This window comes from Lithobates pipiens, unplaced genomic scaffold (genome assembly GCF_037356315.1).
Source record: "Lithobates pipiens isolate NorthernLeopardFrog02 unplaced genomic scaffold, aLitPip1_a1.2 Scaffold_24, whole genome shotgun sequence".
Taxonomy (NCBI): domain Eukaryota; kingdom Metazoa; phylum Chordata; class Amphibia; order Anura; family Ranidae; genus Lithobates; species Lithobates pipiens.
The window spans coordinates 24,000,305-24,288,662 of record NW_027507786.1 but is presented as its reverse complement, the minus strand read 5'-3'; the positions used below and the strand labels follow the sequence as shown (position 1 = coordinate 24,288,662).

The 288,358-nt window shown below is 48.1% G+C and overlaps 3 protein-coding genes across 10 annotated transcripts in view; 2 read left to right on the top strand and 1 right to left on the bottom strand.

Annotated features, from left to right (window-relative positions):
• Positions 1-79,579, top strand: part of ABCC8 (ATP binding cassette subfamily C member 8) — a 163,841-nt gene extending 84,262 nt beyond the window's left edge. For 4 of the 5 annotated variants that reach the window (XM_077453707.1, XM_077453708.1, XM_077453712.1 and 1 more), the window contains exons 9-39: positions 5,046-5,180; positions 7,306-7,468; positions 7,958-7,998; positions 8,090-8,235; positions 14,693-14,798; positions 14,907-15,017; positions 16,496-16,571; positions 16,804-16,909; positions 27,048-27,083; positions 28,561-28,596; positions 39,805-39,903; positions 41,314-41,398; positions 41,595-41,675; positions 44,630-44,767; positions 44,915-45,040; positions 45,698-45,785; positions 46,182-46,420; positions 46,648-46,814; positions 48,417-48,486; positions 50,010-50,167; positions 52,239-52,331; positions 52,487-52,589; positions 53,791-53,904; positions 56,362-56,482; positions 56,561-56,691; positions 62,136-62,214; positions 63,844-63,952; positions 72,736-72,839; positions 73,076-73,209; positions 73,783-73,845; positions 79,196-79,579. In XM_077453707.1, the coding sequence (XP_077309833.1) occupies positions 5,046-5,180; positions 7,306-7,468; positions 7,958-7,998; positions 8,090-8,235; positions 14,693-14,798; positions 14,907-15,017; positions 16,496-16,571; positions 16,804-16,909; positions 27,048-27,083; positions 28,561-28,596; positions 39,805-39,903; positions 41,314-41,398; positions 41,595-41,675; positions 44,630-44,767; positions 44,915-45,040; positions 45,698-45,785; positions 46,182-46,420; positions 46,648-46,814; positions 48,417-48,486; positions 50,010-50,167; positions 52,239-52,331; positions 52,487-52,589; positions 53,791-53,904; positions 56,362-56,482; positions 56,561-56,691; positions 62,136-62,214; positions 63,844-63,952; positions 72,736-72,839; positions 73,076-73,209; positions 73,783-73,845; positions 79,196-79,333 (3,396 nt within the window). In that variant the 3' untranslated portion in view covers positions 79,334-79,579. The remainder of the gene's footprint in view (positions 1-5,045; positions 5,181-7,305; positions 7,469-7,957; positions 7,999-8,089; positions 8,236-14,692; positions 14,799-14,906; positions 15,018-16,495; positions 16,572-16,803; positions 16,910-27,047; positions 27,084-28,560; positions 28,597-39,804; positions 39,904-41,313; positions 41,399-41,594; positions 41,676-44,629; positions 44,768-44,914; positions 45,041-45,697; positions 45,786-46,181; positions 46,421-46,647; positions 46,815-48,416; positions 48,487-50,009; positions 50,168-52,238; positions 52,332-52,486; positions 52,590-53,790; positions 53,905-56,361; positions 56,483-56,560; positions 56,692-62,135; positions 62,215-63,843; positions 63,953-72,735; positions 72,840-73,075; positions 73,210-73,782; positions 73,846-79,195) is intronic. The other variant, XM_077453709.1, reaches the window with a different exon arrangement.
• Positions 79,580-96,190: 16,611 nt separating this feature from the next.
• On the top strand, positions 96,191-98,025 carry KCNJ11 (potassium inwardly rectifying channel subfamily J member 11). Of its 4 annotated transcripts, none has more exons than XM_077453706.1 (3): positions 96,191-97,559; positions 97,766-97,826; positions 97,880-98,025. In XM_077453706.1, the coding sequence occupies exons 1-3, from the start codon at positions 96,432-96,434 to the stop codon at positions 97,999-98,001; spliced, it is 1,311 nt and encodes a 436-aa protein (XP_077309832.1). In that variant the 5' UTR covers positions 96,191-96,431; the 3' UTR covers positions 98,002-98,025. The 4 variants fall into 4 exon arrangements, with proteins under 4 accessions (XP_077309832.1, XP_077309830.1, XP_077309829.1 ...); XM_077453704.1 differs by having other exon boundaries at positions 96,192-97,559; positions 97,766-97,853; positions 97,907-98,025; XM_077453705.1 differs by having other exon boundaries at positions 96,193-97,559; positions 97,766-97,906; positions 97,961-98,025.
• A 73,042-nt stretch (positions 98,026-171,067) lies between these two features.
• On the bottom strand, positions 171,068-277,500 carry LOC143929725 (hemicentin-1-like). Its single transcript, XM_077453697.1, has 12 exons — positions 277,340-277,500; positions 265,162-265,500; positions 247,328-247,654; positions 243,727-243,834; positions 226,276-226,740; positions 219,924-220,295; positions 215,841-216,149; positions 187,309-187,620; positions 183,625-183,924; positions 177,478-177,795; positions 174,439-174,471; positions 171,068-171,407 (listed from the first exon to the last, which is right to left on the bottom strand). The coding sequence occupies exons 1-12, from the start codon at positions 277,389-277,391 to the stop codon at positions 171,115-171,117; spliced, it is 3,228 nt and encodes a 1,075-aa protein (XP_077309823.1). The 5' UTR covers positions 277,392-277,500; the 3' UTR covers positions 171,068-171,114.
• Positions 277,501-288,358: the final 10,858 nt, after the last annotated feature.

Below are 288,358 nucleotides of genomic sequence, written 5' to 3'. Positions count from 1 at the left end.
ACATGTACAGGCCCCCCTCCTCAGGAAGACACATGTACAGGTCCCCCTCCTCAGGAAGACACATGTACAGGTCCTCCTCCTCAGGAAGACACATGTACAGGTCCTCCTCCTCAGGAAGACACATGTACAGGTCCCCCTCCTCAGGAAGACACATGGACAGGTCCTCCTCCTCAGGAAGACACATGTACAGGTCCTCCTCCTCAGGAAGACACATGTACAGGTCCTCCTCCTCAGCAAGACACATGTACAGGTCCCCCTCCTCAGGAAGACACATGTACAGGTCCCCCTCCTCAGGAAGACACATGTACAGGTCCTCCTCCTCAGGAAGACACATGTACAGGTCCCCTCCTCAGGAAGACACATGTACAGGTCCTCCTCCTCAGGAAGACACATGGACAGGTCCCCCTCCTCAGGAAGACACGTGTACAGGTCCTCCTCCTCAGGAAGACACATGTACAGGTCCCCCTCCTTAGGAAGACACATGTACAGGTCCCCCTCCTCAGGAAGACACATGTACAGGTCCTCCTCCTCAGGAAGACACATGTACAGGTCCCCTCCTCAGGAAGACACATGTACAGGTCCTCCTCCTCAGGAAGACACATGGACAGGTCCCCCTCCTCAGGAAGACACGTGTACAGGTCCTCCTCCTCAGGAAGACACGTGTACAGGTCCCCCTCCTCAGGAAGACACATGGACAGGTCCCCTTCCTCAGGAAGACACATGTACAGGTCCCCCTCCTCAGGAAGACACATGTACAGGTCCCCCTCCTCAGGAAGACACATGTACAGGTCCCCCTCCTCAGGAAGACACATGTACAGGTCCCCCTCCTCAGGAAGACACATGGACAGGTCCCCCTCCTCAGGAAGACACATGGACAGGTCCCCCTCCTCAGGAAGACACATGGACAGGTCCTCCTCCTCAGGAAGACACATGTACAGGTCCTCCTCCTCAGGAAGACACATGTACAGGTCCCTCTCCTCAGGAAGACACATGTACAGGTCCCCCTCCTCAGGAAGACACATGTACAGGTCCTCCTCCTCAGGAAGACACATGGACAGGTCCTCCTCCTCAGGAAGACACATGTACAGGTCCTCCTCCTCAGGAAGACACATGTACAGGTCCCCCTCCTCAGGAAGACACATGTACAGGTCCTCCTCCTCAGCAAGACACATGTACAGGCCCCCCTCCTCAGGAAGACACATGTACAGGTCCCCCTCCTCAGGAAGACACATGTACAGGTCCTCCTCCTCAGGAAGACACATGTACAGGTCCTCCTCCTCAGGAAGACACATGTACAGGTCCCCCTCCTCAGGAAGACACATGGACAGGTCCTCCTCCTCAGGAAGACACATGTACAGGTCCTCCTCCTCAGGAAGACACATGTACAGGTCCTCCTCCTCAGCAAGACACATGTACAGGTCCCCCTCCTCAGGAAGACACATGTACAGGTCCCCCTCCTCAGGAAGACACATGTACAGGTCCTCCTCCTCAGGAAGACACATGTACAGGTCCCCTCCTCAGGAAGACACATGTACAGGTCCTCCTCCTCAGGAAGACACATGGACAGGTCCCCCTCCTCAGGAAGACACGTGTACAGGTCCTCCTCCTCAGGAAGACACATGTACAGGTCCCCCTCCTTAGGAAGACACATGTACAGGTCCCCCTCCTCAGGAAGACACATGTACAGGTCCTCCTCCTCAGGAAGACACATGTACAGGTCCCCTCCTCAGGAAGACACGTGTACAGGTCCTCCTCCTCAGGAAGACACATGGACAGGTCCCCCTCCTCAGGAAGACACGTGTACAGGTCCTCCTCCTCAGGAAGACACGTGTACAGGTCCCCCTCCTCAGGAAGACACATGGACAGGTCCCCTTCCTCAGGAAGACACATGTACAGGTCCCCCTCCTCAGGAAGACACATGTACAGGTCCCCCTCCTCAGGAAGACACATGTACAGGTCCCCCTCCTCAGGAAGACACATGTACAGGTCCCCCTCCTCAGGAAGACACATGTACAGGTCCCCCTCCTCAGGAAGACACATGGACAGGTCCCCCTCCTCAGGAAGACACATGGACAGGTCCTCCTCCTCAGGAAGACACATGTACAGGTCCTCCTCCTCAGGAAGACACATGTACAGGTCCCTCTCCTCAGGAAGACACATGTACAGGTCCCCCTCCTCAGGAAGACACATGTACAGGTCCTCCTCCTCAGGAAGACACATGGACAGGTCCTCCTCCTCAGGAAGACACATGTACAGGTCCTCCTCCTCAGGAAGACACATGTACAGGTCCCCCTCCTCAGGAAGACACATGTACAGGTCCCCCTCCTCGGGAAGACACGTGTACAGTTCCTCCTCCTCAGGAAGACACATGTACAGGTCCTCCTCCTCAGGAAGACACATGTACAGGTCCCCCTCCTCAGGAAGACACGTGTACAGGTCCCCCTCCTCAGGAAGACACATGGACAGGTCCCCCTCCTCAGGAAGACACATGGACAGGTCCTCCTCCTCAGGAAGACACATGTACAGGTCCCCCTCCTCAGGAAGACACGTGTACAGTTCCTCCTCCTCAGGAAGACACGTGTACAGGTCCCCCTCCTCAGGAAGACACATGTACAGGTCCTCCTCCTCAGGAAGACACATGTACAGGTCCCCCTCCTCAGGAAGACACGTGTACAGGTCCCCCTCCTCAGGAAGACACATGTACAGGTCCTCTTCCTCAGGAAGACACATGTACAGGTCCCCCTCCTCAGGAAGACACTTGTACAGGTCCCCCTCCTCAGGAAGACACGTGTACAGGTCCCCCTCCTCAGGAAGACACGTGTACAGGTCCCCCTCCTCAGGAAGACACGTGTACAGGTCCCCCTCCTCAGGAAGACACATGTACAGGTCCTCTTCCTCAGGAAGACACATGTACAGGTCCTCCTCCTCAGGAAGACACATGTACAGGTCCCCCTACTCAGGAAGACACATGTACAGGTCCCCTTCCTCAGGAAGACACATGTACAGGTCCTCCTCCTCAGGAAGACACATGGACAGGTCCCCCTCCTCAGGAAGACACATGGACAGGTCCCCCTCCTCAGGAAGACACATGGACAGGTCCCCCTCCTCAGGAAGACACATGGACAGGTCCTCCTCCTCAGGAAGACACATGGACAGGTCCCTCTCCTCAGGAAGACACATGGACAGGTCCCCCTCCTCAGGAAGACACATGGACAGGTCCTCCTCCTCAGGAAGACACATGGACAGGTCCTCCTCCTCAGGAAGACACATGGACAGGTCCTCCTCCTCAGGAAGACACATGGACAGGTCCTCCTCCTCAGGAAGACACATGTACAGGTCCCCCTCCTCAGGAAGACACATGTACAGGTCCTCCTCCTCAGGAAGACACATGTACAGGTCCCCCTCCTCAGGAAGACACATGTACAGGTCTCCCTCCTCAGGAAGACATATGTACAGGTCCTCCTCCTCAGGAAGACACATGTACAGGTCCCCCTCCTCAGGAAGACACATGGACAGGTCCTCCTCCTCAGGAAGACACATGGACAGGTCCTCCTCCTCAGGAAGACACATGGACAGGTCCTCCTCCTCAGGAAGACACATGGACAGGTCCTCCTCCTCAGGAAGACACATGTACAGGTCCCCCTCCTCAGGAAGACACATGTACAGGTCCTCCTCCTCAGGAAGACACATGTACAGGTCCCCCTCCTCAGGAAGACACATGGACAGGTCCTCCTCCTCAGGAAGACACATGTACAGGTCCTCCTCCTCAGCAAGACACATGTACAGGTCCCCCTCCTCAGGAAGACACATGGACAGGTCCCCCTCCTCAGAAACACACATGTACAGGTCCCCCTCCTCAGGAAGACACATGTACAGGTCTCCCTCCTCAGGAAGACATATTTACAGGTCCTCCTCCTCAGGAAGACACATGTACAGGTCCCCCTCCTCAGGAAGACACATGTACAGGTCCCCCTCCTCAGGAAGACACATGGACAGGTCCTCCTCCTCAGGAAGACACATGGACAGGTCCCCCTCCTCAGGAAGACACATGTACAGGTCCCCCTCCTCAGGAAGACATATGTACAGGTCCTCCTCCTCAGGAAGACACATGTACAGGTCCCCCTCCTCAGGAAGACACATGGACAGGTCCCCCTCCTCTGGAAGACACATGTACAGGTCCCCCTCCTCAGGAAGACACATGTACAGGTCCCCCTCCTCAGGAAGACACATGTACAGGTCCCCCTCCTCAGGAAGACACATGTACAGGTCCCCCTCCTCAGGAAGACACATGGACAGGTCCATCTGAAGTCTCCCAATGAACATCTAAATGATTCAGAGAAGGATTGGGGAGAAAGTTCTGTGGTCAGATGAGACCAAAATTCATCTCTTTGGCATTAACTCGACTCGCCGTGTTTGGAGGAAGAAAAATGGTGACTATGGCCCAGCCAATCTCCAGACCTTAATCCTATAGAAAATTTATGGAGGAGCCGAAACTTTGAGTTGCCAAGAAACCTTCAGGATTTAGAGAAGATCTGTAGAGAAGAGAGGAGAAAATCCCTCCTGAGATGTGGAAACCTCATCACCACCTACAAGAAACGTCTGACCTCTGTGATCACCAACAAGGGGTTCTCCAAGTTATATTTTGCTCAGGGATCAAATACTTATTTTACTCACTGAACTGCAACTCCATTTATAACATTTGTATTGTGTGTTTCTGGATTTTTGGTTGATCTTCTGTCTCCATCATATAAAATACAATATAAAATGATAGACCTTCATTTCTATGTAAGTGGACAAATCTTACACAATCTGCAGGGAGACAATCAGTATTTTCCCCTCTGTATGTTACATTATGTCATAGTGACGGAGGGGTGATGTGTGTTACATTGTATCATGGTGATGGTGGGGGAGGGGGTGATGTGTGTTACATTGTATCATGGTGATGGTGGGGGAGGGGGTGATGTGTGTTACATTGTATCATGGTGATGGTGGGGGAGGGGGTGATGCCAGTAACATTGTATCATAGTGGTCTCATCTTTCCGCAGATCATAGTGGGGATCATTCTCCTCTATTACATCCTGGGGATCAGTGCCTTAATTGGAGCCGCGGTCATCATAGTCCTGGCGCCGGTCCAATATTTTGTAGCCACAAAGTTGTCTCAGGCCCAGCGCAGCACTCTGGTGAGTCAGAAATCTGGTGAGTCAGCCCTCTTGTGAGTCAGCCCTCTGGTGAGTCAGTAATCTGGTGAGTCAGAAATCTGGTGAGTCAGCCCTCTGGTGAGTCAGTAATCTGGTGAGTCAGAAATCTGGTGAGTCAGCCCTCTGGTGAGTCAGTAATCTGGTGAGTCAGAAATCTGGTGAGTCAGCCCTCTGGTGAGTCAGTAATCTGGTGAGTCAGAAATCTGTGAGTCAGCCCTCTTGTGAGTCAGTAATCTGGTGAGTCAGCCCTCTGGTGAGTCAGCCCTCTGGTGAGTCAGTAATCTGGTGAGTCAGTCCTCTTGTGAGTCAGCCCTCTGGTGAGTCAGAAATCTGGTGAGTCAGTCCTCTTGTGAGTCAGCCCTCTGGTGAGTCAGTAATCTGGTGAGTCAGAAATCTGGTGAGTCAGCCCTCTGGTGAGTCAGTAATCTGGTGAGTCAGAAATCTGGTGAGTCAGCCCTCTGGTGAGTCAGTAATCTGGTGAGTCAGAAATCTGTGAGTCAGCCCTCTTGTGAGTCAGTAATCTGGTGAGTCAGCCCTCTGGTGAGTCAGCAATCTGGTGAGTCAGCCCTCTTGTGAGTCAGCAATCTGGTGAGTCAGCTCTCTTGTGAGTCAGCAATCTGGTGAGTCAGCTCTCTTGTGAGTCAGCAATCTGGTGAGTCAGCCCTCTGGTGAGTCAGCCCTCTGTTGAGTCAGTCCTCTTGTGAGTCAGTCCTCTTGTGGGTCAGCCCTCTGTTGAGTCAGTCCTCTTGTGAGTCAGTCCTCTTGTGAGTCAGTCCTCTTGTGGGTCAGCCCTCTTGTGATTCAGCAATCTGTGAGTTAGCCCTCTGGTGAATCAGCAATCTGTGAGTCAGTCTTCTTGTAAGTCAGCCCTCTTGTGAGTAAGCACCTTGGTGAGTCAGCAATCTGGTGAGTCAGCCCTCTGGTGAGTCAGTCCTCTGGTGAGTCAGCTCTCTTTTGAGTCAGCAATCTGGTGAGTCAGCAATCTGGTGAGTCAGCCCTCTGGTGAGTCAGCAATCTGGTGAGTCAGCCCTCTGGTGAGTCAGCCCTCTTGTGAGTCAGCAATCTGTGAGTCAGGCCTCTGGTGAGTCAGCCCTCTGGTGAGTCAGCCCTCTTGTGAGTCAGCAATCTGTGAGTCAGGCCTCTGGTGAGTCAGCCCTCTTGTGAGTCAGCAATCTGTGAGTCAGCTCTCTGTCCATGGACTGGTGTTGTGTGTGGACTGGCAGAGACGAGCTGCGGGATTTGTATTATTATTATTTTATACGATTTATATAGTGCCAACAGTTTACACATCACTTTACAATGTATAGGGGGAACAACACAATTACAGTTCAATACAAAAGGTACAGGAGGGCCCGGCTCATAGAGATTATATTCTAAAGGGAGGGGGAGGTGGTACAAAAGGTAATAGCTGCAGAGAATGATTTGATGGGGGTGGCTCGGGACAGTTTTTAGGTGGGGGGTGGGGAGGCTTCCCTGAATAATTTAGTTTTCAGGGATCTCCTAAAGGTGGACAGGGTAGGGGCTGATCGGGCAGACTGGGGCAGGGAGTTCCAGAGGATGGGAGAGGCTCTGGAGAAATCAAGATATTATCAAAGATCAGTCAGAGTGTAATAAGGCACAATGGCTGAACAAAAATGGGGTGTCCCTCAAACATGGGGCTCAGAACTGAAGATTCTCATCTACAAATTCCAATGAGAGCTCCAAACATCTGACCGACCGAAAGCTTTAATTGCAACATTGGTTCTATAAGAACACGTTTCAGGTGCTGCAAGACCTTCATCAGGGCTGCAACCCCAACATCAGCACATAGGAACTTCTATACAATAGACTGTTATATTTGTTATGACTGTAATATCCTATTATAATTCTAAGGGGAGGGGGAATCTATACAAGGGGAGGGGCCACCAGGAAGTCTGGATGAAGAAGTGGAGGGGAACAACGAATCTGATCACACAAGGGGAGGGGCCTCGTGTGTGTGTATTATAGCAGGGTATACAGTATATATATATAATGTGTGTGTGTATTTTATCTGGCGTTATATTCTTTATGTGGGTATCGAGCCCCCGGAGTGTTCTTCATTTTGTACATTTCTGTTTCCTGGTGGTAGGAGAATTCTAACGAGCGCCTGAAGAAGACGAACGAGATGCTGCGGGGGATCAAGCTGCTGAAGTTGTATTCGTGGGAACACATCTTCCATGGCAGTGTGGAGGAGACGCGGCAGAAGGAGCTGACCAGCCTGAAGGCCTTCGCCTTGTACACCTCCGTGTCCAGTATGTCCCTCCATACATGGCGGGTGGTCTCACCCCGGGACCCCTATACACCCGCCAGGTCTCATCTCCACCATAAAACCCCGCCCCTTACTACCCTCCCAACCCCCTTTCTGTATGATATCCGCTCTATGGTTCCCACCTCTGCCGCTCACATCACTTGTATCACATAAACATTTCACAGTGATGGAGCCACCAGGGGGCGCTGTAGTATTGCCATCCCCTGGGGAGAATCCAGTCACCGGTGTCGGTATGTAACTGGCTATTATAAACATTGGAAGAGCCCGGGGTATGTCCTGGAATACAGGCTCTTCACCATATATGACACCCCGGGGTAATTAATGATCCATGTTTGGGGTTATATATACACCAGAGAACCCCAATAATATCACCGTGTGCGTCATTCACCCAGGCAGTGTGATCCGGCCACAACTGAAGCTTTTCCAATGTCTGTGTGTAATGTGACCTAACCCTCTTCTCCTTCTCTCGCAGTATTTATGAATGCCGCCATTCCCATCGCCGCTGTGCTCATCGTAAGTCTTGTCATTTCTTCTCAGAATCCTCTGCACTCCTCTCCCTCCACCCAATGACAGACACTCCTCTTCTCTCTCCCCATGTGTGAAGACATTTGTGGTCCACGTTCATTTCCTGACCAAAGACGTCTTCTCTCCGGCCGTGGCCTTCGCCTCCCTCTCCCTCTTCCACATTCTGGTCACTCCGCTATTCCTGCTGTCCAGTGTGGTCAGGTCCACTGTGAAAGCTCTGGTCAGGTAAGAGTGCTTGAGTGATCATCTCCAACCTCTGATCTCATCTCCAACCTCTGATCTCATCTCCTACATCTGATCTCATCTCCAACCTCTGATGTCATCTCCTTCCTCTGATCTCATCTCCAACCTCTGATCTCATCTCCTTCCTCTGATCTCATCTCCAACCTCTGATCTCATCTCCTACATCTGATCTCATCTCCTACATCTGATCTCATCTCCTTCCTCTGACCTCATATCCTACATCTGATCTCATCTCCAACCTCTGATCTCATCTCCTTCCTCTGATCTCATCTCCAACCTCTGATCTCATCTCCAACCTCTGATCTCATCTCCTACATCTGATCTCATCTCCTTCCTCTGACCTCTGATCTCATCTCCTTCCTCTGACCTCATATCCTACATCTGATCTCATCTCCTTCCTCTGATCTCATATCCTTCCTCTGATCTCATCTCCTTCCTCTGACCTCTGATCTCATCTCCTTCCTCTGACCTCATATCCTACATCTGATCTCATCTCCAACCTCTGATCCCATCTCCTTCCTCTGATCTCATCTCCAACCTCTGATCTCATCTCCAACCTCTGATCTCATCTCCTACATCTGATCTCATCTCCTTCCTCTGACCTCTGATCTCATCTCCTTCCTCTGACCTCATATCCTACATCTGATCTCATCTCCTTCCTCTGATCTCATATCCTTCCTCTGATCTCATCTCCTTCCTCTGACCTCATATCCTACATCTGATCTCATCTCCTTCCTCTGACCTCATATCCTACATCTGATCTCATCTCCTTCCTCTGACCTCCTATCCTACATCTGATCTCATCTCCTATATCTGATCTCATCTCCTTCCTCTGACCTCATATCCTACATCTGATCTCATCTCCTTCCTCTGACCTCATATCCTACATCTGATCTCATCTCCTTCCTCTGACCTCATATCCTACATCTGATCTCATCTCCTATATCTGATCTCATCTCCTTCCTCTGACCTCATATCCTACATCTGATCTCATCTCCTTCCTCTGACCTCATATCCTACATCTGATCTCATCTCCTTCCTCTGACCTCATATCCTACATCTGATCTCATCTCCTTCCTCTGACCTCATATCCTACATCTGATCTCATCTCCTACATCTGATCTCATCTCCTTCCTCTGACCTCTGATCTCATCTCCTTCCTCTGACCTCATATCCTACATCTGATCTCATCTCCAACCTCTGATCTCATCTCCAACCTCTGATCTCATCTCCTACATCTGATCTCATCTCCTACATCTGATCTCATCTCCTTCCTCTGACCTCTGATCTCATCTCCTTCCTCTGACCTCATATCCTACATCTGATCTCATCTCCAACCTCTGATCTCATCTCCAACCTCTGATCTCATCTCCTACATCTGATCTCATCTCCTACATCTGATCTCATCTCCAACCTCTGATCTCATCTCCTTCCTCTGATCTCATCTCCAACCTCTGATCTCATCTCCAACCTCTGATCTCATCTCCTACATCTGATCTCATCTCCTTCCTCTGACCTCTGATCTCATCTCCTTCCTCTGACCTCATATCCTACATCTGATCTCATCTCCTTCCTCTGATCTCATATCCTTCCTCTGATCTCATCTCCTTCCTCTGACCTCATATCCTACATCTGATCTCATCTCCTTCCTCTGACCTCATATCCTACATCTGATCTCATCTCCTTCCTCTGACCTCATATCCTACATCTGATCTCATCTCCTATATCTGATCTCATCTCCTTCCTCTGACCTCATATCCTACATCTGATCTCATCTCCTTCCTCTGACCTCATATCCTACATCTGATCTCATCTCCTTCCTCTGACCTCATATCCTACATCTGATCTCATCTCCTATATCTGATCTCATCTCCTTCCTCTGACCTCATATCCTACATCTGATCTCACCTCCTTCCTCTGACCTCATATCCTACATCTGATCTCATCTCCTTCCTCTGACCTCATATCCTACATCTGATCTCATCTCCTATATCTGATCTCATCTCCTTCCTCTGACCTCATATCCTACATCTGATCTCATCTCCTTCCTCTGACCTCATATCCTACATCTGATCTCATCTCCTTCCTCTGACCTCATATCCTACATCTGATCTCATCTCCTTCCTCTGACCTCATATCCTACATCTGATCTCATCTCCTTCCCCTGACCTCTGATCTCATCTCCTTCCTCTGACCTCATATCCTACATCTGATCTCATCTCCTTCCTCTGACCTCATATCCTACATCTGATCTCATCTCCTTCCTCTGACCTCATATCCTACATCTGATCTCATCTCCAACCTCTGATCTCATCTCCTTCCTCTGATCTCATCTCCTACATCTGATCTCATCTCCTACATCTGATCTCATCTCCAACCTCTGATTTCATCTCCAACCTCTGATCTCATCTCCTACATCTGATCTCATCTCCAACCTCTGATCTCATCTCCAACCTCTGATCTCATCTCCTTCCTCTGACCTCATCTCCAACCTCTGATCTCATCTCCTTCCTCTGACCTCATCTCCAACCTCTGATCTCATCTCCAACCTCTGATCTCATCTCCAACCTCTGATCTCATCTCCTACATCTGATCTCATCTCCTTCCTCTGACCTCTGATCTCATCTCCTTCCTCTGACCTCATATCCTACATCTGACCTCTAATCTCATCTCCTTCCTCTGATCTCATATCCTTTATCTGATCTCATCTCCTCTCTCTGACCTCATATCCTACATCTGATCTCATCTCCTTCCTCTGACCTCATGTCCTACATCTGATCTCATCTCCTTCCTCTGACCTCATATCCTACATCTGATCTCATCTCCCACCTCTGGCCTCATATCCCACATCTGACCTCCTTTCCCTCACCTTAGCAAAGAAAAGGAGTCTTTGCAGTAAAAGCAGATGAAGAAATGTGTCGGTCTCATGGAGGAGTATTGGTGAAATCAGTATGTGGAAGAATCCAGAATATTTTCTTCCAATAAATGATAATTACGAATGACATCAGAGGAATATGATTTGTGGGGTGGGGGAGGAGTTTTTCTGGCCTCGGGTAGGTGCTCCCAAGAGCGGGGTTCCCAGTGGGGTCTGGAGCCTGTGGATCTATATGGACTGCCAGTCATGGACTTACCCCCAGATCATGGACTGTGTGGGTGTACGGCCCACATGGACACTGGCTTTGAAAGGATTGCTTTTCATGGACTTTGCCATCTGCCTAAGGTATGCCACCTTTATGGGGCACTAGAGAGTTTTGTACAGGAAAGTGAGTGGAAGATGTCCTTGGGAACTGTTACTTGTTACCTGCAACTACCTCAGTACCAGATCTTCATTGATCATCTGAATTGCCCGATCTGAAGTCTCTAAAGAGGCCCATGCACGGCGCATCAAACAACAGGGATTGCGACAGGGGGGTGGAGAGATTAGAGAAGATACAATACAGAGTTTAATAAACCGAATGCTGTCCAGAGGAGCCGATATTGCCGTTGCTAAGGACAACCATTTGTGTCACTTGCTGAAGCAAGCAACCAGCCAGAAAAGGGGTGACATGGTAGAGGTGACGGTCTCCCTGGTAGTGAAGGGGTGTTATGCTTGGCCCCCTTCTCTAGCGACTGGCTCCTTAAAAAATGTGACCAGGTCCGTGGAACAGAGGGACCACGTTTCCTGTGTCCAATCATAACATTGGGGACATTGTCACTGGGAGTGAGGGGATGGGACGGCCGTGTTGGTGGAGATCGGTACAAGCTCCGCAGTGGCACCGGCTCAGGAATGTTACCCACCCGGGGGAGAAGTGTTCTCTGAAGGGCATTAGTGCCAACAGTGTGAGAAGTTTGACCACAGATTACAAGGAGTATAATAAAGTCCGGAGTCCTGCCTTAATGTTGATTTCCCATCACCGCGGCTCCCGCCTAAGATTCAAGCATTAGTGAGTGCAGTTCCACAATGTCCCCACTAGGGCACCGTAAGCCCCTCCTACAAGTACATCTGTCCACATTGGCCCCCCTGGGGGTTTCTTGTGCCTCCTGTGGACCTGCTGGAGGTTTGTGATTTCCTGATCTCCATGGTTATGAGGTTTTGTGGTCTCCTGTGAAGGAGCGCTGTGATTGGTGCAGATGGTCCTGCAATGTCCTATTTCTCCTCTAGTTGGCGCTCTGTCTGGAATGACAGTGTGGGAGCTCCGCACACACGCGGTGCGTCTTCTCTCTGTAATTCCATCTGGCAGCAATGAATCTCCAGCATCTCTATTAGCAGATAATGGCTCCCCGCTGATGGAGTGCCGCAGTTAAGGATATAATTGGATTTATGTGGGATTATGTGTCACGGAGGCCGGAGAAGTCTGACAATTATCCAGCAGATTGGAAATGAGATTCCACGGGAGAGACGCCGATCGTTTCACACCATATACAGCTATGCGGTGACATCACACCTCCCATCATAGAAATATTATCCATGAGATGTGATTGGCCCAATCGTATCGTGCGATCATTTCATACAATAAACAGGATCGATGACATCACACCGCGTACCGGACCGGCACCAGTCCATTCACTATGGAGATATTATCTGTAAGATGTGATCGGCCCAATCGTATCATCTGATCAATTATTATACCAATATTATTTCACTTTTTTTTTTACTTTTTTATTTTATTTATGCAAATAGTAAAAATAAAAGAGAGGAAAACGATAAACAATAACCTACAATGGGGGATTAAAGACATTTACCCTATAGGGTATCCTATAATACGACTTCCCTATAGATGATCCTATAATACGACTTCCCTATAGGGGGTCCTATAATAAGACTTCCCTATAAGTGGTCCTATAGTGGACTTCCCTATAGGTGGTCCTATAGTGGACTTCCCTATAGGTGGTCCTATAAGAATTCTCTATGGGTGATCCTATAATATGACTTCCCTACAGGTGATCCTATAATAAGACTTTCCTATAGGTGATCTTATAATAGGACTTCCCTATAGGGTATCCTATAATACGACTTCCCTATAGATGATCCTATAATACGACTTCCCTATAGGGGGTCCTATAATAAGACTTCCCTATAAGTGGTCCTATAGTGGACTTCCCTATAGGTGGTCCTATAAGAATTCTCTATGGGTGATCCTATAATAAGACTTCCCTATAGATGATCCTATAATACGACTTCCCTATAGGTGATCCTATAAATAAGACTTTCCTATGGGTGATCCTATAAGACTTCCCTATAGGCGATCCTATAATAAGCCTTTCCTATAGGTGATCCTATTATAAGACTTTCCTATAGGTGATCCTATAATAAGACTTTCCTATGGGTGATCCTATAATAAGACTTTCCTATAGGTGATCCTATAATAAGACTTCCCTATAGGTGATCCTATAATAAGGCTTTCCTATAGGTGATCCTATAATAAGGCTTTCCTATAGGTGATCCTATAATAAGACTTCCCTATAGGTGATCCTATAATAAGACTTTCCTATAGGCGATCCTATAATAAGACTTTCCTATGGGCGATCCTATGATAAGACTTCCCTATAGGGGCCCCCACTGGAGGAGAAGATGGTCCATGGAGGGGAAGGAAGGTCTCCTCATGGGGGGAGAACTTCACCGCCAAATATTTCACCCCCTTCCTTCTACAAGGTGACGGGAATGTCGGAGGCGATGGTGGTCTAAGGGGGAGGGGGACATTATGAGGGGCGCTCCTGTTATGGAGAGGTTCATTTCATATCCTGAGAGGTTGGGAAGTGTGATTGGATGAGAGGAGAACGTCATCAGCAAAGAGCTGAATCCCCCCCATGCTGCATCCCGGGACACCCCGAATATCGGGGGTATTTCTCATGTGGGCTGCTGACAACTTCCATTGTACAGTGTGTGCCGTCCTCTATTTACACCAATCGTGTGCGAGTCTGCGGGGACAGACCACCAATACGCAGATTTCATTTCCTCCTAACCAATAAGAATCCATAAATATCTTCCATGTAATGATGGTGGGCGGAGACATGCAAATTACACACCTCTATTGGCCGATGGCGGGAGATTTATTTAGAATTGCGCAGTCAGCAGTTTTTTATACTCGCAGCGTCTCATTATTAGTAATAATTGATTGATTTTGATCGTATTTCTCGATCAGGTTATTAGTAATAATTGATTGATTTCGGTCATATTTATCGATCAGGTTATTAGTAATAATTGATAGATTTCGGTCGGATTTCTCGATCAGGTTATTAGTAATAATTGATTGATTTCGGTCATATTTATCGATCAGGTTATTAGTAATAATTGATAGATTTCGGTCGGATTTCTCGATCAGGTTATTAGTAATAATTGATTGATTTCGGTCGTATTTCTCGATCAGGTTATTAGTAATAATTGATTGATTTCGGTCGTATTTCTCGATCAGGTTATTAGTAATAATTGATTGTTTTCTGTCGTCTTCCCTCCTCGCAGTGTCCAGAAGCTCAGCGAGTTTTTCTCCAGCGAGGAGATCGGCGAGGAGACGGATAAATGTTTGCCGTGCCGGAAGGTGGCATCACAGAACAAGTACCAGGCGGTGGTAAGTGTTGTCAGTGGCGTTGTCACTCCCAGTACTAGTTGTCACCTCACACACCCCTCCCCCGAGGTGCCGCACTCACCGTCTCTCTGTCTCCTCGCTCCAACGCAGCCACTCAAAGTTGTAAACCGTAAACGGCCAATCAGAGAAGACTGGAGCGCGTTCAACTTCCAGCAGAGAAGAGGCGCTAACAACACGGAGGGGGACGAGTTCCTTATAAAGGTGACACCGAGGGGCCCCCACTGTGTGACACTCAATATTAACCCCCTCCCCTCCCCTCCCCCACCTCCCATTCCTCCATCACTATCCGCCTCTTCCCACCACACACCGCCGGAGATCCTCCCAATTCATGAACCGATCGTTGTCACCAGCAGATCATTCACTGATCACCAGGAGATGGATGGAATAATGATCAATAATTCTGTATATAGACTGGGGGAAGTTCTACATGATATTGTAGTCATCCAGTTCTATACTGGATCTGTACTGAGGTCTATACTGGACCTGTACTGGTTCTATACTGGACCTGTACTGGTTCTATACTGGACCTGTACTGGTTCTATACTGGACCTGTACTGAGGTCTATACAGGACCTGTACCAGTTTTCTATATTGGACCGGTACTGGTTCTATACTGAACCTGTAATGAGGTCTATACAGGACCTGTACTGGTTCTATACTGGACCTGTACTGGTTCTATACTGGATCTGTACTAAGGTCTATACAGGACCTGTACCAGTTTTCTATACTGGACCGGTACTGGTTCTATACTGGATCTGTACTAAGGTCTATACAGGACCTGTACCAGTTTTCTATACTGGACCTGTACTGGGTCTATACGGGACCTGTACTGGGACTTTACTGGACCTGTTCTGGTTCTATACTGGACCTGTACTGGTTCTATACTGGACCTGTACCAGTGTTCTATACTGGACCTGTACTGGTTCTATACTGGACCTGTACCAGTTTTCTATACTGGACCTGTACTGGGTCTATACTGGACCTGTACTGGATCTATACTGGATCTGTACTGAGGTCTATACAGGACCTGTATCAGTTTTCTATACTGGACCTGTATGGTTCTATACTGGACCTGTACTGGTTCTATACTGGACCTGTACTGAGGTTTATATAGGACCTGTACTGGTTCTATACTGGACCTGTACCAGTTTTCTATACTGGATCTGTACTGGGTCTATACTGAACTTGTCCTGGTTCTTACACTGGACTGATATGATTGGCCGGGATGTGATTGGTCAGGATATTATTGGTCGGGATGGGATCGGCTGGGATGTAATTGGTCGGGATATTATTGGTCGGAATGTGATTGGCCAGGATGTGATTGGCCGGGATGTGATTGGTCGGGATAATATTGGCCGGGATGTGATTGGCCGGGATGGGATTGGTCGGGATAATATTGGTCAGGATAGGATCGGCTGGGATGTGATTGGTCAGGATATTATTGGTCGGGATGTGATTGGCCGGGATGGGATTGGTCGGGATAATATTGGTCAGGATAGGATCGGCTGGGATGTGATTGGTCAGGATATTATTGGTCGGGATGTGATTGGTCAGGATATTATTGGTCGGGATGGTATCGGCTGGGATGTGATTGGTCAGGATATTATGTGATTGGTCGGCAGGAAATTGGTGGGTCCTTGTCTGTGTCATTGTCACTGAAGTCTCTCGTCTTTCTTGCAGATCAGTAATGGATTCTTCACTTGGACTCTGGACGGATCTCCGACTTTATCCAACATCGACATCCGGATTCCTGAAGGTGACTCTTCTGTCCTCGTCTGTCTGTCTATTGGTAGAAGATAAAAGTCGCAGTGGGCGGAGCTCTGAGAGAGATTTCAGGAGGTCTGGAGGGATACAAGGACGGGGGATGGGAAAGGCGCGGTGTTCATGTGACCTGAATGCAGAGTTCCCCTTTATACTGGAAGAGGTTCTGCAGCAGATCTGTGATTGGTAGAATAAGTTCTGTATATTTATTGGTGTATTTCCCACAGGTCAGCTGACCATGATTGTAGGGCAGGTGGGATGCGGGAAATCTTCGCTTCTGTTGGCCACTCTGGGCGAGATGAACAAGATATCGGGAGACGTGAGCTGGAACAGGTCAGTCCATTCCCCACTGTCAGTGTCCTCCTCCCCCAAAACATTGGGGGGTCTGTGTGTTCTCTCTGTGTATTTTGGGGGGATTGGGGGGGTCTGTGTGTTCTCTTGGTGGATTTTGGGGGGATTGGGGGGTCTGTGTGTTCTCTCTGTGGATTTCGGAGAGATTGGGGGGTCTGTGTGTTCTCTCTGTGGATTTCGGGGGGGTTGGGGGGTCTGTGTGTTCTCTCTGTGGATTTCGGAGAGATTGGGGGGTCTGTGTGTTTTCTCTGTGGATTTCGGGGAGATTGGGGGTCTGTGTGTTCTCTCGGTGGATTTCAGGGGGATTGGGAGGGTCTGTGTGTTCTCTTGGTGGATTTCGGGGAGATTGGGGGTCTGTGTGTTCTCTCGGTGGATTTCAGGGGGTTTGGGGGGTCTGTGTGTTCTCTCGGTGGATTTCAGGGGGATTGGGAGGGTCTGTGTGTTCTCTCTGTGGATTTCGGAGAGATTGGGGGGTCTGTGTGTTCTCTCTGTGGATTTCGGGGGGGTTGGGGGGTCTGTGTGTTTTCTCTGTGGATTTTGGGGAGATTGGGGGGTCCGTGTGTTCTCTCAGTGGATTTCAGGGAGATTGGGGGTCTGTGTGTTCTCTCAGTCGATTTCAGGGAGATTGGGGGGTCTGTGTGTTCTCTCGGTGGATTTCAGGGGGATTGGGAGGGTCTGTGTGTTCTCTTGGTGGATTTCGGGGAGATTGGGGGTCTGTGTGTTCTCTCAGTGGATTTCGGGGAGATTGGGGGTCTGTGTGTTCTCTCGGTGGATTTCGGCCAGATTGGGGGGTCTGTGGGTTCTCTCGGTGCATTTCAGGGAGATTGGGGGGTCTGTGTGTTCTCTCTGTAGATTTCGGAGAGATTGGGGGGTCTGTGTGTTCTCTCTGTGGATTTCGGGGGGGTTGGGGGGTCTGTGTGTTTTCTCTGTGGATTTCGGAGAGATTGGGGGGTCTGTGTGTTCTCTCTGTGGATTTCGGGGGGGTTGGGGGGTCTGTGTGTTTTCTCTGTGGATTTTGGGGAGATTGGGGGTCTGTGTGTTCTCTCAGTGGATTTCGGGGAGATTGGGGGGTCTGTGTGTTCTCTCGGTGGATTTCAGGGGGATTGGGGGGTCTGTGTATTCTCTCGGTGGATTTCAGGGGGATTGGGAGGGTCTGTGTGTTCTCTTGGTGGATTTCGGGGAGATTGGGGGTCTGTGTGTTCTCTCAGTGGATTTCGGGGACATTGGGGGGTCTGTGTGTTCTCTCAGTGGATTTTGGGGACATTGGGGGGTCTGTGTGTTCTCTCAATGGATTTCGGGCAGATTGGGGGGTCTGTGTGTTCTCTCAGTGGATTTCGGGGGGTTGGGGGGTCTGTGTGTTCTCTCAGTGGATTTCGGGGGGGTTGGGGGGTCTGTGTGTTCTCTCGGTAGATTTCGGGGAGATTGGGGGTCTGTGTGTTCTCTCGGATGATTTCAGGGGGGTTGGGGGGTCTGTGTGTTCTCTCGATAGATTTCGGGGAGATTGGGGGTCTGTGTGTTCTCTCAGTGGATTTCGGGGGGTTGGGGGGTCTGTGTGTTCTCTCAGTGGATTTCGGGGAGATTGGGAGGTCTGTGTTCTCTCTCAGTGGATTTCGGGGAGATTGGGGGTCTGTGTGTTCTCTCGGTGGATTTCGGGCAGATTGGGGGGTCTGTGTGTTCTCTCGGTGGATTTCAGGGAGATTGGGGGTCTGTGTGTTCTCTCTGTGGATTTCGGAGAGATTGGGGGGTCTGTGTGTTCTCTCTGTGGATTTCGGGGGGGTTGGGGGGTCTGTGTGTTTTCTCTGTGGATTTTGGGGAGATTGGGGGTCTGTGTGTTCTCTCAGTGGATTTCAGGGGGGTTGGGGGGTCTGTGTGTTCTCTCGGTGGATTTCAGGGGGATTGGGGGGTCTGTGTGTTCTCTCGGTGGATTTCAGGGGGATTGGGAGGGTCTGTGTGTTCTCTTGGTGGATTTCGGGGAGATTGGGGGTCTGTGTGTTCTCTCAGTGGATTTCGGGGAGATTGGGGGTCTGTGTGTTCTCTCGGTGGATTTCGGCCAGATTGGGGGGTCTGTGGGTTCTCTCGGTGGATTTCAGGGAGATTGGGGGGTCTGTGTGTTCTCTCTGTAGATTTCGGAGAGATTGGGGGGTCTGTGTGTTCTCTCTGTGGATTTCGGGGGGGGTTGGGGGGTCTGTGTGTTTTCTCTGTGGATTTCGGAGAGATTGGGGGGTCTGTGTGTTCTCTCTGTGGATTTCGGGGGGGTTGGGGGGTCTGTGTGTTTTCTCTGTGGATTTTGGGGAGATTGGGGGTCTGTGTGTTCTCTCAGTGGATTTCGGGGAGATTGGGGGGTCTGTGTGTTCTCTCGGTGGATTTCAGGGGGATTGGGAGGGTCTGTGTGTTCTCTCGGTGGATTTCAGGGGGATTGGGAGGGTCTGTGTGTTCTCTTGGTGGATTTCGGGGAGATTGGGGGTCTGTGTGTTCTCTCAGTGGATTTCGGGGACATTGGGGGGTCTGTGTGTTCTCTCAGTGGATTTCGGGGACATTGGGGGGTCTGTGTGTTCTCTCGATGGATTTCGGGCAGATTGGGGGGTCTGTGTGTTCTCTCAGTGGATTTCGGGGGGTTGGGGGGTCTGTGTGTTCTCTCAGTGGATTTGGGGGGGGTTGGGGGGTCTGTGTGTTCTCTCGGTAGATTTCGGGGAGATTGGGGGGTCTGTGTGTTCTCTCAGTGGATTTCGGGGGGGTTGGGGGGTCTGTGTGTTCTCTCTGTGGCTTTCGGTGAGATTGGGGGGTCTGTGTGTTCTCTCGGTGGATTTCGGGGGGGTTGGGGGGTCTGTGTGTTCTCTCGGTGGATTTCGGGGAGATTGGGGGTCTGTGTGTTCTCTCGGATGATTTCAGGGGAGTTGGGGGGTCTGTGTGTTCTCTCAATAGATTTCGGTGAGATTGGGGGTCTGTGTGTTCTCTCAGTGGATTTCGGGGGGTTGGGGGGTCTGTGTGTTCTCTCAGTGGATTTCGGGGAGATTGGGAGGTCTGTGTTCTCTCAGTGGATTTCGGGGAGATTGGGGGGTCTGTGTGTTCTCTTAGATGATTTCAGGGGGGTTGGGGGGTCTGTGGGTTCTCTCTGTAGATTTCGGGGAGATTGGGGGGTCTGTGTGTTCTCTCAGTGGATTTCGGGGGGTTGGGGGGTCTGTGTGTTCTCTCAGTGGATTTCGGGGGGTTGAGGGGTCTGTGTGTTCTCTCGGTGGATTTCGGTGAGATTGGGGGGTCTGTGTGTTCTCTCTGTGGATTTCGGGGGGGTTGGGGGGTCTGTGTGTTTTCTCTGTGGATTTTGGGGAGATTGGGGGTCTGTGTGTTCTCTCAGTGGATTTCGGGGAGATTGGGGGGTCTGTGTGTTCTCTCGGTGGATTTCAGGGGGATTGGGGGGTCTGTGTATTCTCTCGGTGGATTTCAGGGGGATTGGGAGGGTCTGTGTGTTCTCTTGGTGGATTTCGGGGAGATTGGGGGTCTGTGTGTTCTCTCAGTGGATTTCGGGGACATTGGGGGGTCTGTGTGTTCTCTCAGTGGATTTCGGGGACATTGGGGGGTCTGTGTGTTCTCTCAATGGATTTCGGGCAGATTGGGGGGTCTGTGTGTTCTCTCAGTGGATTTCGGGGGGTTGGGGGGTCTGTGTGTTCTCTCAGTGGATTTCGGGGGGGTTGGGGGGTCTGTGTGTTCTCTCGGTAGATTTCGGGGAGATTGGGGGGTCTGTGTGTTCTCTCAGTGGATTTCGGGGGGGTTGGGGGGTCTGTGTGTTCTCTCGGTGGCTTTCGGTGAGATTGGGGGGTCTGTGTGTTCTCTCAGTGGATTTCGGGGGGGTTGGGGGGTCTGTGTGTTCTCTCGGTGGATTTCGGGGAGATTGGGGGTCTGTGTGTTCTCTCGGATGATTTCAGGGGGGTTGGGGGGTCTGTGTGTTCTCTCGATAGATTTCGGGGAGATTGGGGGTCTGTGTGTTCTCTCAGTGGATTTCGGGGGGTTGGGGGGTCTGTGTGTTCTCTCAGTGGATTTCGGGGAGATTGGGAGGTCTGTGTTCTCTCTCAGTGGATTTCGGGGAGATTGGGGGTCTGTGTGTTCTCTCGGTGGATTTCGGGCAGATTGGGGGGTCTGTGTGTTCTCTCGGTGGATTTCAGGGAGATTGGGGGTCTGTGTGTTCTCTCTGTGGATTTCGGAGAGATTGGGGGGTCTGTGTGTTCTCTCTGTGGATTTCGGGGGGGTTGGGGGGTCTGTGTGTTTTCTCTGTGGATTTTGGGGAGATTGGGGGTCTGTGTGTTCTCTCAGTGGATTTCAGGGGGGTTGGGGGGTCTGTGTGTTCTCTCGGTGGATTTCAGGGGGATTGGGGGGTCTGTGTGTTCTCTCTGTGGATTTCAGGGGGATTGGGAGGGTCTGTGTGTTCTCTTGGTGGATTTCGGGGAGATTGGGGGTCTGTGTGTTCTCTCAGTGGATTTCGGGGAGATTGGGGGTCTGTGTGTTCTCTCGGTGGATTTCGGCCAGATTGGGGGGTCTGTGGGTTCTCTCGGTGGATTTCAGGGAGATTGGGGGGTCTGTGTGTTCTCTCTGTAGATTTCGGAGAGATTGGGGGGTCTGTGTGTTCTCTCTGTGGATTTCGGGGGGGGTTGGGGGGTCTGTGTGTTTTCTCTGTGGATTTTGGGGAGATTGGGGGTCTGTGTGTTCTCTCAGTGGATTTCGGGGAGATTGGGGGGTCTGTGTGTTCTCTCGGTGGATTTCAGGGGGATTGGGAGGGTCTGTGTGTTCTCTCGGTGGATTTCAGGGGGATTGGGAGGGTCTGTGTGTTCTCTTGGTGGATTTCGGGGAGATTGGGGGTCTGTGTGTTCTCTCAGTGGATTTCGGGGACATTGGGGGGTCTGTGTGTTCTCTCAGTGGATTTCGGGGACATTGGGGGGTCTGTGTGTTCTCTCGATGGATTTCGGGCAGATTGGGGGGTCTGTGTGTTCTCTCAGTGGATTTCGGGGGGTTGGGGGGTCTGTGTGTTCTCTCAGTGGATTTGGGGGGGGTTGGGGGGTCTGTGTGTTCTCTCGGTAGATTTCGGGGAGATTGGGGGGTCTGTGTGTTCTCTCAGTGGATTTCGGGGGGGTTGGGGGGTCTGTGTGTTCTCTCTGTGGCTTTCGGTGAGATTGGGGGGTCTGTGTGTTCTCTCGGTGGATTTCGGGGGGGTTGGGGGGTCTGTGTGTTCTCTCGGTGGATTTCGGGGAGATTGGGGGTCTGTGTGTTCTCTCGGATGATTTCAGGGGGGTTGGGGGGTCTGTGTGTTCTCTCAATAGATTTCGGGGAGATTGGGGGTCTGTGTGTTCTCTCAGTGGATTTCGGGGGGTTGGGGGGTCTGTGTGTTCTCTCAGTGGATTTCGGGGAGATTGGGAGGTCTGTGTTCTCTCAGTGGATTTCGGGGAGATTGGGGGGTCTGTGTGTTCTCTTAGATGATTTCAGGGGGGTTGGGGGGTCTGTGGGTTCTCTCTGTAGATTTCGGGGAGATTGGGGGGTCTGTGTGTTCTCTCAGTGGATTTCGGGGGGTTGGGGGGTCTGTGTGTTCTCTCAGTGGATTTCGGGGGGTTGAGGGGTCTGTGTGTTCTCTCGGTGGATTTCGGTGAGATTGGGGGGTCTGTGTGTTCTCTCTGTGGATTTCGGGGGGATTGAGGGGTCTGTGTATTCTCTTGGTGGATTTCGGGGGGGTTGGGGGGTCTGTGTGTTCTCTCTGTGGATTTCGGAGAGATTGGGGGGTCTGTGTGTTCTCTCGGTGGATTTCGGTGAGATTGGGGGGTCTGTGTGTTCTCTCTGTGGATTTCAGGGAGAATGGGGGGTCTGTGTGTTCTCTCTATGGATTTCTGGGGGGTTGGGGGGGTCTGTGTGTTTTCTCTGTGGATTTACGGGAGATTGGGGGTCTGTGTGTTCTCTCAGTGGATTTCAGGAGAGATTGGGGGGGTCTGTGTGTTCTCTTGGTGGATTTCGGGGAGATTGGGGGTCTGTGTGTTCTCTCGGTGGATTTTGGGCAGATTGGGGGGTCTGTGTGTTCTCTCAGTGGATTTCGGAGGTTTGGGGGGTCTGTGTGTTCTCTCGGTGGATTTCGGTGAGATTGGGGGGTCTGTGTGTTCTCTCTGTGGCTTTCGGTGAGATTGGGGGGTCTGTGTGTTCTCTCGGTGGATTTCGGGGGGGTTGGGGGGTCTGTGTGTTCTCTCGGTGGATTTCGGGGAGATTGGGGGTCTGTGTGTTCTCTCGGATGATTTCAGGGGGGTTGGGGGGTCTGTGTGTTCTCTCGATAGATTTCGGGGAGATTGGGGGTCTGTGTGTTCTCTCAGTGGATTTCGGGGGGTTGGGGGGTCTGTGTGTTCTCTCAGTGGATTTCGGGGAGATTGGGAGGTCTGTGTTCTCTCAGTGGATTTCGGGGAGATTGGGGGGTCTGTGTGTTCTCTTAGATGATTTCAGGGGGGTTGGGGGGTCTGTGGGTTCTCTCTGTAGATTTCGGGGAGATTGGGGGGTCTGTGTGTTCTCTCAGTGGATTTCGGGGGGTTGGGGGGTCTGTGTGTTCTCTCAGTGGATTTCGGGGGGTTGAGGGGTCTGTGTGTTCTCTCGGTGGATTTCGGTGAGATTGGGGGGTCTGTGTGTTCTCTCTGGGGATTTCGGGGGGATTGAGGGGTCTGTGTGTTCTCTCGGTGGATTTCGGGGGGGTTGGGGGGTCTGTGTGTTCTCTCTGTGGATTTCGGAGAGATTGGGGGGTCTGTGTGTTCTCTCGGTGGATTTCGGTGAGATTGGGGGGTCTGTGTGTTCTCTCTGTGGATTTCAGGGAGAATGGGGGGTCTGTGTGTTCTCTCTATGGATTTCTGGGGGGTTGGGGGGGTCTGTGTGTTTTCTCTGTGGATTTACGGGAGATTGGGGGTCTGTGTGTTCTCTCAGTGGATTTCAGGAGAGATTGGGGGGGTCTGTGTGTTCTCTTGGTGGATTTCGGGGAGATTGGGGGTCTGTGTGTTCTCTCGGTGGATTTTGGGCAGATTGGGGGGTCTGTGTGTTCTCTCAGTGGATTTCGGAGGGTTGGGGGGTCTGTGTGTTCTCTCGGTGGATTTCGGTGAGATTGGGGGGTCTGTGTGTTCTCTCGGTGGATTTCGGCGGGGTTGGGGGGTCTGTGTGTTCTCTCGGTAGATTTCGGGGAGATTGGGGGTTTGTGTGTTCTTTCGGTGGATTTCGGGGAGATTGGGGGGTCTGTGTGTTCTCTCTGTGGATTTCGGGGGGGTTGGGGGGTCTGTGTGTTCTCTCGGATGATTTCAGGGGGGTTGGGGGGTCTGTGTGTTCTCTCTGTAGATTTCGGGGAGATTGGGGGTTTGTGTGTTCTTTCGGTGGATTTTGGTGAGATTGGGGGGTCTGTGTGTTCTCTCAGTGGATTTCAGTGAGATTGGGGGGTCTGTGTGTTCTCTCGGTGGATTTCGGTGAGATTGGGGGGGTCTGTGTGTTCTCTCGGTGGATTTCGGTGAGATTGGGGGGGTCTGTGTGTTCTCTCGGTGGATTTCGGGGAGATTGGGGGGTCTGTGTGTTCTCTTGGATGATTTCAGGGGGGTTGGGGGGTCTGTGTGTTCTCTCTGTAGATTTCGGGGAGATTGGGGGGTCTGTGTGTTCTCTCAGTGGATTTCGGGGGGTTGGGGGGTCTGTGTGTTCTCTCGGTGGATTTCGGTGAGATTGGGGGGTCTGTGTGTTCTCTCTGTGGATTTCGGGGGGGGTTGGGGGGTCTGTTTGTTCTCTCTGTGGATTTCGGGGGGATTGAGGGGTCTGTGTGTTCTCTCGGTGGATTTCAGGGGGGTTGGGGGTCTGTGTGTTCTCTCTCTGTATTTTGGGTGGGGGGTTGGGGGGCCTGTGTGTTCTCTTGGTGGATTTTGGGGGGGTTGGGGGGTCTGTGTGTTCTCTCTGTGGATTTCGGGGGGATTGGGGGGTCTGTGTGTTCTCTCTGTGGATTTCGGGGAGATTGGGGGGTCTGTGTGTTCTCTCTGTGTAATTTGGGGGGGTTGGGGGGTCTGTGTGTTCTCTCTGTGGATTTCGAGGGGGGGGTTGGGGGTTCTGTGTGTTCTCTCTGTGGATTTCGAGGGGGGGTTGGGGGGGTCTGTGTGTTCTCTCAGTAGATTTCGGAGAGATTGGGGGGTCTATGTGTTCTCTCAGTGGATTTTGGGGAGATTGGGGGGTCTGTGTGTTCTCGGTGGATTTCAGGGGGGTTGGGGGGTCTTTTTGTTCTCTCTGTGGATTTCGGTGAGATTGGGGGGTCTGTGTGTTCTCTGGGTGGATTTCGGGGACATTGGGGGGTCTGTGTGTTCTCTCAATGGACATTGGGGGGTCTGTGTGTTCTCTCAGTAGATTTTGGAGAGATTGGGGGGTCTGTGTGTTCTCTCAGTAGATTTTGGAGAGATTGGGGGGTCTGTGTGTTCTCTCAGTGGATTTTGGGGAGATTGGGGGGTCTGTGTGTTCTCTCTGTGGATTTCGGGGGGATTGAGGGGTCTGTGTGTTCTCGGTGGATTTCAGGGGGGTTGGGGGTCTGTGTGTTCTCTCTCTGTATTTTGGGTGGGGGGTTGGGGGGCCTGTGTGTTCTCTTGGTGGATTTTGGGGGGGTTGGGGGGTCTGTGCGTTCTCTCTGTGGATTTCGGGGGGATTGGGGGTCTGTGTGTTCTCTCTGTAGATTTCGGGGAGATTGGGGGGTCTGTGTGTTCTCTCTGTGTAATTTGGGGGGGTTGGGGGGGTCTGTGTGTTCTCTCTGTGGATTTCGAGGGGGGGGTTGGGGGTTCTGTGTGTTCTCTCTGTGGATTTCGAGGGGGGGTTGGGGGGTCTGTGTGTTCTCTCAGTAGATTTCGGAGAGATTGGGGGGTCTATGTGTTCTCTCAGTGGATTTTGGGGAGATTGAGGGGTCTGTGTGTTCTCGGTGGATTTCAGGGGGGTTGGGGGGTCTTTGTGTTCTCTCTGTGGATTTTGGTGAGATTGGGGGGTCTGTGTGTTCTCTGGGTGGATTTCGGGGACATTGGGGGGTCTGTGTGTTCTCTCAATGGACATTGGGGGGTCTGTGTGTTCTCTCAGTAGATTTTGGAGAGATTGGGGGGTCTGTGTGTTCTCTCAGTAGATTTTGGAGAGATTGGGGGGTCTGTGTGTTCTCTCAGTGGATTTTGGGGAGATTGGGGGGGTCTGTGTGTTCTCTCGGTGGATTTCAGGGGGGTTGGGGGGTCTTTGTGTTCTCTCAGTGGATTTTGGTTAGATTGGGGGGTCTGTGTGTTCTCTCGTGGATTTTGGTTAGATTGGGGGGTCTGTGTGTTCTCTCGGTGGATTTCAGGGGGGTTGGGGGGTCTGTGTGTTCTCTTGGTGGATTTTGGTGAGATTGGGGGGTCTGTGTGTTCTCTGGGTGGATTTCGGGGGGGTTGGGGGGTCTGCGCGTTCTCTGGGTGGATTTTGGGGGGATTGGGGGGTCTGTGTGTTCTCTCTGTGGATTTCAGGAAGATTGGGGGGTCTGTGTGTTCTCTCTGTGGATTTTGGTGAGATTGGGGGGTCTGTGTGTTCTCTCGGTGGATTTCAGGGACATTGGGGGGTCTGTGGGTTCTCTGGGTGGATTTCGGGGGGGTTGGGGGGTCTGCGCGTTCTCTCTGTGGATTTCGGAGAGATTGGGGGGTCTGTGTGAGGTATATTCTGCAATTTTTCTGGTGTTGGAGGAACATTTGTTGAGCCGCCTGTACCGGGTGTAATAAGTGTCGGTGACCCTCCTGGCCCTGGTTGGTTTTCGGTAAAGGAGCCGTATTATTATCATCTCCCGGTGGACAGATGGACCTCATACAGTAGATTTCTCCCATTGGTTTCCATGTCCTCCTCTCTCCGGGTAATGAGGTCTCATTCTGGTTGCTGCACTGATAAGAGACGTGGCGTCTGTCACCACCACAATCAGATTGTTTGTTGTGTTCAGACAATGGCTGATCTCAGCAATTAAATACTTACCGAGTCCTGAGATAGGACAATCTGCCGGCTGTGCGGATATAATGGGTGTTCTGTGGGTAATGTGCCGTGTGTGATTTGTGTATTAAGGAGCAGATTGTGGACATAGAATCTAATAAAAAAATGTTCCTGTTTTCAGCAACGTCCCCGACAGCGAGACCGGCGAGGACCTCAGGTGAGAACGTGACTCCAGAAATAGATCCCGGCTGTACGGCAGACCCAAAAATAGGCATCAGTTCCGGCATCTCCCCAACCCAGCCAACACCAAAGACAGCCATTGTCATGAGACGTGTCACATCAGAGCTCAAGGACCAAAAACACGACTTAATACTGACCTCCATATATGACCGGCCCATGGCTGACCCCCAATACATGACGGATCCATGACTTACCTCCATACATGACGGGTCCATGGCTGACCCCCTATACCTGACAGGTCCATGGCTGACCCCCTATACCTGACAGGTCCATGGCTGACCCCCTATACATGACGGGTCCATGGCTGACCCCCTATACATGATAGGTCCATGGCTGACCCCCTATACATGACGGGTCCATGGCTGACCCCCTATAAAATGACGGGTCCATGGCTGACCCCCTATACATGACGGGCCCATGACTGACCCCCTATACATGACAGGTCCATGGCTGACCCCTATACATGACTGGCCCATGGCTGACCCCCAATATATGACGGGTCCATGGCTAACCCCCCTATACATGACAGGTCCATGGCTGACCCCCTATACATGACGGGTCCATGGCTGACCCCCTATACATGACTGGCCCATGGCTGACCCCCAATATATGACGGGTCCATTGCTAACCCCCCTATACATGACAGGTCCATGGCTGACCCCCTATACATGACTGGCCCATGGCTGACCCCCAATATATGACGGGTCCATTGCTAACCCCCTATACATGACAGGTCCATGGCTGACCCCCTATACATGACGGGTTCATGGCTGACCCCCAATACATGACGGGTCCATGGCTGACCCCCAATACATGACGGATCCATGACTGACCCCCAATACATGACGGATCCATGGCTGACCCCCTATACATGACTGGCCAATGACAGACCCCCTTACAGGACTGACCCCCATATATGACGGGTCCATGGCTGACCCCCTATACATGACGGGTCCATGGCTGACCCCCTATACATGACTGGCCCATGACAGACCCCCAATACATGACGGATCCATGGCTGACCCCCTATACATGACAGGTCCATGGCTGACCCCCTATACATGACTGGCCCATGGCTGACCCCCAATACATGACGGGTCCATGGCTGATCCCCAATACATGACGGATCCATGACTGACCCCCAATACATGACGGGTCCATGGCTGACCCCCTATACATGACGGGTCCATGACTGACCCCCTATACATGACCGGCCAATGACAGACCCCCATACAGGACTGACCCCCATATATGACGGGTCCATGGCTGACCCCCTATACATGACGGGTCCATGGCTGATCCCCTATACATGACTGGCCCATGACAGACCCCCAATACATGACCGGCCCATGACTGACCCCCATATATGATGGGTCCATGGCTGACCTCCATGTCATATCATGTGATGTGTATAGTCATTATTACCATCTAACATCCCTATTCCTGTATTACAGCCCAGAGAGGGAGACCGCCATCGATGTGGAGATCAGGTAATTCATCGGATGAATTCAGTTCTCTAAGGATTGATTTATTCTATAGGGATGAATATAAAATTATACAACATGGAATCCATCTGAGATCCAGGGAAGGGGTAATATCCAGGGAATAAGAGGTGGGTCCGGGGACATTAGGGGGGTAAGGGACAATATCCAGGGAATAGGAGGGGGGTCCAGGGACATTGGGGGGGGGTAAGGGACAATATCCAGGGAATAGGAGGGGGTCTGGGGACATTAGGGGGGATAAGGGACAATATCCAGGTAATATGAGGGGGTCTTCGGACATTGGGGGTAAGGGACAATATCCAGGGAATAGGAGGGGGTCTGGGGACATTAGGGGGGTAAGAGACAATATCCAGGGAATAGGAGGGGGGTCCGGGGACATTAGGGGGGTAAAGCACAATATCCAGGGAATAGGAGGGGGGTACAGGGACATTGGGGGGGATAAGGGACAATATCCAGGGAATAAGAGGGGGGTCCGGGGACATTAGGGGGGTAAAGCACAATATCCAGGGAATAGGAGGGGGTGCCGGGACATTAGGGGGGTAAGGGACAATATCCAGGGAATAGGAGGGGGGTCCAGGGACATTGGGGGGGTAAGGGACAATATCCAGGGAATAAAAGGGGATCCGGGGACATTCCTCACCCCAAGTTTTCCTGCATACTGATGAAATCTGTCCTCTGATTGGTATATTAGCGCTCTCGCTCGATGTGATGACATCACTCGGTTGTCTCCCCTGCGGTCAGGCGGGTGATGAGACGCTCTGATCTCTGTGATGCCGGGACGTCTCCAAGGCTGCAGTCAGTAATGATGAAGCTGGGATGTAATTCTATTTAATTAGAAGTGATCCCCGGGGGGGGGGGGGGGGGGATACGATTACAGAGGGAATTGGATGTTGGTGGCCGGCGGTGTTTGGCGTTGATGATCCGGATGATGAATAATAATAATTAGATGTGGGATTGTACAGACGCACACAGCAGACGTTTTATTGGTTGTTGTATTGATTTTCCCTCTCAGGAATGGTGGGGGGAGGGGCGGTTATGTGCAGAATGGAAATCGATTGATTTATGATCAGTTCTGTGTACTCCGCCATTCTCCCTGCCAGACATATTAATAGACAGGAGGTAAGTGCTCAGTGGGGCTGTTTGTCCTCGGGGGGTCTGTCCTATGAGGGGGTTTGTCCTATGAGAGGGTTCGTCCTATAAGGGGGGTCTGTCCTATGAGGGGGGGTCTGTCCTATGAGGGGGGTCTGTCCTATGAGGGGGGGTCTGTCCTATGAGGGGGGTCTGTCCTATGAGGGAGGTCTGTCCTATGAGGGAGGTCTGTCCTATGAGGGGGGGTCTGTCCTATGAGGGGGGGTCTGTCCTATGAGGGGGTTCGTCCTGAGGGGGGTCTGTCCTATGAGGGGGTTCGTCCTATGAGGGGGGGTCTGTCCTATAAGGGGGTTCTGTCCTATGAGAGGGTTCGTCCTATGAGGGGGGGGGTCTGTCCTATGAGGGGGTTCGTCCTATGAGGGGGTTCTGTCCTATGAGGGGGGTCTGTCCTATGAGGGGGGGTCTGTCCTATGAGGGGGTTCATCCTATGAGGGGGGTCTGTCCTATGAGGGAGGTCTGTCCTATGAGGGAGGTCTGTCCTATGAGGGGGGGTCTGTCCTATGAGGGGGTTCGTCCTGAGGGGGGTCTGTCCTATGAGGGGGTTCATCCTATGAGGGGGGGTCTGTCCTATAAGGGGGTTCGTCCTATGAGGGGGGGGTCTGTCCTATGAGGGGGTTCGTCCTATGAGGTGGTTCTGTCCTATGAGGGGGGTCTGTCCTATGAGGGGGGGTCTGTCCTATGAGGGGGTTCATCCTATGAGGGGGGTCTGTCCTATGAGGGGGTTCATCCTATGAGGGGGTCTATCCTATGAGGGGGTCTGTCCTATGAGGGGGTCTGTCCTGTGAGGGGGGTCTGTCCTATGAGGGGGTCTGTCCTGTGAGGGGGTTTGTCCTGTGAGGGGGAGTCTGTCCTATGAGGGGTTCTGTCCTATGAGGGGGTTCGTCCGATGAGGGGGGGTTCGTCCTATGAGGGGGTCTGTCCTATGAGGGGGTCTGTCCTATGAGGGGGTTCGTGCTGTGAGGGGGAGTCTGTCCTATGAGGGGGTTCGTCCTGTGAGGGGGTCTGTGCTATGAGGGGGTTCGTCCTATGAGGGGGGGTCTGTCCTATGAGGGGGGTCTGTCCTATGAGGGGGGTCTGTCCTATGAGGGGGTTCGTCCTGTGAGGGGGTCTGTGCTATGAGGGGGTCTGTCCTATGAGGGGGTTCATCCTATGAGGGGGTCTGTCCTATGAGAGGGTTCGTCCTATGAGGGGGTCTGTGAATGAATGAAATACTTATATAGCGCAGAATGCGAACTGAATCGCCTCTAGGCGCTGTGGCGAGCTTTGATCATCTGCTAGAAGAGGAAGGTCTTGAGTTTTTTCCTAAAAGCCAGGTGATTTTCTTCCAGGCGGATGTTGATTGGTAGAGCATTCCATAGCCGAGGCCCTTGGACAGCGAATCTCCGATCCCCCTTGGATTTATACCGGGCTTTGGGCACGAGGAGGAGGTTTTTGTTGGCTGATGGAAGACTGCGGTTTGGTGTGTAATGATTTATTTTCTCCATTAGGTATTGCGGAGCTTCTCTATGCACGCATTTGTGGGTGAGACAAAGGGTCTTGAACGTGATCCGATTTTTTACGGTTAGCCAATGTAAGCTCCTCAGTGAAGGAGAAATGGATTCCCAGGGTTTTTTTCCTGTTATCAGCCTTGCCGCTGTGTTTTGGATCAGTTGTAATCACACAAGTTGATATTGTGGTAATCCTATGTAAAGCGAGTTTGCGTAGTCCAGTCGTGAATTAATGATTGTTCCAACTACCACTGCTTTGTCATTCTTTGGGATAAAAGGGATGAGTCTGCGAAGCATGCGCAGTAGATGGTGAGATCCACTGACTACAGATCCTATTTGCGCATCCATTGACATTTGTGCGTCTAATATAACCCCGAGACTCTTGGCTTTGGTCTTTGGGGAGATACCGTATATACTCGAGTATAGGCCGACCCGAATATAAGCCGAGGCCCCCAATTTACCCCCAAAAAACTGGAAAACTTATTGACTCGTGTATAAGCCGAGGGTGAGACATGGCTGTCCATCCCTGTGTGTCCGTCCATCCCTGTGTGTGTGTCCGTCCATCCATCCCTGTGTGTGTGTCCATCCATCCATCCATCCATCCATCCCTGTGTGTCCGTCCATCCATCCCTGTGTGTGTATCCATCCATCCCTGTGTGTGTGTGTGTGTGTGTGTGTGTATTCATCCATCCATCCATCCCTGTGTGTGTGTGTGTGTGTGTATCCATCCATCCATCCGTGTGTGTGTGTGTGTGTGTGTGTGTGTGTGTGTGTGTGTGTGTGTGTGTGTGTGTGTGTGTGTGTGTGTGTCCGTGCAGCCTTGTGTGTGTGTCCAGCCTACCTGTGTCCCAAGCCTCCGTCCCGAGCCGCCGTCGTCCCGAGCCTCCTCTGTCCCGTGCCTCCTCTGTCCCGTGCCTCCTCTGTCCCGTGCCTCCTCTGTCCCGTGCCTCCTCCGTCCCGTGCCTCCTCCGTCCCGTGTCGTGCCGATGGATCGCCGCTCTTCTCGGCGGCCATTCTACGATTCAAAAGCTGCGCCTCCGTCCTCCGCCTGTGATAGGCGGAACACTCAATTTCCCAGCAGCCTGTGTTCCGCCTATCACGGACATCCTCTCATACTCGTCCGTAGTATGAGAATGAACGGATGTCCGTGATAGGCGGAACACTGACTGCTGGGAAATTCAGTGTTCCGCCTATCACAGGCGGAGGCGGAGAAGGAGGCGCGGCTTTTGAATTTTAATGTCCGCCGTCTGTCTGCTCGATACGCTGATCGAGCAGTCAGACAGCGGTGACTCGAGTATAAGCCGAGGGGGCACTTTCAGCCTCAAAAAAGAGGCTGAAAATCTCGGCTTATACTCGAGTATATACGGTAGTCTGCCCAAAGACAGTTGGTGGAGACCAGGAGGTTTTGGTTGCGGGCTTATGATTTGGGTGTAAGATAAGAAGCTCTGTCTTTGATTGGTTCAGCTGGAGGGAGTTGGTGGTCATCCAGTCCTCTATTGATTTGAGGCAGTTTTCAAGTTGTTGTTGGTGATCTTTTTTTCCATTGATCCGGAAATAAAGTTGCGTGTCGTCAGCGTAAGAGTGGAAGCAGAGATCTGAGCATCTGATGATTTGAAGGAGTGGGCGAATGTAAATGTTGAAGAGAACGGGTGACAACGGAGAGCCTTGAGGGACTCCGCAGGTGACTGCCCGAGTTTCGGAGAGGAATTTTCCTAGTTTCACTGTCTGTGACCGATTTCCTAGGAAGGACGCGAACCAATGGAGATCTATGTCTTGGACTCCGGCTACTTCTGTGAGGCGGACGAGTAGAGTATTGTGATCTACTGTATCAAACGCTGCACTTAGGTCTAGCAGTACGAGGAGACACGGCTCTCCGTCATCTGCCGCTTCGAGGGCGTCATCCCAAATCTTGAGGAGAGCTGTTTCTGTTCCATGACCCGGGCGGAAGCCTGATTGCAGCGGGTCCAGGAGTTTGTGAGTATCCAGGTGAAGTTGTAGCTGATGTACTACAGCTTTCTCCATGATCTTAGAAATGGTGTTGAGGCTTGTAATTGGCCTACGGTTGTTTGGATTCTGAGGGTCCAGGTTTGGTTTCTTGAGTAGAGGTTTGACGATGCCTTGTTTGAGGATGCTGGGAACAATCCCTTCGTGGAATGATCGGTTTATGAGGTGGGTTATGGTTGGAGCCACGATGTCGGAGCATTCTTTCAGTAGTTTTGTGGGGATGATGTCAATAGGTGAGGTACTGTCACGCAGTTTATTAATGATGTTTTTTGCGGTGTCTACGGTAATTGGGGATAGTGAAAATTTTGGCGGTTGCGGTATGTTGGTGCGGACATCCTCTTTATGTATTTGCTGGCTGAGGTTGGATGTTTTCTTCTGACAAATTGTTTCCCTGATGGTTTTGACTTTATCGATGAAAAAATCCGACAGTTTGTCACAGTAATCCTGGGATTCGCTTTCTGGGGGTTCTAGGCACACCCACCGGATTCATTGATTGATTAACCAGTTTAAACAGTTCCCGTTGTTGGTTTGCGGCCGTTGAGATTGTATATGAGAAGTGGTCCTTTTTGGCTTTGAAGATTGCTTTCCGATAATTCTCTGTCAGACCTTTGTAGTTAAATAGGTTTTCCTCGGTGGGATTTCTTCTCCATGTTCTTTCCGCTCTTCTGCGTTCTTGCTTTAGTACGGAGAGGGAGCTATTAAACCATCCAGCATTTTTCTTCCTGATGAGAGCCCTGCGTTTTGGTGCTACCGAGTCTGCTGATTGCAGTAATGCCTTGTTCAGGGAGTTGAGGGTTTCCTCCGTAGAGTGGTTTAAGGTTATTGTAGTTATCTTGTTGGACAGAGGGGTTTTGAAGGCTTCGGAGTACAGTTTTTTATGCGATCTGGTCCAGTGCGTTGTTACAGGTTTCCGTTTGGCGTTGGTGATGTTGGTAGCGATTTTGAATTTGATGGCGTGATGATCCGTCCATGGCAGAGTTATGTTGTCGAGTATGTTGACGTCAATGTTCTGTTTGAAAATGAGGTCCAGGGTGTGTCCTGACCCATGCGTGGGAGTCTTTATCAGTTGCTGTAGACCCAGTTCTTCTAGTTGATTGATGCAGGCAATCGCGATGGGGTCTTTGGGCTCGTTTGCCCAAAGGTTGAAATCTCCGAGTGCCAGGAAATTTTTGAATTTTAGGGTGTGCATTGCAAAGGATTCCATGAGGGGTGAAAGAAGATTGGATTTTGGTCCCGGTGGTCTGTAGCACAGTAGAATATGAGTGGTGTCATGGGGTGTTGGTTGAAGATGTAGCATCAGGGTTTCCATAAAAGACACTGGGTTCTGAGATGATGGTTTAGTGAGATCCAGGTGACCTTTAACCACTTGCCGACCGCCGCACGCCGATGTACGTCGGCAGAATGGCACGGGCAGGCATAAGCACATACATGTACGTCCTTTGCCTCCCGCGGGTCGGGGGCCCGATCGGGCCCCCGCCCGGTGCCTGCGGCGGTCGGTTTTCGTTCGGGAGCGATCCCGGACGAGGGGACGGCCATTCATTCATGGCCACCCCCTCGCGATCGCTCCCGACGAATGGAAATCCCCGGTGACATCACTTCCTCTCCTGTAATGTAAACACAGGAGAGGAAGTGATGTATTCTCTCCTCCGTGTCGGTATTTTTCGTTCCGACACGGAGGAGAGCGGATCAGTGAGTTGCACCAACACATCCCACACACGGTAGAACATGCCAGGCACACTCACACCCCCCCTTTACCCCCCGATCACCCCCCCAATTACCCCTGCCCCCCAGTCACAGTGACACCAATGTCATTTTTTTTTTTTTTTTTTTTTTTTTTTTTTGCATTGGTGTCATTTGTGACTGTAATAACTGTTAGGGCAGTTAGGGTTAGCCCCCTTTAGTTCCAATGTACCCCCCTAACCCCCCCAATAAAGGTTTAACCCCGTGATCACCCCCCGTCGCCAGTGTCACTAAGGCTGGGTTCACATTGCAGCGGTTTATGAGAACGAATGTGATTCGCACCGCACTGCAGTGCAAATCACATCCGATCTCTGTGCGATTCGAGTTCAGCCATTCGCCGCACCCGCCACACCCGCCGCACCCGCCGCAAATTCGCACGGGACCCTTTTTTTGGCCCGCAGCAGAATCGGATCGCATGGGTGTTCACACCATGCGATCCGAGTTTGCAGATCGCACTGCGATATGCGAACTGATCTGGGGGTGTCAGTAACATTTCACTGACACTCCCAGCAGTTCGCATAGGGCAGTGTGAACTGCCGGGAGGCATGCGATGCGGGAACCCGCCGCGGATTCGCAGCGTTTCCGCATCACTCCAGTGTGAACCCAGCCTAATAAGCGATCATTTTTCTGATCGCCGTATTAGTGTCACAGGTGACGCTAGTTAGGCAGGTAGGTATTTAGGTTCGCCGCAGCTTTTTATAGCGCTAGGGACCCCCATATACTACCGCATAAAGCCCCCTGATTGCCCCCTAGTTAACCCTTTCACCAGTGATCACCATATAACTGTTACAGGTGACGCTGGTTGGTTAGTTATTTTTTTATAGTTTCAGGGCACCCGCCATTTATTACCTAATAAAGGTTTAACCCCCTGATCACCCGGCAGGTGTCATTTGTGACTAATAACTGTTAGGGCAGTTAGGGTTAGCCCCCTTTAGTTCTAAGGTACCCCCCTAACCCCCCCAATAAAGGTTTAACCCCGTGATCACCCCCCGTCGCCAGTGTCACTAAGGCTGGGTTCACATTGCAGCGGTTTATGAGAACGGATGTGATTCGCACCGCACTGCAGTGCAAATCACATCCGATCTCTGTGCGATTCGAGTTCAGCTATACAGATAGTATGGCTGAATTCGTGTCGCACCCGCCGCAAACTCGCACGGGACCCTTTTTTTGGTCCGCAGCAGAATCGGATCGCATGGGTGTTCACACCATGCGATCCAAGTTTGCAGATCGCACTGCGATATGCGAACTGATCTGGGGGTGTCATTAACATTTCACTGACACTCCCAGCAGTTCGCATAGGGCAGTGTGAACTGCCGCCGGGAGGCATGCGATGCGGGAACCCGCCGCGCATTCGTGGCGTTCCCGCATCGCTCCAGTGTGAACCCAGCCTAATAAGCGATCGTTTTTCTGATCGCTGTATTAGTGTCACAGGTGACGCTAGTTAGGCAGGTAGGTATTTAGGTTCGCCGCAGCTTTTTATAGCGCCAGGGACCCCCATATACTACCGCATAAAGCCCCCTGATTGCCCCCTAGTTAACCCTTTCACCAGTGATCACCATATAACTGTTACAGGTGACGCTGGTTGGTTAGTTATTTTTTTATAGTTTCAGGGCACCCGCCATTTATTACCTAGTCTCACTAGTGTACCCCTAAATTTAGGGGTGTCTACTTTCTAAAATGGGGTCATTTGGGGGGGGGGGGTTTGTGCCATCTTGGCATTTTATGGCCTTCAAAACTGTAACGCCCTTAGAAAGCCTGAAGGCGGTGCTTGGTTTTTGGGGCCCCGTACGCGGCTAGGCTCCCAAAAAGTCCCACATATGTGGTATCCCCGTACTCAGGAGAAGCAGCAGAATTTATTTTGGGGTGTCATTTCACATATGCCCATGGCATGCGTGAGCAATATATCATTTAGTGACAACTTTGTGAAAAAAAAAAAAAGTTTGTAATTTTCCCGCAACTTGTGGCAAAATATAAAATATTCCATGGACTCAACATGCCTCTCAGCAAATAGCTTGGGGTGTCTACTTTCTAAAATGGGGTCATTTGTGGGGGTTTTGTGCCATCTTGGCATTTTATGGCCTTCAAAACTGTAATAGGTAGTGAGGCGTGAAATCAAAAATTTACGCCCTTAGAAAGCCTGAAGGCGGTGCTTGGTTTTCGGGGCCCTGTACGCGGCTAGGCTCCCAAAAAGTCCCACATATGTGGTATCCCCGTACTCAGGAGAAGCAGCAGAATTTATTTTGGGGTGTCATTTCACATACGCCCATAGCATGTGTGAGCAATATATCATTTAGTGACAACTTTGTGTAAAAAAAAAAAAAAATTTTTTTTTTGTCATTATTCAATCGCTTGAGGCAAAAAAATAAAATATTCAATGGGCTCAACATGCCTCTTATCAATTTCCTTAGGGGGTCTACTTTCCAAAATGGGGTCATTTGGGGGGGTTTTGTACTGCCCTGTCATTTTAGCACCTCAAGAAATGAGATAGGCAGTCGTAAACTAAAAGCTGCGTAAATTCCAGAAAACGTACCTTAGTTTGTAGATGTGACAACTTTTGCGCAAACCAATAAATATACAATTATTGACTTTTTTTTTACCAAAGACATGTGGCTGAATACATTTTGGCCTAAATGTATGACTAAAATTGAGTTTATTGGATTTTTCTAATAACAAAAAGTAGAAAATATCATTTTTTTTCAAAATTTGCGGTCTTTTTACGTTTATATCGCAAAAAATAAAAATCGCAGAGGCAATCAAATACCATCAAAAGAAAGCTCTATTTGTGGGAAGAAAAGGACGCAAATTTTGTTTGGGTACAACATTGCATGACCGCGCAATTACCAGTTAAAGCAGCGCAGTGCCAAAGTGTAAAAAGACCTCTGGTCATTTACCAGCAAAATGGTCCGGTCTGAAAGTGGTTAAAGATCACTGCTAGGCCTCCTCCTTTTTTCCCTATCCGGTGTTCGGTTAGGATCCTGTAGTTTTCCGGCACCAATTCGGTGAGGATGGTGTTGCAGTCAGAGGTTAACCAGCTTTCGGTGATGAAGAGGCAGTCTACATTGTTCTCGATGATGAAGTCGTGTACTTCCAGTCTATGTTTGACTGCAGACCTGGCGTTAATCAAGGCGCAATCTAATTGTAGTGGTCGAGTAGATGTCTTCCTGTGGTTGGGAGCTGCTTGTCATCCGGTTTTTAATAGTTGTTCTCTTTGAAGTATTTTTTGTATGGAAGATGGCAATGTGGTGTTGATGCTCCTTAGTCTGTGCAGAACTTCAGCTGAGTATTTGAAGTAGCACATGGTTTGTGGATGCTGTTGATGGTACTATGGGCCTAAGATGATGATCCTGATCAGGGTATTGATCCTGAGGAGGGGCTAGGTATCAGACTTGCCGCCGTGCTTGAAGCTATTAGCGCGCAAGTTGATCAGGGGATGCCTATATGGATGCGGAAGGAGTTGTTGTATTCGGTTGCTGGCTGTTCCAGCTACCTTTACTTGAGGTGAAGGTCTCCGCTCAGAAAAGAAGTCTGGCTCTGATCTGGAGTAGTCGTCCTAGGATAGCGTGAAAAATGGAATGGAGGCCGGAGGTAGGGGTATGCTAACCTATGGTTGTTCCTGATTGTTCCAGAGGAAGGCGAAAAAAAACCCTGGCAGTAGCAGCCAAATGCACCAGTGGGGCAAAAATTCCTTCCTGACCCCCGTAGGCGGTCAGACGGAGTCCCTGGAACAATCACTGGGGGGGGGGGGGGGTAGTGGAGGTGCGAACTTACCTGGCTGCGGTGGTCCCCGTTAAACACTCTGGTTCCGGTGAATCTGGCTTGCTGTCAGCCTGACGTTCCCGGAGAGCTGTCTGGTTGCCCCTTGCAGTGGGATCTTTAAAATGGAGGGGAGGATGGAGGTAGGATAGAGGTTAGAGACTCCTGTCTTAACTCCTGTTTTCAACTTCTGGTTATTAACTCTCCACTTTAGTTCAAAAATCCACATGCAAGACACCATCAGGGAGCAAGTCTGTCCAATGAGGGGGGGTCTGTCCTATGAGGGGGGGTCTGTCCTATGAGGGGGGGTCTGTCCTATGAGGGGGTCTGTCCTATAAGTGGGGATCTGTCCTATGAGGGGGTCTGTCCTATGGGGGGGTCTGTCCTATGAGGGGGGTCTGTCCTATGAGGGGGGTCTGTCCTATAAGTGGGGGTCTGTCCTATGGGGGGGTTTGTCCTATGAGGGGGTCTGTCCTATGGGGGGGTTTGTCCTATGAGGGGGTCTGTCCTATGAGGGGGGTCTGTCCTATGAGGGGGGTCTGTCCTATAAGTGGGGATCTGTCCTATGAGGGGGGTCTGTCCTTTGGGGGGGTTTGTCCTATGAGGGGGTCTGTCCTATGGGGGGGTTTTTCCTATGAGGGGGGTCTGTCCTATGAGGGGGGTCTGTCCTATGAGGGGAGTCTGTCCTATGAGGGGAGTCTGTCCTTTGAGGGGGGTCTGTCCTATGGGGGGGTTTGTCCTATGAGGGGGGTCTGTCGTATGAGGGGGTCTGTCCTATGAGGGGGGTATGTCCTATGGGGGGGGTTTGTCCTATGAGGGGGGTCTGTCCTATGGGGGAATTCATCCTATGAGGGGGGTTCGTCCTATGAGGGGGGGTCTGTCCTATGAGGGGGGTCTGTCCTATGAGGGGGTCTGTCCTATGGGGGGGTTTGTCCTATGAGGGGGGGTCTGTCCTATGGGGGGGGTTAGTCCTATGAGGGAGTTCGTCCTATGAGGTGGGGGGGTCTGGGAAGGAGCTCACACTCTTTGGCATCTATTACATCTTCTGTATGTTCTCTTCCAGGCGGAGGGGCGCGGTGGCCTACGCCTCCCAGAAACCATGGCTACTGAACACCACAGTGGAGGAGAACATCACCTTTGAGAGCCCCTTCATTAAACAGAAGTATGATTCCTCACTCTGTCCTGACTGGTCCAAGCCTCCATCTGTATATCAGACCATGGAGGACCCCACACTGTGTTAGGACCCCTCACCCCATACAGCCACTATATCAAGGGGACCATTGGGACTCAAGATCAGGAGACTGTGGCAGATCATCAGTCAATAATGGGGTCATGAGGGTTGTCAGCCCTATGTGGGGCATTTTAAGTTGTGGATGGTTGTCATTTAATGAGGTAGGTTACAGAGGTTGGACTATTGTAACATGTGGGTGGACATTAGTCATTGAAGGGGCAATTAAGGGGGTTGTCACTCCGGGGTAGACCATTGTGGGATGTGTGTGGTCAGCAGTCAGTGAGGGGGGTCATAGAGGCTTGTCAATCCTGGTAAGACCATTGTGAGATCTGGATGGTTGTCGGTCAATGAGGCCATGGAGGGTTTTCATTCCTAGGGGGTATCATTGTTAGATGTGGATGATCATCGTTCACATGGAGGCAATCATGGGGGTTGTCACTCCGGGGTAGACCATTTTGGGATGTGTGTGGTCACCAGTCATTTAGAGGGGTATGGAAGCTTGTCAGTCCTGGTGGGAACATTGTGGGATGTGGGTGGTTGTTGGTCAATGGGGGGGGGGGGTCATAGAAGCTTGTCAGTCCTTGGGGGACCATTGCAAGATGTGGGTGGTCATCAGTCAGTGAGGGGGGTCATGGGGGCTTGTCATTGTGGAATGTGGGTGGTTGTTGGACAATGAGGCAGATCATGGAGAGTTTACAGTCCTGGGGGTACCATTGTTATATGGGGGTGGTCATCAGTCAGTGAGGGGGGCCATGGGGGCTAGTCAGTCCTTGGGGGACCATTGTAAGATCTGGGTGGTCATCAGCCAATGAGGGGGGATTATGGGGGTTTCCACTCCGGGTCATGCCAGGTCACATGAGGTCACAGTAGGTCACATGAGGTCACGGCAGGTCAGATGAGATCATGGTAGGTCACATGAGGTCATGGTAGGTCACGGTAGGTCACATGAGGTCAAGGTAGGTCACATGAGGTCAAGGGAAGGTCACATGAGGTCAAGGTAGGTCAGATGAGGTCACAGTAGGTCACATGAGGTCACGGTAGGTCACATGAGGTCATGGTAGGTCACATGAGGTCATGGTAGGTCACATAAGGTCATGGTAGGTCACATGAGGTCATGGTAGGTCGCATGAGGTCACAGTAGGTCACATGAGGTCACGGTAGGTCACATGAGATAATGGTAGGTCACATGAGGTCATGGTAGGTCACATAAGGTCATGGTAGGTCACATGAGGTCACACAAGGTCACATTAGAGAAACATCCAGATCTGAGCAGCTAATAATTTGGAAATGTCTCTATTACGGTCACCTGACCAATAAAAAGAGATTATATTTGATTGGCAGATATAAAGCTGTAATTGACGCCTGTTCTCTGCAACCGGACATCGACATCCTGCCGCACGGAGATCAGACGCAGATCGGAGAGAGGGTGAGCGCCCACCCCCCTATGTATGATGGGAGGGGATGAGAAGACCCCATTATAGGATGGCGGGGGTCTAATATTATGATAGAAGCGGGGGGGGTCTCATATAATACTATGATGTGGGGTTATAATGGGTGACTTGGGGTGATTAGTATATACTCTCCGTATACCTGTTCAGTGATGGTTGTCATGTGACTTTCAGGGAATAAACCTGTCCGGAGGTCAGCGCCAGCGAATCAGCGTGGCCCGTGCTCTGTACCAGCAGACCAGCGTCGTCTTCCTGGTAAGCGGCAGATGTGGTTGGTGGATAGTTGTATAGATGGACAGGACCGGGGGGGGGACACTTTCCGGACTGATCATATGACACCGGGGACCGATCATTGTGATTGGCTGTGGTCTGATAACAATAGAAAGCTGTCTCCGGAGTAGGAAGTCGGTGGAGCGCTGCGCTAATCACAGGCAATGAGACATTGCCAATCTCTGCAGCCGCACATCGGGAAATGTCTCGCTGCCATAATAAGCAGCCCCAGGAGTAATTCAGCATAGCACAGGGATGGTGGGAGCCCCTCATAATAAGCAGCCCCAGGAGGAAGTCAGCACAGCACAGGGATGGTGGGAGCCCCTCATAATATGCACAGCAGAGGTACAGCCCCAGGAGGAAGTGAGCATAGCACAGGGATGGTGGGAGCCCCTCATAATAAGCAGCTCCAGGAGAAAGTCAGCATAGCACAGGGATGGTGGGAGCCCCTCATAATAAGCAGCCCCAGGAGGAAGTCAGCACAGCACAGGGATGGTGGGAGCCCCTCATAATATGCACAGCAGAGGTACAGACCCAGGAGGAAGTCAGCATAGCACAGGGATGGTGGGAGCCCCTCATAATAAGCAGCCCCAGGAGGAAGTCAGCATAGCACAGGGATGGTGGGAGCCCCTCATAATAAGCAGCCCCAGGAGGAAGTCAGCACAGCAGAGGGATGGTGGGAGCCCCTCATAATGAGCACAGCAGAGGTACAGCCCCAGGAGGAAGTCAGCATAGCACAGGGATGGTGGGAGCCCCTCATAATAAGCATCCCCAGGAGGAAGTCAGCACAGCACAGGGATGGTGGGAGCCCCTCATAATGAGCACAGCAGAGGTACAGCCCCAGGAGGAAGTCAGCACAGCACAGGGATGGTGGGAGCCCCTCATAATGAGCACAGCAGAGGTACAGCCCCAGGAGGAAGTCAGCACAGCACAGGGATGGTGGGAGCCCCTCATAATGAGCACAGCAGAGGTACAGCCCCAGGAGGAAGTCAGCATAGCACAGGGATGGTGGGAGCCCCTCATAATAAGCATAATGACTGAGTCGTCGTCGATTCGACGACAACTGATCCGAAATTCGTAAACAAAAGTTCGTATTCCATACAGAATTCGGACGCATGGCAATTCGTATTTCGGATCCTCCCGAACGTACGAATTTTGGGAAATTCATACGAACTTGAGATTAGTACGAAACGAATCGCACATGTCTACCAGCTGTCTGCCCATCTCCTTGCCTACCCTGGCGGAGTGATCTTCCTCCACTCCCCACCCAGTAGTAGCTGAGGCCTGGAGAGTAAGACTTGACAGGCTGTGAGGCGACGGGCAGAGAGTCGCTAATTGCTGCCATTACTAGTTAAACAAAAGTATGTCCCCGGATTTCATTTAAAAAAATCTGGTCACCTTCTTTCATTAAATACAGGAATGTGGTACAGCTCAGGTGGGAAGGAGGAGGTATTCCACCTATCAGGAGGGAGGTTGTGGATAAGATCCTAGCCATATGAGATTTAAGGCGGAGGATATTTATGCTCTTATCAGTCCGGCTGGTTCCTATGAATATTATTTGTCATTTTTGGGTCCAGAATAGCTGGATCTGTTTGGGGAGTGGTTTGAGCGTGTATATGAGGGCCAGCCGGACTGGGAGGGGCTTGTCCCCAAAGTTGTCTCACGTCAGCCCTTGATAAAAAAAATGTGACTATCCTGACAAGGAATGAGTCTATACCTCCTGAGGATTTATGGGTCTGGTTGAGGCGGTTTGGTGAAACGTTGTGTCCCCTAATAAAGATTGTGGATGATAGAGGAATCTGGATGGGTGGGTGGTCGGTGTCAATGAGTATGTGTGGGAATGTGGTCCATCATTTGCCCTCCTCTGCCTTTATTGGTAGAGATAGGATTACCGTCTTCTCCCCTGGTCAACCTAAGCTGTGCCATAAATGTGCAGTCAAGGGGCATTTCTCCTCTAAATGTCCAGAACAGAAGTGCTCTTTGTGTCGGGAACTGGGGCACTTGGCAAGGGACTGTAACATAATTAAATGTAACCTATGTGATAAGGTTGGTCACCCTTATAGCCGGTGCCCTGAGGCTTTGCACAATAAGCCAGAGCTAGTGGAGGAATTGTTCCGTCTGGATAGAGATGAGTCTGGGTTGGCGGAGGTTGTACCAGGGGATCCTAGTGTCTCTGTCCCATCAGAATCTGTGTCTGTGAGGCCCTCTGTGGTGTCAGTGTCCCCCCCGGTCTGTGGTGTCAGTGTCCCCCCAGTCTGTGGTGTCAGTGTCCCCCCAGTGTCTGGTGTCAGTGTCCCCCCAGTCTCTGGTGTCAGTGTCCCCCCAGTCTGTGGTGTCCCACTCAGTGTCAGAAAGTGTGGTTGTCAAGTCGGTGTCGGCACCTATTGTTTCTCCTAGTGTAGTGAAGGCAGTGGAGGGTGCTGGACCAGAATGTATGGTGGTGCCAACCCCTCCTCCTCGGTGTGGCAGAAGTGCGGCTGGAGGGCAGCAGACACCGAGGGGTGGAGTGAGGGATGGATTGGATGATGGGGGAAGGGAATGAGGGTGGCTGTTGCAGAATGCAAGGTGAATGATGTGGAAGTTGGGGTGAATGATGTGGAAGTCGAGGTGAATGATGTGGGGGATGGGGTGAATGATGTGGGGGGAGGGGATAATGGGGGGGTTTGGAATTGCATCCTGATGGTGATTAAATCTCCAAATGTTTCTTAGCCGGGATTGGGGATAAGTTGAGGTTCGGGGTTTGTAGTCTCTTTTTTGTCTCTTTCTATGTTATCTTGTCAGGAAACGGTTTTCTTTACTTGCTGATGTAAGAACGCTTGTTTTTGTTTAGTTGTTGTTCATTTTGTGTAAATATGTTTTTATTAATGATCTGTATGTTTGTGTGATATTTTAATAAAAATGTACACTTTCTAATGTCTTGCTCTCCTCTGACCCCCCAGGATGACCCCTTCTCTGCTCTGGATATTCACCTGAGTGATCACCTGATGCAGGACGGGATCCTGAAGATGCTGAGAGACAACAAGAGGACGACTGTCCTGGTCACACACAAGCTGCAGTACCTCATCCATGCTGACTGGGTAAGGGGGGCGCTCATGATCTTTCTGGTGACTGTATATACATATGATTGCTGTATAAAGAATGCACTGTATATGTGTGGGGTGGTATATATAATATATACAGTTTATAGCACTCAGGTCTCATGGAGTTTCTTTGTTGCTCTGCAGATTATCGCCATGAAGGACGGGACGATCCAGAGAGAGGGAACACTGAAGGACATCCAGAAAGCTGACCCCGAACTTTATGAACATTGGAAAACGCTAATGAACCGGCAGGACCAGGAGCTGGAAAAGGTGGGTCAGGGGTGGGAATGACACCCAGTACTGGGCTGGTGAATGGTACTGGGGGGGGGGTCAGAGGTCAGAATGACACCCAGTGTGTTATCTATGAATCCTGCGTCCCATACGGGGACATCCTAATACACGGATTGGACACGTGACGCTTCCACATTCCTCCTTAATACATCATTCTTAGCTTTGTGAGTATAAATCTGCCCAGATGATGGTGGTGAGGAGGAGGAGCAGGATGATGGTGAGGAGGAGGAGGAGGATGATGGTGAGGAGGAGGAGGAGGATGATGGTGTTGAGGAGGAGGAGGATGATGGTGAGGAGGAGGAGGATGATGGTGGTGAGGAGGAGGAGGATGATGGTGAGGAGGAGGAGGAGGATGGTGGTGAGGAGGAGGAGGAGGATGATGGTGGTGAGGAGGAGGAGGAGGATGATGGTGGTGAGGAGGATGATGGTGGTGAGGAGGAGGATGATGGTGAGGAGGAGGATGATGGTGAGGAGGATGATGATAATTGCTCTGCACACAGATGGAGGGATCTAGTAAGGTGGAAGCTGTGTGCACTTCCGGCATCCAATGGCTTCTTCTGCACACGTTGGATGCCGGCGGTGAGGACGGGTTTGGGGTTCAGCCGGTGAAATGTGATTTTTTTGTATTTCCTGCAGGAGATTATAGAGAGGAAGACTCCGGTGGAGAGGAAGAAGAGATCGATGTGCTCCCGGGAAACGCTGGGCGACGAGGAGGAGGATGAAGGTGAGGCTGGAAATGGAAAACCTGGAGTCCGGATCTCTGGAGAATATTCCAAATATTTCTCAGAGTGGGGTGTGATGACATCATCATCACCCCCCCATACTGACATCACCCCCCCATACTGACATCATCACCCCCTTTTACTGACATCACCCCCCGTTGCTGACATCACCCCCCCATACTGACATCACCCCCTGTTACTGACATCACCCCCTGTTGCTGACATCACCCCCTGTTGCTGACATCACCCCCTGTTGCTGACATCACCCCCCCCCATACTGACATCACCCCCTGTTGCTGACATCACCCCCTGTAACTGACATCACCCCCTGTAACTGACATCACCCCCCCATACTGACATCACCCCCTGTTACTGACACGCTGTCTCTCGTTGCACAGAGGAGTTATCAGAGAGTGAGGATGATGATGACAACCTCTCCTCGGTCCTCCATCAGAAGGCGAAGATGCCGTGGAGGGCGTGTGGGAAATATCTGAGTTCAGCCGGGATTCTCCTCCTTCCCATCCTCGTCTTCTCCCAACTTCTCAAACACTCTCTGCTGGTCGCCATCGACTTCTGGTTGGCCAAGTGGACCTGGGACACCATTTCCAACACGTCTGCGTCCAACTGTGCCGGAGAGGTGATGCCACCTGCCTGACTCTACTGTCCACCATTAGTGGTGGGAAATGCCACTGTGTGTATATTATCATTAGGAAATATAAATCGTATGTATTCCATGATTCCAATCACATTGGTGGAGGAGCTAGAATGTATGTGTAATTGTCCTGAACCCCCGGAGCTTACAATCTATCTACAGAGAGTTGCTGACCCTCCCGATATTAACTGATGTCTGTGCTTTCTCTGCAGAGCTGTGGCTTTGACCATTCTCCGTACTCCATGGTGTTCAGCGTCCTCTCCTGCCTGGCCATTATCATGTGCCTGTCCACCTCCATTGCCATAGAATGGACCGGACTGCGAGTCGCCAAGAAACTGCACAACAGTCTGCTAAACGCCATCATCCTGGCACCGATGAGGTAAATTCCCAGTTCCTGGCACCAGTGAGGTAAATTCCCAGTTCCTGGCACCGATGAGGTAAATTCCCAGTTCCTGGCACCAATGAGGTAAATTCCCAGTTCCTGGCACCAATGAGGTAAATTCCCAGTTCCTGGCACCAACGAGGTAAATTCCCAGTTCCTGGCACCAACGAGGTAAATTCCCAGTTCCTGGCACCAACGAGGTAAATTCCCAGTTCCTGGCACCAGTGAGGTAAATTCCCAGTTCCTGGCACCAGTGAGGTAAATTCCCAGTTCCTGGCACCGATGAGGTAAATTCCCAGTTCCTGGCACCGATGAGGTAAATTCCCAGTTCCTGGCACCGATGAGGTAAATTCCCAGTTCCTGGCACCGATGAGGTAAATTCCCAGTTCCTGGCACCAGTGAGGTAAATTCCCAGTTCCTGGCACCGATGAGGTAAATTCCCAGTTCCTGGCACCAGTGAGGTAAATTCCCAGTTCCTGGCACCAGTGAGGTAAATTCCCAGTTCCTGGCACCAGTGAGGTAAATTCCCAGTTCCTGGCACGATGAGGTAAATTCCCAGTTCCTGGCACCGATGAGGTAAATTCCCAGTTCCTGGCACCAACGAGGTAAATTCCCAGTTCCTGGCACCAGTGAGGTAAATTCCCAATTCCTGGCACCAGTGAGGTAAATTTCCAATTCCTGGCACCAGTGAGGTAAATTCCCAGTTCCTGGCATCAGTGAGGTAAATTCCCAGTTCCTGGCACCAGTGAGGTAAATTCACAGTTCCTGGCACCAGTGAGGTAAATTCCCAGTTCCTGGCACCAGTGAGGTAAATTCCCAATTCCTGGCACAGATGAGGTAAATTCCCAGTTCCTGGCACCAGTGAGGTAAATTCACAGTTCCTGGCACCAGTGAGGTAAATTCCAAAATCCTGGCACCAACAAGCTACATTCTCAATTTCTGGCACCAGTGAGGTAAGTCTCTCAGTTCTTGGAACCAGTCAGGTAAGTTCCCAATTGTTGCCACCACAGAGATATCTTCCCAGTTCCTGGCACCAGTGAGGTAAATTCACAGTTCCTGGCACCAGTGAGGTAAATTCACAGTTCCTGGCACCAGTGAGGTAAATTCCAAAATCCTGGCACCAACAAGCTACATTCTCAATTTCTGGCACCAGTGAGGTAAGTCTCTCAGTTCTTGGAACCAGTAAGGTAAGTTCCCAATTGTTGCCACCACAGAGATATCTTCCCAGTTCTTGGCACCTTTGAAGCACATTCTCAATTCTTGGCACCATTAAAGTAAATTGCCACCTGGTGGTCTCGGTGAGGTATGGCTCCCTCATGTTCTGTCCATTATAGTATCCATACAGACTCTGATACCCTGAGCTGACAGTCGTGTGTCCTCTCCGGCCAATGAGCGATGCCATAATTGCAATGCCAATAATCCCCCAACTCAGCAATCACACCACCCCGGCTGATGTCAGATGTAGATACTGACGGGGATTCTGGGGCAAAAGTACACCAATGGACATCCTCGTTAGACATCACATGGCAAGTCCCCCCCCTCCCCCGCCCAGAGACAAATGTTTATAATCGTCACATTTTCACGAGTTTTCCTCTTCAGGTTCTTCGAGACGACCCCCCTGGGGAGTATTCTGAACCGATTCTCTGCCGACTTCAACACCATCGATCAGGTGGGTGGGATTGGTGAACTTGTTGCCTTCATTGGTTATTGGGGGGCCCCGGATCTGGGGATCAGCTGCTTGTATGGTAGGAGGTTTATAACATCCAAAATCCTAATGTTCCCTCATCAGGTTGTGGGTTGATGGGGGATGGTTCTGTGTAGGGGACGGGTCCCAGTGGATGTCATCCATCATGGCGGACATCAGAGGCTGAGATGTTTCCTCACCATGGAGGGGGATCTCTTCATCTATGACCACCAAATATCTTCAGATAATTCTGCCCAAAGCACCGAAAGTTCTCCTGGCCGCTAATCCAATGGAGGGAACTCCCTGCGGGACAGGAATACAATCAGGTCCATTATCAGACCAAAGAAATCCGGGTCACACTTTCCACACATTTCACATTTGTGGGGACCACGTCTCTAACACTAGTGGTCTCTGCTCATGCCTTGGCCTCAGAGTTCCCCCTGGACAGATCCCATACTCCAGAGACAGGTGAGACCTGTGTGTTTTATCATTCAGAGGGTCCCCAGGACATGATGCCCCTCCCCCCCAGCCCCCTCTGTGAAATTTGCATATAGAAATGAGACCACCAGGCACCAGACCAAGAATTATGAGTCTAAAAGTCTTTAACACTGCAGTGACCTCACACCAGAGGGCGGCATACAAGGGAGCAGAGCGTGCCGCTACGACCACTGCCCGGGCACTGACCACAGTCCGTTCTTCAAGGAATTATTTCTGGTGCTGTGATTGGCTCCTCACAGCCTCATGGAATATTTGGACCCTGAAGAAAGATCTTTAGTTGGATATTTATTCCGGTATTGGAGATTCGGGACTCGTATTTCCTGGGTGCGCCGCTCTCATTTCTATACCTGGAGGTGGAGCTCCTCAGGGGGGGGGTTGTGTTGAGAGCTGCCTCACCGCAGCCGTGGCGCCCCCTATGAATGTGAGCGACCACCCACCTCAATAATACAGCCAACTGGAGACCACCCATCCCTGCCTGTCAACTTCTGATTGGTCAGGTGAAGTTTTTTCAAACTGCAGAAAGCTCCTCCCACAGACATTCACCAATCAGGAGGCATGGTGTCTCCAGAACCAGGCCTGGCAAGCAGAACCCCTCCCTCTCCTTGTACCCCACTACATCCATGTGAGAATCCCTGACCTGTCCAGGTAGATGTCCATGGATGGTCTGCAGACCTCCGGCATGATGTCATAGAGGAGAAATGTTTTACAATCTTTTTTCTTGGGAAGAGAACTCTGGGAAAGGCGGCGGCCATTACTTTCCTCCTTCTAGAGAAGCCACTCCCCCTGGCTGCCATGCTGATCTTTGGGCTTCAATATCCTGAATCACGGAGCTTCTATATATCAGGAATGTCTGAGCTCCGATTCTACATGATTGCTCCAGGCTGGAGACTCTGAAGAATTGGCATGACAGCCAGAAAACTAGCATTCTCCACAGGAGAGGTCAGCGGCTTTTCTCTTATGACCGGTCCCCTTGCAGGTAATCTGTACTGACATGGCTCTTCTCTCCCCAGCACATCCCGACCACCCTGGAATGTCTCAGCCGCTCCACCTTACTCTGCATCTCCGCCTTGGCCGTCATCTCCTACGTCACCCCCATCTTCATCATCTCGCTCCTCCCTCTGGCCATCACCTGCTACTTCATCCAGAAGCACTTCCGGGTGGCCTCCAGGTAATCTCCTTATATGGGAAGTCGGGTCCATTGTGGAGGAATGCTGGGACTTGTAGTCCCTCCCCAGGTGATGCTGGGACTTGTAGTCCCTCCCCAAGTAATTCTGGAACTTGTAGTCCCTCCCCAGATGATGCTGGAACTTGTAGTCCCTCCCCAGGTAATTATGGAACTTGTAGTCCCTCCCCAGGTAATTATGGAACTTGTAGTCCCTCCCCAGGTAATTATGGAACTTGTAGTCCCTCCCCAGATGATGCTGGAACTTGTAGTCCCTCCCCAGGTAATTATGGAACTTGTAGTCCCTCCCCAGGTAATTATGGAACTTGTAGTCCCTCCCCAGGTAATTATGGAACTTGTAGTCCCTCCCCAGGTAATTATGGAACTTGTAGTCCCTCCCCAGATGATGCTGGAACTTGTAGTCCCTCCCCAGGTAATTATGGAACTTGTAGTCCCTCCCCAGGTAATTATGGAACTTGTAGTCCCTCCCCAGGTGATGCTGGAACTTGTAGTCCCTCCCCAGGTGATGCTGGAACTTGTAGTCCCTCTCCAGGTGATGCTGGAACTTGTACGAATGTGTAATTTCGTGGGGTTATAGAATCTCTTCATCAGGTAACTATCCAACACATTTCAGGAGTTATAGAGTCTCTTCAGCAAGTATAGTCCAACACATTTCAGGGGTTACCAGATTCATTCATCAGTATAACCCAACACATTTCAGGGGTTATAGGGTCCCTTCATTGGGTGTAATTCAACACTTTTTAGGGTTTATATGGTTCCTTCATCAGGGAAAATAAAACCCATTTCAGGGATTATGGGATTCACTCATCAGGTGTAACCCAACACATTTTAGGAGTTTTTAGGATCTCTTCATCAGGTACAATCAAACACATTTTTGGAGTTATAGGGTCTCTTCATCGGGTAACAATTCAACACATTTCAGGGGTTATAGGGTCCATTCATAAGGTATCAGCCCTACATTTCAAATGTTATAAGGTCCCTTCATAAGGTACAATACAACACATTTCAGAGGTTACAGGATTCATTCATCAGTGTAACCCAACAGAGTTCAGGGGCTTTAGGGTCTCTTCATTGGGTACAGTCCAACACATTTCTGGGGTTAGAGGGTCCCTTCATCAGGTAACCATCCAACACATTTCAGGGCTTATACGTACCCTTCATCAGATGACCATCCAACACATTTCAGGGGTTATAGGGCCCTTCATTGGGTGTAATCCAATATGTTTCAGGGGTTATACAGTCCCTTCATTGGGTTTAATCCAACGTATTTCAGGGGTTAGAGGGTCCCTTCTTTAGGTAAACATCCAACACATTTCAGGGCTTATAGGACCCTTCAATGGATGTAATCCAACACATTTCAGTGGTTATAGGGACCCTTCTTCAGGTAAACATCCAACGCATTTCCAGGGTTATAGGGCCCATTCATTGGGTTTAATCCAAACAGAAATCAAGTATTATAGGGTCCCTTATTGGACAAACGTGGTCAAAGATGGGCAGACATATCCACTCACGTTGAGTGCACAGGTGGGATACCTGCCATGTTTGCTGACGGTGGGCGGGGCTTATCCTTGAATGAACAGTAACAATGTATCCGGGATGTGTATCTACTGTTATAAATACATCTGGAATGGGGACATCTCTGATCTGTATGGAGATTAGGAACATTTTCCTCCAGATGGAGATTTCTGTGGTTTGTCCATATAAAGAGACGTTTCCCCGGACCCCCCGTGTCCCTCTGTTTATTCTCACTGATCATCCGAAGCACATTATAAATACATCTCCAACCTTCCTGGAATTGTTTATTTGTGGATAAAATCTGTTTACTTCTTGTCTGAGCTTCTGTGAGATCTCCAACAATACGCCGAGCGTTTTACCATCTCCTGCTGATTGGAGATCTGCGCCATATCACACGGCGATATATTACCAGGGCGAGGAGGGCACAGGAAACAGAGGGCGATCTATACACCCTGGGATGGGGCATGTTCCAGTAGATCAGTGGAAGTGATATCGCAGTGTATCTTATCCCGATCTCTTAGTACATAACGTCTTATTTCAGAGACCTTCAGCAACTGGAGGACAGCACGCAGCTCCCCCTACTGGCGCAGTTCTCTGAGACGGTGGAGGGACTGACCACCATACGGGCATTCAGGTAATGAACATTGAGCTGATGTTACCTATAGCAACCGCCTCCACCCCCCCAGATATAAAAGTTGGACAACTGATTGGTTGCTGTGGGTTATGGACTCTCACATTGTTCACTTATTTATTGGATGGCCTGATGTCCATGTTGTCTCTCTCCTCCAGATATGAGACCAGGTTCCAGCAGAAACTTCTAGAACTCACAGACTCCAACAACATTGCATCCCTCTTCCTGACGGCCGCCAATCGATGGCTGGAAGTGCGCATGGTGAGGATGGCTAGAGGGGGTCATTCACTGTACACAGGGGGAGGAGCATCTGTAACCATTTAAGACATCCCGGTTGAATTTTCTCGGGGATGGTGACATGATGGACTTCCCAGTAGACGTTCCTCCTGGGTCAATCACACGGGGGATATCCAAGCAGAAGTTCCTCTGGGCCAGTTAGTCACACAGAGGTATCTGGTGGATGTGCCACGAGGACCACTTACACAGTGGCCATCCCAAAAGACTTACTCAGGGGCCAGCTAATGACACAATGCCTCTCCCAGTGGATGTTCCTCACAAGCCAGTCACACAATGAACATCCAAGTGGCCATTCCTTGGGGCTGGTGACACCATGGACAACCCGGTGGTCATTCGTTGGGGGCCAGTCACACCATGGACATCCTGGTGGCCATTCCTTGGGGGCTGGTCACACAATGGACATTCCGGTGGCCATTCCTTGGGTGCTGGTCCCATGATGGACATCCCGGTGGCCATTCCTTGGTGGCCGGTCACACAATGGACATTCCGGTGGCCATTCCTAGTGGTTAGCACTTTCACCTAGCAGCAATAGGGTCGCTGGTTCATATCCCAACCACGACACTATCTGCCTGGAGTTTGCATGTTCTCCCTGTGCCTGCGTGGGTTTCCTCCGGATATTCCGGTTTCCTCCCACACTCCAAAGACATGCTGGTAGGTTAATTAGACCCTGTCCAAAAAAAATTGGCCATAGTATGTGTATGTCAATGTTGTATGTGTTGTAAGTATGTCGGGACCCTACAGGTTAAAGGACCGCGTAAAAGCTGCAGATGGACACGGGTGGCAAGAAAGTGCCCTGAGGCGATTCAGTTCGCATAGGTAGCGCTATACAAGTCACTCATTCATTCCATTGGGGCCGGTCACACAATGGACATCTGAGTGGCCATTTCTTGGGGGCCGGTCTCACAATGGACATTCCTGTGGCCATTTCTCGGGGGCCGGTCACACAATGGACATTCCTGTGGCCATTTCTTGGGGGCCGGTCACACAATGGACATTCCTGTGGCCATTTCTCGGGGGCCGGTCACACAATGGACATTCTTGTGGCCATTCCTCGGGGGCGGTCTCACAATGGACATCACAAGAGGAAGCTGTCCTATGTCCCTCTTGGTCATCTCTCCTATGAAAGTTTTCATGAATCAAATAAAAATGTCCTCTTCTCATACAGGAATATATCGGGGCCTGCGTCGTCCTGGTAGCGGCTGTTGCCTCCATCACCTATCGGTTGCAGAACAACCTCACCACAGGATTGGTTGGCCTGGGACTCATCTACGCCTTGATGGTAAAGAGTATTTCTGGGTGTTGCCGGATTGGAACACTCCCCCGTTATAGTGCTATACACAGAGCTGTGCACTGCTCATGTCATCCAGAGAACTCTGCAACTGTGTGAAAGTCAGACAAGTCTACCTCTTTCCTTTCACCTAAAATCTGTATAGATTCAGTAATCCTTTCATGGTGCTTCTGGGTGGAACTGCAGCCTCCCGTCACAATTTTCCTGAGTTAGCTAGGTAACCTCTGACTATTATGTCACTGTGACCTTTGGTTCCCCGCCATTCCAGATCTCCACATGCGAATCATGTGACCACATAACGCTATGAGTCACATTCACCAACGTGGGGAACGTTCCACGTTTCCTGTATGTGAACAGTCCTCCCCCAGATTCTGATCCCCCCAGACACTGACCCCCCAGATATTGACCCCTGAGGGCTTTAAGAATGGTCAACAAACTGGAGACAGATATGAGATCAGCATTTACCATAAAGTAATGTATGTGGGTCTCCTAAAGGCAGAGTATTACCTCCGGGGGGGGAGGGGGGTGAGATAACACTTACCCCAGGGCTGAGTCCGTGGCTATAATGGATGTGGAACATGGAAGAAGGTAGCAGGAGAGAGGGTGAGGGGTCTGAGATACCATAGCAGGAGAGAGGGTGAGGGGTCTCAAATACCATAGCAGGAGAGAGGGTGAGGGGTCTCAGATACCATAGCAGGAGAGAGGGTGAGGGGTCTCAGATACCATAGCAGGAGAGAGGGTGAGGGGTCTCAGATACCATAGCAGGAGAGAGGGTTAGGGGTCTCAGATACCATAGCAGGAGAGAGGGTGAGGGGTCTCAAGATACCATAGCAGGAGAGAGGGTGAGGGGTCTCAGATACCATAGCAGGAGAGAGGGTTAGGGGTCTGAGATACCATAGCAGGAGAGAGGGTTAGGGGTCTCAGATACCATAGCAGGAGAGAGGGTTAGGGGTCTCAGATACCATAGCAGGAGAGAGGGTGAGGGGTCTCAGATACCATAGCAGGAGAGAGGGTGAGGGGTCTGAGATACCATAGCAGGAGAGAGGGTTAGGGGTCTCAGATACCATAGCAGGAGAGAGGGTTAGGGGTCTGAGATACCATAGCAGGAGAGAGGGTTAGGGGTCTCAGATACCATAGCAGGAGAGAGGGTGAGGGGTCTGAGATACCATAGCAGGAGAGAGGGTTAGGGGTCTCAGATACCATAGCAGGAGAGAGGGTTAGGGGTCTCAGATACCATAGCAGGAGAGAGGGTTAGGGGTCTGAGATACCATAGCAGGAGAGAGGGTGAGGGGTCTCAGATACCATAGCAGGAGAGAGGGTGAGGGGTCTCAGATACCATAGCAGGAGAGAGGGTGAGGGGTCTCAGATACCATAGCAGGAGAGAGGGTGAGGGGTCTCAGATACCAGTAGCGGATCACTTACAGACTCCTTGGATCCTGAAAAAGTAGAGCTTTACAGTACCAGAACCTTTACACTGACCCGGCAATACTGTCAGCACATTTCAGGTTGCAGAGGAAGATCCACCTTCACAGTGTCAGAACCTTTAAGCTGATCCAGCTACACTGTTAGCACATTTTAGATGTAGATGTCTCCTCCAAATGAGTCACCGGGCCATTCTGAGACCAGCCTTCATCTTGGCTCTCTCCAGCATGGGGCCTCCCTACTTGGTTTCTTCCACGCCGGGTAGGACAGCCTAAGGACCACCTCAGGATTAGTAGGCCCCAGACAGGCTTCTGTGCTTACATGCAGAGCTCACTTCAGCAACACATCCTGTGAGGCAAGAGAGAGCGAGCACATGGCCAAGCCCGAATATATATCATCTCCCAGAATGCACCAGTGGCCAGGAACCTCCTACTGGGTTGGCTGGAAGAAGAATAAATAGTCACAGCTCAACCCCTAGGTTTACTTCTCATTCTGGCCTGTGGTACCAGTGACACCTACTGGTGAGAGAGGGAAATGCACAACCTGATTGAGATTAGGGAAAGACCAGATAAATCCGTCTGAGCGGCCTACAGCCCAGCCAAAAACCACATTTACACGACAGCCCGAGTTTAGGACCAGGGGGTTACAGTAATGTCCACCCCCCCCCCCAAACTGGACAATACTGTTCTGAATCTGCATTTGCTGCCTCCCACTTTGCTCCACCTCCTGCCTATAATTTGGCCTATAAGTGTGATGACCACACCCACCTGTTTAATTCCACCCCCCACCCCCCCCATTTGTTCATTAGCTATCCTCACTTTAAGCCTGATTTCACCATTCAGCTGGTGTGTGGGATCTCTGTGTACAGTTGGTTATATATTTATCTCCTTACAGGAGAATTCTGTGACAGATGAAAGAAAACTGTCTGTGGTTCCTGTAAGAGCCAATAGTTTTCATGGAGCCCCCCACACACTGGAATAATGGGGGTGGATTCTGATTGGTGAATTTTGTGCCCGTATCTCGCAGGTCTCCAACTACCTGAACTGGATGGTGAGGAATCTCTCCGACATGGAGATCCAGCTGGGGGCCGTGAAGAGGATAAACGGCCTTCTGAAGACCGAGCCAGAGAATTACAAGGGGCTCCTGTGTGAGTATGTGCCGCTGCCCCATTGGTCAGGTGATCTCCGAGCCTCATGAATAATTAATGAGCATCCTGTGTGTTCAGCCCCCTCGCAGATCCCACAGAACTGGCCGGACAGCGGAGAGATCCAGATCCAGAACCTGAGCGTTCGATACGACAGTTCGCTGAAACCGGTCCTGAAACACGTCAATGCCCACATCACCCCCGGACAGAAGGTGAGAGGGGTGCCACAGGCGGGGTAGACGGGTCCTCTTCTACGTGACACCATACTGTCCCCATCATGTCCTCTTCTACGTGACACCATACTGTCCCCATCATGTCCTCTTCTACATGACACCATACTGTCCCCATCATGTCCTCTTCTACATGACACCATACTGTCCCCATCATGTCCTCTTCTACATGACACCATACTGTCCCCATCATGTCCTCTTCTACATGACACCATACTGTCCCCATCATGTCCTCTTCTACATGACACCATACTGTCACCATCATGTCCTCTTCTACATGACACCATACTGTCCCCATCATGTCCTCTTCTACATGACACCATACTGTCACCATCATGTCCTCTTCTACATGACACCATACTGTCCCCATCATGTCCTCTTCTACGTGACACCATACTGTCACCATCATGTCCTCTTCTACATGACACCATACTGTCCCCATCATGTCCTCTTCTACATGACACCATACTGTCCCCATCATGTCCTCTTTTACATGACACCATACTGTCCCCATCATGTCCTCTTCTACATGACACCATACTGTCCCCATCATGTCCTCTTCTACATGACACCATACTGTCACCATCATGTCCTCTTCTACATGACACCATACTGTCACCATCATGTCCTCTTCTACATGACACCATACTGTCACCATCATGTCCTCTTCTACATGACACCATACTGTCCCCATCATGTCCTCTTCTACATGACACCATACTGTCCCCATCATGTCCTCTTCTACATGACACCATACTGTCCCCATCATGTCCTCTTCTACATGACACCATACTGTCCCCATCATGTCCTCTTCTACATGACACCATACTGTCCCCATCATGTCCTCTTCTACATGACACCATACTGTCACCATCATGTCCTCTTCTACATGACACCATACTGTCACCATCATGTCCTCTTCTACATGACACCATACTGTCACCATCATGTCCTCTTCTACATGACACCATACTGTCCCCATCATGTCCTCTTCTACATGACACCATACTGTCACCAGCATGTCCTCTTCTACATGACACCATACTGTCCCCATCATGTCCTCTTCTACATGACACCATACTGTCCCCATCATGTCCTCTTCTACATGACACCATACTGTCCCCATCATGTCCTCTTCTACATGACACCATACTGTCCCCATCATGTCCTCTTCTACATGACACCATACTGTCCCCATCATGTCCTCTTCTACATGACACCATACTATCCCCATCATGTCCTCTTCTACATGACACCATACTGTCACCATCATGTCCTCTTCTACATGACACCATACTGTCCCCATCATGTCCTCTTCTACATGACACCATACTGTCCCCATCATGTCCTCTTCTACATGACACCATACTGTCCCCATCATGTCCTCTTCTACATGACACCATACTGTCCCCATCATGTCCTCTTCTACATGACACCATACTGTCCCCATCATGTCCTCTTCTACGTGACACCATACTGTCCCCATCATGTCCTCTTCTACATGACACCATACTGTCCCCATCATGTCCTCTTCTACATGACACCATACTGTCACCATCATGTCCTCTTCTACATGACACCATACTGTCCCCATCATGTCCTCTTCTACATGACACCATACTGTCCCCATCATGTCCTCTTCTACATGACACCATACTGTCCCCATCATGTCCTCTTCTACATGACACCATACTGTCCCCATCATGTCCTCTTCTACATGACACCATACTGTCCCCATCATGTCCTCTTCTACATGACACCATACTGTCACCATCATGTCCTCTTCTACATGACACCATACTGTCCCCATCATGTCCTCTTCTACATGACACCATACTGTCCCCATCATGTCCTCTTCTACATGACACCATACTGTCCCCATCATGTCCTCTTCTACATGACACCATACTGTCCCCATCATGTCCTCTTCTACGTGACACCATACTGTCCCCATCATGTCCTCTTCTACGTGACACCATACTGTCCCCATCATGTCCTCTTCTACATGACACCATACTGTCCCCATCATGTCCTCTTCTACGTGACACCATACTGTCCCCATCATGTCCTCTTCTACGTGACACCATACTGTCACCATCATGTCCTCTTCTACATGACACCATACTGTCCCCATCATGTCCTCTTCTACGTGACACCATACTGTCACCATCATGTCCTCTTCTACATGACACCATACTGTCCCCATCATGTCCACTTCTACATGACACCATACTGTCCCCATCATGTCCTCTTCTACATGACACCATACTGTCACCATCATGTCCTCTTCTACATGACACCATACTGTCACCATCATGTCCTCTTCTACGTGACACCATACTGTCCCCATCATGTCCTCTTCTACATGACACCATACTGTCACCATCATGTCCTCTTCTACATGACACCATACTGTCACCATCATGTCCTCTTCTACGTGACACCATACTGTCCCCATCATGTCCTCTTCTACATGACACCATACTGTCCCCATCATGTCCTCTTCTACATGACACCATACTGTCCCCATCATGTCCTCTTCTACATGACACCATACTGTCCCCATCATGTCCTCTTCTACATGACACCATACTGTCCCCATCATGTCCTCTTCTACATGACACCATACTGTCACCATCATGTCCTCTTCTACATGACACCATACTGTCCCCATCATGTCCTCTTCTACATGACACCATACTGTCCCCATCATGTCCTCTTCTACATGACACCATACTGTCCCCATCATGTCCTCTTCTACATGACACCATACTGTCCCCATCATGTCCTCTTCTACGTGACACCATACTGTCCCCATCATGTCCTCTTCTACGTGACACCATACTGTCCCCATCATGTCCTCTTCTACATGACACCATACTGTCCCCATCATGTCCTCTTCTACGTGACACCATACTGTCCCCATCATGTCCTCTTCTACATGACACCATACTGTCCCCATCATGTCCTCTTCTACGTGACACCATACTGTCCCCATCATGTCCTCTTCTACGTGACACCATACTGTCACCATCATGTCCTCTTCTACATGACACCATACTGTCCCCATCATGTCCTCTTCTACGTGACACCATACTGTCACCATCATGTCCTCTTCTACATGACACCATACTGTCCCCATCATGTCCACTTCTACATGACACCATACTGTCCCCATCATGTCCTCTTCTACATGACACCATACTGTCACCATCATGTCCTCTTCTACATGACACCATACTGTCACCATCATGTCCTCTTCTACGTGACACCATACTGTCCCCATCATGTCCTCTTCTACATGACACCATACTGTCACCATCATGTCCTCTTCTACATGACACCATACTGTCACCATCATGTCCTCTTCTACGTGACACCATACTGTCCCCATCATGTCCTCTTCTACATGACACCATACTGTCCCCATCATGTCCACTTCTACATGACACCATACTGTCCCCATCATGTCCTCTTCTACATGACACCATACTGTCCCCATCATGTCCTCTTCTACATGACACCATACTGTCCCCATCATGTCCTCTTCTACATGACACCATACTGTCACCATCATGTCCTCTTCTACGTGACACCATACTGTCCCCATCATGTCCTCTTCTACATGACACCATACTGTCACCATCATGTCCTCTTCTACATGACACCATACTGTCCCCATCATGTCCTCTTCTACATGACACCATACTGTCCCCATCATGTCCTCTTCTACATGACACCATACTGTCCCCATCATGTCCTCTTCTACATGACACCATACTGTCCCCATCATGTCCTCTTCTACATGACACCATACTGTCACCATCATGTCCTCTTCTACATGACACCATACTGTCACCATCATGTCCTCTTCTACGTGACACCATACTGTCCCCATCATGTCCTCTTCTACATGACACCATACTGTCCCCATCATGTCCACTTCTACATGACACCATACTGTCCCCATCATGTCCTCTTCTACATGACACCATACTGTCCCCATCATGTCCTCTTCTACATGACACCATACTGTCCCCATCATGTCCTCTTCTACATGACACCATACTGTCACCATCATGTCCTCTTCTACGTGACACCATACTGTCCCCATCATGTCCTCTTCTACATGACACCATACTGTCACCATCATGTCCTCTTCTACATGACACCATACTGTCCCCATCATGTCCTCTTCTACATGACACCATACTGTCCCCATCATGTCCTCTTCTACATGACACCATACTGTCCCCATCATGTCCTCTTCTACATGACACCATACTGTCCCCATCATGTCCTCTTCTACATGACACCATACTGTCACCATCATGTCCTCTTCTACATGACACCATACTGTCACCATCATGTCCTCTTCTACATGACACCATACTGTCACCATCATGTCCTCTTCTACATGACACCATACTGTCCCCATCATGTCCTCTTCTACATGACACCATACTGTCACCATCATGTCCTCTTCTACATGACACCATACTGTCACCATCATGTCCTCTTCTACATGACACCATACTGTCACCATCATGTCCTCTTCTACATGACACCATACTGTCACCATCATGTCCTCTTCTACATGACACCATACTGTCACCATCATGTCCTCTTCTACATGACACCATACTGTCACCATCATGTCCTCTTCTACATGACACCATACTGTCACCATCATGTCCTCTTCTACATGACACCATACTGTCCCCATCATGTCCTCTTCTACATGACACCATACTGTCACCATCATGTCCTCTTCTACATGACACCATACTGTCACCATCATGTCCTCTTCTACATGACACCATACTGTCACCATCATGTCCTCTTCTACATGACACCATACTGTCACCATCATGTCCTCTTCTACATGACACCATACTGTCACCATCATGTCCTCTTCTACATGACACCATACTGTCCCCATCATGTCCTCTTCTACATGACACCATACTGTCACCATCATGTCCTCTTCTACATGACACCATACTGTCACCATCATGTCCTCTTCTACATGACACCATACTGTCCCCATCATGTCCTCTTCTACATGACACCATACTGTCACCATCATGTCTGAGGGGTAGACGGGTCCTCTTCTACATGACGCCATACTGTCCCCATCATGTCCTCTCTACATGACACCATACTGTCACCATCATCATGTCTGAGGTGTAGACAGGTCCTCTCTACATGACACCATACTGTCACCATCATCATGTCTGAGGTGTAGACAGGTCCTCTCTACATGACACCATACTGTCACCATCATCATGTCTGAGGTGTAGACAGGTCCTCTCTACATGACACCATACTGTCACCATCATGTCTGAGGTGTAGACGGGTCCTCTTCTTCTTGACACCAGGAAAAATCTGTCAGACCCCCATTGTTCTCTGTCTTCTCATTGCAGATTGGGATTTGTGGGAGAACCGGCAGCGGCAAATCCTCCTTCTCTCTGGCCTTCTTTAGAATGGTGGACATGTTCCAAGGTGAGTAGAGGTATGAATGGCGCCGATCTCCCGGGGCCCCCAGAAATTCCCTGTGGTTATGTAAATAATTCAGTAAATGCAGATGGAGGGAACACAGAGAGTTCATACCAATCAATCAACCAATATATCAATCAATAGACAGATCAATGTCCCTGAAAGGACGATTGATAATTTACATGGAGACACCGCAGAGGGTATTCCCTGTGTCCTCCTCCCGGGTCACTGCGGTCTCTCTGTGGTTTGTTTGTTGGGGTGAGGAGAGGACACCCCCCACACTGCTCTCCAATCTGATTGGAGAGGACAGTCTGCGATCAGATCAGAATTATTGATCACATTGATCAGACATTAAAGGGAGGGGGGAAATGACCTCTGACCTCACCCGATCCCTGGAGATTTAGGTCCTCCGCCACCAGGATAAGAATAGCTTCTGGAGGTCAACCCAACCCAGGACACCAGGGGCCACATGTCCATCACCTGGACCCTGACCCCGCCCTTCTCTGTACCCTGACTCCTCCCCCGGACCCATGCCTTGTCTGTACACTGACTCCTCCCCCTGTACCCCACCCTTCTCTGTACCCTGACTCCTCCTCCAACTCATCCTTTGTACACTGACTCCTCCCCCTGACCCTGGTCTTCTCTGTAAACGGACTCCTCCCCCTCATCCCTTCTCTGTAAACTGACTCCTCCCCTTGACCTCTCCCTTCCCTGTACACTGACTCCTCCCCCTGTTCCCCTCCCTTCTCTGCAGTTACTCCTCCCCTCTCAGTTTAGTGACTCCTCCCCCTGCACCCCTCCCCTCGGGTCCTCCCCTCTCTATTCTTCACCTCCATATTATCTGTAGTGCTACCCCCCTAAGGGCTGCTGGATTTTGGTTCCCCCTTCTTCCGCACAGCCAGGCGACACACATTTTCAGCAGCATACAGACAGTAGGCCAATGCAGGGGCTTTGTTTTTGATGTCTATCGGGGTAAACCACTTGGATGGGGTATAGGGTGGTGTGGGATGCCCAGAACCTTCGAATCAAGCTCCAGACTGTTGCTATTGGAGACAACTTCCAGACTGGCAACAACTCCAATACTGGTCCCAGCACTGGTATCTCCGTAACATATCTTCCCAAGCAGCACCCTTTACACTGACCCTCACGCTGACCCCTGACCCCCACACTTACCCCCCACCATGACCCCTGACCCCCACACTTACCCCTCACCCCCCACACTGAGATGGGGGGTTCCATGATATAAAACATTGAAGGCTGTAATATAAATAATATAATCTGCACAATGTGAGGTCACCGGGACGCCCCTGTGCTGTGATTGGCCCCTATTGAAAGGGCCCAAAGCTTGCCTGATGAAGGGGTCCTGCAGGGCTCCAAAACGTTGCTGTATATTTATCATGTGACCACCATAATGAAGCTTTGGACCCTTTCGAGGAATCCTCGGTGTGCAGATGACATTTCTTCACTTTGATCATCCTGTGTGTGGAGTTTCCAATGTCTCAGGACCGGGAATAAAATCCATATTTGTCCATATTTGTATTCCTAATCATCTGTATAAATGTCCCCCAATGAGGTCCTCAGTCTCCCCTCCCCCACCCCCATACATGTGACAGATCACCATCTCCATCCTTCCAGGGAGGATCATCATCGATGGGATCGATATATCCAAACTACCACTACAAACGCTGCGATCCCGACTCTCCATCATCCTACAGGACCCCATTCTGTTCAGCGGCACCATCAGGTAGGTTGGGGAGGGGCACCTACTTACTTCTGTGTTAAAGGATGGTGGGAACTCCTCATAATGAGCACAGCGGGTGTAAAGACCCGGGAACTCAGCACAGGGATGGTGGGAACCCCTCATAATGGACACAGCGGGTGTACATACCCGGGAACTCAGCACAGGGATGGTGGGAACCCCTCATAATGGGCACAGCGGGTGTAAAGACCCGGGAACTCAGCACAGGGATGGTGGGAACTCCTCATAATGAGCACAGCGGGTGTAAAGACCCGGGAACTCAGCACAGGGATGGTGGGAACCCCTCATAATGGACACAGCGGGTGTACATACCCGGGAACTCAGCACAGGGATGGTGGGAACCCCTCATAATGGGCACAGCGGGTGTAAAGACCCGGGAACTCAGCACAGGGGTGGTGGGAACCCCTCATAATGGGCACAGCGGGTGTACAGACCCGGGAACTCAGCACAGGGATGGTGGGAACCCCTCATAATGGGCACAGCGGGTGTACAGACCCGGGAACTCAGCACAGGGATGGTGGGAACCCCTCATAATGGGCACAGCGGGTGTACAGACCCGGGAACTCAGCACAGGGATGGTGGGAACCCCTCATAATGGGCACAGCGGGTGTACAGACCCGGGAACTCAGCACAGGGATGGTGGGAACCCCTCATAATGGGCACAGCGGGTGTACAGACCCGGGAACTCAGCACAGGGATGGTGGGAAACTGCCATTCCACTCCTTGACAGTGAGGTTGCTAGTTCCTTTGCTCCTGTGCTTCCAGAGACCAGGGGCTAGAGTTACTTCTCTGCCCCAGGAGGGATGCTGAATCCTGGGGAGTCCCTGCCTGCCTTTAGACAGAGGACTGTTGGGAAGCAGATTGAGGAAGAAGAGGAGAGATTGTTGATTTTGATGACTGAATTTTGGAAGAAAAAACAAGTTTGTGCAAATTGTACAGCAAGAGGAGGCGGCTCTGAGGCCTGAATTGAAGGACCTGGAACAAGCTGTTAAGAAGCAGAAGGAATTGGTGAGTTCTCTGAAGGAGAATAGTGGAGCATTTAAAGAAAAATATAGAAATGAGGAGCGATTTAACCAAATGAGGAAAGGAGCCTCTTCCTGCATGGAGAGCGAGGAGATGGAAGCAGAGAGTGAGGAAGTGGGCCCGGAGGATGAGCCCAGCTGTTCAACATCTCAGACATCTGCTGAGCCCTCAATGGCGGAGGCCTCTGTCCCCTTCCCTCCCCAGCAATATGGAACATCTGAGCCGGAGGATGAAGGTTCTGACATGCTGGATTTCATCAATAAACTGGAGTCCAGTCCTAATGCAGCTCCCCAGGATGGTGAGGAGAAGATGGACACCGTTCCCAGCCCTGTGGAGGAAAGACCTGTGGAGAGAGCAGGTGCAGGTACTGTGTGTGTGCAGGATGGTGGGATCTTTAATGACAATGGGCCTGCTGAGGGTTGTAGTACTGCAGACAGTCAGCCCAGACCCATAGACAATGTACTGCAAGCAATAACATCTGCTAATAACTGTCAGCTTCAGTCTGCAGAGAGGTCCATGGACAATACAGAGACTTTGCCTGGACCAGGCACAGAGGCTGTTCCTGTGAATGGTGGAGGAGATGCTGGGTGTAGTAGTACTACAGCTCTCCAGGAGTCTACAGCAGCCAAGACTGTGATGGCTCCCAGGATTGAAGCTGAGTGTTCGGGGGAGGGGGTGGGTCCTGCTAATCAGAAGACTGCTATCCCAGCTGATTCACACTCTCTGGCAGCAGGTTTGAATGTATCTGAGGACAAGACTGCAAATGCTGGAAGAAAAACTTATGCTGGTGTTGCTGCCACAGGATCTGGGAAGGGGGAGCAAGCAGGGAAGGAGCATGGGGACGTTCTATCTTTCTCCCTGTTTAAAAGGAGGAATGTTGTACAATTGAAATGGGAAGGTGATGGAAACCCCCCACATAGGAGGACAGTGGTGGATAAAATCCTGCAGATGGGGTTTAGGCCTGCAGATATCTTCGCCCTGATCAGTCCGGCAGGTTCCTATGAATATGATTTGTCCTTTATCCGTCCCGAGTCTCTGGACATATTTTGGGAGAAGTTTGAACACGTGTGTAGGGGCCTGCCGGACTGGAAAGGGCTCATCCCCAAACTTATATCCCGCCAGCCCCTCATTAGGATGGTGACAATACTTGTGCGCAATGAATCTATACCACAAGGGGATCTGACTGTATGGTTGAGGAGGTATGGGGACGTCCTGAGCCCCCTGAGAAAGATTTTGGACGATCGGGGAATATGGACAGGGGGATGGTCTGTGCAGCTGAAACTAAAGGTCATTGACAATGTTGTCCAACATCTGCCATCCTCAGCTTTCCTGGGGAGGGACAGGCTGACCATCTTCTACCCGGGCCAGCCAAAGCTCTGCAATAAATGTGGAGATAAAGGGCATCTTGCATCCTCCTGTCCAGTGATGAAGTGCTCCCTGTGTCAGGGTATAGGGCATTTGGCAAAGGATTGTAATATTATAAGGTGTAATCTGTGCAATGCAGTGGGACATCCTTACAGTCAGTGTCCTAAGGCAATGCACAACAAGCCGGAGCTCATGAGAGAGTTCTTCCGTCTGGACATGGAGGATGCGCAGAGCTCATCAGCTGGAGGGCCTGTGATCCCATCTGAGTCTGTGCCAATACCCAATGTGTCTCCCCAGTCTGTGCCAATACCCAAGGTGTCTGTGTCTCCCCAGTCTGTGCCAATATCCAATGTGTCTGTGTCGCCCCAGTCTGTGCCAATACCCAATGTGTCTGTGTCTCCCCAGTCTGTGCCAATACCCAATGTGTCTCCCCAGTCTGTGCCAATACCCAATGTGTGTCCCCAGTCTGTGCCAATACCCAATGTGTGTCCCCAGTCTGTGCCAATACCCAATGTGTCTCCCCAGTCTGTGCCAATACCCAATGTGTCTCCCCAGTCTGTGCCAATACCCAATGTGTCTGTGTCTCCCCAGTCTGTGCCCATACCCAATGTGTCTGTATCTCCCCAGTCTGTGCCAATACTCAATGTGTCTGTGTCTCCCCAGTCTGTGCCCATACCCAATGTGTCTGTATCTCCCCAGTCTGTGCCAATACCCAATGTGTCTGTGTCTCCCCAGTCTGTGCCAATACCCAATGTGTCTGTGTCTCCCCAGTCTGTGCCAATACCCAATGTGTCTGTGTCTCCCCAGTCTGTGCCAATACCCAATGTGTCTGTGTCCCCCCAGTCTGTGCCAATACCCAATGTGTCTGTGTCTCCCCAGTCTGTGCCAATACCCAATGTGTCTGTGTCTCCCCAGTCTGTGCCAATACCCAATGTGTCTGTGTCTCCCCAGTCTGTGCCAATACCCAATGTGTCTGTGTCCCCCCAGTCTGTGCCAATACCCGATGTGTCTGTGTCCCCCCAGTCTGTGCCAATACCCAGTGTGTCTCCCCAGTCTGTGCCAATACCCAATGTGTCTGCACTTGTAAAAGAGCTATAAGGCCGCGTACACACGGGCGGATTGTCTGCCCAACTTAGTCCGCTGAACAGTGTTTCAGCGGACAATCCGCTCGTGTGTGGGCTTCAGCGGACTTTTTCAGCGGACAGTCTGACGAACAAAGTCTTACGGAATTTCCGTAAGACAGTCCGTTCAAACTTGGTTTTGTCCGTCCAAACTTGGTTTCAGCGGACAGTCCGCTCGTGTGTAGGCAAGTTGGACGGACTAAGTATGGCGCATGCTCAGAAAGGATTTACACGGCTGAAGGTTGCATTGCAGTGTATAGGACGTCGTTTTTCTAGTCCCGTCGTACGTGCTGTACACGTCATCACGCACGCTTTCAGCGGACTGTCTGCTCATCGTGTGTGGTCAAGTCCGTTCATGCAAATTTTGAACGGACTGTCTGTCGGATTGTCTGACGAACTTAGTTGGGCAGACAATCCGCCCGTGTGTACGCGGCCTAAGAAGGCGCGGTGGCCCAGCAGAAGAACCGAAGAGGGGGACAAGACCCCCGAAGTCGGAAGAAGAGGGCGGTGGCGAAGAAGAAGAAAGCCAGGCTCCTCCGCTAGTAAAAGAGCTAGAAGAAGATAGCGGAGGAGTCCGGCGAGAAGACCCCCGGAGCTGTGCAATAAACTATTTTAACCCTTGTGTGTTGTGTTTTTTTTTTTTTTTACATTTTTTTCACAGGTGAATGGGTAGGGGTACATTGTACCCCATACTCATTCACATAGTGTGGGGGGCCGGGATCCGGGGGCCCCCTTATTAAAGGGGGCTCCCGGCTTCCGATAAGCCCCCCGCCCGCAGACCCCGACAACGAACGGCCAGGGTTGTTGGGAAGAGGCCCTTGTCCTCATCAACATGGGGACAAGGTGCTTTGGGGTGGGGGGGGCCGCGTGGCCCCCTTGCCCAAAGCACACCCCCATGTTGAGGGCACGCGGCCTGGTATGGCTCAGGAGGGGGGGGGGCGGTCGCTCGTCCTGACCCCCTTTCCTGGCCGCCAGGGTAGCGTGCTCGGATAAGGGTCTGATATGGACCTGCGGGGGGACCACCACGCCGTTTTTTCAGTGTAGGGATTCCCCTTTAAGTCCATACCAGGTGACGGGGCCGGTGACGCCTCCTTCGCTGGCCCGGCTACCTGGAGCCGCGCTCAAAATGGGCGGACTTTCCTCCGCGCGAGAAAAGTCTGTTCATTTCAAAAGTACGGCGGACTGGCACACACACAGCCGTACTGTCCGCCGAAATGCGAGTCCGGCGGGAAAATTGGAGTGCAGAACTACAATCTTATGCCGCGTACACACGACCAGACTTTTCAACATCAAAAGTCTGACGGAATGATTCCGGCGGACCATTCGATCGTGTGTGGGCTGCAGCGGACTTTTGATTTGCAAAAATCCGACAGACTTTAGAAATGGAACATGTTTCAAATTTTTCTGCCCGAACTCCGCCGGACCCAGTTCCTACCGAGAAATCCGCTCGTGTGTGTGCTATTCCGACGGACAAAAACCAATGCGAGGGCAGCTATTGGCTACTGGCTATGAACTTCCTTATTCTAGTCCAGTCGTACGTCATCAAGTTCCAATCCGTCGGACTTTGGTGTGATTGTGTGTGGCCAAGTCCGTTCATTCGGAAAATCCGTCAGAACTCTGTCAGAACTCCGTCGAAAGTCTGTCGGACTTAAGTCCGGTCATGTGTACGCGGCATTAGTCCGCCGGACTTTTCCACCGGATTGTTTGATCGTGTGTACGGATGTTCCTTGTCTGTCGGTGATGTTCCTGGTGACGTTGATGTTCCTTGTCTGTGATGTCTGTCGGTGATGTTCCTGGTGACGTTGATGTTCCTTGTCTGTGATGTCTGTCGGTGATGTTCCTGGTGACGTTGATGTTCCTTGTCTGTGATGTCTGTCGGTGATGTTCCTGGTGTCGGTGATGTTCCTTGTCTGTGATGTCTGTCGGTGATGTTCCTTGTCTGTGATGTCTGTCGGTGATGTTCCTTGTCTGTGATGTCTGTCGGTGATGTTCCTGGTGTCGGTGATGTTCCTTGTCTGTGATGTCTGTCGGTGATGTTCCTGGTGACGGTGATGTTCCTTGTCTGTGATGTCTGTCGGTGATGTTCCTGGTGACGTTGATGTTCCTTGTCTGTGATGTCTGTCGGTGATGTTCCTGGTGACGTTGATGTTCCTTGTCTGTGATGTCTGTCGGTGATGTTCCTGGTGACGTTGATGTTCCTTGTCTGTGATGTCTGTCGGTGATGTTCCTGGTGTCGGTGATGTTCCTTGTCTGTGATGTCTGTCGGTGATGTTCCTTGTCTGTGATGTCTGTCGGTGATGTTCCTTGTCTGTGATGTCTGTCGGTGATGTTCCTGGTGTCGGTGATGTTCCTTGTCTGTGATGTCTGTCGGTGATGTTCCTGGTGACGGTGATGTTCCTTGTCTGTGATGTCTGTCGGTGATGTTCCTGGTGTCGGTGATGTTCCTTGTCTGTGATGTCTGTCGGTGATGTTCCTGGTGTCGGTGATGTTCCTTGTCTGTGATGTCTGTCGGTGATGTTCCTTGTCTGTGATGTCTGTCGGGGATGTTCCTGGTGACGGTGATGTTCCTTGTCTGTGATGTCTGTCGGTGATGTTCCTTGTCTGTGATGTCTGTCGGTGATGTTCCTTGTCTGTGATGTCTGTCGGTGATGTTCCTTGTCTGTGATGTCTGTCGGTGATGTTCCTGGTGACGGTGATGTTCCTTGTCTGTGATGTCTGTCGGTGATGTTCCTTGTCTGTCGGTGATGTTCTTTGTCTGTGATGTCTGTCGGTGATGTTCCTGGTGTCGGTGATGTTCCTTGTCTGTGATGTCTGTCGGTGATGTTCCTGGTGTCGGTGATGTTCCTTGTCTGTGATGTCTGTCGGTGATGTTCCTGGTGTCGGTGATGTTCCTTGTCTGTGATGTCTGTCGGTGATGTTCCTGGTGACGGTGATGTTCCTTGTCTGTGATGTCTGTCGGTGATGTTCCTTGTCTGTGATGTCTGTCGGTGATGTTCCTGGTGACGGTGATGTTCCTTGTCTGTGATATCTGTCGGTGATGTTCCTTGTCTGTGATGTCTGTCGGTGATGTTCCTGGTGACGGTGATGTTCCTTGTCTGTGATGTCTGTCGGTGATGTTCCTTGTCTGTGATGTCTGTCGGTGATGTTCCTTGTCTGTCGGTGATGTTCTTTGTCTGTGATGTCTGTCGGTGATGTTCCTGGTGTCGGTGATGTTCCTTGTCTGTGATGTCTGTCGGTGATGTTCCTGGTGTCGGTGATGTTCCTTGTCTGTGATGTCTGTCGGTGATGTTCCTGGTGTCGGTGATGTTCCTTGTCTGTGATGTCTGTCGGTGATGTTCCTGGTGACGGTGATGTTCCTTGTCTGTGATGTCTGTCGGTGATGTTCCTTGTCTGTGATGTCTGTCGGTGATGTTCCTGGTGTCGGTGATGTTCCTTGTCTGTGATGTCTGTCGGTGATGTTCCTGGTGACGGTGATGTTCCTTGTCTGTGATGTCTGTCGGTGATGTTCCTTGTCTGTGATGTCTGTCGGTGATGTTCCTGGTGACGGTGATGTTCCTTGTCTGTGATGTCTGTCGGTGATGTTCCTTGTCTGTCGGTGATGTTCTTTGTCTGTGATGTCTGTCGGTGATGTTCCTGGTGTCGGTGATGTTCCTTGTCTGTGATGTCTGTCGGTGATGTTCCTGGTGTCGGTGATGTTCCTTGTCTGTGATGTCTGTCGGTGATGTTCCTGGTGTCGGTGATGTTCCTTGTCTGTGATGTCTGTCGGTGATGTTCCTGGTGACGGTGATGTTCCTTGTCTGTGATGTCTGTCGGTGATGTTCCTTGTCTGTGATGTCTGTCGGTGATGTTCCTGGTGACGGTGATGTTCCTTGTCTGTGATATCTGTCGGTGATGTTCCTTGTCTGTGATGTCTGTCGGTGATGTTCCTGGTGACGGTGATGTTCCTTGTCTGTGATGTCTGTCGGTGATGTTCCTGGTGTCGGTGATGTTCCTTGTCTGTGATGTCTGTCGGTGATGTTCCTGGTGTCGGTGATGTTCCTTGTCTGTGATGTCTGTCGGTGATGTTCCTGGTGACGGTGATGTTCCTTGTCTGTGATGTCTGTCGGTGATGTTCCTTGTCTGTGATGTCTGTCGGTGATGTTCCTGGTGACGGTGATGTTCCTTGTCTGTGATATCTGTCGGTGATGTTCCTTGTCTGTGATGTCTGTCGGTGATGTTCCTGGTGACGGTGATGTTCCTTGTCTGTGATGTCTGTCGGTGATGTTCCTTGTCTGTCGGTGATGTTCTTTGTCTGTGATGTCTGTCGGTGATGTTCCTGGTGTCGGTGATGTTCCTTGTCTGTGATGTCTGTCGGTGATGTTCCTGGTGTCGGTGATGTTCCTTGTCTGTGATGTCTGTCGGTGATGTTCCTGGTGTCGGTGATGTTCCTTGTCTGTGATGTCTGTCGGTGATGTTCCTGGTGACGGTGATGTTCCTTGTCTGTGATGTCTGTCGGTGATGTTCCTTGTCTGTGATGTCTGTCGGTGATGTTCCTGGTGTCGGTGATGTTCCTTGTCTGTGATGTCTGTCGGTGATGTTCCTGGTGACGGTGATGTTCCTTGTCTGTGATGTCTGTCGGTGATGTTCCTTGTCTGTGATGTCTGTCGGTGATGTTCCTTGTCTGTCAGTGATGTTCCTGGTGACGGTGATGTTCCTTGTCTGTGATGTCTGTCGGTGATGTTCCTTGTCTGTGATGTCTGTCGGTGATGTTCCTGGTGTCGGTGATGTTCCTTGTCTGTGATGTCTGTCGGTGATGTTCCTGGTGACGGTGATGTTCCTTGTCTGTGATGTCTGTCGGTGATGTTCCTTGTCTGTGATGTCTGTCGGTGATGTTCCTTGTCTGTCAGTGATGTTCCTGGTGACGGTGATGTTCCTTGTCTGTGATGTCTGTCGGTGATGTTCCTGGTGTCGGTGATGTTCCTTGTCTGTGATGTCTGTTGGTGATGTTCCTGGTGACGGTGATGTTCCTTAGTCTGGCTCTCCCGTAGGGATTATGTTGTACGCATTTTGGTTTGCACCATTTATTATGTTCTTGTTTTGTATAGTCATATTCAATTATTTTGTAAATATGTTTTATTTATTTATTATGGTTTTATTGTATATAAGTTGTTGTTTGTAAGATTTTTCAATAAACAAAATGAACCCCTCATAATGGGCACAGCGGGTGTCATACAGTGATGTCATGTATGGTGTGATGTCATATCCGTTGTCTCTCTGCAGGTTTAATCTGGATCCGGAGAATAAATGTTCGGATTGTGTCCTGTGGGAGGCGCTGGAGATCGCTCAGCTCAAACACGTGGTGAAGGCTCTTCCTGGCGGTCTAGGTACGGAATGGGGAAGGGGATTGGTCTGCAGGGGGTGTGTATAGATTGTGGGCGGGTTCTGGTCACTCCCATTGGTCGGATTCCTGAGTGATGCTCCAGAAATGTCACTATGACATCATGAGACCTGTGAGATGTGATGGGCGGTCCTCCGTCTGTCATACAATGTCTCGTTATCTATGTTCTATGGAGGGTATTGAAGGGGTGGACCGCTGAGCTGATGTTTTTTCCCCCCGCAGACGCCCTGGTGACGGAAGGCGGGGAGAATTTCAGCGTTGGACAGCGGCAGCTCTTCTGTCTGGCCAGAGCGTTCGTCCGGAAAAGCAGCATCCTGATCATGGATGAAGCCACGGCCTCCATAGACATGGCCACCGTACGTATGACCCCCCCGGTGGGGAGGGGTGAATGGACTCACATGTACAATCTACCTCAGGGGGAGGGGTGACTGGGCCCCACATGTACAATCTACCTTGGGGGGAGGGGTGAATGGGCCCCACATGTGCAATCTACCCCGGGGGGGTAAATGAGCCCCACATGTACAGTCTAACGGGGGGAGGGGGGATTGGGCTCCACATATACAATCTACCCCGGGGGAGGGGTGAGTGGGCCCCACATGTACAATCTACCTTGGGGGGAGGGGTGAATGGGCCCCACATGTGCAATCTACCCCGGGGGGGTAAATGAGCCCCACATGTACAGTCTAACGGGGGGAGGGGGGATTGGGCTCCACATATACAATCTACCCCGGGGGAGGGGTGAGTGGGCCCCACATGCACAATCTACCCGGGGTGAATGGGCCCCACATGCCCAATTTACCGGGGGGAGTGAATGGGCCCCACATGCACAATCTACGCCGGGGTGAGTGGGCCCCACATGCACAATCTACCCCGGGGGAGGGATTAATGGGCCCCAGATGCACAATCTAACTCGTCCTTCCATCCGGTAGGAGAACATTCTACAGAAGGTGGTGATGACGGCTTTCCAAGAGCGCACCGTTGTCATTATAGCGGTAAGTTCCGAAGCCACCACTTCCTTCTCATCCACCAATCCCAGAACCCCCCACCACAGCCACCGCTTCCTTCTCATCCACCAATCCTGGAACCCCCCACCACAGCCACCGCTTCCTTCTCATCCACCAATCCCAGAACCCCCTGCCACAGCCACCGCTTCCTTCTCATCCACCAATCCCAGAACCCCCCGCCACAGCCACCGCTTCCTTCTCATCCACCAATCCTGGAACCCCCCACCACAGCCACCGCCTCCTTCTCATCCACCAATCCCAGAACCCCCTGCCACAGCCACCGCTTCCTTCTCATCCACCAATCCCGGAACCCCCCACCACAGCCACCGCTTCCTTCTCATCCACCAATCCCAGAACCCCCCGCCACAGCCACCGCTTCCTTCTCATCCACCAATCCCTGAACCCCCCGCCACAGCAACCGCTTCCTTCTCATCCACCAATCCTGGAACCCCCCACCACAGCCACCGCTTCCTTCTCATCCACCAATCCTGGAACCCCCCACCACAGCCACCGCTTCCTTCTCATCCACCAATCCCGGAACCCCCCGCCACAGCCACCGCTTCCTTCTCATCCACCAATCCTGGAACCCCCCACCACAGCCACTGCCTCTTTATCATCCACCAATCCTGGAACCCCCCACCACAGCCACCGCCTCCTTCTCATCCACCAATCCCAGAACCCCCTGCCACAGCCACCGCTTCCTTCTCATCCACCAATCCCGGAACCCCCCACCACAGCCACCGCTTCCTTCTCATCCACCAATCCCAGAACCCCCCGCCACAGCCACCGCTTCCTTCTCATCCACCAATCCCTGAACCCCCCGCCACAGCCACCGCCTCCTTCTCATCCACCAATCCCGGAATCCCCCGCCACAGCAACCACTTCCTTCTCATCCACCAATCCTGGAACCCCCCACCACAGCCACCGCTTCCTTCTCATCCACCAATCCTGGAACCCCCCACCACAGCCACCGCTTCCTTCTCATCCACCAATCCCGGAACCCCCCGCCACAGCCACCGCTTCCTTCTCATCCACCAATCCTGGAACCCCCCACCACAGCCACTGCCTCCTTATCATCCACCAATCCCAGAACCCCCTGCCACAGCCACCGCTTCCTTCTCATCCACCAATCCTCATCCTAAAACCTCATCTGGAATGTGCCGTTCAGTTTTGGGCTCCAGTTCTCAAAAAGGATATCAGGGAACTGGAGAAAGTGCAGAGAAGGGCAACCAAACTGATAAGAGGCATGGAGGAGCTCAGCTATGAGGAGAGATTAGAGGAACTGAATTTATTCTCTTGATAAGAGGAGATTAAGGGGGGATATGATCTCTATGTATAAATACATAAGGGGGGGATATGATCTCCATGTATAATATATAAGGGGGGATATGATCACCATGTATAATATATAAGGGGGGATATGATCACCATGTATAATATATAAGGGGGGATATGATCACCATGTATAATATATAAGGGGGGATATGATCACCATGTATAATATATAAGGGGGGATATGATCTCCATGTATAATATATAAGGGGGGATATGATCTCCATGTATAATATATAAGGGGTCCATATAGGGAACTTGGTGTTGAGTTATTCACTTTACAGTCAACAAAGAGGACAAGGAGGACTCTTTACATCTAGAGGAAAAGAGATTTCATCTCCAAATACGGAAAGGTTTCTTCACAGTAATGCCGCGTACACACGACCGGACTTTTCAACATCAAAAGTCTGACGGAATGATGTGTGGGCCGCAGCGGACTTTTGATTTGCAAAAGTCTGACAGACTTTAGAAATAGAACATGTATCAAATTTTTCCGCCGGACCCAGTTCCTACTGAGAAATCCGCTCGTGTGTGTGCTGGTCCGACGGACAAAAACCGACGCGAGGGCAGCTATTGGCTACTGGCTATGAACTTCCTTATTCTAGTCCAGTCGTACGTCATCACGTTCCAATCCGTCGGACTTTGGTGTGATTGTGTGTGGCCAAGTCCGTTCATTCGGAAAGTCCGTCAGAACTCCGCCGAAAGTCTGTCGGACCTAAGTCCGGTCGTGTGTACGCGGCATAAGAGCTGTGAAAATGTGGAATAGACTCCCTGCAGAGGTGGTTCTGGCCCAATCAGTGGATTGCTATAAGAAAGGTCGGGATTATTTCCTAAGTGTACAGAATATATCTGGGTGACATTTATAGGTAAAGGTGATCCGGGGAAAATCCGATCGCCTCTCGGGGGATCAGGAAGGAATTTTTCCCCGGCTGTAGCAAATTGGATCATGGCTCTGCTGGGGTTTTTGCCTTCCTCTGGATCAACTGTGGGTATAGAATTGTGTATATGGGCTGGTATGATATTATTATTATTTTTTTTTGTGGTTGAACTGGATGGAATTGTGTCTTTTTTCAACCTGACTAACTATGTAATCCCAGAACTCCCCACTGCAGCCACCGCCTCCTTCTCATCCACCAATCCCGGAACACCTATTCTGTAGCCATCTGCCCCTTACATAATATAACAGTAAAACAACCGCCCATTGCAGAGTAGCACGAGCATCGGGAGCGTGCGGCATCGTCTGGCACAATGTCGTGGTCATTGCGCAGGCACGGTGTACAGCTGTTCGGCTATTTCTGGTGGCTCTGTTTGGTTCGTACTGCGCAAGCGCTGCACCTGTGCAGTATAGGGGGGTCATTATCTGCCGGGGGACCTTTCTTAGGAGAACACCAGCACTGGGGGGCTACAGATCATTGAGGGGACCATGAATGCCAACATGTACTGTGACATACTGAAGCAGAGCATGATCCCCTCCCTTCAGAGACTGGACCGCAGGGCAGTATTCCAACATGATAACCACCCCAAACACACCTCCAACACCACCACTGCCTTGCTAAAGAAGCTGAGGGTAAAGGTGATGGACTGACCAAGCATGTCTCCAGACCTAAACCCTATTGATCATCTGTGGGGGATCCTCACATGGAAGGTGGAGGAGGGGAAGGTCTCCAACATCCACCAGCTCTGTGATGTCATCATGGGGGAGGGGAAGAGGACTCCAGTGGTGACCTGTGAAGCTCTGGTGACCTCCATGCCCAAGAGGGTGAAGGCAGTGCTGGAAAATAATGGCGGCCACACAAAATATTGACACTTTGGGCCCAATTCAGATATCCAGAGGAAAACCTCTGGATATGACGCTGATCACGTGACCTCAACTTCTTTGGTGGACCATGGCGAGGCCTGTTCTGAGGGGAACCTGTCCTGTTATACCGCTGTATGGTCTTGGCCACCGTGCTGCAGCTCAATTTCAGGGTCTTGGCAATCTTCTTATAGCCTAGGCCATCTTTATGTAACACTAACGAGTCACATGACACTGGGGGAGGGAAAATGGCTAATTGGGCCCAATTTGGAGATTTTCCTTTAGGGGTGTACTGACTTTTGTTGCCAGCGGTTTAGACATTAATGGCTGTGTGTTGAGTTATTTTGAGGGGACAGGAAATTTACACTGTTATACAAGCTGTACACTCACTACTTTACATTGTAGACAAGTGTCATTTCTTCAGTGTTGTCACATGAAAAGAGAGAAGAAATGTCACTGAGGGGCGTACTTACTTTTGTCAGATACTGTGTATATATATATATATATATATATATATATATATATATATATATATATATATATATATACATACACGAGATGTTGGATGGATGCAGAGCGCAGGAAGGACGTCATGGCGCTCAGATTGCCGGAACATTCTCGGGATCAGACTGGAGAATTGGGTCAGGGCCCATGTGGTGGTGGGGGAGGGGAGGGGGGGTAACATCTCACTCTCTGCAGGAGAAAACGCTGCATGACACCGACGACTAATCATTGTGTAAATATCTACCCTGTGCCAGTCACAGAGTATACACCCCGATATCTGACCAATCACCGAGTATACACCCCGATATCTGACCAATCCCCGAGTATACACCCCGATATCTGACCAATCACAGAGTATACACCCCGATATCTGACCAATCACAGAGTATACACCCCGATATCTGACCAATCACAGAGTATACACCCCGATATCTGACCAATCACCGAGTATACACCCCGATATCTGACCAATCCCCGAGTATACACCCCGATATCTGACCAATCACAGAGTATACACCCCGATATCTGACCAATCACAGAGTATACACCCCGATATCTGACCAATCACCGAGTATACACCCCGATATCTGACCAATCACCGAGTATACACCCCCGATATCTGACCAATCACAGAGTATACACCCCGATATCTGACCAATCACAGAGTATACACCCCGATATCTGACCAATCACCGAGTATACACCCCGATATCTGACCGATCACAGAGTATACACCCCGATATCTGACCGATCACCGAGTATACACCCCGATATCTGACCGATCACCGAGTATACACCCCGATATCTGACCAATCACAGAGTATACACCCCGATATCTGACCAATCACCAAGTATACACCCCGATATCTGACCGATCACAGAGTATACACCCCGATATCTGACCGATCACCGAGTATACACCCCGATATCTGACCGATCACCGAGTATACACCCCGATATCTGACCAATCACAGAGTATACACCCCGATATCTGACCAATCACCGAGTATACACCCCAATATCTAACCGATCACAGAGTATACACCCCGATATCTGACCGATCGCAGAGTATACACCCCGATATCTGACCAATCACAGAGTATACACCCCGATATCTGACCAATCACAGAGTATACACCCCGATATCTGACCGATCGCAGAGTATACACCCCGGTATCTGACCAATCACAGAGTATACACCCCGATATCTGACCGATCACCGAGTATACACCCCGATATCTGACCAATCACCGAGTATACACCCCGATATCTGACCAATCACCGAGTATACACCCCGATATCTGACCAATCACAGAGTATACATCCCAATATCTGACCAATCACAGAGTATACACCCCGATATCTGACCGATCACAGAGTATACACCCCGATATCTGACCGATCACAGAGTATACACCCCAATATCTGACCGATCACAGAGTATACACCCCAATATCTGACCAATCACCGAGTATACACCCCGATATCTGACCAATCACCGAGTATACACCCCGATATCTGACCAATCACCGAGTATACACCCCGATATCTGACCGATCACCGAGTATACACCCCAATATCGGAACATACACTGAGCAGTCAGCGACCAACCTCATATTGCATCCATCCAATAATTGTCTAATATCACCTCTCTCCCCCCCTCCCCCATTTCTCCCCCCCTCCCCCATCTCTCTCCCCCCTGTTTAGCACCGGGTGCACACCATCCTGAACGCGGACATGGTGATCGTCATGAAGCGCGGCGCCATCATGGAGTACGAGAAGCCGGAGGTGCTGCTGGAGCGGGAGGACAGCATGTTCGCCTCCTATGTCCAGGCTGATAAATGATTGGTCGGATCTGATCGCCTCCTATGTCCAGGCTGATAAATGATTGGTCGGATCTGATCGCCTCCTATGTCCAGGCTGATCAATGATTGGTCGGATCTGATCGCCTCCTATGTCCAGGCTGATAAATGATTGGTCGGATCTGATCGCCTCCTATGTCCAGGCTGATCAATGATTGGTCGGCTCTCTGTACATAGAATGTAAATATCAATTCTTTCATAATAAAGATTTTGGCAGATTTTTCATGAAGACGCGTCATTCCTCCGATTTCTGGGGGGGGGAGGGGGTATAGGAGTCTGGGGGGGGGGTATAGAAGTCTAGGGCCCCTCCCAATGGAATGTATAGAAGGATATCAGAATCTTGGGCCCCGCTGATCCCTTAGAATTATCTCAGCGGGGCCCCAGCCTCAGGCGGGGAGCATTGTGGGTAAAGAATGTTCATCCAATGTATATAAAACCGGGGCACAGCGGGAGTGGGGGATTGTCAGACAATTTCCTCATTGTTGGGTGTGATGGGGGAGGGTGGGTTACATTCTCAGCCCAGTGGGGGGCTCCGGATCGGTCGGGTGTGGGCAGAGCTCCTCATATTCCATAAACGCTGAGAAATCAGAGAAGTGAATACAAAGGAACCGTCTCTGCGAATCCACCCATCCCCCGCAGAGACCCTCCGCCATACACACCATTGTACAATCCGATTCTACCCCACTGATCGGTGAGATGACCCCCCCCTCCCCCACCCAGATCTGGGACTGAGGGGGTCTCTATTTCTAAGTGTCACCTCCAGGGCCCCTCCACCTTCCTTTCCTCAATCCTCATCTGAGCCACTGGGGACCCCTCAATGGGGGGGGGGGGGGTCCCCCATATACGATTCTGTCAGTCTGTGGGCACCGGAAATGAATCAGACAAAACCAAAGAGTGTGATTGGGCCTTAAAGGAGCCCCCCCCCCAACACTGAGATTCCAGTTTAGGGGGGATAGTGGAGAACCCAGCAGATTCCAACTTCTCTATGAAACCCGCCCCCTTCCCAACCCCCACCAACCACCATATTGTATGGAGTCTGCCCTCTAGATTCTGGAAAATGCAGCAGGAGGAGTGAGACTTAAGAGCACATGTTACACCTGAATGATTTCTGTGGGTTCTCACAGGACAGGTGGCGGAACATCTGCTGCATTCTCTGTAGGAGGAGAACAATCGATATTGTGAGAAATCTGAGAAAACGTAACTGATGATAAATATAGAACCAGACGCCGCAACAAGGAGAGGAAACTTCACATATCTATAGAAAGCACCGGAGCCCCCCCATAACATCAATACAGGGAAGATCCATAATACCCCCATCACCCCCATACATCCTCTACAGAATATGATCAATCATCCCCTATACGTCCTCTATAGGATCAATCATCCCCCATACATCCCCTATAGGAACGATCATCCCTATGCATCCCCTATAGAATCACTCATCCCCTATACATCCTCTATATAATCAGCTAAATCACCCCTATACATCCTCTATAAAATCAATCCTCCCTATACATCCTCTATAGAATCAATCCTCCCCTATACATCCTCTATATGATCAATCACCCCCTATACATCCTGTACATAAACAGAACAATCGCCCCTATACATCCTCTATAGAACCATTCCTCCCCTATGCATCCTCTATAGAATCAATCATCCCCTATACATCCTGTACATAAACAGAACAATCTCCCCTATACATCCTCTATAAAATCAATCCTCCCCTATACATCCTCTCTAGAATCAATCCTCCCCTATACATCCTCTATAGGATCAATCATCTCCTATACATCCTGTACATAAACAGAACAATCGCCCCTATACATCCTCTATAAAATCAATCCTCCCCTATACATCATCTATAGAATCAATCATCCCCTATACATCCTGTACATAAACAGAACAATCGCCCCTATACATCCTCTATAAAATCAATCCTCCCCTATACATCCTCTATAGAATCAATCCTCCCCTATACATCCTCTATAGGATCAATCATCCCCTATACATCCTGTATAGAATCAATCCTCCCCTATACATCCTCTATAGAATCAATCATCCCATATACATCCTGTACATAAACAGAACAATCGCCCCTATACATCCTCTATAGAATCAATCATCCCCTATACATCCTGTACATAAACAGAACAATCGCCCCTATACATCCTCTATAGAACCATTCCTCCCCTATGCATCCTCTATAGGATCAATCATCCCCTATACATCCTGTATAAAATCCAAACAATCCCCCTATACATCCTCTATAGAATCAATACTCCCCTATACATCCTCTATAGGATCAGATCAATCACCCCTATGCATCCTCGATAGGATCACTCATCCCCTATGCATCCTCTATAGAATATCTCATCCCCTATATATCCTCTATAGAATCAATCCTCCCCTATACAAACTCTATAGGACCAATCATCCCCTTTACATCCTGTATAGAATCAGAACAATCACCCCTATACATCCTCTATAGAACCAATCCTCCCCTAAAAACATCCTCTATAGGATCAATCATCCCCTATACATCCTGTATAAAATCAGAACAATCACCCCTATACATCCTCTATAGAATCAATCCTCCCCTGTACGTCCTCTATAGGATCAGATTAATCACCCCTATACCTCCTCTATAGTATCAATCATCCCCTATACATCCTCTATAGAATCAATCATCCCCTATATATTCTCTACAGGATCAGATTAATCACACCTATACATCTTCTGTTTCTGTTATGCATCCTCTATAGAATCAATCATCCCCTATACATCCTGTATAAAATCAGATCAATCACCCCTATACATGCTCTATAGGAGCAATCACCCCCTATACATCCTCTATGAGATCAATCATCCCCTATACATCCTCTATAGGATCAATCATCCCATATACATCCTGTATAAAATCAGATCAATCACCCCTATACATGCTCTATAGACTCAATACTCCCCTATACATCCTCTATAGAATCAATCCTCCCCTATACATCCTCTATAGGATCAATCATCCCCTATACATCCTGTATAGAATCAATCCTCCCCTATACATCCTCTATAGAATCAATCATCCCATATACATCCTGTACATAAACAGAACAATCGCCCCTATACATCCTCTATAGAACCATTCCTCCCCTATGCATCCTCTATAGGATCAATCATCCCCTATACATCCTGTATAAAATCCAAACAATCCCCCTATACATCCTCTATAGAATCAATACTCCCCTATACATCCTCTATAGGATCAGATCAATCACCCCTATGCATCCTCGATAGGATCACTCATCCCCTATGCATCCTCTATAGAATATCTCATCCCCTATATATCCTCTATAGAATCAATCCTCCCCTATACAAACTCTATAGGACCAATCATCCCCTTTACATCCTGTATAGAATCAGAACAATCACCCCCATACATCCTCTATAGAACCAATCCTCCCCTAAAAACATCCTATATAGGATCAATCATCCCCTATACATCCTGTATAAAATCAGAACAATCACCCCTATACATCCTCTATAGAATCAATCCTCCCCTGTACGTCCTCTATAGGATCAGATTAATCACCCCTATACCTCCTCTATAGTATCAATCATCCCCTATACATCCTCTATAGAATCAATCATCCCCTATATATCCTCTACAGGATCATATTAATCACACCTATACATCTTCTGTTTCTGTTATGCATCCTCTATAGAATCAATCATCCCCTATACATCCTGTATAAAATCAGATCAATCACCCCTATACATGCTCTATAGGAGCAATCACCCCCTATACATCCTCTATGAGATCAATCATCCCCTATACATCCTCTATAGGATCAATCATCCCATATACATCCTGTATAAAATCAGATCAATCACCCCTATACATGCTCTATAGACTCAATACTCCCCTATACATCCTCTATAGGAACAATCACCCCCTATACATCCTCTATATGATCAGATGAATCGCCCCTATACATCCCCTATAGGATCAATCATCCCCTATGTATCCTCTATAGAATCAATCCTCCCCTATACATCCTCTATAGAACCAATCCTCCCATATACATCCTCTATAGGAGCAATCATCCCCTATACATCCTCTATAGGATCAGATTAATCCCCCTATACATCCTCTATAGAACCAATCCTCCCCTAAACATCCTCTATAAGATCAACCATCCGCTATACATCCTCTCTATGATCAGATTAATCACCCCTATACCTCCTCTATAGACTCAATCATCCCCTATACATCTTCTGTAGAATCAATCATCCCCCATACATCCTTTACAGTATCAGAACAATCACCCCCCATACATCCTCTATAGAATCAATCATCTCCTATACGTCCTCTATAGGAGCAATCATCCCCTATACATCCTCTATAGGATCAATCATGCCCTATACACCCTCTATAGGATCATACCAATCACCCCTATACATCCTCTATAGAATCGGATCAATCACCCCTATACATCCTCTATAGGATCAGATCAATCTCCCCTATACATCCTCTATAGAATCAGATCAATTACCCCTATACATCTTCTATGGGATCAATCATCCCTTATGCATTCTCTTTAGAATCACTCATCTGCTATACATCCTCTATAGAATCAATCCTCTGCTATACATCCTCTATAGAATCAATCCTCCCCTATACATCCTCTATAGGATCAATCATCCCCTATACATCCTGTATAAAATCAGAATAATCACCCCTATACATCCTCTATAGAACCAATCCTCCCCTATACATCCTCTATAGGATCAATCCTCCCCTATACATCCTCTATAGGATCAACCCTCCGCTATACATCCTCTATAGAATCAATCCTCCCCTATACATCCTCTATAGAATCAATCATCCCCTATACATCCTGTATAAAATCAGAACAATCACCCCTATACATCCTCTATAGAACCAATCCTCCCCTATACATCCTCTATAAGATCAATCATCCCCTATACATCATGTTTAAAATCAGAACAATCACCCCTATACATCCTCTATAGAAGCAATCCTCCCCTATGCATCCTCTATAGGATCAATCGTCCTGTATACATCCTCTATAGGATCAGATCAATCACCCATATACCTCCTCTATAGAATCAATCATCCCCTATACATCCTCTATAGGATCAATCATCCCCTATACATCCTGTATAAAATCAGAACAATCACCCCTATACATCCTCTATAGAACCAATCCTCCCCTATACATCCTCTATAAGATCAATCATCCCCTATACATCATGTTTAAAATCAGAACAATCACCCCTATACATCCTCTATAGAAGCAATCCTCCCCTATGCATCCTCTATAGGATCAATCGTCCTGTATACATCCTCTATAGGATCAGATCAATCACCCATATACCTCCTCTATAGAATCAATCATCCCCTATACATCCTCTATAGAATCAATCATCCCCCATACATCCTTTACAGGATCAGAACAATCACCCCTATACATCCTCTACAGGATCAGAACAATCACCCCATGCATCCTCTATAGGATCAATCATCCCCTATATGTCCTCTATTTGTTCAATCATCCCCTATACATCCTCTACAGGACCAGATCAATCACCCCTATACATCCTCTATAGAATCAATCCTCCCCTATACGTCCTCTATAGGACCAATCATCCCCTATACATCCTCTATAGAATCAATCATCCCCTATACATCCTCTGTAGAACCAATCATTCCCTATACATCCTCTATAGAATCAATCGTCCTCTATACTTCCTCTACAGGATCAGATCAATCACACCTATACATCGTCTATAGAATCAATCATCCCCCATACATCCTTTGCAGGATTAGATCAATCACCCCCATACATCTTATACAGGATCAGATCACCCCTATACACCCTCTATAGGATCAATCATCCCCTATACATCCTCTGCAGGATCAATCATCCCCTATACATCCTGTATAAAATCAGAACAATCACCCCTATACATCCTCTATAGACTCAATCCTCCCCTATGCATCCTCCATAGGATCAATTGTCCCGTATACATCCTCTATAGGATCAGATCAATCACCCCTATACCTCCTCTATAGGATCATTCATCCCCTATACATCCTCTACAGAATCAATCATCCCCTATACATCCTCTATAGAATCAACCATCCCCTATACATCCTCTATAGAATCAATCATCCCTTATACATCCTCTACAGGATCAGTTCAATCACCCCTTTACATCATCTATAGGACCAATTATCCCCCATACATCCTTTACAGGATCACTCATCCACTGTACATCCTCTATAGAATCAATCATCCCCTATACATCCTCTATATGATCACTCATCCCCCTATACATCCTCCATACATCCTTTACAGGATCAGATCAATCATTCCCTATACATCCTCTATAGAATAAATCATCCCCTATATATCCTCTATACAATCAATCATCCCCTATAATCCTCTATACAATCAATCATCCCCTATATATCCTCTGCAGGATCAGATCAATCACCCCTATACATCCTTTGTAGAATCAATCATCCCCTATACATCCTCTATAGGATCAATCATCCCCTATAAACCCTCTACAGGATCAGATCAATCACACCTCTACATCCTCTATATAATCAATCATCGCTTATACATCCGCTATAGGGTCAATCATCCTCTATACTTCCTCTACAGGATCAGATCAATCACACCTATACATCCTCTATAGAATCAATCATCCCCCATACATCCTTTATAGGATCAGATCAATCTCCCCCCATACATCTTCTACAGGATCAGATCACCCCTATACATCCTCTATAGGATCAATCATCCCCTATACATCCTCTACAGGATCAGATCAATCACCCCTATACATCCTTTGTAGAATCAATCATCCCCTATGCATCCTCTATAGGGTCAATCATCCCCTACACACCCTCTACAGGATCAGATCAATCACACCTCTACATCCTCTATATAATCAATCATCGCTTATACATCCGCTATAGGGTCAATCATCCCCTATGCATCCTTTACAGGATCAGATCAATCACCCCTATACATCCTCTATAGAATCAACCATTTCCTCTACAGGATCAGATCAATAACCCCTATACATCCTCTATAGAATCAATCATCCCCTATACATCCTCTACAGGATCAGATGCATCATCCCTATACATCCTCAATAGAATCAATCATCCCCTATACATCCTCTATAGGATCAATCATCCCCTATATATCCTCTATAGTATCACCCATCCCCTATACATCCTCTATAGGGCCATTCATACCCTATACACCCTCTATAGAATCAACGATTTCCTCTTCAGGATCAGATCAATCACCCCTATACATCCTCTATATAATCAATCACCCCTATACATCCTTTATAGAATCAATCATACCCCATACATCCTCTATAGGGCCATTCATACCCTATACATCCTCTATAGAATCAACAATTTCCTATTCAGGATCAGATCAATCACCCCTATACATCCTCTATATAATCAATCACCCCTATGCATTCTCAACAGGATCAGATCAATCACCCCTATACATCCTCTATAGGATAAATCACCCCCTATATATCCTCTATAGTATCAATCATCCCCTATACATCCTCTATAGGGCCATTAATACCCTATACATCCTCTATAGAATCAATGATTTCCTCTTCAGGATCAGATCAATCACCCCTATACTCTATATAATCAATCACCCCTATACATCCTCTATATAATCAATCACCCCTATACATTATCAACAGGATCAGATCGATCACCCCTACACATCTGCTATAGGAGCAATCATCCCCTATACATCCTCTACATGATTGGATCAATCATCCCCTACACATCCTCTATAGGATAAATCCCCCCTATATATCCTCTATAGTATCAATCATCCCCATACATCCTCTATAGGGCCATTCATACCCTATACATCCTCTATAGAATCAACGATTTCCTCTTCAGGATCAGAACAATCACCCTATACATCCTCTATATAATCAATCACCCCTATACATTCTCAACAGGATCAGATCAATCATCCCCTATACATCTGCTATAGTAGCCATACATCCTCTATAGATCCAATCATCCTCTATACAATCCTCTTTAGGATCAATCATCTCCTATACATCCTCTATAGGATAATTCATCCCTCTATACATCCTTTACAGGAAAAATCATCCTATACATCCTCTATAACATAAGTCACTCACTATACATCCTCTATATGATCATTCTTCCCCCTATACATCCTTTAAAGGATCAATCATCCTATAGAGGATGTATATGGGATGATTGATGCTATAGAGGATGTATGGATGTATAGGGACGATTGATCTTATAGAGGATGTATAGGGACAATTGATTGAATTTATAGGGGACAGTTGGTCCTATAAAGGATGTATAGGGGGTGATTGATACATCCTTACCAGATGCAAAGATCCTAAAAGGATCTTTCCTGACAGACTCCATGGCAGCATATGTGTGGGGTTAACCCCACCCCCACTCCTTCCCTATAGGACCCTTCTCTGTGCCTCATATGATTGATCTAATAGATGATGTATAGGGGTGGTTGATCTGATCCTATAGAGGATGTATAGGGGATGATTGATTCTATAGAGGATGTATAGGGGTGATTAATCTGATCCTGTAAATGATGCATAGGGGATGATTGACTCTATAGAAGATGTATAAGGGATGATTGATTATATAGAGGATGTATAGGTGTGATTGATCTGATCCTGTAGAGGGTGTATAGGGGACGATTTATCTTATAATGGATGTATAGGAACGATTGATCTTATAGAGGATGTATAAGGTCAGTTGATCCTGTAGAGGATGTATAGGGGATACATGATCCTGTAGAGGATGTATAGGGGGTGATTGATCCTATAGAGTAATTTATAGGGGACGATTGGTCCTCATAAAAGTCGTGCAAAACAAAAAAACAGTTTACAGTGAGTCAGGAAAGTGCGCAGAAGAAACGACCATCCCCCGCCATGTAATATATACTTTATTCTTCCCAAAGTGCTCAGGAAAGAAGTCACCAAGTCCTTGTAAATTCAATACTCACCGGAACATTGGGCTGTCATTACAACCGCAGAACCTCAGAGATACATAAGAAATCCCTGCGGAGGACGTTCAGCAATCCACCTTCTGATGAACTTCAGCTTGGAAATACAAAAGCTCAGCACAAGCTATGGATGTCCTACTATTATCAGACCCCCTATGATTACAAAACCAGCCCACCTAGGGGAAAAAAACGTTCTAGTGCTCCCCTTGTTGGAAACTTCTGCAGATATGACTCTTAACAAGCACGATGTTGCTCAGCAAGTATGAAGATCAATAGATTTATATAATCTCAGGTGACTCATCTGTCTGATTGTGAGGTACACCATTGTCTGAGCTTAGGTCCGCCATGTGTGAGGAGGATAAAACCAGAGGTATTGTGTGTAATGTCTAGATGGTGTGGGGGGGGGGGGGGGCATAGGGTGAGGCATTAGGTTTTAGGTTGGTTGATCTGAGGCTGTAGGGTCAGGGTTGGGTTAGGATTAGGACTGTAGGGTTAGAATTGGGTTAGGATTAGGACTCTAGGGTCAGGGTTGGGTTAGGGTTAGGACTGGTTGGTCAGGATTGAGTTAGGATTAGGACTGTAGGGTCAGAATTGAGTTAGGATTAGGACTCTAGGGTCGGGGTTGGGTTAGGATTAGGACTGGTTGGTCAGGATTGAGTTAGGATTAGGACTGTAGGGTCAGGATTGAGTTAGGATTAGGACTGTAGGGTCAGGATTGAGTTAGGATTAGGACTGTAGGGTCAGAATTGGGTTAGGATTAGGACTGTAGGGTCAGGATTGAGTTAGGATTAGGACTGTAGGGTCAGGATTGAGTTAGGATTAGGACTGTAGGGTCAGGATTGAGTTAGGATTAGGACTGTAGGGTCAGGATTGATTTAGGGTTAGGAATGTAGGGTCAGAATTGGGTTAGGATTAGGACTGTAGGGTCAGGATTGGGTTAGGATTAGGACTGCAAGGTCAGGATTGGGTTAGGATTAGGACTGCAAGGTCAGGGTTGAGTTAGGATTAGGACTGTAGGGTCAGGATTGGGTTTAGATTAGGACTGTAGGGTCAGAATTGGGTTAAGATTAGGACTGTGGGGTCAGAATTGGGTTAGGATTAGGAATGCAGGGTCGGGGTTGGGTTAGGATTAGGACTGTAGGGTTAGGGTTGGGTTAGGATTAGGACTGTAGGGTTAGGGGTGGGTTAGGATTAGGACTGTAGGTTTAGGGTTGGGTTAGAGCTGTATAACTGGGATGAGAAAATGTTTGGGCTTTGGGTTAGGTTAGATTTGTAGGTTTAAGATTGGATTAGTGTTAGGATTAGTGCTAAAGAGTTGGCTTTGTTAGGATTTAGGCTGCTAGGTTGGGGTTGGGTTATGTTTAGGATTATTGAGTTAGGTTGGAGATTAGGGTTAGGTTAGCTTTAGGAACATAGAGTTAGAGTTGGGTTAGTGCTTTGGGGTTGGGTTTGGGGTTTAGGTTAAAGATAAGGACTGTAGGATTAGGGTTGGGTTAGGGCTGAATGGCTAGGTTGAGCTAAGGCTGCAGGTTGAGGCTAGGATTATGTCTGTAGGGTTAGGTTTGGGATAGGTATTGTAGGTGAGTGGGATAAGTGTTGCAAGTTTATGATTGTGTTAGAGTTCGGGCTATAGGGTTAGAGTTGGATTAGGTCTGTAGTGTTACGTTGCATAAGGATTTAGGCTGCGAGGTTGGAGGTTAAGTTTATGGTTGTATGATTAGGGTTGGGTTAGGACAAAAGAATGCGATCTTATGTTGGTTTTTCCATTGGTGCCAATTGGGATAGCCACCTCAGCTCCCGGGGCTGATGACCCTCCCAGCCGGCCTTCAACTTTACACAAGTTTAGGTTTTAATGAAGAATTAGGGTTGGGTTGGATGAGGGTGGTGGGTTAGGGTTGGGTTTAGGTTTTGATGAAGAATTAGGGTTGGTTTGGATGAGGGTGCTGGGTTAGGGTTGGGTTTAGGTTTTGAGGAAGAATTAGGATTGGGTTGGATTATGGAGGTGGGTTAGGCTCTATAAGCTCTTGAAAGTCTCCAGTACTCCCGCGGGGCGTCTGTGGCCTTCACCAAAGCAAGAATAGGGTTGGGTTTAGATTTTTATAAAGAATTAAGGTTGGGTTGGATGAGGGTATTGGGTTAGGGTTTGGTTTAGGTTTTGATAAATGAGTAGGGTTGGGTTGGATGAGGGTGGTGGGTTAGGGTTTGGTTTAGGTTTGGATGTAGCATTAGGATGGTGGGTTAGAGTTAGGGTTCTGTTTAAATTTTGATGTAGAATTAGGGTTGGGTTGAATTATGGTGGAGGGTTTGGGATGTAGATTTAGGATTGGGTTAGGATTAGGGGATGAAGGGTAGAGATTGGGTTTAGGTAAAGGTTGGATGAGGGTAGTGGGTTAGGGTTTGGTTTAGGTTTGGATATAGATTCAGGATCGGGTTGGATTTTGGAGGTGGGTTAGGTTTTGGGATGTAGAATTAGGATTGGTTTGGATTATGGAGGTGGGTTAGGGATGTAGAATTAGGATTGGGTTAGGATTGGGGGATGAAGGTTAGAGATTGGGTTTAGATAAGGTTTGGATGAGGGTGGTGGGTTAGGGTAAGGTTTAGGTTTGGATATAGAATCAGGATCGGGTTGGATTATGGAGGTGGGTTAGGTTTTGGGATGTAGAATTAGGGTTAGGATGGATTATGGAGGTGGGTTAGGGTTTGGGATGTAGAATTAGGATTGGGTGATGAAGGGTAGAGATTGAGTTTAGATAAGGGTTGGATGAGGGTGGTGGGTTAGGGTTTGGTTTAAGTTTGGATATAGATTCAGGATCGGGTTGGATTTTGGAGGTGGGTTAGGTTTTGGGATGTAGAATTAGGATTGGTTTGGATTATGGAGGTGGGTTAGGGATGTAGAATTAGGATTGGGTTAGGATTGGGGGATGAAGGTTAGAGATTGGGTTTAGATAAGGTTTGGATGAGGGTGGTGGGTTAGGGTAAGGTTTAGGTTTGGATATAGAATCAGGATCGGGTTGGATTATGGAGGTGGGTTAGGTTTTGGGATGTAGAATTAGGATTAGTTTGGATTATGGAGGTGGGTTAGGTTTTGGGATGTAGAATTAGGATTAGTTTGGATTATGGAGGTGGGTTAGGGTTTGGGATGTAGATTTAAGATTGTGTTCGATTATGGAGGATGGTTATGGTTTTAGGATATAGAATTAGGGTTGGGTTGGATGAGGGTGGTGGGTTAGGGTTGGGTTTAGGTTTGGCTGTAGAATTAGGGTTGGGTTGGATTATGCAGGTGGGTTAAGATTTGGGATGTCGAATTAGGATTGGGTTAGGATTGGGAGATGAAGGGTAAATATTTGATTTAGATAAGGGTTGGATGAGGGTGGTGGGTTAGGGTTTGGGATGTTGAATTAGGATTGGGTTGGATTATGGAGGGGGGATGGGAGGATGTATCGGTTGGACGCTCATTGATAATTCTTGCAGGGATAACATTTCACTCTCAGACGTCATTAGGAGGTGCCCCCCCCATCCCCATCTCTGTATCAGTAAGTGGAGCTCTCATTAAATAATTTATCCCCTGTGTGTGGGGGAGGGGGTGATTGTCCTCTGCTGTCACATGGTGGCGGAGCACTTTAATAATGAATAGGAAGGAAATCAGACAATTTCCAGCAGCTGAGGGGTTAATCATTCATTGGTGATCTTGAGGGAAGGAGCTCCGAGGTGCACCGACCACTTCCACTGTGTGATGATAGAGGAGCGCCCCCTACCTGTAGCTTCTCTGTGTACTACACATCATTATATGACATTGTATCCATATATTACAGATACATCTCTGTATTGTGTAATATAGTGCAGGTATTCATGTATCACCAACATATTCAGCAGCATTGTACAAAACCCACAGACCAAGCCGGATTAGTCCCCTGCCCCAAAGGGCTCACAATCTAACCCCCGGGGGGGGGGGGGCATATGGAGTCTCCCACACATGACCATACAGACTCCATGCAGAAAATATGGCAGAACTTCAGCATCATAATATTGTGTGACAGGATATATAATATATTGTATGGGAAGTATATAATTGGGGGTTATTATAGTATCAGAGCATTATATAATATATAGTATAGAAGATATAATATAGTGGCTGAGTGGTGAGCCCCCCCCCCCCCCCCGGCAGCACCGGGGTCATCAGTTCCAATTCCAACCACTGACCTGCATGGAGTTTGCATGTTCTCCCTGTGGGGGGTTTCCTCCCACACTACAGACACATTGTGGGAGGGATTTGGCTCCGGTCTTCATTGTCCCCCATATGTGAGTTTGTGATGAAGTGTGGATGAAGTCTGTTAGTTACACAAAGCTGGGTCTTCATTACAACCTACTATGACATCATCGTGTGATGTAGAGGATGTCCGGCAGGGACCGATGTAAATGTATAATATGTTTGTATATTGATGGCAGCGCTATATAATATCAATAATAAATAAATGTGGAGTATAATACATTGTAAATTATTTTACTATTAGAGGTTGTATCATTATATTGGAGTATTATATATATATATATATATATATATATATACAGTATGTGACAAAAGTAAGTACACCCCTCAGTGACATTTGTGTACATCTTTTCTTCTATCTTTTCATGTGACAACACTGAAGACTCTTTGGCACTTTGGGCCCAATCTGGACATTTTCCCTTAGGGGTGTACTGACTTTTGTTGCCAGCGGTTTAGACATTAATGGCTGTGTGTTGAGTTATTTTGAGGGGACAGGAAATTGAGGGGTGTACTTACTTTTGTCAGATACTGTATATTTTTCTATGGTGAGGGGTAGGGATGGGCCTGGTGTTCGAATCGAATATCGGCCGTTCGTCTAAACCAGAACTTTGTGGGCCGTTCGCATCAAATTTGTGTGATACGAACGGCCAGTCGCAGTGCATTACTGGCTGATGATTGGCCAAGCATGCACTGTGACCCCGTATGCTTGGCCAATCCCAGCGCCGGCAGCGAGGAGAGCCATAATTGGCCACAGGCAGGATGCCTGTGGCCAATTATAGCTCAGGGGGTTTAGTACACGCCCCACACTATATAAGGCCACCAGTGCGGCGGCCCTGTGTAGTGTGTTGCGGCGTTCATAGAGAGCAGGATAGGCAGGGAGAGTGTCAGCTGTGCTTTGCTTCCTAACCTATCGCTGGTACAGCATACAACTGAATCTACCCCCCCCCCCCCCCCCCACCCCCATTGCTGGTGTTGTGTAGTTCATTTGTGCAACACAGGCATCTGTCTAACATTAACATAACATATTTTGGGTACGGGGTTCCCCTTAATATGCGTACAAGACCCAAGGGGCTGGTAATGGGCAGGGAGGGCGACCCATGCCTTTGTTCTCAATGATTTTCATCCATATTGCAGGAACCAGATATATAACCGCAAGCAGTTTTAAATGACTTTTTTTCCGTTAAATGTCATTTTGTGCAGGGACTGTTCTAAACACGGGAAACACGTGGCACTTCACAGGCACACTACAGACACCCCCCAGGCACAATATTTAAAGGAATATTTCACTTTTATTGTGTCACTTTAATCATTATTAAAATCACTGCTCCTGAAAAAACATCAGTTTTTAAAACATTTTTTTGCATTGATTCATGTCCCCTGGGGCAGGACTCGGGTCCCCAAACACCCCCCCGGGGCAGGACCCCGGTCCCCAAACACCCCCCGGGGCAGGACCCCGGTCCCCAAACACCCCCCCAGGGCAGGACCCGGGTCCCCAAACACTCTCCTGGGGCAGGTCCTGGGTCCCCAAACACTCTCCTGGGGCAAGTCCCGGGTCCCCAAACACTCCCCCGGGGCAGATCCTGGGTCCCCAAACACTCCCCCGGGGCAGGACCCGGGTCCCCAAACACTCCCCTGGGAGCAGATCCTGGGTCCCCAAACACTCCCCTGGGGGCAGATCCTGGGTCCCCAAACACTCCCCTGGGGCAGGTCCCGGGTCCCCAAACACTTCCCTGGGGCAGGACCCGGGTCCCCAAACCCTTTTTAGGACAATACCTTGCATAGTGGCCATTATAATGAGCACTTTAGATTTCTAATGTTCGCGTCCATTGTAATTAATGGGGTTCTAACGTTCATGCAAACTTTCGGTCCGTCCGCAGGTTCTGGTGCGAACCGAACCGGGGGGGGGGGTGTTTGGCTCATCCCTAATGAGGGGTATATTATTATAGTATTGGAGCATTATACAATATATCACTGCTACATCTCCAGCCCTTTATCTCGGTGTGTATTACAATATTGGGATATTAAATAATATATTATGAGAGGTATAATATTATACTATGATTATAAGATGTATTATTATACTATGAGCAGTATTATATAATATATGTCCCTCCCATCTCATTGTCTGGTCATATATATTAATATATTGGGGTATTATATAGTATATATTATATATATTCTCTAGAGCCTCTCCCATCCTCTGGAACTCCCTGCCCCAGTATATCCGATCAGCCCCTACCCTGTCCACCTTCAGGAGATCACTGAAAACTCATTTATTCAGGGAAGTCGATCCCACCCCCACCTAACTGTCCCCAAACCACCCCCCCCCCCCCCCATCAAATCATTTTCTGCAGCCATTACCTTTTATACCACCACCCTCTCCCTTTAGAATGTAAGCTCTATGGGCTGGGCCCTCCTGTACCTGTTTTGTATTGTACCGTAATTGTGTTGTCGTCCCCTATACATTATAAAGCGCTTCGTAAACTGTTGGCCCTATATAAATTGTGTATAATAATAATATATTATGAGGGGTATATATTATACTATATAGTATATATTATAGGGCTATACACTATATAATATTGGGCCATTATATAATATATCTCCCGTTGTCTGGATTCTCTGGTCTGGCTGTATATATATATATATATATATATTATGGGGGTATATATTATATATTGGGGTGGGGGGGTATATATCACAGTATTGGACCATTATATAATATGTCTCCCTTTGTCTGGATTCTCTGGTCTGGCTGTATATATATATATATTATGGGGGTATATATTATATATCGGGGTGGGGGGTATATATCACAGTGTTGGACCATTATATAATATATCTCCCTTTGTCCGGATTCTCTGGTCTGGCTGTATATATATATTATGGGGGTATATACTATATATCGGGGGGGGGGGGGTATATATCACAGTATTGGACCATTATATAATATATCTCCCTTTGTTCGGATTCTCTGGTCTGGCTGTATATATATTATGGGGGTATATACTATATATCGGGGGGGGGGGGGTATATATCACAGCATTAGACCATTATATAATATATCTCCCTTTGTTCGGATTCTCTGGTCTGGCTGTATATATATTATGGGGGTATATACTATATATCGGGGGGGGGGGGTATATATCACAGCATTAGACCATTATATAATATATCTCCCTTTGTTCGGATTCTCTGGTCTGGCTGTATATATATATTATGGGGGTATATACTATATATCGGGGGGGGGGGGGTATATATCACAGCATTAGACCATTATATAATATATCTCCCTTTGTTCGGATTCTCTGGTCTGGCTGTATATATATATATCATGGGGGTATATACTATATATCGGGGGGGTGGGGGGGGGGTATATATCACAGTATTGGACCATTATATAATATATCTCCCTTTGTTCGGATTCTCTGGTCTGGCGCGCCCTCTGCTGGCCGCGGTCGGGATCGCCGCTCACCGGCTCTGCGGATCTCATTCACCTCCCGGTTGTCTCTCCGGCGGTATCTCCGGTGTGTCTCTGCCGGTGGCCGGGCCGGATCGGAGCTGATTTGCGGGACTTGTGGTATTTCCGGGGCCCCTGATGGAGATGTGAGGGGCCCCCCAGCCTTGTGCAGCCCCCTCCCCCACCCTGGTGATTGGCAGGGGCAGATGTTCAGCTGGGATCTGGTTGCATTGCCTTGCACCTCTAGCATGGCATAGTCATGTTGTCCAGGAAGGGACTCATCCCTGAGGAATATGTTCTCACCACCCGCCTGGCCGAGGACATCAATGAGCCCCGGTACAAAGTCAAGGAACGCCGGGCGCGCTTCGTGGCCAAGAATGGCGCCTGCAATGTGGCCCACAAGAACATCCGGGAGCAGGGCCGCTTCCTGATGGACGTCTTCACCACCGTGGTGGACCTCAAGTGGCACTACACCCTCCTGATCTTCACCATGTCCTTCCTCTGCACCTGGCTCCTCTTCGGCATGATCTGGTGGCTCATTGCCTTCGCCCATGGCGACTTAGACAACAACCCGGAGGACTTTGTGCCCTGCGTCACCAGCGTCCAGTCCTTCACCGCCGCCTTCCTCTTCTCCATCGAAGTGCAGGTCACCATCGGCTTTGGCGGGCGAATGATAACGGAGGAATGCCCCATTGCCATCTTGGTCCTCATCATCCAGAACATCGTTGGGTTGGTCATCAATGCCATCATGTTGGGTTGTATCTTCATGAAGACGGCGCAAGCCCATCGCCGAGCCGAGACCCTCATCTTCAGCAAACACGCCGTCATCGGCCTGAGGAATGGTAAGCTCTGCTTCATGTTCCGGGTGGGTGACCTGAGGAAGAGCATGATCATCTGCGCCACCATCCGCATGCAGGTGGTCCGGAAGTCCAGCAGCCTGGAAGGCGAAGTTCTGCCACTCGACCAGATCGATATCCAGATGGAGAACCCAGTCAGCACCAATGGGATATTCCTGGTGTCCCCGCTCATCATTTGTCACGTCATCACCAAAGACAGCCCCCTCTACGACATCTCGTCCTCTGACCTCAACCACCACCAGGACCTGGAGATCCTCGTCATCCTGGAAGGGGTGGTGGAGACCACCGGCATCACCACCCAAGCCAGAACTTCCTACTTGGCCGACGAGATCCTCTGGGGCCGACGCTTTGTTCCCGTTGTGGCCGAGGAAGACGGGAGGTACTCGGTGGACTATTCCAAGTTTGGTAACACGGTGAAAACACCTACGCCGAATTGTACGGCCAGACAGCTGGATGAAGACCGCAGCAAACTGGACGGCATCTCCTTCTCCCCGAAGAGCACCATCCGAAAACGCAATATGACCATCAAGGTAAAGCCAAAGTTCACTTTGTTTACTGATGAACCCGCCTGACCCCCACGAGGCGGGATCCAGGGGCCCCCGGGGGCCAATATTATTCTATGCAGTACTGGGCGCCCCTCTGCCGGGATGAAGAGGGTCGGATGTTTCTATAGATAAGAAACGCTTTGCTGCTTTTATAATATTTTATCCTTTTTATGTTTATTCCACTTATTAAGCTGCACAGAAAGACGGAAGCAGAAAACTCCAGAAGTCTTAAAGAGCCCCCCGCATGTGAAGGCGCGGCGGAGCCCCCCGCACGTGAAGGCGCGGCGGAGCCCCCGCATGTGAAGGCGCGGCGGAGCCCCCCGCATGTGAAGGCGCGGCGGAGCCCCCCGCATGTGAAGGCGCGGCGGAGCCCCCCACTTGTGAAGGAACGGCGCGGGGCGATTGTGTGACCGCACGCGGTAGATAATAAATTGAGGTCTTGCTCTAATCATCTCATTAGTGAGTTCTCTTCATTATCTGATCAATTATTGGTAATCGTCTATAGAATATTGATTGTTGTGTCTTCTCACTGCTCTGATCACTTTCCTCACAAGAGGTTCTGCAGCAGCCGAGCCCCCGATCAGGTATTGGTTCTCTGTCTATCGAATGTCGGGGGGGGGGGGGGGTTCTGGAGGGTTTGAGTTTTTGGGGTAATTTATGGTAAAATGACAAATATAAAAAAAAGTTTGTACCCCCCCCCCATGTCAGAGAGTGACCGTCCAATGAGACCAATGAGAAGGCAGCGATCTCTGCGCACAAATATAACAATAATAACAACTTCTATATGGCGTGTTTATAAATATATATTATATATACAGGACACAGAGATCACATTGTATGGGCTCTGTATACACACAGCTGTATATATATATACAGGACAGAGGAGATCATTAGAGATCGCTGTACTGAAATAATAACTTCTAAATGGATACAAAATATTTCTATTGTATAATATCTGTACACAGTATATATTATATATACACCTAGGACCTCCAGAAATATTAATGACTTCACAGATACAAAATATTCCAATTGTATGAGGTTTCTGTATATTCCTGTTTATTTAAATATATACACTATATTGCCAAAAGTATTGGGACGCCTGCCTTTACACACACATGACCTGTAATGACCCCCCAGACAAATGCTCTTCTGGAAGAATGGTCAGACATTCCCATAGACAGTCACCCTCCTAAACCTTGTGAACGGCCTTCCCAGAAGAGGTGAAGCTGTTATAACTGCAAAGGGCCAACTCAATATTGAACCCTCCGGACTAAGACTGGGAGGGGGGGGGGGGGGGTCATTACAGGTTATGTGTGTGTAAAGGTGTCCCAATACTTCTGGCAATATAGTGTGTGTGTGTGTATATATATATATATATATATATAGGGGGTTGGCAGAGCTCATTGCACAGAAATAATAATCTCTTCCACACAAACAATAAGCATCAGGATAACGAATCGGATGTATGAAGAAAGTCATGTGATCCCAGAGGATCTGAAGCTGAAAATTATACTTTTTGTATGAAGTTGGGATATATTATGTCTTGTGTCCCATTGGGGGGGGCATTTCCCTTCACTTCCTGTCTTGTGTCCCATTGGGGGGGGCATTTCCCTTCACTTCCTGTCTTGTGTCCCATGGGGGGGTTCCCTTCACTTCCTGTCTTGTGTCCCATGGGGGGGGGGATTTCCCTTAACTTCCTTTTTTATGTCCCATGGGGGGATTTCCCTTCACTTCCTGTCTTGTGTCCCATGGGGGGATTTCCCTTCACTTCCTGTCTTGTGTCCCATGGGGGGGGGGGGGGGTTCCCTTCACTTCTTGCCTTGTGTCTCATGGGGGTGGGACATTTCCTTTCACTTCCTTTCTTATGTCCCATTGGGGGGGATTTCCCTTCACTTCCTGTCTTGTGTCCCATGGGGGGATTTCCCTTCACTTCCTGTCTTGTGTCCCATTGGGGGGGGGGGGGATTTCCCTTCACTTCTTGCCCTGTGTCCCATGGGGGGGATTTCCCTTCACTTCCTGTCTTGTGTCCCTTTGGGGGGATTTCCCTTCACTTCCTGTCTTGTGTCCCATGGGGGGGGGGAATTTCCCTTCACTTCCTGTCTTGTGTCCCATGGGGGGGATTTCCCTTCACTTCCTGTCTTATGTCCCATGGGGGGGGGGGAATTTCCCTTCACTTCCTTTCTTATGTCCCATTGGGGGGGATTTCCCTTCACTTCTTGCCCTGTGTCCCATGGGGGGATTTCCCTTCACTTCCTGTCTTGTGTCCCATTGGGGGGGATTTCCCTTCACTTCCTGTCTTGTGTCCCATTGGGGGGATTTCCCTTCACTTCCTGTCTTGTGTCCCATGGGGGGGATTTCCCTTCACTTCCTGTCTTATGTCCCATGGGGGGGGGGGGATTTCACTTCACTTCCTTTCTTGTGTCCCATGGGGGGGATTTCCCTTCACTTCCTTTCTTGTGTCCCATGGGGGGGATTTCCCTTCACTTCCTATCCTATGTCCCATTGGGGGGGATTTCCCTTCACTTCCTGTCTTGTGTCCCATGGGGGGGGATTTCCCTTCACTTCCTGTCTTGTGTCCCATTGGGGGGAGGAGGGATTTCCCTTCACTTCCTGTCTTGGAAACACAACAGTAAGGCTGCTTTCTCCTGTCACTCCAATGTGAAATCCCGAGATCTTCCACACGGGGCGCTGCTCTCAATACCCTCCCCTAAAGCGCCACTTCCCATTGAAATCAATGGGCAGCGGCACCTTTAACCCTTTTTTGTCCGCTAGCGGGGGGTTAAAAGTGCATCTAAAACAAAAGTAAAGCGCTACTAAAAATATCAGCGCTTTACCGCCAACGCCCGCCAAAGTGCCGCAGTCAGAGGGACCCCCTTTATTTTGTTTGCAAACTTTTTTTATTTGAAAAAGTTTTTCTTAATTACAGGAGAGACGAAATCCTAAAATATCAAAAATCGAAACTTTGTTACTTCTCAGAATCAGAAAATAACAATATAAAGGAACAGCGGCAGCTGGTGCTGGGGGGGGAGGGGCACAAACTGAAAAAAACCCCATCAAACACAGCCACCGTGCCCATCAAACACAGCCAACAACCACCGTGCCACCCAACACAGCCAACAACCACCGTGCCACCCAACACAGCCAACAACCACCGTGCCACCCAACACAGCCAACAACCACCGTGCCCACCCAACACAGCCAACCGCCACCGTGCCCATCAATTACCACTACTGTGCCCCTCTCCAGTGAGATGAATGGAAAGCGCCCCCCTCCTCGTGGGAAATGGAGGATCTCATTTTTATGGAATCATTTCTTGGGGTTGTTTAAAGCGGAGGTCCACCCTAAAATGGACCTTCCGCTCATTGGAACCCTCCCCCCCTCCGGCGCCACAATTGGCACCTTTCAGGGGGGAGGGGGGTGCAGTTACCTGGATAATCCAGGTAACTGCACCCACTTCCGGGATAGCTCTCTGCGGAAAGGGGCGTAGATTACGCCCCTTTCCGCAAGTGCCCGCCCCCTTCCGCAAGTGCCCCGCTGCCTGCTGGGAAACACACAGATCCCAGAGGCAGCGGGGACCGTCCTTATTGCGCAGCGCGACTCGCGCATGCGCAGTAGGGAACTGGGAAATGAAGCCGAAAGGCTCCACTTCCTGATTCCCATACCCAAGATGGCGGCAGGAGCACCCGAGAGACGATCGAGTGCCGACATCGCGGGCGCGCTGGGCGGGTAAGTGTCATTATTTTAAAAGTCAGCAGCTGCAGTATTTGTAGCTGCTGGCTTTTAAAAATAAAATAAAACGCGGACTCCCGGCGGACTCCCGCTGTAATGTGACATTTTGTTCCCATAATTATAATTGGATCTGAGGAATGATTTGTGGGCGGGACCAGTGAGGGGAGATCATCCAATGGGGGGGATTTACTTAAGGCAAATAGACGGAGCGCTCTGCAAGGGGCAATCACTCCATAGATTAGTAAAGAATAACCAATCACACGCAAGGAAAACAGCATTCCTGCTCGCACCTGATTGGATGATGTAGGTCAGCAGACCTCCCCCTCATTTACTAAGCTCTGGAGGAACTTTGCAAAGTGCACCGTCTATTTGCCTCGGGGGAGGGGAGGGGTTTATTTAAGGGAGGTAAATCTACGGTGCAGTACAAGTGTAGATCTCAGGAGGACATGCAAGGAAAATAAAAACCTGCATTTTTACTTGCAGCTGATTGGACGATAGAAATCAGCAGAGCTTCCCCTCCGATCCGCAGTGATTGGTATGGATGAGGATCTGACGGCTCTGATAGTAGAACTCTACACTCAGCTTTGTTTTTACTTTGGATGGAGTAATGAAGGGTTAGAACCCCTGTCAGATTTTTTATTTGCCATCTGTATCCCACGGGGGAGATTTCCCTTCACTTCCTGTCCCATAGCCAAACAGGAAGTGAGAGGAAATCCCTGCAAAGACAAAGAGCCCCTCCCCCACCCCCCAGGTCACCAGAACTAGTGTCCCCATTGGAGGATTTCCTCTCTATTACTTTGCTGGGGACACCCCAAAAATAAGGGGAATCTCCCTAATGGGGGCACAGACAGCAATAAATACTGCCAGGGGGTCTAATCCATCTCCCCTCCCCCAACACTAATAATAGAGCTTTGTCTTCAGTTATATGTTAATCTGGCCAGACAGACAGAGAATTGAATGTAGAATTGAGTTGGGAGATCGATCTTCATGTGATTTTCATCTCCAGATTGAAAATGAAGAAACGCGTTGGAAATGTTCTCATCGTTTGTCGGTCAATCGCTGGAAACATTTTTCCTGAAATGCAGATGAGGGGGGGGGGGAGGGGAGGAGGTTGTGGAACTCGATCGGGAATCAGAGGAATGATGGATGGAACGATCGTCCACGGAATGTGATGATCGAATTCCAGTCTTATTATTAGACGGTGCCAACAGTGTACAATGTAGAGAGGACAATATACTTCCATGCAGGAGGAGTCCGAGGGGCCTGATCCCCAGAGCTCACAATCTAGGAGGTCTACGGAGAAGTCTTCCCTCATTGGTTCGGCTCGGATCGCTTCTCAGAGGCGGTGTGCTGGGAACAGATTGTATGAAGGATATCCCATCGAATGTCAGATTGAAAGAATGTTTCCATTTTGTGGTCTGAATTTTTATTCATTCCTCTCTTATAAGCAGCTTTAGTGCCGGTGTCCCCTGTGGAAGGTTTCCCCTCATTTCCTGTTCTGGTGACAACTGGAACATTGTGGATTTCCCATCACTTTGTGTCTCGGTGACACCGGGATGAATTTCCCCAGCGGGGACACAGTCCCCCCTCCCCCATTCTCCAATCCCGGGATAGATCTGGAGATGTGAAGATGAGACGAGTCTCCGATCTCCTGTCTGTGTCCCCCGAGATCAGACGAGCGAAGAGTCAGCAGACATCTGATCCCTCTGAAGTCCCTCAGTGCGCTCTTCTCAGGGAGTAACATGAGACGTCACACCAACCCAGGACTCCGCCTCTCCCGGGGACACAATTCTCCTTCCACCAATCAGATTGTAGAGAATAAAAAACAAACTGATCTAAATAAACAAAATCACCTAAAAGCAGCAACTCCGGAGTGAGGTCATCAGAGACCACACGAGATACATGAGGTCATCAGAGACCACACAAGATACACGAGGTCATCAGAGACCACACAAGATACACGAGGTCATCAGAGACCACACAAGATACACGAGGTCATCAGAGACCACACAAGATACACGAGGTCATCAGAGACCACACGAGATACACGAGGTCATCAGAGACCACACGAGATACACGAGGTCATCAGAGACCACACGAGATACATGAGGTCATCAGAGACCACACAAGATACACGAGGTCATCAGAGACCACACGAGATACACGAGGTCATCAGAGACCACACGAGATACACGAGGTCATCAGAGACCACACGAGATACATGAGGTCATCAGAGACCACACAAGATACACGAGGTCATCAGAGACCACACGAGATACACGAGGTCATCAGAGACCACACGAGATACATGAGGTCATCAGAGACCACACGAGATACATGAGGTCATCAGAGACCACATGAGATACATGAGGTCATCAGAGACCACACAAGATACACGAGGTCATCAGAGACCACACGAGATACACGAGGTCATCAGAGACCACACGAGATACACAAGGTCATCAGAGACCACGCGAGATACACAAGGTCATCAGAGACCACACGAGATACATGAGGTCATCAGAGACCACACGAGATACACGAGGTCATCAGAGACCACACAAGATACACGAGGTCATCAGAGATACACGAGGTCATCAGAGACCACACGAGATACATGAGGTCATCAGAGACCACACGAGATACACGAGGTCATCAGAGACCACACGAGATACACGAGGTCATCAGAGACCACACGAGATACATGAGGTCATCAGAGACCACACGAGATACATGAGGTCATCAGAGACCACACGAGATACACGAGGTCATCAGAGACCACACGAGATAAACAAGGTCATCAGAGACCACACGAGATACACGAGGTCATCAGAGACCACACGAGATACATGAGGTCATCAGAGACCACACAAGATACACAAGGTCATCAGAGACCACACGAAATACACGAGGTCATCAGAGACCACACGAGATACATGAGGTCATCAGAGACCACACGAGATACATGAGGTCATCAGAGACCACACGAGATACATGAGGTCATCAGAGACCACACGAGATACATGAGGTCATCAGAGACCACACAAGATACACGAGGTCATCAGAGACCACACGAGATACACGAGGTCATCAGAGACCACACGAGATACATGAGGTCATCAGAGACCACACGAGATACACGAGGTCATCAGAGACCACACGAGATACATGAGGTCATCAGAGACCACACGAGATACACGAGGTCATCAGAGACCACACGAGATACATGAGGTCATCAGAGACCACACAAGATACACGAGGTCATCAGAGACCACACGAGATACACGAGGTCATCAGAGACCACACGAGATACACGAGGTCATCAGAGACCACACGAGATACATGAGGTCATCAGAGACCACACAAGATACACGAGGTCATCAGAGACCACACGAGATACATGAGGTCATCAGAGACCACACGAGATACACGAGGTCATCAGAGACCACACAAGATACACGAGGTCATCCGAGACCACACGAGATACACGAGGTCATCAGAGACCACACGAGATACACGAGGTCATCAGAGACCACATGAGATACACGAGGTCATCAGAGACCACACGAGATACACGAGGTCATCAGAGACCACACGAGATACACGAGGTCATCAGAGACCACACAAGATACACGAGGTCATCCGAGACCACACGAGATACACGAGGTCATCAGAGACCACACGAGATACACGAGGTCATCAGAGACCACATGAGATACACGAGGTCATCAGAGACCACACGAGATACACAAGGTCATCAGAGACCACACGAGATACATGAGGTCATCAGAGACCACACGAGATACATGAGGTCATCAGAGACCACACGAGATACACGAGGTCATCAGAGACCACACGAGATACACAAGGTCATCAGAGACCACACAAGATACACAAGGTCATCAGAGACCACACGAGATACACGAGGTCATCAGAGACCACACGAGATACACAAGGTCATCAGAGACCACACGAGATACACGAGGTCATCAGAGACCACACGAGATACATGAGGTCATCAGAGACCACACAAGATACATGAGGTCATCAGAGACCACACGAGATACACGAGGTCATCAGAGACCACATGAGATACACGAGGTCATCAGAGACCACACGAGATACACAAGGTCATCAGAGACCACACGAGATACATGAGGTCATCAGAGACCACACGAGATACATGAGGTCATCAGAGACCACACGAGATACACGAGGTCATCAGAGACCACACGAGATACACAAGGTCATCAGAGACCACACGAGATACACGAGGTCATCAGAGACCACACAAGATACATGAGGTCATCAGAGACCACACGAGATACACGAGGTCATCAGAGACCACATGAGATACACGAGGTCATCAGAGACCACACGAGATACACAAGGTCATCAGAGACCACACGAGATACACGAGGTCATCAGAGACCACACAAGATACATGAGGTCATCAGAGACCACACGAGATACACGAGGTGATCCGAGACCACACGAGATACACGAGGTCATCAGAGACCACATGAGATACACGAGGTCATCAGAGACCACACGAGATACACGAGGTCATCAGAGACCACACGAGATACATGAGGTCATCAGAGACCACACGAGATACATGAGGTCATCAGAGACCACACGAGATACATGAGGTCATCAGAGACCACACGAGATACACGAGGTCATCAGAGACCACACGAGATACATGAGGTCATCAGAGACCACACAAGATACATGAGGTCATCAGAGACCACACGAGATACACGAGGTCATCAGAGACCACATGAGATACACGAGGTCATCAGAGACCACACGAGATACACAAGGTCATCAGAGACCACACGAGATACACGAGGTCATCAGAGACCACACAAGATACATGAGGTCATCAGAGACCACACGAGATACACGAGGTGATCCGAGACCACACGAGATACACGAGGTCATCAGAGACCACATGAGATACACGAGGTCATCAGAGACCACACGAGATACACGAGGTCATCAGAGACCACACGAGATACATGAGGTCATCAGAGACCACACGAGATACATGAGGTCATCAGAGACCACACGAGATACATGAGGTCATCAGAGACCACACGAGATACACGAGGTCATCAGAGACCACACGAGATACATGAGGTCATCAGAGACCACACAAGATACATGAGGTCATCAGAGACCACACGAGATACACGAGGTCATCAGAGACCACATGAGATACACGAGGTCATCAGAGACCACACGAGATACACAAGGTCATCAGAGACCACACGAGATACATGAGGTCATCAGAGACCACACGAGATACATGAGGTCATCAGAGACCACACGAGATACACGAGGTCATCAGAGACCACACGAGATACACAAGGTCATCAGAGACCACACGAGATACACGAGGTCATCAGAGACCACACGAGATACATGAGGTCATCAGAGACCACACAAGATACATGAGGTCATCAGAGACCACACGAGATACACGAGGTCATCAGAGACCACATGAGATACACGAGGTCATCAGAGACCACACGAGATACACAAGGTCATCAGAGACCACACGAGATACACGAGGTCATCAGAGACCACACGAGATACATGAGGTCATCAGAGACCACACGAGATACACGAGGTCATCAGAGACCACACGAGATACACGAGGTCATCAGAGACCACACGAGATACATGAGGTCATCAGAGACCACACGAGATACATGAGGTCATCAGAGACCACACGAGATACATGAGGTCATCAGAGACCACACGAGATACACGAGGTGATCCGAGACCACACGAGATACATGAGGTCATCAGAGACCACACGAGATACACGAGGTGATCCGAGACCACACGAGATACACGAGGTCATCAGAGACCACACGAGATACACGAGATCATCCGAGACCACACAAGATACATGAGGTCATCAGAGACCACACAAAATACATGAGGTCATCAGAGACCACACGAGATACATGAGGTCATCAGAGACCACACGAGATACATGAGGTCATCAGAGACCACACGAGACACACGAGGTCATCCGAGACCACACAAGATACACGAGATCATCCGAGACCACACAAGATACATGAGGTCATCAGAGACCACACGAGATACATGAGGTCATCAGAGACCACACGAGATACACGAGGTCATCAGAGACCACACGAGATACATGAGGTCATCAGAGACCACACAAGATACATGAGGTCATCAGAGACCACACGAGATACATGAGGTCATCAGAGACCACACGAGATACACGAGGTCATCAGAGACCACACGAGATACATGAGGTCATCAGAGACCACACGAGATACATGATGTCATCAGAGACCACACGAGATACATGAGGTCATCAGAGACCACACGAGATACATGAGGTCATCAGAGACCACACAAGATACATGAGGTCATCAGAGACCACACGAGATACATGAGGTCATCAGAGACCACACGAGATACATGAGGTCATCAGAGACCACACGAGATACATGAGGTCATCAGAGACCACACGAGATACATGAGGTCATCAGAGACCACACGAGATACACGAGGTGATCCGAGACCACACGAGATACATGAGGTCATCAGAGACCACACGAGATACACGAGGTGATCCGAGACCACACGAGATCATCCGAGACCACACAAGATACATGAGGTCATCAGAGACCACACAAGATACATGAGGTCATCAGAGACCACACAAAATACATGAGGTCATCAGAGACCACACGAGATACATGAGGTCATCAGAGACCACACGAGATACATGAGGTCATCAGAGACCACACGAGACACACGAGGTCATCCGAGACCACACAAGATACACGAGATCATCCGAGACCACACAAGATACATGAGGTCATCAGAGACCACACGAGATACATGAGGTCATCAGAGACCACACGAGATACACGAGGTCATCAGAGACCACACGAGATACATGAGGTCATCAGAGACCACACGAGATACATGAGGTCATCAGAGACCACACGAGATACATGAGGTCATCAGAGACCACACGAGATACATGAGGTCATCAGAGACCACACGAGATACACAAGGTCATCAGAGACCACACGAGATACATGAGGTCATCAGAGACCACACGAGATACATGATGTCATCAGAGACCACACGAGATACATGAGGTCATCAGAGACCACACGAGATACATGAGGTCATCAGAGACCACACAAGATACATGAGGTCATCAGAGACCACACGAGATACATGAGGTCATCAGAGACCACACGAGATACATGAGGTCATCAGAGACCACACGAGATACATGAGGTCATCAGAGACCACACGAGATACACAAGGTCATCAGAGACCACACGAGATACATGAGGTCATCAGAGACCACACGAGATACATGAGGTCATCAGAGACCACACGAGATACATGAGGTCATCAGAGACCACACGAGATACATGAGGTCATCAGAGACCACACGAGATACACGAGGTCATCAGAGACCACACGAGATACACGAGGTCATCAGAGACCACACGAGATACATGAGGTCATCAGAGACCACACGAGATACATGAGGTCATCAGAGACCACACGAGATACATGAGGTCATCAGAGACCACGCGAGATACACGAGATCATCAGAGACCACACGAGATATGTGTAGAGGGAGTTTGCGTAGTCGGGAATTGATAATTGTTCCAACTACTATTGCTTTCTCCTCTTCTGGAATGAAGGAGTCTACATAGCAGGCGGAGAAGATGGTGAGATCCGCTGACTACTGATCCTATTTGATACTATGGGGGGTGGTCTTCATGTACTATGGGGGGTTTCCATGTACTATGGGGGGTCCCTATGTACTATGGGGGGTCTCTAGGTACTATGGGGGTCTCCATGTGCTATGGGGGGTCTCCATGTATTATGGGGGGTCTCTATGTACTATGGGGGGTCTCTATGTACTATGGGGGGTCGCTATGTACTATGGGGGCTCTATGTACTATGGGGGGTCTCCATGTACTATGGGGGGTCTCTGTACTATGGGGGGTCTCCATGTACTATGAGGGGTCTCCGTGTACTATGGGGGTCTCCATGTACTATGGGGGGTCTCCATGTACTATGGGGGTCTCTATGTACTATGGGGATCTCCGTGTACTATGGGGGGTCTCCGTGTACTATGGGGGGTCTCCATGTACTATGGGGGGTTTCCATGTACTATGGGGGATCTCTATGTACTATGGGGGATCTCTATGTACTATGGGGGGTCTCCATGTACTATGGGGGATCTCTATGTACTATGGGGGGTCTCCATGTACTATGGGGGGTTTCCATGTGCTATGGGGGGTCTCCATGTACTATGGGGGGTCTCCATGTATTATGGGGGATCTCTATGTACTATGGGGGGTCACTATGTACTATGGGGGGCTCTATGTACTATGGGGGGTCTCTATGTACTATGGGGGTCTCCGTGTACTATGTGGGGTCTCCATGTACTATGTGGGGTCTCCATGTACTATGGGGGGTCTCTATGTACTATGGGGGGGTCTCTATGTACTATAGGGGGTCTCTGTGTACTATGGGGGGTCTCTATGTACTATGGGGGGTTTCCATGTACTATGGGGATCTCTATGTACTATGAGGGGTCTCTGTGTACTATGGGGGGTTTCCCTGTACTATGTGGGGTCTCCATGTACTATGTGGGGTCTCCATGTACTATGGGGGGTCTCTATGTACTATGGGGGGGTCTCTATGTACTATAGGGGGTCTCTGTGTACTATGGGCGGTCTCCGTGTACTATGGGGGGTCTCTGTGTACTATGGGGGGTCTCTATGTACTATGGGGGGTCTCCATGTACTATGGGGGGATATTTCGGAGGTCGGAGAAGTTTGTCTCAGTCTGAGAATCTGATCCTCATCTATAAAAAGACTGCGGAGGACGTGTTGGGGGGGAGGGGGGATATCGGACCCTTCACATGGAACATGATGAGAGCTTCAAGAGGGGAGACGTGATCCTCCGCATGGGGGAATGTCTGAGTGTTCAGGTGACACGGGGGGGGGGGGGGGGAGGGCTGTGATTGGCTGTCATGGGACACAGACAGTATTGCTGATCGTCTCATCCAGCGATGGTTTTTCTTCCATTTACAATATCAATCAATCTAAAGATGTGAATATTAAATAAATCTTATTAATGTGTCTTCAGCAGTCATCATTACTGAAGCCCCTTCAGTTCTGGGCAACCATGGCAACAGTACTGTATATATCCAGGATCTCCGGGTTCCCATCCCCCACCTCCTGTAATGCACTGATTGGATTGCAGAACAGTCAGGTGGGAGGAGTTCTGGGGTCTCCGGACAGCACTGATCATGTAAGTCAGACGTCACCTCTTAGCAATCACTTCACTGAGGACCCCGACCGACCCACAGACACAACAATCATCATCCAATGGAGATCAGAGAGCCAATCGCAGGGAAGAGCCAATCGCAGAGAAGAGCCAATCACAGAGAAGAGCCAATCACAGCAATGCAGTGACATGAAATCTGAACAAAGCACATCCCTCTATAGTGTGTACTTGTCTCAGTCCAGAGCACTGAGTGTCATTTCTATCTGCTGCCTCCTTCAATTGTTTTCTGCATGAGACTCCTCCCCCTTACCCTCCCCTTCCTCCCCTATCAGCACGAGGCTCCTCCCCCTCCTCCCCTATCAGCATGAGACTCCTCCCCCTTACCCTCCCCTATCAGCATGAGACTCCTCCCCCTTACCGCCCCTATCAGCATGAGACTCCTCCCCCTTACCCTCCCCTTCCTCCCCTATCAGCATGAGACTCCTCCCCTTACCCTCCCCTTCCTCTCCTATCAGCACAAGACTCCTCCCCTTCGTTCCCTATCAGAATGAGACTCCTCCCCCTTGCCCTCCCCCTTCTTCCCAAATCAGCATGAGCCTCCTCCCCTTTCCCCCTTCCTCCCCTCCCTATCAGCATGAGACTCCTCCCCCTTACCCTCCCACTTCCTCCCCTATCAGCAAGAGACTCCTCCCCTTACCCTCCCCCTTACCCTCCTCCTCCTTCCTCTGCTATCTGTATGAGTCACTTCTGACAAGTTTTCCTGACACCAAGAGGTAAAAGGTGAGAGGGGAGGGACCTCCAGCACACAGCCTGTGATTGACAGCCTCAGCTCTGTTGCTGTATGAAGCAGGGGGCGTCCCTTCCCTCCAATCAGCTCTCATTGAGCTATGTAGAGTAACTTTAGCTCCCCGCCCCCTTTTTCTGAAATCTCAGACAAGCTGTATAAATTCTGCACTTGCAGGGCTGTAGAGAAAAGTGCAGATAAAGAGGTACAACTTATGTAGGGAGGTTTCTCAGTGTGTCCCCCGAGGAAGTCACTGCACTGGGGATATGGAGGGTTCATATCCAGTGACGTGTGGGGGAGGGTTAGATCCCTGCCAGGTTTTTATGTCAGTGTCCCCTCTGATTGGCCCTAGAAGTGGGGTACCGGGGTATTTTATAATGGGGCCTCCAGTGACAATTTGGCAGGTTGGGGACGTCTCGGATTACTGATGTTTTTCCTCAGAGGATGGAAATTACAGGAATGTTCAACCAATGGGGACACAGACAGCAATTACCCCCTCCCCCACCCCATCCAATACCACGGGACATATATGGTCTGTAATAGATTACCCCCCATATGTAATATAGAGGGGGTAATATATTGTACAGATTATAGAGGGGGTAATATACTGTACAGATTATAGGGGGTAATATACTGTACAGATTATAGGGGGGTAATATACTGTACAGATTATAGAGGGGGGTATTATACTGTACAGATTATAGAGGGGGTGTAATATACTGTACAGATTATAGGGGGGTAATATACTGTACAGATTATAGGGGGGGTAATATACTGTACAGATTATAGGGGGGTAATATACTGTACAGATTATAGAGGGGGTGTAATATACTGTACAGATTATAGAGGGGGTGTAATATACTGTACAGATTATATAGGGGGGTAATATACTGTACAGATTATAGAGGGGGTGTAATATACTGTACAGATTATATAGGGGGGTATTATACTGTACAGATTATAGAGGGGGGTAATATACTGTACAGATTATAGGGGGGTAATATACTGTACAGATTATAGGGGGGTAATATACTGTACAGATTATAGCGGGGGGTATTATACTGTACAGATTATAGAGGGGGTGTAATATACTGTACAGATTATAGGGGTGGTAATATACTGTACAGATTATAGGGGGGGTAATATACTGTACAGATTATAGGGGGTAATATAGTGTACAGATGATGGAGGGGGGGTAATATACTGTACAGATTATAGGGGGGTAATATACTGTACAGATTATAGGGGGGTAATATACTGAACAGATTATAGAGGGGGTGTAATATACTGTACAGATTATAGGGGGGGGGGTAATATACTGTACAGATTATAGGGGGGTAATATACTGTACAGATTATAGAGGGGGGTAATATACTGTACAGATTATATAGGGGGGTAATATACTGTACATATTATAGAGGGGTGTAATATACTGTACAGATTATATAGGGGGGTAATATACTGTACAGATTATATAGGGGGGTATTATACTGTACAGATTATAGAGGGGGGTAATATACTGTACAGATTATAGGGGGGTAATATACTGTACAGATTATAGAGGGGGGTAATATACTGTACAGATTATAGGGGGGTAATATACTGTACAGATTATAGGGGGGTAATATACTGTACAGATTATAGAGGGGGGTATTATACTGTACAGATTATAGAGGGGGTGTAATATACTGTACAGATTATAGGGGGGTAATATACTGTACAGATTATAGAGGGGGGTATTATACTGTACAGATTATAGAGGGGGTGTAATATACTGTACAGATTATAGGGGGGGTAATATACTGTACAGATTATAGGGGGGGTAATATACTGTACAGATTATAGGGGGGTAATATACTGAACAGATTATAGAGGGGGTGTAATATACTGTACAGATTATAGGGGGGGGGGTAATATACTGTACAGATTATAGAGGGGGTGTAATATACTGTACAGATTATAGGGGGGTAATATACTGTACAGATTATAGAGGGGGTAATATACTGTACAGATTATAGGGGGGTAATATACCGTACAGATTATAGAGGGGGGGGGGGGTAATATACTGTACAGATTATAGAGGGGGGGTAATATACTGTACAGATTATAGGGGGGGTAATATACTGTACAGATTATAGAGGGGGTGTAATATACTGTACAGATTATAGGGGGGGTAATATACTGTACAGATTATAGAGGGGGGTAATATACTGTACAGATTATAGGGGGGGTAATATACTGTACAGATTATAGAGGGGGTGTAATATACTGTACAGATTATAGGGGGGTAATATACTGTACAGATTATAGAGGGGGGTAATATACTGTACAGATTATAGGGGGTAATATACTGTACAGATTATAGAGGGGGTGTAATATACTGTACAGATTATAGAGGGGGGTAATATACTGTACAGATTATAGGGGGTTATATATTGTACAGATGATGGAGGGGGGGTAATATACCGTACAGATTATAGGGGGGGTAATATACTGTACAGATTATAGGGGGGGTAATATACTGTACAGATTATAGAGGGGGGTAATATATTTTACAGATGATGGAGGGGGGGGGGGGGTAATATACCGTACAGATTATAGGGGGGGTAATATACTGTACAGATTATAGGGAGGGTAATATACTGTACAGATTATAGAGGGGGGTAATTTATTTTACAGATGATGGAGGGGGGTAATATACCGTACAGATTATAGGGGGGTAATATACTGTACAGATTATAGGGGGGTAATATACTGTACAGATTATAGAGAGGGGGTAATATATTTTACAGATTATAGGGGGTAATATACTGTACAGATTATAGGGGGGGTAATATACTGTACAGATTATAGAGGGGGGTAATATACTGTACAGATTATAGAGGGGGTAATATACTGTACAGATTATAGGGGGTAATATACTGTACATATTATAGAGGGGGTAATATACTGTACAGATTATGGGGGGGGGGTAATATACTGTACAGATTATAGAGGGGGGTAATATACTGTACAGATTATAGAGGGGGTAATATACTGTACAGATTATAGAGGGGGTAATATACTGTACAGATTATAGGGGGGGTAATATACTGTACAGATTATATAGGGGGGTAATATACTGTACAGATTATAGAGGGGGGGTAATATACTGTACAGATTATAGGGGGGTAATATACTGTACAGATTATACAGGGGGGGTAATATACTGTACAGATTAGAGAGGGGGTAATATACTGTACAGATTATAGGGGGGTAATATACTGTACAGATTATAGAGGGGGGTAATATACTGTACAGATTATAGGGGGGTAATATACTGTACAGATTATAGAGGGGGGTAATATACTGTACAGATTATAGGGGGGTAATATACTGTACAGATTATAGAGCGGGGGTATTATACTGTACAGATTATAGAGGGGGTGTAATATACTGTACAGATTATAGGGGGGGTAATATACTGTACAGATTATAGGGGGTAATATATTGTACAGATTATGGAGGGGGGGTAATATACCGTACAGATTATAGGGGGGGGGGTAATATATTGTACAAATTATAGAGGGGGTAATATATTGTACAGATTATAGGGGGGTAATATACTGTACAGATTATAGAGGGGGGGTATTATACTGTACAGATTATAGAGGGGGTGTAATATACTGTACAGATTATAGGGGGGGTAATATACTGTACAGATTATAGAGGGGGGTAATATACTGTACAGATTATAGGGGGGTAATATACTGTACAGATTATAGAGGGGGTGTAATATACTGTACAGATTATAGGGGGGGTAATATACTGTACAGATTATAGAGGGGGGTAATATACTGTACAGATTATAGGGGGTAATATATTGTACAGATGATGGAGGGGGGGGGGGTAATATACCGTACAGATTATAGGGGGGGTAATATACTGTACAGATTATAGAGGGGGGTAATTTATTTTACAGATGATGGAGGGGGGTAATATACCGTACATATTATAGGGGGGTAATATATTGTACAGATTATAGGGGGGGTAATATACTGTACAGATTATAGAGGGGGGTAATATATTTTACAGATTATATAGGGGGTAATATACTGTACAGATTATAGGGGGTAATATACTGTACAGATTATAGGGGGGGTAATATACTGTACAGATTATAGGGGGGTAATATACTGTACAGATTATAGGGGGTAATATACTGTACAGATTATAGAGGGGGGTAATATACTGTACAGATTATAGAGGGGGTAATATACTGTACAGATTATATAGGGGGGTAATATACTGTACAGATTATAGGGGGGTAATATACTGTACAGATTATAGAGGGGGGTAATATACTGTACAGATTATAGGGGGGTAATATACTGTACAGATTATAGAGGGGGGTAATATACTGTACAGATTATAGGGGGGTAATATACTGTACAGATTATAGAGGGGGGTATTATACTGTACCGATTATAGAGGGGGTGTAATATACTGTACAGATTATAGGGGGTAATATATTGTACAGATTATAGGGGGTAATATATTGTACAGATGATGGAGGGGGGGGGGGTAATATACCGTACAGATTATAGGGGGGGTAATATATTGTACAGATTATAGAGGGGGGTAATATACTGTACAGATTATAGGGGGGTAATATACTGTACAGATTATAGAGGGGGGTATTATACTGTACAGATTATAGAGGGGGTGTAATATACTGTACAGATTATAGGGGGGTAATATACTGTACAGATTATAGAGGGGGGTAATATACTGTACAGATTATAGGGGGGTAATATACTGTACAGATTATAGAGGGGGTAATATACTGTACAGATTATAGGGGGGTAATATACTGTACAGATTATAGAGGGGGGTAATATACTGTACAGATTATAGGGGGGTAATATACTGTACAGATTATAGAGGGGGGTATTATACTGTACAGATTATAGAGGGGGTGTAATATACTGTACAGATTATAGGGGGTAATATATTGTACAGAATATAGGGGGTAATATATTGTACAGATGATGGAGGGGGGGGTAATATACCGTACAGATTATAGGGGGGGTAATATATTGTACAGATTATAGAGGGGGGTAATATACTGTACAGATTATAGGGGGGTAATATACTGTACAGATTATAGAGGGGGGTATTATACTGTACAGATTATAGAGGGGGTGTAATATACTGTACAGATTATAGGGGGGTAATATACTGTACAGATTATAGAGGGGGGTAATATACTGTACAGATTATAGGGGGGTAATATACTGTACAGATTATAGAGGGGGTGTAATATACTGTACAGATTATAGGGGGGTAATATACTGTACAGATTATAGAGGGGGGTAATATACTGTACAGATTATAGGGGGTAATATATTGTACAGATGATGGAGGGGGGGGGGTAATATACCGTACAGATTATAGGGGGGGTAATATACTGTACAGATTATAGAGGGGGGTAATATACTGTACAGATTATCGGGGGGTAATATACTGTACAGATTATAGAGGGGGGTAATATACTGTACAGATTATAGAGGGGGGGTAATATACCGTACAGATTATAGGGGGGGTAATATATTGTACAGATTATAGGGGGGGTAATATACTCTACAGATTATAGAGGGGGGTAATATACTGTACAGATTATAGAGGGGGGGTAATATACTCTACAGATTATAGGGGGTAATATACTGTACAGATTATAGAGGGGGGTAATATACTGTACAGATTATAGAGGGGGGGTATTATACCGTACAGATTATAGGGGGGGTAATATATTGTACAGATTATAGAGGGGGGTAATATACTGTACAGATTATAGGGGGGTAATATACTGTACAGATTATAGAGGGGGGTAATATACTGTACAGATTATAGAGGGGGGGGTAATATACTGTACAGATTATAGGGGGGTAATATACTGTACAGATTATAGAGGGGGGTAATATACTGTTCAGATTATAGGGGGGTAATATACTGTACAGATTATAGAGGGGGGGGTATTATACTGTACAGATTATAGAGGGGGGTGTAATATACTGTACGGATTATAGGGGGGGTAATATACTGTACAGATTATAGAGGGGGGTAATATACTGTACAGATTATAGGGGGTAATATATTGTACAGATGATGGAGGGGGGGGGTAATATACCGTACAGATTATAGGGGGGGTAATATACTGTACAGATTATAGAGGGGGGTAATTTATTTTACAGATGATGGAGGGGGGTAATATACCGTACAGATTATAGGGGGGGTAATATACTGTACAGATTATAGGGGGGGTAATATACTGTACAGATTATAGAGGGGGGTAATATACTGTACAGATTATAGGGGGTAATATACTGTACAGATTATAGAGGGGGGTAATATACTGTACAGATTATAGGGGGTAATATACTGTACAGATTATAGGGGGGGGGTAATATACTGTACAGATTATAGAGGGGGGGTAATATACTGTACAGATTATATAGGGGGGTAATATACTGTACATATTATAGAGGGGGTAATATACTGTACAGATTATAGAGGGGGTAATATACTGTACAGATTATAGAGGGGGTAATATACTGTACAGATTATATAGGGGGGGTAATATACTGTACAGATTATAGAGGGGGTAATATACTCTACAGATTATAGAGGGGGGTAATATACTGTACAGATTATAGGGGGGTAATATACTGTACAGATTATAGAGGGGGGTAATATACTGTACAGATTATAGAGGGGGGGGGGTAATATACCGTACAGATTATAGGGGGGGAATATATTGTACAGATTATAGGGGGGGTAATATACTCTACAGATTATAGAGGGGGGTAATATACTGTACACATTATAGAGGGGGGTAATATACTGTACAGATTATAGGGGGGTAATATACTGTACAGATTATAGAGGGGGGTAATATACTGTACAGATTATAGGGGGGTAATATACTGTACAGATTATGGAGGGGGGTAATATACTGTACAGATTATAGTGGGGGGTAATATACTGTACATATTATAGAGGGGGTAATATACTGTACAGATTATAGAGGGGGGGTAATATACTGTACAGATTATAGGGGGGGTAATATACTGTACAGATTATAGAGGGGGTAATATACTGTACAGATTATGGGGGGTAATATACTGTACAGATTATAGGGGGGAGTAATATACTGTACAGATTATAGAGGGGGGGTAATATACTGTACAGATTATGGGGGGTAATATACTGTACAGATTATAGAGGGGGGTAATATACTGTACAGATTATAGAGGGGGGTAATATACTGTACAGATTATAGCGGGGGGTAATATACTGTACAGATTATAGAGGGGGGTAATATACTGTACAGATTATAGGGGGGTAATATACTGTACAGATTATAGCGGGGGGTAATATACTGTACAGATTATAGAGGGGGGTAATATACTGTACAGATTATAGGGGGTAATATACTGTACAGATTATAGAGGGGGGTAATATACTGTACAGATTATAGGGGGTAATATACTGTACAGATTATAGAGGGGGGTAATATACTGTACAGATTATAGGGGGTAATATACTGTACAGATTATAGGGGGGGGGTAATATACTGTACAGATTATAGAGGGGGGGTAATATACTGTACAGATTATAGAGGGGGTAATATACTGTACAGATTATATAGGGGGGTAATATACTGTACATATTATAGAGGGGGTAATATACTGTACAGATTATAGAGGGGGTAATATACTGTACAGATTATAGGGGGGGTAATATACTGTACAGGTTATATAGGGGGGTAATATACTGTACAGATTATAGAGGGGGTAATATACTCTACAGATTATAGAGGGGGGTAATATACTGTACAGATTATAGGGGGGTAATATACTGTACAGATTATAGAGGGGGGTAATATACTGTACAGATTATAGAGGGGGGGGGGGTAATATACCGTACAGATTATAGGGGGGGAATATATTGTACAGATTATAGGGGGGGTAATATACTCTACAGATTATAGAGGGGGGTAATATACTGTACACATTATAGAGGGGGGGTAATATACTGTACAGATTATAGGGGGTAATATACTGTACAGATTATAGAGGGGGGTAATATACTGTACAGATTATAGAGGGGGGTAATATACTGTACAGATTATAGGGGGGTAATATACTGTACAGATTATAGAGGGGGGTAATATACTGTACAGATTATAGGGGGGTAATATACTGTACAGATTATGGAGGGGGGTAATATACTGTACAGATTATAGTGGGGGGTAATATACTGTACATATTATAGAGGGGGTAATATACTGTACAGATTATAGAGGGGGGGGTAATATACTGTACAGATTATAGAGGGGGTAATATACTGTACAGATTATGGGGGGTAATATACTGTACAGATTATAGGGGGGAGTAATATACTGTACAGATTATAGAGGGGGGGTAATATACTGTACAGATTATGGGGGGTAATATACTGTACAGATTATAGAGGGGGGTAATATACTGTACATATTATAGAGGGGTGTAATATACTGTACAGATTATAGGGGGGTAATATACTGTACAGATTATAGAGGGGGGTAATATACTGTACAGATTATAGCGGGGGGTAATATACTGTACAGATTATAGAGGGGGGTAATATACTGTACAGATTATAGGGGGGTAATATACTGTACAGATTATAGCGGGGGGTAATATACTGTACAGATTATAGAGGGGGGTAATATACTGTACAGATTATAGGGGGGTAATATACTGTACAGATTATAGAGGGGGTAATATACTGTACAGATTATAGGGGGGTAATATACTGTACAGATTATAGAGGGGGGTAATATACTGTACAGATTATAGGGGGGTAATATACTGTACATATTATAGAGGGGGGTAATATACTGTACATATTATAGAGGGGGGTAATATTCCGTACAGATTATAGAGGGGGGTAATATTCCGTACAGATTATAGAGGGGGGGTAATATTCTGTGGACTCCTCGGTACTCATTGTGTGAAATAATAATAAAAGATCCTCCCCGTGAATGAAGTTTTCGGTGTACAAATCCTCAGAGTGAAGTTGTGACAATCAGATGTGCTTCTCCTCCTGGCCTCCGGGGGGCGCATCACTCACCAGAGCTTGTTAAGAAGTGAGATGACACTTTTCTGCTGGGGTGTCGTGTGTTACACCCCCTTCTGGTTATTGTTGGTCCAGCTGCTCCCTGTGGGATCAGTCACACCGCCGTGCAGGAAAACCAATGGGAACACCGCGGGGTGTCAGTGTCCCGCCCCCACCAATGATGTCATGTGTCCCGCCCCCACCAATGATGTCATGTGTCCCGCCCCCACCAATGATGTCATGTCAGTCATGTGTCCCTCCCCCACCAATGATGTCAATGCGCATGCGCAGTACGGGGCAGAAGAAGCTTCGGAAAATCGCCGAAGATGAATGGCGCCTGCGCCTTGAGTGGAGGTGGTAGCCCCACCATCCAAGCGGACATAGGGTTGTGAAAATTACAGGGCCCCTCGCTTCACTCACCACGCTTCGGGCTCGGCCTCGCTGCGCTCGGTTCTTTTATAGTCCAACTCTATGTCCACTTGGATGGTGGGATAGAACCTGGACTCAGGGAGCAGGCGCCATTCATCCTCGGCTATTTTTGGAATCTGTGTGTGCTGTGCATGCGCAGTACACAGCGGACACTATCCGATGGGGGACCTTATATGATAGGACACCGACATCATACACCCGACTCCATACCCTTGATGAAGTCACATGATCAGTGACGCCACACGCCGGGTGGTGACGTCACTTCCAGTCACGGCCGAGACCCCGGAAGTCCCATTGTTTGTTAAGCTGAACAGCGCTATTTAAACTGTAAGTTATTACTTTGTTTAATGAATTTATATTGAGATACATGGAGACCGCTCTTTGTAGCTTGTAAACCACATGTGATGGGAAGGAAGGATCTGTATAGAGATCACCAGTGGGAGCCGTGGTATCTATCTGGCTGGGTGTCCCCGGAGAAAGGATTTCACTGCCCTGGAGCCTGGGGTCACCTCTATACAGTGACCTGTAGGGGTCTTTGTCTAAGGTGAGCCGCCGGCGCACTGCGGATGGGGGAGGTGTTTGGATTTAGTGGATTCCATTTTTTGCACTTGATTTGATCCTGAACTCCGAGGACAGACACGTTTATTACATGTATTCACTGCATTGTCACTTTGGAATAGTTGCACTGCACTGCGTATGAAGAATACGTTATTTATATATATTTATATATTCATTGTCTGTGAATAGTTACACATCGTGGTGGAAATTATAATCATCTCCTATAAGCAAATAATTCCGAGCGCTAATAAGCCCAATCACAGCTCTTGTATGATGCCGGGGGAAGCGCTCCCTTTATTTATACTATAAACATGAATAACAAAGGAAGGTGGTGGCTTCAGAATCGGCCAATCAGACACTTGTATTCTTTCAAAAGCACCAATCACACGCATGAATATATTCATATAGAATTCCAGTAGTGACGTGTGCAGAACCATACGGCCAGCTTCTTGTGAGACACAAAGGACTCACAATATGAACACTACTTACAGGGCTCTGAACACAATCGTGTGCACATTCCCACCGCTACCAGTGAGTCGTACTCTATCATGGCTCAATGGGCCATCATTTTGTATGGTTATACTATGGTTCCCATGTATACAGACCTGTTTACATAGGAGTTTAGATGCGGTCGCCATGGAGTGGCCAGTCCCTTTGTGAGGCATAAATGATCATCCCTAAAAGAGCAAACAGATCTGTCCTGTACACAGGAAGGTTTCCGCAGCCAATGGTCTTCCACCGTCTGTATGTATGAATACCCTCACATGAGCGTATTACAGCACAACTGACACTGGGGGGCGTCTGACAACATTTTCCACAACAACATCCAGTGTTATTATTTGATATATCCCTGTATCTTTTTTTGTTTACAAACTTTTTATTAGGTACATATTTTATTTTGTATTATTTGAAATTCAATATTTATGTATAGTGATGGACAAACTTCCGTCGGGACGTTTCGCGAACGCGAACCGCGAACACGGCCAGAAGTTCGCGAACCGCAAAGTTCATGGCGGACCCCATTGACTTTAATGGCAGGTGAACCTTAAAAACCTCCAGGTCATATTTTCAGCCACAAAATACTTACTAGCTGTGCACACATAGTCCCACCACATGGACACTGACATAACAGAAGTATGAAGTGAATCTGGGATCAACAACGACAAGCATTCTTTTTTTATCTGTGAAATTTTGACAATTCAGGAACCTGTGCTTGAGCCCCTCCCTCTGCCCGACCCTTACCCCCCCTATGCAGGGCTCCACTGCTGTGGTCCGGAGGTGCCAGTCCAGTGCTGATCCTCAGCCATGGTGATGGCACTGCCTGCTGATTGGCTTCTCTGCTGCTATCTCCCTCACTGTCTGAAACCAGCACTAAGATAGAGCACTGACACCAGCACCGTGATAGAGAGCACTGACACCAGCACCGAGATAGAGAGCACTGACACCAGCACCGAGATAGAGAGCACTGACACCAGCACCGAGATAGAGAGCACTGACACCAGCACCGTGATAGAGAGCACTGACACCAGCACCGTGATAGAGAGCACTGACACCAGCACCGAGATAGAGAGCACTGACACCAGCACTGAGATAGAGAGCACTGACACCAGCACCGTGATAGAGAGCACTGACACCAGCACCGAGATAGAGAGCACTGACACCACACCAGCACCGTGATAGAGAGCACTGACACCAGCACCGAGATAGAGAGCACTGACACCAGCACCGTGATAGAGAGCACTGACACCAGCACCGAGATAGAGAGCACTGACACCAGCACCGTGATAGAGAGCACTGACACCAGCACCGTGATAGAGAGCACTGACACCAGCACCGTGATAGAGAGCACTGACACCAGCACCGAGATAGAGAGCACTGACACCAGCACCGTGATAGAGAGCACTGACACCAGCACCGTGATAGAGAGCACTGACACCAGCACCGAGATAGAGAGCACTGACACCAGCACCGTGATAGAGAGCACTGACACCAGCACTGATACCAGCAACTTGCTGTGGGACCCAAAAATATGACAATCGGTCAGCAGCACAGCAGTCAGCAGTGCACTATAATATGCTTTCTATATTTGAAAGAAAGTATATTATACGTGTACAACCCTGTATACTGTACACCTATACCAATCCTTAAAAGGACCTTTGTGGACCGAGTAGCTAGTGATTTGCAGACTGTCCCTCAGTCGCTACACTGATAAAAGACAGCTGCAGAATCGGTCAGCAGTGCACCATAATATACTTTGTATATTTGAAAGAAAGTATATTCTAAGTGTATTAAAAAACAATGTTACCTGCTTACTGTCAGATTGTGATGGAAATACTTCAAATATTCCCGAGTGAATTTTTGGTTGTAAAAATGATTTATTCCGGGTTTAAGAAGTGTTCTACATGAATTAACCAGGGCTCCCATGTTTTGTCCAATAGATGTTTTGCATTGAGGGTGGTTACGTTATTATTCATCCACCATATGAATTCCTCGGTGTCCTGGTGGATTGATAGGAACTTGGGATCTCCTATAAAGGAAGTGTATGGGGGGTCGTTGTTGACATCATATTACAATTTTTATAATGTAATTCCCAAAGTTGATAAGAATTTGCGATTAACTGATTAAAATTCACTAAAGTTTGGTTTGAAACTTTGTTGCCCCATAAAAGACCGGAAATAGAATAAGGAAGAATTGATTCTTTTTCAGATTTGGCTCGTGGGATTTTAGGGTTTTGGATGTGCCACTGGGGAGTTTGGGACCATCCAGCTGCTAGATAATAGAACCAAAAGTCCGGGAGGCCCAGTCCTCCGCTTTTCTGTGATTTATATAATACTTTTTGGGAAATACGTGGGTGGGAGTGTGACCATATGAATTTGTTAAGATCTGATTGGAATCCAGTAATCATAATCTTATTCGATCTAATCGGAAGTGTGTGAAATGTGTATAGTAGCTTTGGTAGAAGAGTCATTTTTATAGCCGTTATTCAACCCAAAAATGAATTATTAAATAATTTCCATCATTTCATCATCATTCTTGTGACGGAACCGATCCCACACTCCGATTGAGTGCTTCCGTCAGTATACCGCTTCCTAAATCTGAATATAGATAGCAGATATCCCAACCGCTCACAAGCACAAAACAAGACGACACTTGCTTAGCTGCTCAACATGGACTGATTTATTAGAACCAAAATGACAAGTATTTATAATGCAGTAGAAGACTAAAACCGAACCTAATTAGCATGAGCTAATTATCTAATCATTGACCCAGACTAGTTGTCTGAGAGATAGGACTTTTCAGGGTTTGTCTCCTAGCTCACTGATTGGCTATTCAGTACACATTACCATAAACATAAACACAGAGTTAATTAGCACAAACAACAATGTGTGGAATATTCTTACAAGCCAGACTAGACCCATTTACACAACAGACGGGTGGCTGGAGTTGATGACATTGGCATCTAACAGTTTGTGTCCCAACAGTGTGATTCCGTCTATTGCTAATATGGCAAATACATATCCAGAGTCTGTGTGTCTTGGGGGGGGAGATGGATCTGAATCCAAGTAACACCTCAGGGGTCCCCAGGCATACAGCTCACAAAGAGCACCGTTCCCCCAAATGCCAGGGCCCATAATCACAAGGCAAGAGGCTCGCATTCTGTCCCCTCCAACAGCCTCTGTCCCGGCTAGGTCTGTCACAATTCTTAATTCTTGTAACATGGGTAGGACGTTTTTAGCGGCGAGATTATTAATATCTGGGGTGAGATACTCGAGTATTTCGAGGGTCTCTATTGTCCACGTGAAATGAAATGAGGGTCGAATGTTATCTAGTTGGAATGGGGGAAAGTTTATAGGCAGGCCTAATGAGCGATACATTTACCGATAGCTTGCAAAGTGAAGAGAACATTTTTAATGTATGTAGTAGGTTTGGTAAAGTTATGTTAGGGTGTGTGAGGAACAATGTCATGTACATACTACGTTTGTATGTGTTATTATTTGTGTTATTATTTGATGTGTAACTTTTTCTATCTGGGTGCTGTAATGTTGCAGCTGCCAACGGTTCGATCACGAGGGTGAATAATAAAGGTGAAAGGCGGCATCCCTGCCTGGTGCCTTTACAGGAAAAGTCTGAGTTACAACCTGGTGGAAGGATTGTGATATGAAAGGCATGAAGGATGAATTCTCCATGGAATCCGTATTCTGGTCACACTATATGGAGGTATCTCCATGGTACCCTGTACAATGCTTGTTAATATCTAGGCCTAGTAGAAGTACGGGATGTGATGTGATATTGGTGAATTATATTCATTACTAATCTGATGTCTGTGATTTGTCTACCTGGGATAAATCCTGATTGGGGGTCTCAGGGACGGGATTATAATCTATTGTCTAAAAATCTACTAAACATCTTGAGGTCATTCTTCATTACAGAAATTGGCCTGCAGTTTGGGGGAAATGGATGATCTTTGGTTTTGGGGTGAAAGACGTTGGTTAGAAGCGTCTCTTCTGGGAATTGATCTCCTTTCAAAAATGTATTGTATCATTTTGTTAGATTTGGGTTAAAAGTTAAGTATAAGAAAGTATTCCTGCGCCTAATCAAGGTAAAACGAAAAAAGGGGGTTGTCCTGCTGCACACACTGAAGTGGGGTACCTGAACCCCAGTGGGAAAAATGGAAAAGTTGTTGAAATAGTTTATAATAAAAGGAAGAGAACCCCGTGGACCCGGCGCTGAGCCTCTTTTGGAGGGTTCCTCCTCTGTACACGGAGCGTTCAGTAAGTGGATCTGTGAGAGGTAAGTGAGGGGGAAGGAATTCTATGAAGCCATGATGATGGTGCGGTGGGAGGGATCGAGGAAGAAGGATTGGAGAGCAGGTCTGACTAATTGGTTAGCATTATTTTTCTGTTTGTAGACATGAGGGGGCTTTATTGGTTGGTTTCATTTATGAAGGAACATTGTGGAGGACGTATTACTTGAAAGGAAAAATTTGTCTTTCAACCAGCGGAGTTCCTTCTCTGCCTTCAATGTAGTAAAGATTGGAATGGAATTTGTTACGTTTCCGGGAGATCGTGTTGAAGATATCGGGTCATGTGTGGTCCTCATACAATTTGTGAGGGAATGTATTTCTACCCGTTGTTCCCTATTAGCCCCTTGTACTCACGGGTCGGACATTCCGACAACAAAATCCGATTTTGTCCGAAACTGTTGCATACACACCGTCGGACAAAGTTGTTGGAAAATCTGATCATTCAGAACATGATGACGTTATTTCATTACGACGGGACTACATTCAGGCTAGTAGTCAATAGCTTTGGTCTAGGAATTTGATCTGAGCATGCGTGGCACTTTGTCCGATCGGAATTCTCTACACACAATCGGGCAAAGTCCGATCGGATCATGTTGTCAGAAAGTTTTATAGCCCAACTCTAAAACGTTGTCGGTCGGATATTCCGACGGAAACAATGCGATGGAGCCCACACATGGTCGGATTATCCGACAACACGGTCCGATTGGACATTTTCCGTCGGAATGTCCAACGCGTGTACAAGGGCTTAGATTGAGCTGCCATCTTGATAAGGTGACCTCTCAGGCCAGCCATGAAGTCGTAGGGATTGGATCTGGTGAAGTATTTGATGTGAAATAATCTTTAGTAGCCGGGGGAGATCTCATGTTGATGTTTGGGGTCTGTTAATAAGGATTTGTTGAGTCTCCATGACGATGGGAAAGACCAATGAATTGTGTGCTGAGAGTGGCGATATGGTGATCGGACCAGGAACATGGAGGGATTGATACCTCCTGTGCGTTAGATTATCAGAGTACAAAAAATATAATCTAGGGGTGAGTGTGAGCAGGGTCGTCTTTAACCACTTGCTTACTGGGCACTTAAACCCCCCTCAGTCCCAGACCAATTTTCAGCTTTCAGCGCTGATGCACTTTGAGTGACAATTACGCGGTCATACAACACTGTACCCAAATGAAATTTTTATCATTTTTTTCCCACAAATAGAGCTTTCTTTTGGTGGTATTTATTTACAGCTCGGAGTTTTATTTTTTGCTAAACAAACAAAAAAAGATGCAAAAAAAAAAAAAAAAAATCATGTTTTAATAGTTTGTTATAAAATTTTGCAAACGGGTCATTTTTCTCCTTCATTGAAGTGCGCTGATTAGGCAGCACTGATAGGCTGCATTGGTGGGCACTGATGGGCTGCATTGGTGGGCACTGATGGGCTGCATTGGTGGGCACTGATAGGCTGCACTGGTGGGCACTGATAGGCATAGTTAAGGCGGCACTAATAGGCACAGATAAGGCGGCACCGATGGGCACAGATAAGGCGGCACTGATGGGCAAAGATGGGCACAGATAAGATGGCACGGATGGGTGGCACGGATAAGTGGCACGGATGGGTGGCACGGATGGGCACTGATAGGTACCACAGATAGATGGGACTGATGGGCACTGATAGGTGGCACTGATAGGTGGCTCTGATAGGTGGCACTGCTGGGCACTGATGGGCGGCACTGCTGGGCACTGATGGGCGGCACTGCTGGGCACTGATGGGCGGCACTGGGGTGCAGCACCTTTGAGGCAGATTTTGGGTGGCACTGTGGGTGGCACTGCTGGGTGGCACTGTGGGTGGCACTGTGGGCACTGCTGGGTGGCACTGTGGGCACTGCTGGGTGGCACTGTGGGCACTATGGGCACTGCTGGGTGGCACTGACAGGGGGGCACTTACTTTATTTCAGGATGGCACTGCGGGTGGCAGGTGGGCACTGGCAGGGGGCAGGTGTCCGTTTAAATTGCTGGCCGTGATCGGGACTGATGTCCCGAACACGGCCGCCGGCGATCGGCTTTTTTTTTTTCTCCTCGCGCTGTCAGCGCGAGGAGGAATACTAGCCGATTACCGGCTCCGTTTTATCACATGATCAGCTGTCATTGGCTGACAGCTGATCACGTGATAAGGGGTCGGGATCGACCCCTTACACGGATCGGTGATCAGGCGAGTCTCACGGACTCGCCGATCACAGAGCGCGCCGCGCGCGCCCCTCAGGGGGCGCGCAGGCCGCTCGTAACCGGGACTACGTCAATAGACGTAGTCCCGGAAATGTGGGTCCGCGCTATTGCCGTCATTTTGCAATAGCGCGGATCCCAAGTGGTTAATATTGATTGGACCCGGGGAAGATTTTTTCTTGGGGGGCCCCCCTCCCCCCATGCAATTTCCCTCTCCACCTTCTCTGAGACATACAATAAATAGCAGCTAGACTTAAAATCAGTTTTCTGTATCACATCAGGCAGCTATTGGGATATGTTGCCAGAGGTTACAGCATATCATTACTGCTTACTGACTGGTTGCTAGAGGTTACAGCACACATTATGGCTCACCGATTAGTTGCTAGAGGTTACAGCATATGATTTCTGCTTGTTGATTGGTTGCTAGAGATTACTGTACAGTAATACTGCTCCCTAGTAACTATAGGTTACAGCACATTTTCTTCTCTCTGCAGGGGGGCATGATATACATATGAATGCCACCTTTATTTACCTATCAGTGCCCCCGGGCTCAGATATTTACATATAAATGACACTGCTATTTACATACGAATGCTGGTTATTTACATGTAAACACAGGTCTGCAGGTGAGTCTTCTGCACACAACAATAGGGCAGAGCTGGGCAGCATTAGTAGCAGCACTTCACACCTAGATATCGGGACACAGCACGGGACTAAAATTTCAAGGGACAAGGAAATTTACACTGGGATAGTTGGCAAGTATGAGGCAGCTGCTTTGGGCCCCATAACAATGACAGGGCCCAGGGCAGCTGCCCCTTTTGCCCTGCCTTAAAGACGGCCCTGTGTGTGAGCCATGTGAGAAGAAGGTATATTCATGCAGCCCAATGTTTAATGCTCTCGGGGAATCAGTGAGTTGTAAATCATTAATATGTGTAGTGATGTTTGAGTGCATATTTTGTCTACTATGATTGAAATGTGGTCATAATACTGAATCAAAGTCTCCGCCTGGATTAATATGAGGTGAATGGTAAACAATTTCAACCCTGATCAAAATAAGCGATGTATGCTAGAACACCACTAATCACATTATAAGCATTGCACTTCTCACACGCTATCAATAGTCTGTAATTAGAGGTGATAGCGGTAGAAGTGTCAGCAGAGGTGCGAATCCACCGCAGAGATCTATTTCAGTCACATTGTGTAATGCCCCGCGGCTGGCCGCTCACCAGAACAATACTGCAAACAGGCTTTGTATGTCAGATCTTCCAATCTATCTGCTCCTCCGGGTCTCTTTACTCATCCAACACTCCGACCCAATCTCCTCATCAAGAGTCAACATGCAAGGATACACACGGGATCTGATATAGTGTTATCCCCTTTATTGCACTTACACCTCCCCCCCCCTTACAAATTGCGCTTACATCACCATAAAGATAAAATCAGCATAAAAAGCGTGTCAGCTCAGCACAACGACAATCTCACCCACGATCGATTTTTCCTCTATACGATCCGCTGGATGAGTCCCGAGAATCGTTCGCTGCTACCGACTGTAAACCTCGTGTGGCCCTCTGAAGACGTAAGCACGAAACGCGTCAGGGCGTGGCCACGCGAGGTTTACGGTCGGTAGCATCAAACGATTCCCGGGACTCATCCAACGGATCGTATAGAGGAAAAATCGATCGTTGGTGAGATTGTTTAGACTGATAGTTACATAGTTAGTCAGGTTGAAAAAAGACACAAGTCCATCCAGTTCAACCAGAAAAAAATAATAATAATAATATCATACAATCCCATATACACAATTCTATACCCAGAGTTGATCCTCCAGAGGAAGGCAAAAACCCCCAGCAGAGCCATGATCCAATTTGCTAAAGCAGGGAAAAAATTCCTTCCTGATCCCCCGAGAGGCGATCGGATTTTCCCCGGATCACCTTTCCCTATAAATGTCACCCCGTTATATTCTGTACACTTAGGAAATAATCCCGACCTTTCTTATAGCAATCCACTGATTGGGCCAGAACCACCTCTGCAGGGAGTCTATTCCACATCTTCACACCTCTTACTGTGAAGAAACCTTTCCGTATTTGGAGATGAAATCTCTTTTCCTCTGGATGTAAAGAGTCCCCCTTGTCCTCTGTGATGACTGTAAAGTGAATAACTCGACACCAAGTTAACTATATGGACCCCTTATATATTATACATGGTGATCATATCCCCCCTTATATATTATACATGGTGATCATATCCCCCCTTATATATTATACATGGTGATCATATCCCCCCTTATATATTATACATGGTGATCATATCCCCCCTTATATATTATACATGGTGATCATATGTATCCCCCCTTATATATTATACATGGTGATCATATCCCCCCTTATATATTATACATGGTGATCATATCCCCCCTTAATCTCCTCTTATCAAGAGAATAAATTCAGTTCCTCTAATCTCTCCTCATAGCTGAGCTCCTCCATGCCTCTTATCAGTTTGGTTTCCCTTCTCTGCACTTTCTCCAGTTCCCTGATATCCTTTCTGAGAACTGGAGCCCAAAACTGAACGGCATATTCCAGATGAGGTCTTACTAATGATTTGTACAGATGATATCTCTCTCTGGAGTCCATACCTCTCTTATACAGGAAAGAGACCGCAGCTTGGCATTACATGTTATTATTGAGCTTATGATCTACCAAAACCCCCAGATCCTTCTCCACTATGAATCCCCCCAGATCCTTCTCCACTATGGATCCCCCCAGATCCTTCTCCACTATGGATCCCCCCAGATCCTTCTCCACTATGGATCCCCCCAGATCCTTCTTCACTATGGATCCCCCAGATCCTTCTCCACTATGGATCCCCCCAGATCCTTCTCCACTATGGATCCCCCCAGATCCTTCTCCACTATGGATTCCCCCAGATCCTTCTCCACTATGGATCCACCAGATCCATCTCCACTATGGATCCCCCCAGATCCTTCTCCACTATGGATCCCCCCAGATCCTTCTCCACTATGGACCCCCCCAGATCCTTCTCCACTACGGATCCCCCCAGATCCATCTCCACTATGAACTCCCCCCAGATCCTTCTCCACTATGGATCCCCCCAGATCCTTCCCCACTATGAACCCCCCCAGATCCTTCTCCACTACGGATCCCCCAGATCCTTCTCCGCTATGGATCCCCCAGATCCATCTCCACTATGGATCCCCCCCAGATCCTTCTCCACTATGGATCCCCCCAGATCCTTCTCCACTATGGACCCCCCCAGATCCTTCTCCACTATGGATCCCCCAGATCCTTCTCCGCTATGGATCCCCCCCAGATCCTTCTCCACTATGGACTCCCCCAGATCCTTCTCCACTACGGATCCCCCAGATCCTTCTCCACTATGGATCCCCCAGATCCTTCTCCACTATGGATCCCCCCAGATCCTTCTCCACTATGGACCCCCCAGATCCTTCTCCACTACGGATCCCCCAGATCCTTCTCCGCTATGGATCCCCCCCAGATCCTTCTCCACTACGGATCCCCCAGATCCTTCTCCGCTATGGATCCCCCCCAGATCCTTCTCCACTATGGATTCCCCCAGATCCTTCTCCACTATGGATTCCCCCCAGATCCTTCTCCACTATAGAGCCCCCCCAGATCCTTCTCCACTGTGGATCCCCCCCAGATCCTTCTCCACTATAGAGCCCCCCCAGATCCTTCTCCACTATGGATCCCCCAGATCCTTCTCCACTATGGATTCCCCCAGATCCTTCTTCACCATGGATTCCCCCAGATCCTTCTTCACCATGGATCCCCCCAGATCCTTCTTCACTATGGATTCCCCCAGATCCTTCTTCACTATGGATTCCCCCAGATCCTTCTCCACCATGGATCCCCCAGATCCTTCTCCACCATGGATCCCCCCAGATCCTTCTCCACTATGGATCCCCCCAGATCCTTCTCCACCATGGATCCCCCCCAGATCCTTCTCCACTATGGATCCCCCAGATCCTTCTCCACCATGGATCCCCCCAGATCCTTCTCCACTATGGATTCCCCCAGATCCTTCTTCACCATGGATCCCCCCAGATCCTTCTCCACCATGGATCCCCCCAGATCCTTCTCCACTATGGATTCCCCCAGAACCTTCTCCACCATGGATCCCCCCAGATCCTTCTCCACTATGGATTCCCCCAGATCCTTCTCCACTATGGATCCCCCCAGATCCTTCTCCACCATGGATCCCCCCAGATCCTTCTCCACCATGGATCCCCCCAGATCCTTCTCCACTATGGATTCCCCCAGATCCTTCTTCACCATGGATCCCCCCAGATCCTTCTTCACTATGGATTCCCCCAGATTCTTCTCCACCATGGACTCCCCCAGATCCTTCTCCGCTATGGACCCCCCCAGATCCTTCTCCACTATGGATCCCCCCAGATCCTTCTCCACTATGGATCCCCCCAGATCCTTCTCCACTATGGATCCCCCAGTTGTACTCCCCCTAGTATGTATGATGCATATTCTTAGCCCCCCAAGTGCATAACTTTACATTTCTCAACATTAAACCTCATCTGCCACATAGTCACCCAATTAGACAGAACATTGAGGTCGGCTTGTAAATTGGAGACATCCTGTAAGGACGTTATTCCCCTGCATAGCTCGGTGTCATCTGCAAAGACGGAAATCCCAGACCCCATTTATAAAGATATTAAAAAGTAAGGGTCCCAGCACTGAACCTCGGGGTACACCACTGATAACCTCCCACCATTCAGAGTAAGAATCATTAACCATGACTCTCTGAATTCTGTCTTTTAGCCAGTTTTCTATCCATTTACAAACTGATATTTCCAAACCTGTAGACTTTACCTTATACATGAGCCGTGTGTGCGGAACTGTATCCAAGTATACCACGTCCACCACCACTCCTCTGTCCAAATATACCACGTCCACCGCCACCCCTCTGTCCAAGTATACCACGTCCACCGCCACCCCTCTGTCCAAGTATACCACGTCCACCGCCACCCCTCTTTCCAAGTATACCACGTCCACCGCCACCCCTCTGTCCAAGTATACCACGTCCACCGCCACCCCTCTGTCCAAGTATACCACGTCCACCGCCACCCCTCTGTCCAAGTATACCACGTCCACCGCCACCCCTCTGTCCAAGTATACCACGTCCACCACCACCCCTCTGTCCATGTATACCACGTCCACACCACCCCTTTGTCCAAATATACCACGTCCACCGCCACCTCTCTGTCCAAGTATACCACGTCCACCGCCACCCTTCTGTCCAAATATACCACGTCCACTGCCACCCCTCTGTCCAAGTATACCACGTCCACACCACCCCTTTGTCCAAGTATACCATGTCCACCGCCACCCCTCTGTCCAAGTATATCACGTCCACAGCCCCCCCTCTGTCCAAGTATACCACGTCCACACCACCCCTCTGTCCAAGTATACCACGTCCACCGCCACCCCTCTGTCCAAAAATACCACGTCCACCACCACCCCTCTGTCCAAGTATACCACGTCCACCGCCACCCCTCTGTCCAAGTATACCACGTCCACCGCCACCCCTCTGTCCAAAAATACCACGTCCACCACCACCCCTCTGTCCAAGTATACCATGTCCACCGCCACCCCTCTGTCCAAGTATATCACGTCCACAGCCCCCCCTCTGTCCAAGTATACCACGTCCACACCACCCCTCTGTCCAAGTATACCACGTCCACCGCCACCCCTCTGTTCAAAAATACCACGTCCACCACCACCCCTCTGTCCAAGTATACCACGTCCACCGCCACCCCTCTGTCCAAGTATGCCACGTCCACCGCCACCCCTCTGTCCAAATATACCACGTCCACCACCACCCCTCTGTCCAAGTATACCACGTCCACCGCCACCCCTCTGTCCAAGTATGCCACGTCCACCGCCACCCCTCTGTCCAAATATACCACGTCCACCGCCACCCCTCTGTCCAAGTATACCACGTCCACATCCACCCCTCTGTCCAAGTATACCATGTCCACATCCACCCCTCTGTCCAAGGTTTTACTTACCACCTCATAAAAAGAAATCGTGTTTGTTTGACAACTTCTGTCTTTCATGAATCCATGCTGTCTGTTGCGTAAAATATTTTTTTCCTGCAAGAACTCATCTATGTGGTCTTTTATTAATCCCTCCAGTATCTTCCCAACTATAGAAGTTAAACTAACGGGTCTATAGTTACTTGGTAAAGACTTTGTTCCCTTTTTAAATATAGGCACCACATTGGCCCTGCGCCAATCCAGTGGTACTATTCCTGTCATTAATGAGTCCCTAAAAATGAGATACAATGGCTTTGAAATTACAGAGCTCAATTCTTTTAGGATCGGTGGGTGGATGCCATCAGGTCCAGGTGCTTTATCCACCTTTATTCTGTCCAAATATTTCTGGACCAGATCACTTTTTTAAATGTTATATTATTAACTGTGCAATTATAACAAAAATAACTTGTTTTAAAGAAGTGAGATATGTGTAACTATAGTAAATGAAGTAAATATACTGTGATTTTGGTAGAATATCAAACATCAAAGTAGTGTAAGAGTTCTAGCGAGGAACGTCTGTATATTAATCTTATATAGACTTAAAGCGAACCTGCACCCTAAAGTGGAAGGTCTGCTCATTGGAACCCTCCCCCCTCCGGTGCCACAATCGTCACCTTTCAGGGGGGAGGGGGGTGCAGATACCTGTATAATCCAGGTATCTGCACCCACTTCCGGGACAAGACCGCCGCAAATGCCCTGCCCCCCCCCCCCCCCCGTTGTGTTCTGGGAAACACACAGTTCCCAGGACACAGCGGGGGACCAGCAGAGACGCGCATGCGCAGTAGAGAACTGGGCAGTGAAGCCGCAATGCTTCACTTCCCGATTCCCTGACAGAGGATGGTGGCGGGGGCAGCAGAGAGATGAGCGATCGCTCCTCATCTGCCGCCGACATCGCTGGACCCCGGGACAGGTAAGTGTCCATTTATTATCATTTATTAAAAGTCAGCAGCTGCAGTATTTGTAGCTGCTGGCTTTTAATATTTTTTTAAAGATGCAGCTCCTATTTAAGTAGGTTTTTCAAACAAGTCTGTGGCCATCTATGGTTGTATATATACCTCCTCCGCTATCAGAGCCATTCAAGAAATTGTGTCAGAATTCAGTTAGGAAAACGCAAATCTCCTGCTGAATTTAGGGTTTAAAAAGGGAAAAAAACCCGTCTAGGTCCTTCCTGGTTGGCAATGCTTCTATAATTGGATGTGAGATATTGGTGTGGAAATGGAGGGTAGTCTCTAGTTCTTTGGTCGTGAGAAAAATTCGTAGTTCCATTTAATGCCACAAGATGTCAACACTGAGGAATCAAAGAGTCCTGAGCAGCGGTCATCACCCCTGTCCTCAGGGCCCACTAACAATCCAGGTTTTATGTATTACCTCGGGGGAGGTGCAGACTAGAATACGGCAATCACTGAGCAGCAAATGATATCACCTGTCATGTATTTCAGTTATCTTGCAAACCTGGCCTGTGGGCCCTGAGGACGGGGTTGATGACCCCTGCGTAGAGCATATTAGGTGGTGGTGGGTGTAATATACTTGCAGTTCCAGTTTAAGGCTGAAGATGGCAGTGTTGGATTCCTATTGAGCCAATGATAAAAGTCGTAACTGCAACTCCCCCCTCCCCCCGTTTGGTTCACAGCAGAAAATGTGCACAAAGACGCAGTGCGAGAATCGCTTTATTGGAGGTTAGCAGAGCCTCTTTATCTTTTTATCTTTGCAAGGAACGTTTCTCTGCGTTGTGATCCTGTCGGTATCTCTGCGTTGTTATTCTGCGTTGTGATCCTGTCGGTATCTCTGCGTTGTGATCCTGTCGGTATCTCTGCCTTGTGATCCTGTCGGTATCTCTGCCTTGTGATCCTGTCGGTATCTCTGCGTTGTGATCCTGTCGGTATCTCTGCGTTGTGATCCTGTCGGTATCTCTGCGTTGTGATCCTGTCGGTATCTCTGCGTTGTGATCCTGTCGGTATCTCTGCGTTGTGATCCTGTCGGTATCTCTGCGTTGTGATCCTGTCGGTATCTCTGCGTTGTGATCCTGTCGGTATCTCTGCCTTGTGATCCTGCGTTGTGATCCTGTCGGTATCTCTGCGTTGTGATCCTGTCGGTATCTCTGCGTTGTGATCCTGTGTTGTGATCCTGTCGGTATCTCTGCGTTGTGATCTGTCGGTATCTCTGCGTTGTGATCTGTCGGTATCTCTGCACTATTGGAGTCTTTTTTTCTCCTTATAACTTTTTTGCGGAATTCCATTGGATGATCACATCCCACCGGTGGAAGGAAAGGTCCGATGATGCGCAGCGATCGTCTCCTGAGACGTTGGCCGGTCACCTGTGGGGACAGTCGGTGGAACTTCAATAGCAAGTCTGCTGCTCTACTAAGTCTTATGTGACCCCTGAACACGGGGGGTCGCTCCTCGGGGAGCCTCCATGGCTTATTCCTAGGGACGGGCTGCACTGGCGGTGGAAACGCATCATTTGGATTTTGTTGTGAAGACGTCTTTGTTTCATCGCTATCACTGAGTGATCTCATTCCCTGCGATACATTTATTTATTTTCTTACATTATTTTTATCTGCGGAAAGTTTTTTATTTCAGGGGATTTTTTTAGGAGGGTCTCATCACTATTGCTGCGTATTGAAGGAGGATGCTGCTATTCTGCATGTAGCCACTGGGTGGCAGTATTATCATTGTCATAGCACATTATATGTTATTGGGAAGAGGCGGGGGGGTGGGGGGCGGGGCTTCACCTTCTTATACAAATATTTTCTCATAGTTTATGCGGAAATCTCATTACATTTATTTAGGACACAATTTTATTTGGTAATACTTTTCATAGTAGCACAGACTATTTACATTTATTATTATTATTATATATGAAGTAAAAAAAATAAAAGGTGCAAGTTGATAAAAATATAATTACAAGTATAAAAAATAAAAGGGGAATAAGTGTAAAAGTCCAATTTACAATCTGATATCAATAATCCTACATTATAGTGGAGAATCTGCGATCGGTCCGTGACGGGACAGCTCCTCCTAGACTGTTATAAGGAATGATCTGGAGGCTCGGAGTGTATAGGAAAGGCTTATAGTGTAATATCTCATGAATCCAGCGATGTCCAACCACTTCCCATCCGGGCCAATCCTGACATTTCTCTCCTACATGTAAATTTCATATTTTTTTTTTTTTTGCTAGAAAATTACATAGAACCCCCAAACATTATATATGTTTTTTTTTTTTTTTAGCAAAGACCCTGGAGAATACAATGGCGGTCGTTGCAACTTTTTATCTCGCACGGTATTTGCACAGCAATTCTTTTAACACATTTTTTTCAGAAAAAAAAACAGTTTCATGCTTTAAAAAAAACAGTAAAGTTAGCCCAATTTTTTTTGCATAATGTGAAAGATGAAGATACGCCGAGTAAATTGATACCCAACATGTCACGCTTCAAAATTGCACGCGCTCGTGGAATGGCACCAAACTTTGGTATTTAAAAATCCCCATAGGCGTCGCTTTAATTTTTTTTTTACTGGTTACATGTTTTGAGTTACAGAGGAGGTCTAGGGCTAGAATTATTGCTCTCGCTCCAACGTTTGCAATGATACCTCGCATGTGTGGTTTGAACACCGTTTTCATATGTGGGCGGGACTTACGTATGCGTTCGCTTCTGCATACGAGCTCACGGGGACGGGCGCTTTAATTTAAAAAAAAAAAAATTATTGTTAATTTTACTTTTATTTTTTAGTTTGACATGTTAAAAAAAAAAAAAAATATTTGATGACTTTTATTCCTATTAGAAGGAATGTAAACATCCCCTGTAATAGGAATATGGCACGATCGGACCTATTTACAGTGAGATTTGGGGGGTCAATAAGACCCCACATCTCACCTCTAGGCTGGGAAGCCTAAAATCCAAAAAAATAAAATAAACCGATCCCGGCTTCCCAGCGGAGGCGGCGCCGTTATTTGAATGCAGAGGCCGGGCGTGACGTCATAACATCGCGCCCGGCCTCCGAACGATCATAGAGACTCCAGCGACCATCTGGTCCACCGGAAATCTCTATGGTATCATCCGGATCCTGTGTCCAGCTCACAGATGGAAGTGGTGGGTCGGTAGAAGCACCAGAGGGGGGGGGAGGGGGACGTCCCCTCCCGCCGCCCGTAAGAACGATCAAGTGGCGGAACAGCCGATACGATCGTTTTTATGGTGCAGGAAATCGCCGGCTGAAAATGCCGATATCTGAATGTCTGTACCTGCAGGCATCATTCAGATATCATTTTTCCTATAATTGGGGATGAGGTGCCGTATTTGTTAATTGGCTCCTTGCCACGCACTACCAGACATCATTCAGATATCCCCCGGAAAGTCGAGGCGTCACGTGACGTACGTTGGGCGCCGAGCGGTTGATAGCAGAGGGGTGTTCAGCCGTTCTGTATAATGTCTTATCTGGGGGTCCTATGAAGATCTCCTGCGGTTGGACGGTTTGGGGAGGTTTTCGCACTCCATGCAGCCGGTGATGTCACAGACACACGCCCTCTGAAGGGGTGGTGTGCCCTTCAGAGCTCCGTGCCACGGTCTGTGACTCCTGTGTGGGAGTGACATCATAGTGGTGTGACCAATCAGAGACGGTCGGAGGACATGAGCCCGCAGGGAAGGTCGGGGGAAGATGGAAGCGTCTGTCGGAGCTCACAGCAGTACAAGGCTTCGTTCTAAGGTAAGAATGTCATAATGTGCTAGTATGCGATGTGTACTAGCACATTATGCCTTTACTTTGCAGGTTTTAAAAAAAAAAAAAATCGTACACACACTGCGGCCCTTAAGCACAAAATCTCATACCTGGACGTGATTTTGTTCTTCGGTTACGGGGCGGACAGGCGGTTACGCTGATGTAGCTCCGCTCCCCCTGTAATTGGACACAGCGAGAGCCAATCAGCAGGTCCGGAGGACGCAGTGTCCACTGGGACTCGCCGATCGCTCTGAGGAGAGGCAGATCTGTGAGAGGGGAAGATGGAGATCTTGTGTTCCTACTAAGCAGAAACACGGATCTCTGTCTTCTCAAAGTCAAAGCCCCTCCCCCCCCACAGTTACCAAGCACTTCCTAGGCACACATTTAACTCCTTGATCACCCCTGGTGTTAACCCCTTCCCTGCCAGTGTCATTAGTACAGTGACAGTGCATATTAAATAGCACTGATCACTGTATTGGTGTCACTGGTCCCCCAAAAAGTGTCAGTAATGCCGCGTACACACGGGTCAGACATTCCGATCACAAAATCCACCGCATTTTTTTTCAGACGGATTTTGTCTGAAACTGGTGTTGCATACGCACGGTCAGACAAAGTTGTTGTAAATCCGATCGTTCAGAATGATGACGCTCATTGCGTATGACGGAACTATGTTGCGGCCAGTAGCCAATAGCTTTGGTCTTGTAATTTGATCTGAGCATGCGTGGCACTTTGTCCGATCGGAATTCTCTACAAATGATCGGAAAAAGTCTGATAGAGCCCACACACGGTCGGATTTTCCGACAATATAATCCGATCGGAACCTTTTCTGTCAGAATTTCCGACCGTGTGTACAAGACATAAGTGTCTGATTTGTCCGCTGCAATGTCGCAGTCCCAAGAAAAAAAAGGAAAAAAAAAGCCATAAATCTATCCCCTAGTTATTAGAAGCGATAACTTTACACAAACTAATCAATATTCGCTCATTTGGATTTTTTTTTTTTACTAAAAATATGTAGCAGAAAACACACTGGAATAAACTGAAGAATAAATCAGATTTTTTACATTTTATTATTGGATGTTTTATAGCAGAAAGTAAAAAATCTTGCTTTTTTTATTTTTTACAAAATTGGCGCTCTGTTTTTGTTTATAGTGCAAAAAAAAAAAAAAACGCAGAGATGATCAAATCCCGCCAAAAGAAATCTCTATGTGTGGGGAAAAAAGGAGGCTGATTTTATTTGTGTACAGCGTCACACGACCGCGCAATTGTCAGTTAAAGTAACGCTTATCACAAAGAATGGCCTGGCCATGAAGGGGGGTAAATCCTTTTCTGGGGCTGAAGTGGTTAAAAACACTTCCATTCCTTGTTATATAGCGTGTAGAGAAAAAGCCCCACCGTCCTTCTACCTGGAGGGTACCAATTATATATACAGCGGGGCAAAAAGCATCGAGTCCGCCACCAATGGGGGAAGTTCTCCCCCTTAGATGAGAGGAATTGTCATCACAGAATCACCTCAACTACGAGAGACACAACGTGGGAACACATCCAATCACATCGTCTGATTTCTGAAAGAATTTATTTGCAAATTCTGGTGTAAAATAAGTATTTGGTCTCCTCCAAACAAGCGAGATTTCCGTCTCTCACAGCCCTGTATCTTCTTCTATAAGAGGCTCCTCTCCTCCACTCATTACCTGTATCAGAGGCTCCTCTCTCCTCCACTCATTACCTGCATAAGAGGCTCCTCTCCTCCACTCATTACCTGTATAAGAGGCTCCTCTCTCCTCCACTCATTACCTGTATAAGAGGCTCCTCTCTCCTCCACTCATTACCTGTATCAGAGGCTCCTCTCTCCTCCACTCATTACCTGTATAAGAGGCTCCTCTCTCCTCCACTCATTACCTGTATAAGAGGCTCCTCTCTCCTCCACTCATTACCTGTATAAGAGGCTCCTCTCTCCTCCACTCATTACCTGTATAAGAGGCTCCTCTCTCCTCCACTCATTACCTGTATAAGAGGCTCCTCTCTCCTCCACTCATTACCTGTATAAGAGGCTCCTCTCTCCTCCACTCATTACCTGTATAAGAGGCTCCTCTCTCCTCCACTCATTACCTGTATAAGAGGCTCCTCTCTCCTCCACTCATTACCTGTATAAGAGGCTCCTCTCTCCTCCACTCATTACCTGTATTAATGGCCCCTGTCTGAACTTGTTATCAGTATAGAAGTCCTCCGTCCACAACCTCAAACACTCCGAACTCCACTATGGTGAAGACCAAAGAGCTGTGGAAGGACACCAGAAACAAGATGGTAGACCTGCACCCGGCTGGGAAGAATCTCCAATAGGGAAGCAGCTCGGTGTGAAGAAATCAGCTGTGGGAGGAATAATTAGAAAATGGAAGACATAGAAGACCACCGATGATCTCCCTCGATTTGGGGCTCCACACAGATCTCACCCTGTGGGGTCAAAATGATAACAAGAACGGTGAACAAAAATCCCAGAACCCCACGGGGGGAGGGGGGACCAATGAATGACCTGCAGAGAGCTGGGACCAACGTAACAAAGGCCACCATCAGTAACACACTACGCCACCAGGGACTCAGATCCTGCAGTGCCAGACGTGTCCCCCTGCTTAGGCCAATACATGTCCGGGGCCCGTCTGAGGTTTGTTGGAGAGCATTTGGATGATGCAGAAGAGGATTGGGAGAAGGTCATGTGATCAGATGAAACCAAAGTACAACTGTTTGGTAGAAATACAACTCTTCGTGTTTGGAGGAGAGAGGATGCCGAGTTTCAACCAAAGAACACCATACCTACTGTGAAGCATGGAGGTGGTAACATCATGCTTTGGGGCTGTTTCTCTACAAAGGGAACCGGGCGACTGATCCGTGTACATGAAAGAATGAATGGGGCCATGTATTGGGAGGAGGTTTGCACTCAAAATCTCACATCAGCAAGGGCATTGAAGATAAAATGTGGCTGGGTCTTTCACCATGATAATGATCCCAAACACACCGCCTGGGGCAACGAAGGAGGGGCTTCATAAGAAGCATTTCAAGGTCCGGGAGTGGCCCAGACAGTCTCCAGATCTCAACCCCATAGAAAACCTTTGGAGGGAGTTGGAAGTCCGTGTTGCCCAGCGACAGCCCCAAAACATCACCGCTCTACAGGAGATCTACATGGAGGACACCAGACCACCAACAGTGTGTGACAACCTTGTGAGGACCTCCAGAAAACGTCTGACCTCTGTCACTGCCAACAAAGGAGACAAAGTATTGAGATGAACTTTCCATATTCACCAAATACTTATTTTCCACCAGAATTTGCAAATAAATTCTTTCCAAATCAGAGAATGTGATTGTCCGGAAGTGTTGAGGTGACCCCTATGAGGACAATTCCAGGCCTCTCTCATCTTTATAAGTGGGAGAACTTCCACAATTGGAGGCGGACTAAATACTTTTTTGCCCCGCTGTATGGTCCCGAAAATTCATAAAGACGCCAACAATCCACCAATTGTAAAATGGGATTCGATCTGTGAAACGACGTTTCCCCACTATACACGAAAATCAATCGCAACGAAGTCATAGAAGCACCAATATGGGCCGTGGATACGTTTAGCAAAAATCTTGGACATTCCGGTGGACATCCCGGTGGACCTTCCGGTGGCCAGTTGCCACTTTGCCCCCCCCCCCCCCCCCCGGCTCATTGATAAGGGTCAGCTTATCAGATTGCCAGGAAATTGTAGCACAAACAGGGACAAGTGAAAATGATTGGACGGCGATTTATCGAACGAGGATATAACAAGGAACTTATCACAGAGAAAATCCAAGAAGTGCCCCAGATAGAAAGATGAAGGGGGAGGATGAGGTGAAGATCGAAAGAAATCCTCGGATCTCCCAATGATCCCGAATTATAACATAAACAAAGGAAAATAATTCATCTGAACTTAGAACCTAAATCAGCAGCTAAACGCTACAATCCAGACATTGGCACAATAGTAATCGATAAAGGGCAGCGCTGTGCAAATATCAACTGCAAAATCAATGAGCTGTACAAACATTTGTGTAAATCAAAAAAGAGTCCATAGAGAGAAAGTCCCCTAGGAAAATCCATGTTGAGTAAAGAAATTCAGAAAGCAAAAGTGTGACACCTCCAGAAAATTCACACGGGGGGGTCTTACCAGAGAACCAGTGACCACCCATGTTCATGTTCAACACTCAATTGGACCTCAGATCCACTCCTAAAAAGCTCAGGTGTCCTCTCGAATGGCCCCAGATGGTAGGTATGAAGGATGGATTCACAAACAATAGTGCTCAATGACCGGAATATATGTAAAAAGATAAAACTCCACACAGTGCAATACAGTACAGACGGTATATTTATTAAAAGAAGTATTGAACTTACATTAAAAATGGCATAAATAAGTATGAACACATGTCCTGTTGAAGACAGGTCAGTTGCCACAGATAAAATGGCCAAACATTGATTGCGCAGTAGTGTGTGTGTGTGTGTGTAAGTAGCTCCACCCGACGTGTTTTGTCATATGTGACATCATCAGGGATCCCTGCTGACTATCTCTCTATGGACTCCATTTTGATTTACACAAATTTTTGTACAGTTCATTGATTATGCACTTAAAACGATTTTATACCTGCAAAAAAAAAAAAAAAAGAAACAAAAAACAAACACACCTGTAAGACAAAGGCATAATGAGCTAGTATGCACATATTTTTGGGACCAATGTCATTTATACAGCGATCAATGCTATAAAAATGCACTGATTACTGTATAAATGTCACTGGCAGTGAAGCGGTTAACACTAGGGGGGCAATCAAGGGGTTAAGTGTGTTCCAACTGTAGGGGGAGGGGACTGTATAGGGGAGATGGCAGATCGCTGTTCATACTCTGTATGAGCAGACCATCTGTTTCTTCTCCCCTCAGGGAACAGCAAACTTCCCGTTCCTCAGTGTGCCCCGAGTGATCGTGGGTGCCCGGCAAGTTTATTCGCGACCGCCGGGCACTTGCATCAGCTCCACGGGTGCCTCCGGTGGCTCTAGTGGGCGAATATGGAAGCAACGTAACATGATTTGCGCAGCCAAGCCATGGTGTACTGCGGCGGCTGGTGGGGAAGCAGATAATAACTGGACCGTGTGTAAGAAAGCCGAAGTCTTCCTGCTGCGCTCTCAGCGACTCAGAGACGACATCCACGTTTTTCTGGAAACCGGATACCACTTTAAAATTGAAGTTTGGAGATCGGGATAGCACCTCTCTTGTAAAATGAACAGATAAAACAATAAAAAGACACCACCAAAGGGCCCTTGCAGGAAAGTGTTGCAGTCTTCAGCATCCGATCTTCAGCATCCAATCTTCAGAATCCAATCTTCAGCATCCGATCTTCAGCATCCGATCTTCAGCATCCAGTCTTCAGCATCCGATCTTCAGCATCCGATCTTCAGCATCCGATCTTCAGCATCCAGTCTTCAGCATCCGATCTTCAGCATCCGATCTTCAGCATCCGGTCTTCAGCATCCAGTCTTCAGCATCCAATCTTCAGCATCCTTCTGTCTGAAGTAGTTGCTGTCAGGAGAACTCGTTTTCCCGGGAGATACTTCAATGGAAATGAGAACTATTGGAGCAAAAGGTGTCCTCAGATCCAAGCCTCAGTCCCACAGAGGGAACCAGGATTTCCCTCCAGGTCCTGTATGGATTGTCACCTGGAAGGAGCATCTGGTCACCGGCTTTCTCACCCATCTGCCGTCTGGCCATAAAAGTTTTTATTTGACCAGACAGAGCCTCCCATGGTGACCGGATCTGGTACGGCGGAGTCTTTGTATCGGTATCCTGTTGTAAATATCAGAAGCTGCATGTTCAGTGAGGTCCCCTGAGAACTATTGCTGAAGCGCCCCGTAGGGCCAATATTGGTGTGAGGCACTTGTAGAAAAAATATTCTACCGAACAAATAATTCGATTTTGCTTCCCAGGCAAGAAGATCAACCTTAACCGACTAAGAGGTTCTCTGCCCCACGAAAAGTGTCTTCACAAGATAACAAGAAAAGACTTTTGGTCTCCTCTTATCAGGCAATGTTGGCTACTACAGTCTTGTTATCAACCTTACTCAGCCCCCCCCCCCCCCCCCCCCCCCCCCCCCGGAAGATCCTGAAAGGCTAGAATTAGACTTCCTTCCATTCAAGATACTTGAAGAAGGAGAAAAGAAGAACTGCGCTAACCTCAGAATCCCAAAATGAATGAGATATATATATATATATATATATATATATATATATATATATATATATATATATATATATATATATATATATATATATATATATACACTAAACAAAAGAATAAAGAACTTCAAATGTTGTGTCTCTAAGATCACCTCAAAAAATGATGCATATAGATATATACGCATAAATGTGTGAAATTAATTTAAAGTGAAACACAATTAAGTGTCATTACTGTGATGAATAAAAAACATATAAAAGATGAAAAATAACCCAAAACAAAATATACACACCCCAAAAATTGAGAAATGCATAAGATGAGAAACAAATAAAGATGATAATGAAAATTATCAATTCTATATAACGTCCATATAATTACTGTATTTGCCGGTGTATAAGGCGACCCCCTAATCTTACAGGACAAAAATGCTTTTAAATCTGTACTTACCGTATAAGACGACCCGGCTTTCGAGGCTTCCGAGGCTTCATATTTCTTCCTTCTTCCTGCATTTGCTGGAGCCAATCACGGCGAGCGATGTATTCTATTAATGAATACAAAGCCTGCTTGGATTGGCAGAGGCTGTAACATCATCAGCCCGCGCCGCTCTGACTCTCCAAGCCAATCAGAGCAGGCTGCAGAGTAGCTTGCTCGGATTGGCAGAAGTCGTTACTCCAATCCGAGCAGGCTTTGTATTCATTTGAATACATCGCTCACCAGGATTGGCTCAGCGGTATATACTGTATGTAGCCGAAGCTACATACAGTATTACCGAACACCCAGCCGGCATCCGAGGAGCTGACCCGGCGTATAAGACGACCCCTGCTTTTTGGCCAATTTTTTTACGTGTAAGGCCGCGTACACACGGGCGGACTGTTCGCCCAACTTTGTCCGCTGAACAGTGTTTGGGCGGACAGTCCGCTCGTGTGTGGGGCTTTCAGCGGACAGTTTCAGCGGACAGTTTGACGAACAAGGTTTTTCGGAATTTCCGAAAAACTGTCCGCTGAAACCTTGTTTGAGCGAACAGTCCGCCCGTGTGTAGGCTTGTTCGTCAAACAAAGTTGCGCGCATGCTCAGAAAGGATTTTCACGCCGAAAGCTATAATGCAGTGTATAGGACGTCGTATTTTTCGTCCCGTCGTACGTGCCGTTCACGTCATCGCGCACGGTTTCAGCAAACTGTTCGTTCGTCGTGTGTGGCCATGTCCGTCCATGCTAATTTTGAGCGGACTGTTTGCTGAAACTGTTGGACGGACAAAGTTGGGCGAACAGTCCGCGCGTGTGTACGCGGCCTAAAAGGTCGTCTTATACGCCGGAAAATACGGTATATAGCTACTTATTAACGCAAAGTGTCCATATGATTAATCAAACACCAGTGAAAAATCTTCATGTGAATAACTGGACTTGAAGCACACAGATTACATTTCCTCTCCAGAAGTGCAATGTGCTCTTTCCCATCACCAGACAAATAAATTGGCTCCTTACCAGCTCCAAGCACCCCCCGTTACAGAGGGTCACCACAAGCACAATGTAATCAAATGGATATCCAGGTAGCTGTTCCCCTTAAGCGATCCCAGATCTCCCACACAATGGGACTATCGCTGTTACTCCATATATCACTCCCAGCTTGGTGTCCAACTGGCTGTATGAAAAAACTTCTCCTAAGGGATCTGCGCTCTCTTGGCTTTATGCCCAAACATCACGCTCTGTGTAATGCTGGCCATACACTATACGAAAAATCGATCATGTACAGTAGACACTTCGTTTGTTTTTCGGCAAGTTATTGGGCACAAATCGTTAATCGTTGGTGAAATTTTTGTGGAAAAAAAACGAACCGCAAGTTTGGAAAACTTCTGCCGAACGAACGATAAATTGCGAGGTTAGCGCGTTATTCATCCGTGAAAAAAAACGAATGGTTGCTTCTCCGCATGTGTGGAAAACATTTAACCCGGAAAGGTAAATATTCGCGCCAAAGAATGTTCACGTCAAAATGTCGCACCAACAACTATATACCCTCCAACCTGCTCAGTCCTAATATACGGTACTTATCTTGTAATAAATAGTACAGCAGATCAAATATTAATATTCAAACTTTATTGCAAATGTCATTTTTTTAAATTAACCACTTGAGACCCGCGCTATAGCCAAATGACGGCTACAGCGCGGATCTCCTTTTGCGGGACTACATCTATTGACATCGTCCCGTGCACGAGCGGCCTGCGCGCCCCCTGAGGGCCGCGCGCGGCGCGCTCTGTGATCAGCGAGTCCATGAGACTCGCCTGATCACCGATCCGTGCAAGGGGTCGATCCCGACCCCTTATCACGTGATCAGCTGTCAGCCAATGACAGCTGATCATGTGATATAACGGAGCCGGTAATCGGCTATTATTCCTCGAGGAGAAAAAACAAAAGCCGATCACCAGCGGCCGTGATCAGGACATCAGTCCCGATCACGGCCAGCCCTGCTAGTGCCCACCTGCCCCCTGCCAGTGCCCACCTGCCCCATGCAGTGCCAAATGTATTAAAAGTAAGTGCCCCCCCGTCAGTGCCACCCAGCAGTGCCCATAGTGCCACCCAGCAGTGCCCATAGTGCCACCCAGCAGTGCCACCCAGCAGTGCCCACAATCTGCCTCAAAGGTGCTGAACCCCAGTGCCACATATCCGTGCCCAGCAGTGTCATCTACCAGTGCCCAGCAGTGCCTCCCATCAGTGCCCAGCAGTGCCACCTATCAGTGCCCATCAGTCCCATCTATCAGTGGTACCTATCAGTGCCCATCCGTGCCACCCATCCGTGCCACCCATCCGTGCTACCTTATCTGTGCCCATCAGTGCCGCCTTAACTATGCCTATCAGTGCCCACCAGTGCAGCCTATCAGTGCCCACCAATGCAGCCTATCAGTGCCCACCAATGCAGCCCATCAGTGCCCACCAATGCAGCCTATCAGTGCCCACCAATGCAGCCCATCAGTGCCCACCAGTGCAGCCTATCAGTGCCGCCTAATCAGTGCACTTCAATGAAGGAGAAAAATGACCCGTTTGCAAAATTTTATAACAAACTATTAAACATGATTTTTTTTTTTGCATCTTTTTTTGTTTGTTTAGCAAAAAATAAAACTCTGAGCTGTAACTAAATACCACCAAAAGAAAGCTCTATTTGTGGGAAAAAATTATACAAATTTCATTTGGGTACAGTGTTGTATGACCGCGCAATTGTCATTCAAAGTGCATCAGCGCTGAAAGCTGAAAATTGGTCTGGGCAGGAGGGGGGTTTAAGTGCCCGGTAAGCAAGTGGTTAAAGTGAAGAAATATTGTTACAAACTTTTTTTTGTGCATCTTTTTTTTTTTTTTTTTTAAATAGCCTCCAAAAATGTTATTCTCACATTTCCTACTGAACATTATAGATCCTTCCGCCAATGATTTGTATCTCTCATTTCCAAAGTGTTATTTTTTGTCAAACATTATCTGTAGTCTTGAGATTTTGATCTGCATAAAAACCCGGTTTGAGTTTCTGTTTGAAGTTTGTGGTTTCAGTCGCCCCTATGAGTCCACATATGTGATGTTTGTGTGCATGAAAACACTAACATACGTGTCCAATCCGTACATATTTGACTCGTCTAAAGACAACTATAGTAGAGCGGACTGGCAGCACAAACTGGAAAGACAGCTTTGCTCCAACTAATGTTTTTACAAGGCAGGCCGGAGTATAAATGTGCATGAAGAGCCCACATTACAAATAGAGTGGAAGGAAAGGGGGAGAGCTTTCTAGGAACACCTCTTTCGTCATGGGAGTACGGCAGGAGGCAGTGTCAAGGCCCCCCGTCATGCGTGAAGGGGTCACATAGGTGCCTTGTTAGGTCAAGTGCACTCAGGTGAGGTCACATGGCCTGTAGGGGTTAGGCCATGTGAATCAGGTCAGAGGTATACAGGCAGGGAGAGGTATACAGAGGTATACAGGCAGGGAGAGGTATACAGAGGTATACAGGCAGGGAGAGGTATACAGGCAGGGAGAGGTATACAGAGGTATACAGGCAGGGAGAGGTATACAGGCAGGGAGAGGTATACAGAGGTATACAGGCAGGGAGAGGTATACAGGCAGGGAGAGGTATACAGAGGTATACAGGCAGGGAGAGGTATACAGGCAGGGAGAGGTATACAGAGGTATACAGGCAGGGGGCGTACTAGGCTAGGATTGGCAAATTCGAGGTACTGTCACATGGCAGACTAGGATAGGCCGTGTTAATTTTATCTCTGAACATTCCATAAACCACCTGAGCCTCCCTAGAAAAGGGTGTTTGGTGAAGGGGAGCTCATTCGCCTCAATAGGCATAGCCGTGGTGCTACCCCCCCCCCCCCCCCCCCCACACACACACAAAATTGTAAAAATGTTTTAGTTTTTTGGCAAGCGATATTGTGTGATAAACTCTGTCTGGTGTATTCTTTTTGGTAAGTTGTCTTCCTGTCTGGTATCCCGTGTGTATTTCCACAATAAAGTGCTTGTCCTCAACAGTAGAACTAATTGAAGTTTTGGTGCAAACAACGACCACATGACAAACAATGACCTATACAAACATAAAAGAACAAAAAAACATGTACAAAGTGACACGTGTTAAATTTTACATAGTGTGTCAACCACTACCACAAAACTTTTTTGGACAGAGGTCAAGTGATCTTTGAGTTTCTATGACTCTGATGAGCACTGCAAAATATCAGATCCCAATCTTTGGGCAGGGAGGGAATTTAATCCCCGCTCCTCAGATGATGTTCTGTTGATGATAAGAAAAAATAAAGAAAAATCAGGAAATGTTTGTGAAATGGAGTTGATGTTAATGTGTGCAGGGCCGCTGATAGGGCAGTACAGCCAGCCCTGTTGTACTGGGCCCAGCCCCCATCAGCTCCACAGGGGGGCCCGGGCAACTTTACAGTTCATTTATGCATATTAAAATTTCAAAACCATTCCCCCGCTACTTCTTGCTTAGAGAAGGGTTTTTCTAATTACATTTTCCGGGGCCCCATCTGGTCTATAGAGGGGCCTAGGAGATGAGCGCAGCGTTCGGACTATTTCTCCTTTTTCGGGCGCATGTACATGAAGCCGGCCCGCACAATGTTCTGCTAGTTAATTAGTCCCGGCTGCCGCTGCCCACTGCCTTCCCTGGCGGAGTGATACTACGAGGCTCCGCTTAGCTCCGCCTCTCATTTTCAGGTGCCGACTGCTGAGACTCAGACAAGGCGACAGGCGGCTCAGTGGATGAGAGAGATAGGCTGCACTGATGGGAGCCAGAACCTGGGGGGTCACATGCACTGCACACAGTAAGTGGAGCACAGAAGTTGAATCCTTCAATGCGTCTCACTTAGGTACAGCATAGCAGGTCATGATTATCAGCATTATGACACTCATGCAGGCAGCACAGTCAGCATGTGTTCAGTCAAGGATCTGTTACAGTGTTTCCTATTGCTGTTTGGTGCTTACTTTGTTATGGCTGTATAGGGTTATAGTTTGTAACACACAGTACAGCCATAAGTTAACAAAGTCAGCACCCAAACGCCGAGTGAGGCCGCGTACACACGGGCGGACTGTTCGCCCAACTTTGTCCGCTGAACAGTGTTTCAGCAGACAGTCCGCTCGTGTGTGGGCTTTCAGCGGACAGTTTCAGCGGACAGTTTGACGGACAAAGTCTTTCGGAAATTCCGAAAAACTGTCCGCTGAAACTTTGTTTGAGCGAACAGTCCGCCCGTGTGTAGGCTACTTTCGAAATGAGCAAACTGTTCCCGCTCGGAGGAAAGTCCGCTCATTTCGAGCGCGTGTGAAGGTAGGCGGGGCCCGCGACGGAGACGTCGCGGGCTCCGCCGCCTGGAATGGACTTAAAGGGGAACCCCAACGCCAAAAAAAATCGGCGTGGGGGTCCCCCCAAAGTCCACAACAGACCCTTGTCCGAGCACGCTACCCGGCCGGCCAGGAAAGGGGGGCGAGCGAGCACGCCCCCCCTCCTGAGCCGTACCAGGCCGCGTGCCCTCAACATGGGGGCCCCCCCACCCCAAAGCACCTTGTCCCCATGTTGATGAGGACAAGGGCCTCTTCCCGACAACCCTGGCCGTTGGTTGTCGGGGTCTGCGGGCGGGGGGCTTATCGGAATCCGGGAGCCCCCTTTAAGAAGGGGGCCCCCGGATACCGGCCCCCCACCCTATGTGAATGAGTATGGGGTACAATGTACCCCTACCCATTCACCTGTAAAATAAAAGTACCCAAAAAAAAAACACAACACACGAGAAAAAATATTTTATTGCACAGCTCCGGGGGTCTTCCGTCTTCGGGGGTCTTCTCGCCGGACTCCTCCGCTATCTTCGTGTAGCTCTTTTGCTAGCGGAGGAGTCCGGCTTTCTTCCTCCCCGCCGCCGGCCTCTTCTCCCGACTTCGGGGGTCTTGTCCCCCTCTTCGGTTCTTCTGCCGGGCCACCGCGCCTTCTTGTAGCTCTTTTGCAGGCGGTGGCCCGGTCTTCTGTCGCCGCCGCCTTCCGTTCTTCTGCCGGGCCACCGCGCCTTCTTATAGCTCTTTTGCAGGCGGTGGCCCGGTCTTCTGTCGCCGCTGTCGCCGTCGCCGCCTTCCGTTCTTCTTCTTCTTCTTGTTCTTCTTCTTCTTCTCCAGGAGATGTTGACACAACGCTCTCTCCGGCCGGAATGCCAGAGCCGCCCTGCGCTGCCACTTATATAGTGCCAATGGGGCGGTGTCACATGGTATATGTCACATGGGTTGGTCACATGGGTTGATGTCACATGGGGACTATGACATCGTAAGGGGGCGGGGTCACCATGTGACATCAACCCATGTGACCAACCCATGTGACATATACCATGTGACACCGCCCCATTGGCACTATATAAGTGGCAGCGCAGCTCTGGCATTCCGGCCAGAGAGCGTCGTGTCAACATCTCCTGGAGAAGAAGAAGAAGAACAAGAAGAAGAAGAAGAACAGAAGGCGGCGACGGCGACAGCGGCGACAGAAGACCGGGCCACCGCCTGCAAAAGAGCTACAAGAAGGCACGGTGGCCCGGCAGAAGAACCGAAGAGGGGGACAAGACCCCCGAAGTCGGGAGAAGAGGCCGGCGGCGGGGAGGAAGAAAGCCGGACTCCTTCGCTAGCAAAAGAGCTACAAGAAGATAGCGGAGGAGTCCGGCGAGAAGACCCCCGAAGACGGAAGACCCCCGGAGCTGTGCAATAAAATATTTTTTCTCGTGTGTTGTGTTTTTTTTTTGGGTACTTTTATTTTACAGGTGAATGGGTAGGGGTACATTGTACCCCATACTCATTCACATAGGGTGGGGGGCCGGTATCCGGGGGCCCCCTTCTTAAAGGGGGCTCCCGGATTCCGATAAGCCCCCCGCCCGCAGACCCCGACAACCAACGGCCAGGGTTGTCGGGAAGAGGCCCTTGTCCTCATCAACATGGGGACAAGGTGCTTTGGGGTGGGGGGGCCGCGCGGCCCCCCCCTTCCCCAAGGCACCCCCCATGTTGAGGGCACGCGGCCTGGTACGGCTCAGGAGGGGGGGCGCGCTCGCTCGCCCCCCCTTTCCTGGCCGGCCGGGTAGCGTGCTCGGACAAGGGTCTGGTGTGGACTTTGGGGGGAACCCCCGCGCCGATTTTTTTCGGCGTTGGGTGTCCCTTTAAGTCCATTCCAGGCGGCGGTGCCCGCGACGTCTCCTTCGCGGGCCCCGCCTACCTGTACACGCGCTCGAAATGGGCGGACTTGCCTCCGCCTTACGTGGGCGAGTCCGTTCATTTCAAAAGTTGAGCGAACTGTTTGGCAAACAGTTCGCTGAAACAGTCCGCTCGTGTGTGGGCAAGTCCGCTCATGCAAATTTTGAGCGGACTGTTGCGGCAACTGTTTGACGAACAAAGTTTCAGCGAACAGTCCCCGCGTGTGTACGCGGCCTCACACTGTGAGATCCATGACAGAGCAAATGCTGACTGTACTGCCTGCACAATTTTCATAATGCTGATAATCATAAGACGCAGTGTGAGTTTACACTTGCGTTTGGGAGGGGGGGCAGTAAACATGTGCCCCCCCCCCAACCACCCCCTTTAACTGCTTCTTGTCCAGCAACATACTGGTACATTGCTGGATTGGAAGGTTGATATCTTTGTCATCGCTGCAGCAATGATCAAGATATAATTTTTTTAGCCGCGACGAGTCTGCACAAAGTAAAAGTAATCCTAGTGGCTAAGAAGCCCCTGGATTACGTTTACAGGCAGTGGAAAGGGGGTCCCTCCATCACCTTTACTTGGCTCTCCCATGCCAACAGGGATCCCATTAAAGATGTGAGCAGCAACATCTAGTTCCTGGGACACAATATGCGTGCATATGTAAACAGTGACAAATCTGCAGATGTTGGGTCAGGGAAGGAGCCTGGGGTGGGGTCGAGGACGGGGTTAAAAGGGGCCCCCGTCGGGTAGGCTGTACGGGGCCCCATGATTTCTAACAGCGGCCCTGAATGTGTGTGTAGTGGATTACCTGTGATGGTCTCGGAGGAATGCTGGGTCTGGTCGGCTTCAACATCTCTTATAGTTTGGGATGGTTCTGCATCATCATCATCATCATCATCATCTAGTCCTATAGCAGTATCTGGAGTTGTGTCATCAACCAGAACAATATCCATTCCCGTTGTCGCAGTTCTGTCCTCAGAGTGTGCTTTCTTGGGTCTTTCTAGGTTTAAGCATGCATGCTAAAGAATATAGTTTGCATTGATGAAGACATTGCAGAGAGACCACATGGGTTGCCTAGCTGAGAGAGCACAAATGTCAGAAAATAAGCTAGAATATATTTTTGGATCATTCAATGTATTTTATGGAACTGGGCTTCCTCCCTTTGTTTCAAGTCGGACCATCTCTTGCGCAGCCAGTCCTTTGTTCGCTCCACACCATACTTCTTGTCCAGCACATGGACAACCTTCTCCATGAAGTCTTTTCTTGTATTAGGCCTGGGGTCGTTTTTGCGCCTCCCATCATAATAATTTTTTTCCAGAATCTTCATCATACTTTTCATCTCCTGCAGGGACATAGGTGTTGCCTTTTTTAAAACTTTCCAGACTTAATCGGGAAGATTCATAACAACTGAAGGTAAAGCAAACCAGTACAATAGTTATAGGGCAGGGGTGACAAACTCAATTTCATCGTGGGCCGCATCAGCATCATTATTGCCCACAAAAGGGCCGGTTGTATCTGTAAGATTAGATGTTCAGCGCATCCCCTCCCCTTACATTAGATGTCAAGAGCCACCACACCTTTAGAAGTTGAGTCCCCCACTCTCTCTTACATCACAGTGCACCACCCCTTCCTTATGCTGCTGCTGGGAAGAAGCTGGATGCATTGCTTGAAAGCATAAAGTAAGGGTCTGGAGGAGGACCAGAGGAGGGCTGGAGCTCTCCTGCAACTGCAGGGGAGGTGCGAGGGCCACATGAAATGGCCTGGAGGCCCAGATTCGGCACACGGGCCTTGTGTTTGTCACCTGTGTTCTAGGGTATTAATTGTTAGGTGCAGTTTGGCAACTGAACAATGATGCATTGTTTCTTATTACAGGAGTAATGGTGGACAAATTCACCTCACCACATTTCCTGACACAATTCCTTGAAATGTACCGAGACCTTCCATGTTTATGTAAAGTACGCAGCAAAGACTATTCAGACCGTTAAAAAACGTAATGAAGCGTATACTAAATTAGCGGAACTATGCACGGCTGTGTATGCCAAAGCAGATATATCCCATGTTAAACAAAAAATTGCAAATCTGTGTACTACCTTCAAAAAAGAATTGAATAAAATTAATGATTCAAAAAAATCAGGTGCAGATCAAGTCTACATGCCACGCCTGTATTTTGAGAGTCTTCGGTTTCTGACTGACCAGGAGGAAGCACGACCCTCTGTGTCAAGTTTAGACAGTATCAGTGGAAATATTTCAGGAGATGAAGAAGAAGGAACATTTGAGGAAATGGCAGACAGTCAGGTAAGTCATCATATTATTTTTGGTAATACACTTTTATATGTACAGGTCATAAAATAAAAATGAAAGATAATACATAAAAAAAATGCAAAACACATCAAAATTGAAAGCACATGTACCTTTCTCCTTTTTTTTATTTTTAATAAAAAAATAACATGACACCTTTGTTTATTACTGAAATAAGATATAAATGCAGCCACTCAAATATACATATATCATTTAAAGATTATTTTACCAATCTACTGCTCCACGACCCAGAAAATATTGTATATAATCCAGGCGATTCTGACGAGCGCGTTGACTGGAGAGACGTGGTGGGGCGCGGCCTAGGTTTAATAGCCCTTCGGTATCATTACGCCACTCGCCAGGCATGACATCCCCAGACAGAGTATCTTCCTGGTCCACCAGGGATTGTGGCATGTAGGTGGAGCTAGTACGCCTTAAGAAATTATATAACACACAGCAGCAATGAACTATAGTGTCAGTTTTGTGGGGGGCTACATTTATTGCTGTATGGAAGATACAAAAGCGGTTGGCTATAATACCAAAAGCATTTTCAACAACTCTTCTAGCACGAGCTAACCTGTAGTTAAAGATTTTTTTGATCAGGTGTAAGGTTTTTAAGGGCAAATGGTTTCGACACATGCTCAGATAATGCAAATGCATCATCGGCAACAAATATGAAGTTTAGTCCTTCTAGATCAGGGGTCTCAAACTGGCGGCCCTCCAGCTGTTGCAAAACTACAAGTCCCTTCATGCCTCCGCCTGTGGGAGTCATGCTTGTAACTGTCAGCCTTGCAATGCATCATGGGACTTGTAGTTTAGCAACAGTTGGAGGGCCGCCAGTTTGAGACCCCTGTTCTAGATACATTTTTTTATTTTGCTTTATTATACAGGATCTATTTGGCAATGAAACACAAACTAGCACATCACCATATTTCTTTACAGATTTTTTTAAGTCGTTGGCTTGAGATATAAAAATAGCTGGTGCTGCACTGTTCTGCACATGAGTCTGCACTTTTGTGCATATTGCACTTTATGAAATGTGGAGAATTCTGCTTTTTTTGCACATTATTTGGATTATATCAACACATGGATGGACTAATGATGTTTTTCCTTTTTGCACAAGGAGATATATAGAGTAATCTATTGAACTTTATCGAAGCACTGGATTTTAGGATTTCACATTTTTATAGCTGTAATTGTTATATATTTTTCTTGCTGATATTGATATTCCTCCACATTTGTGTATCGCAGTTCATTGGTCTATTTCATCCCTATACTCTGTATTGCTTTATACAAATAGGATGTATGTAGAGAACGGGGTGTTTTAACCTGTTCATTTTAAGCGCTAATTGCACACGCACTTAATATAGGGGAACACTGCACATAATTTCGATAGCCTCACCAGATGTTTCAGTCTGACAAAATACAGGTAGTGTGATTTCACTACTAGAGAAGATATTCTGGTCTTCCCATTATGTAGGAGGGCCTCCGACCTTGATTAGGAAAGAGGACTTCATAGGCCCCCCCATAATATTGGTTTAGCCCATATAAAATATACATACCTTTGAGGTAGCGCCTGGGGGACTATTATTCTTCTAAAATACCTTTAAGTATTCATCTTGCATGATTCTTATGATGGCTTGGCAGGTCTCAGGTATTATGCGGCCAAGTGACTGGGCAGAGATTCCAGCGGTGAATTTGAGGTCTTCAAAACTTCGTCCAGTTGCCACAAAAGTGTTGCTACCAGTCTCTGCTCCGCCGTGGTGCTAGGTCTTAAGACTGTGTCCTTTTTTGTTATAAGGGGTGACACTTTACTCAGTAGCAGCTGAAAGGACTCATCAGGCATCCTCAGATAGTTCCGATAATCTTCGGGATTGTTTTCCTCCATCTCTCGAACCAATCTCATATGAGAGAAGTCATCACAGTTCTTCAGCCACTCTTTACTCCATAACCTTCACCTTTTGCTTCTGGGCTCCTCTGCTTGCTGTATAGCCATCACTCCAAGCATTAATATGGCAACGGTCCTCTCATCCACATCCATACTGAAGGTGGTGCAGTAGATCTCTACTACGCACAGGGTTCGTTATGACGAACGAACGTTGCTCCTCTGTGCGTATACGTGAACCGCAGGAAGCCACAGTGCAGAGGTTAAAACACATTTTGACACTTGCTTTTTATATGAAAAAAACGCACGAAAAAACTACACATTGATGTTCATAAACGATTTATTGTTTGAAAATTGTTACCTGATGGCGTGATCGTTTGCTCCCACGAACGTATGTTCGTTTTTTGAAAGCGCACTCAGCCGATTTTTTGTATAGTGTATGGCCAGCATAAGACAGGAAGAGGACAATAAAGGCAGAAGAGCAGTGCGGTGCGCTGTATATAAAAAGACAGGAAAAAAACACAAATGGAGAGACAATGATGACAGAGCTGCGGTCTGGCCCCACCCTCAATCTCTCCTGATTGGCTGAGTTTGATTGACAGTCATGGGAGCCAATAGCGCCACTGCTGTGCCTTAGCCAATCAGGAGGTATAGTTCCGGACTGCTAAGACATTCGTGGACATCTCTGGACAAAGAGGGGGCTCTGGTAAGTATTAGGGGGGGAGGGGGGAGAGCTGAACACAGAAGGCTTTTTATCTTCATGCATAGAATGCACCTTCTGCCTTTACAATCACTTTAACCGCATCCAGACCGCCTGCTGTCATTATACGGTGGCTCTTTGAAGAGGAATATCGTTCTTATGACAGCAGCGAGCTACCATATCCCCGGTATCCACTTCTTCAGGGGGCGGTCTGCTTCAAGATAAGAGTGGTCTCAGTGGCGGATTTGGCACAAGATCACTTTAATCCCCGCCGCTTACCGGAGCCACTGGCAGCGGCAATCGCTCCCTCTTCCCTGCTTGGCGTGGAGACAAGTGAGGGGAAGATGACCCCCCGCCCCTCTCCATACCATGGCAGGGCAGAATGTCAAAACATCACAATATAGCTCTTAATGATAATTTTTTTTAAATTACATTTAATTTAATTTTTTTATTGCAATTTAGTGTAAATATGAGATATGAAGTAATTTTGACCCCCCCCCCCCCAGATCTCATATTTAAGAGGACCTGTCATGCTTTTTTTCTATTACAAAAGGATGTTTCCATTCCTTCTAATAGGAATAAAAGTGACAGAATTTTTTTTTTTTAAAGAACAGTGTAAAAATAACAAATAAAAAGTAAAATAAGAAAAAAATAAAATTTTTGTAACGCCCCCATCCTGCTGAGCTGGTGCGCAGAAGGTGAATGCATACGTAAGTTGCGCCCGCATATGAAAATGGTGTTCAAACCCCACATGTGAGGTATCACCGCGATCGGTAGAACAATAGGTCCCAAAAATGTGTCAAAAGTGTCCGATGCGTCTGCCGCAATATTGCTAAAAAAATAACAATAAATTATTTAAAAATGCCATAAATCTATCCCCTATTTTGTAGACGCTATAACTTTTGCGCAAACCAATTGATAAACGCTTATTCCGATTTATTTTTAACCAAAAATATGTAGAAAAGAATACAGATCAGCCTAAGCTGATAAAGAAATGAGGTGTTTCATACACCAAAGACACTCTAGATTTAATCAAACAGATTGAGGGTATGGTCGTTCCTCCCAACTCCCTGCTCGTGACCTTGGATGTGGAGGCCTTGTACTCCTGCATCCCGCACGAGTGACGGTTCGCACCTTCCTCTATGAGGAGGACCCGCACCGCTGGAATTATAATGAATTTATTTTGAAGTTGTTATGGTTTATTCTTACTCATAATTGGTTTTGCTTTAAAGTGGTTGTAAACCCTTACAAACCACTTTGACCTACAGGTAAGCCTAGATTAAGGCTTACCTGTAGGTCCAAGCAATATCTCCTAAACCTATATGGTTTAGGAGATATTTGCCCGAAAACGGGCACCGCTGTCTACGGCGCATGCGCCGTAGACAGTGGCGCGCAGGCGCACTGAGCGCGGCAGTTCCAAGAATGGAGCTGCCGCATTTGTCGACTCCCGTGCGCATGTGCGGGAGTGACATCATCGCGGCTTCGCCGAATGACAGCGGCGGAGCTGCGAGACGCCACCAGCAAGATGGATGCGGCGGACTACAGGGGACAGCGGCGACTTCATTGGCTCCTGTGTCAGGTAAGTGACACATAATGGGCTATTATGCGATGCGATGCGATGCGATGCATAGTAGTCCATTATGCTTTACCTTTGCAGGGAAAAAAAGAGGAAGTAAACTCATCAGGGTTTACTTCCTCTTTAAGGACTCCCACTACCTCCTTACCAAATATACCGATCACGTCCTATGCTGGACACGTTATATTGATGACGTCTTCATCGTATGGACAGACACCCGGGAGTCGCTGGATGAATTTACTCATTTGCTGAATAATAACCAATTTACGTTCAGCTGCAACATACATAAAACCAATTTCCCCGACCTTGTCATCTACAAGAACAACGACAATACTTTGGTAATTGCAATAAGACTACGGCTGGCAATACGCTGCTACACCCAGCTAGTGCACACCCTCCAGCGCTCATTCGGAGCTTACCATATGCTCAGTACATCAGGCTCTGCCGCAGTTGTACAAATTAGACAGATTTTCAGAAGCAAACCAAATCACTGCAATCGCGTTTACTTGCAAGAGGCTATAGCAGACCACTACTATGTGAAGCCTATAATAAGGCTTTACGTCAAACATGTAATGATCTGCTATTTAAATCCAAGGTTCCATCTGGAAGACCTACAGTCAAATTAATCACTACATTTTCATCACATGATGAGGATATAAGAATGATAATGGACTCCCATTAGCATCTTCTACAGGAAGATCCTATGCTTAAAAAATACATTGGTGAACGCCCCGAGATTATATTTAGATGTGTTCGTTCTCCTCGAGATAGACTTGTCACTATACTGGACACAAAGAACAGGGCCGTCTTTAGCGCAGGGCAAACGGGGCACCTGCCCTGGGCCCAATGTTTGTAGGGGGCCCGCACTGCTACCCGCGAATTGGGGCCCCAATGAAGGTTTTGTGGAGTGCGCAGAGGACACGGGACGGGAGGCTGTATTCCCGCGCTAGCCAGCTGAGAGGGGGCGGGGCCGGGAGCTCCACTGACACTCTGACCCCGCCCCCGTGCAGCTTGTATGCTCGGAATAAAGCAGCTGTAGTGAGAGCCAGTGATCGGAGTGGGAGCGTCAGTGGAGCTCCCGGCCCCGCCCCCAGACCTCTGTATTCCCCAGCCAGTATAGAGGGGGCGGGGCCGGGAGCTCCACTGACACTCCCACTCCAATCACTGGCTCTCACTACAGCCGCTCTGTTCTGAGCATACAGGCTGCACGGGGCGGGGTCAGTGCGTCAGTGGAGTTCCCGGCCCCGCCCCCTCTCAGCTGGCTAGCGCGGGAATACAGCCTCCCGTGTCCTCTGTGCACTCTGCAAAACCTTCATCGGGGCCCCAATTCACGGGTAACGGGGCCCCCCTACAAAGCATCAGTGGAGCTCCCGGCTGTTGTAGAGAGATCAGAGAATGGAAGCCCCGCCCACATACCTCTAAATGTATGTAGTGTGTTTGGCTGCCCAGGTATGTCCTTACACCCATAAAATGCCTGACTGCTTAAACCCTGAGCTGTGTTATTCAACTGTCAAGCTGTGTGTTGCTAAAAGTTCTCTGACCATCACCTGTAGCATGTCCGCAGTCTCTGATTGTCTCCTGTAGCATGTCCGCAGTCTCTGATTGTCTCCTGTAGTATGTCCGCAGTCTCTGATTGTCTCCTGCAGTATTTCCGCAGTCTCTGATTGTCTTCCGCAGTATATCCGCAGTCTCTGATTGTCTCCTGCAGTATGTCCGCAGTCTCTGATTGTCTCCCGCAGTATGTCCGCAGTCTCTGATTGTCTTCCGCAGTATGTCCGCAGTCTCTGATTGTCTCCTGCAGTATGTCCGCAGTCTCTGATTGTCTTCCGCAGTATGTCCGCAGTCTCTGATTGTCTCCTGCAGTATGTCCGCAGTCTCTGATTGTCTTCCGCAGTATGTCCACAGTCTCTGATTGTCTCATGCAGCATGTCCGCAGTCTCTGATTGTCTCCTGCAGTATGTCCGCAGTCTCTGATTGTCTCCTGCAGTATGTCCGCAGTCTCTGATTGTCTCCTGCAGTATGTCTGCACTCTCTGACACTCTCCTGTAGTATGTGTGTGTATTAATGTGCCCCTTTACTTGCTCAATTATTTAGGATTGCTCCACTGCTCAGTGAGAGGTAATGATGTGCATTAACCTGTAGCAACCAATCAGCGAACAGTAGTGATCTGCTTTAATCTCTAGCAGCCAATCAGTAAGTGGTAATGATGTGCATTAACCTTTAGCAACCAATCGGCAAGCAGAAATTATGTGTTGTAACCTCTAGCAACCAGCCAGCGAGCAGTAAGGATAGGCTGTAACCTCTGGCAAACAATTGCAATCACTGCGTGATCTGCTGCAGTAAACTGATTTTGAGTCTACCTGCTATTTTTTGTATGTCTCAGAATGGAGGGGGGGGGGCCAAGAAAATGTTTGCCCAGGGCCCAATCAAAATTAAAGACGGCCCTGACAAAGAACATACATCTAAACTACCTCTGGGGACGTCACGATGTGGCAGATCATGGGTATTACCAAGCCCAAAAATTCTGCTTCCTAATGGTGAGACCTTTTGCCCAAAATTCTCGGTAACTTGTTACACACAAGGTCTGGTTTACCTTCTGATGTGCAGATGTGGGGCTTTTTATGTGGGAGAGACGGCCGGACAGAGAATCATCGATTATTCGGGTGACGGGAAAATGTTCACTCCCATTATCAGACATATTGATTTTTATCACTGTTTTGATACATCTTCTGCCTCATTCGTTGTTCTGTCGTCTCCAAAAGCCCCAGAGGGGGCGAGTGGGACAAATTTATCCTTCAAAAGGAAACCCTTTGGATAGAGCGATTGAATGCGACTCGATTTCCGGGGCTAAACGGAACTCAGACTTATAAATCCTTGTTGTAGTCTATTGCTGAGCCTTGTAATCTGACAACCACATCTCTTCCTCCTTTCATTTCTGACCCCGTATGAACATTATTGCTTTTGGCAATACTATAATGTTCTTTCCTTAACCACTTTCAGACCGGACCATTTTGCTGGTAAATGACCAGAGGTCTTTTTACAATTTGGCACTGCGCTGCTTTAACTGGTAATTGCGCGGTCATGCAATGTTGTACCCAAACAAAATTTGCGTCCTTTTCTTCCCACAAATAGAGCTTTCTTTTGATGGTATTTGATTGCCTCTGCAATTTTTATTTTTTGCGATATAAACGTAAAAAGACCGCAAATTTTGAAAAAAAAAGATATTTTCTACTTTTTTTTATTAGAAAAATCCAATAAACTCAATTTTAGTCATACATTTAGGCCAAAATGTATTCAGCCACATGTCTTTGGTAAAAAAAAAGTCAATAATTGTATATTTATTGGTTTGCGCAAAAGTTGTCACATCTACAAACTAAGGTACGTTTTCTGGAATTTACGCAGCTTTTAGTTTATGACTGCCTATCTAATTTCTTGAGCTGCTAAAATGGCAGTGCAGTACAAAACCCCCCCAAATGACCCCATTTTGGAAAGTAGACCCCCTAAGGAAATTGATAAGAGGCATGTTGAGCCCATTGAATATTTTTTTTTTTTTGCCTCAAGCGATTGAATAATGACAAAAAAAATGATTTTATTTTTTTTACACAAAGTTGTCACTAAATGATATATTGCTCACACATGCTATGGGCATAAGTCAAATTACACCCCAAAATAAATTCTGCTGCTTCTCCTGAGTACGGGGATACCACATATGTGGGACTTTTTGGGAGCCTAGCCGCGTACGGGGCCCCGAAAACCAAGCACCGCCTTCAGGCTTTCTAAGGGCGTAAATTTTTGATTTCACTTCTCACTACCTATTACAGTTTTGAAGGCCATAAAATGCCAAGATGGCACAAAACCCCCCCAAATGACCCCATTTTGGAAAGTAGACACCCCAAGCTATTTGCTGAGAGGCATGTTGAGTCCATGGAATATTTTATATTTTGCCACAAGTTGCGGGAAAATTACAAACTTTAATTTTTTTTTATTTTTTTTTCACAAAGTTGTCACTAAATGATATATTGCTCACGCATGCCATGGGCATATGTGAAATGACACCCCAAAATAAATTCTGCTGCTTCTCCTGAGTACGGGGATACCACATATGTGGGACTTTTTGGGAGCCTAGCCGCGTACGGGGCCCCGAAAACCAAGCACCGCCTTCAGGCTTTCTAAGGGCGTTACAGTTTTGAAGGCCATAAAATGCCAAGATGGCACAAACCCCCCCCAAATGACCCCATTTTGGAAAGTAGACACCCCTAAATTTAGGGGTACACTAGTGAGACTAGGTAATAAATGGCGGGTGCCCTGAAACTATAAAAAAATAACTAACCAACCAGCGTCACCTGTAACAGTTATATGGTGATCACTGGTGAAAGGGTTAACTAGGGGGCAATCAGGGGGCTTTATGCGGTAGTATATGGGGGTCCCTGGCGCTATAAAAAGCTGCGGCGAACCTAAATACCTACCTGCCTAACTAGCGTCACCTGTGACACTAATACAGCGATCAGAAAAATGATCGCTTATTAGGCTGGGTTCACACTGGAGCGATGCGGGAACGCCACGAATCCGCGGCGGGTTCCCGCATCGCATGCCTCCCGGCGGCAGTTCACACTGCCCTATGCGAACTGCTGGGAGTGTCAGTGAAATGTTACTGACACCCCCAGATCAGTTCGCATATCGCAGTGCGATCTGCAAACTCGGATCGCATGGTGTGAACACCCATGCGATCCGATTCTGCTGCGGACCAAAAAAAGGGTCCCGTGCGAGTTTGCGGCGGGTGCAACGCGAATTCAGCCATACTATCAGTATACAGATAGTATACAGATAGTATACAGATAGTATACAATCTGTATGGCTGAACTCGAATCGCACAGAGATCGGATGTGATTTGCACTGCAGTGCGGTGCGAATCACATCCGTTCTCATAAACCGCTGCAATATGAACCCAGCCTTAGTGACACTGGCGACGGGGGGTGATCACGGGGTTAAACCTTTATTGGGGGGGTTAGGGGGGTACCTTAGAACTAAAGGGGGCTAACCCTAACTGCCCTAACAGTTATTACAGTCACAAATGACACCAATGCAAAAAAAAAAAAATGCAATGGGTGTCACTGTGACTGGGGGGGCAGGGGTAATTGGGGGGGTGATCGGGGGGTGAAGGGGGGGTGTGAGTGTGCCTGGCATGTTCTACTGTGTAGTGTCGTGTTGGTGCAACTCACCGATCCTCTCTCCTCGGTGCCGGAACGAAAAATACCGACACGGAGGACAGATTACATCACTTCCTCTCCTGTGTTTACATTACAGGAGAGGAAGTGATGTCACGGAGCATTTCCATTCGTCGGGAGCGATCGCGAGGGGGTGGCCATGAATGAATGGCCGCCCCCTCATCCCGGATCGCTCCCGAACGAATACCGACCGCCGCAGGCACCGGAAAAATATTGTTGGAAAAATATTTCCAACAAGTTGGAAAATTGGGTCCGACGGATATTCGGACGGAATCAGTCCGATGCAGACCACACACAGTCGGATTATCCTACCATACGGTCCGATAGGACACATTCCGACGGATTCTCCGACCGTGTGTACAAGGTCTTAGAAGATGTTTTATTTATATGTATTTCAATACTAATTGTTATATTTGTTTAAATGAACTTTGTACATGTCCCTTATTAAAGTTGTATGATCGCTCTGATGTGTTTTGCTGCGGCGCACTTCTCCCCTATTGGTCCACTTTCTGGCATTAGGGCATTTCTGGCCCATCATGTTCGGCTGCACAGCGCCACTCCTCCTGGTTTCCCCTTGGGCCCAGATGTGCGGCGATTGGCTGAGATCCTGGGTGACATCCAATCCTCCTCGAGCTCCGCCTCTGCTGCCGTCGCATTGGCTGATTGCTGCCATGTTCACGGCCTCAGTTGGCGCATGCATGGTGGCCGGTGGTCACTTCCGCCAGGAGGCGACGCACTTCCAGTTGGGATGCGTGTATATATATATATACATAGAGCTTGCCATAGATGTTCATCAGACCCCAATTGGATGCCAGGAGACACACACACTGCACAGGATGCTTGTGAATCTCGAGGTAATGCCGGCACTTCTCTTTCTTTACACGTCTCTCTTTTTTACCACCAGATTGTCACTTTTCTGATGTTATCGTTCTTCCGATATATGTACCATCCTCTCTTTTTTTGAGCCCAAAAGCTACTTTTTGGACATCCCCATTTTCTGATATACACCGGCTGGTCCCGCTACCGGCTCCCGCGTCCGTCTAGCTGTGTGGTCACAATCCCTCCCCGGTACCTCCAATATGTCTTTTTCCTTACCAGCAAACTATAAACACCAAACCTCTGCGGCGTATTTCATGGCAAGCTTTGTGGTCGTCTTTTCTCTTCAAATGACTATTGATCTGTCTAATGCCGCGTACACACGATCGGAAAAAGAGCGATGAGAGCTTTTCATCGGAAAATGCGTCCGTGTGTACGCTCCAATCGGAATTTAGCTGTCCGAATTTCCGCCAGCCAAAAATTGATAGCATGTTCTCAATTTTCCCAAAGGAAAAACTTTCTATCGGTAATTCCGATCGTGTGTATGCAATTCCGACACGCCAAAAATCACGCATGCTCAGATTCAACTACGAGACGGAAGCTGTTGGCTACTGGCTATTGGACTTCCTTTTTCTAGTCCCGTCGTACATGTTTTAGGTCACCGCATTCTAAACGATTGGAATTTGGTGTGACCGTGTGTAGGCAAGACAGCTTGAGCCGAATTCCGTCGGAATTCCATCAGGAAAACCATCAGAGCTTTTTCCGACGAGAATTCCAATCGTGTGTACGCGGCATAACTGTTACTTGGTGTTGATCTTGTACCGCTCATGCTCTTTTAGCACGTCTATGTATTGGATATTACTGAGCAATCTGCCTTTAAATGTATAGATTTGTACTGTCATTTTTCTTTTTATTTATAGACTCTACATCCTGGACTGCCTGGTTACTTACTGTACCTTCCTTTCTTAAAGTGGATTTCCAGGCTTATTAAAAGTTGCTGGCTTTTAATAAACAGACACTTACCGTATTTATCGGCGTATAACACGCACCCCAAGTTTAGGGGGAATTTAAAAGAAAATAACTTTTAGGAAGGAAGTTTAAGGAAAAAAACTTACATTTAAATGCCCATCAATGCAGCCTTATCAGTGTCCATCTGCAGTCTTGCCCATCCATCTGCAGTCTTGCCCATCCATCTGCAGCCTTCCATTGCAGCCTGTCAGTCACTTGCAGCCTTGCCATTAATCTCGTCAGTCATTTGCAGTCTTATCTGTGGCTTTGTAATTTAAAAATGGCACCGCCGGGATACAGAGCGGATGTCCTGTGTATCTCGGCGGCGCTCGGTAGTTCTCGGCCGCTCTCGGCGGCTTTTGGATGATTTCGGCTGCACTCGGCTATTTTCGGCCACAGTCGGACGTTCTCGGCAGCTTTCAGCTTTCCAAAAGCCACTGAGAACGGCCGAGTGCACCACCGAAAATAGCCGAGAACGGCCAGAGATAGCCGGGAACCTCTGAGTGCCCCGAAAATACCCCCTGAAGCCGCAGAGAGTGGCAGAAAATGTTAAAGATTGTGGGAGATCGGCGTATAACACACACCCCCACTTTCCCCCTTATTTTTAGGGGGGAAAAAATGCGTGTTATACACTGATAAATACGGTACCTGTTCCACGGTCCAGCGTTGCGGCTGAACGGGGTGTCGCTCTTCTCCCCCTCCTCTCTGCCGGCGCCTCCATTGCCACTCTGGGCACCCGGCTGTGACAGCTTCACGGCCGGACACGCACGGCGCATGCGTGAGTCGTGTTGCGCTCCCTGAGTGGACAGGCGATCTCCTGGGACCTGTCACGTGTCCCAGGAGATTGCCTAGAGGGAGGGGCCGCCTAAGGCGAAAGGAGGAGCTGCCTTGGCGGTCCCTGGGCGGAAGTGGGACAGGAAGTCCCCCTCCTAACGAAGCCCCCTCCCCCCTCAAAAAAATGACACGCCAAATGTGGCATGTAAGAGGGCGAGGAGCGCTAAAAGCGGAAGTTCCATTTCTGGGTGACAAACCTGTTACATACAACTCTCTCTCTATAAGTAGCAGTTTGTATGTTCTTATATGTTCTCGGTCACGTGACACCAACCTTCTATAGAACAATCCTTATTGATTGCTTTTTATATAAACTTATATCATATCTACATATATGTGTCCCAACTGGGGGGCTTTGCCCTTTGCTGTGGGATGTGCTGGAAAAACAAGTCCGATCCATGGAGTCATCAATGTGTGTTATTGATCGCCAAGATTATATAATAAGAGCCCCTCCTCCCATCACATAATGGTTTGATTTATGTCTTCTCCACACACGTCTATGAATTGGCAGATCCACTGAAAACAAGGCTCTCCACATGTGGCTGATATCACAGCATTGGTAAGCAGGGGTCAGAGTAAGATTACTGAGCTGCTGAGAGCTCCCCTAGTGGCCAATCTGCAGATCTCTATATTTCATACAATACGAAAAATGAGGAAGAGAATAAAATGTGAGTGAGATACAAATCTCTTTATTATAATAAAAGCACAAAATACATATTTACAGAAAATATTTTATGTCGAAGGAGCACGCGGGGCGCACTGGCTGTCTGCGGGTGATGGGTGTCACATGACATGCCGGGATCATGAACCATGACAGATGACATGGCACGGTACTTGGCACTCCATCCTGGTCCAGGTGATTTCACAATTCATTAAATCAGTTTTCTATTTATTGTTACCACTGATTGGCTCCTTGTCCTGTTTCATACTCACCCAATCTAAGCTCTGCTGTACAGGGACTATGAGAGGCTGATATCAGGTCACAATTATTTACACTGCTTGCATTTAATACATCTATAGATGTATTTATGATTCATTCAGTGTATTTTATACCTGGAATTATCTCCGCACCCAAATATGTTTTAAATGTTTTTTTTAAAACAGAGGATCTCAGCACAGGAGGGATACAGTGCTAGAGGTCAGTGTTAGAGGTCAGTGTTAGAGGTCAGTGCTAGAGGTCAGTGTTAGAGGTCAGTGTTAGGGATACAAGGTTAGGGTTAGAGGTCAGTGTTAGAGGTCAGTGCTAGAGGTCAGTGCTAGAGGTCAGTGCTAGAGGTCAGTGCTAGGGATACAAGGTTAGGGTTAGAGGTCAGTGTTAGAGGTCAGTGTTAGAGGTCAGTGTTAGAGATACAGGGTTAGAGGTCAGTGTTAGAGGTCAGTGTTAGGGATACAAGGTTAGGGTTAGAGGTCAGTGTTAGCACCCGTACACATGGTCGGAGATTCCGACGGAAAAGGTCCGATCGGATTATATTGTTGCAAAATCCGATTGTGTGTGGGCCCTATCGGACTTTTTCCGTCAGAACTTCCGTCGGAAAAAATTTGAGAGCAGGACCTCAAATTTTCCAACAACAAAATCCAACCGGATTTTTTCCGATCGTTTGTAGAGAATTCCGATCGGACAAAGTGCCACTCATGCTCAGATCAAATAATGAGACCAGATACAGTTTGTAAGGGCGCTCTGAACTTCAGGACCAAGCAAAAACAGATGCCTTTATGAACCATAAAGTCTATAATAGGGTATCCTCCACACTTAGGGCTGCACTTATGGAGAGAAGCAATCTCTGAATAGGAAACAGAAAAACAAAGAAAAGGCGCCTCTAAGTGTAGAATTAAAAGCTGTTTAATTTCCCCAAAAAGGGTTAAAAACACTTACAAGATCTGTAGACTGGCAGAGCATTTCATTACTATCCATGTAGGTGGTCCGGCATGAATGCAGTGGTCACTGGCATATACCAGTTCTTTAGGCTGTGTGTGTCCAGTAGCGGGGGGGTCCAGGGGATGCCAACAGGAAAACCAGCAGGGAGCTCCAAGAGAACTGACAGGCCGGCCCGCAATCACAGCCTCAAAACACGAGGATCCCAGAAGTGACGTCAGCGGCAGGAGACAATAACCAGCAACCAGCGTGGACCACAGACAGGAAGCAGTCATCAAAGAGGGACGCGTTTCGGAACATCTCATTGGTTCCTTTATCAACCTGATGACTGTGTGTGTATCCCATACGCATTCATGCCGGACCACCTACATGGATAGTAATGAAATGCTCTGCCAGTCTACATATCTTGTAAGTGTTTTTAACCCTTTTTGGGGAAATTAAACAGCTTTTAATTCTACACTTCGAGGCGCCTTTTCTTTGTTTTTCTGTTTCAAATAATGAGACCAAAGCTATTGGCTACTAGCCGTGACATAGTTCCATCGTAACAAACGAACGTCATCACATTACGAACGATCGGATTTTCCAACAACTTTGTCCGACCGTGTGTATGCAACACCAGTTCCGGACAAAATCCGTCGGAAAAAATTTGACGGATTTTGTTGTTGGAATGTCCGACCCGTGTGTACGGGGGCTTAGAGGTCAGTTAGAGGTCAGTGTTAGAGGTCAGTGTTAGAGGTCAGTGTTAGGGATACAGGGTTAGGGTATAATTTGTGCTCTCTGTAATTCTGCTTTTAATCTGGTTCTTATTACAGCTGGTTGGGGATATAAGGCCAGCCTGTTTTATAGATTATGCTGCCTGTTTGACCTCCATTCTTTTAGCTATGAAGTTGGGTCATCACTTTGCTCACGTTCCAGAACATCTGCTGCTGGAGTGAAAATAAGGCAAATGTTGGGTCCAGAGGGAGATGACAGTCCACATTCAGACAAGGCTAACCCAATCAGATATTGAGAAGATATGAGTCCCTCCTCGGATCTCCTCCTCATATGGTCAGATGACCTCCATTAATAGGAAGATATGAGTCCCTCCTCGGATCTCCTCCTCATATGGTCAGATGACCTCCATTAATAGGAAGATATGAGTCCCTCCTCGGATCTCCTCCTCATATGGTCAGATGACCTCCATTAATAGGAAGATATGAGTCCCTCCTCGGATCTCCTCCTCATATCTTCCTATTAATGGAGGTCATCTGACCATATGAGGAGGAGATCCGAGGAGGGACTCATATCTTCCTATTAATGGAGGTCATCTGACCATATGAGGAGGAGATCCGAGGAGGGACTCGTATCTTCCCATTAATGGAGGTCATCTGACCATATGAGGAGGAGATCCGAGGAGGGACTCATATCTTCCTATTAATGGAGGTCATCTGACCATATGAGGAGGAGATCCGAGGAGGGACTCATATCTTCCTATTAATGGAGGTCATCTGACCATATGAGTCCCTCCTCGGATCTCCTCCTCATATGGTCAGATGACCTCCATTAATAGGAAGATATGAGTCCCTCCTCGGATCTCCTCCTCATATGGTCAGATGACCTCCATTAATGGGAAGATATGAGTCTTCCTCGGATCTCCTCCTCACACCAGTGGCAGTGTGAAGAATTCCTCTACAGTCTGATAATTATAAAACACCTCCAATTTGATTGAACACTCTGAGTCCTCCGGTGTGAAGGTGATGGTGGATGTACAGTCTGTGCCGTCCTGTCTGTTCTCCATTTCTCCATCAATAGGAAACATTCCTGTATACCAGGTGAACTCCGCATTGTCTGCCGAACATTCTTCAATGTACGCCACAAGAGTCACCTCCTCACCCACCCGGGGGCGCTCCGTCACACATTTAATCTCCCGTATTTGGAACTTCTTCTCTGGTCCTGTGGAGGGAAGAACATTGTCATTATTGGCGAGCCAGCCAGGATGTGTCTGACATCAGATACCATACTCAGCTTCTCTTCAATCCCCTCCTCCCCCACCACACATACTCACCTTTACTTCAAGTGGTTGTAAAGGCAGAAGGTTTTTTTTTTTCACTCCTTAAATATTTTCTCTGCATTAAGGTAAAAAAAAAGTCTGAGTGGAGCTCCCCCCAGCCCCCCCCCCCTTTATACTTATCTAAGCCCCATCTCCATCCGGCAAAGTGCACAAGAGCAAATGCTCTCCGATCTCCCCCTCCTCATTGGCCTTTAGCTCCTGCTGCTGTCAATCACATCTACGGATGAGGGAGCAGAGGGGGTGGGCAAGCCGTACTGTGTGTGTCAATGCACACACAGAACATGACTTGGGAACAAGCACACACAAATGCCCCCATAGCAAGTGGCTTGCTATGGGGGCACTCAGCATGGGGGGGGGAGCACCAGTGAGGGACCCCAGAAAAGGAGAATCGGGGCTTCTCTGTGCAAACTATTACAGAGCCAGTAAGTATAACATGTAAGTTATTTAAAAGAGAAAAACAAATATGTTTGCAATCACTTTTCACATCCCTTGTAATAGAAAAAAGCATGACAGGTCCTCTTATATATGAGATCTGGGGGGTCAAAAAGTCCTCACTTCTCATATTTGGACTTAAATGCAATAAAAATAAATAAATAAAATTGTCATTTGAAAAAATGTGCCTTTAAGGGGTATGGGCGGAAGTGGCGTTTTGACGTCACTTCCACCCTGCTATGGTATAGAGATGGGTGGGCGCCATCTTAGCCTCACTCGTCTCTATACCACAGGCAAGGCAGGTCCCGATCGCCTCCGCCACTACCAATGGCTCCGGTAAGCGGCGGAGGGCACGGGAGAGCGGCGGGAGGGGGAGAGCCACCTCTCCCGCCACCGAAAATGTTGATTTCGCGGCGAGCCCGCCGCAGAGACCACCATTATCACATCACACGACCGGCGCCTGAAAAGATGGATAACCCGGTTGTGGCAGCAGCTGCTGCCGTTACCGAGATATATCCCTCTTCAAAAAATGGACGTACATCGGCGTGCACTGGTCATAAAGTGGTTAATGCCAATGGTCCCAAAAATGTGTCAAAATTGTCCAATGTGTCCGCCGTAATGTCGCAGTCACTATAAAAATCGCAGATCTCTGCCATTACTAGTAAAAAAAAAAAAAAAATATTAATAAAAATGCCATAAAACTATCCCCTATTTTGTAGATGCTATAACTTTTGCGCAAACCAATCAATAATCGCTTATTGCGATTTTTTTTTACCAAAAATATGTAGAAGAATACGTATCGGCCTAAACTGAGGGAAAAATTATTTTTTTATATATTTTTGGGGGGATATTTATTATAGCAGAAAGTTAAAAATAATGCTTTTTTTCAAAATTGTCGCTCTTTTTTGTTTATAGCGCAAAAAATAAAAACCACAGGGGTGATCAAATACCACCAAAATAAAGCTCTATTTGTGGGGAAAAAAGGACGCCAATTTTGTGTGGGAGCCACGTCGCACGACCGTGCAATTGTCAAAGCGGTGCGGTGCCGAATCGCAAAAAGTGGTCTGGTCATTGGCCAGCCAAATGGTCCGGGGGTGAAGTGGTTAAACCAGCCTAGATGATCAGACCACTTGACACCTACAACCCCGAATAAAAAGTACTGCACAATACACATTATTAGTATAAACACACAACATCTCACAATAGTTCTATAAGAGATTAAAGTGTTCACAAGATGAATCTCATCTCCAAGAGATGTTCAGACTGACAGAAACAATAGGTGTTCCAATTAACAATGGGAGATACATACTTAGCGCAATAACACCTAAAGAGGAAGTAAAAGCAGGGGGAAAAAACACACCCTGTAAGGTAAAGGCATAATGAGCTAGTATGCATAGCAGCTCTGGAGGGGAGGAGGCACAGCTCTAGAAGGGGGGAGGAGGCACAGCTCTGGAAGGGGGGAGGAGGCACAGCTCTGGAAGGGGGGAGGAGGCACAGCTCTGGAAGGGGGGAGGAGGCACAGCTCTGGAGGGGAGGAGGCACAGCTCTGGAAGGGGGGAGGAGGCACAGCTCTGGAAGGGGGGAGGAGGCACAGCTCTGGAGGGGAGGAGGCACATCTCTGGAAGGGGGGAGGAGGCACAGCTCTGGAGGGGAGGAGGCACAGCTCTGGAGGGGAGGAGGCACATCTCTGGAGGGGGGGAGGAGGCACAGCTCTGGAGGGGAGGAGGCACAGCTCTGGAGGGGAGGAGGCACAGCTCTGGAAGGGGGGAGGAAGCACAGCTCTGGAAGGGGGGAGGAGGCAAAGCTCTGGAAGGGGGGAGGAGGCACAGCTCTGGAGGGGAGGAGGAGGTACAGCTCTGGAGGGGAGGAGGCACAGCTCTGGAGGGGAGGAGGCACAGCTCTAGAGGGGAGGAGTCAAAGCTCTTGAGGGGAGTGCATTACTGTAACACAATGGTGTAAAACGAGTCCTTAGCGGGAGCTACTGAGCTCTGTGTACTGAAGGAAAATCTGTAAAAAAAACAAAAAAACACACAAAAAAAAAAAAACAAGCTGCACCTGCTGGTTGGATTTATAGTACGTAAGATTTAATTTTATATTAAATTTTTTTTATCAAGGTCGCTTTCACACAGTCATTCCAGTGAGGTCCACCTGTCAGATTTCCAGGCAGATCTGATTGGAAGGTTCATTCATCACTTTGTCCGTTTACACCCCCTACCTCCGGGTCTGATGAGGACCGCTCTGTCCTCTTCCATGTGGGCGGAGCGGATCAGAGGTAGTCGGGTGTAAAGGGACAGCGGAGTCCATGTCTTCTCTTCAGAGCGCACACAGACCTGTCATCACCCCGCTCTGCTCCAATCAGCTCACAGATCCTGTGCCGATCACAACGGAATCCCCCCCCCCCACCTTAGTCCTGACCATAATCAATAAATAAAGAAGAAAATAATATAAATCTTCATTCACTTTTGTTAAAATCATTCTTACCGGTTTTTGTTTTTTCCGCCTTCCCAGAATCTCCTATAAAACAAGAGAAATATTTACAATGGAGAGAAAACAAATCATTACACAGTGATGTCTTACCGATCATTAAATATCTATAGATTGATAATTCTATCCATGACCATCAGAGACCCCAACAGCACAGAGCTCAAATCAGCCCCCAATAAATCCCATCCCCCGCACGGTTATCAGTGTACACAGTGCTGCATCATGTATGGGGGAGGTGCAGGCTGTTTTATAGGGAATGTCTAGAAATGTTAATTCTAAGCAATAACCTGAGAAATCGACCTTTTGTCTTAAATTCCTCTTGAAAAAATCTGTACACTTCCTGTGCCCAGGCGCTCCAGATATCAAGTCACTTCCTGTGCCCAGGCGCTCCAGATATCAAGTCACTTCCTGTGCCCAGGCGCTCCTGATATCAAGTCACTTCCTGTGCCCAGGAGCTCCTGATATCAAGTCACTTCCTGTGCCCAAGCGCTCCTGATATCAAGTCACTTCCTGTGCCCAGGAGCTCCTGATATCAAGTCACTTCCTGTGCTCAGGCGCTCCTGATATCAAGTCACTTCCTGTGCTCAGGCGCTCCTGATATCAAGTCACTTCCTGTGCCCAGGCGCTCCTGATATCAAGTCACTTCCTGTGCCCACGCGCTCCTGAAATCAAGTCACTTCCTGTGCCCAGGCGCTCCTGATATCAAGTCACTTCCTGTGCCCAGGCGCTCCTGATATCAAGTCACTTCCTGTGTCCAGGCACTTCAGTTCCAAAGCTTCATAGTTGTATATTAGCAATGTGAGATCATCTAAGGCAGCTAATCTACTGCTGCTGGTCTCACCAGTTTTGGAGTGAAATTTTGTCATTACTATGCGGATCACTGTTCTCCTTGCTGGAGGGGAAGCCGTACCTGTGGAGCTTCACTGCAAGGATCTCCCGGCTTCTCCTCCATCCATTCTGTGATTTGTGCTTCCCCCACCTCTATCATTACCCCTCCAGTCATCAGATCTCCAGTCATCGGGGGGGCGAGAACATGCAAAGCCCTGAATACAGCAAGCTAGCCCCCACGCCCCACAAAGAGATAAAGTGCAGATCAAGGCATTGTAAGTCTTTATATGAGAAAAGATAATCTGCAGGGAGATGTCATTGGTCCTCTGCTTCCACACTACAGGTCACCTTCCCCAATTACTATTATTCCCTCCTGTGGTAAGCGTAATGGCCATCTGCAGTATTCATGAATCCTCCACCTAATCCTATTGGCTGAGGGTGATGGGATGTACATGGAGCGCCCCCTCTGGTCTGAGGGTGATGGGATGTACATGGAGCGCCCCCTCTGGGCTAAGGGTGATGGGATGTACATGGAGCACCCACTCTGGGCTGAGTGTGATGGGATGTACATGGAGCGCCCCCTCTGGGCTGAGTGTGATGGGATGTACATGGAGCACCCCCTCTGGTCTGAGGGTGATGGATCTACATGGAGCCCCCCCTCTGGGCTGAGGGTGGTAGATGTACATGGAGCCCCCCCTCTGGGTTGTTTATGATGGGACGTACATGGAGCACCCCCTCTGGTCTGAAGGTGATGGGATGTACATGGAGCACCCCCTCTGGTCTGAGGGTGATGGATCTACATGGAGCACCCCCCTCTGGCCTGAGGGTGGTGGATGTACATGGAGCCCCCCATCTGGGTTGTGTATGATGGGACGTACATGGAGCACCCCCTCTGGTCTGAAGGTGATGGTATGTACATGGAGTACCCCCTCTGGCCTGAGGGTGATGGATCTACATGGAGCACCCCCCTCTAGTGTGAGGGTGATGGGATGTACATGGAGCGCCCCCTCTAGTGTGAGGGTGATGGGATGTACATGGAGCGCCTCCTCTGGTGTGAGGGTGATGGGATGTACATGGAGCTCCTCCTCTGGTGTGAGGGTGATGGGATGTACATGGAGCAACCCCTCTGGGCTGAGGGTGATGGGATGTACATGGAGCGCCCCCTCTGGGCTGAGGGTGATGGGATGTACATGGAGAACCCCCTCTGGACTGAGGGTGATGGGATGTACATGAAGCGTCCCCTCTGGTCTGAGGGTGATGGGATGTACATGGAGCGCCCCCCTCTGGTCTGAGGGTGATGGGATGTACATGGAGCAACTCCTCTGGGCTGAGGATAATGGGATGTACATGGAGCGCCCCCTCTGGACTGAGGGTGATGGGATTTACATGGAGCAACCCCTCTGGGCTGAGGGTGATGGGATGTACATGGAGAACCCCCTCTGGACTGAGGGTGATGGGATGTACATGAAGCGCCCCCTCTGGTCTGAGGGTGATGGGATGTACATGGAGCGCCCCCCTCTGGTCTGAGGGTGATGGGATGTACTTGGAGCGTCCCCTCTGGGCTGAGGGTTATGGGATGTATATGGAGCACCCCCTCTGGTCTGAGGGTGATGGGATGTACATGGAGCGCCCCCTCTGGGCTGAGGGTGATGGGATGTACATGGAGCGCCCCCTCTGGTCTGAGGGTGATGGGATGTACATGGAGCGCCCCCTCTGGGCTGAGGGTGATGGGATGTACATGAAGCATCCAATCTGGGCTGAGGGTGATGGGATGTACATGGGGCGCCCCCTCTGGTCTGAGGGTGATGGGATGTACATGGAGTGCCCCCCTCTGGTCTGAGGGTGATGGGAGGTACATGGAGCAACCCCTCTGGTCTGAGGGTGATGGGATGTACATGGAGCGCCCCCTCTGGTCTGAGGGTGATGGGATGTACATGGAGCGTCCCCTCTGGGCTGAGGGTGATGGGATGTACATGGGGCGCCCCCTCTGGTCTGAGGGTGATGGGATGTACATGGGGTGCCCCCTCTGGGCTGAGGGTGATGGGATGTACATGGAGCGCCCCCTCTGGGCTGAGGGTGATGGGATGTACATGGAGCACCCCCTCTGGTCTGAGGGTGATGGGATGTACATGGGGCGCCCCCTATGGACTCATCTAATGAATGACATATGAACACATCATACATATGTAGAATACACGGGATCCTCACCTGTCAGGTGCAGAGTATATTTCTTCTCTCGGACGATCTTGGACTGACTGTGTGTCACCTCACACCGGAGGGACAATTTATCATCACTCGTCTTTGGGGTGAAGGTCAGCGTGGTGGAAGATTTATACAGACTGTCCAATCCGATCTCTGGATCCGATATCGTCACCTCAGATTGGGGGAACGTGGTGAACTCCTTATACCATTTTATTTGTAGCTCTCGGGGGGAGTATCCTGATATTGTTACTTGGAATGAGGCCTCCTGATTGGCTGTCACTCTCGTTGGTTGGACAATGATGTCGGATAATGTGGGCTGTTTCTCTGTAATGATAAATGTAAAACACGGTCAGATTCCGGGGAATCGGAGAACAGATAAGTGTCAGAGAATGGCAGTGGAGCTGGTCGGCCCCTAAACAATGAATAAGAAATTTGCACCTTATGCCGCGTACACACGAGCAGACTTTTCAACAGCAAAGGTCAGACGGAACAAATCCACCAGACAATTTGATTGTGTGTGGGCTCCATCGGACCTTTGCTGTCTAAAAATCAGACGGACTTTAGAAATAGAACATGTTTCAGATTTTTCCGCCGGAACCAGTTCCTCTCCAGAAGTCAGTTTGTGTGCTGGTCCGACGGACGAAAACCGATGCGAGGGCAGCTATTGGCTACTGGCTATGAGCTTCCTTATTCTAGTCCAGTCGTCATCACGATCGAATCCGTTAGACTTTGGTGTGATTGTGTGTGGCCAAGTCCATTAGTTCGGAAAGTCAGTCGGGAAGACAGTCGGACCTAGTCTGCCGGAAAGTCCGGTCGTGTGTACACGGCATTAGATATAGCTCCCAACCATCCCGGATTTTGAGGGACTGTCCCTGATTTGGAGCAATGTCCTCTGTCCCGCTTTCCTCCTCATGTTGGTCTGATCTCTATAGTTGCATATAATATACACTTTTTATCTATCAAAAAGTGTTTCCCGGTGCTGAACATTTCATCTGATTTCTAAATTGCAAATTCTAAAAGCCAATATAAAGGAATAGAAATGGTAAAAAAAAAGCACTTGTGTGTTTAATCAATCTTGTTTTTTTGTACAATTCTCCTTTAAGGGGGCGTGGTAAGGGGTGTGTCCTAAGCCTGCATACTTTTGCTGATAGGTGTCCCTCATTCCCATCTCAAAAAGTTGGGAGGTGTGCCTTAGATGCTTTATTTTTGTTCTCTTCTCCCCCAGAGGTCCGGCCTCCACCAACCGAGTACCCAGAATGTCACCCTGACAGCTCAGACAGTTCACAGTTCTGAAAACAGACCCAGATCTGTAGAGAGGACCTCCTAGAGAAATGTCTCAATGGCATTACCCAAAGTAACCACATCAATACCGGAGTCCCATTGACTCAAAATCAGTAGTGATTGGCCACCGCACAGCGTTTTCAGCCCTATTAGATCAGAGATCTCAAACTCACATCCATGTGTGTATGTGAAGAGCATGGTCTAGGATGGAGGGTATGTCTACAGCATGATTCACAATGTTCAGCAATCTATGTCAAGACTAAAGAGCATGGCCTGGGATGGAGCGTATGCCAAGGGTATGGTCCCGCATTGGGGCGTATATAACATAAACATGGTCCCGGATGGGGCATATATAACATAAACATGGTCCTGGATGGGGCGTATATGACATAGGCATTGTGACAGACATAGCTGGGACCGAGGCTCTTGGAGGGGACAGAATGCGAGCCTCTTGCCTTGTGATTATGGGCCCTGGCATTTGGGGGAATGGTGCTGTTTGTGAGCTGTATGTCTGGGGACCCCTAAGGTGGTTTTACTTGGATTCAGATCTGTGCCCCCCCTCCCCCCCAAGACACACACAGACTCTGGATATGTATTTGCCATGTTAGCAATAGACTGAATCACACTGTTGGGACACAAACTCTTAGATGCTAATGTCATCAACTCCAGCCACCCGTCTGTTGTCTTGTATAATGTGAATGAGTCTAGTCTGGCTTGACACAGATTCTAAAGAATATTTCACCAATTGTTGTTTGTGCTAATTAACCTGCAATTGAATGAAGGAGTCCAGTGTTGATTAGACAATTAGTTCATGCTAATTAGATTAGGTTTTAGTCACCCCGTTGTATATATTTTGTGTGAGATCTCAAATAAAGGTAATTTTTCCTGGTGTACTCCAAGACTGGTGTTGTCTGGTTCTTGGGGGTTCCTATAACCAGATCCGTTGGACTTGTGTTCCAGGACTTAGGAAGCGGTATACTGACGATAGCCCTCAAGTGGAGTGTGGGGGACGTTCCATCACAGGCATGGTCCTCGATAAAATGGATGCCAAGTGTATGGTCCCAGATGGGACGTATGACAATGGCATGGTTCCCGGATGGTGCATATATGACAAGGGCATGGTCCAGAATAGAGTGTATGGGCAGGGAATGGTCCGGGATGAATCGTATAACAAGGGCATGGTTTTGGATGGAGCATACGCCAAGGGCATGGTTCTGGATGAAGCGTATGCCAAGGGCATGGCCTGGGATGAAGTGTATGACAAGGGCATGGTCCTGGATGGGGCTAATGACAAGGGCATGGTCCCGTATGGGGCATATACCAAGGGCATGGTCCCAGATAGAGCGTATGCCAAGGGCATGGTTCAGGTTGAAGTGTGTGCCCCCAAAGTCTTACATTTCCTCAGGTAGATGGGTTGGCTCCCTGCAGTCAGGCTGTGGTGCAGTAGACATGGGCTTTATGGCTGGATGCACATGGTACACCTGATTAAGAAATTGGAGTAATGAGTGGCTGGAGGAGAAAAGCTGGCCATAGACTTATTGGAATTCGGCAGGTCCAGCAGACACCGATGATATTTCAGTCAGTGAGTGGCTGTCCCTGCTTGGGATAAGTTATTGATTAGATCAAATTCGGTCTAATGGATATGCTGGAAATTTTTGTTGATCAGTAGCTGCAGCTGTTTATCAGTGTATTCCGACAATAGTGGGTTCCTCTGTCAGAAGACTATATCCCAGTAATGTCCCATCCCCCCATCCATATTGTTCCTGTGGATGGAGGAATCTGTTTTTTTACAATCAGCCTGTTGGGAATGGGAACAGTTGGGAGCCAGAAGGCTAAAGCCCCAGACACACTATGAGTTTTTCTGCAGTTTTTCCTTCAGATTTACCAAAACCATCTAATATGAGGTCCCACCTTAGGAGTTTCCATTCGTCTGCAATCAGGCCGGTCCTTCTACTACACGGTTTTGGTAAATCTGAAGGAAAAACTTAGCAGAAAATCTGATAGTGTGTGGGGGGCCTCTGGGAAGGTGGACTTTCCTGCAAGTTTTGTTCTCTGGAGAAAGAAATTTGCCCTTAAATTGGCTTTTGTGTGGACTGCATGTCGGTGAGCTCTACGCTGAATGATGTGATCTGGAAAAGGTGGATCTCACTCCGCAGAAGATGGCGGCTCAGCAGTTATCCTGGTTATCTGTTGTCTGCCCCGACCTTCACATTACAGAATCTCACAAAATGTTTTATAAATCTTCTCTTCTCTCTTTTCATGTGACAACACTGAAGAAATGACACTTGTCTACAATGTAAAGTAGTGAGTGTACAGCTTGTATAACAGTGTAAATTTCCTGTCCCCTCAAAATAACTCAACACACAGCCATTAATGTCTAAACCGCTGGCAACAAAAGTCAGTACACCCCTAAGGGAAAATCTCCAGATTGGGCCCAAAGTGTCAATATTTTGTGTGGCCGCCATTATTTCCCAGCACTGCCTTCACCCTCTTGGGCATGGAGGTCACCAGAGCTTCACAGGTTGTCACTGGAGTCCTCTTCCCCTCCCCCATGATGACATCACGGAGCTAGTGGATGTTGTAGACCTTCCCCTCCTCCACCTTCCGTATGAGGATCCCCCACAGATGATCAATAGGGTTTAGGTCTGGAGACATGCTTGGCCAGTCCATCACCTTTACCCTCAGCTTCTTTAGCAAGGCAGTGGTGGTGTTGGAGGTGTTTGGGGTGGTTATCATGTTGGAATACTGCCCTGCGGCCCAGTCTCTGAAGGGAGGGGATCATGCTCTGCTTCAGTATGTCACAGTACATGTTGGCATTCATGGTCCCCTCAATGATCTGTAGCCCCCCCAGTGACGGCAGCACTCATGCAGCCCCAGACCATGACACTCCCACCACCATGCCTGACTGTAGACAAGACACACTTGTCTTTGTCCTCCTCACCTCATTGCCCCCACACACGCTTGTCACCATCTGACACCAAATACCTTTATCTTGGTCTCATCAGACCACAGGACATGGTTCCAGTAATCCATCTCCTTACTCTGCTTGTCTTCAGCAAACTGTTTGTGGTCTTTCTTGTGCATCATCTTTAGAAGAGGCTTCCTTCTGGGACGACAGCCATGCAGACCAATTTGATGCAGTGTGCGGCGTATGGTCTGAGCACTGACAGGCTGACCCCCCCCCCCCCCCCCACCCCTACAACCTCTGCAGCAATGCTGGCAGCACTCATACGTCTATTTCCCAAAGACAACCTCTGGATATGACGCTGTGCACGTGCACTCAACCAGTGGCGTCACTAGGGTTGGCATCACCTGGTGCTGTAAAACATGGTGTCACCCCAACCCCCCGCCCCCCCCCCCGGCACTGAGCAGGCTAGTGCTTCAGCACAGCTTTAAACTGTAAACAGTCCAATGGATTTCTAAATCCTGTATATCACCTTATAAGCTCCATTTACTGGTAAAAATAAGTGTGAAATGCTAAACTCCGGAGGGTGTAACAAGGTGTCCGCTTGCCCCCTTCTCAGTGTATCCTTATTGTGGAGGATTGCGGGGTGTAGCAAGATGGCGGTGGCGGAACGTCACTTCCGCTACAAGTTCTGACGGATCGCCAAATCTGATGAAACACCGGCCCCTGGGCAGATGCTGTAGCGCGCTGCCTCTCCTCCTCCTCGGCTCTTCCTCCTGGTCCATGTACTTGTCATGTCAGAGGAGGAGACGGCACCTGTTCTGATAGGAACCTGTCCTGTTATACCGCTGTATGGTCTTGGCCACCGTGCTGCAGCTCAGTTTCAGGGTCTTGGCAATCTTCTTATAGCCTAGACCATCTTTATGTAGAGCAACAATTCTTATCTTCAGATCCTCAGAGAGTTCTTTGCCATGAGGTGCCATGTTGTACTTCCAGTGACCAGTATGAGAGCGATAACACCAAATTTAACACACCTGCTCCCCATTCATACCTGAGACCTTGTAACACTAAAGAGTCACATGACACTGGGGGAAGGGAAAATGACTAATTGGGCCCAATTTGGAGATTTTCACTTAGGGGTGTACTGACTTTTGTTGCCAGCGGTTTAGACATTAATGGCTGTGTGTTGAGTTATTTTGAGGGGACAGAAAATTTACACTGTTATACAAGCTGTACACTCACTACTTTACATTGTAGACAAGTGTCATTTCTTCAGTGTTGTCACATGAAAAGAGAGAAGAAATGTCATTGAGGGGTGTACTTACTTTTGCCAGATACTGTATATCCTGACCATCAGTATCCATCACCTGGCCTCTGGGCCAATGTCCTGGTCAGCAGTTCTGCTATCTGTTCCAGTCCATTGTTACCTGGTAAGTTCCTGATCTGTGGGCTCTGTAGTCCATGCTGCCTAGAATATGGGGAACCGAAGGGTTGAGATCCGGGGTCACCATATTGCTGAGCTCAAACCCCTGTGCGGGTATCTCTGGTGAACATCAGCTGACCCTTAGTCTCCAAGCCTTGAGGGATCTTGCTTCACCTGCTCTCGTGCATGCCCATCCATGTGACGTAGATCCAGCTCCTTTCCGCTGTGTTCTGTTCCTCTGAGAACCTGTGGCTGGTTTACACCTCTCAGTTACACCTACCATACCCTGCTGGGTACCTTTAGTTGAAGGGTCTACATCAGAGTGATGCCTCATCTGCTGTATATGAGGTCCCATCTACAATACATGACCTGGTGTGCATATCAAATCTCTGCAGGATTGACCTCTGACCTCTGGAGAATGGGGTCTGCGTCATCGGCTTACACTCGGGGAGAAGTCTGAATGAATTGTGTATATTACCCGACAATGTCCGCTGGTGTTCTAATCATTACTGTTATTTCTGAATTGGAGAAGAAAGAAACGTACCTGGAAGCCGCAAGCAGCTCTCCCTTGTGATTGGCTGCATGTCCCTTTGTGTCACCCTGCAGATATAAATCTTCCCATAATCCCGAGCTGTAGGTGTTATAGTCAGAGAACAGGACAGAACGTCTCCCCCGCCTCGGGTCACTTTCTGCTGTCCTTTCCCCAGATCTCTTCCATTCTCTGACCAGGTGACCTCAGGGGTGTCTGCAGAATCACAGCCAATCACATCACAGCGCAGAGTCACAGACCTTCCATAGTCTGGTATATCGGGGTCACTGGAGATCTCACTGACCTGAAGGCGACCTGTGGAGGAAAATATAATACATAAATACTAACTGACCTTTCCATATATCACAGCCAACAATACAGACAGAGGAGGAAGAAGAGGAAGCAGTGATCTCTGCAGAGGAGGAAGAAGAGGAAGCAGTGATCTCTCTGCAGATGAGGAAGAAGAGGAAGCAGTGATCTCTGCAGACAGAAGAGGAAGAAGAGGAAGCAGTGATCTCTCTGCAGAGGAGGGAGAAGAGGAAGCAGTGATCTCTCTGCAGAGGAGGGAGAAAAGGAAGCAGTTATCTCTCTGCAGAGGAGGAAGAAGAGGAAGCATTGATCTCTCTGCAGAGGAGGGAGAAGTGGAAGCGGTGATCTCTCTGCAGACAGAGGAGGAAGAAGAGGAAGCGGTGATATCTCTGCAGACAGTGGAGGAAGAAGAGGAAGCAGTGATCTCTCTGCAGACAGAGGAGGAAGAAGAGGAAGCAGTGATCTCTGCAGACAGAAGAGGAAGAAGAGGAAGCAGTGATCTCTCTGCAGAGGAGGGAGAAGAGGAAGCAGTGATCTCTCTGCAGAGGAGGAAGAAGAGGAAGCATTGATCTCTCTGCAGAGGAGGGAGAAGTGGAAGCTGTGATCTCTCTGCAGAGGAGGAAGAAGAGGAAGCAGTGATCTCTCTGCAGACAGAGGAGGGAGACGAGGAAGCAGTGATCTCTCTGCAGAGGAGGAAGAAGAAGAGGAAGCAGTGATCTCTCTGCAGAGGAGGGAGAAGAGGAAGCAGTAATCTCTCTGCAGAGGAGGGAGAAGAGGAAGCAGTGATCTCTCTGCAGACAGTGGAGGAAGAAGTGGAAGCAGTGATCTCTCTGCAGAGGAGGGAGAAGAGGAAGCAGTGATCTCTCTGCAGAGGAGGGAGAAGTGGAAGCAGTGATCTCTCTGCAGACAGTGGAGGAAGAAGTGGAAGCAGTGATCTCTCTGCAGACAGAGAAGGAAGAAGTGGAAGAAGTGATCTCTCTGCAGACAGAGGAGGGAGAAGTGGAAGCAGTGATCTCTCTGCAGACAGAGGAGGGAGAAGAGGAAGCAGTGATCTCTCTGCAGAGGAGGAAGAAGTGGAAGCAGTGATCTCTCTGCAGACAGAGGAGGAAGAAGAGGAAGCGGTGATCTCTCTGCAGACAGAGGAGGAAGAAGTGAAAGCGGTGATATCTCTGCAGACAGAGGAGGAAGAAGAGGAATCGGTGATATCTCTGCAGACAGAGGAGGAAGAAGTGGAAGCGGTGATATCTCTGCAGACAGAGGAGGGAGACGAGGAAGCAGTGATCTCTCTGCAGAGGAGGAAGAAGTGGAAGCGGTGATCTCTCTGCAGACAGAGGAGGAAGAAGTGGAAGCGGTGATCTCTCTGCAGACAGAGGAGGAAGAAGAGGAAGCGGTGATCTCTCTGCAGACAGAGGAGGAAGAAGAGGAAGCAGTGATCTCTCTGCAGATAGAGGAGGAAGAAGAGGAAGCAGTGATCTCTCTGCAGACAGAGGAGGAAGAAGTGGAAGCGGTGATATCTCTGCAGACAGTGGAGGAAGAAGTGGAAGCAGTGATCTCTCTGCAGACAGAGGAGGAAGAAGTGGAAGCGGTGATCTCTCTGCAGATAGAGGAGGGAGAAGTGGAAGCAGTGATCTCTCTGCAGAAGAGGAAGAAGTGGAAGCGGTGATCTCTCTGCAGACAGAGGAAGAAGAAGAAGAAGCGGTGATATCTCTGCAGACAGTGGAGGAAGAAGAGGAAGCGGTGATCTCTCTGCAGACAGAGGAGGAAGAAGAGGAAGCGGTGATATCTCTGCAGACAGTGGAGGAAGAAGAGGAAGCGGTGATATCTCTGCAGACAGTGGAGGAAGAAGAGGAAGCAGTGATCTCTCTGCAGACAGAGTGAGGGAGAAGTGGAAGCGGTGATATCTCTGCAGACAGTGGAGGAAGAAGAGGAAGCAGTGATCTCTCTGCAGACAGAGGAGGAAGAAGAGGAAGCAGTGATCTCTCTGCAGACAGAGGAGGAAGAAGAGGAAGCGGTGATCTCTCTGCAGATAGAGGAGGGAGAAGTGGAAGCAGTGATCTCTCTGCAGACAGAGGAGGAAGAAGTGGAAGCGGTGATCTCTCTGCAGATAGAGGAGGGAGAAGTGGAAGCAGTGATCTCTCTGCAGACAGAGGAGGAAGAAGAGGAAGCGGTGATCTCTCTGCAAAAGAGGAAGAAGTGGAAGCGGTGATCTCTCTGCAGACAGAGGAGGAAGAAGAGGAAGCGGTGATCTCTCTGCAGACAGAGGAGGAAGAAGAGGAAGCGGTGATATCTCTGCAGACAGAGGAGGAAGAAGAGGAAGCAGTGATCTCTCTGCAGACAGAGGAGGAAGAAGTGGAAGCAGTGATCTCTCTGCAGACAGAGGAGGAAGAAGTGGAAGCCGTGATATCTCTGCAGACAGTGGAGGAAGAAGAGGAAGCAGTGATCTCTCTGCAGACAGAGGAGGAAGAAGAGGAAGCGGTGATCTCTCTGCAGACAGAGGAGGAAGAAGAGGAAGCGGTGATCTCTCTGCAGAAGAGGAAGAAGAGGAAGCGGTGATCTCTCTGCAGAAGAGGAAGAAGAGGAAGCGGTGATATCTCTGCAGACAGAGGAGGAAGAAGAGGAAGCAGTGATATCTCTGCAGACAGTGGAGGAAGAAGAGGAAGCAGTGATCTCTCTGCAGACAGAGGAGGAAGAAGAGGAAGCAGTGATATCTCTGCAGACAGTGGAGGAAGAAGAGGAAGCGGTGATCTCTTTGCAGACAGAGGAGGAAGAAGTGGAAGCGGTGATCTCTCTGCAGACAGAGGAGGAAGAAGAGGAAGCGGTGATCTCTCTGCAGACAGAGGAGGAAGAAGAGGAAGCGGTGATCTCTCTGCAGACAGAGGAGGAAGAAGTGGAAGCGGTGATCTCTCTGCAGACAGAGGAGGAAGAAGAGGAAGTGGTGATCTCTGCAGACAGAGGAGGAAGAATTGGAAGCGGTGATCTCTCTGCAGACAGAGGAGGAAGAAGTGGAAGCGGTGATCTCTCTGCAGACAGAGGAGGAAGAAGTGGAAGCGGTGATATCTCTGCAGACAGTGGAGGAAGAAGAGGAAGCAGTGATCTCTCTGCAGACAGAGGAGGAAGAAGAGGAAGCAGTGATCTCTGCAGACAGAGGAGGAAGAAGTGGAAGCAGTGATCTCTCTGCCGACAGAGGAGGAAGAAGAGGAAGCAGTGATCTCTCTGCAGACAGAGGAGGAAGAAGTGGAAGCAGTGATCTCTCTGCAGAGGGTGACTGAAGCTTAGGTGGAGGGAAAAGGGAGATGTGGGTGTGATAGATGCCAAGGTGTGTGGAAGGACATAGGCAGAGGTTGGATGGAGGTTGAGGTGGGGATGATAGAGGCTGGGGGGGAGGGGTACCTTTAAAATTGATGATTGTCCTCTTTGTAAAACGTTTCCCATAATGATTGACCTCCAGGATGATTTCAGAGGAATGATCTTTATTTTGGGGAGTGATTGTCAGCTCTGTGGTTCCGGAGAACATCCGACATTTCTGATCTTCGTGGAAGTTTTCTGTCCAGTCTTTATTAGACAATTCCTTTGCAGTCCATGCCCACTGAATGCCGGGACCTCCAGGATACATGTCACCGATCGCACAGGAAAATGTCACCGGCTCCCCAGGTCGGGGCTGTGCGGGGTCACACTGGATTTCCCCCACAGTGGGCGGAGATACTGCAATATAGAGAACAGCCGTGTTATACAAAGTATTCATTTCACCGACATCTTCATCACCGTCTGCAGTACAAAGTTACATTGGCGGCTGATATAATACAATATATACTTTGTTATAATATATACAGAGTAAGTATATATAAGTGATATCTGGGATATCCGGATCGAAGAACATATAATATTTAAACATCACATATTATATTTATTGATTGCATAATTTTTCGACTTTGAGCAAAATTTTTCATCTATTGCATGTATATGTATAATTACCTTACAATTCAGGGAAGATGGAAAAAAAACAGAGCAGATTAAGAACAGACATTTCCCTGGGCACCCCCACCGCACCCCAGAGAAGCGGGCATCTCCCCTGAGGCTTACAGAAGACCAGGTGGAGGATCACACCGGGGAGTGGAAGAGACCACACAACCCCACCAAAGAGTAGAGCAATTGTAAACATAAATGATGTTGGGGCACTAAGTGTCAGGGCTGGGCTCAGCCCTTCCTTCTCTGAGCTGGCCGCACGACTGTCGGCTGATTGCCAGCTCCTATCTCTCCACAGTGACTCAGCTGTTGATGATCCTGCTCGTCAGTCCTGCCTACTTAAGGCTGGGTTCACACCACAGCGATGCGGGAACGCTGTGAATCCGCAGCGTTTTCCCGCATCGCATGACTCCCGCCGGCAGTTCACACTGCCCTATGCGAACGGCTGGGAGTGTCAATGAAATGTTAATGACACCCCCAGATCTGTCCGCATATCGCAGTGCGATCTGCAGACTCGCACAGGAATCGGATCGCATGGTGTGAACACCCATGCGATCCGATTCTGCTGCGGACCAAAAAAATGGATAGTCAGCCAAGCCAGAAGTCAGGGATCAATGAGCGGAACAGCAAGCAGGATCTGATACAAGAAGGGATGTCAGCGAAGCAAGTCGTGAAGAGGATCGCAGGAGATCGTCTCTGTGATATTGACCAAGGCAAAGACAAAGCTCTTCTGGACTGGATGGCTTAGGCCGGGTTCACACTGCTGCGGGGGGAGATCTGGATGTGATTCACACCGCACTGCAGTGCAAATCACATCCGATCTCCGTAGCGATGCGAGTTCAGCCATACAGATAGTATGGCTGAATTCGCAACCGTGTGTAGGCTCCATCGGACATTTTCTGTCGGAATTTGCGACAGCAGCTGTTTGAGAGCTGGATCTCAAATTTTCCAACAAAAAAATCCGTTGTTCTCAGCGTGTGTAGACAATTCCAATGCACAAAATTCCACGCATGCTCGGAATCAAGTAGAAGAGCCGCACTGGCTATTGAACTTCATTTTTCCCGGCTCGTCATACGTGTTACACATCAGAGCATTCTTAGCGATTAGAGTTTCCGACAACATTTGCGCGACCGTGTGTATGCAAGTTTGAGCCAACATCCTGTCGGAAAAAAATCCATGGTTTTGTTGTTGGAAATTGGGATTGTCTGCACGCGGCATTAGAATTCAGAATTAACCCCTTCCCGCCGAGCGTACGCAGATGTGCGTACTCGGCTTTCAGGGGTATGATGCCCGCACCTGCAGGCTTCATTCCGGTACCATTTTTTACAGCGGGCGATTGGCTTTCCAGCCATAACAACCGAAGCGGCTAAAAGCCGCTTGGCTGTTATGCCGGAGGAGTGGGAGGGGACGCCCCCTCCCGCCGCTGTTACCGGTGCTCCCGCTCGATCGGGAGCACCGATTCGCCATCCAACGCCTCCGGCTGCTGGGGAGGAACTGGACCGTAAGCGGCTTCGTTCCAGTCTCCTCATAGTAAACACGGAAGCGACATCATGACGTCACTTCCCGTTTACTCGGCTGCCAATGCCAAATATTGCAACAATCGCTGTTTTATTCTCTAGAGTCTCTGCTAAAAAATATATATAATGTTTGGGGGTTCCAACTAATTTTCTAGCAAAAAATATGGATTTTAACTTGTAAACACCAAATGCCAAAAATAGGCTTAGTCACGAAAGGGTTAAAGGATAGAAACCAAAAATAAAAAGCCCGTACAGAACTCTGTGTGGCAAATACACATCATCTACCACTGACAGGGGCTGTTTGTCACATACCTTCCCCCTGTTTGTTCAAACACCAGCTATCATCAGTTGTTTCTAGAAAGAGCATCCGCATTTTTCTGGTTACAACCCTCCCTGTGCTCTACTTTAAAAGAGAAATCTCAGAGCGCCAGGAACTAACGGGTAACCCTCGCATTATGGTCCTTGGCCTGGGCCATTTGTTTCAAGGGTTCATGGTCTGCTATGAAAAGGAGGGCTTAATTGGAAATACCGGGTGATTGCTCACATCAAACCCATGTGTAGTTCCATTTAGCCATATAGTGGATTGGACTATAGCGGTACTTGATAATAGAAAAGGCACTAATAAATTTAAAATCAATGTAATATTTAATAAACATTTAAAACAAAATAAACAATAACAATATGTCACTTGAAGAGATACAGTAGTATGCGCATCACAGTTGAGGTATTCCTAACGGATTCTCCATGGGGAACATTCAACCGTAGAAAGTGCACAGTAAATTTCCTCGACTAGTTTCGCGGGAAAGAACCCGCTTCTTCAGGAGGGTATCTATACAGAAGCATTACAAACATTAGATAATACATATATATAAATATAGAAAGAAAACAAAGAATGAGCAAGAACAGTTATCATGGTATTATTGGTTTTACATACATTCCCTATATGTTTAAAAAGGAGGTCAGCTCACCCCACTTCAAGGAACAGGATGTGGATAAGGAGGTCCGAACAAAATCCCCCCACGGCGGGCATGGGGGATTGGTGAAACGCCGGCTCTAAATGGATAATATTATAATGGTTCATAGATTAAAATAAAGGTCCATCTAAGGTTAAGGAAAAGAAAGGAAGGGAGGGGGGGAAAAAAAAAAAAAAAAAAAAAAAAAAAAAAAGAAAAGGAGGGAGGGGGAAAGCAATGGGAAGGGGAAGGAGGGGTGGGAGGGGCGGGGAGGGGGGGTTTTGGAAGAAGGGGGGGGGGGGGGGGAGAGAAAGGAGTTGGAAGTGGGAGAAAAGGGGGGGGAGGGGGGGAGAGGGAGGGAGGCCAGAGAGTGAATTAAACCAGGTGCCTGTGTGTTAGTATCAATAAACAGATTTCAAAAGGTGATTAATGTTGTATATTGAATTAAATAAACCAACCGTGCATAGTCAAGGTGTGTGAAGAAATTGGCCAGTGTGCCAGGGAAGAAGAGGAAACCTTCACCTATAGATAAATCCTTAATTCCCAGGAGGGGGTTAAAATAAAAACAATTCGGCTTACCAACAAACCAGTCAACAACTCATATGAGACAGAGTGTCAGGATTGAGGTAGTTAAATAGGTTTATCAGGATATTGCCCCGTTCACTAAGCATCAGGTATCAAATGTCAAATCCACTGTTGAGTAGTTAGATAACCATCGGTGCTATAAAGGTCACATATGGTAGATAAATATAGATACAGAGGAGGGTAAGGGCCAACCGGCCTCATAAAACCACAGCATCAAGAAAGATAAGGAGGGTTCGTGGGTTAGTAGTTACCTGTGAATAGGGGCAAGATCCCAATCCAGCTCTAGTTGAGGCCATGCGATCCTGTCCGTTCAGCGGTTGAATCGACCGCTAAATGGACTCCCCAACGCACACAGCGTCTGACGTCAGCCGAAAGTCGGCGGCGCCCGACGTCATGTGGTGCGCCTCGCCACATCGCGCAGGCGCACCAACCACTCGTCACTGCGCAAGCGCATCTGCCCGGCGGTCTAATAGAGCGTCGGAGCAGGTTGCCCAGTAACCATAACGTCGGACGTACGCCGAATCCCGGCGGCGTCCGAACGCTATGTGGTTTGTTACCCCACACTGCGCAGATGCAGTTTGATACTGCTGCTGCGCAAGTGCGCAAGGGAGACAACGCCAGCGGATCCTAGACCCAGAGGTTGACCTTGCAAGACTGACGGATAATTCGTTCAGGCCAGGGGGAACACATGTCCGCCGCGGGGAAGAAAATACAGGACCCTCCACATCATCCACATAACCCTGTCCCCCAATTCTAGGGGGTATAGGACATCTCCCACATATAGGGGAAGTTAAAAATTAAAAACTGGGGACCAAAAATTCCAAAGCAAAAATATAAGATCCTGTACAACAATTTTAATGTACAACTTATAAAGAATATATAAATATATATAACCGGGGGGTAGCTTCCCCAGAGAAAGGGCATGTACCAAGAAATATTTAGATAACTATATAAGAGCAGGAAATGGAGAGGAGAGGGGGGGGGGGAAGGGGGGGGGGGAGGGGGGGGGGGGTTTTTAGGGAAAGAAAAATGTTTTTTTGAAAGAAGAAGGAAGGGAGGGGGGAAGGGGGGGGAGGGAAAAGTGGTGTTTTGGCATATTGAACGTCACCTATTACAGAAATGGTTTATAAGAGATTGTCTCATTGAGGCCTGGTGGTAGGGTGGCATTGAGTCGTTCAATCCACAGGGTTTCTCTCTGTAGGATTGTTCGATCCCAATTTCCACCCCTTGGGTTTGGAAAGACTACCTCGAGGACAAGGAATCGGATTACTGTGGTATCAAAACGGTGGTAAAAACCAACATGTCTCCCAATTGTGGTGAGTTTCCCACTTTCTGAGTAGTATAAATGGTCCCCGATTCTCTGTCTAAATTCTCGGATAGTCTTTCCAATGTAGAAGGCTCCACATCTACAGGTCATGAGATATATGACCCCCTTCGTACTGCAATCCGAAAATGTTCGGGATAAAAAGACTTCTCCATTAGGTAGTTTAAATTGATTACCCTCCAGGACCCATGGGCAGCGGGGGCAGTTGTTACATTTAAAGGTACCTTTAGGGCGATTATGTATGGAGCTAGTAGCTGTATAGTGACTATGCATTAAACGATCCCGAAGGGAACCTGCTCTTCGAAAGACTAATTCCGGGGTAGGTCGTATGTATTTAGTCAAATACAATTATCAAACAGTCGGACAAAGGTGGGAATATTGTCGTTATGACACACCACCAGTACCAAACCATGTGTATGACTATCCTCAACAACCCTACCTGGTATCGTCTGATTGACCAATCAGTACCTATTTCATACCATGAGGAACTCTGTATTCTCTGCACTGAGGCATTTATGACAGGCCTTATTGATAGAGACACATTAGAATTTTTGATCCCTAAATTCCCTATGGTTCCTACCTTCTACGCCCTTCCAAAGACGCACAAAAATCTACCATTACCTCCTGGTAGGCCAATTGTTTCGGGGATTGACTCATTGACAGACCACGCTAGTAAACTGGTGAACGCCTATTTAATGCCACATGTGCGAAGTCTCCCCTCTTACATTAAAGACACGACGGATTTGTTGCAACATCTGGAGGGGATCCAGATCCCTCCGGATGCCCTGCTCGTGGCTATCGATATCGAGGCTCTTTACTCGAGTATCCCCCACGAGCGGGGCATCCGGACGGCTGGATCCTTTCTGTATGAACAGGAGATAAATACATGGCCATTTAACGAATTTATTTTAGCATTGCTGGAGTTTATATTAACTAAGAATTACTTTACCTTTAATGATCAACTGTTTTTGCAAACCCAAGGTGTTGCCATGGGGACCTCCTGTGCCCCGGCTTATGCCAACTTATATCTGGGGGGCTGGGAGAGACAGATTCATTCCGATGATAGACTTGCCCCATTTTTGGAAGACGCTCTTCTATGGTATCGTTACCTGGATGATTTATTTATGGTATGGACTGGAACTAGGGAAAGACTACTCCAGTACATGCAGGAATTAGATGATAACGAATTTAATTTGAAATTCACTTTTACTTTTGATACCGAGCGAATCCCATTCTTAGACTTATCTATTATAAAACAACTAGATGGTACTCTATACACGGATCTCTATCGCAAACCCACTGCGGGCAATACTTTATTATTTGCTACCAGTGCTCACCCGGAACCCTTGGTGCGCAGCATCCCGTTTGCACAGTTTCTGCGATTACGCAGAAACTGTAGCCGTGATATTGATTTTAAAATACAAGCTGATGCTTTGCGTGATCGTCTACTAGCTAGGGGTTATTCCCCTACCAATCTGAGGAAGGCCTTCAATAAGGCCGTCCTACATCCGAGAGATACACTGCTACATAAACGACCTAAAAAGACAAATAGCGAATCACTGAGATTTGTTACAACTTACTCTGCCCACCACAAAACTCTCCGAAAAATTTTGGAAAAAAATTGGCACCTACTCACGGAACACCATGTTTTGACTAAATACATACGACCTACCCCGGAATTAGTCTTTCGAAGAGCAGGTTCCCTTCGGGATCGTTTAATGCATAGTCACTATACAGCTACTAGCTCCATACATAATCGCCCTAAAGGTACCTTTAAATGTAACAACTGCCCCCGCTGCCCATGGGTCCTGGAGGGTAATCAATTTAAACTACCTAATGGAGAAGTCTTTTTATCCCGAACATTTTCGGATTGCAGTACGAAGGGGGTCATATATCTCATGACCTGTAGATGTGGAGCCTTCTACATTGGAAAGACTATCCGAGAATTTAGACAGAGAATCGGGGACCATTTATACTACTCAGAAAGTGGGAAACTCACCACAATTGGGAGACATGTTGGTTTTTACCACCGTTTTGATACCACAGTAATCCGATTCCTTGTCCTCGAGGTAGTCTTTCCAAACCCAAGGGGTGGAAATTGGGATCGAACAATCCTACAGAGAGAAACCCTGTGGATTGAACGACTCAATGCCACCCTACCACCAGGCCTCAATGAGACAATCTCTTATAAACCATTTCTGTAATAGGTGACGTTCAATATGCCAAAACACCACTTTTCCCTCCCTCCCCCCTCCCCTTCCTTCTTCTTTCAAAAAAACCATTTTTCCTTTCCCTAAAAACCCCCCCCCCCCTTCCCCCCCCCCCCTCTCCTCTCCATTTCCTGCTCTTATATAGTTATCGGTTGGCCCTTACCCTCCTCTGTATCTATATTTATCTACCATATGTGACCTTTATAGCACCGATGGTTATCTAACTACTCAACAGTGGATTTGACATTTGATACCTGATGCTTAGTGAACGGGGCAATATCCTGATAAACCTATTTAACTACCTCAATCCTGACACTCTGTCTCCATATGAGTTGTTGACTGGTTTGTTGGTAAGCCGAATTGTTTTTATTTTAACCCCCTCCTGGGAATTAAGGATTTATCTATAGGTGAAGGTTTCCTCTTCTTCCCTGGCACACTGGCCAATTTCTTCACACACCTTGACTATGCACGGTTGGTTTATTTAATTCAATATACAACATTAATCACCTTTTGAAATCTGTTTATTGATACTAACACACAGGCACCTGGTTTAATTCACTCTCTGGCCTCCCTCCCTCTCCCCCCCCCCCCTCCCTTCCTTTTTTCTTTCCCCCACTTCCAACTCCTTTCTCCCCCCCCCCCCCCCCCCTTCTTCCAAACCCCCCCTCCCCGCCCCTCCCACCCCTCCTTCCCCTTCCCATTGCTTTCCCCCTCCCTCCTTTTCTTTTTTTTTTTTTTTTTTTTTCCCCCCCTCCCTTCCTTTCTTTTCCTTAACCTTAGATGGACCTTTATTTTAATCTATGAACCATTATAATATTATCCATTTAGAGCCGGCGTTTCACCAATCCCCCATGCCCGCCGTGGGGGGATTTTGTTCGGACCTCCTTATCCACATCCTGTTCCTTGAAGTGGGGTGAGCTGACCTCCTTTTTAAACATATAGGGAATGTATGTAAAACCAATAATACCATGATAACTGTTCTTGCTCATTCTTTGTTTTCTTTCTATATTTATATATATGTATTATCTAATGTTTGTAATGCTTCTGTATAGATACCCTCCTGAAGAAGCGGGTTCTTTCCCGCGAAACTAGTCGAGGAAATTTACTGTGCACTTTCTACGGTTGAATGTTCCCCATGGAGAATCCGTTAGGAATACCTCAACTGTGATGCGCATACTACTGTATCTCTTCAAGTGACATATTGTTATTGTTTATTTTGTTTTAAATGTTTATTAAATATTACATTGATTTTAAATTTATTAGTGCCTTTTCTATTATCAAGTACCGCTATAGTCCAATCCACTATATGGCTAAATGGAACTACACATGGGTTTGATGTGAGCAATCACCCGGTATTTCCAATTAAGCCCTCCTTTTCTTGAAAATTACAAATTCTGGATGATGGTACATTGTATTTATTTATAACGCTTTAAATCAGAGGCGATACTCATAGTATATGATGGTCTGCTATGAGTCGGAAGTGGTGCCACAACAAGTAGTACTATAAAGCCTTTAAGGCCCACTTAATGGCCAAACGCTCTTGCTCCACAATACTATAAATTTCTTTCCACTGGGGTCAGCTTCTGACTCAGACCACGAGGTGTTCTTCCCAGCCTACCACTTATGACAAGACAGCCCCCAGACCTATAATTAAGGAATCTGTCTGGACCACAAACGGTTTGCTAAACTCTGGGGCCACCAATACCGGCTGTTTACACAGGGCTTCCTTCAGACTTTGGAAAGTTGCTTCAGCCTTGGGATTGCACTTAATCGCTACAGAGGAGCTTTTGCCCTTGGTGAGGTCAGTTAAAGGTGCTGCCATTGTGGCAAAGTTTGGGATGAACCTTTGATATTACCCAACCATGCCTAGGAAGGTTCTTTCTTGTTTCTTGGCTGCAGGAGCAGGCCAGTCTTTGATGGCTTTTACCCTCTGGACTTAGGGTTTGATTAGGCCCTGACCAATAGACATGTGCATTCGTTTTCGTCCGAATGCATTTTCGTCCGAATTTCAGCTATTTTCGTTTTCGTTTTGACAAACGATAACGAAAGCACAAAATCCGAAAAACGAAAGATCCGACATAAATAAATGCTTTATTTTCGTTTTCATTGTTACAACAGTTCGATATAGAATAGGAGATTCGACATGACTCTGACAACAATCTGTCTATAGAACCTGTGTTCAAATGTGCCTAACCTTACCTCTATTAGTCCAAGATTATATAGAGAAAATATTCGACAGAGAAAAAAGATTTGACAGAGAGAAAAGATTCTGCAAGTTACTGTCCTAAAAAGTGTTTGGGGACCCGGGTCCTGCCCCAGGGGACATGTATCAATGCAAAAAAAGTTTTAAAAACGGCGGTTTTTTGGGAGCAGTGATTTTAATAATGATTAAAGTGAAACAATAAAAGTGTAATATTCCTTTAAATTTCGTAGGGGGGGGTTGTCTATAGTATGCCTGTGAAGGGGCGCATGTTTCCCGTGCTTAGAACTGTCCCTGCACAAAGTGTCATTTATGCAGGAAAAAAAGTCCTTTAAAATCACTCGCAGCTATTATGAATTGTCGGCTCCCGTAATACAGAGAACACTCATTGAAAGTCATTGATAAAAAAATAAATAAATAAATAAATAAAAAAGCGTGGGGGTCCCCTAAATTCAATTACCAGGCCCTTCAGGTCTGGTATGGATATTAAGGGGAACCCTGCCTCAAATTTAAGAAAAAATTTGACGTGGGGTTCCCCCTAAATATCCATAACCAGACCCTTCAGGTCTGGTATGGATATTAAGGGGAACCCCGCATCAAATTTAAAAAAAATTTGACGTGGGGTTCCCCCTAAAAATCCATACCAGACCCTTTATCCGAGCACGCAACCTGGCAGGCCGCAGGAAAAAAGGGGGGGGACGAGAGAGCGGCCCCCCCTCCCTCCTGAACCGTACCAGGCCACATGCCCTCAACATTGGGAGGATGCTTTGGGGGTCCGTGACCCCTCAAAGCACCTTGTCCCCATGTTGATGAGGACAAGGGCCTCATCCCCACAACCCTGGCCGGTGGTTGTGGAGGTCTGCGGGCGGGGGGCTTATCAGAATCTAGAAGCCCCCTTTAACAAGGGGACCCCCAGATCCTGGCCCCCCCCTGTTTGAAATGGTAAGGGGGTACAAAAGTACCCCTACCATTTCACAAAGAAAGTGTAAAAAATGGTTAAATAAAACAAACACACTTTTGAAAAATTCCTTTATTAAAAATAAAAAAATAAAAAAAAGATTCCAGCGGCGGTAATCCACTCTTGCTATCCAGCGACGGACGATCATCTCTCCAGTGATGTCTCATGTCATCCAGCGCAGCGAATCCTCCGTCCTTCTTCTGTCTCCGTGGAGGAGACACTGCAAGGATTCCGGCGGCTGACGTTTCTTATATACGGAGGGCAGGGCCACCCGTCACCTGACCCCACCCCCCTCTAACGCAAGGGGAAACCCGGGGTTCCCTGTGACGTAGGGGTGACCCGCACCCCTCTGATGTAACACAGGCAGGTTTCCGTTACATCAGAGGGGGGCGGGGTCACCCATACGTCACGGGGAAACCCGGGTTTCCCCTTGCGTCAGAGGGGGGCGGGGTCAGGTGATGGGTGGCCCCGCCCTCCGTATATAAGAAACGTCATCCGCCGGAATGCCTGCAGTGTCTCCGTGGAGGAGACAGAAGAAGGATGCTGCGCTGCGCTGGATGACATGAGACATCGCTGGAGAGATGATCGTCCATCGCTGGATAGCAAGAGTGGATTACCGCCGCTGGAATCTTTTTTTTATTTTTAATAAAGGAATTTTTAAAAAGTGTGTTTGTTTTATTTAAACATTTTTTACACTTTCTTTGTGAAATGGTAGGGGTACTTTTGTACCCCCTTACCATTTCAAACAGGGGGGGGGCCGGGATCTGGGGGTCCCCTTGTTAAAGGGGGCTTCCAGATTCTGATAAGCCCCCCGCCCGCAGACCTCCACAACCACCGGCCAGGGTTGTGGGGATGAGGCCCTTGTCTTCATCAACATGGGGACAAGGTGCTTTGAGGGGTCACGGACCCCCAAAGCATCCTCCCAATGTTGAGGGCATGTGGCCTGGTACGGTTCAGGAGGGAGGGGGGGCCGCTCTCTCGTCCCCCCTCTTTTCCTGCGGCCTGCCAGGTTGCGTGCTCGGATAAAGGGTCTGGTATGGATTTTTTGGGGGAACCCCACGTCAATTTTTTTTTAAATTTGAGGCAGGGTTCTCCTTAATATCCATACCAGACCTGAAGGGCCTGGTAATTGAATTTGGGGGACCCCCACGCTTTTTTATTTATTTATTTATTTATTTATTTATTTATCAATGACTTTTAATGAGTGTTCTCTGTATTACGGGAGCCGACAATTCATTATAGCTGCGAGTGATTTTAAAGGACTTTTTTTCCTGCATAAATGACACTTTGTGCAGGGACAGTTCTATGCACGGGAAACATGCGCCCCTTCACAGGCATACTATAGACAACACCCCCCTACGAAATTTAAAGGAATATTACACTTTTATTGTTTCACTTTAATCATTATTAAAATCACTGCTCCCGAAAAAACGGCCGTTTTTAAAACTTTTTTTTGCATTGATCCATGTCCCCTGGGGCAGGACCCGGGTCCCCAAACACTTTTTAGGACAGTAACTTGCAAATTAGCCTTTAAAATTAGCACTTTAGATTTTGAACGTTGGAGTCCCATAGACTTTAATAGGGTTCTAAAGTATGCTATATACTAGCTCCGTCGAATCTTCTTTATACATTCGACAGACACCATAAGCCTTCCAAGACAGATTCGACCGTAATTCATGTGGATTTTCGGACGAATGCAATTTTTGAACGAAAAACGAAATAAATAAAAACGAATTTCGAGAGTAACTAAATAAATTAAGTTTTCAGACGAAAACGAAATTCCGAAACTAAATATTTTACTCTGCACATGTCTACTGACCAATGGTATATCCCAGATACAGGGCCTCTTCTAACTCTATGGCACACTTCTTTGTGTTTGTGATTAAGCCAGCCTTTCTAATGGAATTTATGACAGCCTGGACTTTGGGTAGGCAACTTTCCCAATCTGTGCTCCAAATAACCACATCATTTAGATAAGCTGTAGAATAGCGTTGATGTGGGCTAAGAATCTCAGGCATCATCCTCTGGAGTGTAGCAGGAGCTCATTTTAACCCAAAGGGCATCCACACATACTGCCACAAGCCCCCTGGAGTTGCAAAAGCATTTTTTCCTTTTGCTTCCTCTGTCAGGATAGCCTGCCAATACACTCTAGTTAGATAAACCCGGGGAAGGGGATAGGTGTCAAACCTTGACACTTCCTTCGGTTTTCGAAAGTCATTGCAAAACCTTAAGGACCCATCTGGTTTGGGAACCAAGATTATAGGACTACACTATTCACTTTTGGACTTCTCCATCATCCTGAGGTCGAACATCCTCTGAACTTCTTTGGCTGTTGCCTCTCTGTGGACCTCTGGAATATGAGGAGGCTTAAGCCGCACTCGAACCTTGGCGTCAGTGACAATGTCATGTTTAATTACATTTGTTCAGCCTGGAAACTCTGAGAAGTCGTCTTTAGTGCACCGTAGAAATGCTCTCACCTGCTGTTGGGACACTGACATAGACTCAAGGTATCTGAACCTCACTTGTGCCTTCCTCTGTCTTTAGTAGCTGATCACCCAGGTCTAAGAGCTTCCCTCCCTTCCCATGCTTTAAATACATTTACATGATAGAGCTGCTCTTTCTTCCACCTGTCTGGTTGGTATACCTTATAGTTTACCTCCCCAAGCTTTTCCAGTATTTCATAGGGTCCTTGTCACTTAGCTGGGAACTTACTTTCCACTGTGAAGACTAAAATAAGTATGCGATCCCCCGGATGGAAAGTTTGAACCTTCGCCGACCTATTGTACACTCAACTCTCTGCTTCCTGAATGTGTTCTCGAACAAGGGGCATCACTGAAGCAATTCTATCCTGCATGGCTGAGATATGCTCTATGACACTCCGGTCAGGAGTAGTTTCAGTCTCTCGGGATTCTTTAGCAATATCCAGCAACCCGCAGAGATGCCTCCCATTCAAAAGTCCAAAGGCTGAGAAACCAGTGGAAGACTGTGGGACCTCTAATTGCAAACAACAGATATGGCAGGAGACAATTCCAGTCTTCCATCTTTAGCTGCCACCTTCTTTAGCATAATCTTGAGCGTTCTACTAAACCAGTCTACTAAACCATCTGTCTGAGGGGGGTAAACGGAAGTATGCAAATGCTTAATACTGAACAGTTTGCACAACTCTTTCATTACTTTTAACAAAAAGGGAGTCCCTTGGTTGGTTAGAACCTCTTTTGGGGTCCCAGTAGAGGTAAACATGTGGAACAACTCTTTGATGATGATCGTCTTGGAGGAAGTGTTTAAGGGAACAGCCTCTGGACACCGCCTGGCATAGTCCATGACCCCTAGGATGTACTGATAGCCTCTGGCAGACTTAACTACTGGCCCTATCAGATCCATGGCAATTTGGTCAAAAGGAACCTCAATTATGGGCAATGGCACCAGTGGGCTACAGTTATGGGGCATAGGGGCTGCCTTTAAACACTCAGGGCATGACTCTAAAACACGTTCTTTCTATAGACCAGGTGACCACCCAGTGGATGTCTATGGGCCAGGTTCAACACGGTCCTCCTATAAGGGCCAGGCACCACGAATTGTTTCACAATCGCACCCTGAATTTTGTCAACCCGATACACCATGTCATGTGTGACCGCCATATGAGGAAACATTCTCCAGCCCTGGGGCTACCAGGGTCCCATTGTTTACCTTTACATTTTTCCAGGCTTGTACAGTACAAGAGGAGGATCTTGTAACTGGGTGGATATTAATCAATGATTTAAAAAAAAATCATATTTTCTTCATTTAAATCGATTTTTTTGAATTTTATCAAATCAATTTTAATAAAATGCTTTTGGAGAAAAAAAATCTATTGATCTATCTAAAGTTAGTTTTCTATTTAAGATACATTAATAATTTAGTTTATTCAGCATGAAATGGAATTTAGTTATGTAGCCTGTATATTCTGCAATATTTACATTTTTGGTAAACTCATTCAATGAATCCTAGCTCTGCAAGCTGAGATAGCATGCACTGCATTGATGCATTCACACAATTTCACATTTTCCATGAGATAACCCAAAGTTCCGGAATATTCCTTTATCCCATTATTCTACAAATCTATGTACACTACAAACTGTATTATTGAATCGGTTCTGATATTGTTGTTTTACTGCCCTGACAGCTTATTATTCTAAATAGGAAACCTTCATTTTGTTTGCAAATATTAAAGATTCTAACTACCAGCAAGAGTCCTTACAGTTGAAGAGCACCTGTCATTTCAAATCCATCATGGCAGCGCTTGTTAGCAGGCGTGTCCACTCACCTGCTGCCGCCACGTCCCTCGCCTTGTTGTGTCACTGCCGCATCACCAGCCGTCCCATTAAAGTGAATGGGACTGTCGGTGAGTCAACAGCGGGTCAGAGGAGGAGCCAACAGCGGATCAGAGGAGGGGCCAACAGCAGGTCAGAGGAGGGGCCACTGCGGGACAGATGACAGTTGCTCTTTAAAAATGATTTAAATCAAGCCTTTTTACTGGGGATTTAAATCAACTTGATATAAATCAAATTAAACCCACCCTGCTGGGCGGTCCTGAAGTTGTCCTGGTGACCTCTAGCTCTGGCAACTCTAGGGTCTCAGGGGTCACCCGCACAGACTGCTAGGGGAAAAAATATTTTTTTCATCAGTGGTCACCCCTACAGCATTTTTATCAACCTTTGGTTGAAAGGGGTCCCCCCTGCAGTCCCACTAGGAATTCCAGTCTCAGGACTCCTATTCTTCCCACTGCAGTGTTCCTGGAACAGTGGAAAGTCTCTCCCAGGGAGCTGGTTTCAAAGGTCACCAGTGCTGTAGGGTACTTTTTACAGTCACCATGCACACATACCACTCCTACCTGATGCTGGGTCAGCTGTTCGGGGTCCACAAGCCGGGTATGGACCAGGGTAACCAGGCTTCCAGTGTCCAGGAGGGCACACACACTTTTCCCCCTTATCTTTACAACAGAGCTTGGCATGTCCGGATCTGAGAAAAGGCCCAGGCGAGCAAACAGGGACATGCATCGGACTACATCACACTCCATAGTCTCAGCGTTCAAGGGGCAGTTAGCAGCAATGTGACCCTACTCACTGCACCTCCAACACTGGGGATGCCCATGGGTTCTTTCAAAAGTGGGTGACCCTCTGACCACTCTCGTCGGCCTCTCAGGGCTTCCCCTTTTCGGGTTTACAAGCTGTGATATTGAGGTTGACCTGGTGGCAATAGAAGGGAGTCTTTTGATCGTTAATGATCTTGAAACTGCAGACCCAGCAACCAGGTCCTCTGCCACAAAGTAGAGATCCACCAGCTCAACCAGAACATCCTTCGAATTTGGATGAGCTTTTCTCACCACCTCTGCAACTTAGGAAACAGAGCCCTCAGGAACCGGTCCATTGCAACTCTCTCCGCTATTTGGGGCCCTGTGAGTATCTCAGGCTGCAGCCACCATGTGACCAGGTTGATTAGGCCATACATTTGTGAGCAGGGGATCCATCTACATTGAAACTGCAGCTGTGTACTCGCTGCGCTCTTACTGCTGTGGTGACCCTCAAACTCAGCAAGATCTCAGCTTTTAGTTTGTCATAATCTCAGGAATCCTCAGTGCACAAGTAAAAGTTTTCCTTTTGAGAGCCCCCTGCCAACAGTGTTAAGGAATCTAATGTACATAATAATAATCAGAAAATGTCTATTCGCTTATGTATATACATGTTCCCACTCTCCTTACTTATTATGTAAGATACAGATTGACTTTCTGTTCGGAGCCAAGATGGCGTCTATACCCTACATCCCCCGCGTTAGAAGAATTCATTTGAGATAAGGGAACCAGCGTCAACCAAACTTCAAGCATCAAGTTTCTTCATTTCTCTTGTATTGTAACCAATGAGATGTGCCAATTAGACTGATAGATCAATGACGTATCTTTCTGTATAAAATATCAACACCGCCCACCAATAAATCAGAATTTAGAAGTAGCCGAGCTGAACGTGTCTCAGAGAGTGTTTACTTCTAATGTGCTGCACATTTATACTTTTTAATTAGAAATACCTTTCCCCCCTCGAGAAGTGGAAGAAGGGTGGTAGGTTTCAGTGTTAGACAACATAATAGAGTAATGCTGTCGAGAAGGTAGGAACTCAGGAGTCTCAAGTGTCTGGCAGTGGACAGATGTTGCGGCTGGATCTTGGTGGAGTATGGGAGCAATGTCATGGGGAGCAAGCAGAATGAGGCAGAGTCCGAAAGCCAAGTCCAAAGTTTTGTCAAACAAGGCTTGTGCAGCAAAGACAGCTCACAGACACAATGGGCCTCCTCTCGTTTTGTCGTAGTCTGGGAGCCCTAGCACCAAAGATGGTGTGCTTGAAGGCCTCAAAGTTGGATATTGCTTCAGGAAACATCTGGAAGGGGTCTGCTTTCAGGGCATCATACAAAGCTTGCATCTGTAGGGAGCCTTCTGGAATTCATGCTCTGCAATAGGAAATTAGTCCAAGGAAGGAATGAAGGGGCTTCTGGCCTTGTGGCAGTGGGATGTCAGAGATTGCTTACACCCTGTCTTCAGTGAGGTGTCTTGTCCCATGGGACAAGACAGTGTCCAAGAACAATTACAGATGTTGAGCACCACTGCAATTTGGGCTTTGAGGCTTTGCAACCCTGTGTGGCAAGATAGCCCAACTGGCTTTCTGAGGTGACTTCAACAGTGGATAAGTCAGCTGCACAGTGGAGAAGGTCATCATCATATTGGAGGAGAGTCACTTCCAGGTGATCCTCTTGTTATGTGTATCACAGAGTTGATAATGTGGCTGTACCGCCCCCATATACAAAAACTGGAACGAAGGAGGAGAGGGACAACCCTGCTATCCGCCTAACGCCCACTCCCTTCTCACCACCCCAACCCGAGCACAACCCACTGTGACCACTCCCAGGCGGCCATCTTGGTACACCCAAGCCCTCACTTCAGGCACAGCCCAGTGCACTTCCTGCCGGCGGCCATCTTGGTACACCCAATAGGCCCAGCCATGGCATATAACCAGTTCTTCTCGTTTTAAACCAGGATGGTTCCTACCACACACCTGTCTTCCCTAATATGGAAGCACTACCTTCACAGGCCGGATATGTTAATGATGAAGAAGCGTCCGAGTGGGAAGACCAACAACAGGCAGCAAGGCCACCTGCTGATTTAACCCCTAATCCGGCTCCGGACTCACAGTTCCGAGAGGATCTCAAACATATGCTGACATATGCTGAATATCGCTCAATGAAAATGTCCAATTTACTGTTGGTGGCCAGAGGGATAGAAAACCAAAAAGGAAAAAAAAACAACGCCCCTCATGGTAACACAAGACGAAGATCCCGCCTACACTCGTCCACCACCACTGCCCAATACCAGGGAAAAGATCATCTGTTACAACTGTGGGAAGCGGGGTCACATCAGAAGAGTATGCAGAGCCCCAAGACATCCGAGACAAGACAGGGATCCCGCCGAAGGGCGACGTGGACATGAACCTCCACCACCACGCCCCAACTCATGCTAGGATATGAGAAAACCCGTGTCACCCCTTATGACAGTGTCCTCAAATGAGACTGGGGGACCCCTAGCAAAGGTCACGTTACCTATACAAGGAAAACCTACCACTTTTCTCATTGACATGAGTGCAGCCAGGAGTGTGTTGAGGGCTGAGGACCTGCCTGATAATTCTTTCCTTTCCACTATTGATGTTTCCTGCGTGGGAGTGGATGGGGTGCCCTGCTCCAGTCCACTCACTGAGCCTCTCCAAGTGGGGACATTTCCTGATTTGCTTACCAGATTTGTGGTGTCCTCTACATGTCCCTTGAATCTACAAGGAGCTGATGTGCTGTCCAGACTACAGGCGTCAATCATTTTCACACCTATAGGGGGGGTGAAGTTACATACTCCCCTATCCTTGGAAGACTCATCTGCTTTGTATTCTCTGCCTCTCCTGATGACACCTCATGGAGCAATAACTCCAAGTTCAATACCAAAAGAAGTACTTGACAGAATTCCTGCGTGTCTATGGTCCACAGGCCCGGAAGACATTGGTCACTTAAAAGTGCCACCAGTTTCAGTCAAGCTCAAAAAGGGCGCATCATTGACCCGGAAACCACAATACCCACTTAAGTTGGCTCAATCAGAAGCTATCTCCAAACATGTAGCTGCCTTGGTCCAGAATGGGGCCTTGATCCCCTGTACCTCACCATGTAATACACCTCTTTTTCCTGTCAAGAAGGAAACACCTAAGGGAGAACCTGACAGATACAGGATGGTGCAGGATCTGCGAGCAATTAACAAAGTCACAGTGTTGGACACCCCAATTGTGCCAAATCCACATACCTTATTATCAGCTGTACCTCCAATGGCTGAGTACTTCACTGTGGTGGACCTGGTAAATGCATTCTGCAGTGTCCACTCTCACCCCTCCTGCTGGTACCTTTTGCATTCACCCACGAAAAGACAGCAACGTACCCAGACAGTTATGCCAAAAAGGGGCACAAAACTCTCCAAGCTAGTTTGCAAATACTATGGCTATCATCCTTGACACATAACAAGAGGACTTATCCACTGTTGAAGTCACCTCAGAAAGCCAGTTGGGCTATCTTGCCACACAGGGTTGCAAAGCCTCAAAGCCCAAATTGCAGTGGTGCTCAACATCTGTAATTGTTCTTGGACACTGTCTTGTCCCATGGGACAAGACACCTCACTGAAGACAGGGTGTAAGCAATCTCCGACATCCCACTGCCACAAGGCCAGAAGCCCCTTCATTCCTTCCTTGGACTAATTTCCTATTGCAGAGCATGGATTCCAGAAGGCTCCCTACAGATGCAAGCTTTGTATGATGCCCTGAAATCAGACCCCTTCCAGATGTTTCCTGAAGCAATATCCAACTTTGAGGCCTTCAAGCACACCATCTTTGGTGCTAGGGCTCCCAGACTACGACAAAACGTTCAAGCCCTTTGTATCCGAACATCTAGGACATGTTATAGGTGTACTCATCCAATCACACGGCATCTGCCTACGCCCTATAGGATATTATTCCTGTCAGCTGGATGCGATAGCAAGAGGAGGCCTATCGTGTCTGTGAGCTGTCTTTGCTGCACAAGCCTTGTTTGACAAAACTTTGGACTTGGCTCTCGGACTCTGCCTCATTCTGCTTGCTCCCCATGACATTGCTCCCATACTCCACCAAGATCCAGCCGAAACATCTGTCCATTGCCAGACACTTGAGACTCCTGTGTTCCTACCTTCTCGAAAGCATTACTCTATTACGTTGTCTAACACTGAAACCTACCACCCTTCTTCCACTTCTCGAGGGGGGAAAGGAGGAGGAGTCGAGTCTTGACTTGTCACCCCATAACTGCATCGAACGAATGCGGCTGGAAACCACGCATCTCCCCACCGTGAGTGAAATACCCCTGCAGGATTTAGGTCACCACTGAAAACTCGGTTCTCCAAACTGAAACCTTACCGCCTGTGATGTCTGCACAGGTGGCAGAGCTGCAAGCACTTACTACAGCATGTAAATTGGCAGAGGGAAAAAGAGCCAACATTCATACGGACTCAAGATATGCTTTATTTTGGTGTTATCTGGAAGGACAGCTGCAGGAACACCTGTGAAACATAGCTCAGCCATCAAGGACTTGATGGACGCTCTGCTTCTCCCAACCCAAGTGACTATTCTAAAGTAAAGCACACGAAAAACTCAACTCAAAGGAAGCTCGAGGCAATCTAGACAATTCAGCTGCCAAACAGACAGCCAGTGTTCCACGGGAAGTGGACAGCAGGGTGGTAGAAGAAGACCACTCCATGCTTACGCTTACCCTACAGACTCTCCCAGTGGACAGAGTTTATCTGAAAGAATTACAGGAAGCAGCAAGTCCGGATGAGAAGGAAAGCTGGAAACGGAGAGGAGGAACTCTCAGATATGGACTATTCGAGTGCAACAAGAAGCCTTGTCTACCCAAGAGTATGTACCCAGCCATGGTGCAATGGGGAAATGGAACTGCCCACTTGACAAAGACTCTTATGAACTTATGAGTTACTCCATTGACCAACAACTTCTGCAGATCATGCACTATCTGCAACAAATGTAACCCACAATGTACAGAAAAGGCACAGAAGAAGCACCTGGCAAAAGCTCTTATACCCCTTCCAGAGGATACAAATTGATCACTTCCAAATGCCAAGGAGTGGCAGATTCGAATACGCTCCCTAGTGGAGGTGGACATGACTGCCAGGACCACAGCTAAGGAACTACTGAGTGAGATAGTATGTAGATTTGAGGTCCCAGAGGTGATAGAGAGCGATCAGGCCCAGCCTTCACAGTAACCCTTACAAAAGATTAGGGCAGCACTGGGGGTTCAGTTGGCTCTACACACTCCTTACCACCCTCAAAGTAGCGGGAAGGTAGAAAGGATAAAAGGGACACTAAAAAACAGGATGTTAAAGATGGCCCAAAAGACTAACATGAGTCGGCCAGACAGTTTGCCCATTGCCCTGTTCAGTGTCAGACACACTCCTCGGGGGTAACATGCCCTATCCCCTTATAAAATTTAGTTTGGTTCAGCCCCAGACTTGGCTGTTACTTTCCACAACAGTTACAGTTACAATCTGATGTGTTGACTAATTATGTAACCGCATTATCACGAGAATTACCCCAAATGCATGTCCAGGTGTTTTCTTCCATTCCAGATCCTGAATTAGATACAGGAACACACCAACTACTGCCTGGAGATTGGGGGCTGGTAAAGAAATTTGTGAGAAAACATTCTCTTGAACCCAGATATGATGGTCCATTCCAAGTTTTGCTGACCACAGCCACCTCAGTGGAATTGGCCGGGAAGAACACCTGAATACACGCCTCCCACTGCAAGAAAGCTCCACCCCCGAGGACAAGATCCCGCCCACTTCATGACGACCATGCTGCATATCCTTTTTCTGTTTGGTCTAGGGGGGAGGCCCAGGAGGGGGTCATCACAAAAAATGATAACATAATTACATTTTGGTATAACTCTTCAGGTACCACCTTTACCTTTGATTACTGTGACATAGTACCTTGTCCGTTTGACTCTTTCATGGCAATGCCATTGGTACAGTGACATCCCTGATGGGAAGGATATATATGTGTGTTTTACAGACAGTTACTGGGGCCAGAATTGTGGTTCCTGGGAGGGACAGTGGGTTGGAACATAGGACCAGATTAGAGGGTATCTGGACCGGTGAATGTGCCCTTGAAAAGGTGATTATGCCCCTCCATATCCTAGCAGAAGATACCCCTGATACATACATTGACCCAGCACACAGTCAGAGGAGGAAGCGAGCAGTTCTCTCCAGAAGCTTTGACCCTCATGTGTACATAGATGCTATAGGGGTCCCAAGGGGGGTCCCTGATGAATTCAAATCCAGGGATCAGGTAAAAGTTGGTTTTGAGTCTTTGATCCCCATAATAACTGTGAACAAGAATGTAGATTGGATCAATTACATAAACTATAACCAACAAAGATTTGTGAATTACACTAAAGATGCCCTCCAGGGAATTGCTGACCAGTTACCCCCCCCACTTCCTACATGACATTCCAGAACCGGGTGGCCTTAGACATGCTGTTAGCTGAGAAAGGAGGTGTCTGTAAAATGATAGAAAAAACGGGAACCTGTTGCACCTACATTCCTGATAATACCGGCCCAAATGGTAAAGTAACTTTAGCTATAAAGAAATGAGAAGATTTGTCATTGGAGTTGAAGAAGAACTCAATAATATAATAAATATTTTAGCTGGATGAGTGGGTGGCAGAAGGTGCTCGCCCAGATAGGGGTAACGGTACTAATAATCCTGGTTCTCTTACCCCCCCGATTGTATGCTGTATTCTACCTTTCGTAAAGAAGTTAATGAGCAAGGCTGTAGACAACAGCCCACCTACATCTCTCCACCAAGAAGAAGAGGACCCTCTTATGATGGAGGATGACAAACCCTTCCCTCTTCTATAGTCACTCCCTGTCCATAATCTCACAGTCCTCTAGGGTTATAGGGGTAGATAGCACCTGATTGCCCTTCTCCAGCTGTATCGAGGGGGATAGTGAACTAGTTTCTGCCCAACTCTATATACAGCTTAAAAAGAGTTGCTGAGGAGAATGGGCCAGGTGAGGAGGACCTTTAGATGAGGGACAGAAGAAAATAGCCATTTTAGGGGGGACTGTTAAGGAATCTAATGTACATAATAATAATCAGAAAATGTCTATTCGCTTATGTATATACATGTTCCCACTCTCCTTACTTATTATGTAATATACAGATTGACTTTCTGTTCGGAGCCAAGATGGCGTCTATACCCTACATCCCTCGCGTTAGAAGAATTCATTTGAGATAAGGGAACCAGCTTCAACCAAACTTCAAGCATCAAGTTTCTTCATTTCTCTTGTATTGTAACCAATGAGATGTACCAATTAGACTGACATAGTAATGACGTATCTTTCTGTATAAAATATCAACACCGCCCACCAATAAATCAGAATTTAGAAGTAGCTGAGCTGAACGTGTCTCAGAGAGTGTTTACTTCTAATGTGCTGCACATTTATACTTTTTAATTAGAAATAGCAGCAGATAACCAAGAACTAATTTGTAGTTCTTATCCATAACAACAGTGGTGCTACAAGTGCAGCCCAGCGGTCTTTAGGTCAGGTCTGCCCCTCAGCAGTTGTCTTGAACGTACATAAGCAGACCTCCACATCAACCTGGGGTGTCGGTGTAGAAGGTGACTTTTGATGCCTGGTAGGGTGTCGCCAGGGGACCCTGTGGGTGACTAACAGTCTGCTAGTTTCTTGTTGTGCAGCAGTAGCTTGATTATAAGCTTATCTCTGTGCGGCATTACTTTGGAGCAAAGCCCTTACTAAGTCCTCCATATTTTTTCAAATTCACAATTACACAGCAGTGCCTTGTGCCTTTAGAAATGGTACAGACACAGTTTGCTGTTCCTTTGCTGACACAAACTTGCACACGGTTTCCTTCAATACAGTTTAACATAAAACTTGCCTTTCAGCGTGGATCAATAGAGCGATTGCCCGCATCCTCCACCAATTGTGGATGTTCAGCTTTAAGTGGAGAGTTCTCAGAGAGGTAATCCAGCCGTGTGTAAGGTTAAAGTGGATGTAAACCCAAATTTTAAAAAAAATTTTGATGTTATAATGTGGAGTATAAGATTTCCTATCATTTGAGCCCAGTCTTGCCACACAGAGTTAATCCAGCAATCCTCTTTTATTGTTCAGTGAGATAAATCTTGACAAACAGAGAAAAACTTTGTCAAATCCTCCCCCTTGCTGTGAGTGACGGGTGATTTACATATCTCATGTACTAGCCTAAGTGACATGCATTATTTTTTAATTCCCACCCCCACTCCTTTCTTCTGCTGCTCTGCCAGGATTGGATGTTCCACACCTCAGCATAATTGGGCATGTTGAAGTCATGTGGGGACTTTCCTGACTTTACACTGGATGTTAAAGATCATAGCAGAAGTTCAGTGTAAGAAATACACAGGAGAAAATGCATGTTGACAAAGGAAGTGTAGAGGTGGGCGGAGAGTTTATTGACATCACGACTCCACCCACCGAGCTCCAGACAACAGATCCACCCACAGAATCTGCCGTTTTTGGGGTCTCATAACAGACAGAGGGGAGACATCTGACAGGTAAGTATACATACAGGAGGCATGTATATCCTTATAGATAACCCCTATGGCAGTAGTTTAGAAAGGATGACGTTGGGTTTACATTCACTTTAAGGGCTTCCTGCCCATGTTTATTTGGTCAGCAAATACAGCGAACAGAAAAGGATTTGCATGCAGGGGTAGAAAACATAATCACAAAGCAAAAGTCCATCAACACAAATGTAAAAACCGGGGGCCGCTCCAAATTAGCGGTAAAGTGTCGCTCATTTTTGCGGTGCTTTTAACCCCTCTAACGGCTGAAGAAATTGTTAAGTGTTGGGGCACTTCCAAGTCGCTTTTAAAGTGGTTGTAAACCCTTACAACACACTTTGACCTACAGGTAAGCCTAGATTAAGGCTTACCTGTAGGTCCAAGAAATATCTCCTAAACCTACATGGTTTAGGAGATATTTGCCAAAAGACAGGCACCGCTGTCTACGGCGCATGCGCCGTAGACAGCGGCAGGCTGAGGCACTGAATGTGGCACCCGTCAACGGCGATATGCCACACGTGGGGGCTCCCGTGCACATGCGCGGGAGTGACGTCATCGCGGCTTCGCCGTATGACAGCGGCGGAGCAGCGAGACCCACTGAGAAGATGGATGTGCCGGACTACAGGGGACAGCGGTGACTTTGCTGGCTCCTGTGTCAGGTAAGTGACACATAATGGACTACTATGCGATGCGATGCGATGTGATGCATAGTAGTCCATTATGCTTTACCTTTGCAGGGAATGAAAGAGGAAGTAAACTCATCAGGGTTTACTTCCTCTTTAAGTGCTTCGGCAGCACTGTCCATGCATTCCAATGGGCAGGGGCTGTTTAGGAGTGCTGTATACAGCACTCCCAAACCGCCCCAAAGATGCAGCTTGCAGGACTTTTTTCCCATCCAGCAAGCACACCGCCCCCAGTGTGAAAGCGCTCAGATTTCAGACTGGGGAGCCATGGGAGGCGGTTTTCAGGTGCTTTACAGGAGTAATTTTTAGCACGAAAACGCCTGAAAAATGCAAGTGTTGTCCAGCAGCCTAAATAGAGAAAAAAATTGTTGCCCCAGCTCCACTGCCAATATAAAAGTCCATGAACTGTGTTCCGGCGCTCTAGCCAGGACATTCAGGCCCCACAGATATGATACTTAAATCAGGTAGGTTGGCTCTTGCATCCGAGTTGCCAGACTTCCTGATTTAAGCCTAAATAGTCCTGCATGTTCACTTACAGACGGCCTCTCCTCTCTCAGAACCTCACTGATTACCCACCCAGGTAAGGCAGAATTATATCCCAGGTGAGGAGCAAGGTGTGGCCAGTGCTTAACCCCTAGCAAAGTGCTACGCACCTCTCACCGCCACCCATTTACCTCATGGACCTTAAAATTCTGTATGGCAGACCATCCATCACTTACAGGGGGCTGTCTGTCACTATATACATATTTTATTTATTTTTTTCAATTTCAGTTGGCATTTGTCTGGCTTTGAGGGGCAAACATTTAAAAAAAAAAAAAATATATATATATATATATATATACCCACACACACACACACACAACAAGATCAGTAAACAGAGGAGCAATCCTTGTGGTGCTCAGTCCAACATAAATGACCCCATACCTTGCTATGGTGTGTGCTTCAGGCCACTCAGAGTACAAATAAAGGCCCTTGTTATGGCTATTTATAAGTAAATGACCTAATAATTTAGATGGCAGTAATGGCCGGAAGACCTCAGTCCTTCCTGGAATGATGGGAAGACCATGTGGGAGATTCCATTTTGTGCCATTTTCCACCAGGTTGCGGTGTGGGGGGGGGGGGGGGGCGGGTGACTCCACACACCTGTCATATAGCACCTATTAGGTAATATGTTGGGTGCCCAGTTAGGGTTGCCACCTGTCCGGGATTCACCCGGACATTTCAGGTTTGGAATCATCAGACTGCCTGAAATCCGGACACATTATTCAGACCGGACTATGGCTTTCAGATACATCTGGATGAGAGGTAATCAGGGCCTCAACACAACAGGACATCAACTGAAGAAAATTGACAACTGCTTCTGACCCAAGGGTGAGCCCAGTGACGAAATGATATCAGCACCAATCAGCTAGTCCCCCCCCCCCCCAACAATGGCTGGCTGAAGGAAGTGAGAGCAAGCATGGTCGATATCGGTCTGGATGCCAAGACGGCCCAACCTACAAAACACAAACTAGATAAATGACAGACAATCAGATTTGAGAACAACAATACCCCTCTGCCTACCTAAGAATGAAACATGAGCAGAAATGTCAAGACCACTGCACGTAAATGAACCTGACGACGGACCCCCCCAACCTTGTGTAAGTGGTAAGTGAGTCCGAGTAACCTGCAGTGCAGAGACAGGTAATTAACTAAACAGCTCAGGGCTAGTGTACCCACAGGCCATGGTGGGTAGTCGTATGGATGTGGTGAATGAAACATGCATCGTATGACGTATTGTATACGGGCGAGAAGATTGTGGACAATAATCAGCTAACAAACGAAAACCTGTAGACGTGACAGATCCTGATGTGTGAGCCCTAGCTAACCGACCCAGGTACAAACATGAACACAGATACAATGAGACATAACAATCAATGAAGACAAACCTACCAGAGTATGCCATATGTGAACAATGCCCTTCTGAGAACTCTGAGGTTGAACACCAAGGCAGAGACACTATGACAGAAATCCAGGGGCAGAACCGCTATGCCAGGAATCCAGGGCAGACACACTATGACCGTCATGCTGGACAGAGGGCTACGACAAAAAATGCTGGACACAACGCTATGACAGAAACCTGGACCGAACGCTATGACCGAAACGCTGGACAGAATGCTGATGACAGAAAAGCTGGACAGAAATGCTGGACAGAAAAAATTCTATGACAGAAACCGCTATGACAGGAAAACCTGGACGGAACGCTATGACAGGAAAACCCGGACAGAATGCTGGCTGCGATAGAGAATACTGACCAAAGAAGTGAATCCATAACAGCAGCAACCCCGGCAGACCTGTCACCTCATGTCCTGCCGTGTCATGGGACCTCAAAGTATAACAGTGTGTAACAGCTACCTACAGAATAAAAATATATATAACATTTTTTTTTTCCGCATCTGGTAAACTTCCCTGCGTGATCCCAGACATATCCCCCACATGCTATGAGTTGCTGGAATCTGTGAACCATAGGCTGCACCCTGACAAATGCAAGAACCTGAGGCCAGGTGAGCTGCTTACTCGTGAGGAATGGATGCCAATCACCCCCTCCCCCCCACCGGGAGAATCGCCGGGCGGCTGCCTGATATGGCCAAATAGTGCATGGGGAGAGAGGAGCTGGGGGCGGCCGATCCCCCCCCCCCCTCCTCTCCCCCACACTGGAAGAATAGGCGGGCGGGCAGACAGAGCAATCCACATGAGGAGAGAGAGGAGCTGGGGGGCGGCCGATCACCCCCCCTCCCCCCACACCGGTAGAATCGGCAGGCCGCCACGTGGAACCATGGCGCCTGAGGAGAGGGCGGGTAGGGAGAGTAGAGGTGGAACATGACAGGAGAACGCACCCCGCTCCCCACTGGCATGGACGCAGAGAAGGGAGTGGTGGAAGATAGACTGACTGCCCTTCCCCCATGAGCGCCAGCTGCCTCCACCCAGAAAACAACAACCCTGGCCCTGACAGAAGAGGAGGGTTAAATAGTCTCTCAGACTCCCCCCCCCAACCGGCGGAGCAAAAACACATGGGGAGAGAGAGGAGCCGGCAGTGCACACTCCCCACACCAGGAGAACCGGCAGGTGGGTGGAGCAAAAAGGCACAAGGGGAGAGAGTGGAGCTGGGGGCGGTCGATCAACCCCCGGTAGAATCGACGGGCGGGTGGAGCAAAGCACCTCAGAAATGCACAAGGGGAGAGAGAGGAGCCGGGGGCGGCCGATCACCCTCCCCCCAACACTGGCAGAATCGCTGTGTGGACGGAGCGATGCACATGTGGAGAGGGAGGAGCTGGGGGCAGCCGATCACTCCCCCCTCCCCCAATACCGGAAGAATCGCCGGGCGGGCGGACAGCGCAATGCACATGGGGGGAGAGAGGAGCCGGGGGCGGCCGATCAACCCCCCCTCCCCCACACCGGCAGAATCGCCGGGCGGACGGAGCGATGCACATGGGGAGAGAGAGGAGCTGGGGGCAGCCGATCACTCCCCCCTCCCCCCATACCGGAAGAATCGCCGGGCAGACAGACAGCGCAATGCACATGGGGGGAGAGAGGAGCCAGGGGAAAGTTCCCAGCATAACTAGAGAACTGACCATGCTGTGCTCTCCTGCTTGGTGTGGTCGGTTTTTAGTAGGTAAGCAGAGGGACTGGCGGGAACACTGGGGATTTCACACAAAGAGAATAGCAAACTTCCTCATATAAGTACAGGGGACAGCAGCCACATATAAGGAATATAAAATGTGGGGGTAACAAACAATTTAACTTTTTACCTATTAATTTGGGACCCCCGATATTCCCCGTACTCACATAATTCTCTGAGTGCCCAGATGACGGGTTTTGGTCTCGATAGACTGACATGCTGAACCTGACATCGTAATTTCTTCCCCAGATCTTTTCTTGTTGGGGTGTAATGGGAAGCGCTGGTCACATGATACATTCCATCATTATCCGGGAGGGGGGCAGTGGTGTGTGATGGTATTATGATGTCATCTTCCGTGTACCATGTGACTTGTATGTCTGGCGGGTAGAATGAATGAATCCTACAGGAGAGATCCAACTTCTCACCGACACAAACAACTTCCTGACCCTTCACTATGGAGTCCAATACCGGAACCGCTGAAATAACACAAAGACACTCAGATGTATTAGAATGATGCTGATAACAGACCCTGTGAAAGTCTCTCCCCCTCCCCCATTCTATCTCTTCCCCCCTCTCCCCCATATACCTCATCCTCCTTGATCCCCCTTCTACCTCTCCCCTCCTCTTCTTTTCTACCCCCTTTTACCTCATCTCCCGTTTCTCCTCTATTGCATTCTACCCTTTACCCTTTCTCCTCACCCACCCCCCCACCCTTCTACCACTTCTCCTCCAACCACCTACCACCTCTCTCCACTCTTCTTACAACTTACCCCCTACAACCCCATTATACCTCTTCTCTGGTCTACTCCTGTTTCACCGCCTCACCCTTCTCCTCCACCCCCTATTACCTCTACCACCTCCTCCACCACCCTTCTACTACTTTTACCTTCTCCTCCCTCCACCACCCTTCTTCCCTTTCTTCCAACCAAATCTACCCCTTCTCCTTCTGCGTCCTCCATCACCTACATTTTACCCTATCTCCTCCACCCCCTACTACCTCTACCACCTCCTCCACCTCCTACTACCTCTACCACCACCTCATTCAACCTCTACCACCTCCTCCACCCTCTACTACCTCTACCACCTACTCCACCACCCTTCTACCTCTACCACCTCCTCCACCCCCTACTACCTCTACCACCTCTTCCACCACCCTACTACCTCTACCACCTCTTCCACCACCCTACTACCTCTACCTCCTCTTCCACTACCCTTCTACCTCTACCACCTCCTCCATTACCCTACTACCTCTACCACCTCCTCCACCACCCTTCTACCTCTACCACCTACTCCACCACTTACTACCTCTACCACCTCCTCCACCACCCTTCTACCGCTTCCTCTTTCTTCCCTTCTAACCTCATCTACCGTTTTTCTTCCTCAATTGCCTACTATTTACCCCATCTCCGCCCCTACTACCTCTTCCACTTTCTCCTACTCCATCCCCCATTAGCTCTTCCTTCTCCATGCCTGTCAGGAAAGGTTCCATCAGCTGGTAATAGCTATCATTTGGCATGCAGTACTGAGGTCCACCAGCAGGTGTCTCCTGGCAGTTTGGAACTCTCAGGAGAACTTTCCCTGCTGATGTTATGTCATCTTTGGGCTGCAGTACTGACGTCCACCAGCGGATGGATCCTGGCAGTGTGGAGCACCTCCTGCAATCAGGTGTCACTTCAGGCCAATTACAGGCCTATAAATACCCGGAAAACACTCACATGTTGTTTGCCTTGGCACCGTCCTTGTGCCCTGACAGCCTGTGATCTGATTCTGGTTCTGAACCCGTTCCTGTGTATCGGATCCTGTATCCCTGTCCTGATCCCTATCCTGTCCCACCTGTTACCTTGTATCCCTGCCCTGCAGTCTGATCAGTCCATTCTCTCCTGTCCTGTGTTCCTTGCCCCGTGTATGACCCTGGCCTGGCTATGGTTTATGGTCCTGGTATTCCCCATTTATTGTACTTATCTGTCTGTTATTTGTGGGTCTCTGTCTGTTGTACTTCTATTATTCACTTACTAAAAATCATTATATTTTCACTCACATGTGTTTGGCGTTCCTCTGTAGAGAACCACACAGTTCTGGTCATACCTGGTACATGGCAATGCCTTCCAACTGCTTCACCTTTCTCATCTTCAAAACCCGTCTACCTCTTCGCCCGTCCTGTCCTCAGAACTCTTACCTCCCCCTCTTTCTATACATCCACCCCCATTCTACCCTTTTCTCCTTCTCCCTCTCCCACCTCATTTGCAATTCACTTCTACCTCTTCACCCCCCCCTACACCCCCTGTCTCTTCTCCTGTCACCCCCCCCCCCCCTTCACCTCTTCCCCATCACTAACTCCATTCTTCTTCTGAAATTCTTTCCTCCATCCACCTTCCACCTCTTCTCCCTTCTCTTCTCCACCTCCTCCTTTTTCTTTTACCAATTCTCCCTCTCCTTTCTCCTTCTCCACCCTATTCTACTTCTTTATTCGTCTTCACCCTCTTCTACCTCCTCCTCCTCCTCTATCTACAGTTCCTTCTATTTCTTCCCCCCCTCTCCACTTCTTCCCCTGGCTTCTTCTGCTACACCCCCTTCTATCACTTTCCTCTTCTCATTCTTCACCCATTTACACCTCCATCATCTTCTACCTTTTGCCCTTCTCCTCCTTCACTCCATTTCTACATGTTTCCCCATCTCCACCTTTATTCCCCTTTACCCTCCCCCCCCAATCACCCCTTTTATCTTCATCCCCTTGTCCTTTACACCTCCTTCTGCCCCTTTCACCTTTACCTCCTACATCCTCGTCTACTTTTTCCCTCGTCGCTTCCTCACTCACCTTCTACCTATTCAACTTTGTCCTCTTCAACTTCCTTCCATCTCCGTCCTTTCTGTCACCCCCTCCCCCCCCATAGTATCCCTTTCCTTTTCTCCTTCTCTACTCATCTTCTGTCTCTTCCTTCATTTCTACTTCCTGCTACCTCTTCCCTCATTTCCTCCATTAGTATCTTCTAACGCCCACCTTCTCCTACTCTCTTCTCCTCCTACACCCCTTTTTCCCTCTTCTTCCTTCTCCTCCTTCATCATCAACATTTTCTCACTTCTAATCCTCCATTCTTCTTCTACCTCTTCCCCTTTTCCTCCATTCTCTTTTACCTCTTCCCCGTCTCATCTTCCATCCTTTGGCTATTTATTTCTACTTCTTCACCTATTTCCTTCTCCAACCCCTTCTCCCTTCTCCTCCATCATCTACCAATTCAACCTTTCCCCCCTGCATCTATCTTCTACCTTCCCCCCTTCTCCTCATTTATCCCTTTCTACCCCCCCCCCCCCCACTTCGTCACCCTCTTCCACCTTCTCCTTCCGCCAACTACCTCTCCACCCTGCTTCTATTCCACTCACTTCTACTTCTAACCGATTCTCCTCCTCCATCACCTTCTTCTCTTCCTCCATTCTCTTCTTCCTCTTCCCTCCTTCTTTAACCCCTTGCTTCTGCTTCTATTCTACCCCTTTTACCCCTTCTCCTCCTCTACACTTTCTCCATCCCCCTTCTAATATTTCCCCCTCCTTCATCCCCTTCTACCTCTTCCCCTTCCTCTCCTCCATTATCCTCTAATGTTTTTCTCCTTCTCCTCCGTCATCCTCTAACTTTTCCGCCTCCAACCCCTTCTACTACTTTCCCCTTCTGCATGCCCCTTCTACCTCTCCCCGTGCTTCTCATCCTCTTCCCTTCTGTCCTCACTCATCCCCTTGCCCTGTCTCCCCCTCCATCCTCCTCTTCTCCTTCTCCACTCCCCTCTACTTCATCATCCTCTCCCCTTTCTTCCTTCTTTATCCCTCTTCCAGTCCGTCACCCCGTATACCGATCCCCCTTCTCCTCCCCAATCCCCTCTACCCCCTTATTATTCTGAAGCTTCATTGTCTTATGTCTAATGTGAAGTGCATCGGTGGGTCCCGAGGCTCCAACACAGAAGAAATGGCACAACTCTCAGGCCTTGCGGTTCTCGGTGAAACATCTTCTCATGTTGGCCACTTTCACACCGAGCCGCTTTAAAAATATCGCCTACAAATGGCCTCTCTTGTCCCTCCAGTGTGATAACCCAGTGCTCTCACACTTTGTCCGCTAGCAGAGGTTAAGAGCTCCCCGCTGGTGGCCAAAAAACTAGAGGCGCTTTACTGCCGGCAACCTCACCGGCCCGGTGTGAAAGTAGCCGTATGGTTAGCCAAAGTGACTGTCTTAGAACTAAATTAAATTTATATTTTCCATCACTCACCGGTCACATTCAGGATCTGCTCTTTGTCCCCCCGGTGATGTGTAGCGGGGTGGACGGTTCTACAGATATATGTCACTCCATCATCTTCTCTTATAGTCGGTTTCATAGTCAGAGCACTTATGAAGCTGTAGGATTTATCTTCATGCTCATTTTCTTGTACTCTATGGGAATATTTCTCGCTGGGAATGGTGTTACTCCCAGAATTCCCAGAATTCCATGTTACCAGTTCAGTCTCTCGGAGGTTCTTCTCCCTCCTCAGCCAGGTGATGGACAAAACTCGCGGTTTAAACCCATTTATTGGACAGGTGAGAGTCAGCTGCTCCTCATGGGTGAGACGTTCCGGGGTCATGATGGACAATAACTTGGGAGAAACTAAATAAGAGAATTTAGAATTATTATGTATGAATATACACCAGTCCCCCCACAGGAGCCGCCTGGATATGGATTTGCTCGGGTATCCCACTGATTAATCCCCAGCCAGTTACAGGGTATTTTCACACAGCCAGGAGCACACACACTTCCACTCATCTTCAATAACCATTCTCTGTGCAAATGTCTCCAGAGACAATCCTGCCCGTGCCGCCCAAGAAGATGACATCGCCCAGGTTGAGTGAGGTCTAACCACCTCTGGATCCTTCCTGGCCCTTGTATATGACCGGTGAATGTTTTTACTATCCAGGCCAAGATGGTTCTGGCCGAGGCCTCTTTACCCTTTAATTTTCCAGTATTGCATTTGGGGTGCCCTGAAAGGATAATGGAACCTAATGCATGTTGTACAGCGATTGTCACCCAATTTACAATCAGATTGTATGGTGTGATAATAGGATTTCTCCTTCTTTAAAGGAGATTCCGGATCCTTCCATTCCATCCTTCCATTCCATGGCAGCTCCATGGTGGGATGAGCACAAAATCAAAAGCCTGAACCTGCAGGATCCTCTGCCGAGGAGGAGGCCATTTCTTCTCCCTCTGCCTGGATGGTTGGCCATAATACTGGGGCTGAGGAACCAGCCCACCTAAACCGCTGGACTGGAGTCACCCCTGACGTGCCCGGTACCCCTCTAGTTAGAGAGGGTTGAATGGCTTGGTTTAGACCTTGGTTTGCCCGAGACGACCGGAAAATTCTGCCAGGGAGTCACACACTACTTTCTTGAGCAAGGGTTGACACCTGCTGACTCTCGTACTCCCAGTCTCTGGCAGCTGCCTGAAGCAGTTGAAATGTCCTTTCAGGCCCCCATCCAATCCCTGTCCAAATCATAACGCCTCACCCTCTGCAACATCTCTACAATACGCCCCTCTTTAACCAATGACATCACCAACCTTCTAATTCACTTCCTGGTCATCTCTCGTCTTGACTACTGAAACTCCCTCCTCGTTGGATTACATTTACGTAGACCATCCCCCGTTCAGTCCATCATGAATGGTGCTGCCAGACTCCACCATACCAACCACTCAGTGTCCTCCACCCCTCTCCACCAATCCCTCCACTGGTCTCCACTCAGTGTCCTCCACCCCTCTCCACCAATCCCTCCACTGACCTCCATTCAGTGTCCTCCACCCCTCTCTACCAATCCCTCCACTGACCTCCATTCAGTGTCCTCCACCCCCCTCTACCAATCCCTCCACTGACCTCCATTCAGTGTCCTCCACCCCTCTCTGCCAATCCCTCCACTGGTCTCCATTCAGTGTCCTCCACCCCTCTCTACCAATCCCTCCACTGGTCTCCACTCAGTGTCCTGAACCCCTCTCCACCAATCCCTCCACTGACCTCCATTCAGTGTCTTCCATCCCTCTCTACCAATCCCTCCACTGACCTCCATTCAGTGTCTTCCATCCCTCTCCACCAATCCCTCCACTGACCTCCATTCAGTGTCTTCCATCCCTCTCTACCAATCCCTCCACTGACCTCCATTCAGTGTCCTCCACCCCTCTCTACCAATCCCTCCACTGGTCTCCATTCAGTGTCCTCCACCCCTCTCCACCAATCTCTCCACTGACCTCCATTCTGTGTCCTCCACCCCTCTCTACCAATCCCTCCACTGGCCTCCATTCAGTGTCCTCCACCCCTCTCTACCAATCCCTCCACTGGTCTCCATTCAGTGTCCTCCACCCCTCTCCACCAATCTCTCCACTGACCTACATTCTGTGTCCTCCACCCCTCTCTACCAATCCCTCCACTGGTCTCCACTCAGTGTCCTCCACCCCCCTCTACCAATCCCTCCACTGACCTCCATTCAGTGTCCTCCACCCCTCTCTACCAATCCCTCCACTGGTCTCCATTCAGTGTCCTCCACCCCTCTCCACCAATCTCTCCACTGACCTCCACTCAGTGTCCTCCACCCCTCTCTACCAATCCCTCCACTGGCCTCCATTCAGTGTCCTCCACCCCTCTCTACCAATCCCTCCACTGGTCTCCATTCAGTGTCCTCCACTCCTCTCCACCAATCTCTCCACTGGTCTCCACTCAGTGTCCTGAACCCCTCTCCACCAATCCCTCCACTGGTCTCCACTCAGTGTCCTCCACCCCTCTCCACCAATCCCTCCACTGGTCTCCACTCAGTGTCCTCCACCCCTCTCCATCAATCTCTCCACTGGTCTCCACTCGGTGTCCTCCACCCCTCTCTACCAATCCCTCCACTGGTCTCCATTCAGTGTCCTCCAGCCCTCTCTACCAATCCCTCCACTGGTCTCCACTCAGTGTCCTCCACCCCTCTCTACCAATCCCTCCACTGGCCTCCATTCAGTGTCCTCCACCCCTCTCTACCAATCCCTCCACTGGTCTCCATTCAGTGTCCTCCACTCCTCTCCACCAATCTCTCCACTGGTCTCCACTCAGTGTCCTGAACCCCTCTCCACCAATCCCTCCACTGGTCTCCACTCAGTGTCCTCCACCCCTCTCCACCAATCCCTCCACTGGTCTCCACTCAGTGTCCTCCACCCCTCTCCACCAATCTCTCCACTGGTCTCCACTCAGTGTCCTCCACCCCTCTCCACCAATCCCTCCACTGGTCTCCACTCAGTGTCCTCCACCCCTCTCCACCAATCTCTCCACTGGTCTCCACTCAGTGTCCTCCACCCCTCTCCACCAATCTCTCCACTGGTCTCCACTCAGTGTTCTCCACCCCTCTCTACCAATCCCTCCACTGGTCTCCATTCAGTGTCCTCCACCCCTCTCTACCAATCCCTCCACTGACCTCCATTCAGTGTCCTCCACCCCTCTCTACCAATCCCTCCACTGGTCTCCATTCAGTGTCCTCCACCCCTCTCTACCAATCCCTCCACTGACCTCCATTCAGTGTCCTCCACCCCTCTCTACCAATCCCTCCACTGGCCTCCATTCAGTGTCCTCCACCCCTCTCTACCAATCCCTCCACTGACCTCCATTCAGTGTCCTCCACCCCTCTCCACCAATCCCTCCACTGACCTCCATTCAGTGTCCTCCACCCCTCTCTACCAATTCCTCCACTGACCTCCATTCAGTGTCCTCCACCCCTCTCCACCAATCTCTCCACTGGTCTCCACTCAGTGTCCTCCACCCCTCTCCACCAATCTCTCCACTGGTCTCCACTCAGTGTCCTCCACCCCTCTCTACCAATCCCTCCACTGGTCTCCATTCAGTGTCCTCCACTCCTCTCCACCAATCTCTCCACTGACCTCCACTCAGTGTCCTCCACCTCTCTCTACCAATCCCTCCACTGACCTCTATTCAGTGTCCTCCACCCCTCTCTACCAATTCCTCCACTGACCTCCATTCAGTGCCCTCCACTCCTCTCCACCAATCCCTCCACTGGTCTCCATTCAGTGTCCTCCACTCCTCTCCGCCAATCCCTCCACTGGTCTCCATTCAGTGTCCTCCACCCCTCTCTACCAATCCCTCCACTGGTCTCCACTCAGTGTCCTCCACCCCTCTCCACCAATCCCTCCACTGGTCTCCACTCAGTGTCCTCCACCCCTCTCCGCCAATCCCTCCACTGGTCTCCATTCAGTGTCCTCCACCCCTCTCTACCAATCCCTCCACTGGTCTCCACTCAGTGTCCTCCACCCCTCTCCACCAATCCCTCCACTGGTCTCCACTCAGTGTCCTCCACCCCTCTCCGCCAATCCCTCCACTGGTCTCCATTCAGTGTCCTCCACCCCTCTCTACCAATCCCTCCACTGGCCTCCATTCAGTGTCCTCCACCCCTCTCCACCAATCTCTCCACTGGTCTCCACTCAGTGTCCTCCACCCCTCTCCACCAATCTCTCCACTGGTCTCCACTCAGTGTCCTCCACCCCTCTCCACCAATCCCTCCACTGGTCTCCACTCAGTGTCCTCCACCCCTCTCCGCCAATCCCTCCACTGGTCTCCATTCAGTGTCCTCGACCCCTCTCCACCAATCCCTCCACTGGTCTCCACTCAGTGTCCTCCACCCCTCTCTAACAATCCCTCCACTGACCTCCATTCAGTGTCCTCCACCCCTCTCTACCAATCCCTCCACTGATCTCCATTCAGTGTCCTCCACCCCTCTCCACCAATCTCTCCACTGACCTCCATTCAGTGTCCTCCACCCCTCTCCACCAATCCCTCCACTGGTCTCCACTCAGTGTCCTCCACCCCTCTCCACCAATCCCTCCACTGGTTTCCACTCACACAACGAATAAAATTCAAAGTACTAACAATTTACAAAGCCGTCCATATCTCTTCCCCCGGCTACATCACTAGCCTGGTCCCAAAATACCAACCAAGCCGCTCTCTTCAGTCCTCCCAAGACCTCCTGCTCTCTAGCGCTCTTGTCACCTCCTTCCATACTCACTTCCAGGATTTCTCCAGAGCTTCTCCCATCATTTGGAACTCCCTACCCCAATCTGTCCCATCTTTAGCTGATCCCTGAAAACCCTTCTCTTTAAAGAAGCCTATCCTGCTTCTAATACGCCGATTTTTTTTCATTTTGTATCAATTGACCCTCCCTCTTAGATTGTAAGCTCTAATGATCGGGGCCCTCTGATCCCTCTTGTACCAAATTGTAATGTAACTGCACTGTCTGCCTTTATTTTGTTAAGTTCTGCGCAAACTGTTGGCGCTATATAAATCCTGTATAACAGCAGTCATCACCCCTGTCCTCAGGGGTCACTAACAGGCCAGGTTTTATGTATTACCTCGGGGGAGGTGCAGACTAGAATACGACAATCACTTAGCAGCGAATGATATCACCTGTCATGTATTTCAGTTATCTTGTAAACCTGGCCTGTTGGTAGGTCCAGAGGACGGGGTTGATGACCACTGCTGTATAATAATAATAATAATGGTAGTTCCACTCTAGGCTCACCATCCATGGACTGAATTTTGTCCAATTTCTGATGAACCGGCCAGGAAGTGGGTGTCTCCATCACCTGACAGCCTTCAATTCTAAGATTGGATTGGATAAACAGATGGATAATATGCTGCAGGTCAGTGACTGTAGCCAATCAGAGCAGGCGTCTAGGATACAATAGCCTTAGTAGGAGATTCACCCATTTGTACCATACAGCATGGATGGAGGAACCGGTTCGATTTTTTTCTTTCTCTCCACCCAAATGATTCCAGGTTTGTACTCTCCACACAAAGTGAATGGGGATTCTTCTGACATGAATGGTCGCAGCCAGCTGTCCCCAGCCATGTGCCGCTGCTTTCAAGTTCCTATGTATATTATGCCATATACAGGTTCCAGGATCTGGAAACTCAATCACTAAAATCTCATAGAAGCTTTAACATCTTCATGTCAATTCAATAGTCATTTTCAGTCTTTGTAAATCTGCTGGAATCCCCGGTGATTCCGCCATGGAGGTCTGTGTTCAGGTATTTTCTATTATAGGGTGACAACACCCTGTCCCTGTCTACCAATTGTGCTCCTGTGTTGTCACCCCATCACATGGGTGTCTGACAGAGACTACATCACACATCACACAGACATGGTGTCACTACCAGGAAACCCTGAGAAATGCCATGCTGGCATTACTGAAGGACATGTAGACAGTCCACCTGGAGCTCCATCCTCCAATTATCATTAATCTGTACACATGAATGTGTTATGGTGAACCTGCTATGGTGGAGCTGCCATCACAGACCTGGAACATGTATACAGAATAGGGAAGTCCAATGAAAGGTCCTCGATTACAGTATATACATGTTCCAGGTCACATGGCACTTCCCATGCTTCCCTCTTCTATGTAGTACTAGGATGGAGGGGTCCTTATCACTGGGAGGTCCCCAACAAACTAGAAATGTCCTCATGATACTAAGCACCTTCCTACCCCAGTAAAGCCCACTAATGCCCCCTAGGGGGTCAGACAAGACCAATCACTCAGAACCATTTCATGTAGAAGAGAAGAGTCTCACCTCCAATGACGTTGAGTATCCTGTGTACCGAGGCCGGAGAGGTCAGTGCCGGGTGTTTTACACGGACAGATAATTCGGCTCCATTATCCCGGTCATAGCTGGGAGTTATCTGGAGGGAACACTGACAGTTGAATGCACCAAGTTTCTTCCTACTGATAATAGGAGTCATCTCCAGCTGTAGAGGTCTGTCCTCGTGTCCTGCAAATCCATTCATCAGTTGTCCCCCCTCCTCCACATCTACAACCTCTTCATACCCTCCTCCATCACTTCTACTTATCCTGACCGGAGTGAGGTGACCCCCAGACCTCCAGGTATAGATGGTCCTCATCTCCTCCCCGGATCTTCTCATACACACAGAGATTTCTATGTCGTTGGGTCTGAAGTCCATAATCTGACAAGTCAGAGTCATCCTGTTCATGTCAATCAGCTCATCGTTCCCGGTAATCTCAGAGAGAATGGGGGGATCTGCAAGAGGAAATCATCGTATTATTACATTTACTATATACCGGTAATGTTATTATCCGGATATCAGACTCATCTCTTCTAGAACAGCAAATACACATAAAGAGTCAACCCACTGAACTAATAGAAAAGAGACTTCAATAATATCTCATGAAAAGTATCACTCAAAAAAACGCCAGATATAAAAAAACAAAAAAACATATTACAATCACTCACCACTCACATATAATGAAACGGCCTGCACACTAATAACCTCCATGTAGAGGTTCATTCCAAACTTGCCTCCTAAATGCCACTGGTGAGGGCGAGGAGCCAATAAAATGGGCTAGCTGTATCTTTTGCCAGAACGACAGTCCCGTGGGGGCTGGATCATCAGTGATTTGTTGCCTGTTCATGCACTGGCCATTGACAAGGAAGTGTCTTGCCTGTGATTGTTCGACCTCCAGCAACTCTAGAAATCTAGAGTCCTTAAGGTCTGGAAAAAAGGCCGGGTTTCCAACAATGGGAGTGATCGGGGATGACAGCGAAGAAGAGAAGTTGTGGAAGGCTTTCGGGCCAATTTGCCATGTTTCTCCCACCATAGGGTGGTTCAGTGTTTGATTTGGTAAGGGCTTTGGCACCTGGGTAGTGACTCCAACCGGGTCTCCGTTAGGATGTGTTCTATTTGCACCCACTGCTTTAGGGCTACATGTCGGCACCTTGGGAACTCAACTTGGGAAGTCGCAGGATGGTCTGGGCCAGGCAAGGAGGTTTTTGGGCCCACCTGAATGTAACGAAAGTTCTATTTACTTCTTTGAGGAAAGAGGCCGGGATCCGTATGAGGAGTGCCTGAAAGTGGTACAATAGCCTAGGCACGATGTTCATTTTTACTACGCCACTTTGTCCGAACCAGGAGAACATCCCTGTCTGCCAGTTCTGGAGGTCTTTTTTTATAGCTTTGTGAAGGGGGGGAAGTTGAGAGGAAAACATTCTTCAGATCTACTGGGTAGATAGATGCCTAGGTATTTAATGTGGGACGAGGCCCATTTAAAGGGGAAGTCTACTCTATACAGAGCAGCTAGGGATGAAGGCAGAGCGACCTCTAATGCCTCATATTTCTGGTAGGTAATGCGGAAGAGTGACAGCTCTTCGTATGTCTTCAGTTCCGCAAGCAGGTTTGGGATAGATACCAATGGACCGGTAAAGAAAAATAACAGATCGTCTGCAAATGCCCATATTTTTGGGGAGAAGGTGGTATCCAATCGTAGAACCGAGATATTCAGGTTGTCCCTGATAAATCTCAGAAGGGTTTGAGGGTCAAAATAAATATCAGGGGCAATAGGGGACACCCCTGTCTTGTCCTATTTGTTATTGGGAATGATGGAGAAAGATGGCCATTGACTTTAACCTGTGCCGATGGGCAGGAATAAATCGCTTGGACCCAATTCATCATTCGCTCCCTTAGACCTGTGCACTGAAGGGTCTCAAATAGAAAGGGCCAGCTCACCCTGTCAAATGCTTTTTCAGCGTCCGTTGACAGGAGTACCATCGGGGTTTTCTGTTTTTGTGCTGCATAAATTAGGTTGATCGCCTTGGTTGTGTTGTCACATGCGGAAACCTATGAATTTAATGTGCGGTGATGCACACTGATCTGTGCATTTTGAATAATTACACTGCGTGCATTTTGTGTTTTCATTTTATTTTAGTGCTTCACTTGTGCTTCATGATATTTGTTATACTTTGTATTATGGTATTGGGCTGGCTGCTATTCGTTTTACCATTCATTAGAGCCCTAGAGCACTTTCATTAGAGTTTACATATAGTTGACCTTGAAGAAGTTTGGCTTTGGGGAAACATTTATCTCCTGGGTTAAGTTGCTTTACTGTGTCCCTAAAAGCGGCAAAGAAGGGAAATATAAAGAGAAAATACTTCTGTGCTACTAATATTACTAAGGTGAATAATAAATGACTGTTTATTAAATAATAGAGGGTTCTGCTAGCTAGACACCAACTATGCTTTACCCAACCCAGGGTTGTATATGATCTGGCAACTCATCTGCAACAGGTTGTTGGTGGTAATCAAAGTATATTGTAGAGCCCCCCCCCCCCCCCCCGACCGTGTGTATGCAACAGTTTCGGACAAAATCCGTTGGATTTGGTTGTCGGAATCTCCGACTGTGTGTACAGGAGCTTAGACTTTAAATATTGTGTGAAACATAATCGTGATATTGCGGAGTATAAGGTTGGAAAGGATTCTCAAAGGGCACATTAAAGTGGAATTAAAGTCAAAATACAAAATCTACCCTTCTTATTTCTTTGAAAAAAACATAAGCTTCTATTTTAAACACTTTTTGGATTGCTTAATGTCTGATTAGAAACAACATTCCAATTCAGAGATTGAGCCGCCGTCCTCTTCTACACTGACCGTTCCGACATTCCCTGACAGTAGGGACACGCCATCCTTCTTGGAAGCTCTCTACTTGGGTATGAACCGGCCAGGCCGCATTCCATCCCTCAGACAGACATCTGAGACCTTCTACTCATCACTGTACATTCTATGAGTGCGCCTGCTCAGGTTGTCTTCCCACTGGGCTAAAAATATAGAAGAAGTGGGAATCCCACCTATTATAAATATGTAGTATTCACCGAATATATATCGGGGGTGTAATCAGTAATATACAGGACCAACAGGCTGAAAATAAAAAAAACACAAAGACCTCTACACAACCTAAAAAGTTAAACAATACTCCAAATCCCCCTAGGTAGGTAGGACAGAGGGGTAGAAGGGGCAATCCCCACAGTCAGCAGACCCAGCCTCCCCAATACAAAGCACCCCCCTAAATACCTAAATAATGGCTCTAAGCCAACTGTTACGGGGCCCCCTGCAGCTCGTTCCTAGAACGGGGCACTGTGTGTCTGTGTGAACACAAAACACATCTACCACCCTATCCCACACCTCCCAACATTTTCAGATGGGAATGAGGGACACCTACTAACAAACGTATGTAGGCATAGGACACACCCCCTGCCACACCCCCTTAAAGGAGAAATAACCCAAAAAAAGGTTAATTAAATCCAGAAGGGCTTTTTTTTTTACCACCACTATTCCTTTATATTGGCTTTTAGAATTTACAAATGCAGCAATTTAGAAATCAGATGAAAGGTTTAAAGGTTTGGAAAACACTTTTTGAAAGATAAAAAGTTCTTTTTATATACAGCTATAGAGATCAGAGCAACATGAGGGACAAATAAGGAGGCATGAGGGACGGAGGACATTGCTCCAAATCAGGGACAGTCGTATGAAATCCGGGACAGTTGGGAGCTCTGCTATCCCATAGTAGAAAGATGCACTGTAGGAATGCCCACACTCTACAATGACCACAAGGATATCCTCGTGTCCTGAGGAAGGTCCGGGTGTATAGGAATGAAACTTGTAAACATTAAAATGCTGGGACATGCATCCCCGTTCCCTATTTGACTCACCTAATTTCAGGGACATTAAAGCGGGGTATCTGATGCACTGGCCGGAGAATTCCACCGCTAAGGAGAATTACTATCTTTGAGAAATACACTGAAATGCAATACTGATCGGTGTGATAGGGGGGTGCTTTGTATTGGGGAGGCTGGGTCTGCTGACTGTGGGGATTGCACCTTCTACACCTGGGTCCTACGAGGGGTATCTTTCCCCTGCACAGTGTGTCTGGTTTTAGAGGAACATGGAAGATGTTTAGGAGGGAACCCCCCTCATCACACAGGGAGTTCCTATTTGGCATATAGGGGGATTTGGAGTATTGTGCATCTTTTTGTGCATCTATTGTGTATCTTTTGTATATCGCTTTTTTAAGCAATAAATCCTTTTTGTAGTTTAACTCTTTAGGGTGTGTAGAAGTCTTTGTGTTTTTTTTTTTTATTTTTAGTCTGTTGTTCTTGCTGGGCTAGCTGTACTTGCTAGCTTTTCCAAATTTATACTTACCTAGGTGGATAATGCATCGGTCCCCCGGTGCCTCCACACTGAGAACACATTGAGATGGAAGATCAGAGGATCCTTTGGATTAGGAAAGAACATGAAAAGCATTGAATTTAACCTTTATAGAGGGAATAACTAGCACTATACTGGTAGACTTCTGTCAGATTGCAGATTGTGGGGATACAACTGGGGCTAGAGGACTTCTATGGGCAGATAAATATATTTGCTGGCTCTGGAATAGGACAGGATGTCAAGCATGGGATCAGGCCCTGTGGATCAATGTACTAAGATTGGGGGTGAGTGGAATAAAGGAGAGACTCATAATTAGAGAAGCGGCCAACTCCCCCTTCATAATAGTAAGAACTGTAACCAACTATTAATAACATTAAAGGAGCCGAGGAAGGAAGATCAGCGGTTGTATTCCATGGGAGCATGCGTGTCAGGAACATTTTTCCTTGAGGTATTACAACTAGATAACAGGAAAAAGTAGACTCAGAAGGGAAAGAAGAAGGCCATACTAAAATAGAAGTTCTGAGTATAACTATAAGATTCACTAACGTAACAATAGAAGATGCCATAGCTTTGGAGACGGGCTACCAAGAAAAAATGAGTGGTTAGAATGGTTGAGGTACACGGTTAGAACTCTGAAAAAGGAAAACGGTTTAGTTTGTGCCGGAGCCAGACCACATTTAGCAACAGTTCCTTTTCCTCTAGATCACAATACAGATCCAGAAGGTTTAAAATGCATGTTGCAATTGTATAATAAGAGCTATAAACCTGGAACAAATTCTACTTGTCACACATTGAGTTTGTTGTTTCCCCCAGTACAGAGACCTCAGATACCTCCAGCGGTTACCGCTTATCCGGGCAACTTTACTTGTTTTGCACTCCCAGGGACCCGTAGCGCGGTGGATCTTGGGTCACTACCTGATGACTACTGTGTGGAGAGGATTAACACGGACAACGGTGACTGGGTTGAACATGACATTCAGAGAGCTGATGTCTGGTGGATGTGTGGGGATAAGAAACTGCGAGCTGGACTACCGGCCAATGCCCAAGGGGATTGCGCTATGGTCCAGCTGGCTATGCCCCTGAGAATCCTGTCAGAATACCCGTGGACTAAGAGTCACCGACAGTATCGTAGGGACACCTCTCCCTTGGGGTCATTTGACTCTCAGATCTACATAGATGAGATTGGGGTTCCTCGCGGGGTGCCGGACGAGTTTAAAGCCAGGAATCAGGTGACAGCTGGGTTTGAGTCTCTTCTCTGGTGGGTGACTATAAATAAAAATGTTGACTGGATTAATTATATATAATATAACCAACAACGATTTGTAAACTATACTAGTGTCAGGAAAGGTTCCCTCCGCTGGTAATATCAATCATTTGGCATGCAGTACTGCGATCCACCAGCAGGTGTCTCCTGCTGGAATTATGTCATCTTTGGTCCGCAGTACTGGTGTCCACCAGCAGAGGGATCCTGGCAGTATGGAGCAGGTATTGCCCTCTGCAGTCAGGCGTCACATGACTGACAGCAGCCATTATAAATACCCGGCAAGTTCATATACACTTCGCCTTGGTATTGTCCTTGAGCCCTGACCTGCAGCCTGTTTGATACCTGATACCTGATACCTGATACCTGATACCTGATACCTGATACCTGATACCTGATACCTGATACCTGTTTCCTGTATCCTGTATCCTGCCTCTTGTACCTGTTCCCTCTCTCCTTGTCCCCCTATTCTGCTTACCTCCTATTTATGACCCCGGCCTGGCTTGACTACGATTCTGGTTCTCCCTTTTGTTACATTATACTGGTTTACTTGCTTATCTGCACTGTTTGGTTGTTAGTTTGTTCACTTGGTTCGTATTGGTGGTGTGTTCACATTTATATGCGTTTGCTTAATAAATTTACCTTCACTTATTTATGTCTGGTTCACTTGTCGCAGTCACACAGTTCTGGTCACATCTGGTTCATGACAGAATACCGGGGCCATTCCTGACCAGAAGTGGCTGCACAGGGGAACCATTTGCTTCAGTTTGGTTGCAAACATGAATGCTGATGAGATCATTTATTTTTCTCTGCTGGCATCTGAGAGTGGTGATTATTGCCGCCAGGCTTTGAAAGGATGGTCTAGTGACCAGTTGTTTGCAGCTATGCGTTTGGCTCTCTCCCTGGTCGGTCAGGGTTATATATTGTTTGGGGAGGTGCAGCCTTTGATAAAGATCTGTACTGAGCTGGCCCTGCCCTGTACCCCAGATGGCCGTGATGATTTCACTCCTCCTTTTAATATGAATCAGGTTGTATCTTTAGTATGGCTTTTTGAAGATGATCCTTCTGATTTTTGTGAACACTACTCAGCCTGTTCCCCACAGGTGATTGCTGAGTGCATTGTATCTGCTCAGTCTTGGGTTAGACAGGGAGGCTTAAAACTTCAGTTTGTACAACCCTTACTTTCAGCATGGTCTGACATGGTGCAATCAGCCCCAGCCAAACAATCCACCTCTGCCATCAGGTATGAGCCTACCCAAATGTATGTTTCCCCACCAGCCATGTCAGCCTCAGTTGCAGCCCAGTATACGCTGCTCCCAACCAAATACTCCTATCCAGTCTCTGCTCCCTGTACTTACCCTGCATTCAACCCACCTGCCTCCTCTCCGCTGTCTACAAACCCACAAGTTCTTTCCCCAGCTACTGGTACCTCTTCTCTGCCATATCACAATCCTCCTTTCCAGTCTGCTGCACCCCTTATTTACAGTCCTGCAGTCACCTGCAGAGCTTCAGTGGCTAAGCCAAAGAAGAAACGAAAGTTTTTCCCAACCAAAATGGTCTTATCATTAACCCAACCTGCCTCCACACCTACCAATCTGTCCCAGCCCGGAGTGCCAGAGCCGGAGCTCCAGCCCGGAGTGCCAGAGCCGGAGCTCCAGCCCGGAGTGCCAGAGCCAGAGCTCCAGCCCGGAGTGCCAGAGCCAGAGCTCCAGCCTGACGCCTTCCAGCCTGATGTCCCGGCCTTCCAGCCTGATGCCTTCCAGCCTGATGTCCCGGCCTTCCAGCCTGACGCCTTCCAGTCTGATGTCTCGGCCTTCCAGTCTGATGTCTTGCAGTCTGATGTCCCGGCCTTCCAGTCTGATGTCTTGCAGTCTGATGTCTTGCAGTCCGATGTCCCGGCCTTCCAGTCTGATGTCTTGCAGTCTGATGTCCCGGCCTTCCAGTCTGATGTCTTGCAGCCTGATGTCCCAGCCTTCCAGTCTGATGTCTTGCAGTTTGATGTCCCGGCCTTCCAGTCTGATGTCTTGCAGTTTGATGTCCCGGCCTTCCAGTCTGATGCCTTCCAGTCTGATGCCCCGGCCTTCCAGTCTGATGTCTTGCAGTCTGATGTCCCGGCCTTCCAGTCTGATGTCTTGCAGCCTGATGTCCCGGCCTTCCAGTCTGATGTCTTGCAGTTTGATGTCCCGGCCTTCCAGTCTGATGCCTTCCAGTCCAATGTCCCGGCCTTCCAGTCTGATGTCTTGCAGTCCGATGTCCCGGCCTTCCAGTCTGATGTCTTGCAGTCTGATGTCCTGGCCTTCCAGTCTGATGTCTTGCAGCCTGATGTCCCGGCCTTCCAGTCTGATGTCTTGCAGCCTGATGTCCCGGCCTTTCAGTCTGATGTCTTGCAGTTTGATGTCCCGGCCTTCCAGTCTGATGCCCCGGCCTTCCAGTCTGATGTCCCGGCCTTCCAGTCTGATGCCCTCCAGTCTGATGTCCCGGCCTTCCAGTCTGATGCCTTCCAGTCTGATGTCCCGGCCTTGCAGTCTGATGCCTTCCAGTCTGATGTCCCGGCCTTGCAGTCTGATGTCTTGCAGTTTGATGTCCCGGCCTTCCAGTCTGATGTCTTGCAGTTTGATGTCCCGGCCTTCCAGTCTGATGTCTTGCAGTTTGATGTCCCGGCCTTCCAGTCTGATGCCTTCCAGTCTGATGCCCCGGCCTTCCAGTCTGATGCCCCGGCCTTTCAGTCTGATGTCCCGGCCTTCCAGTCTGATCCCTTCCAGTCTGATGTTCCGGCCTTGCAGTCTGATGCCTTCCAGTCTGATGTCCCGGCCTTGCAGTCTGATGTCTTGCAGTTTGATGTCCCGGCCTTGCAGTCTGATGTCTTGCAGTTTGATGTCCCGGCCTTCCAGTCTGATGGCTTGCAGTTTGATGTCCCGGCCTTCCAGTCTGATGCCTTCCAGTCTGATGCCCCGGCCTTCCAGTCTGATGCCCCGGCCTTTCAGTCTGATGTCCCGGCCTTCCAGTCTGATCCCTTCCAGTCTGATGTTCCGGCCTTCCAGTCTGATGTTCCGGCCTTCCAGTCTGATGCCTTCCAGTCTGATGTTCCGGCCTTGCAGTCTGATGCCTTCCAGTCTGATGCCCCGGCCTTCCAGTCTGATGCCTTCCAGTCTGATGCCCCGGCCTTCCAGTCTGATGCCTTCCAGTCTGATGCCCCGGCCTTCCAGTCTGATGCCTTCCAGTCTGATGCCCCGGCCTTCCAGTCTGATGCCTTCCAGTCTGATGCCCCGGCCTTCCAGTCTGATGCCTTCCAGTCTGATGCCCCGGCCTTCCAGTCTGATGCCTTCCAGTCTGATGCCCCGGCCTTCCAGTCTGATGCCTTCCAGTCTGATGCCCCGGCCTTCCAGTCTGATGTCCCGGCCTTGCAGTCTGATGCCTTCCAGTCTGATGTTCCGGCCTTCCAGTCTGATGCCTTCCAGTCTGATGCCCCGGCCTTCCAGTCTGATGCCTTCCAGTCTGATGCCCCGGCCTTCCAGTCTGATGCCTTCCAGTCTGATGCCCCGGCCTTCCAGTCTGATGCCTTCCAGTCTGATGCCCCGGCCTTCCAGTCTGATGCCTTCCAGTCTGATGCCCCGGCCTTCCAGTCTGATGCCTTCCAGTCTGATGCCCCGGCCTTCCAGTCTGATGCCTTCCAGTCTGATGCCCCGGCCTTCCAGTCTGATGCCTTCCAGTCTGATGCCCCGGCCTTCCAGTCTGATGCCTTCCAGTCTGATGTCCCGGCCTTGCAGTCTGATGCCTTCCAGTCTGATGTCCCGGCCTTGCAGTCTGATGCCTTCCAGTCTGATGTCCCGGCCTTGCAGTCTGATGCCTTCCAGTCTGATGTCCCGGCCTTGCAGTCTGATGCCTTCCAGTCTGATGTCCCGGCCTTGCAGTCTGATGCCTTCCAGTCTGATGTCCCGGCCTTGCAGTCTGATGCCTTCCAGTCTGATGTCCCGGCCTTGCAGTCTGATGCCTTCCAGTCTGATGTCCCGGCCTTGCAGTCTGATGCCTTCCAGTCTGATGTCCCGGCCTTGCAGTCTGATGCCTTCCAGTCTGATGTCCCGGCCTTGCAGTCTGATGCCTTCCAGTCTGATGTTCCGGCCTTGCAGTCTGATGCCTTCCAGTCTGATGTCCCGGCCTTGCAGTCCGATGCCTTCCAGCCTGATGTGCCCGCCTTCCAGCCTGATGTGCCCGCCTTCCAGCCTGATGTGCCCGCCTTCCAGCCTGACGTGCCGCTGCCCGCCTTCCAGCCTGACGTGCCAGCTTCCCGGCCCGATGTGGTTCTGTCTGCTGCCCTGCTTGAAGTGTCTGTTACCCAACCTAATGTGACTTTGCCCATAGCCCAGCTTGACGCAGTGGACTTTCCCCAGCAACTGCTAGTTGGAGCGTCCGGAGGTCACTCCTTTGAGGGGGGGTACTGTCAGGAAAGGTTCCCTCCGCTGGTAATATCAATCATTTGGCATGCAGTACTGCGATCCACCAGCAGGTGTCTCCTGCTGGAATTATGTCATCTTTGGTCCGCAGTACTGGTGTCCACCAGCGGAGGGATCCTGGCAGTATGGAGCAGGTATTGCCCTCTGCAGTCAGGCGTCACATGACTGACAGCAGCCATTATAAATACCCGGTAAGTTCATATACACTTCGCCTTGGTATTGTCCTTGAGCCCTGACCTGCAGCTTGTTTGATACCTGATACCTGATCCCTGTTTCCTGTATCCTGCCTCTTGTACCTGTTCCCTCTCTCCTTGTCCCCCTATTCTGCTTACCTCCTATTTATGACCCCGGCCTGGCTTGACTACGATTCTGGTTCTCCCTTTTGTTACATTATACTGGTTTACTTGCTTATCTGCACTGTTTGGTTGTTAGTTTGTTCACTTAGTTTGTATTGGTGGTGTGTTCACATTTATATGCGTTTGCTTAATAAATTTACCTTCACTTATTTGTGTCTGGTTCACTTGTCGCAGTCACACAGTTCTGGTCACATCTGGTTCATGACAACTAGGGATGCTGTGAAGGGCCTAGCAGAACAGTTGGCCCCCACATCTCTAATGACCTGGCAGAACCCAATGGCTTTAGATATGGTCTTAGCTGAAAGAGGAGGGTATGCAAAATGTTTGGTAGCATGTGTTGTACCTTTATCCCTACAATACAGCTCCTGGAGGGACCGTGACCAGAGCCTTGGAAGGACTGACTGCGCTATCGAATGAATTGGCGGAAAACTCAGGTATTAATGATCCATTCACAACTTGGCTTGAAGGATGGTTCGGTAAATGGACTGGATTTATCACATCATGTTTGATCTCAATCGCTGTGGCTTTGGCTGTTTTGGTCACTTGGGGATGCTGCTGCATTCCCTGTATTCGAGGACTTTCACAAAAACTCATTGAAACCGCAGTCTGAAGAGCAATGTATCAAACCCTCTCTACCTCCGAGGAGACCTATGTGGACATTGAAGCTCAACTTAATGACATACAGTCCGAAAGTGTATAACACAGGGACTTTCATCGAAATGTGTGGAGATAAAATAGTCACACAAAGAGGAGGGAATGTTAGAAAAGTTTTAAATGTTTATTGTGTGAATATAAAAAAAATAACCCTGAGACTGATTTTTAATCCCACTTTCTATTAACTTGCTATATTGTTTGCCTTAACTAACTCCATAGTAAGTTGTAGGATGATTAGGCTTAACTATAGATGGTAGCATAAGATTGTACAGGAAACACTAATTAGCCAAATAAAGTACCATGGTGTACCAGGCCCGCTATCTATGTTTCCTCAGCCAATAGAATCGTAGAGGCTGTATTATTGTAGGTATTAGGAGGGGGGATATACATTCCTTTGTGTGAGTCTTACTGCATCCTTTGGCTTGTGACTGTGAGCTTCACCCTTTTGTGTGACACAAAATTGTCTGCTTCTCAATATATCTGGAGTTTGATCACAAGAGAAGAAGAATCCTAACAGGAATATATTGAAGGGGACGAGCATTACATTTGTAAAATACATAAATAAAGGTGAGTTATTTAATCAACCAGTCTCATTGGTTAATAGACACACCTCGTACATTATATATACACACACAAGATCCCAACAGCCATTTGTAAAAGTAAAACAGTCTTTATTGTTTCCAAGGCAAACAAAACAGCTTCAACTTCAGTACAAGAAACTGTTTGCTCACCGCCTGTAAAACTTTGCCCTTTAACTGGGTTGCCCCCCCCCCCCCCCCACCTGCCTCTGGGGTTCAAAATCCAGGACACCAGCCCATTAGATTCAGAACACTTTATTAATTCCAAAGAAATATTATTAGCAGGGTCTCAACAGACCACCACAATGAGTAAGGATGAGCTCAGGCGTGTTCCCAGCCGCACGTGCGGAGCCCGCCAGGAAGTCGGCAAGTGTGACATTTCCCGATCTGTGCCGCCACATATTGGGGAAATATCTCACTGCCTGTGATTAGCGTTGTGCAATGCCGACTTCCTGGCGGGCTCCACACGTGCGGCTGGGAACATACCTGAGCTCATCCTTACTCCTGAGTGTGTCTCGTCTTCCACCCCACAGACACCTGAAGGCCGATTCTTCCCTTTGAAGTCTCCTGTGCAGGTTGGTTAACCCTTCAATACTCCAAAACTGCATTTAAATCATTCGCCTTAATAGGACCACAACCCAAATAACATGGAAACATACCTGCCTTCCAGGACCCAATTCTGGCATCATTTATGTTAGTACACCCCCCACATGTGTGTAAATCTTTTCTTCTCTCTTCTCATGTGACAACACTGAAGAAATGACACTTGTCTACAATGTAAAGTAGTGAGTGTACAGCTTGTATAACAGTGTAAATTTCCTGTCCCCTCAAAATAACTCAACACACAGCCATTAATGTCTAAACCGCTGGCAACAAAAGTAAGTACACCCCTAAGTGAAAATGTTCAAATTGGGCCCAAAGTGTCAATATTTTGTGTGGCCGCCATTATTTTCCAGCACGGCCTTCACCCTCTTGGGCATGGAGGTCACCAGAGCTTCACAGGTCACCACCGGAGTCCTCTTTCCCTCCCCCATGAGGACATCACGGAGCTGGTGGATGTTGGAGACCTTCCCCTCCTCCACCTTCCCCCTGAGGATGCCCCACAGATGATCAATAGGGTTTAGGTCTGGAGACATGCTTGGCCAGTCCATCACCTTTACCCTCAGCTTCTTTAGCAAGGCAGTGGTGGTGTTGGAGGTGTGTTTGGGGTGGTTATCATGTTGGAATACTGCCCTGCGGTCCAGTCTCTGGGGGGAGGGGATCATGCTCTGCTTCAGTATGTCACAGTACATGTTGGCATTCATGGTCCCCTCAATGATCTGTAGCCCCCCAGTGCCGGCAGCACTCATGCAGCCCCAGACCATGACACCCCCACCACCATGCCTGACTGTAGACAAGACACACTTGTCTTTGTCCTCCTCACCTGGTTGCCCCCACACACGCCTGACACCATCTGACACCAAATACCTTTATCTTGGTCTCATCAGACCACAGGACATACATAGTAGGTGAGGATGGAAAAAGACACAAGTCGTTGCCGTTCTTACACTAAAGAACCCTCTACATAGTTTAAGGTTAAACCTCTTTTCTTCTAATTTTAATGAGTGGCCACGAGTCTTGTTATACTCCCTTCTGCAAAAAAGTTTTCTTCCTATTGTGGGGTCACCAGTCCGATATTTATATATTTTGGGGTCACCAGTCCGATATTTATATATTGTGGGGGCACCAGTCCGGTATTTATATATTGTGGGGTCACCAGTCCGGTATTTATATGTTGTGGGGTCACCAGTCCAGTATTTATATATTGGGGGGTCACCAGTCCGGTATTTATATATTGGGGGGTCACCAGTCCGGTATTTATATATTGTGGGGTCACCAGTCCGGTATTTATATATTGTGGGGTCACCAGTCCGGTATTTATATGTTGTGGGGTCACCAGTCCAGTATTTATATATTGTGGGGTCACCAGTCCGGTATTTATATATTGGGGGGTCACCAGTCCAGTATTTATATATTGTGGGGTCACCAGTCCGGTATTTATATATTGTGGGGTCACCAGTCCGGTATTTATATAATGAAATCATATCCCCTCTCAGGCGTCTCTTCTCCAGAGAGAATAAGTTCAGAGCTCACAACCTTTCCTCATATCTAATATCCTCCAGACCCTTTATCAGCTTTGTTGCCCTTCTTTGTAGTCGCTCCATTTCCAGTACATCCTTCCTGAGGACTGGAGCCCAGAACTGGACAGTATACTCCAGGTGCGGCCGGACCAGAGTCTTGTAGAGGGGAGAATTATCCTTTTATCTCTGGAGTTGATCCCTTTTTAATGCCAATATTCTGTTTGCTTTGTTAGCAGCAGCTTGGCATTGCTGAGCCCATCATCTACTATGACCTCCAGGTCCTTCTCCATCCTAGATCCCCCCAGAGGTTCCCCTCCCCCAGTCTATAGATTGCATTCAGATTTTTGCCACCCAAATCCATTATTTTAAATTTTTCTACATTGAACCTCATTTTCCATGTAGATGCCCCTCCCCCCCATTCATTTGTTCAGATCTTCTTGCAAGGTTTCCACACCCTGCAGAGAAGTTATTGCCCTGCTTAGCTTAGTATTGTCTGCAAACACTGCAGTTTTGGTTACTGAATCCCCTAAATTCTATTGTGAAGACTGAAGAGAAGAATAAATTCAATACCTTCCCCATCCCCCCATCCTTTGTAACGAGATGTCCTTCTTCCTTCTTTATGGGGCCAATATGGTCTGTCCTCCCTTTTTCACTGGTTACATACTTAAAGAATTTCTTGGGATTTTTTTTTGCTCTCTTCCATTATGTTTTTTTCGTGTTCTATCTTAATCGCCCTAATTGCACCCTTACATTTCTTGTTGCATTTTTATAAAGTCTGAATGCAGTTTTACATTGGAGTTAAGCCACCCAGGATTTTTATTTGCACTTTTAAATGTATTTCCCATTGGGATGTATTGGCTAATGCCCTTATTTAATATGCTCTTAAAGTGAACCCATCTCTCCTCCGTGTTCTTTGTTCCTAAGATTTTATCCCAATTTATGCCTTCTAGTAAGGTTCGTAGTTTAGGGAAGTTGGCTCTTTTGATATTCAGTGTCTTTGTATTCCCCTTATGTTTCCTATTTGTGTGATTTATATGGAAGCCAATTGACCTGTGATCGCTGTTCCCTAAATTGCCCCGTATTTCCATATCCGTGATCAGGTCTGTATTGTTGGTAATCAGTAGATCTAGTAACGCTTTATTTCTAGTTGGTGCGTCTACAATCTGACCCATGAAATTGTCCTGCAAGACATTTAGGAGCTGGCGAGCCTTAGATGAATGTGCGGTTCCCTCCGCCCAGTCTATGTCTGGATAATTAAAATCCCCCATTATGATGACACTTCCCATCCTTGCTGCCAATCCAAATTGTGATAGGAGGCCCCCCTCCCCCTCCTCCCTCAGGTTAGGGGGTCTATAGCATACTCCCAGTATTATTTCCCCCTTAGCTTCATCCCTTTGGAGTTCTACTCATAAGGATTCCACCTCCTCCCTAGCTCCCCTAGTGATGTCATCTCTCACATTCACTTGTACATTATTCTTGATATATAGGCATACCCCTCCCCCTTTTTTACCCTCTCTATCCTTGTAATAAAGGGAATACCCTTGAATGGTTGTCAGCCAATCATGAGAGCTGATGAACCACAAAATCCAAATCCTCCTCGTACAACAGTATCTCTAGTTCACCCATCTTGTCCGCCAGGCTCCTGGCATTTGTGAACATGCCATGTAGTTGAGACCAGTCGCATATCATCCTTTTATTAGGTGTTTAGAGATTGCAACTAGGACCTGTTACTACAGCTATGACTAAGCACTATTGAGAGTGTGAAACGCGTCAGTTATCTATCCTGTACCCTGCTGCTGTATGAACGTTTGTTATTTTATACAATAAAGTGCAGCTGTTTTGATTTTCCTTTCTCATGACTTACCTTTGGTTTATGTAGGTAGTCGACCTACCACTAATGTTCCCAATACTACCCTCAGGAATATGTTCTGTGCTGACTATCTCTACTTCTGGACCCTCCCCCCATCGCCTAGTTTAAAAGCCCCTCTAATTTTTTGGCCATCTTCACTCCCAGCAGATCTGCAGCCTCCTCATTTAGGTGCAGTCCGTCCCTTCTATAGAACTGGTAACCGACTGAGAAGTCGCCCAGTCCTCCAAGAACCCAAACCCCTCCTCACTACACCAGCCCCTCAGCCACTTGCTTACTTCCCTAATCTCCCTCCACCTTTCTGGTTCCAGTAATTCATCTCCTTAGTCTGCTTGTCTTCAGCAAACTGTTTGTGGTCTTTCTTGTGCATCATCTTTAGAAGAGGCTTCCTTCTGGGATGACAGCCATGCAGACCAATTTGATGCAGTGTGCGGCGTATGGTCTGAGCACTGACAGGCTGACCCCCCCACCCCTACAACCTCTGTAGCAATGCTGGCAGCACTCATACGTCTATTTCCCAAAGGCAACCTCTGGATATGACGCTGATCACGTGACCTCAACTTCTTTGGTGGACCATGGCGAGGCCTGTTCTGAGGGGAACCTGTCCTGTTATAGCGCTGTATGCTCTTGGCCACCGTGCTGCAGATCAGTTTCAGGGTCTTGCCAATCTTCTTATAGCCTAGACCATCTTTATGTAGAGCAGCAATTCTTATCTTCAGATCCTCAGAGAGTTCTTTGCCATGAGGTGCCATGTTGTACTTCCAGTGACCAGTATGAGAGAGTGAGAGCGATAACACCAAATTTGACACACCTGCTCCCCATTCACACCTGAGACCTTGTAACACTAACGAGTCACATGACACCGGGGGAGGGAAAATGGCTAATTGGGCCCAATCTGGACATTTTCACTTAGGGGTGTACTGACTTTTGTTGCCAGCGGTTTAGACATTACTGGCTGTGTGTTGAGTTATTTTGAGGGGACAGGAAATTTACACTGTTATACAAGCTGTACACTCACTACTTTACATTGTAGACAAGTGTCATTTCTTCAGTGTTGTCACATGAAAAGAGAGAAGAAATGTCACTGAGGGGTGTACTTACATAAATGATGCCAGAATTGGGTCCTGGAAGGTAGGTATGTTTCCATATTATTTGGGTTGTGGTCCTATGAAGGCGAATGATTTAAATGCAGTTTTGGAGTACTGAAGGTTTAACCAACCTGCACAGGAGACTTCAAAGAGAAGAATCGGCCCGTATATACACACATCGGGGGTATATACACAGATCGGGGGTATATACACAGATCGGGGGTATATACACACATCGGGGGTTATTTACCAAAAGCAAATCCACTTTGCACTGAAAGTGCATTTGGAAGGGCAGTCGCTCTAAATCTAAGGGGTAAATCTGAAATGAGTGGAAGCTCTGCTGATTTTATCATCCAATAATGTGCAAGCTAAAATGCTGTTTTTTATTTTCCTTGCATGTCCCCCTCGGATCTACGGCGACTGCAACTTCCAAGTGCACTTGCAGTGCAAAGTGGATTTTCCTTTAGTAAATAACCCCCATAGTATAGATCTCCTCTATCACTAGGCACTGTTTGAATACAGATCTTATGTTCATCTTTTCAAACGTGTTTAAAAAAGTCCCCGATGTCCACGGGGTGTACTTACTTTCTCACTGACGGTATGATCCCTATGGCCCCCTAGTGAGGTTCACATGAAATATAACTGCCCACTCCTTACCTTTCTTCATAAATCTGAAGTAGAAGAAACCCAATAAACCCAGAATGAATACGATCAGGATTGTCAGGACCACGGCGGTGATAACGGCTCCGGTGGTATCGTCTCTCTCTGTAATGATAAAGGACATATAATGATCTGGATGTAGAATACATATGAGCAACACAGATAGTTCCCTTTACACCCCGGAGAACCTGGAGCCTCATATAGAGGAGGAGCTCTGTGTATTATGGTGAGCGGAGAAGAGACAGTAGTCTACAGATACTGCAGCTGCTGACTTTTAAAATATGGCCACTTACCTGTCCGGGGCGCCCGCCATGTCCTCACCCGAAGCCATCCCCTCAGCTCCCAGGTGGAGGCGCCGCCATCTTCTGTAAGCGGATCAGAAAGTGAAGCCGTGTGCTGAACGTCTTGACTGGTCCCGGCTGTCTTCTGGGACCCGTGGAGGGGACGGAGGAGGCGCCAGACATGGCGTAGATATCCGCAGATACTGCGGCTATCGATGCCCGGAAGTGGGAGCAAATACCTGGATTAGACAAGTATCTGCTCCCCCCTCCCCCCTGAAAGGTGCCAAATGTGACACTGGTGGGGGGGGAGATGCCCTGACCTCAATTCCACTAAACACCATAGGGGTCATTTGGAACACTGACAGTGAGCCAGGTCTTCTCATCCAACATCAGTACCTGAAGGGTCCTTTTAAGATTCCATCATACAAAGACATTGTTGACAATTGAGTTCTTCCAACCTTGCGGTTACAGTTTGGCGGAGACCCTTTTCTGTTCTAGCATGACCATGCCACCCCACCCCCATGAAATATGTCAGCTACATAAAGACATGGTTTGACCAGTTTGGTGTGTCCCACACAGAGCCCTGACCTCATCCCTACTGATCGCCTTCGGGATGACTTGGAATGCCAGGTCTTCTCATCCATCATCAGTCCTGCCCCTGGAGGCTCATGATTAAAGAACTCTACCAATAACTGTAATAGGGTCACCCTACTCCAAACTGATACACAATATTGCCCAAAGTATGTGAACCCCCTCCAATGATGGAGTTCAGATGTCCCCAGTGAAGAGTCCTGGAAATCCTCCATCATACAAAGACTTTGTAGACAATTGTGCTCTTCCAGCCTTGTGGTAACAGTTTGGTAAAGACCCCTTTCTGTTCCAGCAGATGCCCCCCCCCCCCCCCCCCCATGTACAAAGCCACCTCCATAAAAGACATGGTGTGATCGATTTGTTGTGGAGTAACTCCAGTGCCCTCTACAGACTCCTATCCACCCCAAAAGCTTGTGGAAAGCCTTCTTATGGCTCATTCTATGTGTACACACGACCGGACATTGTCTGCGTACACACGACCGGACATTGTCTGCGTACACACGACCGGACATTGTCTGCGTACACACGACCGGACATTGTCTGCGTACACACGACCGGACATTGTCTGCGTACACACGACCGGACATTGTCTGCGTACACACGACCGGACATTGTCTGCGTACACACGACTGGACTTTCCGGCAGACCAGGTCTGACAGACTTCCTGACGGACTTTCAGTGGACTTCTGAATGGACGGACTTGCCCACACAGGAATGGACTAAGACCGTTCGAAAGTCCGTTCATTTTGAAGGTGATGACATAAGACGGGACTAAACAAGGAAGTTCAATAGCCAGTAGCCAATAGCTGCCCTTGTGTCGTATTTGGTCCGTTGGACAGAAGAACGGTTTTCCTGATAGGAATTGATCCCACCGGACAGATTTGACACGTGTTCTATTTCTAGGTCCATCTGATTTTTTATATGAGAAACGATCAGATTAGCCCACACACGATCGGAATGTCTGACGGACTGATTCTGTCCTACCTAATCTTCCCGGAATGTCCGGTCGCGTGTACGCGGCATCAGAAGAGTGGAGGCTGTGAACACCACAAAGGGCATCTTGATAGTTATGGTCGTGTCCTTCCCTGTTAAAATGAAAGTCCGGCGTCTGAAATGAATGGTTGATAAAGACAAGAGATCCACCATTGCCCCGGCCCCAAGCCCTCTGTGGACCCCACATTACCCAGAAGACGGTTGTCATGTTTTCTTGAGCTCCCAGATCTGGCAGCCGGAAGATGTGCGGCATCACCGTACCTTCTCAGACCCTCTGATGATGGAGGTTGATGGGTCTTCACCTACCTACTCAGGTCACTGGAAGCACCACGTCTTCAGTCCTCCTCCACGTTTCACCTGCCTGTTTACTGTGCATTTTTTCTTTTAGCTTCTTAGAATTAGAATTTTGACATTTGAGATATTCTACTGAAATGTATTTATATATTATTTATGTCCTAAAGGGGTGGGGGTGAGACTTTCCCTCACTTCCTGTTGTGTCCATCAAATAGACAACATAAGGAATCCTCTTAGCCCTTGTACACACGGGTCGGAGATTCCGACAACCAAATCCGTCTGATTTTGTCGAAACTGTTGCATACACACGGGTCGGACACAGTTGTCGAAAAATCCGATCTTTCAGAACGTGATGACGGAATTTCGTTACGATGGGACTACGTTCAGGTTAGTAGCCAATAGCTTTGATGTAGGAATTTGATCTGAGCATGTGTGGCACTTTGTCCGATCGGAATTCTCTACACATGATCGGAGTATGTCTGATCGAACCAGTTGGTCGGCAAATTTTACCGGCAAGTTGGAAAAATTGGTCCGTCGGATATTCCGATGGAATCAGTCCGATGCACACCACACACAGTTGGATTATCTGACAACACGGTCCGATAGGAAACATTCCGACGGATTCTCCGACCGTGTGTACAAGGGCTTAGCGTATGTACACCCTGACAATGAACCTCTTTTATTCGCTTCCTCTCAGTCTGTTTTCTCTTCCATTGAAAGTGTTTTGTTATATCTGGAAAGTGCAAAATATACCCGTTGAACCTGCCAAAAATCCAGAGCTGTCCTGTGCCCGGTGCTCCCTTCCTGTGATAGGTCAAGGAGAGCGATTACCCCTCCTAGAACTTATGCTGAATCTACAGAATGAAAAGTCTTTGTGTTGTGGAGATGGGAGAGTTGGCGGGTCTGAGTAGTTTGGTAAGAGGAACCAGTGCAGGGCTGACACCACCAATCCACAAAAAAGCTGTGTGCTGTCCGCCCACAACATAACTAAAGCCGGCCATAGATGGTGCAATTTCCTTTTCTCCAACTTTCCCGTCCCGGCCAGGAGAACACAGCAAATCTCATGGGTTAAATCTCAGCTGGTCCCTGCGGAACCATCTAGATTTCAACCATCTCTAGCCGGCTTTAGGGGCGGAGTTTCTTTCTGGTAGATCAACAGTCATTTTCCATACAGAAACTTCAATGGTATTAAAAAAAATTTGTGTAAATTGTGAATGTATTGCAGAAATGTAAGATATGTACTGTACATGTTTTTTATTTGTGCTGACATAGAATTGAAGCAATTATACTGACAGTGATATATATATATATATATATATAAGGGTCTCTATCCCCTCCCAACTCCATCTAAAGCTTAACCAGTCCTTCCATTGTTGGCCTTCAACCTCTTGTGTTTCTGCCTCCCCCACAATAATGATGACATAAGAGATATGACTGACCTGTCACTGTGAGGGTGACATTCCTGGACAGTTCAGTCCGCAGAGATCGGTGGCTGATAATACAGGAATAGATGTTCCCGTTGTCCTCTATCTTGGGGTTCAGGGTCAGTAGACTTGTCACATTGTACGTCCCGTCTGGATTTAGGAGCACGCTCTTCACACAGGTCCAGATCTCCAGGAACTCACAGTCAGAAGAACCCTTCCGATATTGACCCCAACGTATGGAAATATCTTTTGGATAAAAATTGTGAACATCACAAGTAATCGTCTTCTCCGTCCCCAGCTCGATGGTCGGATCTGCCGGTGTCACATCAGCCGATGGAGGAGCTGTACAGAGAATAATCATTATTAATCTAATGCAGAAAATACAGAGATCATATCCACAGACTGTGCAGAATATCACCCTCAGGAAGTATCAGACTACTGTGTATAAATATAAGATAGATATAAGTAAGAAAATGATAAAAACAGCTAAAAGGTGGAGAAGACATCCACAGAGGAGACTCTACAATCAGTGCACTCCCTCCGGCCTATCACCCCAACACTAGAGGGAGCATTTCCTATGGCAGAGATTCCTAAGCACCACAGGAGTACAGAAATTCAATGTGTTGGGTGAAAGATCCTCCATCTCTTTGTCTTAGCCCTTGTACACGCGGTCGGAGATTTCCACAACCAAATCCGTCGGATTTTGTCCGAAACTGTTGCATACACACGGTCGGACAAAGTTGGAGAAAAATCCGATCTTTCAGAACGTGATGACGTAATTTCGTTACGATGGGACTACATTCAGGCTAGTAGCCAATAGCTTTGATGTAGGAATTTGATCCGAGCATGCGTGGCACTTGGTCCGATCAAAATTCTCTACACATGATCGGAGTATGTCCGACCGGACCAGGTGGTCGGGAAATATTTCCAACATGTTGGAAAATTGGGTCCGACGGATATTCAGACGGAATCAGTCCGATGCAGACCACACACAGTCGGATTATCCGACAACACGGTCCGATAGGACGCATTCCGACGGATTCTCCGATCATGTGTACAAGGGCTTAGAAAGGTCACATTAGTTGCTAATAAGAGGAAGAAAATGTCACAGAGCCAAAACTTTACAATAACTGTACAAAAGAGGTGGTCATGATGGCAGGAAGACAAAACTGCCTCATTACAAAGCCGGGAAGGTGACAACCAGCACTTTTATTTTCAAAATGTAGTTTTGGTCTTATTTTTCCCCCTTAGATTGTAAGCTCTCAGGATCAGGGCCCTCCGATTCATCCTGCATTGAATTTTATTGTAACTGTACTTGTGATAGAATAATATAAACAACTGACTCCATCTCAGATTCTCTTCCATGAAGTAGAAGTGAACTTTTCCTGTGTGTGAGTTCATAATCAGCTTAATATTCAATACAAATCAGAGATCATATGAACACACACTCAAGCCTGTTTCCCGTGTCTCATTTGGTCTCTCACAGATCCGAGGGTCCCGGTGGTCTGCCTGCATAAACCAGGGTGGTCTTCAAGGTGGACAATTCCTTTCAGTACTGTCTGCCCTCATGTCCTAAAGTGCTGCACAAACTGTTGGCGCCATATAAATCATGAATAATATTATTATTATTATTATTATTATTATTAATAATAATAAAATAAAACATGTATAATAATAATAATAATATTATTATACAAGATTTATATAAAATGCAATTTTATTTTTAGTCATATTTTAGTCATCTGAATCGGTTTTAGTCATATTTTAGTTACATTGTAACACATTATTGAAGCATTTCTCTAGAATTTCCAATCTCATTCTATCCTCCAGGTGTATGAAGATTTATGCCGGCCATACACTTGCCGAAAAATCCTTCAAACTCATTTTCAAATAACAAACACTCGGCCGTGAGAGTAAACAATACCGCCATCATGTAATGTCCCGAATTTTGATTGATAAATTATTGGATGTCACACATGCTGAGTACAAACACTTACATTTTTAAAACTGACAAGAAACACATTAAAGAGGAAATAAACTTCCATCTTTACATTGTGCCTATAGGAAAGTCTATAATAAGGCTTACCTATAGGTAGTGTAAATATCTCCTAAACATGTGCTCTGAAGGAACCGCCGGCCGTTCCGTTTCCTCAGAGCCCTGTGCTGTGACCGGCGGCACATGCGTGGGAATGGCGTCATCGCAGCTCCGGCCAATCACAGATCCAAAGTCCGCAAACCCAGAAACAAGATGGAAGCTGTCTCCAATGATGACTTTGCGGCACTGGAAGGAATTACTTTGTAGTAAGTTTCACATAATGTGCTAGTATGCGATGCATACTAGCACATTATTTCTTTGTGATGTAGAAAGTCTTTAGAAATTATTTTAATAACTAATATATTGCTTTTTGACACACAGAAGTGAGACTTTAAAATAAAAATTAAAAAAAACACACTGTAACTATTGGCTGTAATGCCATCGCAGATCCCGGAATATATTATCAACATTAAGAATATTAAGAAGAAATAAGAAAATCCTTTTCATCATCATCAGAGCGTAATACAAATCTTAGGGAACGTAAAATATCTCACATATAGGAAATTCAGAATCAGCTGCACATGTAGCCCCCTCTACACACATTGTACTCCCACCCTCCATGGTGTACAGACCCCTCTACACACATTGTACTCCCACCCTCCATGGTGTACAGCCCCCTCTACTACACACATTATACTCCCACCCTCCATGGTGTACAGTCCCCTCTACTACACACATTGTACTCCCACCCTCCATGGTGTACAGTCCCCTCTACACACATTGTACTCCCACCCTCCATGGTGTACAGTCCCCTCTACACACATTGTACTCCCACCCTCCATGGTGTACAGACCCCTCTACACACATTGTACTCCCACCCTCCATGGTGTACAGCCCCCTCTACTACACACATTGTACTCCCACCCTCCATGGTGTACAGACCCCTCTACACACATTGTACTCCCACCCTCCATGGTGTACAGTCCCCTCTACTACACACATTGTACTCCCACCCTCCATGGTGTACAGCCCCCTCTACTACACACATTGTACTCCCACCCTCCATGGTGTACAGCCCCCTCTACACACATTGTACTCCCACCCTCCATGGTGTACAGTCCCCTCTACTACACACATTGTACTCCCACCCTCCATGGTGTACAGACCCCTCTACTACACACATTGTACTCCCACCCTCCATGGTGTACAGCCCCCTCTACTACACACATTGTACTCCCACCCTCCATGGTGTACAGCCCCCTCTACTACACACATTGTACTCCCACCCTCCATGGTGTACAGCCCCCTCTACTACACACATTCTACTCCCACCCTCCATTGTGTACAGTCCCCTCTACTACACACATTGTACTCCCACCCTCCATGGTGTACAGTCCCCTCTACTACACACATTGTACTCCCACCCTCCATGGTGTACAGCCCCCTCTACACACATTATACTCCCACCCTCCATGGTGTACAGCCCCCTCTACACACATTATACTCCCACCCTCCATGGTGTACAGCCCCCTCTACTACACACATTGTACTCCCACCCTCCATGGTGTACAGCCCCCTCTACTACACACATTGTACTCCCACCCTCCATGGTGTACAGTCCCTTCTACTACACACATTCTACTCCCACCCTCCATGGTGTACAGTCCCCTCTACTACACACATTGTACTCCCACCCTCCATGGTGTACAGTCCCCTCTACTACACACATTGTACTCCCACCCTCCATGGTGTACAGCCCCCTCTACTACACACATTGTACTCCCACCCTCCATGGTGTACAGCCCCCTCTACTACACACATTGTACTCCCACCCTCCATGGTGTACAGTCCCTTCTACTACACACATTCTACTCCCACCCTCCATGGTGTACAGTCCCCTCTACTACACACATTGTACTCCCACCCTCCATGGTGTACAGTCCCCTCTACTACACACATTGTACTCCCACCCTCCATGGTGTACAGCCCCCTCTACTACACACATTGTACTCCCACCCTCCATGGTGTACAGTCCCTTCTACTACACACATTCTACTCCCACCCTCCATGGTGTACAGTCCCTTCTACTACACACATTCTACTCCCACCCTCCATGGTGTACAGTCCCTTCTACTACACACATTCTACTCCCACCCTCCATGGTGTACAGTTCCCTCTACTACACACATTGTACTCCCACCCTCCATGGTGTACAGTCCCCTCTACTACACACATTGTACTCCCACCCTCCATGGTGTACAGCCCCCTCTACTACACACATTGTACTCCCACCCTCCATGGTGTACAGTCCCTTCTACTACACACATTCTACTCCCACCCTCCATGGTGTACAGTCCCTTCTACTACACACATTCTACTCCCACCCTCCATGGTGTACAGCCCCCTCTACTACACACATTGTACTCCCACCCTCCATGGTGTACAGTCCCTTCTACTACACACATTCTACTCCCACCCTCCATGGTGTACAGTCCCTTCTACTACACACATTGTACTCCCACCCTCCATGGTGTACAGTCCCTTCTACTACACACATTCTACTCCCACCCTCCATGGTGTACAGTCCCTTCTACTACACACATTCTACTCCCACCCTCCATGGTGTACAGTTCCCTCTACTACACACATTCTACTCTGATCCTCTATGGTGTAGATGTAGAAGGTGCTCACTGTCTGTCTGTAGATTAGAAAATGGAACAGAGTTCACTTCTTATCAGTAAGGCGAGTTTATTACCAGTCAGGAGTGAAGAACAAGAATGTAGACCTCACATAAGTCGTTGTGCACAGGCCCAGCTTCTTAGAATAGCTGCTATGCGGTGTACTGTCAGTGGTCCGGGATAGTCTGAGACTCATCTTCATCCTCTGTTTTCTTTTGGGAAAAGCTCCACATAGATCTGCTCTGTCTTCATGTCGGGATCCTTTTCCCAGTTAGAGGCCTGTCCCTCCCTGAACTTCCCAAATGTCAGCCCCCCCTCCCCCCTTCATCTAGGGAGGGGCTGTAAATAAAATATGGCCAAATCTCAAGAGAGTTCTGTACCCAATGGGATACAGGCTCTCCCAAGATGGCACCCGAAGTCCTTGGCAGAGGATACATTGGACAAATGCTGGACTTCCCTAGTGCCACTAGTGATCAGAACTCAAGTGATTGTTCCTATTCGTAAGCCTTTTCTTATTGAATTTCCAAAACAAATGAAAACAACAAGTGCCAAGTAACCAACCTCAAGTAGGGGCAACATGGGCGTAGCATAAGGGGTTGCAAGGGTCACAATCGCAACCCCGCCCCTAGCTCCATGGGGCCTCCCTGTCATATTATCATATCATATGATTTCCACCCCCCACCCGGGGATGTCCACTTACCCCACTTCCCTGACAACTGGGGAAAAGACACGCACCTCCGGGAGGTGACCTCCCCCGACACTGACAGAGAAACCTTCAGAAATTGCTAAAACAAAACCCTTAACACCTCCTCGGGGGGTTCCTGAAGGGCTCCAGATTTGTGTCACATGGCTTTGCCCCCCCAGATCTAAGTTGCCCCCCCAAAGCCCCCTGACCACCTCCTCCACCCTGCATGCTATGCCCAGCTGCTGAGCTCCTTTCCCAGTACAGCACCACACCTCCCAACATTTTCAGATGGGAATGAGGGACATCTACTAGCAAATGTATGTAGGCAGAGGACACGCCCCCTGTCACACCCCCTTAAAGGAGTATTGACCAAAAAAAGTTTAATTAAATCCACAGGGTGTAGTGAGTGGCACAGTGGTGTAGTGGGCGGCACAGTGGTGTAGTGGGCGGCACAGTGGTGTAGTGGGTGGCACAGTGGTGTAATGGGCGGCACAGTGGTGTAGTGGGCGGCACAGTGGTGTAGTGGGTGGCACAGTGGTGTAATGGGCGGCACAGTGGTGTAGTGGGCGGCACTCTCGCCTAGCAGTAAAAAGGGTCACTGGTTGGAATCCCAACCACGACACTACCTGCCTGGAGTTTGCATGTTCTCCCTGTGGAGGGTTTCCTCCGGTACTCCGGTTTCTTCCCACATTCCAAAGACATGCTGGGAGGTTAATTGGCCCCAGTATATGAATGTGAGTTGGGAACATTGGATTGGGGGCTCCTTGAGAGTAGGTAGCGATGTGAGTGTGCGATGTATGTGTGGAGCGCTGCATAAATTGGCAGTGCCATATGGGTACCTTAAATATAATAGGGATAATTGTAGACACACCCACACTCAATCAGGTTGGACTGGATGGACTGGTGTCTTTATTCAATCTTACTAACTATGTAACAAGGGATTTTTTTTACCACCACTATTCCTTTATATTGGCTTTTAAAATTTACAAATGCAGCAATTTAGAAATCAGATGAAGCTTTAGCTTCGAGAAACAGTTTTTGAAAGATAAAAAGTGCATTTTATATACAACTCCGGAGATCAGAGCAACATGAGGGACAAATGAGGAGGAAAGAGGGACAGAGGGACATTACTCCAGATCAGGGACAGAGGGACAGAGGGACATTACTCCAGATCAGGGACAGAGGGACAGAGGGACATTACTCCAGATCAGGGACAGAGGGACAGAGGGACATTCCTCCAGATCAGGGACAGAGGGTGACTCACTTGTCTCTTAAAGGCCACTTGGCGTCTCGGAAGAAGATCCAGCGGTGCAGAGCGGGTGGAATACGTGGGATGTATTATCTCAGGCGGGATCAGGCAAATGTCCCCTGAAAGAGTCAAGACTCTGCCCTGTCTCGGCCCCCCCAAAGCAGCGCTCCTTTCTTTCCTTGGCTCTATTGTGTACTGCCGGCAGTGGATCCCAGATCGTTCTTTTTATGATTCAATCTTGCGCCCCTCTACTGCAGCAACTGCCCCCAAGCAGGGGATGTACCCAGAGGAACTGACAAGCCTTCCATTCATTATTCCAGTCTTTGAATGAATGACTTGTCTTTGGCCAGTGCCCCGGCACTCGCTTTACCAGATCATAAGAATCCCTTTGCTCTTTACTTCATAGTCAGGGGCGCCGCGTTTGCTGCTGCTCTGGCCCAAGCGCACGGCATCCACTGCCAACCCGTGGCTTACCTATCCAAAAAACTCCCAGTCCAAGTGTAAGGAATGCCGGCTTGCCTACAAGCTGTCGCTGCCGGGGCCACGGCGGTAAAAGAAGCTTCTAAAACCACTTTAGGAACCAAAACGACTTTGTACACCACACACACTGTAGTGCGCCTTTTACAAAACATTTCCACACAGCACATGACAGCCCAGCGCTCCGGTGGCTATGAAATTATCCTCCTCCGTAACACGCGGTCTCGCTGTCAAATCTCGCTCTGCAACACCTGCAGTCAGATTACTACCTGCATTACTCAGACCCCCGTCAGTCGAAGTCCCCCCAGACCATGACTGCTCCACGCAGCTGCTACGTTCTACCTCTCCCAGACTCAACCTCACTGACCAACCAGCCCCGAGCCTCATTACATAAGTGTTTTTGCTGATGGCGGCTGTTCTAGACCGAGTGATGATACGTACAAAACCGGTTACTCTGTAGTGACTTCAGGGCCATCTTTAAGGCAGGGCAAAAGGGGCAGCTGCCCTGGGCCCTGTCATTGTTGTGGGGCCCAAAGCAGCTGCCTCATACTTGCCAACTATCCCAGTTTACGTTCCCCTGTCCCTTGAAGTTTTAGTCCCGTGCTGTGTCCCGATATCTCAGTGTGAAGTGCTGCTACTAATGCTGCCCAGCTCCGCCCTATTGTTGTGTACAGATGACTCACCTGCAGACTTGTGTTTGTACATGTAAATAAGTGGCATTCATATGTAAATAGCTGAGGCCAACAGAATTGATATGTAAATAAAGGCAGCATTCATAGGTATATCAAGCCCCCCCTGCAGTGAGGAGATGATGTGCTGTAACCTATAGCAACCAGTGAGCAGTATTACTGTACAGTAATCTCTAGCAGCCAATCAAAAAGCAGAAATCATGTGCTGTAACCTCTAGCAAGTAATCAGTGAGCCTTAAGGAGTGCTGTAGCCTCTAGCAACCAGTCAGTGAGCGGTAATGATATGCTGTAACCTCTGGCAACCAATCGCAATCGCTGCCTGATCTGATACAGAAAACTGATTTTAAGTCTAGCTGCTATTTATTTTATGTCTCAGAGAAGGTGGAGAGCGAAATTGCATGGGGGGAGGGGGGCCCTAAGAAAAATTTTGCCCAGAGCCCAATCAATATTAAAGATGGCCCTGAGCGACTTTACCAGACCTAGTAGTGGAAGCAAAACCACTAGCAGCCACCTCTGCTCAGCCAGCAGAACTCTCTGCCATAACCCGTGCCTGTCCGTTGTTCAAAGGACAGAAAGTAAACATTCACACTGACAGCAGATACGCTTTTCGGTGTCGTACGCGACCGCGGCGTGATCTGGCAGTCTTCTTCACTCTTTCGGGGGGGACTTGCCTGGTCCAGCCTGTGATAATACATCCCAAATATTCCACCCTCTCTCTGCACCTCTGGATCTTTTTCCGAGACGTTTCAAAACGGCGGATAATAAACAAATCTCAAATGAATCCTGGGTGGAGGATTTATAATGTGCACTTCACTTGCCCTCAAAAATGAATGTCATTAAAGCGGAGCTCCACCCTAAAGTGGACCTTCCGCTCATTGGAACCCTCCCCCCCTCCGGCGCCACAATTGGCACCTTTCAGGGGGGAGGGGGTGCAGGTACCTGTACAGTACAGGTATCTGCACCCACTTCCGGCGTAGATTCTGCAGAATCCATGCACCTTTCCGAAGGTCCCCCGCTGCCTGCTGGGAAACACACGGATCCCAGAGACAGCGGGGACCATCCTTATTGCGCAGCGCGACTCGCGCATGCGCAGTAGGGAACCGGGAAATGAAGCCGAAAAGGCTCCACTTCCTGATTCCCATAGCCAAGGTGGCGGCGGCAGCACCCGAGAGACGATCGAGAGATCGGCTTCGGGTGCCGACATCGCGGGCGCGCTGGGCGGGTAAGTGTCCTTATTTTAAAAGTCAGCAGCTGCAGTATTTGTAGCTGCTGGCTTTAAAAAAAAAAACGGCGGAGTCCCGCTTTAATGTAAAGGGTCAATACTATGGCAAATCTGAGGCTACCAGGGGAAATAACTTAGCAGACGGGCAGCCAAACCTGCAGCTGAAGAAGCAATCAAAGAATCTCCCCCGGAACCAACCCACCTGCTGCTTTCTACAGATTTTCCCTCTCCGGATTTTCCAGCCCCGGCTGCATTACTTCAGAAGAAAGCCCAATTATCCGACTTCACTTGTTGGGAATTGATGGTTTGGCACGCAGCCCCGATGGCTTGTGGTCAAACAAGGAGGGAGTGACAGGCATTCCTGAAACAGTAGCTCCTTTCCTTTTATCTTATCTCCGTGGCCCCGGACACAGGAAAAAAGCCCCTACAGCAAATGTATAACCAGAATTTTTGCACTAACACCACTCACCTATTGATCAAACAACTAATTGGCTCCTGCCTAACTTGTGCCCAGAATAATGTTCAAGGGCCGAAGCATGGCCTTCATGGTCACTTGCCGGCACCTTTGGGCCCATTACAGGACTTACAGATTGATTTCACACACATGCCCAAACAGAAAGGTAATATCAAATATCTTTGCAAGATAGTAGAAACATTTTCCTCCTGTTCGGTGTCCAATCACATACAGTCGCCCATCAGATAGTGTCCGCTGTGTACTGCGCATGCACACAGATTCCGAAAATAGCCGAGGATGAACGGCGTCTATCCCCACCATCCAAGTGGACATAGAGTAGGAATATAAAAGAGCCGAGCGCAGCGAGCCCGAGCCCGAAGCGTGGCGAGCGCAGCGATGGGGCCCTCTATTTTTCACAACCATATGTCCGCTTGGATGGTGGGGCCACCACCTCCATTCACGGCGCAGGCGTCGTTCAGCTTTGGAGATTTTCCGAAGCTTCTTCTGCCCCATACTGCGCATTCGCACTACGGGGCGGACACTATATGATGGCCGGACACTATCTGCCAGAACTCCAGATGCTATTCCTGTTACTGGAGAGCCACTAGGTGTTTAATCAATCATTGGATTAGTAGGTTCAGTTTACCCGCTACCATATACTCTGACCGGGGACCCGCTTTCACAGCAAAACTCACCCAAGAATTAGTGAAAGTTCTTGGGATACAATGGAAGCTCCACATTCCCTACTATCCCCAGAGTGCAGGAGTACTGTAAAGAATGAACAGAACCATTAAAGACAAATTAAGAAAGGCCACACAGGGTACTATGAAAAACTGGCTCCATTTCTTGCCAGGGGTACTCCTCCAGATAAGGACCACCCCCCATGCCAGGACAGGACTCTCCCCCTTCGAAATCCTCGTGGGAAATCCCACTCAAAGAGCCCCAAGATAGGTGAGGAATCGGATCTATATTCCTTGCAGGAAGAGCATGTGAAATACCTGGTAAGTAGCCTTGCCGAAATCTATGACAAGGTTGTTGTCACCTTTCCTCCTCTCTCCACAGAACCAACACATCCTTTTGTCCCGGGGGACAGAGTGCTGATCAAGCAACTTGCAGTCCACAAGCAACCAGACCCCGTCTTCCAAGGTCTCCAGGACAGCAGTGCTGACGGATCAAAGCCCGCAATGGATCCATGCATCAAGGTTGAAGAAAAGCCCACAGATGAAGGAATCAGGAGAAGGGATGAAGGAGCTCCCGCCAGTAACTGTTCCAGAAGAGACTCTGACACCATTACCCCCTCCCCCGAGGCCCCTTAGCCGCCCATATCATTTTTTTCATAAATTCTCCCCATAAGCCAAGGAGGTGTACCACCTGGACAATCTTCTTTTCTCAATTGTAATGACCATCATTGTATTCCTGCTCTCACTGCTTGGGTGTTGGATAAGTTCTTCATGCGGGGGTGGGGGGGCATGTTGGTGTCAAAGTGAAGGGCAGGGCTGCATTCATGGGAACAGGCCATATTTATCCATGCTGAGCGATCAAGGGGAGACAAGGGTCTCCCACGATCAAAGGAGGGATTGTAAGGAAATGTAGAGTTACTCTTTAGATATTGTAAGGAAAGGTAGAGTTACTCTTTAGATATTGTAAGGAAAGGTAGAGTTACTCCTTAGGTCTGTTTTAGAAAAGGTTTTCATCTCATGCTAAGCTTGTGCTAAATTTTACCAGAAGTGCTAAGGCGAAGTGTGAAGCAAGATGCGTCTGCGGTTAGTTGCTGGACGTTAAAGTGGTTGTAAACCCTTACAAACCACTTTGACCTACAGGTAAGTCTAGATTAAGGCCTAGATTAAGGCTTACCTGTAGGTCCAAGAAATATCTCCTAAACCTATATGGTTTAGGAGATATTTGCCCGAAAACGGGCACCGCTGTCTACGGCGCATGCCTCGTAGACAGCGGCGCGCAGGCGCACTGAGCGCGGCATTTCCAAGAATGGAGCTGCCGCGCGTGTCGACTCCCGTGCGCATGCGCGGGAGTGACGTCATCGCGGCTTCGTCGAATGACAGCAGCGGAGCTGCGAGACCCCACCAACAAGATGGATGCGGCGGACTACAGGGGACAGCGGCGACTTCGCTGGCTCATGTGTCAGGTAAGTGACACATAATGCACTACTATGTGATGCGATGCGATGCAATGTATAGTAGTCCATTATGCTTTGCCTTTGCAGGGAATGAAAAGAACAGATATTGTGTGTTGAGAACATTGGTCTCAAGCCAAGGTGATAAGGTCAAACATTGTGATGTTGAGTCTCTAGGCAGAAATACTATGAATATGTTTTAGGTTAATATTAATTGTATAGCATAAATGCTTGAATGTAATTGGTTGTTCATGGTGCCTTTCCCCTATACGACCCCTTTTTTTGTCTATTGCATATTATTCTGTGAAGCCGGAATAAACTTTTATATTCTTGATCATCCACACCCTGTGTATGGTGTCTTGACTACCCGACCGGTCAGAGTTTTTCCATTGACCACCAGAGTCCAGCTTGAGCACAGGAAAGAGGGGCCGAGATAGGAACAACCTTTCAACTTACCTGCCCCTAAATCAAGCATTGTCCTCACCTGAGCCGATTCTTTAATCAGCTTCAGGTCCAGACACTGGCATATTGACTAAGCTTCACAGCCGGCTTGCAACTGTGCACTAGTGTAAATGAAAGGATTCTACACCAAGCCCCAATGTAATGAGAAGATTTACACTGACCACCAATGTAATGAGAAGATTTACACTGACCACCAATGTAATGAGAAGATTTACACTGACCACCGATGTAATGAGAAGATTTACACTGACCACCGATGTAATGAGAAGATTTACACTGACCACCGATGTAATGAGAAGATTTACACTGACCATCGATGTAATGAGAAGATTTACACTGACCACCAATGTAATGAGAAGATTTACACTGACCACCGATGTAATGAGAAGATTTACACTGACCACCAATGTAATGAGAAGATTTACACTGACCACCGATGTAATGAGAAGATTTACCCTGACCACCAATGTAACTGAGACATTTAGGCTGCGTTCACATTTGTGTGTGTCGGGAATACATGCAAATTCGCTTTCCTGACACCCCAGAAACGTGCTGCCCTTTAGCAGATACACAGAAGTGCCATTATTTGTTAATGACACCCTCACCCATCTGCTGAGATGTGTGTATTCACATGCACCAAAATTCAGGGTGCTCTGGCACCATCTTATTTTGAAAAAAGGGTTCCACCTCCTATTTTCTTACCTTTTCAGAACAGGCTGTTGTTAGGCTTAATGACCACAGTTGTAGGCAGGACTTTCAAGCATGCCCCTTTACCTCCCCAGTGGGCAGCATTCAGCAGAGGTGATGGTGGATATGACCTCAGGGGGGCGTCATACGAATGCCGCCTCTATTTACATATTAATGGCACTGCAATTTACGTATAAATGCAGGTTATTTACTAGACATGTGCAGAGTAAAATATTTCGTTTCGGAATTTCATTTTCGTCCGAAAGCTTAATTTATTTAGTTACTCCCGAAATTCGTTTTTATTTATTTCGTTTTTCGTTCAAAAATTGCATTCGTCCGAAAATCCACATGAATTACGGTCGAATCTGTCTTGGAAGGCTTATGGTGTCTGTCGAATGTATAAAGAAGATTCGACGGAGCTAGTATATAGCATACTTTAGAACCCTATTAAAGTCTATGGGACTCCAACGTTCAAAATCTAAAGTGCTAATTTTAAAGGCTAATTTGCAAGTTACTGTCCTAAAAAGTGTTTGGGGACCCGGGTCCTGCCCCAGGGGACATGGATCAATGCAAAAAAAAGTTTTAAAAACGGCCGTTTTTTCGGGAGCAGTGATTTTAATAATGATTAAAGTGAAACAATAAAAGTGTAATATTCCTTTAAATTTCGTAGGGGGGGGTGTCTATAGTAAGCCTGTGAAGGGGCGCATGTTTCTGGGCCTTAGAACTGTCGCTGCACAAAGTGTCATTTATGCAGGAAAAAAAGTCCTTTAAAATCACTTGCAGCTATAATGAATTGTCGGCTCCCGTAATACAGAGAACAGTCATTGAAAGTCATTGATAAAAAAATAAATAAATAAATAAAAAAAAAAAGCGTGGGGGTCCCCCAAATTGAATTACCAGGCCCTTCAGGTCTGGTATGGATATTAAGGGGAACCCTGCCTCAAATTTAAGAAAAAATTTGACGTGGGGTTCCCCCTAAATATCCATAACCAGACCCTTCAGGTCTGGTATGGATATTAAGGGGAACCCCGCGTCAAATTTAAAAAAAAATTGACGTGGGGTTCCCCCTAAAAATCCATACCAGACCCTTTATCCGAGCACGCAACCTGGCAGGCCGCAGGAAAAGAGGGGGGGACGAGAGAGCGGCCCCCCCTCCCTCCTGAACCGTACCAGGCCACATGCCCTCAACATTGGGAGGATGCTTTGGGGGTCCGTGACCCCTCAAAGCACCTTGTCCCCATGTTGATGAGGAGAAGGGCCTCATCTCCACAACCCTGGCCGGTGGTTGTGGAGGTCTGCGGGCGGGGGGCTTATCAGAATCTGGAAGCCCCCTTTAACAAGGGGACCCCCAGATCCCGGCCCCCCCCCTGTTTGAAATGGTAAGGGGGTACAAAAGTACCCCTACCATTTCACAAAGAAAGTGTAAAAAAATGGTTAAATAAAACAAAGACACTTTTGAAAAATTCCTTTATTAAAAATAAAAAAATAAAAAAAAGATTCCAGCGGCGGTAATCCACTCTTGCTATCCAGCGACGGACGGTCATCTCTCCCGCGATGTCATGTCATCCAGCGCAGCGAATCCTTCGTTCTTCTGTCTCCGCAGAGGAGACAATGCAGGGATTCCGGCTGGCTGACGTTTCTTAAATACGGAGGGCGGGGCCACCCGTCACCTGACCCCGCCCCCCTCTGACGCAAGGGGAAACCCGGGGTTCCCTGTGACGTATAGGTGACCCGCACCCCTCTGATGTAACACAGGCAGGTTTCCGTTACATCAGAGGGGGGCGGGGTCACCCATACGTCACGGGGAACCCCGGGTTTCCCCTTGCGTCAGAGGGGGGCGGGGTCAGGTGACGGGTGGCCCCGCCCTCCGTATTTAAGAAACGTCAGCCAGCCGGAATCCCTGCATTGTCTCCTCTGCGGAGACAGAAGAACGAAGGATTCGCTGCGCTGGATGACATGACATCGCGGGAGAGATGACCGTCCGTCGCTGGATAGCAAGAGTGGATTACCGCCGCTGGAATCTTTTTTTTATTTTTTTATTTTTAATAAAGGAATTTTTCAAAAGTGTCTTTGTTTTATTTAACCATTTTTTTACACTTTCTTTGTGAAATGGTAGGGGTACTTTTGTACCCCCTTACCATTTCAAACAGGGGGGGGGCCGGGATCTGGGGGTCCCCTTGTTAAAGGGGGCTTCCAGATTCTGATAAGCCCCCGCCCGCAGACCTCCACAACCACCGGCCAGGGTTGTGGAGATGAGGCCCTTCTCCTCATCAACATGGGGACAAGGTGCTTTGAGGGGTCACGGACCCCCAAAGCATCCTCCCAATGTTGAGGGCATGTGGCCTGGTACGGTTCAGGAGGGAGGGGGGGCCGCTCTATCGTCCCCCCCTCTTTTCCTGCGGCCTGCCAGGTTGCGTGCTCGGATAAAGGGTCTGGTATGGATTTTTAGGGGGAACCCCACGTCAATTTTTTTTTAAATTTGACGCGGGGTTCCCCTTAATATCCATACCAGACCTGAAGGGTCTGGTTATGGATATTTAGGGGGAACCCCACGTCAAATTTTTTCTTAAATTTGAGGCAGGGTTCCCCTTAATATCCATACCAGACCTGAAGGGCCTGGTAATTCAATTTGGGGGACCCCCACGCTTTTTTTTTTTATTTATTTATTTATTTTTTTATCAATGACTTTCAATGAGTGTTCTCTGTATTACGGGAGCCGACAATTCATTATAGCTGCGAGTGATTTTAAAGGACTTTTTTTCCTGCATAAATGACACTTTGTGCAGCGACAGTTCTAAGGCCCAGAAACATTCGCCCCTTCACAGGCATACTATAGACAACCCCCCCCTACGAAATTTAAAGGAATATTACACTTTTATTGTTTCACTTTAATCATTATTAAAATCACTGCTCCCGAAAAAACGGCCGTTTTTAAAACTTTTTTTTGCATTGATCCATGTCCCCTGGGGCAGGACCCGGGTCCCCAAACACTTTTTAGGACAGTAACTTGCAGAATCTTTTCTCTCCGTCAAATCTTTTCTCTGTCGAATATTTTCTCTATATAATCTTGGATAATAGAGGTAAGGTTAGGCACATTCGAACACAGGTTCTATAGACACAGATTGTTATCGTCAGAGTCATGTCGAATCTCCTATTCTATATCGAACTGTTGTAACAACGAAAACGAAAATAAAGCATTTATTATGTCGGATCTTTCGTTTTTCGGATTTTGTGCTTTCGTTATCGTTTGTCAAAACGAAAACGAAAATAGCTGAAATTCGGACGAAAATGCATTCGGACGAAAACGAATGCACATGTCTATTATTTACATGTAAACACGGGGCCTGCAAGAGAGTGAATAGGGCAGATCTGGGCAGCATTAGTAACAGCACTTCACACTGAGCTATCGGGACACAGCACGGGATTAAAACTTTAAGGGACAAGGGAATTTAAACCAGGATAGTTGGCAAGAATGAGGCAGCTGCTTTGGGCCCCACAACAATGATGTGATCCAGGGCAGCTTCCCCTTTTGCCTTGCCTGAACTGGAGGGAATACTTCAGATGTGGCCAGACCAGAGGTTTATAAAGTGATAGGATTAGGGTTTTGTGTCTGGAGTAAATTCGCTTTTTATTGCATGCTAACATTCTGCTGGCCTTGGTAGCTGCAGCTTGACATTGCATGCCATTGCAGTGTCTGTCTTCTACTAGGACCCCCAGGTCTTTCTCCATCCTGGAATCCCCTAGGGGTTCTCCTCCTAATGAGTAACTTCATAAGATGGAGTTGTACCGAGCCTCTGGCTGAAGTCTGGTGATTGAAGTGGAGGCTGTTATCAGTGAAGTGTGAGCTGGGACAACACAGAGGGAGGCCACAGTGCTGGACAGGGGCAACTCATGTAGGAGACACGCCGGGGGACACGGGATCCTGAGATTTCACAACAGTGCGGACCTGGTCAAGGTTGGAGCTGGTGGTGGATAGGTGACAAAGTCACCATCTTGTGAGTAGCTGAACCCCTCCATGTAGCATGCAGTAAGGGACCCGGGCCCGTATATCATGTGGGCCTCAAGTGTTTAGATCTAAGTCCTATACTGTAACCCTGCAGGAGATGCTACAACAACCAGGGGGATGGTGAGTGAAGGCTTCATAGCCCTCCATTCATGCATATGTTGCAGAAAACCGAATTGAGTGTGGTCTGTGGACTGTATATGGGCAGAGCAGCGAGACCCCAAATAGCCCTGTGTTATAGTAGGCCTCCTAGTGGTTTATGTGGCAATTCAGTTGCAGTTTGGGCCTGCCTACCCACACTGTACAATCGGAGTGTAATGTGTGTGAGGTCAGCTTAAAGAGGAAGTAAACCCTGATGAGTGTTACTTCCTCTTTCATTCCCTGCAAAGGTAAAGCATAATGGACTACTATGCATCACATCGCATCACATTGCATCATATCACATTGCATCACATAGTAGTCCATTATGTGTCACTTACTTAACACAGGAGCCAGCGAAGTCACCGCTGTCCCCTGTAGTCCGGCGCATCCATCTTCTCGGTGGGTCTTGCCGCTCTGCCCCTGTCATTGGGCGAAGCCGCGATGACGTCACTCCCACGCATGCGCACGGGAGCCGCCCCTCGTGGCATATCGCCGTAGACAGTGGTGCCTGTCTTTCGGCAAATATCTCCTAAACGTGTAGGTTTAGGAGATATTTCTTGGACCTCCAGGTAAGCCTTAATCTAGGCCTTAATCTAGGCTTACCTGTAGGTCAAAGTTGGTTGTAAGGGTTTACAGCCACTTTAAAGGTAGGAAAGCGGACTCCAAAACAAAAGAAATGTGACAGATTCCAGCATCAAAGGCACCAACTGGGGTGTGTGAGGGGCTTAGCAAACATCAGAATTACCAAACATAGAGGGTCTGCATGCTACAAAACCTCCCCCCAATCTCTGAATCACTCCCCTTTATAAAAAGCAAATCATTCCGCCCTCCACCTTGCAGTGGGGTAGGTGGAGGGGAGTCCTGGCAGTGTGAGAACCAGAAGCAAAACAGATTCCAAAACCAACATAAAAGAGAGGAAAAGTTACCATCACTTACCTGACACCTGCAGAGTAGCTCTACCTTCTGCTAAATCCGGAGTGTTAAACACTTGACAAGTGTATTCCCCCTCATCCGAGAACTGGACCCGAGAGAGGCGGAGCTCCGCATTTCTATTCCGGATCTCCATCGGCTTCATGGAGGACCCCGGTCTGTAGGACCTCTCCTTTCCATCAATATTTTCATACACATTGTACTCAGTGCCGTTCTCCGATCTCCTTTTCCATATTATTGAAATGGGTTTCCCGATATTTACATCAGATATATCACAGGGAATGGTGACATTCTCATCCCTCAGTACTGGCAGGAGTGACGTCCTCGTTGTCACCTTCAGAGCCCCTATAAATAGAAAATAATTATTGTACCAAAAACTGAGGAAATAAATATCAGAGACATTCTGTACACCTACCGCTCTTCTCACCATCCATGTAATGTGTCATATTCCCTGTAGGGGGCGACACCGGTGTCTGACCCAATCCAATATCCCTGACCCTCATTCACCAAACCAATCAAATAAGAACAATCTGTATTACAAACTGGAGTCCACAATGACGGCTTTAACTTCCCACTGTCATATCCCCCACACTCCTCTCCTGTACATAGTGCCCACTGTCATATCCCCCACACTCCTCTCCTGTACATAGTGCCCACTGTCATATCCCCCACACTCCTCTCCTGTACATACCGCCCACTGTCATATCCCCCACACTCCTCTCCTGTACATAGTGCCCACTGTCATATCCTCCACACTCCTCTCCTGTACATACCGCCCACTGTCATATCCCCCATACTCCTCTCCTGTACATAGTGCCCACTGTCATATCCCCCACACTCCTCTCCTGTACATACCGCCCACTGTCATATCCCCTACACTCCTCTCCTGTACATACTGTCCACTGTCATATCCCCCACAATCCTCTCCTGTACATACCACCAACTGTCATATCCTCCACACTCCTCTCCTGTACATAGTGCCCACTGTCATATCCTCCACACTCCTCTCCTGTACATAGTGCCCACTGTCATATCCTCCACACTCCTCTCCTGTACATACCACCAACTGTCATATCCTCCACACTCCTCTCCTGTACATAGTGCCCACTGTCATATCCCCCATACTCCTCTCCTGTACATAGTGCCCACTGTCATATCCCCCACACTCCTCTCCTGTACATACCGCCCACTGTCATATCCCCTACACTCCTCTCCTGTACATACTGTCCACTGTCATATCCCCCACAATCCTCTCCTGTACATACCACCAACTGTCATATCCTCCACACTCCTCTCCTGTACATAGTGCCCACTGTCATATCCTCCACACTCCTCTCCTGTACATAGTGCCCACTGTCATATCCTCCACACTCCTCTCCTGTACATACCACCAACTGTCATATCCTCCACACTCCTCTTCTGTACATAGTGTCCACTGTCATACCCTCCACACTCCTCTCCTGTACATACCACCAACTGTCATATCCTCCACACTCCTCTTCTGTACATAGTGTCCACTGTCATACCCTCCACACTCCTCTCCTGTACATACTGTCCACTGTCATATCCTCCACACTCCTCTCCTGTACATACCACCAACTGTCATATCCTCCACACTCCTCTCCTGTACATAGTGCCCACTGTCATACCCTCCACACTCCTCTCCTGTACATACTGTCCACTGTCATATCCTCCACACTCCTCTCCTGTACATACCACCAACTGTCATATCCTCCACACTCCTCTCCTGTACATACCACCCACTGTCATACCCTCCACACTCCTCTCCTGTACATACTGTCCACTGTCATATCCTCCACACTCCTCTCCTGTACATACCGCTCACTGTCATACCCTCCACACTCCTCTCCTGTACATACCGCCCACTGTCATACCATCCACACTCCTCTCCTGTACATAGAGCCCACTGTCATACCCTCCACACTCCTCTCCTGTACATACCGCCCACTGTCATACCCTGGCAGGTCAGGAAAGGATGGGATAAGGATAACAGGGCACCTCCCCCCTCCCCAAAGCATACCAGGCCACATGTCCTCAACATGTGGAGGGTTCCTTGCCATTGGGAATCCTTTTCTTTTGTAGACTATTTAAAGCCCCCTTTAATTATAATGGGGCCCCAGATACTTCTCCACCATATGACCGGGCACCCCCACAAACAAAAATATGTTAAAAAGTAAATGCACCACATTTAAATACCCCAAACAATATCCCTCAGTCCAAATCCGGTGATGCAGACCAATCGGAATGAAGGATGTCTGACAATGTCACTTGAGACTCCACCCCTCTATTGACATTTCACGGCGGGAAGCGGGGGAAGTTGTCATTGGAAGCAGATGGTGTCGGTGGGATTTCTCTATGGTTGGGTCGGTAGCGGTGTGGATGACGGCGGTGGATCTGCCTCCCTGGATGTCACGGCCGATGAAGGATTTACAGGAGGTGAGATTTCTTTTTATTCTTTAACCACTTCCTGCCCAGCCTAAAGTCAATTGGGGGGGGGGGGGGTGGATGCACTTCAATCATCACGGCACCATGGTTGATATGGTGTCAGGGTGATTGAGGCGCATTGTTTCTATTGTTACATTCTGATATATAATGAAGTGATTCAGCTCACCATAATGCAGAATTAGTGGGAGCCCTGAGCGTGTCGCCTGCCACATCTCCTGCCACCAGATGTAGATTGTCACTTGCCACCATCTCCTGGCACCAGATGTGGATGATCGCTTGCCACATCATCTGCCACTATTTGCGGACTGTCCCTTGCCATGCCAGCCAGCGCCACCAAAATGTGCATCATGGGCCCTGGGCAAAGTAATGCATTGGGGCCCCTAAAAGCCTGCCCCAATTTACACTCTCTCAAGTAGGGATGGGCCACACGGACCGTTCGGTCCGGAACAGAACGTCTGAACACCTAGAAAGTTCTGACCCGAATAACGAACCCCAATTAAAGTCAATGGGACCCAAACGTCTAAAATCAAAAGTGCCCCATTTGAAGGCTTAAATGCAAGTAATTGGGCATCCAATTGTTATAGGGGTCCAGGTCCCGCCCGGGGGGACATGTAGCAACAAAAAAAAGTTTGTAAAAAACGTCATTTTTAAAAGAGCAGTGATATTATGATTTTTAAAGTGCAAGCATAAAAATGAAAAATTCCTTCCAATATAGTGCCTGGGGGTCCCCTTAGTCTACCTGTAAAGTGGCACATCTGTACCATATATAGAATATACTGCAGCAATAATTGAATTTATAAAGCCAAAATAAAAAATATTACATTTTTTCCTGCAAGCTTCCTTTCATTTTCTCAGCAACATCTGGGGAGCCGGTGTGTATGATGAGACCACAAAGTAGATCACTGGGAACAAGATTAGAGATTTTTTGGATACATTCTGGTGTCACTTTGGATAGAATTAACAGGTGCAGAAAAATTGGTCTTTGGGTGTCATGGCGCCTTCCCACCGTAACCCTATAGAGGTAATCTCAATGAAAGCAAGAATTGGCCTTGCTGTAAAAAATTGCAATGATGTCCACCTGTCAAACAGGTGCTGAAAAATTGATCTTTGGGTGTTAATTGTGCCCATGAAACACCAAAAACATTCTTCCAGATGAAATAATTGAACACCCTCAAAGCTAGGCAGACACGAAGTCCTGCAGAGATTCCACATCCCAAAAAGACTTAATCAGTGACATCGGCATCAGGGGCGTCATAGTTGGTAATCCAGGACTGATTCGTTTTTATAAAAGTCAAACGGTCCACGGAGTCTGTGGACAGACGCGTTCTATGATCAGTAACCAAAACATCCTGCAGCACTGAATGCCCGTTCTGAAAGCACGCTGAATGCAGGGCAGCCTGACAACTCAATAGTAAGTTCTGGTCAGTGGTCTATTCTCATGACCCAGTAAGTCAGTGGATCGTCAGCTGGAAAGCTCTCCATCTCTGTTTTGGCCCCGAGGTAATCGTCCACCATGTGATGCAGACGCTGCTGATGGGATGTGGAGGCTGACAGCCCTGGGTGGCGAGGAGTAAAAAAATTGTGAACTGTCTCACTTAGGCGGACGCCTTCTCCAACGCTCCTTTCTTGACCAACCGAAGAATCAAAATGATGTTTTCCACCGCACTGTAACTTACTAGAGTCAGGAAAAACGTTCAATGAAATCCTCTTTAATGTGTCCTCAAGAGATCTTATCCTCTGCACTCTCTGTGGGGACGAGATGAGTTCAGAGAACTTCCCCTTATAAAGGTGGTCCAGGAGGGTTGCCAACCAGTAATTATCCTTCTCCTTTATGCCACGTAGTCTTGGCTCCTTTCGCAGGCTTTGAAGCATAAGTGTCATGGAGGTACTGCGCATGGCTCTGCAACTGGCCACGGACGCACGGGTCCATTGGGATATGTTCCAGCCCACAGCCATTTACCAGTGAATAGACGTGCGCCAATGCGCGTGCGCAGATCGCAGACGCATGCACAGTAACGCAGCTTTGGCGCCCAGTGATCTTTAAAAGGAGCCTCTTCAGAATGCATCCTTGCTGTCTGATCTGCAGCTCATCCTGTACCCGATCCTGCCTCTGCGCCAGTGTTACCCGGCTTTACCTGACCTCGCTGCTGTCTCCAGTCCTGACCCCTTGGCTTGCCTTTGACCTGTTCAGTGTTCCTGTTGTTTAATCTCCAGTTGCCGATCCTGCCTGAACCTGGCCATTCTCTGCCTGCTGCTTCTGTCTGATCCGCTGCTGTGACCTGGCTTGTCTGACCCTGCACCTGCTTACATCCGTGCCTACAAGTCCTGCATCAGTGTGCATCTGCCTATATTCCTGCATCCGTGTGCATCTGCCTATATTCCTGCATCCGTGTGCATCTGCCTATATTCCTGCATCCGTGTGCATCTGCCTACTACTTCTCAGTGTTCCTGCATCCGCAGCAATCAAGCCTGTTCCTGTCTCTGCCAAGTGGATACCATATTCTGCCAAGCAGACCCTGCAGGCTCTCCTACCCCGCTGTGCTCCGAAGGTCACTGTTCCCACTCCAGTGAACCCGGAACCAGAGTTGTATGAGAGGTCTCCCTCTGCACATCAGGCTCACCTCCAAGGTACGTGTCAATGAGGTTGCCCATGCGCCTCAAGTTTGCAGAGGCTTGAAAAGCAGACTCCTCGGGGTCACTCAGGATGACAGCATGTGGAACTTGCTCCTCCCAGCCACGTACTACTCCCAAGGGTCTTGGGGTTGGAAAGCCATCGCTTACAGATTGACACATGACTTCCTCTTCTTCAAAGCCTATGAAAGTGCGAGAATCCTCCTCCCCTCTCTCCTCCTGTGTGTTCTGTGACATAGGAATGATGGTGTCTGCATAAAGTGGGCCTTGAGAGGAAAGGATGTCCTCCTGATGCTCTGCCTCCAGTGCCCTGTCCATAATGCCACGCAGAGTCTGCTCCAGCAGGAACACAACAGGGATTGTGTCACTGAGGCATGCATTGTCACTGCTCACCATCCTTGTGGCCTCCTCAAATGATGACAATACAGCGCATGCAAGGTGGCCTGAGCCTGTGGTTGTGCCGTACTGGCACATGTACTCGTTGATGCCCTCTGCTGCATGTATAGCCGCTGCAGCATTCCCAAAGTTGAGTTCCACCTGGTGGGCATGTCAAAAATCAGGTGGTTTACAGGTAGGTATAATTCCCGCTGAATTTCAGCCAACCAAGGACTGGCTGTATATGACCACCTGAAATGGCTACAGACTCTTCTGGCCTGCTTTAGTACATCTTGCAAACCTGGGTACGTATTTAGGAAACGCTGCACCACCAAATTGAGGACATGTGCCAGCATGGCACATGTGCCAACTTTCCCTGTCTAAGGGCGGACAGGAGGTTTAAGCCATCATCGGACACCATCTGACTCCAGCTGGAGTGGTGTGAACCACCTCTGGGCCCGTCCTTGCAGAGCTGAAAGAATCTCTGCTCCGGTGTGGTTCCTGTCCCCTAAACACACCAGCTGAAGCACTGCATGGCACCTTATAGCCTGACTCAGGGAAAAGTCAATTTGAACGCTTAGGGGGTACCCGATTTTCATAGGACAATTCTGCAGAGGAGGGCGTGGAGGTGGCAGAGGTGGAGGAGGAGGGAGTAGAGCTCACAGGTCTGGCATCATTGCCACTAGCTTTATGGAGATGTGGGGGCACAACAAGCTGCAGCACTGAGCCCTGTTCTGCATCCTTTCGAGTTGCAAACAACGTTACCCAGTGTGCTGTGAACAAAATATATCATCCCTGCCCATGCTTGCTGGACCACGTGTCAGCAGTAAGGTGGATTTTATGGCTGACTGCCTTGCCCAACGATGCCAGAACATTCCCTTCCACGTGATGGTAGAGAGATGGAACGGCCTTACGTTATAAGTAGACTGAGAACCTGCCATGGTGGTACAGCACATTGTGCAAATTCACGGAAGGGGGCAGAATCCACCAGGCTGAAAGGCAGAAGTTGGAGAGCTAACAGCTTTGACAAGCTTGCATTCAGGCACTGGGCATGTGGGTGGCAGGGACTGTGGTTTTCTTTTCCATTGCAGAAGATGGGGCAGAGAAATTTGCCGGCTACAGTCTACAGCTGGTGGTGTGCTGCTGGATAGATTTGTGCCCCTTTTGTGTGGCTTTTAGGTGCTTTTGCCAAAGGGCTGAGTGGTTGGATGTTAAATGCCTTGTTAGGCATATGCTACCCAAATGGTTGGCGTTTTGTCATGTTTGATGTGCCTGAGACACAGTTTGCAGATAGCGACAGTGCGATCTGCTGCAGATGGGCTGAAAAAGGCCCAGACAGCGGAGCTGTGGGGAGGGGGCCGGGGGATAACAGCTGCAGAATGTGATGGAATAGGGTGGCTGCTCTCTACGCTTTCTTGATGCCGACCTCCTTGGGGTTGTGCCGCCTCACCTTCAGTTTCCTCCTCTGCTCTATCTGGCACCCGAGTCATATCAGTGAACTCACCATCATCACCATCTCCTCCATCTTCATCATCACCACTGGAGACAGCTTGGCAATATGCTGCCGCTTGGGAACATAAATGCCAATTTGTCTACCAGTGTTCCTCCTTCTCACTAGGCTCATGTTCCTCTCATCCTCAACCTCAGAACCAACATCTGAATCCAGCAATCGCCGGGCATCATAAAGGAGCGAGTGGCTGACGCTGTGGTCAAATAACTCATCTGATTCCTCAATGGCTGATGTTGGGGGTATGGCGGGAATAGATGTGGACAAGGGGGCAGGTTTATCAACTCTGGCAACTGCAGGGGACGGCACACTTGTCTCTGCTTGTGTGACGGAGGATGAGGAGGATGAGGAAGGTTTAGTAAGCCAGTCCACCCCCTCCTCTGCATGCTGGGGCTTAATAGCAGGGCAAACTCACTAAACAGAGGAAATGATGACCTGCCCGAGGACTGACCACCACGTCCACCTTTGCCTGTGGACACATTTGTTGCCGGCCCCCTTACAGTGCCAAGGAAACGTCTGCCTCTCCTTGTTGTCCTCCCAGACATTATAAAAGAAAATGTAAAGGAGAAGTTGAAATCTGTATGTAGACGCACTTTAATCAATGTAAAGAGGTGTTTGGTACCTTTCAATTTGAGTACTCACACTACACAGACACACTTCACGGATACAATATAATATACTGCAATATAATGCATCAAAATGTACAATGATGCACAGAACTATATGGCGTTAAACTTGCAGAAATGCACAGAACTATATGGCGTTAAACTGGCAGTAATCCACACAGTGAGAGACTATCCATCATTCCCGCATATCCTGGGTCCGCCGTGACCACCTATGCTTCAGTATGAGTTATTCAAGAGTGCTGTGACTTTTTATATTTGGCGTATTTATTCATCCTTTGATGTGAGTGCAATGTGAGAGGTTTTTTATGTGTGATTAAAAAGTTTTATACTGTATCACGCTATGGAAGCAAATCTTTTCTTTGTTTCATGAGAGCATCTATGAGAACAGCCGTGGCATCTATGGGAACAGCCGTGGCATCTATGGGAACAGCTGTGGCATTTATGGGAACAGCCGTGGTATCTATGGGAACAGCTGTGGCATTTATGGGAACAGCCGTGGTATCTATGGGAACAGCCGTGGCATCTATGGGAACAGCCGTGGCACCAGCCCTGTATTTTGAATTGGAAATTTGGATATCCCATTTAAACCCTGTAAAGGGGAAAAGCACATCCAGCCAAACAGGAAAGTGTGCGGCGTATACAGCGGGTGAGTGTAACCACATGAGGGGAGAGGAGTCACATCTAGAGCGGTGTGGTGGAGGAGTGGAGAAGTAATCTGCTGTTTGTTCAAGAGACAAGAGACACGGGTTAATCGTTTTTTTCACTGTTTCTTCACTATCTCATTATTTGGATTATGATCTGAAGATTCAACGTATGGACTATGATTTTACTGGGATACATTACATTATGTTATCAGGAAGTTTCACAGCGGTGATTGTAACAATTTTTTTAGGAAGTGGACATTGTCTGATAGAACTTGAAACAATTCACTTGATTCTCGTTCTCTGTTTATTTATTTTCAGTGTTGAACAATATTTAGTCACAGGGTGATTTGTTTCAACTGATTGTATATATTTGCCATCACTATTCATCCGGTGACATGCACTATACAATCATTTGTGTTCATTGATTTTGATAGTTATTTTCTCTATTTTTGTATGCACAGGGCGGGGTTTGCACAGGGCGGGGTTTGCACAGGGCGGGGGGTTTGCACAGGGCGGGGTCTGCACAGGGCGGGGTTTGCACAGGGCGGGGTCTGCACAGGGCGGGGTCTGCACAGGGCGAGGTTTGCACAGGGCGGGGTTTGCACAGGGCGGGGTCTGCACAGGGCGGGGTTTGCACAGGGCGGGGTTTGCACAGGGCGGGGTCTGCACAGGGCGGGGTCTGCACAGGGCGGGGTCTGCACAGGGCGAGGTCTGCACAGGGCGGGGTCTGCACAGGGCGGGGTCTGCACAGGGCGAGGTTTGCACAGGGCGGGGTCTGCACAGTGTAGTAACATTTAGTAATTCATGTTCACTGTTGTGGATTTGTATTATATTCAGCGCTGCTTATTCTATCGTTTGGATAAGGATTATTGTACACAAGTAATCCACACTAACAGATTTCTGTAAATTCAACATATATCCCATGCTAACTCATTTTAGAGACAAAATAAATATATGGAACAAACTTAAAATGTCACTGGCGGGAAAGGCAAACCTCATCAAGATGATACTGATGCCGCAGTTTCTTTACATGCTTCACAACGCACCAGTAGTCATCACACTGAAGATGTTCGGAGTGGTCAGCTCCCTGTTTAAAGAGGAAGTAAACCCTGATGGGTGTTACTTCCTCTTTCATTCCCTGCAAAGGTAAAGCATAATGGACTTCTATGCATCGCATCCCATCGCATCACATTGTAGTCCATTATGTGTCACTTACCTGACACAGGAGCCAGCCAAGTCGCCGCTGTCCCCTGTAGTCCGGAGCCTCCATCTTCTCGGAGGGTCTCGCTGCTCCGCCGCTGTTATTCAGCGAAGCCGCGATGACATCACTCCCGCGCATACGCAAGGGAGCCGCCACTCACGGCATATCGCCGCTGACCGCGGCACGCTCAGTACGCCTGCACGCTGCTGTCTACACCGAATGCGCTGTAGACAGCGGTGCCTGTCTTTCAGCAAATATCTCCTAAACCGTGTAGGTTTAGGAGATATTTCTTGGACCTACAGGTAAGCCTTAATCTAGGCTTTAATCTAGGCTTACCTGTAGGTCAAAGTGTGCTGTAAGGGTTTACAACCACTTTAAGCTGTTGCTGTGGCACACCAAGCCCCCCAGAATTAAACTGGAGGAATTGCAATACCGGAAGGGGGGGGGTCACCCTGCCCAACCCTTGGATATACTATCTGGCCGCACAGCTACAAGACCTGATAGGGGCCATGACTCCCACACCGGGGGGCTCATCTGCTAGACTCATGCTACTCGGCTCAGGGGTGGAATCCATACTCAAGGGACTAGAAGCCCAACAATTCCAAAAGCCCAAAAAAACTAATGCCCATGTATGCACTCCTTCAGAAGGTGTGGAACAAAACGAAACAATTACAAAACGTAACAGGATTCACAGCCTATAGTCCGATCCGGGGAAAAAAAACATATGTAGAACCAGCCACGATTCAACAGGGACCCAGGCGGATCCCCATGGGTATAACTCACATGACGCATAACTTTCACAGCGGGGCCTTGCTCTCTTTTAAAGACTTACAATCCAAATATACACTGCCCCTTAACATGCTCTTTTACTACCTACAACTTCAACATGCCGTTAGGGCACATGGGGAAGCCATGGAGTGGAGTCAGTCCCCCACTCCGGTCTTTCACATGCTACAAGATACATCTGACATAAAAAGCATAATCTCCCAATGTTACAACAGGCTATTGTCGTAATTTCTAGAAGGACACCCCATGAAGGCAACTACACAATGTCACAATGGCGGGTGGAAATGCCCCCCTGGGATGTGGGAAGGCGGCTGTCCTCGGTATGGAGTCCCGGGTGGAAATGCCCCCCTGGGATGTGGGAAGGCGGCGGTCCTCGGGATGGAGTCCCGGGTGGAAATGCCCCTCCTGGGCTGTGGGAAGGCGGCTGTCCTCGGGATGGAGTCCCGGGTGGAAATGCCCCCCTGGGATGTGGGAAGGCGGCTGTCCTTGGGATGGAGTCCCGGGTGGAAATGCCCCCCCCCGGGATGTGGGAAGGCGGCTGTCCTCGGGATGGAGTCCCAGGTGGAAATGCCCCCCTGGGATGTGGGAAGGCGGCTGTCCTCGGGATGGAGTCCTGGGTGGAAATGCCCCCCCCCCGGGATGTGGGAAGGCGGCCGTCCTCGGGATGGAGTCCCGGGTGGAAATGCCCCTCCTGGGATGTGGGAAGGCGGCCATCCCGGGATGGAGTCCTGGGTGGAAATGCCCCCCCCCGGGATGTGGGAAGGCGGCCGTCCTCGGGATGGAGTCCCGGGTGGAAATGCCCCTCCTGGGATGTGGGAAGGCGGCCATCCCGGGATGGAGTCCAGGGTGGAAATGCCCCTCCTGGGTTGTGGGAAGGCGGCTGTCCTCGGGATGGAGTCCCGGGTGGAAATGTCCCTCCTGGGATGTGGGAAGGCGGCTGTCCTCGGGATGGAGTCCCGGGTGGAAATGCCCCTCTGGGGTGTGGGAAGGTGGCTGTCCTCAGGATGGAGTCCCGAGTGGAAATGCCCCCCAGGGATGTGGGAAAGCGGCTGTCCTCGGGATGGAGTCCCGGGTGGAAATGCCCCTCCTGGGATGTGGGAAGGCGGCGGTCCTCGGGATGGAGTCCCGGGTGGGAATGCCCCCCAGGGATGTGGGAAAGCGGCTGTCCTCAGGAACCCGAGAACCTGAGAACCTGAGAACCCGAGAACTGAGAACCTGAGAACCCGAGAACTGAGAACCTGAGAACCAGAGAACCTGAGAACCCAGAACCCGAGAACTGAGAACCTGAGAACCCGAGAACTGAGAACCTGAGAACCCGAGAACTGAGAACCTGAGAACCAGAGAACCTGAGAACCCGAGAACCCGAGACCTGAGAACCTGAGAACCCGAGAACCCGAGAACCGAGAACCTGAGAACCTGAGAACCCGAGAACCTGAGAACCCAGAACCCGAGAACCGAGGCACCACAGGAGGTCCAGGGAGCACAACTACAAAATCAAAACTTTGTTGAACCAATATGCAAGAAAAATATACAAAGAAATAGTAAATGGAAAGTGACAAATGCCGGAGATCAGCATTCACTACTCGCCATTTACTACTTATCTGAATGTTTCTATAAAGTATCAATTTTGTAATCCAACTTCCTGGACCCCCTGCGGTGCCTCGGTTCTCAGTTTCTCGGTTCTCAGTTTCTCGGCCTGTTTGCAGTTTCTGTTTTGGTGACTGATCTCCTCTGTAATGCAGCCAGATAGTGACCTTCCCATCTACTTACATTGTAGTACCTGAATCTGCAACTACTACCCCCACCATACACAACTATCACCAATTACTACACACACACGGAACTACACCCACCTACCTGTCCTATTCTACAATAATCACCCACCGCCCGGTCACCGTCTACACTGATATCACCCACACACAGTGTAGGGCAGTACAAGGGGACTTACCTGTGACAGTGAAGAGGGGGAGGAGTATGTAGAGGATATTTGGGGGTCTCATTGTCTCCAGAATTCGGGTTCCACCCTAAAATAACATGGCTGAGTATTCCTCATCGGGAGGGAAATTACTTTCAGTTTTAAAGAACTGACACTTCCTGGAGAGCGGAAAATAACCCCCACCATCCGGAGAGAGGAGGCCGAGTTCGCCACCTGGAGGACAGAGAGAGGTACTGCATAGTGACACTGATCATATATATATATATATATATATATATTCTGACACTGATCATATATACATATATATATATATATATACTCAGTAACTCGAGAGACCAACAACAGATCCACTTGAATGGATTTTATTTGTAAAACGTAGACAATGAACAGTCTCTTTAATTGGGATCAGAGGGTTGGAAAGGAAATTCAGGTTCTCTTAGGCTGGGTTCACACCGCTGCGGGGGGGAGATCCGGATGTGATTCGCACCGCACTGCAGATCACATCCGATCTCCGTAGCGATGCGAGTTCAGCCATACAGATAGTATACAGATAGTATACAGATAGTATGGCTGAATTCGCATCGCTCCCGCAGCAAACTCGCACGGGACCCTTTTTTTGGTCCGCAACAGAATCGGATCGCATGGGGGGGTTCACACCATGCGATCCGATTCCTGTGCGAGTCGGCAGATCGCACTGCGATATGCGGACGGATCTGGGGGTGTCATTAACATATCATTGACACTCCCAGCCGTCCGCATAGGGCAGTGTGAACTGCCGGCGGGAGTCATGCGATGTGGGAAAACGCCGCGCATTCGCGGCGTTCCCGCATCGCTATAGTGTGAACCTGGCCTTAGTGTCAAAGTCACACCATTGAAGAACTCTCTTACTTTGACTGCATCCAGAGAACAGCCAATCACAGCTGGAGGATCACTCAGGTTGGACAGTCCGTCTCTCACAAGGTCTCGCAGCCAACAAGGAGCTTCCTCAGGAACAAAGTCTTTGTCACAGACGTTGTTGTAGAACATGAAGGGAAACTAAACTTGAAAACACTCGTGTGATATCCGGATCTCTCAGCCAGCTGGCGATATCCACAAGACCCAGTGGCGGAATTATAGGAGTCGCCAAGATCGCCATGGCGACCGGGCCCCTTGTACTTCTGCGATAGGAGGGAAGGCTGAGAGGAGCTCCACAATCATCAGCCGAACTGAAATCAGCTCTGTGCGGGAGCTCCTCACATTAGGCTTAGTGAAAGCAGTGTGTGCTCTTTGTCTCCCCCTAGAGTGCAGTACCCGCCAGGAAGAGGTAAATGTCTGCCGTTTTTTTTTAATAAGCCTATCTACTGTATTTGTGTTTGTATGTATGTGTGTGAGCATGCTTGTATGTATGTGTGTGAGCATGCTTGTATGTATGTGTGTGAGCATGCTTGTATGTATGTGTGTGAGCATGCTTGTATGTATGTGTGTGAGCATGCTTGTATGTATGTGTGTGAGCATGCTTGTATGTATGTGTGTAAGCATGCTTGTGTGTGTGTGTGTGTGTGAGCATGCTTGTATGTGTCTGTGAGCATGCTTGTATGTTTGTGTGTGTGTGAGCATGCATGTATGTGTGTGTGTGAGCATGCTTGTATGTATGTGTGTGAGCATGCTTGTATGTATGTGTGTGAGCATGCTTGTATGTGCGTGTAAGCATGCTTGTGTGTGTGTGTGTGAGCATGCTTGTATGTATGTGTGTGAGCATGCTTGTATGTATGTGTGTGAGCATGCTTGTATGTATGTGTGTGAGCATGCTTGTATGTATGTGTGTGAGCATGCTTGTATGTATGTGTGTAAGCATGCTTGTATGTATGTGTGTGAGCATGCTTGTATGTATGTGTGTGAGCATGCTTGTATGTATGTGTGTGAGCATGCTTGTATGTATGTGTGTGAGCATGCTTGTATGTATGTGTGTGAGCATGCTTGTATGTGCGTGTAAGCATGCTTGTGTGTGTGTGTGTGTGTGAGCATGCTTGTATGTGTCTGTGAGCATGCTTGTATGTTTGTGTGTGTGTGAGCATGCATGTATGTGTGTGTGTGAGCATGCTTGTATGTATGTGTGTGAGCATGCTTGTATGTATGTGTGTGAGCATGCTTGTATGTGCGTGTAAGCATGCTTGTGTGTGTGTGTGTGAGCATGCTTGTATGTGTCTGTGAGCATGCTTGTATGTGTGTGTGTGTGTGAGCATGCATGTATGTGTGTGTGTGTGAGCATGCATGTATGTGTGTGTGTGAGCATGCATGTATGTGTGTGTGTGTGTGTGAGCATGCATGTATGTGTGTGAGCATGCATGTATGCGTGTGTGTGTGAGCATGCTTGTATGTGTGTGCGTGAGCATGCTTGTATGTATGTGTGTGAGCATATATGTGTGTGAGCATTAATGTATGTATGTGCGTGTGAGCATATATGTGTGTGAGCATTAATGTATGTATGTGCGTGTGAGCATGCTTGTATGTGTGTGCGTGAGCATGCTTGTATGTATGTGTGTGTGAGCATATATGTGTGTGAGCATTAATGTATGTATGTGCGTGTGAGCATATATGTGTGTGAGCATTAATGTATGTATGTGCGTGTGAGCATGCTTGTATGTGTGTGAGCATGCTTGTATGTGTGTGTGTGTGAGAGCATGCATGTATGTATGTGTGTGTGTGTGTGTGTGTTCATATTTGTATGTGTATGTATGCATGTGTGTGTGCATGTGTTTATCAGTGGCGGTGCATCCAAAAGGGTGCACAGGTTCCACCCCCTCTATGACCAATGGATAGATTCATGCATAGCATAGCATGAATCTATCCATGGCCACCCCCATATTTAGGTGTTTGGTTCCTTTTGGGGTGCCGGGTGCCTGAATTACAGCGGTGGGGGGTGTTTTTGCAGAGCCTGATTAGAGCCATGGGCTATAATAGGCTTCAAAATAGGTGAACTGCGAGCGCCATGCTTGACGCTCACAGTCTACCCAGCCAGGTGTGTTAGAAAAGTGAATTAATATTCACTTTCCTAACACTGAACTGCCTCTCCACCAATCACGTGTGCGGGTCTTTTACCCATCACTTGATTGGCTGAAACGATAGACACAGCTATTGGACGCCCATCAGGAGGAGAGGACGGGAGATGAGGATGGCAGTAGCTGCATGGAGGACCCCGCTCATGGCCGTTACCCGCTGCCCCACCAAGACAGGGTAAGTGGCGGGCAGACAGTGAGCGGGCAGTGGGGATTCACAGTGGCAGCATTTGATGGGCACAGTGGCGGCATTTGATGGGCACAGCGGTGGCATTTGATGGGCACAGCGGTGGCATTTGATGGTACAGTGGCAGAGTTTGATGGGCACAGTAGTGACATTTGATGGTACAGTGGTGGCGTTTGATGGGCACAGTGGCTGTAATTGATGTTTTTTAAATCGGTTCCTTTATATGCAGCCACCCACTTGGGACTGGGCCCTGGTGTTCCACCATCGGGCTTGGAGAAAAGAGCCCTGTCCGGAGGTCGGGCCCGCCATAGTTTCCTGCATCGGGGCCCTGAAGGTTCTAGTTACGCCACTGACAAGACCGGATTCTCTTGGGTACTTCAGCCCTCCCAGGTTCATGGTCTTCTTCTGAAGAGTCCTCCCCTGGAATGCTTGAAGTACACGGGCTCTCTCCTGAATTGGAGACGGCACCCATCCACCTCAGAATCAAGATCGGGTGGATCCGCACCCCAGGCCACAGCCTTCCTGGGGGCTGGTCAGGAGGACCAGGACCAAGTAGTCAGTATATCATTCTGGACCGGAACCCCGAACCCCGTGATGTCTGCATCTTAAATACCCTCTCCCAGAAAGCACAGCGAGAACGCCACTCCCACTCGGCGGGCTCCGAGAGAGAGTAACTTAAGCACCTATCCAGACCATAGTTCCATGCCTGCCAGAAGAGACAGCGCCCCCTGTGGTCAGGCTGAACATCTCACAGTCCAATCAGACTGATCCTGAAGTCCAAATTTAGACAATTGTACCCAAACCAAACTACAGTTCAGGCAAAACCTTAAGTTTGAAAAACGCATATATATATATATATAATATACTGATGACACAGAACATATATATATATTTACTGATACTGATCATATATTATATATATATATATACTGACACTGAACATATATACTGACACTGATGATATATATATATATATATATATTATATATATATATATATATATATATATATATATATATATATATATACTGATGACACTGAACATATATATATATATACTGACACTGATCATATATATATATATATATATATATATATATATATAGTTAGAAGGCTCTCCTGCCTTTGTAGGAGGAGTCTGGGGGTATGAACATCCCTCCTCTGTCTATTGCTGCGTCGGCTCCTTTCATGGTTACAGTGACGTCACTTCCGGTTTTTTTTTTGGTTTGCAAAGCGGCAGCATGGTCGCCATCAGCAGGGCCGGATTAAGAATATCATGGGCCGGGTGCTGAGGATTTTGGGGGGGCCTTTTATAAACAATAAATAAATAGAAATGCAAACTATTTTTTGTTATAACAAATTAAAGGGAGAGAGGGAGGATGAAAGCACGAGGGCATGAAGGAGGGGTAAGGGAGGGGGGAAGGGAGAGAAAGGGGGGATGGGAGAGAGAAGACGCACATGAGGATGTGTGCAAATGACATCAATGCAGCCTGGCCAAGGCACGTGACGGAAGGCACAGAACCCAGAAGGAAGTCCAGGTGAAGATGGAAGTGCCCGGGCCCCACCGGACTGATCACAGCACAGCACTGGAGGTCTGACAGGTAAGTGTACCCTAATGTGCTAATATGCTGGGCATACTTGTACATTATGGCATAACCTACCCCCAGGGCCTCTAAAAAGTAGTAATGTTAGAAAAGTTTACTACCGCTTTACTATCACAGGAGCCTCTCATGGGGCCCCGACTGACCCTGTGGCCCTTGGGCAGTGCCTAAGTGCAGAGTTGTCAACATTTCAAATTTTCAGGGATGCTTTTTTTACAAGTGTTATATTTGGAGTAGCCGACATCCCCCGTGTTCCTCTATACATCACAATAGTCATTACAACATGAAATAAGTACTAATAATGGGGCAGAAGAAATATGAGGACTGGGAGATTTCCTTTAGTGCCCATTCTAGAGCTGGTAACATTGAGGATATTCAGTATCATTTTAAAGAAGAGTTTTTGTGGGTAAGAGGCATAGGGGAGGAGTATGAATGGTATAAAAGTGGGAATTATGTGCAGGTGAGGGAGAGGAATGTGGAGAGTCTAACAGTGGGCACTATGTACATGAGAGGAGGGTGGAGGGTATGACAGTGGGCAGTATGCACAGCAGAGGAGTGTAGAGGGTATGACAGTGGGTACTATGTATAAGAGAAGAGTGTGGAGGGTATGACAGTGAGCAATATGTACAGGAGTGTGGACTGTATGACAGTAGGCACTATGTACAGGAGAGAAGTGTGGAGAGTAGGACAGTAAGCAGTAATTACAGCAGAGGAGTGTGGAGGGAGGGTATGACGGTGGGCACTATGTATAGGAGAGAAGTGTGGAGGGTATGACGGTGGGCACTATGTATAGGAGGGGAGTTTGTAGGGTATGACAGTGAGTAGTATGTACAGGAGGAATGTGGAGGATATGACAGTGGACACTATGTATAGGAGAGGAGTATGGAGGGTATGACAGTGAGTAGTATGTACAGGAGAGGAGTGTGGAGGGTACGACAGTGGGCACAAGGTACAGGAGAGAAGTGTATGACAGCGGGCACTATGTAGAAGAGAGGAGTGTGTAGGATATGACAGTGGCCGTTATGTATAGGAGAGAAGTGTGGAGGGTATGACAGTGAGCAGTATGTATAGGAAAGAAGTGTGGAGAGTATGACAGTGGGCACTATGTATAGGAGAGAAGTGTGGAGGGTATGACGGTGGGCACTATGTATAGGAGGGGAGTTTGGAGGGTATGACAGTGAGTAGTATGTACAGGAGGAGTGTGGAGGATATGACAGTGGGCACTATGTATAGGAGAGGAGTATGGAGGGTATGACAGTGAGTAGTATGTACAGGAGAGGAGTGTGGAGGGTACGACAGTGGGCACTATGTATAGGAGAGAAGTGTATGACAGCGGGCACTATGTATAGGAGAGGAGTGTGTAGGATATGACAGCGGCCATTATGTATAGGAGAGAAGTGTGGAGGGTATGACAGTGAGCAGTATGTATAGGAAAGAAGTGTGGAGAGTATGACAGTGGGCACTATGTATAGGAGAGAAGTGTGGAGAGTATGACAGTGGGCACTATGTATAGGAGAGAAGTGTGGAGGGTATGACAGTGGGCACTATGTATAGGAGAGAAGTGTGGAAGGTATGACAGTGGGCACTATGTATAGGAGAGGAGTGTGGAGGGTATGACAGTGGGCACTATGTATAGGAGAGGAGTGTTGGAGGGTATGACAGTGGGCACTATGTATAGGAGAGGAGGATGAAGTAATCTGGGAAGGAAAAATGTAAAGGTTTGTGGAAGGATGTTTAGGGACTGCGTAGTGGTTAAGCGGGCCAGACATGGATTGAAATTACACCAATGAAGCAGAGACCAGCCATAGTCGATCTATGTATGGGGTAGCTGGTTTTACCCAAGTCAACCTATTAACCGACTTGAGTACAACCAGCCTGTCAGGTTTTCCCCAAAACAATCAGTGCTGCCAGCTATAGTTAGCAGCACTGATCATTGTATTGACTGGCAGAAGACAATAACACTGCGGGAGTGATCGCCCCATTCACAGGTCAGCGGGTGAGAGGGTGTGTGGGGACAGGCTGGGAGAGATACTAGTCAGTCCCTGGGTAGGCACTGGTTAGTATCAGAGCCAGATACACACAGGTTACATACGCCACAATCATTAGAGCGAGAGCAATAATTCTAGCACTAGACCTCCTCTGTGACTCTAAACATGTAACCTGTAAAAAAATGTAAAGCATGGCTTAGTACACAACAAAAAATCGTGATAACTTTAGTGTTATTTTTTTATGAATGAAGTTTCTTTCCAAAATAAAGTTTGAAAAATTGCTGCACAAATATTGTGTAACATAAAAAGTTGCAAAGAGCACCATTTTATTCCACAGGGTCTCAGCTAAAACAATATATAATGCTTGAGGGTTCTGAGCAATTTTCTAGCATAAAAAAATGATGATTTTTCCATGTAGGAGAGAAGACTCAGAATGGGCCTGGTTGCCAAGGGGTTAATTATCATAAGTAATATACAAATAATTATTATCAGCTCTGTGATGTCATCCTCTCCGTCTGCTGCAGAGTGTTCCAGCTCTATTTATACTGCCGCTCTGTATGCAGCTTCTGACAGGCTGTACAAGGAGCCCCGTATCTCCGGAACCATCGATGATAGCAGCCCCATATTTGAACCAGTGCTGGAGTGGGTCTTTAGCTACCTACCCCCCAAATGGGGTCTCTGTGACTCCTGATCACCGAGATACAATCCTCAAAGTCAATATTTTTTTTATTTTTTTGGGGCATATGGGCCTATCTTGAGAAAGGGGCCTGGAGCTGCAGCTCCAATAGCCCCTATGTTAATCTGGCCCTGGGCATCAGGAGTCTCATGGTGGTCTCAGTCTTCATGGTTTCCGGTTGATGCGGGTGGAGGGCATCAGCGGGGGGCCCCCCCTCAGCTTGGTAGTCATGCAGGGAGGGTGGTGGCGGTGACAGGGACGCTGGGGGGGGGGGGGGGGGTAGGGGTGTCTGCCTGCTCTCAGCAGATCATCCATTCCTGGGGCATTGGAGGAGGGGAAAGGCTCGATGGGGGGGGCTCGGTGATTATGGAGGTGTGTATACTATCATGCGGGGTAAGAGGGGGGTGTCATACAGGGGGAGTCTTGTGTGGGGGGGTCTTCTGCTGGTCTAATCAGAGGGGGGTGGTTGCGGGTCCCAGCATGTCTTTATCCGCAGCAGGGGGGTTCATTTATCTGCTGGTCGTGTGTGTGGGGGGGGGACTAGATATCTTGCAGTTATAGCTGTCAGATGTCCTGGTGGGGCTGCTTGTGGTTTCCGTCCTCGGGGGGTCAGGACTTCTGCTTAGGTCGTTACTCCGCTTGTTAATTGTGGCTCCGTGTTGTGTCCGTCCCTCTATCTGCTCCGGTTTCCCCCCGATACTCACGCTGTCACTTGTTGTCCATCAATCCACATTGCGAAGAATGGCTTCCCTCCATTACTGCATGTTCCTTGTGCTGTACACCATTAGAGCCCCAAGCCTGTGGGGCTTCTTTTACCCTGGATGGGTTGGGCTGGGACTTGCAGTTCCACAATGCATGGCTGTTTACAGCTCCTCATTTTTTAGCTGGCACATCTGTGCGGGTTTGTTCCTGGCAGATGCTGCTGCCCACTCATCTCATCCTATCCCTATGCATCCCGATGCCCCAGTTGAAGTCCTATTTTTGGACGAAATGCGTAGGACTGCCTTCTTCTTCTTCTCACGCCTTCTATATTTGCTTTTTATCCATGTGATCACATTTTTTTTACTTATTTTATGTACTTGGCATTTTTTGCAATAAAAACGCCCATCGATACCTTTGATTCTACACCATTGGGAGCCTCTTTTTCTTTTATGTTTCTACATGCCACTTGCTCCTTATGCTTATTTGACTGTTCGGAGATATACTTTTTTTGGATGCCTTGGCTGTCAAGCTCTTGGTGTGCTGATCCCCCTGGACGTCGATCCCCTTGGATGGTCGTGGATAGTGAAGGACCTGCTCCAAGCGATTATCGATATATGCTCATACGTTCTGGTGTCGCTGACACACAGGTCCATCGTTTCCGGTAAGAGTATTTCCTCATACCAGTTTATCTGGACCGTACTGCTGCTTTTCTCCATGCAGGGTTGATCTTCCAGCTCTGAGAATCCATTGTCCATTCAGATGAACTCTACCGGACTCTCTTTTTATATTTATTCATCATTTATTTCTATTTTAGCGCTACATTTGTCCTTTTTGGTTTTTAAGAATTGTTGGCACATTTGTATGTAGCTGCTGCACGCAACTTTTCACCACAATTTTAGCGCAGTATTATCATGTTTTTCTATGCATGTAGTGGTACTGCAATCCATAACAGTGTATGGAGGGTAATGGGGCACATAAGCTTTCACGGGGGGGAGGGGGGATGGGCGGGGTGGCGATCAGTGGTGGATTCAGCATGTTGAGAGGTCTGTCTCCCTCTAAGTTTTTTTTTCGGGGGGGGGGGGGGCTGGTTGGTGGGTCAGCTCCTTAACCGTGACTCCTTAACCGTGTTTTCCATCATAGCATTCCGTCACAGCCTGGCCCAGGTGAGGTTGTGCTGGGTCCGTTAGTTCCGCGGGGCATGGCTGCTCATAACCTCTCAGCTGCAAGGTGTTGCCCCAGCTCTTGTAGTTCCATATCAGCTCCACACTGTGATGCTGCTCATTGAGCCAGTCATAGGCAAAGGTTTAGGGGTGCAATGTTTGGGTCCACTCATCCCAGCTCTTTGGAGTGGGGGTGGGGGGTGGTTGTACTTCGCCTCGTGCACCAGCACACGATCATTTCTAAGTTGTCACTTGGAGCATCGAGCATCCTGCACGTTCTCAGTATTCATTCCATCCACCCACCATGGTCTGTGGGTATCGCAGCCCTTAGACAGGATACGGGGATGGCTTAGGGGTAGCCCCCCCCCCCTTTTTTTCTTTCCATTAGGGCGCATTCTATCTGTGTTCGTTTTTAGGTATCTTGCACATACAGCTTATCCTCCAGCAGTCGTCTCCATCCTCATATGAAACCACAAAGCTCCTGATTCACTCCCTGGTCATCTCTCGCCTTGACTACTGCAACTCCCTCCTCATTGGCTCACCTTTATATAGACTCCTCCCCCCTTCAGTCCATCATGAATGCTGCTGCGAGACTCACCCACCTTACAAACCGCACAGTGTCCGCTACTCCTGTCTGCCAATCCCTCCATTGGTCCCCACTCAATGACCTCCACCCCTCTCTGCCAATCCCACCATTGGTCTCCACTCAATGACCTCCACCCCTCTCTGCCAATCCCTCCATTGGTCTCCACTCAATGACCTCCACCCCTCTCTGCCAATCCCTCCATTGGTCCCCACTCAATGACCTCCACCCCTCTCTGCCAATCCCACCATTGGTCTCCACTCAATGACCTCCACCCCTCTCTGCCAATCCCACCATTGGTCTCCACTCAATGACCTCCACCCCTCTCTGCCAATCCCTCCATTGGTCCCCACTCAATGACCTCCACCCCTCTCTGCCAATCCCTCCATTGGTCTCCACTCAATGACCTCCACCCCTCTCTGCCAATCCCTCCATTGGTCTCCACTCAATGACCTCCACCCCTCTCTGCCAATCCCTCCATTGGTCTCCACTCAATGACCTCCACCCCTCTCTGCCAATCCCTCCATTGGTCTCCACTCAATGACCTCCACCCCTCTCTGCCAATCCCTCCATTGGTCCCCACTCAATGACCTCCACCCCTCTCTGCCAATCCCTCCATTGGTCTCCACTCAATGACCTCCACCCCTCTCTGCCAATCCCTCCATTGGTCCCCACTCAATGACCTCCACCCCTCTCTGACAATCTCTCCATTGGTCTCCACTCAATGACCTCCACCCCTCTCTGCCAATCCCTCCATTGGTCTCCACTCAATGACCTCCACTCCTCTCTGACAATCCCTCCATTGGTCCCCACTCAATGACCTCCACCCCTCTCTGCCAATCCCTCCACTGGTCTCCACTCAATGACCTCCACCCCTCTCTGCCAATCCCTCCATTGGTCTCCACTCAATGACCTCCACCCCTCTCTGCCAATCCCTCCATTGGTCTCCACTCAATGACCTCCACCCCTCTCTGCCAATCCCTCCATTGGTCTCCACTCAATGACCTCCACCCCTCTCTGCCAATCTCTCCATTGGTCTCCACTCAATGACCTCCACCCCTCTCTGCCAATCTCTCCATTGGTCTCCACTCAATGACCT

What these genes read in the sequence shown, in the direction of transcription:
- KCNJ11 (XM_077453703.1), top strand. Translation starts at nt 96,432, where the DNA reads ATGTTGTCCAGGAAGGGACTCATCCCTGAGGAATATGTTCTCACCACC. An exon ending in AACGCAATATGACCATCAAG is followed by an intron (nt 97,560 to 97,765) that starts GTAAAGCCAAAG and finishes CCACTTATTAAG; the next exon opens with CTGCACAGAAAGACGGAAGC.
- LOC143929725 (XM_077453697.1), bottom strand. Translation starts at nt 277,391, where the DNA reads ATGAGACCCCCAAATATCCTCTACATACTCCTCCCCCTCTTCACTGTC. An exon ending in CTTCAGATTTATGAAGAAAG is followed by an intron (nt 226,741 to 243,726) that starts GTAAGGAGTGGG and finishes TTCCTCTTGCAG; the next exon opens with ATCCCCCCATTCTCTCTGAG. An exon ending in GACAATCATCAATTTTAAAG is followed by an intron (nt 183,925 to 187,308) that starts GTACCCCTCCCC and finishes TTTCCTCCACAG; the next exon opens with GTCGCCTTCAGGTCAGTGAG.